The sequence below is a fragment of the Peromyscus maniculatus genome, chromosome 1, assembly GCF_049852395.1.
Source record: "Peromyscus maniculatus bairdii isolate BWxNUB_F1_BW_parent chromosome 1, HU_Pman_BW_mat_3.1, whole genome shotgun sequence".
NCBI lineage: Eukaryota > Metazoa > Chordata > Mammalia > Rodentia > Cricetidae > Peromyscus > Peromyscus maniculatus.
The window spans coordinates 111,425,618-111,628,302 of record NC_134852.1 but is presented as its reverse complement, the minus strand read 5'-3'; the positions used below and the strand labels follow the sequence as shown (position 1 = coordinate 111,628,302).

The following is a 202,685-nucleotide window of genomic DNA, read 5'->3' as shown; positions in this document are numbered from 1 at the left end:
GTTTTGCTGCTTGCTGTGATCCTAGAAGGTTGTTGCCACCGTTGACTTTTCTGATGAGGAAACTCAATGTCTTCCTCAAGGTCACTCACCTATCAGGAGGCAGGACTGCATTTCCATGTGCTCTGCTCAGATCCCCGACACCTCGTGGGGGAGAGGGAGGTAGCCACACAGCGTAGCTGGAGTGAGTAGAGCTGCCAGAGTTACATGTAGTCACACTCATATTCCTTGTAACTGCTCAGAGACTCACTCCTGCTTGGTCCCAGAGAAGGGAAGCAAGTCTGAGCCAAGGACCATCTCTTCAAGGAGCTGCTCCTGAAGATCCCTTGGGCTAGAGACAAAGTCAGGATTCAGCTAAATTACCTCACAGGGAAGAGGAAACCCAGACCCGGGACTTACTTGGTGATCACCACACAGAAAGGCAGGATTGACACTAAGGAGCAGACTCTAGCCATGAGGGTCAGAAAAGTCAGGAAATATCTTTAAGGACCAAAGGAGGCAGAAGGCTAGATTAGGCTCTTGGAGCGAGCCTCGGCATACTGGTGTGTAGGTCTAGGGAGCTTGGTAGGAAAGCAGAAAGTGACTGAGGCCCTGTGTTAGTCCTGAGCTGAGCCTGGGGAGGGCACGGGGGTACCCAAGGATCAGAAAGCAAGCTCCAGCCCTGGACTCTGCTTACTGGTACCTGGAGGCAAATTCTTGATCCTGTGCACCCCACTGACCTTCACATCTTTTGCCTGCTTGCCAAACACCAATTCTCTGTCCATAAGCACAAGCTGGTTGCAGGAAGTGGCAAGAGGAAGTACTATTTTGGGCCCAATTATGGCCAGTGAGGAGCCTTGATGGGCAAAGGCAAGTAGACGGGTATCCAAGGCTGGACAGGAGTAGACTGCGGGACAGACCGGAGGAGGCAAGGGAGCAGGTTTCGAGATAAATGCAGGCAGAGCCCTAGATGCTGTGCCTTGGGAAGGTGCCCAGAGCAAGTGCTGAGCCAGAGAAGGAGGGAGGGTGAGAGCAGCCTGGCCCCCAAGTCCCAGTGGGCCTCTTGAAGCTGATGCGCCTGTCGAGGACTTCTGTAGATAGTGGACTCGGAAAAATAAAGTCACTCGCTTAAGGCTATCCGGCCTGTCACGGATACAGCTACGACTTGACCTTTATCCGTGTGACACCAAAGCATGTATTCCTCAATTTCCCCTAATTCCTGTTCTCTAGGCTGCATAACCTCACACACGTCAGCAAAGCCATCTCCTTCCTAGGCATGGCCATGCACCTCCTGACCCTCACCTGTCCATGTAACTGGGCTGCAAGTCTGACCTAGGTAGACCTAACTGCACCAGCCCCACTGCGGCGGCCAGTTCATGGCTCCAGATTCCTCTCTCAGACCCCACCCCACCCCCAGGGGACAAAGAAGCCCTCTCCTTTCCTCCCTGAGCACAAGTCAAATGGGCCAGTGGGGACCAAGTTCAAAGACATAGCAGAGTGCTGGGTCTCCGAGGGAGGGAGTCGGTGAGGCCAGAGTCAGGACACAATCCCACCCAGTGGGATTCCAGACCTGGCCTGGGGTCTAGACTTAAACGTAGGCTGAGCCAAGTGAGTCCTCAGACCCAGACAGCCCCAGCTTAGTACCTGCCCAGCGCTGGGTCCCGGCCCGCCCCAGCCCCAGTTCTGCCTTGGCCTAAGCCCCTCCCATTGATCTTGGGCACACCCACAGGATCTAAAACATGCCAGGGGGAGTAGGACAGGGCCTTCTGGGGTTCTTAGAGCAAAGCATTGACCAGTAAGCCTGGGTGCTGGAGAGATGGCTCAGCAGTTAAGAGCATTGGCTGCTCTTCCTGAGTTCAATTCCCAGCACCTACATGGCTCACCACTGTCTATAACTGACTCTAGTCCCATGGCCCCATGGGATCTGATTCCCTCTTCTGATGTGTATACGGACATGCAGACAAAACACCTAGAAACATAAATAAATTTTATTTTTATTTTTGGAGACAGGGTTTCTCTGTGTAGCTCTGGCTGTCATGGAACTCACTCTGTAGACCAGGCCTCTGTTGTGCTGGGATGAAAGGCACGTGTCACCACTGCTGGAAATAAATAAACACACACACACACACACACACACACACACATATATATATATATATATATATATATATATATATATATTTTTTTTTTTTTTTTTAAGAAACTTAGGTCTTAGCCGGGTGGTGGTGACGCATGTCTTTAATCCCAGCACTCGGGAGGCAGAGCCAGGTGGATCTCTGTGAGTTTGAGGCCAGCCTGGGCTACCAAGTGAGTTCCAGGAAAGGCGCAAAGCTACACAGAGAAACCCTGTCTCAAAAAACCAAAGGAAAAAAAAAAAAAGAAACTTAGATCTGTAGCTTGTAAGTTTAGTGGTGGCCTTTGGTATCCATGAATTCTGTATCTTCAGACTTAACCAACTATGGATGGAAATTTTATTTATTATTATTATTTTGGTTTTTTGAGAGAGGGTCTTTCTGTGTAGTTTTGGCTATCCTGGAACTCACTATGTACACCAGCCTGAGCTTGAACTCACACAGATCCTCCTGCCCCTGCCTCTTGAGTGCTGAGATTAGAGGTGTGTGTCACCATGCCTGGGGGATGGAAAATTGAGTTGCCTCTGTCCTGAGCAGGTCCAAATAATATAACAACTGTTTACATAGCATTTGTGTTGTGTTGGGTATGACAAGTAACCTAAAAAGAATTTAAAGTGTAGGGGGATTAGATGGATACAAATATTCTATGCATTTTATATAAGGGACTTGAAGATCTGAAAAGTTTGCCACCAGCAGAGTTCTGGAACCGGAAAAGCAGGAATGACTTCCAGCTTGGAGCTCTAGTATGGCCAGCAGGGGGCACCTGCAGCCACCTGTTTAAAGATTTCTCAAGCAACAGAATCCTGCTAGCTCTGAAAGTGTGACAGGGGATTTCTACCTCAGCAGGCCTGGCAGGGACTTGAAGGCCCTGCCCCTGCCTGTGGGTCACTAGAAAAACTCATTCCAACCCACTGAGGTCTTATGCTGCAGTGCCTGCCACGAAGAACTGGAGCGCCGGCCTTCTCCAGTTGCGCTGTGAGCAGCTTTACACAAGACAGTCTCTGAGACACTCAAGAGTGGGTGCCAGGATTCTGTGAGGTCACCTGAGATGCCAGGATGTTAAGGGCCTTTGATTTTTTTAACTCTCTTCTGGAGCAGAGCGACTCTCCAGGTGCCATCAAAAGCCAGCCCCAACTGTGTGGCTGTCACCTTCTTGCTCTGTCTCCTAGCTACAGAGTGGCTCCAGGCTCCTGGGGACGGCTCCTGCTGGGAAGGGTTTGGGAGTCACCGTCAGCTGGACACGGAGCCAGCAAGTCCGACCAGCAGTAAATAATAATTAGGCTCCTTCCCAACCAAGGGTGCAGGGGTGAGCCAGGTGCACTCCTGCGAATCTGCACTGTGAAGGTGGCCTCCTCCACAGAGAATGAGGGTGACCTTCGAGCAATGGGTTGGGTGTCCCAGTTTTCAGAGGTGCAGGCTCATTGGGGGGGGGGGGGATTTGATCAAAGTTTCCCAAAGAGTTGTTAGCAGAGATGGGCCTGGGCCCTCTAGGGAAAGTCAGACTAGCCATCAAAAACAAATCTACATTCCTATTTGGACTATTTATTAAGTGGGACCTGGAATACCATCCTTTGGAATTTGAAAATTGGCATATAGAATGTTCTTATACCAAGAAAACATTTCAAAAAGGGCTAAGGGGTGCCTCAGTTGGTTAACTGCTTGTGACCTGAGTTCACTCCCCAGAATCCAAGTTAAAATAATAATAATAATAATAATAATAATAATAATAATAATAATAATGCTGGAGAGATGGCTCAGGGGTTAAGAACATTGACTTTTCTTCCAGAGGACCCAGATTCAATTCCCATACTGTACTGACATGGAGGTTAACTACCATGTGTAACTTCAGATGCCCTGCTCTGGCCTCCTTCGGTACCAGGCATACAAGTGGTACCTAGACATACATGCAGGCAAAATGCCTATATACATATAACAAGATAATTAAAACAAAATTTAGAAAGATGGGCATGGTGGCGCTCACCTTTAATCCCAGCACTCAGGAGGCAAAGGCAGGTGGGTCTCTGAGAGTTCCAGGCCAGCCTGGGCTACATACATAGATAGGGCTGCATAGAGGGACCATGTCTCAAAAAGAGAAAAGAGGGCTGGAGAGATGGCTCAGAGGTTAGGAGCACTGGCTGCTCTTCCAGAGGTCCTGAGTTCAGTTCCCAGCAACCACATGGTGGCTCACAACCATCTGTAATGAGATCTGGTGCCCTCTTCTGACCTGCAGGGATACGTGCAGTCAGAACACTGTATACATAATAAATAAATCTTTTTTTAAAAAAGAGAAAAGAAAAAGATTCAGAGGTAGAGGACATCCAGGCTACTCTGGGCGCTTCGCTGTTCCCCACTGTGGGTTTACTGGATGGACTGTGATGTGGGGCCCTGGAATAGCCCCTACCCCCAGATTTGGGGGTACAATTGACACCGAATGGACTGAGGCCTTTTTTCCCCCCAAGACAGGGTCTTACTTTGTATCCCTGGCTGGTTTGCAAGTCACTATCTAGACCAGGCTAGCCCAGAATTCACAAAGATCTGGTTGTCTCTGCCCCCAGAGCTCTGGGATTCAAAGCACATGTCACTGGGCCTGCTGGAATCATCATTTTGACACCAGGAACTTGGAGCTTTCTGCTCTGTCCCCGAAACCTGGGCTCAGCCAGGGAAATGGAAACTCTCTCCTCCCTCTCCTCACTCAGGTATCTGGTTCTCCTCCTGGAATTTCCCAGACTCTGGGGACCTGACCTTTCTTCTCCGTTCTGTGGCTCAGAGTCTATGACTCAGTTTATTTAGAATCCCACCCCAGCCCAGCTATCCCCAACAGACCTATTTACCTTCTTCAACCTCTTTGGTGAGCTGTGATTATCTCGATCCCAGCCAGGCCTCTATCCCCAGCTCTAGGTCCTCCGCGCTGTCTGAGTTCCTTCCCAGTCTTGCTCTCCTGGCCACCTTCGATCCTTTGAATGTACTGACTGGGGCGGGAGCGGGGGTGGGGGGGTGGGGAGGTGGGGATGGGGGGTGGAAGAGGAGGCTATGGCAGCTGAGTGGCTACTTCCAGTCCTGACAGACCATTGCCACCCAGGGACACAATTTACAGAGGCAGGAACACAGTGCACGTAGAGCCCCGGCTTCTACAACGATGTCTCATAGTTCTGGGCATTCCTTGTTGTTGTTTTGGTTTGTTGGCGTGTTGGTGAAACAAGGTCTCGATAGGTAGTCCACGCTGGCTTGGAACTCGGGAGCGTCCTGACTCAGCCTCCCAAGTCCTGAGATCACACTTCTACTCCTGGCCTCCACTGGGCACTCTGATAGCTGGCACGGGTGACAGAAAGAGCCACACCGCTGGTGTTAGGGTGAGGAGTGACTCGGTCCTACTTGGGGGAGGTACCACCAGCCGCTCTGGAGGAGACGGTGTTTGGGCCAGGTTCCAAAGGAGTCCACCAGGTGAGCATTCCTTACGACTCTCTTACAGACTAGGTGGGGGATTCTAGAAGCCAGCCTGGGCTCCATCAAAAAACACTGAGGTCGTTCTCATCGGCAACCAATTCCAGAAGTAAGACAATTCCCCCAAGAAGTGGCCGCTGTGGCTCTCGTAACGCAGACAGTGGTGACAGTGCCTGAGCAGCCTTCAAGTCTCGAGCCCCTTTTCACACAAGCCCGGATTTCTTGATTTGGAGCCCCCACCCAGCCTCCACCCCTCCCCCGCAAAGGGACGCTTCGGAAAAGCATCCTGGTCGCCACCCGTCCGTGGCGCGCAACCCCTGCAGTGGCTAGGAGGCTCGAGAGGGGGCGATGTAGAGCGGCGCGGCCTGGCGGGAGAATGGTGAGCCCTTGGCCGGCTGGGGGGCGTCGGGCTGGGGGGCGCCGGGCAAGGGGGCCGCAAGTCCCGGCTCTGACGTCGGGGGCGGGGCCAGAGGCCGTGACGCGAGGGGCGGGGCCGCGCAGCTTCCCCGCTAGGGCCGGCGATTCATTCAAAAGGCGCGCAGGTTGCGCGGCCGGCCCGGAGCGCTCGCCTAACGGGGCCCGGGTGCCGCGTCGGACGCGGAGCGGAGCTGGTGCTGCCGGCCAGGTAAGGAGGGCGCGCTCGGCCCGCAGCCCCGCTCTGCCGCCCCGAGGAAGTTCTCCCGCGCTGCGGATGCGGCAGCCCCACTCTCCTGCCCTGTCCTGTCCCGTCCCAGCGCCTCCCGCGCGTCCCGGAGCCCCCCGGGCTGCGCGTCCTCCCCGCACCGGGCGCTGCGCAGTGTTGTCAGAAGGTGCGCGAGAGGAAGCAGGCGGAACTTGGCGTGCGAGGGGGTCGGTGGGACCCAGGAACTTGGATTGACACCAGAGCCGGTTGCAGGACGGGACGGCGGCGCCTCGGTGCGGCTGCAACGCGGGGCTGCCGGGAAGGGGGGGTTCTGAACGGTGTCAGCCCGTGACTGTGGGTGACACGGCGCATGAGGCGGCCTGGCCCGGGTAAACGTGTGGCTGGGACACTGGGCGGTGACGCCGAGCCTAGCGGGCGACACAGAGGGGCTCTGTGTGTCTGAGACAGGAGGAGTGTATGTATGTGATGGTGTGTGGGAGAGACCCCAGGTCACTGGGGTCACTGTGTGTGGCCTGCAGTTTGACCGGGGCTAAGGGCCACTAAAAATTGTGAGTATAAGGTAGAAGAGGGAACCTTAAATAACTTGAGCAAGCCCTGAATCACGGGGTCACAGGGTGCGTAAGGAGCCAAGTAGAGAGAGAGAGAGAGAATGTGTGTGTGTGTGTGTGTGTTTGTCTGCTTGACTCCGGACAGAGTAAGGAGACAGAAGGAGGAACCCGACAGCTTCCAGCAGTTGGGGGGGTAAGGAAGATCGGGAGGCTAGGGAATCAAGATCTCCGGAAGGCACCCTGCAGGAGTTCAGATTAGTGAGTTGTTTGCACCCAGAGACGACCTAGCCGAGGAAGAGGAGGCCAAGCTGGGCGCCACTGGGTGGGATCGCACCTCTAGCACAGAGAAGACCTGAGGTGGTTTGGATCTCCACTCCACACTCACACACACACACACACACACACACACACACACACACACACACACACACACACACACACACCAAAGTCCTCAACATCTGGCCGGCGCGCCTTCTGTATCCTGTCTCGTTATCAGAATCTGCCTGTGCTGGGCCTCAGTCTCCCAGCCGGCACCGAAGTGTGAATGGCCTGTGAATCATCACTTTAGGATCCTCTATTGTTTTTGGGTCAGTCCTCTCCTTTCTTCTTTCCCTTCCAGGCAGAAGGGCTGCAGTGGGGGCGGGGCAGATTTCTGCTGGTGATACGGTGGTCGAAAGTTTGCACCCACGTGCTAGTGAAAGGTTGGAAAAGCCGCCTGGTCGTTTAGATCCTGAAATCTCAATCCAAAGACATTCTCTACTCAGGTCTCTTCAGCAGCTCCCTGTTTGGAGAGAGAGAGAATATTTTTCTCCATCAATGAATGGTCTCTGGTCTGGTCTTGGAGTTCTGTCCATCTGAGGCCCCTGCTCCCACAAGAGGGTCTGTGCAACTCGTGTAGAATGGGCGCAGCTGGGCTCCCTAGCTCCAGAGGCGGCAGTGGGTACCACACCTGATAGAATATGCCTGTGGAGGTTCTGCTTTCTGTGATCCTCTGAAAATGTTTAGACTTTTTGAGGGGGCAGTGGCAGACTCGGCTGTAAACACTTTGTAATGCACTGTTTTATTGAATTCCTTACAGTGGTTCTGAGACGCAGTGACAATTAGAGACAAAGTCACTGAGGCTCAGAGACCCCCAGTGGCATCCAAGGTCGCATAGAGTCAGGACAGCGCCAAGACTGGAGCTCAAGGCTTCTAACCCTGGGAGGTGTTGGAGAGGATCACCACGCTCCTGGTAACTGCTCATGACTTAGCTGAGCTTCTAGCTCTCACTTGGGCTGGCAGGCCTGGCATAGGTGTCCCATTATGAGTTTGCAGTGAGATTTGTGTGCACACATGGCTGGCAAATTGCAAGTGGGTGTTTTACACGGTCCTCCTGTTCCTTCTGTCCCCCTGAGCTAGAAAGTCCCGGCTCTGGAGTAGCTGGAGTTAGCAACACAGCCCAGGGGTGACAGGGATAGTGACCTTCATCATACTTGACAGGTCCCCATCCCCGTGTCTTTGACTCACCCATTTGCTGGGGTGGGGAGCAGATGGCGTGACCTTGTGCTTGTACCCTGCCCAATCAATCCCCGTTCCTCCCAGACAGCCCTTCTGATTCCGAGCAGTGCTGATGCTCGGGCTAGGCCTGGGGCTGGGGATCAGGGTGTCTGTCCCTCGGTCCTCCCTGGAATGACTGGAGCTGTGCTTTTTGGGGCTGTTGAAAATAGCTGTCTTGGTCTCCAGGGGCTGAGCCCGAGTTATTTCCATCCCTCGCATAGAGGTAGAAATAGCTCAGGGCCAGGAGAAGGAGAGGGGGAGAAGGGCCAACTAAGGGTTAACTTTCCCTTCTGGCCCAGCCTCGGTGGAGCCCCCCAGCTCGGCTCTATGCCCCATCCAAGCCAAACCGTTCTGGGAACTTGGGCCTCTGGGGATGGCAGGGGGGCCGAGCTGGGTTTCTATTTGGTGTGGCAGTCGCTAGCGGGAGGTGCCCGTGCCTGCCATTGGTAGACAACATCACATCGAGGGGCCGAACTTACAGGGCCAAGAGGCAAAGCCAGCAGGCTCAGCCCCACTTTACACAGAGACTGAGGTTCCAAGAAAGGCCGGGCACGCTCAGCCTTGGTGTAGCTCTCCTCTCTGCTTTCCCCCCTTCCCCTTGATCCCCCGACACTTGGGCAGCGAGGGAAGCAGGTTCTGTCACAGCTTTGCAAACCTCTGTTCCAGCTCTGCTCTCTCTGCCTGCCCAGCTGCTTTCTTTGGGTTGTTTGTTTTTTTTCTGGCGCTGTGGATTGAACCCGGAGCCATGCGCATGCTGATCTGGTGCTGCTGGCCAGGTAGGGCTGGGCTAGGTAGAAGAGAAAGCCTCCCGCTGTGTGCTCAGCCCCTGAGGCTATGGATCTTTGCCCTGTCCTCCAGAGAGTCCTCAGTCCTTCTAGACGTAGGCCAGGAAACCAGGAATCGAAGAGAAGGCACTTTCGAGACCCTAGTGTCCAGGGACTTTCTTTCCTGGGCCACCCACCCTGGGAAAGACGAGCACTCTATTAATAACTGCCCATGTGGCTCCCAGAGTGTGCCTGGTTGGTTGGCACAGATGGAGGGGGATGAAGGGGCCTTCTGTGGCCAATTAGAGGCAGGGTCCGAGCGTGAGTTGGAGAGAAGGGACTAGACTTGGCCCTGTGTCTGCTCACGGTGGGAAGGAACTGAGAGCCCATGGGCCCTGCACTCTGCTTCCTTGCAGCCTCCCTCAGGCGGCCTCCTCAGGACTGGCAAAGGGTCAAAGGGGATGGAGAACGCATGGCTGAGTGGGTCCCCTGATAGGAAAACCTCCCAAAGTGGGGGGGGGGGGGCTGGGCTCAGGCCTGCTTGTAAAGAGTTGCTGTTAGCCGGGCGGCGGTGGCACACGCCTTTAATCCCAGCACTCGGGAGGCAGAGCCAGGCAGATCTCTGTGAGTTCAAGGCCAGCCTGGGCTACAGAGCGAGATCCAGGACAGGCAACAAAACTACACAGAGAAACCCTGTCTCAAAACAACAACAACAACAAGAGTTGCTGTTAGCCTGTGCGTTCTGGATCCTCCCCCTACACCATGAGGTCGACCGAGTAGGCACAATTGCCCGAGTTATGGCAGGTGGGGCTGCATGTGAACTTCCGAACTGTCCCTGCTCAGTCCTCTGCTTTTCTGACTCTGTGGTCTCAGCTGTGAGGGAGCAGGTACACATGGGCTCCACTGGCGTGGGTACCTGGATCCCATGCTGCTGAGACTTACATGCTTGGCTTCCTCACAGAGTGCTTTCGGCACCCAAGTGCCGGGGTAGCACCTGGGTAGTCTCGACTGCACACTGCTTGTTTAGAGCTGAGTTCCTCCAATGGCCCTTGTGAGGCTGTGGTGTTAGAACTGGTAGTTCTAGCCAGGTGATGGTAGCAGCGCACACCTTTAATCCCAGCACTCAGGAGGCAGAGAGGCAGGCAGATCTCTGTGAGTTCAAGGCCAGCCTGGTCTACAGAGCGAGATCCAGGACAGCCAGGGCCACACAGAGAAACCTGTCTCAAAAAACAAAAACAACAAAAAAAAAGAACTGGTAGATCTTGGGCAGCATGGCTTAGGTGAGATTCCAAATATCCCCTTCACATCCTTTGAGGCCCCGAAACTCTAGAGAGTGACCTGTTCAAGGTCACAGATCCACTTAGTGACAGGGTAGAGCTTCCGCTCGGGTGGACTGTCTCAGAGCCTAGCCTTGTCCCTGCTGGCGCTGTCACAGTCCCCGTGCCCACCCAGGCCCCCCGCCTCAGCACCCAAGCCTAAGGAGCTGGAGAGTGAGCAGGAGACCTGTGGTGTCTCCTCAGTCTCTCCCTAAATTTCTGTTCCAGTCAACCAGATGGGATGATGGGGTCAGGGTGAATGCTGAGTAGTCTCGGGCCATCCTGACTCATTAGCAACTCAATAAAAAGTGGAGGTGTGTGGCCGGGGCAGCAGCCAAGCTGACTTCTGGGGGTGGGGCATAGCCACGTGACTGAGGGGTGGACTGGGTGTTTCCCTCCTGGGCCCTTGCTGTCCTGTCTTGGGGCCAGAGGAGGCAGTCCAGGGATGGTCCATGGTTCTTAAAGGTGGGCGTCCACTAAAGCAAATCCTTGAAAGCAGTGAGTGGGGGCCAGGCGAGGTGACATGGGCAAGAGCTGCATGTTGCTAGTCTCCTCTCTAGGGCTGGTAAGCTTTATTTCCTTGGAAAAAATCTGTTACATGTGTTTGTTTCTTTTGTATCCACGGGGTGGAGGGGTGGAGGTCAGTGCACACCTCCTGCGGGGTCAGTTCTTCCCTTTAGAGGTCAAAGCCAGGGCATTCAGTGCTGGTGGCAGGTGCCTTCACCCACGGAGTTGTGGAGTTGCCTACCAGTCCAAACCAAGGTTCTCCCGCAGCCAGGTCAGCCTCAGTTTCTGCAGTGGACCATGGAAGCCTGTGTTGAGAGATCCAGCAGGACCTGACCTGGAGAAGAAATAAGACTCCTGAGGGGGTCATTGGGGAGCTCCAGCTCTGTCCCAGGGGTGACTGTCTGGTCTCAGACACCGTCTCCTTTATCCCAGACTTGTCCTAGGAAAGAGAGAGACTGCATCCTTTTCCTACTCAGCCCAGAGGAGCTGGGAGAGCCAGATCTGGCTGCCTCAGCTCTTTCCTTCGCCTTAAGGAGTCAATTAGCCCTCTCAGCCCTCTCCCGCCTGCCTGCCTAACCACCTGAGCTGCTGAAATGCAGGCCCAGTGGCAGCCAGGAGCTGTGATGAACAGAACCATGTCCAGCTCCTGCCGCCCTAAGTGTGGGTGGCATGGGAAGAAAGCCGGGAGTGGGGATGCCCTTCTTTCTGCATAGCCCCCAGGCCGCGTTTGTTTATCTCTGGGCCTTCAGCCTTAGCAGCAGCCCTGGGAGGCGCTCCTCCTGCCTCTGGGAATTCCCAGCCTTCTTGCTGCCTGTGGTTTCTAGTGTTCTGTCCGGCGTGCCCTGGTATAAATTAGCACAGTATCCAAAAGAGCATGGGTGCAAGCGCTTCCGAGAGGCCCCCCGAGGCTGCCAGGGGGGAACCACGCCTCCTCCAGGCCTTGCCCAGGTCTTTCTAGTAGACCTTCAGCTGAGCCCCGTCCGTCTGTCTGTCTGAGCCACCTTCCACACACTTCTGCACCAGCCTTCTCGCCGTCAGACTGGCACGCACTCTTGAGCGTGTCTGCCTGCCGAGTCAGGACTAGGCTTCAGGGTTGGAGAGGCAGAGATGAGGCCGTCCTGAGCTCCATCCCTGCCTGGCTGTGGGACCCCCACAGGTGACTTCCCCCAACCTGCTTACTCAGGTCTGAACAGGGCATGTTCACCTCTCCGACATGGATTGGAGGTGAGCCAGGGTGAGGGAGAGTCTCTGGCTGAGGTCGGCCCCCTTCTGTTAGGGAAGCCGGCAGTGCCTAGCAGCCTTAACTGGCGCCCAGTGTGGGCACTGCCCTACTTCAGCCCCAGTTGCCAGGGAACCACTGGGTCCCTTGCTAACCTGGATTTCTCTATTGATGTTGCCTTTGTCGCTGCCTGGTGTAGCCACTGCTGAGGAAGGCCTGTGTCCAGCTGTGTTTCCAGGCAACCCTTGCCTCCAGAGCCTGCAGAGAAGGCCATGGGCTAGGAAGCAGAATCTGCCCTCTTCCCTGCCCTGCTCCAGGCGGGCCCTGGTCCCACCTCCCTCGCCCGCGGTGCCCTCGCTTGGCTGGCAGCTCACCTGCCTGCCTAGAGGCAAATCAGGGTTTCGCTTCCTCTGCTCTGCGCCCTGGGAAAAGTGCAAGCTCGGCATGACCTGGGCTCTGCCTGCCAATCCTCCCAGACCCTTCTCCTCTACCTCCCACCCCCAGAGTGGCCCACTGGGCATTTCCTGGGTGCCTGATCCCTGGCTAACCGCTGATCATAAATACAAAAGAGAATTGCTCTATGCTTCACACTTGCTGGTCAGACATGTGCTCTTCCTTTTTTAAAGTTTACAAGTGGGAAACTGAGGCATGGTGAAGTGTAGTGCATGAGCCATCTACACTGGGTCCCATAGCTTCCCAGCCAGTGAAGAGCAGAGGAGAGCAAGCTTGAGTTCAGTGATGTTTCCCCGGGGTGCAGAGGCCTTCAGACACAAGTCAAGACCAGCTCTGCCTCTGGGCTTCTCTACCACAGTGTGTTGCTCTGGCCCTCCTTCTCCTCGGTGGCGGTGGCGTAGCTGGGCAGGCTCCTGAAGACATACATCTCTTCTCCTCCTCACCCCAGTGCGGCCCACACCCAGCACAGCACTGGGCATCGAGGACAGCGTGTGGTGAGAAGGAGGGGGGGCTGGGCAAATGGCGCCATTGCTGAGGGGAGGGGTGGGGTGGGGGTTGGGGCCTCCAGGAGGAAGTGACTTTGAACTGCGCTCTGCAGGAAAGAGTAGGTGTTGGCCAAACGTGATGGGAGGGTTCTGGGCAGAAGCAACAGCAGGTAACACACATCTCTGTGACTTGAAAGAAGCTTCAGGTAGCTGAGAGAGAAACCTAAGGTGGCTGGAGTCTGGGTACATGTTCGTGTGCGGAGGTTTTCAGGGGTGCGCTGGGACGCCATTCTGAGGGTTGGGGAACTGGCTCGGGGCACACCCCCATCTGTCAGGAAACCTAGGCTGCAGGTAAGGCCGACCTAGAGGTCAGAAGAAGTGGACAGAGGCCTCGGGAGATCTCAGGGAGTGTGCTGGGGGGGGGGCTTGGCTGGGGCTAGGGGTGAACCCACAGATTGGGTTCTAGGAAAGAGGAAGCTGCCTGAGGCCTGGGCAGGCAGTCCAGCTTCCTCTTTCTGTGAGGCCTCCAGGGCTGCTCCTCTCTGGGGCGGCTTCTCCTGCACTTTGGGGCCCTGCTGCAGCTTTGCTAGTTAGTTGGCCTGTGCTCAGGGAATTTCTGTTCTCATCGATTGGGCCCTTTTCCCGAGGGCTACGTTTCAGAAAGCCCCCTGAGGTCTCCTGGTAGAGGAGACATCCAGTTTCATGCCTGGGTCGGGTGCTGGGCTCTGTGGTGAATAAAACAGACACCCCTGCCCTGACTGTTGTCTGGTTGGGGGACAAGCAGCGAACAAGCAAGCCAACAAATACTTAATTACCACCCTGGGGTGTGGGTGTGGGGAGGAAGTCCCGTGACCCACTTGAGGCCCATTACCTGGGTTAAGCTTCACGACAGGCTTCTACCGCAGAAGATAAACAACCTTTCCTGCAGATGAGGAAACCGGGCCTGGGGAAGCTGGGGAAGCTGGGGAAGCTGGGGAAGCTGGGGGCTCAGGTCCCATAGGGAATCAGTGGATGAGTGGATGCTCAGGGGTCGGAAGAGTGGCCTGTGAGCGAGCTTCCTTCACTGCTAGAACCCTGAGTCTTTAACCCTGTCCTCCCTCAGCTACCCTGGAGCTGTCCGGGCTTTGTGGGCGTGACCTTTCCCTCTCGGGTTGGGGTTGCCGTGTCCGTCTCTGTCAGCTCAGCCCTCGGGAGGAGTTAGGCTTTGGCCTTCTAGACAAGAGAAGTAGAAGTGGGGGGGGGGGCCTCCACTGACGCCTCCTGACCTAGGGGCTTCTCTGGACTTGTCTTCCCGAGGGTTCCTTGGGTGCTAGAGGACTGGGGTGCAGAGGTGGCAGCGGCAGGTGCGCACATGTATGCATGTGCCTGAGCAGGCCGGAGGGGGGCAGGAGGGGGGCAGTCTGGTTGAGAGTGGGGGCCACGCAGCCAGACTGGAGTAAGCAGCAGTTGTCTGGTAATTAGAAGGTGCATAATTAGAGGGCAGGGGATGCTGGGTGGCGGCTGTCAGTGGGTATGCCTGAGTGGGCCCGCTCTGACTTTGAGGCTGGGCCTCTGGACCCCCACTTTGCTCTGGGAAGTCTCAGGATCACTCGGATTCTGGCCTGTCTGCGGATGTGTAGCTGCGTAGCCTCCCCCTGAGGCTCCGGTCACCCAGAAGGTGCTGTTAGGGTCCGGGTGGTCCCGGGCCTCTCCTGGGGTTTTACTTACCTTTCACCCCTCACCTTTCACCCCTCCTCCTAGCTCTCTGGGCTGCCTGGGGACATAAGGGGCTGCTGGGGCTGGGGGCATGCTGTGAGGACCACCTGATGACTTGGGGTTGTGGTCAGGTCCGTGATAGTGAGATCCTCTAAAGGACTGTGGAGGGGCCATGGGAGGTGGTCTTGAGGGATCACGGAGCCCGGGAAGGTGTAAGGGACACTGTGGTACAGAACCTGGAAGGCAGTTTTGTGATTGAATTTGAGGAGGGACAGGTCAAGGGATGAGTCAGGAGTGCCATCTGTTGAGTGTTGACTGCCACGTGTGGCCTTTACCGACTCTGGAGCCTGTCCTTCCCTGTCCCTGGTTTTCCCCTTAGTTGGCCTGGAGCCCAAGAGGGGCGGGCTGCCAGTGACCTGGAGAGTCCCTGGATGATGTGACTCCAGCCCCTCCCCCTCCCCTGGCTGTAACTCGAATCCCTGACCCTGCTGAGGTCTCTGTGGGGCCAGGCCCAGGTCAGGTGGCAGATAGGTTTCCTCTCCTCCACTCTTGTTTCCAGCCGGGAAGCCTGGCTACCAGCGGAGAGGGGCCCCTGGGACCCGGAACCTCCTGTGAGCAACAAGTCCTCTGCCAGGCTTGGCATTAAAACAGCCTGTGACCCCCTGGTCCAGTGGTGTGGGGGAGGGCTAGGCCCGTGAGCACCTTGGGGTTTCACAGGTTGCTCACAGCTGTGTTGAGGCCTGATGAGCACCCACCCCACCTGTGACCCTGGCTGTGGGAAGTACACATGGACTTTCTGTTACCTCTTCTGAATCCTTCCTGCTGGTCTGACTTTGTCCACGGGCTACAGACTTCTCCAGAGGTGCTGCTGTCTGGCCCCAGGGGCCTCACTCGGCTGGGGAGCTGGCATTGGCGAAGGTTCTCTGAAACAGCTCACTGTGGGACCATTGTGTCTTAATCTGTTTGCCACGGTGTCCTCTGAGAGGGAGCTCCCTGTGGACACTGGTGTTCCTGATTCCCTAGTGCAGAAGCCTGTCTGGTGTATATGTCTGAGTTCTAGATCGTGACCCTCCCTGGGGGAGGTGTGGAGGAGGAACAGGCCCGTGACAGGGTGAGCAGGGTGACAGCCTTCCAGCCAGACTTCCAGAAGTACTCCACATCGAGGCCTTTGGGGTGGCTTTGAAGGATTAGGGCCTTCCTGTAGCAGAACCTGCGAGAATTAAGGCCGAGTGTGACAGTGGCCTGGGAGCTGTGAGAGGCTGGGGATGAGTCCGGCTAGAGGTGGTGGTGTAGCCATCTTAAACCCCAGCCCAGGCCTTTGCCAGCTTCCTTCCTCTTGGCCCTCCTCTGATGCCTCAGGGCACCTGGCTCTTTATGGAAGGGGAAGGAAGCACTTCCTGCTCTGGGAAACCTCCTGAGCTTCCCTCAGCTTCCCTCCGCCTGGCCAGGCCTAAAAGGCTGGCCCTAGACAGGCCAGTTCTACCTCTGTTCAGACCTGCATCCTGCCATGTAGGGCAAATGCTTGCCCAGCACCCAGCAGCAGTCCTGGTGTCCTGAATGTGGCTTGGAGGGAGACAGCAGCCGCCCGCCTGCTCTGGCCGCTCCCCTGAGTTTCCTTTGTCTGCCCTAGGTCCATGTCACCCCAGGGCCTGATGATGAAGCGGACCTCGCTGTGCTGGCCCCTGTCTTGCCTGTTTGTGGTGAGTTGGAGAAGGGCCCCCAGAGAAGCTGGAAGAGTTGGAATCTGAGCATGCACCCCAGCACCCCAGAGAAGAGGGTGCAGGCACTGCCCAGGAGCTTCAGGCTCTGGCAGACGTAAACACTCTCCTCTTTCTTGGAAGACTCCAAAGCCTTCAGGGCCCTGAAGTGTCTCCTAGCATTCCCTAGCATGCAGTCGTGACCCTGTAGAGACAGATGCCATCTCTTCTACTCTAGCCAGGGATGCAGCTTTCCCAAGCAATTCCCACACGGGCTGGAGGGATTTCCTAGCATTTGCAGGCATGGCTGAGGGGCAAGGCGCTTGCCCCAGGCAGGTGTGGGGCAGAGCCAGGAGGGCAGGAGGGGACCTGGAAGAAACTGAGTCCCTCGTGCTGGATGTAGGGTCTGCATTAGTATAGGGAGGCTCAGCTTCTGGGGCTGGAGTCAGGGCACCTTGGGGTCTGTCTGGTGTGTGTGGTCTTTCTGCTGCGGCTCTGGAAGCGCAGGGATAGCAGGCTGAGATCTCCAGGAGGCAGTCTCCAGCCTTAGCAGACAGTCTGCCTTCAGGGTAGCTGGCCCTGCTCCATGCCTGGTGCCCCTAGCCCTAGCAGCTGGGGCCAATTGGAGGACAGGGTCCTCCCACAGCAGGAGTCAGGCAGGTAGTCGATCCATTCGTTTGAGTGGGAAGCAGAGGGAGGTCATCAGAGAGGGGTCCATTAACCCACATCCAGAATAGCCTTCCTCTGGAACGTGGCACGCTCTGTTTAGGTGCAGGGTATGAATGGGGTGGCCTTGGTACAGGGGGAGGTCACAGAGGAGGATGTGGTCTCCGACTCAGCCCAGGGCCCAGAATAGTAAGTAAGCGCCAGCTGCAGACTTGGCTCTAGGCATGATAAACAGAGGGTAGTTAATGACATGCCCAGCTTGGGGCAGGGGGAGGTGTGCTGCAGGAAGGGAGACAATCTCAGAGGAATTCGGAAGCATTTCCTCCTCATCTGTCTGGGGTGAGGAGGTGTAACTCCTCTGAAAGAGCTATAATTCAGAGGCTCAAGGGCTTGAGGTCCTGATCCTGTCTGGGGCTTTCCAGTAGTTTCCAGAAGCAGGTATAATTCTCTCTACCTAGACACTGGCAGTGCAGCAGAGCTGGCCGAGGCAGGCTCTAAGCGTGCCCCTGAAGCCTGGCAGGGAGCCCATGTGGTCGGCGACTCATGCCCTGTCCAGGAAGTAGGTAGTGAGTAGACGGCCTTCAGGCCTCATGCCTAACACTGTCACCATGTCTTCTGTGTCCCATCTGCATGCTTCCAGCTGCTGCCCTGGCCTCTGGCCACTCCAACATCAATAACTCCTTGGCTGTGTCCACCTGGCAAGGAGCCTGACCTGGTGAGCGATACGCTGCCCTGTCCCAGGAGGACTCCTGAGGGCAGAGGGAGGCCTAGGCTTCCGTGCCCGGGGGCCTTAGGCCTGGCTCCTGGCCTTGTAATCTTTTCCCTCGCCCACAGGACCCAGGGAAGGGCGCATTCTGCCGAACCTGCCCCCCAGGCACCTTCTCGGCCTCATGGGACTCTCATCCATGCCGGTCTCATGATCGCTGCAGCCTCCGAAGGAGGTTGGAGGCCCAGGCTGGCTCAGCAACTCATGATACAGTGTGTGGAGACTGCCAGCCTGGGTGAGCACAGGGTGAGGGTGGGGTTCATGCTGGGCCTCCCTTCCCATCTGTGACATGGGTGGGTGGCGCCATCGAGAGCACTTGGTAGGAAGGAATCCAGTTTTTCCTAAGGACGATTTTTTTACCTCTGGACCTCAGTGACATCTTTCCTCCCCGCAGATGGTTTGGGCCTCGGGGAGTTCCTTATGTTCCATGTCAGCCATGCTCCAGGGCACCTCCAAGTACTGGTGGCTGTGACGGTGAGTGGCAGATGGTGGGGTAGGACAGGTAGGCTCAGTGGATTTGAGCCCAGGAGTCTCTGCAGCATCCATGTGGGGACAGTAGGGTCCTTTTCCAGCCCACATGGAGAACAGGCAGCCAGCAGGTGTCCCGCAACAGGGTCAGCACATTGCTTTTGAGTGATAGAGACCATCCAGCATCTGGCAGCCGCCGTTAGGATTGAGGGTTCCTACCCCACTGGGTCCTGCTGTCCCCGTCCTCTCCATAAGAGCCCGACAGATGCATATGAGCATGCGCGTGTGCCTTTGCACATGCCCGTGAGCACATGACTTCTTCCTGCTGCTCCATGTGCTGTTGTGAAGAGGAATCCTGCATCCCTCTGTCTAGGAGTGTGCCATAGGTGTCTGTCTGTTCACTCTACACACCTAGCAAGAGGGGCACATGTAGGTTGAGGCCCAAGGAAGCCTCATTGGATAATTGATTGCCTGCTCAAGGAGGAAAGCCATGAGCTGGCTTTTGTGTCCCTAGTGTGGGGGGTGGGCTGTCTTGGGGATGTCGGTTTTCCCCGGCTTTATGTTCAGGTCCTTGGACTCGCTGCCATCACTGCTGCACCCAGCCTCCTACCCCGGCCTACCCAGGTCTCCCAAGGCTAGGCCATGGCAGGCCATCAGGGCGGGATTACCACTGTGTCTTGGGTGAAGTGAGCAGACACAGCAGGTCGGGCAGAGAGCCTTTCCGGGGCTGAGGAAGGCCAGCACCAGCCTAGCAACTGACTTGTACGTTTTCCTCTGCTGCCTTGCTTCCGTCCTCTGTGGTGTTCAGAGTCGGGGCGCCGGGCCCGGCGTGGTGTGGAAGTGGCGGCGGGTGCCGGCGGCCATGGCGAGCCTCGGCAGTCTGGGAACGGCACCCGGGCGGGCGGTCCTGAGGAGACGGCTGCCCAGTATGCGGTGATCGCCATCGTGCCCGTGTTTTGCCTCATGGGGCTTCTGGGCATTCTGGTGTGCAACCTGCTCAAGCGCAAGGGCTACCACTGCACGGCCCACAAGGAGGTCGGGCCCAGCCCTGGAGGAGGAGGCAGCGGTAAGACCTGACGGGGTCCAGGTGTGGGGGTGTGGGGGGCTTTGGAGGGGACCTTCCTGGTCTGCGGGTCCGACGGGAGAGGCCTGCCGAGGGCTAACCAGGAAGGCCGCCTGGGGGTGCCTGGGGGTGCCGTGCGCAGCCCTCATGGGAACAGTGCAGACTGACAGGGAGGTGGGAAGGGGCCGAGCTCTGGCAGCGGGCAGAGGTAGAGCAGTAAGCAGTGGTACTGGCGAGATTGCGGCCCTGGGTGGGGCCCTGCTCCGCTGCCGGAGGGTTGGGACTCCGTAGGGGCAGGAGGCTCCAGCTGTCTGCTTCAAAGTGACCCCTGGCCTCTGGTGTGGAGCAGGAGAATGCCTTGCATCAGGAGGGCTGGCAGGGCCCGCACCCTGGCAGGGGCTGTGCAGGTCTCGGGTTTCAGCTCCGCTGTGGTCTGAGATACAAGTGCTGGAAGGAGGAGGCGGAGAAGGCCTGGGGCCACTGCCTCTCCTGCTGACCAAGGCCTCCTGAAGGGTAGAGAGCTCCTGGGCAAAGGCACTGGGCCCCCAGGAGCCTGGTCAAGTCAGCAGACACAACACCTCCTACGCCAGCTTTCCAGAGTCCCTTCCAGCCCCTAACTGAATTATAAGGGGAGTAGACAGGAGGTTAGTTAGTCAGCGTCATTTGTAAATTATGCTTGGATATTTTATTATTTTTAATTTTAATTAATTTTTAATTTTAATTAATTTTATGTGTGTGTATGTTTTGCCTGCACACACACACACACACACACACACACACACACACACACACACATATATATATGTATGTATGCAGCAAGGGTGTACCTGGTGCTCAGGGAGGCCAGATGACAGAATAAGATCCCCTGGAACTGGAGCCGGACTGTTTTAAACCACCATGTGGGAACTGGGAACAGAATCCTCTCCTCTGTGAGAACAAGTACCCTTAACCACTGAGCCATCTCTCCAGCTCCAAGTCAGGGCCATTTGATGTAGGATCTGCTAGCCGAGTAACTGTTGGCCGCTGCCTGGGTACAGATCTTAGAATGCTGCTGCTGGCCCAGGACCCATCCCAGCGGCCCATTCTCACACCCTTGAGTTTAAGCCCAGAGCTGTTAAGTAGTTCCATGGAGAGGATGGGGTGCAGAGAGGTAATGGGCCTAGAAAGGGGTTGGGAGGTCTAAGCAAGGAGAGCCCTCAAGGCCAGGAACGGAGCAGCGGCCACCCAGAAGAGCCTGGTGCAGTCTGCAGGGATGGGCTTTTCAGATGGTCCTGAGACCGCCGAGCGCTTGGAGCTGCTGGTGCTGGGTAATAAGGATGACAGCAAACTTCTTTAAGTCTAGGTGATGGGCCTGTGGCTCCTGTGACCTGAACGCCACAGTAGACGCTGCTCAACTCTGAGCAAGGCCTGTAGCGCCCTCTGCCAGCAGATCCTGGTGTAGCTCGGGAATTGTAGAATTCCTTTTCTTTTCTCCAGGGATCAATCCTGCCTATAGGACAGAGGATGCCAACGAGGACACCATTGGAGTCCTGGTGCGCCTGATCACGGAGAAGAAAGGTGAAGAGAGGGTCTTCCTGTTTCACCCCATGCCTGGGAGTGGAGGGTCTCCTCCGGGAGCCTTAGATGATGCTTGGGAAAAGTCCCGCCCAGCTCTGCCTCCCCACACCGAAGCCTCAGCGTGACTGGTACTCTGGCCCTGGGTGCTGGGTGCTTTTGCCTCTTGACTGGTGAGGGATGGAGGAAGGGCACATAGTTCAGGCCCAGGACAGGGATGTGGGAGTGGGCAGGGGCTATCTGCTGAGCTGTGGAGTGGGGTGCTCCTTCGCTTCGGAGCTGGGCTCTGACTCCACCTGCCCACAGAGAATGCAGCGGCCCTGGAGGAGTTGTTGAAAGAATATCACAGCAAACAGCTGGTACAGACGAGCCACAGACCTGTACCCAGGTGAGGGGTGGGGCCTTCAGATAATCGGCTTGCCTCCTGGGGGTCCCCCACCTGGGTCTGTTCCCTTTCACGTCATCTGTGTCCCTTTACCTGATGGAGTCTCCTTTCCTGGCTTGCCCCAGTGATCATTTCTACCTCTCTTCCTGCAGGCTGCTGCCAGCTTCCCCTAGCATGCCGCACATCTGCCCACATCGCCATCACCTCCACACTGTGCAGGGCCTGGCCTCACTCTCTGGCTCCTGCTGCTCCCGTTGTAGCCAGAAGAAGTGGCCAGAGGTGCTGCTGTCTCCTGAGGCAGCGGCAGCCAGCACTCCTGCCCCCACCCTCCTGCCCAACCCATCCAGGGCCCCCAAGGCTAGTGCCAAGACAGGACGTCAGGGCGAGATCACCATCTTGTCTGTGGGCAGGTAAGGTGGGCACAGACATAGTCGGGTCGGGGAATCACTTGACATCCTGGAGACAGGCAGGTCCACGGGTCGACTTAGTGCTGACTAGCCTTTCCTGGGCCTCTCTGTGTAATGTAGGGGGCCAAAAAAAGCCATCGTTTCCCAGCTACGCTATCTCACATGGAACTATCGGGTCCCTGAGGCATGGTCTTGGTGTTACCGTACCTGGGACTTCTTAGGCCTGTCTGTCCACCTCTAACTAGATGTGGGGTTGCTGGGAGCCGGGCACAAGCAGCCTTGTCTCTGGGGAGCTAGGAAGGGCTCTTGTGCGGCGTAGCAGGCTCAGTCTGTGACCTTGAAAACTGCATGTGACCCAGTAGTTGTCTTCTCCGTCCTCGGATCCCTCTCTGACATGGGATGTTGGTGCCACCTCTCCCTACAGGTTCCGTGTGGCTCGCATTCCTGAGCAGCGGACCAGTTCATTGTCATCTGAGGTGAAGACTATCACGGAGGCTGGGCCTTCGGGGGGTGATCTTCCTGACTCCCCACAGCCTGGCCTTCCCCCTGAGCAGCGGGCACTGCTGGGAAGTGGTGGAGGCCATACTAAGTGGTTGAAGCCCCCAGCAGAGAACAAGGCCGAGGTGAGAGCTGGGGGGGAGTTTTCTGTCAGCACCTGGATCAACCCTGACAGAACAGAGGCCCGAGGAGGCAATATGGGGAGCTGTGGGTAGATGCCACTTTTCTGAAGCCCAAATGGCCTCCTGACTCAGCTCTGACCCCCTCAATCCTGATTCCCAGGAGAACCGCTATGTGGTCCGGCTAAGTGAAAGCAACCTGGTCATCTGATGGGCTGTCGAGAATTACATTCTGCCCTGCCCTGGGAGCTTCTGAAGGCTTCCTGCAGCAGGGAGAGCTACAGCTGGGACTGAGGACCAAGATGCAAAGGCCTAGTGGACAAAACAGCGAAGGCCACGGCCTGGAGGTGGGATGGCCCGCCCCATTGAGGAGGCAGCCTGCGGCACAGCACGTGAGCAGGAGATCAAGAGCCCACCCCATCCCTGCAGCCCCAGTTACACCCCTGAAGGGTGCCTAACCCTGTGCCTGTCCTGAACACATCATAGGAGCCCTCTGTCCCCTAGGAGTCTGGGTTGGTGGAGGGGTGGTGTCTGTCCCCGTCCCCAGCTTGTGCCTTGGGAACTAGCCACTCCCCCCACACCCTGGGCCCTGGCCGCGCCTCCTCCTCTGCTGGCAGGCCCCACAACGGGGAGGGGTAGCCAAGAGCCCTGTGCTGGTGGCAGAGTACCTGGGCCCCAGCTTTTCTGACTGTGAAGTGGGGGAGGAGAGCTCAGTTCCCAGAACCTTTTCAGCTCTTTGCGGGTTCTGGGCTGAGTCCTGCTGGGGGGAGCTTGACTTTGCTACCCTCCCATTAATAGCTTTATCTGGCCTGATTTTTGCTGCTTCTGGGCCTTGGCCTTCAAGGCTCTCGTGGGACTATTATGGCAATGCCTACAGAAGGGGCTTATGCATGTGCCTGCCCCTACCCTGCTGTTTTTAATGAAACTGAGGAATGGCCTGACTTGCACACGGCTCTGGTGCAGAGCCCCGGGCCATCCTGCTCCCTTCACACTGCGGGGAGTGGAGGATGGGCGGGCTGGCGTGCCTCTGGTCTGTGGTTTCCACGCCCCTGTGGTAGTGTCTGCGGGTAGCAGGGGTGACTGCCAATCCAGTCCATCTTAGTCTCTGCTCTGGCTCAGGACCTGATTATTTATGTGGGGCCGCGCAGGCGCGGGGCCACTGAGCATCCCACACTTATTTATTGAAACCTGCTGTTGCCCGGTCCCTCCATCTCCAGCCCCACACACTTGAGTAATAAAAGGTGGAAAGTGGTGTCAGGAGGCGCTTCCTTTCCCTGTTCCCGCCCTGAAACCTGTTTGCTCACCTCACGCTTCCAGGGGCTCGCCCAGGTGTGCTCCATAGTGTCCTTCCTCATCCGCAGGAAGCCAGGGGAACAGGCAGAGGTGGCTTCATTCTCACCAAGGTCCCCAGAGGCCAGGCTTCCCAATAGAAATACAGACTGAGCCGTGTGTGTGGTTGAAAGTGTTCTAATAATCATTCCAAAAAGTTTTTTAAAAAGGTAAACTTAATTTTAATATTTTAACCCAGTATATCCAGAATGTTTTCATTGCAATATAAAATAATTATGAAAATTATGAACGAGCTTTTTTGTTTCAGTTCAGTCTTATGTATTTTACACATCTTGACATGAGCTAATATATTTCAAGGGCACAAGAGGCGTGTGGTGAGTGGTGAGCTCTCCAGGAAGCAGCGGCCATGCAGAAGCTCAGTGTGGGAGGGGGATGTGTTCCAGACAGAGGGAAGAAGCATGTGCAGAGGCCAGACACCAGGTGGGAAGGGCTGGAGGCTTCTCCACAGCAGTTAGGACGAGGGTCACCCTGGTCACCGTATAGAGCACAGGAGCTCCTGGAGCAGGAAGCTGTTGGAGCTTCTGGGTAACAGGTGAGGAGAAACAGAAGGACCCAAGAGATTCCTAGGGCAGACCTGCTGGGATTCCTTATGGGAAGTGAGGAAGGGGATTAGCTCCTAGTTGTGTCCAAGTTTTGATATGAAGCCCTGGAGCTCTGGGGAGACAGATCTGGGTGATAGGAATAGCTGACAAATATTCAGGTGGGCATTATAGCCAACGGGGCAGGGAGGGGCCATTTCTAGAAAAAGGTCTCAGGGCAGGCCCTAGGGCCTGGCAATAAGAAAGCCATCAGGGGGCTGGAGGTATGGCTCAGTGGTTAAGAGCACTGACTGCTTTTCCAGAGGACCTGGGTTCAATTCCCAGCACCCACATGGCAGCTCACAACTGTCTGTAACTCTAGTTCCAGGGGATATCACACCTTTACACCAATGCACATAAAGTTAAATAAAATTAAAAAAAAAAAAAAGCCATCAGGATCCTGGTGGCCAAGAAAGGGTGTAGAGTTTGGAGAAAGTTGGCTGAGAGTCCAGGAAGCTGTCATGTGCCCTGGGGGTGGGGGAAGTGGTGGACAGGGCCTTGGTGAGTTCCCTAAGCGGTGTGGTGAGAGCTGAGCCCATACCAGGTAAATCAAGGGACGTCATTCCATACCAAAGCCACCATGGCTGGTGAGACCTTAAGTTAGGGTTTTGTTAATGTGGGGTATACTGTTTAACATGGGAGAGAGTACTGGGTGGTGGTGGTGGTGGTGGTGGTGGTGGTGGTGGTGGTGGTGGTGGTACACGCCTTTAATCCCAGCACTCGGGAGGCAGAGGCAAGAGGATCTCTGTGAGTTCGAGGCCAGCCTGGTCTACAGAGTGAGTTCCATGACAGCCAGGGCTACACAGAGAAACCGTCTTGAAAAACAAAATAAAGGGGGGGCGGGGGTAGAGAGAGTAACAGGCAAATACTACTGGCTGTCCCATGGAGGCTGAAGGACTAGAAACTGGTAGAACTTGTGAGGTGTGGAAGCCTGGTCTAAAGGACTTGAGAAAGCCTGGCTTCATTGAGGACAGAAGTTTTCTGGGCAGAAACCAAGGTAGGTGGCTGGCCCAGCAGTGGCAGGAATGGAGGGAAAAAAGAAAGAAAAGCAACCTTTGACAGGATGGGCACACGTTTTGAGTGTCCACCTATCCTGCTCCTCCCTACATCCTTCGGGTACACGGTCCTCTGTGGGACTCTGTGAACTGGGCGTGGGCAGTCTCCCTCAGTGTATTCAAGGAAATGGCCCTCGTGGCTACAGGGCACACTTTACATCCATTTGCTCTATCTCAGGGCTTGGCTTCTCAAATTTGCCTGTCCCTTCAGCCAGCCAACTCATGCACCCCACTTATCTAGGATTTAGATGACACAGCCCACTTGGGTCTGTGCATGAGGATAAGAATGTTTCCTAGAGGGTAAGGCAGGAGGGGGGGCCCCATCCATTCCCTGGAATGGCTAGATTAGAGAAACACTCAGATACCAGTCAGGGTGGAAATAACATGTCCAGGCTTCCAGGTGGGTAAGGACGCTCCTGTCACTGTTAGCAGTACTCGACCTTGCTCCTGCTTGCTCAAAGAATGGCTTATTTCCTCATTTGCTTCTTGTGTCATAGTTTCCCAACATCAGGGCAAAGTGGTGAGAGATGATGATGCAGATGTGACCTTCTTGGTCTCCACAGCCCCACCTACTCCTGGAAACTTTTGTACAAATCCCTGTAGCCCCCTCCATGAGTAGAGGTGGGAGCTGGAGGGAAGAGTAGGCATTGGGCTCCCACTCTAGCTCTCTGCCCTCTCCTCCCTTCACCAGGTCCACGAGGGATCATGGACAGAATGGAAGGCTGGGAGGATATCATGAGTGAGGCTTGGTGGGAGGTGTACCAATTTCCACTTCCCACTCTAGCATGGGCCAAGGTGTGTCTACTGGTCCAGTAGGCCTCGCACCACCCCATGGAGGGTTTTACTGGTTCTTACAGTGTTGGGATGGAACTGAGCCTTACCCAAACAAGGCAGGCCCTGTCTTGGTGCTGCCCCTCCAGCCCTTGGAAGGTCTTTAAATGTTACCGAACCTTCTGCAATGCAGAGTCAACACAGTGGCACACACCTGGCTCCACTCCACTCTTGGCCAGTTTTTCCTACAATTGAACATGTTGAGTCTTTGGCCTATTAGCTGTGGAACATGAACTGTCAAGGCCAGGCCCTGAGAAAGAAAAGTGGTTAGATGGCCCAAGACAACCCATTGCGGCTTAAATGAGAATGGCTCCATATGGCTCATTTATTTGAATGCTTGGTCCCCAGCTGGTGCAACTGCTTGAGAAGGATTAGGAGATGTGACCTTGGTAACCTCCTGTGTGTTCATTCTCGTGCTCTTTCTTTCTGCCCGCCTCCTACTTTTGGATAGCGATCTGAGCTCTCAACTACTGCTCCAGCTCCATGCTCCCCATTCTGAGGGATTCACCCTCTGAAACTTCAAGCCCCAATAAACTCTTCTGTAACTTGCTTTGGTTATGGAGCTTTCACAATAGAAAAGTAACTTAAGACAAAGCCTGAGCAGCTTTAGCAGTAACGTCACCCTGAAGGGAAGGAGATTCAAATGTACAGGGGATTAAAAAAAAAAAAGAGTCCTTAATGACTACTTGTATGAGGCTCTGTGGACTTCAATGGCCCTGTAATAAGCCACCAAGCTCCCCTTGGCTTCCTGACATTCCCTCACTGCTTTGAGAGGAGAGGGGTCCATCCTTTAAGAAACCATCTTCTAGGCTGGGTGGTGGCAGTGCATGCCTTTAATCCCAGCACTCAGCAGGCAGAGAGGCAGGCGGATCTCTGTGAGTTCGAGGCCAGCCTGGGCTACAGAGTGAGTTCAGGACAGGCTCCAAAGCTACACAGAGAAACCCTGTCTCCGAAAACAGTAATATCAAAAAGAAACCACCTCCTCTGAGATGGGCAGAACATGGACTGTGGTACCCGAGACCAGACCAAGTGTGAATTCCAACTTTACCTTAGCCAAGACCCTTTCCTCCTTAGCTGCTCTCCCAGCCCACCCATATGGGACAAACAGCAGAGCTTCTCTTGCAGCAAAGCATGAGAAGCTCAGAGATCAACAAGCAGAAGTGGGTAGCAAGCACCAGCCATGAGACTCAACAAATGGCCGGGTCTGTCACTAGTTCTTCCTCTTCTTCCTTCTTCATTGCTGGGGGGGGGGGGGGGGCGGGGATCCTCTCCCACACAAGTACACTACACTGAGCTATACTCCAGCCTTAACAGATGTCAGCTCTTGAACAACTTCCCCGGGATTCCATCATGTTATCTGGTCCGCGTGCCAAACCTGATGCTCCACAGCCTCATACATTGTGCCTGATTTGTGGCTTTTTTGAGACAGTCTTTCTCTCTCATGTGGATGAATTTTATGTATATGAATGTCTGCGTGTAAGTGCACCATGTGTGTGCCTGGTGCTCTAGAAACCAGAAGGTGTCATAGGATCCTCTGGAAGAGGAGGTATGGATGGTTGTGAACCACTGTGGGTCCTGGAACCCAAACCCTGGCCTTCAGTGAGAGCAGCCAGTGCTCTAACCACTGAGCGTCCCCCCAGGCTTTGAGACAGAGCCTTTATGTTGCAACCCTATCCCAGCCTCCAAAGCACTGGGGTTCCAGGTGTGTACTCACAACAGGTAAAAAGCAGCTTAGAACTGCCTGGGGGAGAAGCGCAGGGACTCACTGGCCCGAGGTGGTCTGTGCCTCCCTCACCCAAGAACCACTTGTTCGGTTTTTTTTTTTGGGAAACTTTAATAGTTGTTGAATGTTCTACAGCTTACAGTAAATATCATAGTTACAAACTCTTGGCTTCAACCTTTCAGAGTGATCACTATCTGATCTTCAAAACAAAACAAAACCCAAAGGAATCCAAAACAACAAAGCCAGATTTACACTTCATACACACAAGTGTGGCCACAGGGCTTTCCAAGCTTTACGCTCCAGGCTGTGTTTTGAAAACACCTATAAATTATTTGATCAAACTACTTGGAAGACACCGGTCAAAGGTTTATTATTATAATTATTATTTTTCAATGTTTTTATTTGTTTTTAAAATGTGAGTTCCAATAAAATTTAAAAATTAGATTCCAACCTGTAGGTTAAAATGAATTAAAAAATACAAAATCATACACAACGCTCTCTTCACAGGGATGTTACATGCCATGAGAACAAGCTTCTCTGTCATGTGATATGAAAGAGGGATGCAGATGCCTTGAAGACTGGAAGGGGAACAGGCCCTGGGCCTTCAAAGATCAAAGACAACTCCAAGGTGCAGGAGGCCTAGCCTTGCCTCACCTTGTAAGGAGCATGGTTCACAGGACAGATCCAGTCCATCTGGCTGACCTGAGGTCTCTGGGCCAGTCCTACTCTTTACTTAGTCTGACTGTCATGCATGAGGAAGATGGCTGGAGCCAGCATGGCTGAGCTGAGGTCAAGGATAGATGCTAGGGTTAAGCCCAAAGCAGATGTCACTCATTTGATTCCTGTGGGCTGCTGCCATCTGTAGAGCTGTTGTATCTGTTCTCTTGGGAAAGAAAATGGTCCCCCGGGCTGGAATGGATAAAGGACACACTGCCACAGCAGGGACACCTAAGGACTACGGATATAGCAGCCACAGGGAAGCAGGTGCTCTTTGGCTCTGTGGCAACCAGTTTCAACTCCTGTGTTCCTGGCTGGCGTTCTGACTGGCGTCAACAGTTTGTAAATACCTGCAGGAGAAACTGAGAGAGTGGGACCCAAGTCTGGCTCAGGCAAGTCTGGCCATGGAATGTTGAAGCTGGCCTGCTGGGAATTTCAAAGGCTCATTTGTGGAACCACATGATGCTGAATTTCACAAGTGTTTTCTAGGAGAGGGAACAGGTATAGGAAAAGGACAAGCCTGCTGCCAGCCTGGCATGTCCATAGAAGTCTGTCTAGAGACTCAGGTGTCATCTGACCAGTGAGCCTGGCTGAGTTTCTTCCACTGATTTGCTTCCCTTTGTCCACTCCTACCCTGGCTGCCCTTCTCTAGGTTCCTAGGCTTGACAAGATACTAGGGGCCACACACTCAGCAGTGCCATGGTTAACACAAGATGGAAAGGCAGAGCTCCCTGAACATGAGTCACACATGGGATGATGACTGATTCAGCCAGAATGCTGTGAAGACTACAGAGCCCATAGCAGGAGCAAGATATTTGATATGCAGGGAACTAAGCCGGGTCAGCATGCCTTGTTTGATGTGTCATGTCTGCACAATAAGGATGCCAGAATTGGTGACCAAGGGACTTGTCCTACTTTTATGCTCCCATGACTCATTTCTGAAGGCTATTCAGGACAGAGCATCAAGCCTTCCAAAGAAACCTCTAGATCTCAAACATGGAACCATCTAGATGGCCAGAAAGCACTGGGATGCACGGAGCCTAGTCTCTCTAGGACCTGGTTCTCACTGGTGAACAAGCAAGCCTGAGGACTCCAGTCCAGACATGCTTTCAGAAGTTCAGGCTTATGCCATGTGCCCTTGAAGTGCCTTGTTGGACCTGCACAGGAGCCAGAGAGTAAGAGTTCAGGCTTCCAAGAAGCAAGACTCCCTGCTCAAAGATGCCTGGGACTGTCCTCAATCATCTTCAGGACTGGACAGTGTCACCTTGGGTGTTCTGAGTTAGGTCTTTTGTGGCAACTTCTCAGCTGGATTTACCCCCAGGGCCTATTATAAGTCTAGGCCTAAAGCAGAAATTCTCAAAAATCTGCTCAGCTGACAGAGCTCCCCCAAGTCTCCATAAACTCTTCCTTTGTGTTGGGCAGCAGGAAGAGCAGAGGGTCAGGAATTCAAATCTTGGCTCCTTCACTCATGAGCTGTGTGTCCCTGGGCAAGTCTCTTACCCCTTCAGAGCATCATGACCTCACCCCCTATCTTTAAAATATTGGTTTTGGCAATCAGTGTCAAAGTACTTTACATACAGAGAGAAGTTTGGACTGATAGATGTGTGTGTCCCTGGTGAATACTCAGGGAAAGGGGTATGCACTTCAGAGTCACTGTCAGGGTAACAAGAAGGAAAAAGTGTTTCATCTCATAGGAAGAAAAACAGTTGTTTTTTGGTTTTTTTTTTTTGTTGTTTGTTTGTTTGTTTTGAAAGCATGGCAAGAGACTTTTAGGCTTTTACTCACTGGGAGTAGTCCAGCTTCCAGACCCAAACTTCCTGGCCCAGGGCTGCTGAAGATGGTCACATGGTGCAAAGGGGGGGCTGGTGAACAGAGCCACCTCCACCTCAGCTTGTGTGTGTGCGTGTGCGTGTGTGTGTGTGTGTGTGTGTGTGTGTGTGTGTGTGTGTAGTGATGCCAGTGTGGCAGCTCACGGTGTCATGTGCACATCCCTTGTCCTACGGTGAAAGGCTCTTTCCAGCTCTGGCCTCATCTATCTTGACCACTGGGCCATCTAGAATCTTTAGATGACACCTAGGGTGACCCTGCCAGAGCTGTCTGTGTTCATCTAACCCAAGGCACATACACTGCACTCTGGGGCTCAGTCCCTGTGCCGTGACCCCCAAGCTTGCCAGACTGAACTGGGGCTCTTGTGCTCTTACTGAAAAAAAGGTTAATTGGTCTGGTTCTCTAGACTACAGCATGTCAACACTTGATTTCCACCTTGGGGCCTTTCTGATCTTGAATCACAGATGAGGTCTAAGATGGGGGACAGAGCACAGATGCTTCAGAACATGAGCCTGTGTGTGTATCAGACTTAGAGAGACTAGAGCCAGCAGGGGATTCCTTACCAGAAAGTCCCTGTCCTTTTCTCAGCCTTGGATTCTCTCTGAATTAAATAGCAGGATCATGCCTTCATCTCAGGCATAAACCACATGAACTATGAGGGGCACAAACAGCATTTACTTACTGGTGTGGAAAGAACAAACGTTAAGAAGTCATTCCTAGGTCTCTTTTTGTCTCTTTTACCAGGTCACCTGAAGGCCACAGGGTCTAGGAAGCCTGCCAGGATTCCAGCATACAGCTCCTTTGGGGCCATTTAATTTCCTTCTAGAATCTGTTTGCACTTTTGTCAGGTGGGTGGAATAACTGGCCCTGCTGCTTGCTCCCAGGGCCAGTCCAAGGCTGTGAAGTGCTTTGACACATACAAGGGTGTCCTGTAATTATTACCGCCATTACTATTTTGGCATTTTCAGACATATAAGACATAATCTACAGCAACCTTCATCCACCTCTACAAAACCAAATAGGGTAGGAGGAGGCATTGTAAAAAGCAGATCAACACTGCAAACCTTTGTTGGGAAAGAAAACCTTGTCAGCACCCCGGGACAGCTGAGTTTTCTCTTCCTGGTCCTGAAGTTCCTGGAAGGCCAGGAAGGTAGGAGCCCTAACTTCTGGCTCTTGGCCACAGATGCTGATGGACTCTGACCTCCTGGGAATAGTCAGACTGTTTCTGAGGTCATTCCAGCTCAAGGGCTTCCATTTTTTTTTCTTCCTTTAGGGGAAATAGGAGGAAGGTGATGTCCAAGTTCACATGAATTTAAAATGAAAATAGTTTGCGTCTCAAATGTTACCAGTGATCCAATTTTACACAGTAAGATATTCCTGTTCCACCCAGCGAGGCTATTGGCTGTGCTAGGTGGGCACAGGAAGGTGGCGCCAATCCATTTCCTCGCTGAGTCTAGGAAGGACTTCCCTGTCCTGGGGTCCCTCTTCTTCTCCCAGATGTGGTCTTATCTGCTTGGCCTGCTCCTTGGCCTCCTCTTTCGGTGGCTCCCATTCTTCCTCTCTTCTTGGGATAGAGGGCTGCTATCCTGAGTGCAAAGCCTCTTCCAGCCAGCTCACCAGCTCCTTTTCTTAGAGGATAAACACTCCAGATGTCTTCCCAGGCTTTCCAAATGCAATTTCTGTTCCTGCCATCTGCCCTGTGTGGCCTCTGCCTAGTCTTCAATCCCCACCTTTGGAGTCCGTGAGGGAAAACAGCAGAAAGAAGCCCAGAGCTCACCAGATGTGGGCACTGCTGACTTAATTTTTACAAAGCCAAGCCAATCCATCCCTTGCTAAATTTTTGTAGGCAAAAAGCCAGTAGGTAGGAAGGCTGCATTTAATGCTAATTTACTATGAGGTTCAGAGAAGTCCTTTCCGCTTCTCTGGGCCTCAGTTTCCTCATCTGTCAAATAGGGGAATGGATGAGATGATGAATGCTAAGGTCCCTTCAGTTCCATGAGTATGAAATGATTATTGCTATTGTTTTTCCTTCACTATCCTGACCTTCAGAACCGCCAGCTCCCACCTGGAATGTGGTTCCTTCACTTTGGCCGTGAAATGGCACAAGGTAACCAAGAGCTTGGCCTGCCTGCCAGCCCCACAGACAGACACGTGCGCCCCGGCATGGGGAAGGGCAGAAGGGCAAGGGAGAAAAATGCCACAAATTCCACTCTCTGAGGAGGAAGCTCCTCAGAGTTGGGTCCATGAGGCTCGAGCTGAGGGTGAGATTATGCAGGCACCTGGCCTTCCAAAGCCTCTGGATGCTGGGATCCCACCACCATGCAACAGTTTGGCAGGTCTGAGGGCAAAGCATCTCTGAAGGAAGTGCCAGGTCAGTTAACATCACTGTGCAAATCAGAAGGTCCAGGCCCAGCAACGTGACCTGAGACCTTTCCAACCAGACTGAGCACCCTCCTGCCCTTTCTTCGCACTCCCTCCTCCCTCTACCCTTCCCCAAATTCTCTGCTCTCCCAGGGTCTGAGCCTGGGACATGAAGCTGCTGATAACATTCCTACATAACCAGGTGGGTTTGTTCTTGGTCTGTTGCGATGGTTCTTGGAAGGTATTTCTTCGTATGTGAACGAATCTTGCTTCAGCAAAATGACAATCTGACAGAGATGTGGCCTTCTCAACAGTTCCAAGTTCCTACCCCAGAACCTGAGGGCCACATCTGTTATGCTCTCCAGATGAAATCTAGCCTTTACATGAACCATCGCAATAAACCTCACTCTCTGCTTGTTACTAGACTGGGATCCTAGGGACAGGATGCTTAGGGCAGGAAGAAGTGCAGAGAGGACTGGACCTGGTCAGGGAGGAAGAGGGGCTAGAGCCAGAAGGGCAGTGGCTAAGAGGGAGGCACGAGGGGAGGCTCCTAGGAGATTAGAAAAAGCAGCTTTTACAAAAACCAAAAATCAAAATCAAAATCCTTAAAGATGCATAAAGTGACCCTTGCACTTCCGTTGTCTCTTCTTGCAAATAGAGGCGGTGCTGCTAGGGGACTGCTCCAGCACCGGTGTAGACTTGAGTAGTTGCATACAATGTGACTCCAGATCTGGGGGAGGAAGGGACACTGTGAGAGAGTGACACTCCACAGACCACTGGAGAAACTTCTGGACCCCCTTCCCCCAGCCTGGGAGACCTAAGTGGAGCCCTCCATTCTTCTCAGGGAACAGCAGGCTCTCTGTCCATGGAAATTGTGTTGAACTGCTGAGGACAGTTTAGGGAGCTGGGGTCAGGGTCTCTACTTGGCTGCAATCAGAGCTGATAGCTGCTTTAGGCGAGACTTCAACCTCTAGTTAAAAGACATCTGAAGACCATAAAGAGCACAGAATTCAATAATAGAGGGCAAGAATTAAAGCCCCAGCTCAATTTTAATTGGCTGAGTGATTCTGAACTGTGTATTTATCTAAAAAATAGAGCTAAAGATCGGAGCTTCCATGAGGAGTGTAGCAATTGTAAAGTGAGAACTAAACTGAAGGGGGACATTAAAGAACCTGGAGCAGGTAACAAGTGATGGCTGCTGCCTGCTTCTGTGACTCCTGTGCTCCAGACTCAAGCCAGGACTTTAGGGCAGCTCCTTAAGTGTCCCCTCCCTTCTCCCCTATCCCCGGCCCTACTCACTTGGATGGGCTGCAGGCTTTACCAGTGCGGGGGCACATAGCTGTACGCAGGGGTTCCTTGGGCCCTGTACGTGGGCATGGAGACAGGGTGCGCCCCAATTGCAGTGTGCTGGGGTGTGGTCAGCAGGGTACCTGGGCATCAAGAGAGAAGAGGAAACCTGAGTAACCTTTAACCCATAGCCTGGGTCCAGGATGGAGAGGAGGAAAACAATCTTTTACATGGCTCTTCTTCCTGTCCATGTCCCCATCACCCCAGACTACCTGGTGAGCACTGTCCTTTTTCCACCTTACCGGGCTTCCCTCCTTAGGGTGAGGGGTCTTTTGGGGTGCTAGAAGACAGAATCACTATTCTTAGGAAATCCCCCTTTTATTTGCATGCTTCTCTTATTGCACACATACTGAGTAGGAACTGTTATCTTTCCTGGTTCTATCTTCTACATATACTCACCTAGGTACTTAAGGGCAAGGCTCTGTTCTGCCTTAAGGATCTTAACTTCCAGGACCTTAACAATAGGCTGGCACTGATCAAGTACCTAGTAGCTTGTGTACTGAGCACAACCATGCTACCCTCTTCCTTCAGATGGCAGCTTAGCTAGTTCTTTAAACTTGGGTTTCTGTAAGGTAGTCACAACCCTCTGGTCTTCATGCCCTACATGGTAGTGCCAATGTTTCTAAGGCTACACTTCCCACCTTTATCCCCCAGGTTCCTTAAGGGCAGGTCTTATACCAGGGACTCCTGTTTCTCTCAGCTCTTACAATGAATTTTGGGAATGGTCCTTATGCTCCTGCCTGCTAATTAACAGTGTGCCTTTGTGCCCTTCCCTGGGCTCCCTGTTGCCACGGGAGGCCTACTGTTAACATCTCTCCCTAGTCTCTCCTGATCCAGATATAGCCACTTCAAACCCCACCCCACTTCTCCCCTATCGCAAGCTGAGGTAGCCCTGGTAGCTCCCTCACTCAAAAGCATTCAAGCTTTTCCACAATCGTGTCCTCACCAGTGGTGCCAGCCACCCTTCCATTCTCACCCCCCACTTCTTACATGCCTTACACCTTTTCCATCCTGTGAATGGACCACACTGACCCTTCCGCTTGTACTTCCCTTCCCACCTTCACCTCTCTGCTTGGCCTCCATTCACCAATTACCCAAGGCCTCGCTCAGTATGCCTATCTTGGGTGCAGTCTTCCTTATCCCTTCGAATAATTTAGACTCCAAATGTCTAAAGTTTAGAGAGTGCCCTCCTTGGCTTCCCGGAAAGCCCCCTGCCCTGGCACATGATTTCTCATGCTGGGCTGCAGCAAGTTCCATGACTGTTCTCCAATGTGAGGAATTCCTGAAGGACAGCAAAGGAAGCTTAGGCAGACATTGCTCTTACCTGCTGACATTGCCATGGTGGTACCGGCCACCATGCCCATGGCCACACCGTTGGTCCTGGGGGCAGCAACAGGAGCTGGGTAGATGGCAGAGGGGATGCTGTTGGGCTGGACAACTGTGGTGTGGTGGATGACATGAGGCTGGGCGGCATACACGGGCTGTGTGTAGTAGGCTCCCTGGGAAGAGAGGATAAGGTCACATGGTTCTCGGAGAGCAGGAGGGACAAGGTGGGTGGGGAGCTGCTTTCCCCAGGCTTTAGGCAACCAGGTAAGAGAAGCTCTGGCCTAGGGACACAGGTCTAGGCTCTGCTTTGTCTCACTCTGTAACTGGGGTCAGTTCAGTGCTGACTTAGCTCAGTCTGAAACATAAGGCCCTCCTCATTCCATCTTGCTGCCTGGAGCGGCCATGGAGAATAGTGAGTAAGAGCTTTTCTCTTGTAGCCTTGGCTTTAACATTTAAAATTTTTTCAAAATTTGATTCCAAGGCACTACCCTAGCTGCCCCTAATTTAACAGTAAGGAATACAGTCAGTTTTTTAGCATGGGGAACACCAAAACACCACCACACAGGCTTATGAATGGCATTCACATACTGGTGCGAATGTTGTTGGTTTATGTCCATTCTGTCATTACTGGGTAACATTTCCCAAGGCATTCTGGAGACAGTGTTCTGAAGTGATGTTCCCCTTCCCAGCTCATAAGGTTCTTCCCAGGTGCTACATTTCATGGGCCTCCTGAGCGAGACTAATTCAGAATTCTCTGGTTTTAATGGTAAGTAACAAAAGCTGCACTGTAGTCTTAGAGGTTAGAAAGCACAGGGCTAAGATACTATGCCATACTTGAAAAAATTGATCCAAGTCTCTCGTTTTCTCTCTTTACTTACTTACTTATTTTCCAGGCAGACTAGCCTTGAACTCACTATGTAGCTGAGGATGACTTTGAACTTCTTCCCAATAATGAGATTAAAGGCACATATTGTTATGCCCCAGTTTTGTAGTATACTCTGCATCATAGCTGGTTTAGAAAAATGTTTTCTATTAGTTGTTTAAATGTGTGTGTGTGTGTGTGTGTGTGTGTGTGTGTGTGTGTGTGTGTGTGTTTCTTGCATGTATGTCTGTGTACCACTTGCATGGAAGCCAGAAGAGGGCATTGTATCTCTTGAAACTAGAGTTATAGATGGTTGTGAGCTGCCATGTGGGTGCCTGGAATCAAACCCAGGTCCTCTGCAAGAACGGCAAGTGCTCTTAACCACCAAACCACCTTTCCAGCACCAACAGAGCTAGTTTTAGGCCTTGTTTTGCCCCCCCCCCCCCACAGGGTTTCTCTATGTAGTCCTAACTGTGCTGGAACTAGCTCTGTAGCCCAGGCTGGCCTCGAACTCAGAGACTGGCCTGGCTCTGCCTCTGGAGTGCTGGGATTAAAGGCATGCGCCACCACTGCTCAGCAACAAAGCTGGTCTTTAAACCCCGCAGTACTTTCCTTACCACTTACACCTCATGTAGAAGTGTCTCTTCAGAAGGACGTGCCGCGGCCATGCTGGAGTGTCAAGCAGCTCTCCCCTCCTGCCTGCCTCCTGTTAGTTACATACATTCTCCAGCAGAAGAGTCCAAATGGGGCCATAAGCACACTAAAGAACCGCTCTCCTCAGGTCACAGAGGGCACTGGTAGCAGACACTGTATATTTTTTTTTCTTTCTTACTTGGCTCATAGATTTTATCGAGGAAAGGGAGGGGCGAGATTAAGAGGGGAGATCAAAACAAGTGAGAGCATAGCCTGGCCCAGGCAACAACTCACTGGGTGACCTTGGACCTTTTTCTGTGCAGCCTCAGCTTCTCCACTTGTTCAACAAAGAAGTTGAGCTAGATGATTTCTAATGGTCCTCCGACATTTGGGGCTCTGTTAACCTAAACGACGTCACGCTCCACCCTTTGAGAGTGAGGCAGAGCAAGCAGTCTTGCAGGAATATTGTGACACTTTGGCGACACTACAGTGAAGGTAGCTGTCCAGACCCATGAGCTCTCTTTTCTCTTCCTCATCCCATGCCCCCCCCCCCATCCTTGCTGGAGGCTCCTGCAGAAGAGGTCCTCCATGTGTACCTACCTGGGCATACAGATTCTGCTGGGGGTAGGCACTTCTGATTGGATACATGGCCGTCTGATAGGGATTGGGTGATGGGGAGTAGGGGGGTGGAGCAGTATTACTCTGGGTCGGTGGGACCTTGTATGGTGTCCCTGCAGTATATCCTGTACCAAGGCAATAAAAGAGACCTCTAGTTAGTTGGCAGAACAGCATTGCTTGAAGGCAGCAGGTCCCCAGTAACAATTCCTCAAACAAGAAGGGGTTGAATCCAGCTGGAAACACAGATGAGGACAGACAAGAGAACAGGGCTCCACCCGCAGAGCTGTGGCCCCAGGCAGCTCCCTCAGTCCTGGTGAACAGGACTGCAAGCATGATTTGGGCATCTTTTATTTCTCTGGCTTTCAGGGCTCTCATCCAAAACAGAAGCTAGAACCAAACAATCCCTATGGGGCCCTTTCAGCTGAGAGACAAGCTGGGGTTCAGAGCTGCCTGTGTGGAAAGGCAGGTATGCACTGACAGACGCCCCTCAACTCACTCACTTCCTTTTGCTATTTTCTCATTCTGGTTCCTCACTTAGCACCTCAGGATACCTTCTGTTGTTGAGTCATCTTTCTCTGTTTGCTTCCCCATTCTCTCCTAACTCCTTTGTTTTTCAGTTGGGGTCTCATGAAGCCCAAGCTGGTCTCGCATGTGTATCCTGGGTGCTTCATTCTTTTTTTCTTCTCTTATCTCCCATTAATGGCCTTCATCAGTCACAATCCCTTCCTCTTCACAGGTTTGAAGGTAAAAATGCCATTAAAAAATAAAAAACAAAACAAAACAAACAAACAAAATACCACTTTGCTCTGTAAATCTGGCCTTTTCCTTCTTTCCTGTGGTTGGAGAAGGGTCGCCTCTGCCTCAAACACCTGAAGTTGGCAGTCAGGAAGACATACACTGACCTAAAACCCAGCCCATGTCGGTATCTCAGAAGGATGGACAGAAGCAGAGCTCACAAGTCAGGGCAGGAGCCCCTCACAGCTGTATTACACTGCTGCCTTTGAGTCATCTTGAAGAGTAAGATCTTAGGTTCAGAGAATAACTCGACACAGATGTCAGCAAGACTGTGTTCCTAAGACTCACCACATGGAATTACCCTGTGGAACCTGATGAACACAGGGGCCACATCCCTTCAGGAACTCCCAAAGCCTCCACCCTCTTCTGTGGGGACCTTAGTTTTGGAGCCCTAGTGGGGGAGATGTTGCATTCACCCCTTGGTTCTATTCTAGTTGCCCTGGCTGTCATTGCTGGACTTTTCTGGGCTTTAGTTCTGACCCATAAGACACTTACCAAGGACCCTGTTAGCTCCACAGAGCTTTTTCTACACACACACACACACACACACACACACACACAGAGAGACAAGAATGGGGATGATGCAGGGTGAAGCAGGCTTTTGTTGAAAGAAAAGAGATGTGGGCTTAGGTCTGGCTTTCCGCCAAACTTGGGTAAATAACGCCAAATCTCTAGACCTTAGTTTTAGGAGGGGAAAGGATAAGTCTTTTATAATAGTGTAAATGGTGAATTTCTAAGATAGGATATGTACAAGATTTTTCAAATTTGTTTTACTACAGAACATGTGTGTAAGTGTTCATGTGTGTGTGTACCTAGGGTTTCCCACATACTAGACATGTATTCTACCACTGAACTATATCCCCAGCCCTCTTTTTGAGCTTATTTTGAGATAGGACCTTATTAGATTGCTTAGGCTGGCTTGAACTCACTTTGTGACTCAGTCTTGCCTCACACTTTCAGTCTTCTTACTCCAACCTCCCCAGTAGCTAGGATCATAGGCTTGCACCAACCACAAGGCTGGACAACTTGTTCCTGCCACAATGGTTGTTACAGAGACCATATGATCCTTAAACCTAAAATATCTATTATTTGGTTCTTTATAGGAAATTTTACTGACCCTTAATCTAAAGGTGAAAAACAAGATGTGAGGGCGCTGGGGATGTAGCTTCAGTGGCAGAACCTTGGCAAACTATGCGTTTGCTCTCCAGTACAGCAAATAAAAAACAAAAAGACACCAAAAGACAAAAGAAAGATGTGGAGCGTCCTGCCGGAATTTAGCATGTTTTCTATGTAGGACACTATGAGTCAGAAGCCACCTGTCTCCAAATGCACCACCTACAGGGCAGTGGTTACAAGCAGCATGGGAACTGAATGGCTGACTGGGCCCATGTGAACTGCTATTACTTTCTCTCTCGCTACATAGAAGACAGTAGTAAGCTTCCTCTCCTTGGGCATATGAGCACTTAAAAACCACAAAAGCAAGAGCTAGACTGTGACTATGGTCTGTTCCAAGTTGGAACACAAACTCCAGGGCTTCAAGATTCTAAAATTTTATAATTCTTTAACAAGCCAACAATACAGGCAGCTTTTGTTTATATGCCTGGAGAACATGCTCTGGAATTTCTAGTTTTCCCAGGGAAGATGCATCACTTCATCTAAGCTACAAAAGCAACCACATTACAAAGTAGGCTGTCCCTCTGCAGAGAATCAAAAGGCTCGAGGAGAATGCGGGAGAATTTGGTTTTCACATCTAAGAATAACCTTGTCAGAGAATGTTTTCTTCTCTTCACGTTATGAAACCAGACATACACACTCAGAATACAAATCAATATCTAAATAGCTATGGCACCCAAAGAAAGCCTGGTTATAGTCTGCTTTGCATCTCTAGATGCTTGGGATAGGAAGCAGAGCTGCAGAGCTGGGGGAGATCTTGGAGATCTCTATCACGAGAACTTCAGAGATGGGAGATGCTCCATGGAGAGTGACTGCACACAGACTCGTGCTGTGACCACAGCGTGTCTCAAGCTTACCAGCAGGGGCAAAGGATCTTCCTAAGGCTGCAGAAACCACCCAAGCTCAGGCCTTTTTCCTGAGATCCTTTGAGTCAGCTTCCAGTATTGAGAGTATCTTCATTTGGACTAGATCATTTCAGAGGGCATTTTTGATGCCAACATTTTAAGTTCTTAGTATTTCAGTAGGACTTCTATGAGGACATCATCTGCATCCTGTCCACACCCCTGGGGAACACTGAAACTCTAGGGCTAATATCCTGGGCTTAGACATCATATTTGTGTATCTAAGTAAAAGAAGCAAAAACATCTCATGGATTTTTACTCAAATAAATTTAGACCCAACTCATTCCTTGGTGTGCTAGCTATTTTGAAATGAATGCAAAATCTGAAGGCCACAGAATAGGAACTTGGAGATGTTATACCTTAAAGGCATTTGAGGCTTCCACTCAACCCTCTCTTATTCTGAGGAAGAACCTGTAACCAAAATTGCACAGCTGGCTCCAGAGATCAGTTGATGTTGCCCTGGGCAGAGTTGTCTCTGAGTTAAATGTCTGCAATACAATCTTGGACATCTGGTGCACTGGCCTTTGTATCCCTGTTTCACTAAAGGCAGTGTCATGAGACAAAGGGGTTCTATCACTAGAAGTGCCAAGCCTGCCTTATAAAGAGGTTTTGTTTATGACGCCTGCCTGTTGTTTGCCTTGGGTTCCTGGCTTTAGTTTTAGGCTCTATCAAACGGGAGCATATAAAGAGACTGTACATTAGCAAGATAAAGCCTCTATAGCCCTCTCTTCAACCCTGCTTCACCGGCATAAATCCCTTTCAGTTGTACAGCCCCCACTACATTCAAAGACATTGATCTTCACATCAAGGATACCTTTTACACTAATTGGTTTATTAATCATTTATACATTTATACATTGGGACAAAGCCTGGACAAAACAGCACTATATCTGAATCTTGTCTTGACCTCTAAGTCTCCTTGTTGGTGGTGAAACACTAAAGCACTGAAAAGGTAGGAGGATACCTAATTATGAACAGGCTTTAGCAAGTATTGGTTACATTAGTGTGAATTTGTTAAAGTGCCCTGAATGTACTGTGGCACTAAAAAGCAACAAAATCTGAAGGTTTGGAGGAGCTTTTGTGAGCCTACATGAGTCAGTCAATCCCAAATCCATTTAAAAAATGACATCCATTTATATATTACTTGCTTGAAAGAGAGTGATACATTTTAGTCCTATCTAGAAACTTGACAGCCTGTCTAGGAGGGGAGGGCAGGATATGACTGCTGGACATTTCTGTGGGACTTTTACAAGACTTCAGCACAGAAAGTAAGGATTCGGACACTCAGAACTGCCTGGCTGCAGGAAGAGCTACCTCTGGAAGGAAGGAGGCCCTCATTCCTAGAGATATGTGAGCAAAGCTTCGAAGGCTAGCTTACTGACGAGGGCAGCTGGAGAGAGGACTCTGAGAAAGAAACAGGTACACAGCTCCAAAGTAAGGGAATCAGGAGTCCAATAGCTAGCAAGGACTTTAAAGGGGACCTCGTCCAAGGCCACCATTTTACAGTTCAGGAGACTACTGGCCAAAACATAGCCATGAATTATCCACAGTTATATAGAATCAAGACTCGAGTCCTCTATCTTCCACACCAGGCCTCCTTCTGCTCCACTGTAGTAACTGTGCCTTTATTCACCTACATCCACACTTGTGGACTATGTACATATCAATTTATAACTTTAAATATGTTCATTCAATTCTACCTGAAAAACTCCCCACGGCTGTCATTCCTCTCATTCCTCTTTTTGTGACTAAGTCTCACTATGTAGCTCAGATTGACCTAAAACTTGCTTTGTGGCCTAGGTTGGCCCTGAACTTATGATTCTCTTGCTTCAGTGTCCTGAGTGCTGGGATTACTGTGGGGACCCATTTTCAGGTTCCTGGTGGCTTTACCCAGCAGGTCTGCATAGAGGAGATGATTAGGACCACGGGCCTGAGTGCAGGTGTCTGAGATGGTCTGCACTTGGCTGTGCTGGGGGGGGTGATTCTTTTGATCCACCCCTTGGTGTTTCTCTAAATACCCTGGGGCAGAGATAGTCAGGACCCGTTGGACTAGGTTCCAGGCCCTCTCGAGGCTATTCTGTATTTTCTGTCTGTTTATGTCCACACTCTAAATCCTTCTATCTAATATTTCCTGCTGTTCGCACTCAGGAGCGTTCTGGGGAGCTGTGGGTTGGTGGGTAGATGCCCCGCAGGTCACATGTGCTGAGCTACCACGCCCACTTCATCTGTCTTTTGACAAAGAATAAGAAATCAAATCCTAGTTTGAAAGTTATTTTTGTCCAGTTGTGCTGCCATGTTAGTTATATAGCGTTGGGTATATTGCCTTTTGAACCTCTGAGCTTTCAAAGTGGGATAAAAGTCTACCCAAACTTTATAGGACTATAATCTTGATTGAACAAGGAGCTGATTTTGAAAGCAGAATCTACAAAAGGTACACCATGCTGAGTTACATGCTGACATGTAAGGACAGTGACAAGGGGGAGAAAATAACATTGGTTTTGTTGTTGTTGTTGTTGTTTGTTTTTTTAAAGGGCTTTATACTGTGTAGCCTTGGCTGGCCTAGAAATCACTATGTAGACCAGGCTAGCTTTTATCTTACTGAGAGACCCATCTGCCTCTGCCTCCGAGTGGAGGATTACAGGCATGTGCCAGGCTCAACATTGGATAGTTTATTTATTTTTAAAGATTTGTTCTTATTTAATGTGTATGAATATGACTATGTGCATGTATGGGCCCCATATTTATGCCTAAAATACACAAAGAGGCCAGAAGAGGGCACTGGGTTACCCGAACTGGAGTTACAGATGGTGGTGAGCTACCATGAGGGTGTTGGGAATTGAACCTGGGACCTCTAGAAGAGCAGCTCTTAACTGCTGAGCTATTTCTCCAGTCCCAACACTGGGTATTTTACACTTGATCTCAGCCAAAATGCTGAGAAGCAATGACACTGGCTATTTAAAAGAAAAGAAAACTAATTCCATGAGTTTTCCTAGCTCACTAGTCAGTTACTTTTCTACAACATCCTGCTAAGGGCTTGTCTAGCTCTTGCTGGCATGAACTCAGAAGCCAGCCCTCATCACATCCAAAGCCAGCCATTCCCATGCCCAAAAGTTACCACAGGCACAATTTCTTCCACGCAGTCATTTCTAAACAATGGTCCTTCTTGGAATCATTTGTGTTACCAATTAGCTGTAAAGGTGACAACATCAGTCACCTCGCTGAACTTCAGGCTGAACATGACCAATCTGTGTGCTGGCATCTGTCCCTGTCATACCATGTTCCCACAGTGTAGTTTACATGAAGTAGGGCAGTGTTTCTTATACAGAGGACAGTTTTCTTCACCAGAGGAATACTGAGCCCTATCTGGAGACATTTTTGGTAGTGACAATGGTGCTTTTCTGCTGGCATCTAACATAGAGACGCTACCGTTGGCGCTAAACATCCTACCATGCATAAGGAAGAATGCATCTGTCCCAGAAGCCAGGAGTGCTAAGGTCAAGAAACCCTGTGCATGGGAAGACACACACAAAGCTTCAACTGTGCTTGGATCCTTTCCCCTAAAATGAAGTAACAGTCTTTCACAAATTCAACTTCTAGGCCCAGGAGTGCTCCTCCCTCACCTCTATGGGTATCTTAAAGCTGAAGGCATGATCAAAGATGTTCATCTTTCTTGAATGACAAAGGCCAGTTTTTTTTGTTTTTTTGTTTTTTTTTTTTTGCATGAGTAGGAGAACCTCTTAAAAGCGTTTATACTAAAAATGTCATTTTAAAAATTCCTTTTCCTTTCTTCCTAATGAACAAATCAGTCCCAACCAAGGGGAACAAGGAAAGGAGGAGACAGGCTGTATTTACTGAAAGCCGCAGAGGATGCTTGGTAAGTTCGGTTCTCGGTCCCGGTGTCCACTGGAAGGTGGAAGGTGCCTTCAGTGCCACAGGAAGATGAGTTCTGTGGCCAGGCCTGTTTCATCAGCAGAGTGGCTTAAGGGAAGACACAAGAATGGCATTAGGCAGAAGTAAGAAGTGGGCCCCACCATTTACAGACACAAAAGCAAGGGTCTTGTGCTAGACAGAAACATAACTCAAGGAGCCTGCTCAGACACACAGAATGATTCAGCCTTTCTGAGATGGGATAGTGGGTTGGAAGGAGTACTGAAGTAAGCTTCCAAATGACTTAAATCCAAGGAAACACACGCTTCAATACTGAAAATCAGGATTTTTTTCTACCTATGATTAAAACCATGAAAATGGCCATGGCTTCACCATCTTCCACCCGACCTTCTGATCTAAGACTGTGGTATATTCCTCTATTATTTTCTCATTAACATGAAGCAACCTGAAATTCTTTAACAGTGTACTGGGCCGGATTAACTGAGTCTTAAACAATTCCCTCTGGTTTGAAATCTTATCTGGAGGTATGGTTAATAAGTTGTGAGATGCACTGGGTGTGGTGGTCCATTCCTTTAATTCCAGCACTTGGGAGGCAGAGGCAGGCAGATCTCTGTGAGTTTGAGGTCAGCCTAGGCTACATAGAGAAACTCTGTCTTGAAAAACCCAAACCAAAAACAGACAAATGAAAAAAAAAAAAAAAAAAGTTGTGAGTTACTTCCAAAGAAAAACTAGCCGGGCGGTGGTGGCGCACGCCTTTAATCCCAGCACTTGGGAGGCAGAGGCAGGCGGATCTCTGTGAGTTCGAGGCCAGCCTGGGCTACCAAGTGAGTTCCAGGAAAGGCGCAAAGCTACATAGAGAAACCCTGTCTCGAAAAACAAAAACAAAAACAAAAACAAAACAAAAAAAAGAAAAACTAACTAGTAACTACCATTTTATGTGAACCTTGCTGGAAAAGTGCCTCCTCTAACAGACTGAGCTGTGGCCATGGCAGCCAGAAAGGCTTGGACTCTGAGGCCTCACTATTAGCTATGCAATGGGACACTCCTTGCCAATTCCTGCTGCACACCAGCCAGGGTGAGATAGATACACCTTTTGCACGTCTGAAAATCTCCTAATAGGTGCTGCTGGATACTCCAACTGAGACAGTGCCTCATGAGTTAGAGATGATCCTTTGGCCATTATGAAAGTGTTGAAATTGGGTTAGGTATGTTACAGAAATTAATTTGAAATCTGTAGAGACTTTCCAGGACAGCTCAAAGCTCAACTTGAGAAATTTCATTAAGTGTTTTAGAAGTGGGGAATGCTTAAAAAACTTACCGTCATGGTATCCTGAGGGAAAGGAGAAAGAGGAAATAGGGGAAATGCAGAAAGGAGGGAGGGAGGGAAGGAGAAAGAGAGGGAGGGAGGGAGAGAGAGACAGAGAGAGAGAGAAGAAGGAGGAGGAGGAGGAGGAGGAGGAGAAGGAGAAGAAGAAAGGAAGGGAGGGAGGGAAGGAGGGAGGGAGGGAGGGAGGGAGGGAGGGAGGGAGGGAGGGAGGAAGGAAGGAAGGAAGGAAGGAAGGAAGGAAGGAAGGAAGGAAGGAAGGAAGGAAGGAAGGAAGGAAGGAAAACTATCCTTTCCAATGCCAGAAGAGACATATTTTTGATCCAAATTTCTATTTTTATGGTTAAAAAAAGGATTAATTTTTTTCGTTATAACATCTTTTACATTCTAATAAGATCTTGGGAGTCTTGGACACAGTGTTTTAAAGTATGTTAACAGAAGTGGGGCTAGACTGGCAACAATTAGATGAACTTGAAATATTTTAATATGGGGTAAAGAAAGACAGGGATGCCTAAGAAGAAAGTATGCTGGTCATATTGATTCCTTCAGGGTCTGCTACCTCCAGAGAGATTCAACAATGTCTTTGCTGCCTGGTTTACAGCTAACATCTCTCTGTTCCTTCTACCACAGAATTATAATGGCTAGAGAAGGCTGTGGATTCTGCTGTTTTTTTCTGAACTAGAATCAGAATGTGGCTGCATAGGCTGACTCTGCTTGCATTAATGGCCCGCAGTATATACAGCAAATGCTGAGGAATGAGAAGGAAATCATGGGCAGGAAAGTGACACTAAAAGGAGAATCTGGCAAGAGAAATGGAGACAGCACAACTCCGTGTACAGCCCAGAGCCCTTGCTCGACAGCCAGGCCCAGTGTGTAGTGTAGCCCCTGCAGGAGGAGGGGGTCTGCTTTCAAATAAACATCTTCAGAGGGTGGAAGGACCCACTTAGTGTCAAAAAATCTTATCACAATGTCTCCAAATTCAGGGATCGACATTCCATGTGGCTAGAAGGCCATAACCATCCCCAAACAACTCCCTGTGTCGAATATGTAGCTCTGAGAAGTCAAATAGAGCAATTCCATGCCATAAGATCTCAGTGAGGCTCTACCAAGGACCAAGAGGTCTAAATTTGGCCGTAGTAATTTGGAAAATTTTGAAGTCTTGATTTGTTCCATTTTTGGTGGTTGTTTTTTCCTTCTTCTGAGTGGGGCATACTTATAATTTTCATTATAAGCCAAAAGTCTGACAATTGCCTGAAGGACTGTGTGACAACTGAGGTTAAATCAAAATTAGCTGCAGAGTACTGAGGCCTAACTGCACTCAGCACTGAGGGGAGTGCCACGGTGGACAGGAACACACGTGGGTTACATCACTGCACACAAGGTACTTACGGTCTACTGGGGATGCAACTCAGCCACACATCAACCAGGGAGTGAACAAGACAGCATGTCATAGTAAAAGAATGTTGCAGATTAATTGGGAAAGAAGCAAGTGCCATTGTGTCATTGATTGTCTTTCCTAGGTGATCACTTAGGCTAAACTTTACATTTTCCAAATAAAAGGGAAATTTCTTCTAGTTTTATTATATGCTGAAAGCAAACAGCATTTTCTGCATCTTTTATTTTGTTTTTGTTTGTTTGGTTGGTTTTTGAGACAGGGTTTCTCTGTGTAACAGCCCTGGCTGTCCTGGATCTCACTCTGTAGACCAGGCTGGCCTCAAACTCACAGAGATCTGCCAGTCTCTGCCTCCCAAGTGTTGGGACTAAAGGCGTGTGCCACCACACTCGGCTGTATATTTTCTTTATGCTAGAATAGTTAATAATTTAAATAATTAGATAAATGTGAAAACTAAATGAAAATGAATTTTTAGCAGTCAACTTAACCTCTTCATTAACTGTATGATTCTGTTTCTCTGTTCAATTCTACAGTAATCCTTTCTGATAGTGGTAGCAATAAAAATGCAGAGCTCAGCTTCTGCATGAAACCAATCCCAACTGAATGAAGCTTTTTTTTTAAACTTTATTTCAATTTTATGTGCATTGATGTTTTGCATCATACATGCATCCTGCATGTATGTGTGAGGGCACCAGATCCACCAGAACTGTAGTTACAGACAGTTGTTAGCTGCCATTTGGGTGCTGGGAACTGAACCTGGGTCCTCTGGAAGAGGAGTCAGTGCTCTTCACTACTGAGCCATGTCTCCAGCCCCTGAATGAAGCTTTTGGCAGCATGGCAACAGCAAGGGCTCTCTGTCAGGCACACCTGTTTTGGGATGCTGAAAAGGAACTACTTCCTAAAAATGTTTTATCCTTTGACTTAAGCTATAGTTAAGTACAGGTATACCACATATGAAAACATTATTAATCTGTTCACTTAAGACTTTATGTACTTATTATAGATGTGTAAAAAGGACAGAGGGGGGAAAACAGAACCATGTGGAGGGCTATGACCCCTGTCACAGCAGGCTGCCCACATCTAGCTGCTGAGTTGTTCACTTCCTGGATATGGGACCCTCACGCCCGTTGACACTAGAACAATCTGTTAAACACATTTACAAAGAAAGGCAGCAAGGGACCATCACCCTGAACCAGGTAACTGAGTCAGGAAATCTGAGATACAGCCTGGGCTCTGCTGTTTACTAGTTGTGGGACCTTGGGCAAATCACTTAATTGTCTGAGCTTTAGTTCTGTTGTATTGTAAACTGGCAGTACTAATCACCCCCTGTTGCTTCAAAGTATTGACAGATCATCAGTCTTAACGGTTTCTAGTTCTGGTAGCTGTACGTTTCCATCCTTACAGTTGTGGCCAACTCCAGTGGGAACTCTAATTGTCTCTTACCTCAGCCACTTCAACTGCTTGCTTCTTAATGCGTTGGGTCTGTTTGTTTTAACTTGTCCCTTCTAATCTCCAAGCAATAGCCATACTGGTCTAAAACTCTAAGCCGAATTATAAAACTCTTAGAAACATTCTATGGTTCTCTGTTGCCTACAGGCTGCAGATTCAACTCTGCATTCGAGACTCCTCTGACCTAATACTGATGGTCTCTTGTGGTTGAACTGAAATATTTTACATTGGCTCATAAGTCTAAGCACTTGGTCTCTGGTTGGAGGTGGTATTTTGGAAGGTTGTGGAACCTTTAGGTGGCAGAGCCTTGGGAGAAGTAGGTTTTACAGGCTGGTCCTACTTCTTGACCACTGTCTTCTTCCTGACTGACACATCTCTCTTGGTTCTCTAATCTTATCACTCTCTAACCTACACTACTGTGCACAAACTCTTATCATCCCCCGAGTCTGCCAAGAAGCTTTACTTCTCTACGGTTTTGTCCACTCTACTAGCTCTCCTGGCACACTCCACCTGGTACACAGGTATTAAGTAATCAATCGTGAGTTAAAGACTCAGTTCTACTATGAAGTCTTTTCCTCTGCCTACTCTCTGACCACATCATCCCACATAATGACTATCCCAGTTCCTGTGAGTCTTAGAGGCCTCTGTACCTGGTTGCCTTAAATGCCTTCCCAATAAATTGTAAGTTTCTAGAGAATGGGGACCTTGTCTTACGGGTCTTTGTATCTTCACAGGGCCAATGTAAGGCCTGGCATAGAACACTCTGAAATGCTCTATCCACACTTCTTCTCATTAGATGTTCTAAGTCAGTGGTCCTCAGCCTTCCTAATGATGCAACCTTTAATACAGTTCCTCATGGTGTGGTGACCCCAACCAACCAATTATTCTTGTTGCTACTTCATAACTATAATTTTGCTACTGTTACGAATTGTAATATGAATATCTTTTTTCCTGTGGTGTTAGGTGACTCCTGTGAAAGAGTCACTCAACCCCAAAGGATTGTGACCCACAGGTGGAGAACCACTATTTTCATTGGAAGGGTGAGTAAGCATGCAGCCTTCTCTAACTTTTTAGAGTCTTTTGTTTGAGTTCATATATTGTGCACCAAACCAAAAAAAAAAAAACCCAGCCTCTCATAAGTGGTAAGTGAAACAGCTCTGTAGCTAGCACTATTGAAATAATAACAATTACAAGAGGATGGGACATTGGCATTTAAAAGAACCTTGAAATCATGTGACATGAAAAACTTTATGGCCTGGGGACATTAGCAAGTTGCCCAAGATCACACAGCCCACAGCAGTAGTGAAAAGAAATTTCACAGCTCATCTTCTGAAAGAAGTTCCATGCATAAAGATGGTACTTTTCACTTTTCAACACCAAGATTAAAAGTTGGGAAAACATTCAAAGATTTTTACAAAAATATCATGAGCAGCCCAGCTGAGTGTAGTAAAAGTGGCAAGTTTCTCCCATGGTCCCTTACTGTTTATGACAAGAAGGACCTAGTCAAGTTACACTGCTGGGACCCTCACAGGTGCCCAGAAGTTCCCGTGGTGCCTTGGGCCTGGAGTCCACACTGCGCAGAGAACTCAACTCAGATCTTTCACCCACTGGCACACTTGGCCCATACCTTTCATCATTCAGAAAAATGCTCCGAAAATGAAGCCAAAGCTCAAGATCAGGATGACGCCAACAGAGTGTTTCTAAAGTCAACCAGGTCTTCAAACATGTCAGACTGCTAATGAAAATGGAAAATCTGATCCTGGGGCCATCTGACTGTGTTTTAGGGTCTAATAGGCATAATCAAGGGGCTCCTCAGAGCCTACCATAAAGCCAACAGAGGAGCCACACACAGGCCCTAGAATTTTCATTCATTTGTTTGAATCAGGCAGCCAGGTTAGGGTGTGAGACGCCTTTTAGTGCCATGATCCTTTATTACTGCCCTATGGGAATGGTTTATGTGTGTCTCCAACCCATGATTTTTGCACCATCAGACATGTTCCTGCATGCTATAGGAACTGCTGCTGAGCCACCTGGGGGAGCCCAAGCCTAGGAGGTGGGATTTGGGGAGGAAAGGAAAGGGAATCTACCATTGTTACAAGATAACACATTCATAGGCCATAATACAGATGAGGAAAAATAGCTCTCCTACCATAGGCTGAATGCAGGAACTGAAACTCTGTTGGATAGAAATGTTAGTTGAAATTACCACTAAGAATTTGTGCAAAGTTGTACATATTGCAGTTATATAACAGACTTGTTCAAGATAGCAGTTTCCCCCAGGTTGCATAAGAAGCAGTGAAGGGAGAGAATGGGAAGTACCTCCCCCCGGAAAGGGTGACAGACTTGCCATCCAGGAAAGTTCATTAGTTACAGAGAAGCACCTCCTTGGATGCCACAGGATCTTCCAGAGAAGAGACTGAAAACCACCTGGATATGAACAGGCATAAGGTCCCGTTCTTTGCTTGTCCATATTAAGACCATTTCAATTCTCCCAAGAACTGCTGAGGGATTTCAAGCATGACAGAGACTACAATGAGGAAGAAATAAAGGCTCAGGGGACAATTAATGGCCGTCATGGGTCTCTCAGAGAACGAGGTTCAATGAAGAGACATTCTGTCTAGGACAGTGTTATGCTGTAGAAGGAACATGACTATGGGGTCAGACAAATGGGTTTGAATCTCATATCCACGGCATTTTAAATCTAATTCTGAAAGTTACTTTATCTTCTCTGAGCTAAACTGGAGGCAAGAAACTCTAGCTTACAAGACAAAGGTAAAAAGGCACATTTGTAACTTGCCTTACCCAGAGCTTCAGTGTGCAGGTGTTTAGAAACAGATTATTTTCCTCCACTTTCCCCCAAGTTTGTAATATACAAAATGGGAATGGAAAAATCATATGCATACTTCAGTGGGATTATAATTCAAATGAAACAAGAGGTGAGAACATGCTTCTTATGAGAGTTTTGACTTTAGTTTTCTATTTATCCTTCTTTTCACTTTCACGTTACATTATCAGGAATATGATAAACCCTTTGCTCCCTGGATTCTGAAAAAGAAGTCTTGGACAGCTTTTGCCTCCTGTGAAGTTAAATACCTAAATATGATCCTTGAAATTGGCAGGCACTTGGGAAGAAGCATAAGTACCCACATAGCTTTCAGAACCAATGAAAGAATGAGCTTTTTGCCCCTGCATCCTGAACAGATGAACCTAAGGGAGCACAGAGCTACTAAAAAGAGCTCACTGTGAGCAATTTCTTGGTCTCCTTGAAGTAACTTGTGGGAGCCCGTTCTGGGGTTCCTCGTGGCTTTACCCAGCAGGTCCGAATAGAGGATGATCAGGACCACGAGCCTGAGTGCAGGTGTTTGAGATGGTCTGCACTTGGCTGTGCTGGGGGAGGAGGTCTTTTGCTCCACCCCTTGGCGTCTCTATAAAAACCCTGGATCAAAGACAGTCCGGGCCTGTTTGAATAGGTTCCAGGCCCTCTCGAGGCTATCCTTTATTTTCTATCTGTTTATCTCCACAAGATTCTCTGCTATAAATCCTTCTATCTAATATTTCCTGCTGCTCGCACTCAAGAAAACTCTGGGAAGCTGTGGGGGTGGCGGGTAAACGCCCCACAGTAACTGAAGGAAATTTAAATCTTCATGGCTGGCTCCTTGCAAGCACCTCCCTGAATCACAAATGGCCAGCTCTGGCAAGAAGCTGAGATTCACTTTTAATGTTCTCTCTGATCTTGAGCCTTTATGGCAGGAACCTCCCCCTAATAGTCAGACCTGTGAAGGTAGAGTTCAGCATCACAAAATATGAAACAGACCCCTCTATGAGTATGTAAGCATGAGGGCGTGTGTGCATATGTGTGTGCACACGTGCACGCACGCGTGCGAGATCTCCCCCAAAGTCACACAAACATCTGAAACAATTTCAGTCTGCTACCTCTTCTTTCCTTCCCTTCCTTCCTGATTTTGGGGTAAAGATGGCCTTGAACTCCTGATCTGCCTGTCTCCAATTCCCAAGTGTAGGGATAATGGGTGTATGTCATCACACCTGGCCATTGTGGGCTGTCTAACACAATGCACTAGTACTATCCTTTATTGTGGATTTCTGAGCAAATGGTTTGGCTTAATCATAGATTAGAAATATGTTGACTTTTTAAAGTATTAATCAGGTTGGATAAAGGCTTATTATTATTATTATTATTATTTTACTTTACTATTGAAACGTAACACTCTCCCTGCGCCTGCAGCTTGCCAGGCTGTCCATGTTTTTAACAATCTCAGACTCCTCTCTGCACTGCCTTCTTCTCCAGCCTGGCTGTTCCTGTCGAACCCCCCGTGCTTCCCACTGCCTCAGCAGCCACAGGTGGTTAGGAGTTCAGGTACCGAGGCAGGATGCCAGAATGCGGTTCTCGTTGCTGAACTTCTCTAAGTTTCTATTTTCCCAGTTGGAAATTGTGAAAAATAAAGTACTCAGTTTGTTGTAATATAAAACAAATTAATACCCATAAAGAGCTTCAAATTGTTGCCGACACAGAGGAAACATAGAATTAATTGTAGTTTTTTGTTTTTGTTATTTTAAGGGTCTCATTATGTAGAGCTCGCTGGCCTGGAATTACTATATAGACCAGGCTAACCTGGAACTCACTCCTAGAGATCCACTTGCTTCTGCCTTCCAAATGCTGGGATTAAAGGCATGCACTACCATACCTGTAACTTCACAGCATGTATGTAATATGATAATAATTCCAGGGTTCAAATACAGCCCATGCTCTTTTCTGTCTCAAACACTTCAGAAGAAAGAGATACCTGCAGAATGAGTACCAGATTGGCACAGAAAAGCACAGGACAGGAAATCTGCCCAAGATTCTAGTCTATAAGCTGTTGTCAGTTAACAGGTAATGTGGGATGGGACAGCTCTTCTCCAGGATGTCTTAATCACAAAGGAGGTTGAATTAAAGAATCCCTGGGGGCTTTTCAACTCCATAATATTCACTAAATAAGAAAATGGGGTGAGGAGTTGGGGATTTAGCTCAGTGGTAGAGCACTTGCCTAGCAAGCGCAAGGCCCTGGGTTCGGTCCTCAGCTCCGGGGAGGCAGAGGAGAATGGAGGAAGGAGGATATGACATTTAAGGTCTTTCCAAATTTGTTCTTTGTAGTCTGTAGTTCAGATTCATCAGTCCCTCTCAGTCTATGCTCCAACCATTTCTACTAGTTCTAGGCTCGGCAGTCGGGTTCCACGCCTCCACTGTGCCTTTACAGGCATGCTCTGTCCTGTAATGTGCCCTCCTCCCCTGAGTGCTTCTAAAGGCACCTCCTACTTCTGCCTGCCTCAAGTCTCTACTGTTAGTTCCTTTGTGGAGTCCCTACTATCACCTCCAGGTAGACTGTGGTTCTGCATCTGTTCTTTATATATTACTTACTGTATTGTAGTACAATTCATCATTATTAATATGAAAGGGTCCAAAATTACCTATGAGCTCCTGCAGGCAAAGATGACAACTTTTATTTTTTCTATCCCAGTATAGAGGACATTCAACAAATGCTTAGTGAGTGACTAAAGAACTTATGTAAAATCACCTGCAACCCTAAGGTAAATGGTTACATATGAATTTCGGAAAGGTGAGGTGACTTGTCCAGGGCTATACACCTAAGGCTATATACCTAGGGAGAAGCCTAATCTGGTTTCAAACCCAGGACTTCCAAACCATAGTGCCCATTCCTTCTCCTGATCATGGGTGTTAAGCACTGACTGAGCCCAGGAGTTAGATCAGTGGTTAAAACACCACTAACACTCCTGGCCCCAAAACAGGAAGAAAAAAAGATCTTTTCAATATTTTCTTTCAGTTTTTTTGTTTTTGTTTTTTGATTTCTTTCTTACTATGAACTCAAGCTGGCCTCACACTTGTGGCCCAAGCCTCCAAGTGCAGAGATTATAAGTGTATGCCATCATGCCTAGCACCTCCTTCAGTATTTCAAACCCATTTCAATCTCTCTGTTCAAAAGTGTTGTATGTCTTCTGTTTCTGAAAAACAAGCAAACTGTCTCAGCCTGTAAAAAGGCTCCTTACTCTGGTGGCAAGTCTCTCACTCTATTCCAAATTTACACCCCAGAGGGAGAGGGAAGGAGAGGGGAAGGGAATGGGGGGAGGGAGAAAGAAAGAAAGAGAGTGATTCCCAATGGCAGCCTCAGGCAAAACTGAGGGAAACATTAATTTGGACACTGCTTGAGAGAGATGAAGCAGTCTCATATATTCCAGCACAGAAAAAAGGGGCCACCCTCAAGTCCCAGGGACAACAAAGGGACTCTACTCTACTCCCACCCCAAGGTTGTCCTGCCCCAGTTCCCAGAGGGGATGTCAAAGAGAATCGAGCCAGAACTGGCTGACTCCAGGGCAGTCTCAAAAGAAGGGCCAACCGGAGGATTTGTTTTCACAAATGGAGGCCTGCTTCCCCCTCCTCACCACTGCGCCCCCGCCCGTTGCTTACCTGGAGCATAACTGGGGCTGTTGGTCGGGTAGAGGCTGGGATTGTAGGCAGGGGCAGCTGCCGGGTAGGCTGTGGGGTAACCTACAAAGACACAGAAGAAAAGCCTCATTTGGTTAGGCAAGGGGACTAGGGAGGCTTGGCTTTCAGTCTCTTCACAGGCTATTTCTGACTATATACACAGTGATCAGAAAATTAACTCATATTCTCTTTGGGTAATTCAGAACACTTCAATACTTTCTTAGTGTTATACAACTGTCCTCTGTATGTTCCTAAAAACGTTTCTACCATCTCAAATAAAAACTCTGTAACCACTGGTAACTCCCAAGCCTCTAGTCCTCACTGGTGATCTAATCTACTTTTAAAAAGTTATTTCTAGAATTCATTTCTAAAGAAATGATCAGAGTCTGGGCTGGAAAGATGGCTTAATGGCTACAAGCACTGGCTGCTCTGCCAATGGCTTTGGGTTCAATTCCTAGCACCCGCGTGGCAGCTCACAACCATGTATAACTCCAGTCTCAGGGAATCTGACATTCTCTTCCGGCCTCTGTGGGCACCAGGCATGCACATGATCCCCAGACATACATACAGGTAAAATAACTATTTACATAAAAATAAATAAATAGGATTTTTAGAAAAGGTGTCTCCAAGATTTTTTTTAGTTTTTTTTCTACAGGTTTTAAAACCTTTTACTTGTATATTTTTAAATGTGTACTCTAATTAAATTAAAGTCATTTGAACATAAAAAAAATTGGCACTGGGGGCTGGAGACATGGCTCAGTGGTTAAGAACACTGACTGCTCTTCCAGAGGACCCACATGGCAGCTCACAACTGCCTGTAACTCCAAGATCTGACACCCTCACACAAACATACATAGCAAACAAAACACCAATGCACATAAAATAAAAATAAATTATTTTTAAAAAATTGGCACTGCATTTTACAGACCTCAGAATACCTTAGGCCTCTTGCATTTTACCTGAGATTTTTAACAACTCTCATCCATCTTCTCCTTTACCAGCATGCAAGCTCTCCTTCCCTGCCAGCCAGACTGCCAGGCCAGCCTTCACTGTCAGGGCTGCTTGATTCTTTTTTTTTTAATTTAATTAATTAATTTATTTATTTTTTTGGATTTTTCGAGACAGGGTTTCTCTGTGTGGCTTTGGAGCCTATCCTGGAACTCGCTCTGTAGACCAGGCTGGCCTCGAACTCACAGAGATCCACCTGGCTCTGCCTCCCGAGTGCTGGGATTAAAGGCATGCACCACCACCGCCCAGCGCTACTTGATTCTTTAATGTGAAAGGGGTAGTACAGTCATTTAAACTTGACCCAAACCTCTTTGCTGCTCAGAAAATCAAACAGCTAAAAGTACTAATATTGGACGCTGGAGAGATGGCTTAGCAGTTAAAAGCACTGGCTGCTCTTCCAGAGGATGTGGGTTCAATTCCCAGGACCCAAAGAGCAACTAACAACTATCTGTAGCTCTAGTTCAAGAGGATCTGGTGCCTCTTCTGGCTTCTGTCTGCAGTGCACAGACATATATGCAGGCAAAATACTTATACACACAAATTAATCAATTAATTAATAAAAAAGGAAATAAAATCAGGAGGCAATGCTTATGGGACATGCAAGGCACACTGATAGTATCTGCCTATTTTGTGTCTCCTGTTTCAGCCTTTCTTTTGAAGGCAGAAGTTTTTTCCCTTGCATTTCTGTCTTCTTCAATTTCAACTTAGGAAATTTTGCAATCTTACTCATACTGGGTCTGTCACACATGGCTGCCAGAGTAAGGTGTGTGAAGAGAAGAGTCTGGTGTGGACAGTGGCTGCCAGTGAGTGCTGTTTTGTTTTGTGATAGGATTTTTCTTTGTAGCTCAGGCTAGACTAGAACTCCTAATTCTTTGGCCAATCCTTGTGTGTATGAGCCACACTGAGCTTCATAGTGAGAGTTCTAGGACTAGTCTCAAAATTCATCCATTCACTAAATACTTGAGTAACTACTCTGTGTCAAACACTGGATTAGAGATTTTTATCAATGCATAAAACATGTTTGCTCTCAGGGAGCTTATAATCTAAAAGAGCTGGAAAAGGCACTGAATAAATATTAAAATAAAATCCTGAGTGTGGACAAAAAAAAAAAAAGGAACAGCAAGAACATCAGAAATACATTGGAGTAAGCTGGGCGGTGGTGGGCACACTTTTAATCCCAGCAGTTGGGAGGCAGAGGCAGGAGGATCTGAATTCGAGGCCAGCCTGGTCTAGAAAGTGAGTTTCAGGACAGCCAGGGCTACACAAAGAAACCCTGTCTGGAAAAACAAAAACAAAAATGAAAGAAAGAAGAAATGCATTGGAGTTAGATTACTGCAATATTAAACAATAATCAGGGTAAAATAACACAGAGAAGTTCTATATCCAAAGGCTTGAAGGAAACTATGTGGCAACTAAGAAGACAGTGTTAGAAAAGGCCTTCTAGAGTTAAAAACAAAACAAACAACCACTCAGTGCAGAGGCCCTAAGTTGGGAGGTGTAATTACTTTCCTCTTTTCTGTAACAAAGTATCTCAGAAAACAGCTTAAGGAAGGGGTTATCCTGGCTCACAGTTTCAGTGTACCATCCTTCACTGTGGAGAAGGCACAGGGGAGCCAGGCAGCTGGCACTGGCAGCAGGGGAGTGAGGCAGCTGGTCACACTTGCATGCAGAGAGAGGATGCTGGTAGCTGGCTTGCTCTCTCCTTTTTACTCAGTCAAGACCCTGTCATGCCATCTACAGTTAGGATACATCTTCCCACCTCAATTAACCCAGTCTAGAAATGCCCTCAGGCAGGTTTGTCTCTTACATGGATTCTATTTCCTATCAAGATGGCAATTATGAAAATGGGGCTCAGACTAGAACAACAGTGTGGAATGGTAAGAAATGGCCTGGGAAAAGTCCTCACATACTTGACTACGATACATTCAGTAAGACAATCAAGCTCAACTTGCACTAGCAGTGTGTAAGTGGCTACGTAACTACTCCCTGCAGTTTTCAGCAGCTCATTGGTATTCTGACTAACAGTGGAAAATTGGTTTGAGAAGTCAAAGATTAACTCCCTAAATCCCTAAATGCTTCTTTGGGACTGTAAATATTGGAGCTTTAATAATGTATCTTTGTTAACATGCTGTTGCAGAAATCCTTTGAATTCCAAAGAAAATTCATCACTCTACCCTGATCTGCTTTAGAACTGAAGTAGCCAATTTGTCACTTAATTACCAATCTAGAGATGTGCCACTTCTCAAGAAGAGAGACAAGGGATGTAATCTGGGAGGCTAAGTGACGGAAATCTACATTCAGCTTCCTGTAAGAGATTGTATGCCACAGACAGCCATGCTTCTATTTTGTCATTTCAGATGACTTTTACTTTAGAGGAAAATTACAGGATCATCCTTCAATTTTCTATTTGTTTGTTTGTTTATTGACAGGGTCTCACTATGTAGCTCTGGCTGTCCTGAAACTCACTTTGCAGACCAGGCTGGCCTTAAACTTACAGAGATCCACCTGCTTCTGCCTCTAAGTGCTGGGATTAAAGACATGTACCACCACGACCACCTAAATTGTTCCATGTTTCTAATTAAGAGTTATTATTTAATTTATTTATTTTGAGGCAGGGAAACCCAAGATGGCCAAGAACTCCTGGTATCCCAGCTGGTCTGAAATTCATGATTTTCTTGCTTCAGCCTTCTGAAGGCAATATAAGTAGAAATAATAAGAAATAAAATACTAGAATGTGTGCCTCTTCCCACTATGTATGTATGTGTGTGTTTGTGTGTGTGTGTGTGTGTGTGTGTGTACACATGTGCAAGTATGTGCATGTGTGCACCTGTGTGTAGGTTCTAACAGAGACTAGAAGGGGCTATCAGATCTCATGGAGCTGGAGTTACAAGTAGTTGTGAGCCACCAGATGTGGATGCTGGGAATCAAACTTGGGTCATCTGGAAGAACAGTAAGTGCTCTTAATCACTGAACTATTAGAGCCAGGCAGATCTCTGTGAGTTCGAGGCCAGCCTGGTCTACAGAGCAAGATCCAGGACAGGCACCAAAATTACACAGAGAAACCCTGTCTCGAAAAACATCCCCCCCCTACAATCACTGATCTATTTCTCCAGCCCCCTTCTAAATTTAAAAAAAAAATGTGAGTGTGTGGGAGGGTGGGTGGGTGGGTGGGTATGTGCATTTGTGCATGTGCCACAGCACGCATGTGGAAGTCAGATAGCTTTAAGGAGTCAGTTCTCTCTCATTCCACCATGTGGACCACAGGAATAATACTCAGGTCTTTACTCTTGGCTGCATGGAGTACCTTCACTCATTATGCCATCTCACTGGCCCAGAACTGGAAGTCTTAATCATAACATTAGGTAAGAGAAGGAAAAGGTGTCCAAATAGTAAAAGAAGAGCCAAATGATCACCAAAAGACTAGTAGAGATTTAAAAAAATGAATCCAGTAAAAATGTCAGTAAGTAAAAATCAACATTAAAAATTTAGTAGTGCTCTTATACACCAGTAATAGACTTGCTGGAAATTAAATCAAGAAAGCAATCTCATTCACAATAGTTATAAAAATAAAAAATAGGAGACTGATCATCCAGTAGCTCAGCAGCCCTTGGCCCAGCAAGCTGGGACATGCAGTGTAACAGCACAGACAAAAGAGACGATGCCTCCTCACAAGTGACCTTCACACACACACACACACACACACACACACACAGTGGCTCTTGTGCTCCCACTCTGTTCTACACATCTATACCACACACACACACACACACACACACACACACACTTCTTAAAAGTGAAAATGACTATTGTATCCTCAATGCAAAGACTTCTGCCTTAACAAAACAACAACAAAAACCCCTCTCTATTCTTTCAAAATACAAAAGAAGAGAGCAAGAAAAAAAAAGAAAAATTAATTCTATCATGTTCTGGCTGGGCACCTCTTTACTGATTTAATCTCCACTCCCAACTCTACAAAATGTATTATTAGCTCCATTCCTGAGATGAAGATACTGGGACAAATCTTACACAACTAATGAGTAGACTGGAGACAGAACTGAGGCCTGAATGAAACAAAGCCCATCCTAACTCTCCTCCCCACCCTCCCTGTCCTGGCTAGTTTTATGTCAACTTGACACAAGCTAGAGTCAGCAGAGAAAATGACTTGAGAACATGCCTCCAGAAGATCCAGCTGTAGGCCATTTTCTTAATTAGAAATTGATGGGGGAGGGCTCAGCCTGTTGTGGGTAGTTCTAAGCCAAGGCTGGTGGTCCTATAATAAAGCAGGCAATGGTGGCACATGCCTTTAATCCTAGCACTAGGCAGAGGCAGGCAGATCTCTATGAGTTCGAGGCCAGCCTGGTCTACAGCTCGAGTTCCAGGAAAAAACAACAACATCAACAACAAAAAAGCAAGCAAACAAGCAAGCAAGCAGGTTGAATAAGCCAGTACGTAGCACCCTTCTACAGCCTCTGCATCAGCTCCTGCCTCTAGGTTCCTGCCTGTTTGAGTTCCTGTCCTGACTTCCTTCGATGATAAACAGTGATACGTAAGTGTAAGTCAACCAAATAACCCCTTTCCTTTCCAAGTTGCTTTGGTAGTTGCTTTGGTCATGGTGTCTCATCACAGCAATAGTAACCCAAACTAAGACACATCCTAAAGCTCGAGTCTATTCAGTGTAACCTCTAGATCTGACTTCTGCTTACTTGGCCAAAATTTTTTACGTTTCATCTTCAAAACTAGAAAAGCAAAGTTACTTTGGAGAGTAAAAACTGGGGAGGTGGGGAGGGGGCTGTTTTTGGACAGGGTCTCTTTATGTGACCCTGGCTGTTCTGGAGTTCTCGACATATATCAGAGTGGCCTCTGCCTCAGAGTCAATTTGTTCAAAGATGCCTCTAGTTTTTTGTGTTTTTTTTTTTTTTTAATTATTGTTGTTTTTGTTTTAAAGACTATTTTGTTTCCTACTTTGAGTCTTTAATACAAGTCACGCTCCTATTATTGAAATGTATCATGCAAGCACTGAATTACAGAGTTGGAAGAGGTCTTGGAAATGACTGAGTCCATCTGCCATCAGCACAGGAATGTAACAGAGTCTCCGAGGCACCCTTTCTAATGGAATGCTAAGAACTTCTTTGGGTAGTCAGATCTCTTAGAGAGTTCTGAAGGCTGAAATTCTTGACTTGAATCTTACTCTGAATGTCCTCTCAGTCACTGGTCCATCCATTCTACCCTCACAGCACATCTGTCCCCTCTGCTCTCACACAGCCTTAGAGATATATTAGGGCATCAGATATTCTGATAATGCTTTCTAGTACAAATCTATAACACCCAGTTATCTCAATCTTGCCTCCTTCTGGCTGCTCAACTCTGATTAGACTTTAAATTCCCTTCCCGTAACAATTAAAAATTTCTTCCTCCCTCATTCACTTTCCTGCTGATGTTTTCCCCCCTTATTTGAAAAAAAAGTTAATTGAACTGACATAACTAGACTCTGATGATGGTGGTCAGCGAAGATTCAAAGATTCTCCATATTTCCTCATCATTGCTAGGGTTAATCTCCACTGTCACCTGACTAGATTTAGAATCACATGGAAATACGTCTGATTATATCTAGGAGGGTGTTTCCAGAAAGATTTAAGTGAAGAAAGGAGTCCTACCCTGAGTGTTGGATGAATAAGAAGGAGAAAGCAAACTGATGACCAGCATCCATCTCACTCTGTGTTCTGACTGAATACCTTACACTCCTCCTGCCCAAATCTGCCCACCATGATGGACTGTACTCTGGAACTGCCAGCCAAAATGAGTCCTTCTTTCCTAAATTGCTTTTGTCAGGTATTTTCAAGTAAACAAATACAATGACAGTTACCACCACCACCACCACCACCACCACCACCACCACCACCACCACCACAGTAGTTAGCAGATAGCAAATGCTTACTCTGTAACAAGTATGGTACTTCCTTTCTAGAGAATTTAATAGTCTAATGGGGAAATAATATGAACTATATAAAATAATCTATAGGCAAAACATATCATCTAAATGCTGAGGAAATAAAAAATGGGTTTGGGAAAATTGGGTATAGCTTACCAGGGAAAGAAATCAATCTCTCAATCTCTCTCTCTCTCTCTCTCTCTCTCTCTCTCTCTCTCTCTCTCTCTCTCTCTCTCTCTCTCTCTCTCTCATTTTTTGAGACAGGGTTTCTCTGTGTATCTTTGGATCCTGTCCTCACTCTGTAGACCAGGCTGGCCTCAAACTCACAGAGATCCGCCTGCCTCTGCCTCCCGATTGCTGGGATTAAAGGCATGAGCCACCGCCCAGCTGAAAGAAATCTTTTAGCCTGAACAGTGAATGGGAGGAGGTTTTCAGATTTATGGGGTAGGGTGTGTTTTGCCTGCATATATGATGTTTGTGCATTATCCGTATGCCTGGTGCTTGAGGAGGCCAGAAGAGGGCACTGGATTCTTTGGAACTCAAGTTACTGATGGTTGTGAACTGCCATGTAAGTACTGGGAGTTGACTGGGTCCTGTGGAAGAGCAACCTGTGTTCTTAACTGCTGAGCCATCTCCCCGCCCAGTGTACTCATTTATGCAGTATAGAAATGTACATCCCAGTTATAGAAAAGACAAACAGTTCAATTTGGCTGAAGTTTGCATTCTATAGTTGCAGTAAGTGAAAACGTAGATTGAGGTGCAGACTAGAGAAAGAGATGAATGCTAAGAAATGAATTTATTACTAAATAATAGGAAACCTTTGGAGGGTTTTATATTTGAGAATTTCAAGATTGTACTATATAAAAACTACCCTAGCAGCAGAATGGAAGGGGGTTTGGCATGGGAAGATCAGAAAATGAAGGTCTCTGATAGGAAGTTACTGTTATAGCCCAAAGGAAAAACTCAAAACAATGGAATAAAGAAGAGAGTTAAACTCAGAGACATTAAGGACCTATAAAGTCTGATCCTGAGAGTAAAATTTTGTTTTTAGTGTCACGTGCTAAGAAGCTGCAGAACAAGATGGGAAACATCCTAGCTGCAGGGTTTGCAGGCGTTTCCCTGTGTCAACACATGAAAATGGTAAATTGAACGGGCTCGATCTGTTAGTTCCAGAAGAATGGCTCAATCTAAGGTTCTTATCACCTGAGAGGCCAAGCTGCTGAGTGGGCTAGACAGGTGAGAATACAAATCAGAAGGAGGCCTGTGGTGCTGGCTTTGGGCCCATTCACCAGACCTGAATCATAGGCAGTCAGTACATGGGATTCAAGGCCCACTCACCCAGCCTCACACAGGATTTGGCAAGCTCTAGAGCAGTAGAGGTTGTGATCCCTTGGGGCCCGAATGAAATTTTCACAGGGGTCACAGATCATATATAGATATACCGCATATCAAATATTTACATTACAATTAATAACTGTAGCAAAATTGCAGTTAAATAGTAGCAATAATTTAATGGTTGGGTCACCACAACACACGAAGCTGTATTAAAGGGTGGCAGCTTTAGCAAGGTTGACAACCACTGCTTTAGAGGAACTGTAAATGATGTTAACTATGAGTGCTGAGTGCAAAGCTACTGCTCTGAGGAAGATATCCAGTGCTGAGCTGTACCAACAGCATCACATCTTCAAGGAAAGCATGCTCACCCATTGTAAGAGCCACCCACTTCCAGATCACTCATTCCACTAAGTCTCAGTTGAAAAGGATGCTAAAATATGAGGCAGGTTTATATGGTCATGTCTTTGATATAGAGACAATACCATCATTACCATTAAAATATATAGAAGAAAATAGTCTCCTTAGATAATCAAAATATAATTGTTCTAGGTAAGTAAGTACAGAAGGCCAAATGTGTGCTGTTCCTCAGGAGGGAAATTCTTTAACCAATCTAAAAATATCTCTAAGAGTTCTCATCCACTGGAATGAAGAAAGGTTAATAGAAAGCAGACAGCCTATTATCCTATCTTTAACCAGGGAATGCTTTCCCTTTATTCCCTATATACGAAAGCAATTGAGAAGTACTCAACATGAAAGGCTGCTGGTGAAAGGTCTCTGACCTCTGTGCAATTATTTTCTAAACACATAAAGAGCAAGGTCAATTTTACAAATTTATAGTTTGGTCCATGAATTTCTTTTCACTCATAGGTTGACTATTTTATTTCATTATTTTATTTAAAGAGATGCAGCAAAGGGGAAACTATTGTTCACGTTTAATAAAACATAGTTTTCCATATAAAAAGTAAGTTAGATCTCCCCTTCCCCGCACACGTTCTCCGATTTTAGAAATAAAACAAGCACACCTACAATCTCACAATCAAGAAGTTGAGGTAGGTAGATCACAAGTTCAAGACTAGCCTGGGTTACATAGTGAGAGTAAAGCCATTCTGAGCTACAGAGCAAGCCCTATCTCAAAAATACAAAACAAAACAAATTTTTTCTTTTTGGTTTTTCAAGACAGGGTTTCTCTGTCCTGGCACTCATTTTGTAGACCAGGCTGTCCTGGAATTCACTGAGATCCACCAGGCTCTGCCTCCCAAGTACTGGGATTAAAGGCGGGCACCACCACCACCACCACCACCACCACCACCACCACCACCACCACCACCACCACCACACAACAAAACAGAACTCTGAAGCTGGTGGTACATGTCTATTCCAGCATCCAAAAGGCTGAAGCAGGATAGCTGGGAGTTGGAGGACAAGCTGAGCTACACAGTGTGACCTCTCAACAAACTAAAAATCACACACAAAACAAAACCTTAAAACCATTAGAAAAAAGTAGGAAAATGGTACTTCTTGGATAAGACAAAAAGGAAGAATCATAAATAGGTGATAACTCTAAATCACCAAAATATAAAAATCTGTATGAAAAAGATGACATTAGAAAATTAACACTACAGAGACAGAAGACACTGTAATACATACCACACAGGACTGAGGTCCAGAATAAAAGCTCAGATTTCAACAAGAAATCAAAATCATCTAATAGAATCTAACCAAGCAATTTAGAGAGGGAAAAAAATTAGTTGACTAGGGAGGAGAAAAGGAAAAGATATTCAGCCACACCAGTAACAAGTCAAATGCAAATATGAAACAAATTATCATTTCAAACCTATCAAACTAGAAAAGAAAATCAACAGCAAATGTTGGTAAGCATCTCAAATAACGTCAGTCTTTTGTTGAAGAATTTTACATGTATCCAATGGGATATTATTTTCCAATTTTGTGGTGTGTGTGTGTGTGTGTGTGTGTGTGTGTGTGTGTGTGTGTGTGTGTGTGTGTCTGGTTTGAGCATCAAGGTAATATTGGCCTTAGAATGAATTAGAACATCTTCTTTTTTTTTTTTTTTTTTAATGCCGAATGCCATTTATTGAAGGATAGAACGTGTTCTTTTTATGTTCTATATTTTGGAAGAGTTTGTAGTGTTCTCAGAGAACTGATATTCTTATTTGAGCCGGGCGGCGGTGGTGGCGCACGCCTTTAATCCCAGCACTCGGGAGGCAGAGCCAGGAGGATCTCTGTGAGTTCGAGGCCAGCCTGGGCTACCAAGTGAGTTCCAGGAAAGGCGCAAAGCTACACAGAGAAACCCTGTCTCGAAAAACTAAAAAAAAAAAAAAAAAAAAAAAAGCTAAGTAATTTGTTCATGTTTACATAAAATTGACAGGTAAGACTTAAGCAACATCTATCTGATAACAATGAGGACAGGGGGCTGTTTAATTTTATTTCTGTGAGCTATTTCACCATTTACCCCTTAACACTTAAGGAGGTATCAGCTAGACTGATTTTGTATGATGCAAATGATACTATGCACCCTGTTGGATAGAATCAAAGGTGCACTGAAATACAATTTATTCATGGCCTCATCTTAACAGCTGAATAATTAGATCAATCTAATCTGAATTGTACTGCTTGGTTTATTATGACTTAATCAGTTGAAACTGCAACAGGAAATTCAAGAGTATTATACAAAGGCAATATGCTGTGTAGAAAAAAAAAAAAAAAACCTTATCCTGAATAGCTCAAGGATCCCAGGCAAGTTACTTAACTACTCTAAAGATTCAGAGATAGAGTTTAATCCCAACTTTGCCACTTGAAACTAAGAGTTCAGTAAAGTTACCTTCATGCTCTGAGCTTCAGCTACTTGAAATCTGGAGTTTGTTTTGGTTTTGTGGCTAGATTCCAGGGCCTTGTGCATGCTGAGTGTTCTAGCACTGAGTCACGTCCTAGTTCAGACTTCTTCTATAAAATAGGTTAGTTACTTTGCAGAGTTGACATAACAGCCCTAATAATAAAAACCAACTAATGCTACTTATTACATTGAGTATTTATGCTAAGCCCTTTATATAACTATCATTTAATCATCATGATGCCTTTGTGAGACAGGTTCTACTATTATTTTTATTGCACAGATGAGGAAAATGGCTAGAAAAGCTCATTTACAGCTTGGCTACACAGCAATTTTAAGGCAAGCCTAAGCTATGGAGCAAAATCCTGTCTTTAAGACAAAAACAGAGAGCCAGAGTAAGAGAGAAACAGATATGAATTTACTTGCCTGGGCATTTGTGGTTGCTACTATGGGCTGGCTAACTCATCACTCATTCTCAACTAATTTTGCCTTGTCTGTCTTTACCACTGAGGCCAAAATACTCCTTTCCCAGCCTTTCTAAAGCCCAAGAGAGCCATGTAACTTAGTTCTGACCAATAACACATTAAAAAAATTCTGCTGGGGGAATTCTGGCAAAGTCTTTGCTTTACTAATGAAGGGGAACATTATTGGTATTCCCCTATACTTGTTAAAATTTTTTTTACTATTATTCTTATTATTTATATGGGTATTTTGTAGCATGTATGCTAAATGCACTGCATCTGGTGCCTGTAGAGACTAGATGGATCCCCTAGAACTAGAGCTACAAACAGTTGCAAGCTGCCATGTAGGTGCTGAGAATGGAACTCGGGTCTTATGGAAGAATAGCCAATTCACTAACCACTGAGCCATCTCTCTAACCCTGCTCTTCTTTTTAACTTAATTACACAAAACACACAATGCCTGGAGCTATCACAGGCATCTGTGGTCAAGAAGGAAAGCTGAAAGTCGTGCGAATATTGGTTTTGAAATCACTGGCCTATCTAGTAAGTCAGTGTTGCCTGTACTAACCTCACCTCTAGACTTTTGCAGGGGGGTGTGTGCTGGGGATGGAACCACTCAGGGCCTTGCACAAACTTTTTACTTATCTAGATACTGCTAGTCAAGTTTCCCAGGAGCACTTTTTGATATTTAACAGACACTCCCACATGATGGAGTTGAGTTCAAGTCTAGTCTGACTTAACTAATGCTATATAAAAAGACTGAGCCCTAGACTTGGTAGGAAATGAGAATGCATATGATGCAAATGATTATAATAATATCAGTCACTCAGCCTGCTTGCTCAACACTCCAAGTCTCTGGAAACTTAGAATTGTGAGTGGCCTAAATCACTAAAGAGTTAGTTACTCAGGAGTGCTCTCCTGCACCCTGTCCTCCACATCCCCACACCATTGTGCTCAGACCTCTTATCCGAATTTCAATCTGAATTTTCATAGCTTAGGGGTCAAGAAGGGAAGTTCTGTAGTCCTTGTCTGTGCTCTCTGTCCACCCCACCTGGATCATAATACCCCAGGCATTCAGGTCTCCTGCCATGCAGATGAAAGTAATGGAGATCTCACCACAAACTTACAAAACTTCTCTCCAGCAGATAAAGGCTGCTGGAGGTAACATCAAGTATGGAACCAAGGACTATTGATTTTTCTGCCACTTCTCCTGCTGGGAGCAGTAACAGAAAAAATCCAATTTGGACACTTCAATTCAAGTACCTTCCTCACCATTTGAGCAATTTTCAAGTAATCACACTTTTGACTTTATGCAGTAAGAATCCTTTAAAGTCAATTTCAGGGGCTAATCATTTAGTTTTCCAAAGATGTACAAGGGAAAAATAGAACTCTTAGCCGGGCGGTGGTGGCGCACGCCTTTAATCCCAGCACTCGGGAGGCAGAGCCAGGAGGATCTCTGTGAGTTCGAGGCCAGCCTGGTCTCCAAAGCGAGTTCCAGGAAAGGCGCAAAGCTACACAGAGAAACCCTGTCTTGAAAATCAAAAAAAAAAAAAAATAGAACTCTTAGTTATCCTGTTGGAAACTACAGTTTCCATCAGCTTCAGGCTTTGAGGAAGCTTACCCAAAGACCTCTTCATCTGTCTGACAAAGGGTAGTCACCCTTCTTGTTGGACATATGGCACACTTTCAAAGCTGTTTTGATTCAAAAGAATTGTGATATTATGATGGGAAGGTTCCTAGACAAGCTCACAGAATTGGAAAAGAGAGCAACTATCAAACATTCACAAAATTGCAGCTATGTGTGTCACAGCCATCTCAATATACAGTGCTTGTAATAAGCAGAATTTTCTGGAAACCACCTTCAGAATTTTTATTCATTAAGTCTGGAGTGGGTCTCAAAAATGTAAATGTCTACCAAGTTCCTAGGCTTGAATGATAGAAAACAAACTGCTATGAAGTACAAATTAATCAGAGCCTGGATACCCACAATTGGGCACATCTAGGTACTGGAAAAGTCTCTCCATATCTAAGAAGAGGTTCAGAAATTATGATACTTACTTCATTATAACGCCCAACATTTTTTTTTTTTTTTTTAGCAAAAGAAAACATACAACCTGAAAACTAATAGTAACTGGTTTCATGGGTTTTTCTTTAAGAACCAGACAAATTCTGAATGCTGGAGGCACTAGGAAATGCAGTTTTTCATAATGCAAAGTTTTCACTTTCAATATGGATGATTTTCAGTCTTGGAAGGTGGTTTGGTGGGTAAAGTCCCTTTTAAAAGCATGAGGACCCGAGTTCATATCACTAGCAGTCACATAAAAGCTGCCAAGTGTGGCAGTATGCATATATAACCCCGGTGCTATAAGGGCATATGGGTGTTGACCCCAAGGGCTCAATGGGCAGCCAGTCTACCTGAAACTCTGCATCTAATGAGAGACTCCATTACAAAAATTCAGATAGAGAGCAATAGAGGAAGACATTTGATGCTGACCTCTGATCTCCACAAGCATACATACAGGTGTACGCGCGCGCACACACACACACACACACACACACACACACACACCCGCTTTAAGCTAGGTATGGTAGCTCACAACATGTTATCTATAATGTAATTCAAGTACTAAGGAGGCAGAGGGAGGAGGATTTTGAGTTTGAGGCTAGCTTGGGCCACACAGTGACTCTGAGGACAACCTGAGCAGGGGATCCCCAGAGCTTGCTGGCCAGCGAACCAGCCAGTTAGTGAACTTCAGGTTCAGGACACCCTGTCTCTCAAAAAATAAGGTGAAGAGTAACTGAGGAAGACATCCAATGTTTGCATGAGCATGACACACATACACACACACACACACACACACACACACACACACACATACCCCACATCACACACAAGTAAACAAAACTATTTTTCACAATTTTTCTGTGCTCATGATCAGAAATAATGAATACAAGGATGGAGAAGAGAAAACTATGTGAATGGAGTATAGACTGGAAACGGGGATGCAAATATAAATTAGACAATTCTGAGATCCTTTCATAGTGGCCTTGGAGCTGTGGTACTAATTCTTAAACTAAACTAGAGTAGCTGGCAAAAATATGGGGTATAAATGCACTGGATGGTTTCATCTGTTTACCTAGAGTTAACACATCATCTTTCACATGTTTTCCTGCCCTTGCTTGGGGCAAGCACCTAACCTCCAGTACTAGAACAAATAGAAGCACTAATGTAAATCAGAGCTTTACAGAGGTCCTCTAGACGAAGTGTCTACTACAAACTCTAAGGTTGATTTCCCAACACTTATGAACCTCTGAAAAGGCTTCATTATTAGCAGTTTTATCACTTGGTCACTTATTCTTTTAATCAACCTAAATTCGTTGAGCGCTCAGTGGTTAATAACATAGAGTAACCCATTTTAAGTACTTGCTGGTTCTGTGACAAGGTTAAGGATCTTCATTTTTCTTGAATTTACAATGATTAAAACTTGGAGAGAAAAGAATTTATATTTCAGCTTACAGCTTAAAGGTCAATCACCTAGAGAAGTCAGGGCAGGAACTGGTGCAGAGGCCATGGTGGAGTATGGCCCACAGTGGGCCTCTCACACCAGTCACCAATCAAGAAAACATCACAGGCTTGCCCACAGGCCAGTCTGGTGGGACATTTCCTCAATAGAGGTGCCCTCTTCCAAAAGCTCGTGTCAACTTGACATAAAACTAGCTAGCACACATACATATGCCAATAAGGACTTTGTCCTCTACATGTAAGAATTATGTATTTTAATTGCAAGTTTTCACCATCAAAAGACCAGCCAACAGGACTTCTACTGGCTAGAGCAGATTTCAGGGCACCTGAAGAGACAGATAAATGGACAAACAAATATGATTGAACTAATGTGGATGAACTAAAATAGGCAAATTCACAGAAACAGAAAGCAGATTAGGGTTACCAGAAGTTGGGTGTAGGATGGATTTCCTGAGAGGTATATAATGTATGTTATGGTGATGAAAAAACTTCTAGAAATAATGAAGGTGGTCACACAACTGTGAATGTACTTAATGTCATGAATCATATACTTGAAGACAGCTAAGATGGACTTAGGAGACAACTCAGTCAATAAAGTGCTTGAGTTTGGTCCCTAAAACCTGTGTTTAAAAAAAAAAAAAAGGTGGGTTTGATGGTGCAAGCTTGTAATTCCCAGTGTTAGGGAAGTGGAGACAGGCAGGTTCTTGGGGGTTGGTGGCCAGCCTGTGTGGCCTACTTGGCAAGTTCCTAGCAGGTCAAATACTATCTCAAAAAGCAAGGTTGATAGCTCCTGAAATATGTTTCAGGATGACCTCTAGCCTTTGCACATATATATGTAAGCACGCACAGACTCTGACTCTTTCTTTTTCCCTCCCTCTCTCAAAAATGAGTAAAACAGAAATGTTGTATGTTTTCCCATGATGATTTTTTTAAGTATACTTATGCTGGGTATGGTGGTGCATGCCTATAATTTTAGCATTTAGGCTACATAGCAAAACTGCTTCTCAAAGAATCAAAGGTTTCTGTGGGGGATTTCCCTCTGCAAACACCAGGATTGGGAGACTAATGATCTACAGAGGCAAAAAGGAAATCTGGTTAAACACAACTCAGTAGCCGGTGTTGATTCAAACTTCTAGAGTCTGACACCAGGCAGTTTATTTTAGCCATATTTTAGTACAGTACAACTTTTGGAAAGAAGTTTCCTGGTAACAATTATCACAATAAAGCTTAAGGCATGACTACATCAAAACTCTTCTGTAAAGTACATGTCACCTCTTCCATATGAAGGGGTCCTATAGCTTAAGGACACAGAGGAGGACTGTGGTTGTCTAGGTCATTGAAGAGGTCGCGGAGCTACAGAGTACATGTGACATCTCTACTAAGGGATAGGTCCTATTGACTGAGAAACTGCTAAAGATAAAGGTCTAGGGAGAAAGCATCTGGAATAAACGTAACAGTCTGGGGGACGCAGGTGTGGCCTGGCCCTACAGACAGCACAGTCACCAGGCTGTTAACTACATCCACTCCCAGCTTCCTGGGCAGAAAACAGGTATGCATCCCATCTGTTGAAGAGACAAGCCTGCGTGTTTAACATTCTTGGTTTCTCTAGTGCTTATCTGTGAACACAAGGATCTCATGCCCTCCCTAGGTTTCTTTATAGTTTGCTTAAGGTGACTTTTATAAGCAGCTAGACCCTGGGAATGTTACTTAGTTGAAACTAAGTATCATGAGTAAGTAACTAAGTAAACACATGAGAAACAATAACAGCTCTTACCTAAAAAATTGCAAATGGAGGCAATGTTTATAAAGTGCCCTGCTACCCTAATGGGAGTTACAAATGTTAGTTATTACTGCAGTAACTAGTCTATGATTAATGTAAACTAATGATAATGACATTAGCATTTTATTTTTTTAAAGATTTCTTGCCGGGTGGTGGTGGCAGTGGTGGAGCACGCCTTTAATCCCAGCACTTGGGAGGCAGAGGCAGGCGGATCTCTGTGAGTTTGAGGCCAGCCTGGTCTACAAAGTGAGTTCCAGGACAGGCTCCAAAGCTACACAGAGAAAGCTTCTCTGGGCAGCGGGGGAGGGGGGATTTCTTTTTATTTATGTGTGTGAATAGTTTTGCCTGCCTGCCTGTATGTATGCATACCACCTGTGTGCCTAGTACTCCTTAGAGGCCTGAAGAAGGTGCTGGATCGCTAGGAACTGGAGTTAGGTGGTTGTGAGTTGCCATATGGGTGCTGGGAATTGAACTAGGTCCTTTGTAGGTGCAGATAATGCTCTTACTGCTAAGCCATCTTTCCAACTTTTATTGTCTGCTAGTGTGTGTGTGTGTGTGTGTGTGTGTGTGTGTGTGTATACAAAAGAGGAGGGGAGAGGAAGGGAGAGATGGGGGAAACAACAAAAGAGCAGAAAGAAAGTCTGAAAGGGCAAGTGTGGTGGTACATGCCTTTAATCCCAGCTCTCAGGAGTCAAAGTCAGGCAGATGGGCCAATTAATTCTATATAGAGTTCCACGGCAGACACAATGAGACCCTGTCTTAACTTTAAAAAAAAAAAAAAAAAAGCTAGATGATGGTGGCATACGCCTTTAATCCTAGCACTCAGGAGGCAGAACTCTGTGAGTTCGAGGCCAGCCTGATCTACAGAGAGAGATCCAGAATAGCCAGAGCTACACAGAGAAACCCCATCTCGAAAAACAAAAACAAATAAACAAAACAAAACAAACAAAAAAGAATAAAAAGAGAAAGAGAAATTGAAGGCTCTGGTCACCAGAAGAGTTACAGAGAGCTAAGAGAGCTATCAACTCCTCATGGCCAAGGGTCCAGAACCCAGGCTGAGAGATGCAAGAATGTGAGAGATTCAAGAATGGCAGCTGCCAAGGACTAAGGTTCCTGATTCCTCAGAACCATACAGGAGCTGGAACACCTACAGGGCTAAGGTCTACATGAAGACTATCAACACTAGAGGGTGCTAATTGCTTCTGCCTGCATCCTGCTCCTGATTGCAATGGAGGGGCTTTTCCTTGCCTACTCAGGATTTTTATATCCTAGCAAAAAACACACAAAGGCACGCGCGTGCACACACACACACACACTCTCACAAGAGAAAAAAAAATCTATCAATGTCAGTATTTTCTGATTTGAGAGAACAGGAGGTACAAACCACAGACTGCTAAAAGAAAAAGACAGGTTTTAAGGGAAAGATAAGGCAATATACTCAGTTTTAAATATAAGTCTAAGCAATGTATGAGACAATCATAGAGATGTTTGAAAGACAGCTAGAATAAACTAATCTGAAGATCAGAGGAAATGTTTGTCACAGTATAAATCAGCTTCTAGGTAGCAACTGAGCCCTTGAGCAACACCAACTTTCAATGCGTGAACGAAGAAAACCCTAAAAGGAGACTACAACTAAAGAAGTAAAAGAAAATACAAACAAACAAACAAAAAAACCGAATTTTGTAGTAGACTCAATAAAAGCAAGGAAGGCTGGTGGGATGGCTCAATGGGTAAAGGCCCTTGCCATCAAGTCTGATGACCTGAGTTCAAACCTGGGGAGGAGGAATCCTGTCCCTGCAAGTTGTCCTCTGGCACACACATGTGCCAGACCACAACCAATACATGTCAAAAAGGCATATATTTAAATTAAAAAAGAAGGGGGGGTGAGGATATAGCTCAGTGGGTAGAGTGCTTGTCTTTGGTTTGACTCTCAACACTGTATAAATGAGACTTTTGTCTGTACCTGGGAAATGGAGGCAGGAGGATCAGAAAGAAGTTCAAGGTCATCCCTTGAACTAGCAAGTTTGAAGCCAGCGTGAAATGAAACCATCCTATCCACCCCGCCCCAAAACAAAGGAAGAAAAGTGGAAAGAGTAAATGCGGGGAGGAAGGGGACAATGAGGGTACCAAATGATACGGAAGATCAAATTAAGATGAGGTCTAAAAACAGTCCTTTAGGTTTAACAATAAGGAGAGCAGCCATAGAGTAAGAACAGTTCATTCCATGAAGTTCTTCAGTGAAGTTGAAAAAGTGAAGTGACCTGAGGGGTCTTTTCTGAACGGAGGAAACCAGCTTCAACATCAAAGGAGTGTTAGCAATTTCAGGGATTTGAATTTGCTTTCTTGGCTCATCTGAGATGCTAATCACTGTGGTGTCCAAGATACAGCCACATAGTCCAGAGTGGTAAAAGCATTTACTTCATAACTCAAAATAAATAAATAAATAAATAAATCTGTGGTTAGGTTCTGCTATACAGTATGACCTTGAAGCTGATCCCCAGTTATTTTACTTGGAAAATAAAAGCTATCTCTCTAAAGCTGTTTTAAAAACTAAATGAGAAAACATTGGGGAAGTCCTGTGTAAAGAACAAAGCACCAGCCTAGGGAAACAGCTCCATCAGTAAAGTGCTTGCTATCTAAGCATAGGACAGAAATCCAGGATGGCTGTATGCTGTTATCCCGGCTCTGGCGAGGTGGAGACAGGAGGATTCCTGGGATGGCTGACTAGCCAGTCCAGCTGAAAATCAGTAAGATCCAGGCTCAATTAAAGAGCCTGTCTCAAAACAATAAGGTGGAGTGCAGCTGAGGAGGACAACCAATGCTGCCACATATCCCCTCTCCAACACAAATGAAGTACAGCTGTCAGATCATCTTAAAAGCGCTACAAGGTGATCAGACAGAGTCAGAGAGACAGTCAGAGACACACACACAGAATTAGGCAGGACAACGGAAGACAGTGTTTCTTAGTCACACTGACAGATCAGATCATTCACTGTATCTGTAGGCTGGCAGTTTCGTTAATTATCAAGGTCTTTCAGCTGATAAACTGTTACATCTTTTTTGCTTGTTTGAGACAGGATTACAACATAGTCCTGGCTAATCTGTTAGTAAAAAAAAAAAGAAGGGAAAGGAGGAACAGGGAGTTAGGAGTGTCAGATTGTGTGGGCTTGCTTTTTTTCCCCTTTGGGGGGCTATGTTTTTTCAGTTGGTTGTTTTGGGGGGACATGGACTTATTATAGCTGGAACTGGCATTGAACCCCCAATCCTGCTGCCTCTACTTCCAGAGTGCTGAAATTACAGGTATGTGCTACTACACTAAGCTTAAGAATTTGTAGCAATTGGACATACTGCTTGGTACAGTCTGAAACCAGAAAATTCAAAGAGCACTGCAACTGGTTCCAGGCAGTAGACAGGAGTGGGAAGCACCCAGGACAGAATACGGGGAAAGGAAGATGAAACTTTAGTCATTTCCTTGAGGCAGAGAAACAATGAATACACAGGCCAGAGTGGGGAGTTAGGCATCAGACCCAGTTCTAACACAAATCACTTTTACAGATCACTGAATTCTCCATCTTTTCATTCATATAATGTAAGTTAGTTTAAAGGCTTCACATGTTCTTAAATCTCATAATTATTTTCTAAATGGGTTTGGGACCCACACAGCAAGTTGATGGCTGGCACAGTTATATTTAGTACTCTTTGCCTTCTTGTGAAGAAAGCATTCCAAACCTTTTATCATGTTTTTCTTGTAGAATATATATTGAGGCACAGAAGTGTACTAACTTATCAGATGTCATCATATAGTGGATCTGGTTTGGTATTTCTCTTGAAGCACCGAGGATCAAACAGAGTCTTCTTGTGAATGCCAGGAAAGCCTTCTGCCCACTGAACTATGTCTCCAACCACCGCACAGTTCTAAGTTATCTCTATGTTCTAATCGCTTCTCTACAAAGGCATATTCACTGCTGTGCTTTACAACAACTTAGCTAGGGACTATACTAGGGGCCTTAATAGACCCATGAGCAAACCACTGGTTTAGGTCATTATCTCATTTTACAGCTGAGAAAACTAAAATTCAGAAAAGCTAAAATAACTCTACCAATGTGCCACAGCCTATCAGTAGTAGAGCTTAGACTCTGGAAGTTACAAGTATCAAATAGAGTGACTTACATCAAACCTAACAAAATGGAACCAGGGGGCCATAAAGAAGGAGTCTGTACACACCTATGTCTGTAGTAGGGTAGATCTGAAGAAATTCCTGCACATATGCCTGTTACAGGATCTACTTCAAAAAGTTCTTCAAGACTGCAATTATTCCAAATAAGCCAGTTGTACAAGGACTTACCTAGCAACACCCATCTCACCAATGAGCTCATATCTGCCTCTGTATCAAGTCCCTATAATCAATAGTCTTTGTTTCAGAGCAGTTTATATGAAGTTCTTCTTTTTCTTAAAATTTTCTCTTATACCACAACCTCCCTGACTGTGCCTATGATCCACTATAGCATACATATCCTGCAAAGAAAGCCATATACATACTAGCCTGAATAAAAATTGTTGGACCTGGGGAAATGGTTCAGTGGGTAAAACCCTTGCCATGCCAATGATAAGGGCCAGAGTCTGACTCCCCATTACCCATGTGTGGTGGTTTGAATGAGAATGCCCCCACAGGCTCAAATATTTGAATGTTTGGTAGAACTGTTTGGGAAAGATTAGGAGATGTGGTCTTATTGGAGGAGGTATGTCACTGTGGGTAAGCTTTGTGGTTTCAAAAGGCCATTCCCAGTTAGCTCTCTCTTGTCTTATGGTTGTGTCTCAAGATGTTAGCTCTCAGCCACTGCTCCAATACCATGCCTGCCTGCTGCCATGTTTCCCACAATGATGGTCATGAATTCTAAGCCTCTGAAACCTTAAGCCCCAAATTAAACAATTCTTTCATAAATTGCCTTAGTCATGGTGTTTTATCACAGCAATAAGAAAATAACTAAGATACCATGTAAAAAAGGGGGGCACAGCAGTGTGTCTGTAATCCTAGCACTCCTACAGAAAGATGGGATTCAGAGACAAGAATCACTGGAAGCTTACAAGTGAGCAAACCTGTCATGCACAGTGCAGTAGCAAGTAACAAATAAGGTGGAAAGCAAGGGCTGGTGACACCTGACATTGTCCTCTGACCTCCATACATATGCTATGGCATGCAAGCACTGGCACACACAGACATATACGCATATATTCTCCCAACACACACAAGTTAAATAAAAATTATTCTGGAGAGATGTTAATAGAGCAGTTAAGAGTGCTTGCTATTATTCTTTCAGAAGACTGGAGCTTAGTTCCCAGTAGCCATGTTAAGTGGTTCATAACTGCTTTTAACTCCAATCCCAGGGAATCCGATGCCCACTGATCTCCTCCAGCCTCTGCACACATATAGTATATATACAGAGAAACATAAATATACACACAGGTTGGGCAGTGGTGGCGCACGCCTTTAACCCCAGCACTCGGGAGCCAGAGGCAGGCGAATCTCTGTGAGTTTGAGGTCAGCCTGGGCTACAGAGTGACTTCTAGGACAGCCAGGACTGTTTCACAGAGAAACCCTATCTCGAAAATCAAAAAACCCAAAAATCAAAAACCCACACAAATAAAAACAAATCTGTGAAAAAGTAAAAAACAAATCCATTGCTTAGAGCTTCATCTGTCTCTCTATATTTTCATTTTCTGTTGACACTCTAGACACCTTCCTCTGTCCAGAACATACACCAGACCTCTGGGTGATACTTGGATGCTTATACCATCAGAATATTTTAAGAACAGAAACAGCTAGGTGGTGGTGGAGCATGTCTTTAATCCCAGCACTCAGGAGGCAGAAGCAGTTGGATCTCTGTGAGTTCAAGGCCAGCCTGGTCTACACAGTGAGTGCCAAGCCAGCCAGGGCTACACAAACACACACTGGGGTGGGGGAGGGCTCAATGGTTAAGAGCACTTACTGCCGTCACAGAAGACCAGGGTCCAGTTCCCATCACCCATATGGCAACTCACAACCTTCTGTAACCCCAGTTCTAGGGTATCTTATACCAGAAAAGAGACTCCAAGGGTACCAGGCACACATGTAGTGCATACACAAATAAGTAGGCAAAACATTGAGGCACATAAAAATATAAAAATAAATCCTACCCTTTTTTTAAAGGAAAGGAAAGAGAAGTATATATAAATCTAGAAATTGTAGCAACAAATCTTTTCTGAAGCTTCTGGGGGGGAAATCCTATCAAGAGCCCACTGCTAAGGTGAACCAGGAGAAAGGTATTCATGCGTCTGCTGCACTTAATGCCTGTCTTTGGCAGCTTGGGTTGACAAATTAAAAAAATACTGTAAGTTGGGTGAAGTTCCACAACAGACACGGATTGTGACCAAGTTGCTCTTAGTCACGTTTTACCAGAGCAATAGAAACCTAAGACACTTATCATTGGCTGCTATGAAAGAAGCACATCTTTAAGACAGACCACTTCCTTATAACAAAAATGAACATATAATATAAACTCATAAAAATTTGAATTCAAATCTTTATGTATCCTTTAGAGAAGCTATAAATTACTTCAAATCACATGGCCTAAATTAAGCTGTCACAATTTCTTTATCTGCAAAGAAAGCTATTATGAAACTTAAAATCATTAATTATAAATAATGTATGTGTTACCTAGCATGTACTTGCCAAACGGCAATTAAAACTTTTGACACAGGTATTACTATCATCAGTAATAAATATTTAATGTACTCTATTTAGCAACTCATCTCACTTCAAGCCTCCATTTCCAGCCGTATATAAGATAACTTGAAAATCTGTTTCCTATACAAAACCTACAGAAGTTGGATGAAGTATAACAAGCATCTTATTCTTAGGCAAAGCAGATATTTAAGAAAGAAAATGAAATCCTTAGGAATCAAAAAATGAAGAAGGGGGAAAACAAACAGGAAGTTTAAATAACGGGCTGTTGTCAGGCTGCTCTGGTAAGGTGTGTGGGTCCTAGCCATCAAAGAAACTGCTTTTTATAGACACTAAGATTAGGAGATAAGGATATGATCAGCCTGGGGGTGGGGTGGGGGTAGAAACCTAAATTTCCCTGCACAGAGCTGGGACCCACTCTGGCATGGTGATACATATGTAGAGTTCCAGTATTTGGGAGGAAGAAGTAGAATTCAGAGTTCAAAGTCATCCCCGATTATACAGTCAGTTAAAGGCGAGCTGGGAGCACATGACACCCTGTCTCATATACCAAGGGTAAAAACAAAACAGCTGGAAACTTAAGAGTCTTATCGTCAGTCTAAATAAAACAAAAAAGTACAATGATACAACAGGAAAATGAGCTTAAAAAGGAAAGTCTATGAATCTGAAAGCTTAGTCTAGGTAAAAACTGAATATATTCTTTATGTGTGTTATTAAGCTACCTGCAGGGTGCTAGAATCGCTAACAGAGAATTTAAATTCTAGGATAATAACATTCACTGATTAGTAGACACAAAAAAATTCTTCTCCCCCTCTAATGTACAAATTATATAATTTAATTTTCACAATCATCCTATTAAATATCTATAATGTTATCTCAATTTACAAAACAAATTCAGTTTAGGGAAGTTAATCAATTGGTTAATGTCATCCAGGTATTCACTGACAGAGCTGAATTTTGAACTTGGCTGTTCATTCAATTAAAATGCACTGCCAAATTTCTACCATGAGCCCAGCAGAGACAATAGCATGCTGCGTGATCCTTTAGTGCAAATCAACAAGTGTAACTGTTTCCTGCCTTCTCAAGCTTAGCCAGTCCTAAGAATGAAGTTAGCCACAAAGGCAGCAAATAGGAAGCTGACACCCTACAGACGCTCAGGGGTTCTGCACGCCAAAACAGCTTAGTTGCCTCTGGCAAAAAAACTAACTTTGCTGGGAACACCCTGAACCGGAAGGGAAAAAGCAACAAGCTCCCTGAGCTAGGTCTGTCCCATGTGTCCTGACTAATGGAAATAATTTTATCAAAATAAGTACATAGAGTTCAAACAGAAAATATTTTACTATGAAGATTAGTAAGAACGAGAGAGCTGTTGTGGTAAACGTAACAGGTGGGATTGAAAGTTAGAAATAACTGCTATAATCCTACCAAACTGAACTTTTAATGTAATTCAGAGTATTATTTGAATGTATATTATTGAAACCTGTTTTATTAAGGTTAAAAACATTAACAGCTGAGGCTGAATGTGTAGCTCAGGGTAGAGTATTTGTCTAGTTATGTGCCAAGCTCTGGGTTTAATCCTAAGCACAACAAAAAAAAAAAAAATAGAGAGATGGCTTAGCAGTTAAGAACACTGACTTAACTGGGCATGAGGGTGCATGCCTTTCATCAGAGGCAGGGGAATCCCTGTGAGTTCAAGACCATCCTGGTCTACATAGAGTTCCAGCACAGCCAGAGAGCTACACAATGAGATTTTGTCTTTAAAACAACAACAAACAAATATACAAAAAACAAAACTGCTGGATGTGGTGGAGGACACCTTTAATCCCAGCACTCTGGAGGCAGAGGCAGGCAGATCTCTGAGTTTGAGGTCAGTCTTGACAGCCAGGGCTATGCAGAGACCCTGTCAAGAAAAGAAAAAGCCAACTTCAGACAACAGGCTCTCTGAGATACCTTCACTCCTAGTCTACATAACGTATATAGTAAAACATATAAGGAGGAATGTAAAGAGAATGACAGAATTCACAGCTTCCACTCTGTCTGTGGCTCTATGCTGGAACAAAACTCTCCTAGTTTTCCAACTCCAACATTACTACCAAAATTTTTAGCTACTTTTCCTCTTCACTACTTCTTTCCTACAGTCAAGAATTGGCTATATGTTCTTTTTTGCCTTGGAGGATTGAACCCAGGACCTCTTATACGTTAGGTCTGACTGTACCAGTGAGTGATAGCCTCTAACCTCTACCATACCTTGTAACCAATGTGTTTACTCATAACATTACCCTATCTTGATTTCTATTCAATATTTTTGAAGGCTTGTGATGTACAAAATACAAGCTAAATACCTTAAGTTACATTTTCTTTTCACTCAATTCCATTGTTTTACACCCTACCTAACTTTACTTGTAAATAAGAGTAACTATCATTAGGCATTTACTTTATGCCAGGTATTAATTATATCCTGCCTGCCTTACAGTAGCCCATGCTAGCCTCAAACACATGGAAATCCTCCTGTTAAAGTCTCCCAAGTGCAGGAACTGTAGGTGTGAGCTACCATGCTTGGCTTCAAGGTAAATTTCTTGAGGAATAAGGTGAGACAGTCAGAGAATAACAACATTCCAAACAAAAGAGCAACACACATAAAAACAGAAGAAAAAAAACCACACTGGAATATAAGAGCTTTAAAAAGATCAGTCTTCAGAAGCAACTACTTGGGTTCAATTAACTAATTTTGATTCTGTGGTGTCCACTATGCCTATGATTTTCTCATCTGTGAAATGGTGATAACAAACTACATTGTATGGGATTTACTTTAAAATGAAAGTTAGGGCCCAGAGAGATGGCTCAGCAGTTAAAGGTAGTTGTTACAAAGACTCATAAACTGAGTTTGATTCCCCAGAACCCACACTGTAGAAGGAGAGAAACAACTCCACAAAGTTGTCCTGACTTCCATACTTGTATCAAAGTGAGTGTGGCGCGCGTGCGCGCGCGCGCGCGCGCGCGCGCACACACACACACACACACACACACACACACACACACACACACACACACAGTAAAATTCATTTTTAAAATAAATAAGTGAAAGTGAAATAAGATATTAAAGGCACCTACCACAGGCCAGAAACATGACAGGTGCTCAGTTCCCTTTTGTTGATAATTCAATAGCCTTTAACCAGGATAGCCCCCTTCTACTGGTGGGCATTTTGGCACACATTTAATCCCAGCACTCAGGAAGCAGAGGCTGGTAGATCTCTGTGAGTTCTAGGCCAAGCTGGTCTACATAATGAGTTCCCAGGCAGCCAGAGCTAAGGGCTACATAGTGAGACTCTGTCTGTCACCTCTATTTCCATCCCTACAGGACCCCAATTAAATATATCTTTTCCGGGGCTGGAGAGATGGTTCAGTGGTTAAGAGCACTGGCTGTTCTTCCAGCGGACCTGGGTTCAATTCCCAGCACCCATATGGCAGCTCACAACTGTCTGTAATTCTAGTTCCAGAGGATCTGACACCCTCAAACCAATGCACATAAAATAAAGTTTAAAAAGTATTTAATCCCAGCACTCGGGAGGCAGAGCCAGGCGGATCTCTGTGAGTTCGAGGCCAGCCTGGGCTACCAAGTGAGTCCCAGGAAAGGCGCAAAGCTACACAGAGAAACCCTGTCTCGAAAACAAAACAAAACAAAACAAAAAAACAAACAAAAAAAAGTGTTTAAATATATAAATATATGTATATATATTTTCCAGCTTCCCCAACTTTACCAGGGCTTTTGGAGCCCTGGAGTAAATTGTAAGTCACTAAGCAAGTTAGAGGCATTCACTGGAAGAAGGGGTGAAAAAGGATAATGGGAGTAAAAACAACTAAAATATACTAAATAAATATAAGAAACTATCAAAGAATAATTGAAAAACAGCAGTCCATTCTTATACCACTCACCAGTGTAGGCCATGTTCTTAGGGTTGCCGTAAGGAGCCCCAGGTTGCACGGGGCTGTAAACAGGGTTCATTGTGGAAGACTGAGGATCCTACAGCAAAAACAAATAAGACAGTATTGATTAGTAATTGCTCACTCCCTCTGACGTCATCTTCTCTAAAGCCTTCAGTTATACTCAAAGGGAAGCCTCTTGGTATAGGGAAAAAGGGACTAAACAGAGTATAATACTTTTCCCACTTTACAGATGAAGAATGACAGAGCAATAACTTGTTTAATGTCAACTCAGCCATTTTAGGCTCTCAGTTTAATATTAATCCCGGTATCCCACAGAGAGTTCTGACATTAGTGCGGCACTGACCAAATCACCTTTCTTCTTTGGACTTCACTATCCTAACTAATATTAAGTGGATTAGTTGATCTCCAAGGCTTTTTCTATGTCTAATGATGCTAACTCACAAGCTGGAAAATGTCATACTTCTTCAGTTCACCAAGGAAGCTTGGATGTCTGGTAGTGAGCACTTAGCCTGCTAGGAAGAAGGAACAGCAAATGTCTTGTCCACCCCTTGTGCCTGTACATAAGATAAAAGCTACTAGCAGCTTTAAAGAAAAAAGGGAGGAATTTTTATTTCATCTATTTGTATGCTCATGCACATGCTACAGTGTCATATGTAGGTCGGAGGACAACTTGCAGAAATTGGTTCTCTTCTTGCATTATGTGTGTCAGGGACAGAACTCAGGTTGTCAGATCTGGCTGCAAGCATCTCTACCCACTGAACTATCTTAATGGGGAAATTTGATGCCATTGAACATCTTAATGCAGAAAGAGAAACACAGCCAAGACTTCTTGCCAAATGTATTCAAGGGAAAGAAATAAACTTGGAAATTTGTGTGCAATAACTATCACCTGCACAAGTGCTCTGTTAATTACCTTAATGAAGGACATTCTCCATTCTGATTAATGGAAAAACTGTCATTAAGCTCTATTAACCAGCCAATTTGTCCCATCTTGTTTAGAGAGCCATATCTTACACATAAGGTGACATGTTTGAATATGTGTCTCCAGATATATTACTTACACTCCATAAAAATCCAACAATTCTCCCCTAACTAGGTTTACATGATAGATGGGCAATTTTTTAGGTCATTAACTCCTGTTGCACCCCAGGACAGGGAACAAGTTAAATGCTGAAGGCAGGCAATGAACATCTGGCTCGATGACAATAGCTCTGTGACTAATTAAGTCTGTCCAGGGTTCTGGAATGAGAGGTGGAGAATCGATGGGCTCCCAAGGACAGGACACTAGGCCCATCAGATAGACAAACAGGAAGTGCCAGTGGTAAATTTCATAATCTAGAACTTTCATAAGTCTACCTAATGCAAAGCCCTGGCAAACAACGTCAGAATTAACAAACAGGGTCAATACACTCATCTACAAATTGAAGCTACAACTTGAGGATATATGTTAAAAGAAGGTATGTGTATTTTCAGCTCAATTTAGCAAAAAAGCATTTTCATAACCAGAGCTGAGAATTAACTCTGATGTTAAAGTTTCCTGCTAACTGTAAAGTGATGTGCAGATATAAACAAAGTGTGACAACATCTGTGCAGACAACAGAGACGATTGCTTGAACACTTTTCCTAATTTGGACCTTCTTCTCCTCAACCAGTTCTCTGCCTAACAAGTCAGAGTTAAGTTAGACTGTTAAAACGCTGCCATGGCTTCAATGTGGTATCCACTAAAGAGCATGTGTAGGAAACCTAATGGCCACCGTAACAATAGTAAGAGGTGTAATGTTTAAGACACCATGAGGAATCTGCTCTCATGAACTGATTAATGCTGTTATACTGGAGAGGGTTTCCCATAAAGAATGGATGTGGTTTCTTGTGCTCTTTTTCCTACCCTCTTGTTTTGTTCTTTTCCTCTTCTATCATGGATTGGCACAGCAAGAAGACCCTGCCAGACACCTGCACCTTGTTACTGAACTTCCCAACTCCAGATCTGTGAGCACATCAACTTCTTGTTATAAATTATCCAATCTATGGCATTGCAATAGCAGCATGAAACAGACTAAAACATGTGCTGGGCAGCACAACTGGTCCTACAAACATCTGCACATTCTCCTACTGAGAACACACCCTGTGCAGCTGATTGGACAAAATGGGAAATGTTTTTATAATCAAAGAAACTCATCAGCTGTGAAACAGATCTCCTGCTGCTACAAAATGAGAGCCACAGACAGACATAGGAGACCATGACACGGCATAACAACATCAATTCAATCCCAACCAGTAACTGACAGAGAAGACATCTGCCAGGGTCTAATATTTGGAATAAGCCAAGTATGATGATGCAAAGCTGTAATCCCAACACTGAAAAAGCTAAGGCAGGAGGATTGCTGTGAGTTCAAGACCCAGCTGGGATACACAGTAAGACTCTGTCTCAAAAGTAAATAAACAAACAAAAAATTAAAGTAAGACTACTATAGCCACTTAGGGGAAGAGCTGAGATCAGAGTTCCTAGCTTCCAAGGGATTATCCTTTGCAACAGAATCTGTATACTGCTCATCATTCCAGGGACAGACTAAAAACCACCAGCTAAAATCACAAGTTCTACTGTCAGGCAGATTTAGGTTCTACAATTACCACATATCAACAGAAGTGTCCTAACCATTCTGAGCCTCAGTTTCCTCTAGTCTCAGAATGAAAAAGAATACTATATAAAAGTTTTTTGTTTGTTTGTTTTGATTTTTCGAGACAGGGTTTCTCTGTGTAATAGCCCTGGCTGGCCTGGAACTCACTCGTAGACCAGGCTGGCCTCAAACTCAGAGATCTGCCTGCCTCTGCCTCCCAAGTGCTGGGATTAAAGGCATTCATCACCATGGCCCAGTTATAAGTTGTTTTTGTTTTTGTTTTTAAATAATGAGCTTATTGAGGTAGAATTTACACATAGTAAAATTTACTCTTTTTAGGAATATTGTCCTGAGCCTAAAAATGTATTCATTTATACAAATAACTATAATTCCATAATCAAGATGTAAAGATTTTTATTACTTTCAACTATATCCTTTTGGTCAATCCCCTGCCTTACTCCCAGCTCCTGACAATAATGCATCTATTTTTTGTTGTAAGGATTTTCTTTACAGATTAGGTACCTACATATACAGTTCTTTATTAAATAGTTAACTGGCATTATTCTTATTTCAGATGAGATTAAAAGAGCTACTGAGAAAAAAAAACATACTAAAAATTGACCAAGTTGTACCAATTTTTGAATCTTCATCTTTTCCAGATGGACAGTCTAAAGCTGTCCTATCCAATATGTCATGTACTGACAGAAACATTTTCAAGATTTATTTGTTACATGTAGTTTGTGTGTCTGAATGAGTTTATGTGCACCATGCGAGTATACGTGCCCACAGAGGTCAGAGGGCATAGGACCCCCTAGAACTGGAACTACAATTGTGAGCTGCCAGATATGGGTGCTGGGAACCAAACCTAGGTCCTCTGAAAGAGCAGTAAGTGCTCATAACTGCTAAGCCATTTCTCCAGCCCCAATGTATCAGCAAGGGAATGTACTAAAAGGTAGACCATTTGCCTAGCACGCACAAGGCTTTGGATTGAGTTTGTATATCACATAGCCCTCCCCCTACCCTGCACTAAGAGAGGAAGGAAAGGAAAGATCTTATACCTGTGTTGGCTACTAAGCTCCTGAAATGCAGCTTGAGATGATAAGAGTTTTAGTTTTTTTAAATTATATGCTGACATTTATTCAGAATAGTGTTTTATTCAGAAAATATATTTTTATGCATATTTTACAAAAGCAGCATTCAAACATACAGGTTCCTTATACATCTAAGTGTTTTTCACTATATCACTTAATAAACTACAAGTAAAAGAATTCAAGACTTTAAAGCAATCATACTTAGCTAAATTAACTGATTCCATTTTACAGATGAAAAATGAGTCTGAGAAAGGGCAAATGAACCATGCAAGACCACAAAGCAAACAGAGGGTAGAGTTTAGAATAGCACCCAAAAGGATCAAAGACTAAAGAACTAAAAATATAAATCCCTAAGAAGCAAAGAGAGGAAGATGGGGGAATGTACCTTCATAATCTTTGATTGGCAATAATCTCCCAAATATGCTACAATAGCAAAAAAAGGGAAGGGGGATAGAGACGATTTAGGTAAATAATTTTATTATTATTATTTTTTTCTTTAAGAGGAACCACCAGCCAGTGTGGTGGCATACCCCTGCAATCCCAGTAACTCAAGAAACTGAGGCAAGAGGATCTCAAGTTCCAGGCTAGACTGGGCTACATATGTAATAGGACTCTGTGTTCAAAACAAGACAGAAGGCAGGCCTGGTGGTGCAGGACTATAATCTCTGCAACTTGGGAAGCTGGGGTAGGAGGATCACAAGCCAGCCTGGACTACAGAGCAAGTTTAATACAAGCCCTGGTAACTTAATGAGAAATCCATTCTCAGAAAGTAAGAAAGAGGGCTGAAGACATAGCTCAGTGGTAGAGTTCTTGCCTGCCTTGCTTGATGTCCAATCTCTGGACTATGAACAAAACAAGGACACCATCAAAAAAGCAAAAAGACAAGTTACAGAGTGAAAGAAAAATTTCAAATTATATTCTTGCCTTTTTATTTGAGATAGGGCCTCAGGTATCCCAGACTGGTCAGCCTTAAGAGCCTGTGTAGGATGACCTTGAACTTCTGATCTTCCTGCCTCTATAACCCAAGTGTTAGAATAACCATATCATATATATGGTATACCACCATACCTGGTTTTCAAATTGCAGATCTAATATGGGATTTGCATTTAAAATGTGTGAAAAATTTATGCAGCTCAATAGCAAAAAAAAAAAAATGTTTCAATCCTAATTTTTAAATGTATTTATTTTATGTGTATGGATGTTTTGCCTGCATGCCTGGTGCCTGCAGAGGTCAGAAGACACTGAATCTCCTGCAAATTAAAGGTGGGTGCTGGGAATCCAACCCAGGTCCTATGCAAAAGCAACAAAGTGCTCTAACTACTGAGCCATTTCTCCAGCCCAAGACACCTAATTTTTCAGGTGAGTGGAGAATCTAGTTTTGCTAAGAAGATTACAAATGGCAAAGAAGCATGAAAAATGCAAATCAAAATCACACTGAGATGTCATATCAACTAGGATGGCTGTCCTAATAAAGAAAGGTAGTAGGGTGGGTATGACTCATGGTAGAGTGTCTAACACGCAGGAAGTCCTGGGCACCATATAAACTGGGTATGTGTTATACAGTAGTACCTTCTAAACTGAAGGGAAGAACAGAGAGGTTCATAGGACTAGGGGAGTAAACAAACTCTGCCTGTCTGGGAAAGTAGGAATTTGCAAAATTCACAAGAGCTCTTCTCAAGAGTTACAGGGCAGTAAAAAACTGCGGGGGAGGGGGGGGGAGGTGAGGGGGTGACTAACCATGCTGCAGAAAGGCATCTCTCAGAGTTTCCTTCAAGTTGTGCAAAGAAGTCCACAGACACAGCTTTCCTGAGTCGTCACTGGTGTGGAGGTGGCTTTTCAGTGATACAATGTCTCTGACTCTCCCACTTCTGACAGTATCTCCTCACCTATACTACTAAGGATTATCAATAAACTCAATGATTTAACAACTTCAATTCTGGTGCAAATTGCTAATTTGGTCTGTAGTGAGTTCCTCATCTGGGGTGAGTAGATGTGTATGTCATGTCTCTCCAGAAAGTTTGTCCTACAAGTATGATGGCATGTCATTCCAGCACTCAGAAGGTAGAGGCAGGATTGGTAATTCAAGGTCAATCTCTATTACAAAGTAAATTTAAAACCAATCTGGGCCACAGACACTAGATCTAGGTTTGCTGGCAAACCTATAATCCCAGTCCTCAGGAAGAACCCAGAGAGTTATGAGTCCAAGACCAGCCTGAGCTGCACAGTGAGACCCTGTCTTGAACAAACAGACAGAAGAATAAAAAAAAAAATGACTATACTAATTATTATCTTGCCCCCCCTCCCTGCCCCATATATATGTTTTTTAGACACAGTCACCTGGCAGTAGTGGCACACGCCTTTAATCCCAGCACTCGGGAGGCAGAGGCAGAAGAATCTCTGTGAGTTCGAGGCCAGCCTGGGCTACAGAGTGAGCAAAGACCTGAACAATTTCAAGGACCAAGTCATATGGATTCTAACAGAAGCTGTCCAAAAAGAAAAAAATAGCAAATTAAAGCCCCCTGAAATGGAAGTATGTTTGAGATACAGCATGGAGGTGAATTGTCAGGTAGAGTACAGGAAGAATAGGAATTAAAATCAGACAGGCAACAAGGGAAAATAATTCAGGGTCTTGCAGGCTAATATGAAGATGGTTAATTCTAGGTGTTAATTTGAATGGATTAAGAAATACCCAGAGGGCTGACGAGATGGCTCAGCAGGTAATGGCACTTCCCACACACCTAACATACAACACATACATACAACAATCCCAGGACCCACGTAAAAGCAGAAGAGAACCGACTCGGCAAAGTAGTTCCATGACTTGCACAAACCCTGTAGCACAAGCACTCACATATGCAACAATAAGCAAATCTATAAATAAATAAAAACAACAAAAAGGAATACCTAGAAACTTGGTAAAGCATCATTTTCGTTATGATCTTATTAAAAAGATTCATTTTATATGTATGAGTGTTTTGCTTGCATGTATGTATGTGTATCACATGCGTGCCTGGTGTCCACAGAAGTCAGAAGATGACATCGGAGCCCATGGAACTGGAGCAGCAACTGGTTGTAAGCCACTCTGTGGCTGCAAGAGCAAGAAAGGCTCTCAACTAGAGCCATCTCTCAAGCTCAAGTACTGGAGAGCTAGGGACTAGGTAGGGAAGATCAGCTTAGTGTGGGAAGGCACTACCCAACTAGCTGGCCAGGAAAAACAAACACACAATTGGAGCAGACTTTTTTTCTGCTGCCATAGATATCAGAACTCCAGGCTGTCTGGCCTTTGTACAACAGAATTCAAACCATCACCTTCCTCAAACCCTCAGGATATGCAAATAGAATGATTCCTCTATATTGAGCTCTCTGCTCAAATGTTACCTGATCAGAAATGCCTTCTTTAACCACATCTAAAATAGCTTCTTCACAGGTGGTAATTTCTGTTTTACTTTTCCTACTGAACTTATCTTTGTTGAATTTTTGCTACTATAACAGAATACCTGAGGCTGAGTCATGTATATTGAACAGAAGTTTCTAAAGGGAATAAGACTCCACTGGGTCTCATCTTGGGCTCAACAAGCACTGGTGAGCCAATCTGCAGTATGTGAGAGATAACACTGGTTCGAAAAACTTTATCCTGATAAAGCTGGATTTGATTCCCAGACTTCCACAACAAAGATGCTAGATATAATACAAGGAGGTAAAACTTTTGGAATAGCCAAAATGATCAAAAAGGTGCTGGCAAGATCGCTCAGTGGGTAAAGGCACCTGAGCTGAGTCTGACAACATGAGTTCAATCCCTGGAACTTTACATGGTGAAGGGAGAGAACCAACCCCCACCAGCTGTCCTCTGACTTCAAATTCACACCACGGCACGTTCCCTTCTAAAATAAATTAAATGTAATTTAAAAAAATTTTAAATAATCAATAGAGGGTGAATATGTAACTCACTGACAGTATTTGCCTAACATGTGCAAGGCCCTGAGTTTAAGGCCCTGCCTAGGTGGAGTGTTGTGAGAGAATCCAGTTAGGTGGATCAAGCAGAACCTCATCAGTTCTGCTTGATGAAATCCAACTGAAATGCTCTGTAGACCTTCTGGGAAGATTGCTAAATGGAAAAGTATTAGCTTACAACATAGTCCTTCTTTTCTGACTCCTCCCCAGACTCCTTCCTGCTGCCTAGAATGAGGATATGATAACTGGAGTTCATCAGTCTTCTTTTCTATGAGGTGACCCTGAGAATAGATGCTTTAAGCCAAGGATAGCAGAAGCAGATTTGATTTCATGGAACAACCATTTCAGCCCTGAACCACATACTTCTGTACTTCTTATGCATTAAAAAAAAAATAAAGCCCGGGGCTGGAGAGATGGCTCAGAGGTTAAGAGCACTAGCTGTTCTTCCAGAGGTCCTGAGTTCAATTCCCAGCACCCACATGGTGGCTTATAACCATCTATAGTGAGATCTGATGCCTTCTTCTGGCCTGCAGACGTACATGCAGGCAGATCACTGTATACATAATGAATAAATAAATCTTTAAAAAAATAAAGCCCATACTTAAATTTTTTAATTACATTTTATTTGTGGAAGGGACAGGCACATGCCACAGCATGAATGTGGAAGTCGGAGGAAAACTTAGTTCTTTACTCCCACCTTATAGATACTGAACCACCTCAATGACCCAAAATCCTGGACTTTTAAAATTAATTTATTCCCTGTACTTTTTTAAAACATTTATTTATTCTTCACTCATTTGTTTATTTTGTGTGGGGTAGCAGGTGCACGTATGTATGTGGAGGGCAGAGAACAACTTGTGGGAGTCTGGCTTTCTCTCCATTATGGGGCTCTGAGGATTGAACTCAAATTGTCAAGTCTGACAACAAGCACCTCTACCCTCTAAGCCATCTAGCTGGCTCCAAAGCTTGTACTGTTGTTTTTGTTGTTGTTGTTGTTGTTGTTATTTCTGTTTTTCGAGACAGGGTTTCTCTGTATAGTTTTGGTGCCTGTCCTGGATCTCACTCTGTAGCCCAGGCTGGCCTAGAACTCACAGAGATCGGCCTGGTTCTGCCTCCCAAGTGCTGGGATTAAAGGTGTGAGCCACCACCGCCTGGGCAAAGCCTGTACTTTTAAGCCTTTTTAATTTCTTTTTCTTTCAGATTTCTGTTTTATGCAGCTAAACTTAATCCTATTTAATGAGAGGAAGAGAGAAAAGTTTCAAAAGAATGTCATTTGATCTGTGTTTTGATGGATGACAGGAATTCTACACGGAGAATAGGGAAAAGGAAAGACCATTTGTGAAATTACACCACAAGAGAACAAGCCATTCAGAGAATATTGAGTGGTTCTGTAATGCACAGAATCTGAAGGAAATCATGACAAAATATATTAACATTCATGTCCCCATTTCTCAGTTGTGTCCACTCTGGTCTTAGGAGGTCTGAAAGGCCAGGCTCAGCTTGGCTACATGACACTGTGATCCCAGAGCTCTCTCAACAGCTCTAAACTCACTGCAAGCTGTTAGCCTGATTCTCTTCTCCCTGCAACACTTCACACACAGAGATCAAGTGTGGTGATATTTTAATTGTGCTGAAATGTGATTTTATTTGTGTGTTAATAAATAAAGTTGCCTGGAGATCAGAGGTCAGCAAGCCAGAAACAGAAATCATGCGGTGGTAGCCCACACCCTTAATCTGATCACATGGCAGGCAGAGTCTCTGTGTGGTCAAGAACACAGCCAAGCATGTCCTTTAATCCCAGTACCAACCATAGAGACCTGGAGGTCTGTAAAGACAGGCAGTGATGAGGAAGTCATGTGGCTGGGCTTCGAGTCAATGAGAAAGCAGAACAGAAAGGCAATAAAAACAAAGGTTACACAGGAAGAGGCCCTCTCTGGGGAAGCAATGGCGGCGAGGTGGTAAGATAAGGTAGTAGTGGCTCTGCTAGTTCTCTGATCTCTTCGGCTATTACCTCTGTATTTGGCTCTGTGTTTCTTATTTAATAAGACTGTTGAGGAATTCATCTACAATCAAGTAACTCTGTGTTTTATATTTACTACTAAATTCTGAGGAAAAAAGCCTGTCATAAAAACATATTTGTTAGCTGGGCGGTAGTGGCGCATGCCTTTTTTAAATTTTATTTATTTATATTTTATACATGAGTGTGCTTTATAAAACATAAATTAATCCCAGGCAGATCTCTGTGAGTTCGAGGCCAGTCTGGTCTACACAGCGAGATCCAGGACAGGCACCAAAGCTACACAGAGAAACCCTGTCTCAAAAAACAAAAACAAACAAAACAAAACAAAAACATATTTTTGGGGGCTGGAGAGATGGTTCAGCAGTTGAGAGCACTGGCTGCTCTTCCGGAGGTCCTGAGTTCAATTCCCAGCACCCACATGGTGCTAACCATCTTAATAGAACCTGATGTCCTCTTCTGGCATGCAGTTATACATGCAGCACACTCATGTATAAAATATAAATAAATAAAATAAAAAAATTATTGGGTGGATGCATGAATAAAGTGAATAAAAGAAACCTTTTATTGGAATTTAGTGATCCAACTTTTTTTTTTCATTTATTTGTTTGTCTCTCTATCTGTTTGTTTTGAGGCAGGGTTTCACTGTGTAGTCCTGGCTAGCCTAGAACTTAATATATAAACCAGGCTGGCCTTAAACTCACAAATATCTACCTGCCTCTGTCCCCCAAGTGTTACAGTTGTGTGCCATCACGTGACTTCAACTTCATTTTAGACATTAACCTTTTTCTTTCTAAATTGAAGAAAACTTAGTTCCAGTAGGTTTTTTTCCCTAATTCCATCAATATGAGTCATAGAGCACCCAAATTTTACAGTGACTATCTGTTTCTATGTTTGCCAAATGTAATCAGACTACACAATGGGTTTCTGCATTTTAAAATTCTGCACACAGTATTTCACTTCAGAAAATGCTCTAATTTAGAAGATGACATGGAGAATTCTGACTTCTAAGAATCTGCCAAAGGGATCTCAACATGGGAACAACTTTTACAGTTAACAGAAAGATCTTTTCATGCAAAAGCTCGACAACTGGCTTTTGTGCCTGACTATAAAGAAGATGCTCATCTGCAAAATGTCAAATTCCAACCATGACAGCACTTAGCCCACTAAGGTAACTTAAAAAATGGCTTTTTAGCTCATCGGAAACACAACAAGGTCTGGAAAGATGAAAAGATGCAAGCATGAGGACCTGAGTCTGATCCTACAAACCAAATAAAAACCTGGGCATGGCCACACACTCGTCCATAAACCCACTGCTACAGACATGGGTACGTGCAGAGACAAGAGGATCAGCAGGACTTGCTGGCCACCAGTCTAGTTCCAGGCTCAGTGAGAAAAGCTGTCTCAAAAGAATAAAGGGGAGAGTGACAGATCAGCACACTTCTGGTCTCCATACACATGCGTGGGCATATGTATCTCTCTCTCCCCTAACCCCAAACACACGGGGAAGGGGACACAACTAATTGTTTATCTAGCAAATGCTTTTGCAAACAATACAAAATGTGGGGTTTTGGCTTTTTTTAAAGTATGAATAAATTTTATAGAGAGCCTCTCTAAATACAGAATTAATTAATCATTAGAACAAAGACAGACTGGCAAGATGCCTCAGCAGGTAAAGGCAGGGCTGCCAAATCTGACAAGGTGACTTTGATCCCAGGAACCCATATGGTGTAAGAAGAAAACCAATTCCAAAACGATGTCCTCTGACCTTCACACATGCATCACAGTGTGCACATTCACACACGAAGTCAACAAAAAAAGTTTAAATGGCACAGAAGCACTTGGGATTTACTATGCGATGGTTCTTTTGTTTAAGAGTTCATCTTTCATTGAGGAAACACGTACTTAAGTAAGACTATATTACAGTTTCTGTAATACAGCATAGTGCTTATAACTCAGATGTCATTTTCCTTAGTGGAAGGATCAAGAAAAGCTTCTATAGTGCAGCATTTTGAATTTGTAAGGCAAACACAAGAGTTAATAATGATCTTATTGTAGATAATTTTTAAAAAATAAAGAGTTCATTTAAGGGCCCACATGGTAGAAAGCTAGGTACTCAAATACATAACATTATGCTGTTTTGCAACTCAGACATACACATAAACTATCAATTGAATGAACAGCAAAGTACATGATGGACACATCGGAACCTTGAGCCAACTCTTGCTCTAGTCACTAGGAAACTGAGTTGGATTGCTTCTAATCCTCAGTAATGGACAAGAACAGGTACTAAATTTATCCTGGCTTCATTTAGTTCGTCACCTTTGTTTTTCCTTCGCTGCTATTTATTTTAGATCCTATTACATATATCTGTTGAGACAGGGTCTCTTCATGTTCAATTTGGTGTCAAACTCATGATTCCCCTGCCTCTGCCTAAGTAACTAAGTAAAAAGATTTCAGGAATGTGCCACCACACCCAAGTGATCATGCTTATTTATGATAGGATCTCACTATTTGCTAATTTATGATTAGATCTCATTATATAGCCCAGGCCTTAAAAATTCAGGATTTTCCTCCCTTGGCCTACCCAGTGCTGATGGTAGGCATGTGCTACCACACCTGGCTACCTGGCTAGCTTAGGTAGTTTAATATTGTTGGCATGTGTATGCATATATAATGTGCCTGCCTGTGTGCTCATGTGTAGGGCACAATATATCTATGTGTGTGCAAGTGCAAAAATCAACAATCTGAGTCTTCTTAGACACGCTCCACTTTATTTATTAAGGCGTAGTCTCTCCATGAACCTGGAGCTCGCCAATTCCGGCTAGTTTAGTTAACCACTGTAGTTTAGTTAGATCAAGATGTAGCAGCTCCTTCTCCAGCACCATGTCTGCCTGTACACAGCCATGCTCCCCACCATGATTGTAATGGACTAAACCTCTGAAACTGTAAGCTGCCACCTCATCTCTGCCTCCCCATGATGGTCTAGCTTTTTTTTTTTTTTTTTTTTTTGGTTTTTTGAGGCAGGGTTTCTCTCTACATAGCCCTGGCTGTCTGTAGACCAGGGTGGCTTTGAACTCAGAGATCTGCTTGCCTCTGCCTCACAAGTGCTAAGATTAAAGGCGTGCGCCACCGCTGCCTGGATATGATGGCCCAGCTTTATAACATAGCTTATAAAGGGGCCCAACTCCAGTCCTCATGCTTGAATAACAAGCATTTTATCCACTAAGCACCTCATCAGTCCAGAATAAGTGTATTTAAAAAGTTAATTCCCTTTAAGAAAAATGATACTCATATAAAATACAACCAGTAAAACTAGAGATGGTATAATTAGTCTCTTTACATTTTAAAAATGATGTGTTAGATGGAGGGGTGAGGAGTACATATGTGACAGTGTACCCGGGGAGATTTGGGACATTTGTGGAGTCGGTTCCTTCCTTTCACTTTTACATTACACTTGGGCCATTAGGCTTTTGAAACAAGACTATACCTGTTGATTCATCTTACCACCAGCAAACTTCACTTTTTTAAAGATTTCTACTGATAGTTTAAAGTAAAACCAGACCTCATGAACAAGCCAACAGTAAAGATCTCTTATTTTGCCCCTGAGCGCTAATAAAAGAGAAGAGGTCTCTGCTAGAGGAACTATACTACTTCATAAAACAACAACAACAACAAAAACCACCTCTATTCTTCAAAGGCTCCCTTCTTGTGAGCCTCCACATGTATGGCCATGGTGGTGTAGACCATGTTGGTCTATACACATACCACTGTCCCTGATCTAACACTATCTCTTTTTTATTTACCCTACACAAATGCAAGTGTCGGAGGAAAGTGGCTCCTTTTTATAATATTATGTGAGTAAAGCTGACCAAAGTTTAAGGGCACTGAACTACTCAAAACACTAGGAGATTTTGCTTGTTTTATGTTCGCTTGTGGATTTTTTAATGATAAAATGCACACAAGTTACAATTTAAACCATATTATTTTATTTTTTGTTTTATTGAGGCCTTGCTATGTTACTTAAACTGTCTTCAAACTCAGGATCTTCCTGCTCAGCTTCCCAAAGCATATGCCACCACATCCAGTCAATTAAAATAGTAGATGGCTCAGAAGGACTGGGAATGTAGCTTTGTGGAAAACCCCTCCCTAGCACGCACAAGGCCCTGAATCGGATCCCCAATACAAAAAGGAAAAGAAAAACAGTAATCAGTTCAGTAGCATTAAGTATATTGGATGGTTGTATAGTCATTACCATCATCCATCTCCAAAAGTCATCTTGCCAACATGACTCTTTAAACCCATTAAATACTTAACTTCCCATCATCCCCTCTTTACCTAGTCCCAGGTAACCACAATTCAACTTTCAGTGTGTGTGAATTCGGCTATTCTAGTAATGTCATACAAGAATCATACAGTACTTAATCTTTGTAATATTTATCCTTATGTGACCAGCTTACTTTATTTAGCATTACATCTCCATTGTTTACCCATGTTGTAGTACAAAAAATTTAAGCTAGAGGGTTGAGACAGGATCTTGGTGTCCTCAAATCTACTATCCTCCTATAGAATTACAGCCATGTGCCACCACACCCAGCTAAAACACTGGTTTTTAATAACTATCTGTTAGACTTCTATTTTCTGTTAAAGACAATCATAAATTATAAAGGTGACCATTATTTATTAACTTTCATGTTCAAGTGGGAGCTCACTGAAGGGTTTTTTCCCCCTCCTAGTGTCCTTGAGAATTCTAGATTGATTTGGCAAATGCAATAATACTTATAAACAAATCATTTAGATGGAACATCCTGCTATTATGAAAATAAATTACATGTTCATTAGGAAGTAAAATGACCCTCAATAAAAAAGACAATGTGGTAGCCGAGCCGCCGGCGGCGGCGGCACACGCCTTTAATCCCAGCACTAGGGAGGCAGAGGCAGGTGGATCTTTGTGAGTTCGAGGCCAGCCTGGTCTATAGAGCAAGATCCAGGAAAGACGCAAAGCTACACAGAGAAACCCTGTCTCCGGGGGAAAAAAAAAAAAACAACACACAATTTGGGCCGGGTAGTGGTTGGCACATATCTTTAAACACAGCACTTGGGAGGCAGAGGCAGAAGGATCTCTGTGAGTTCGATGTCAGTCTGGTCTACAGAACAAATTCCAAGACAGCCGGAGCTGTTACACAGAAAAACCCGGTCTCAAAAACTAAAAAATAAAAAAATAAAATAAATAGGCAATGTGGTATCAATGTTTGAATAAAGAATGTCTAAAAAATACATTTTCGGGGGGGCGGGAGGGGGGAGGACAGGGGAATCCATGGCTGATATGTAAAATTAAATTATAAAAAAAAATACATTTTCTTTAAGGATAAAAAGTCTCATCTGGCCAGGTGGTGGTGGCACATGCCTTTAATCCCAGCACTCGGGAGGCCACTTCGGAGCTGAGTTTGAGGCCAGTCTAGTCTACAGAGTGAGTTCCAGGAGAGCCAGGGCTACACAGAGGAAGCCTGTCTCAAAAAACAAAAACAAATGAACAATAACAATAAAAAAGTCTGCATCTGCCTGGGTGTTATGTATAACACATCCACAAACATTTCCTATTTCAAAGTAGGAATGCTTTTAGCGTTTACTAACGAATTTTTATTATCCAAACAGATGAGCCATTGGTAATTAGCCGGCAAGATCAATGTGAATGATCAACTCAGGTCAGGAAAAGCCTCCTCTCTCTTTGATAGGGATATTTTCTGAACTTCAGTCACTTTTGACTGTCCCTTTACTTCCTTACTCTGACTGAAATCTGCTGTCTCTTAGGACAGTATCTAGCTGTCAAAGCCAGCAAAGACTACACAATAAGGTTCTGTCTGGAAGGAAAGGATGGAGAGAGGGGAGGAGGGAGGGAGGGAGGGGGAATCCATACACATAAAAATAAATTAATTTTTTTTTTAAAAAAATTGACTGATTTTTCTTAGAGTAAAATCCAGGCCTGTCAGAGTCCATCCCCGCCCCCATTACAGGATCCTGTTTAAAAGCAATTCCTCCCTTCAGTGAAAGACCAAGAGCTTCTTTTCACATAAGCTTCCCTTCTTAGCACTGAGATCTAAGTTCAAAATGACTACACAAGCTGGGTTAATGGGTTAACTGAAACAATTCAACATACAGGCCATTAGCCCATCCGCCCACTTTCACATGTACTGTTACCTCCACAAACTAAATAGTTCTACTCCAAGACCTCTACAGGTTGAGCACAGAACACAGGTTTTTATCAAAGTCAACATGCCTCAAATACCAGGAAGGATAAATAAATTATACATCATAAATGAAGGCCACTGCTTCCAAGCAAGCCTTTGAGGAGAAAAGCTCTGCTGAAGGTGCACTGTGGGGCAGCTATGATCAGAAGCTAGCTTCACTCTACTGAACCTGTTGTGATTCGTGTTAGTACACAGGATCTAAACAAGAAGGAAAAGGAAAAAACAAGACCTCCATGTCTTAGTTTAGGTTACCATCGCTATAATGAAACTGTTGGGATTCTGCAGCGCTCCAGCTGAATGACCGCAAGGGGTCTTGTTTCTCACAGTGCACGCTGGTGATTGCGTGTTACCCACGTGGTGTGGTCATGCAATCTGTGCATTTGTGGCATAGCTCGTAAGCCCACCTGCACATGTGCACGAGGCAGGCACAGACCCCACCCCCATCTCTCTGTTCTGTTCCCCACCCCACCCCTCTCTCTCTCTCCCTCTCTGCAAGTTCGTCTCCCCCAGGCCTGGTTCTTCTGCCCCCCCCCCATAAAGCTTTGATACTGGGTTTTGTCGTGGCTCCTAACCAGTGCTGGTAACCAGCACCACTTACCATTTTTAAAACCATCAGAAACACCATGACCAAAAGCAAACTGGGGAAGAAAGTATTTGTTTGGCTTACACTTCCATATCACTGTTCATCAATATGAAGGAAGTCAAGACAGGAACTCAAGCAGAGCAGGAACCTGGAGTCAGGAGCTGATGCAGAGGCCATGGAGGGGGGCTACTTACTGGCTTGCTCTTCAGGGCTTGCTCAGCCTGCCTTCTTATAGAAGCCAGGACCACCTGCCTAGAGTGTCCCCACCTGTAATGGAAAGGGCCTTCCCACATCAATTACTGACTAAGAAAATGCCTCATAGGCCTGCATACTGCCCAATCTTATAGAGGCATTTTCCTAATTGAGTCTGGTGACTCCAGCTTGTGTCAAGTTAACATAAAACTCACCAGAAAACTTCATACTCTCACTTATTTTTAAATAAGTCAGTGATTAGAAATACTTTTAAAAACATTTCCCCTGTAAACCAGATATAGTGGCTCATGCCTTTAAAGCCAGCACTCAGGAGTCAGAAGCAGGCAGATCTCTGTGAATCTGAAGTCAAACTGGTCTATTTGCATGATCTGGGTCAGGCAGAGATATAGAGTGAGACACTGTCTCAAAGAAAACCAAACCAACCAAACAACAACAAATCTCTGTGTCTGTTTTACCTATACTAACAAACACTGGCACTCTACCACAAAGATTTCTGGGAATTCAAGGCCAGCTTGGTCTACACAGCAAGTTCCAGAACAACCAAAGCTACATAAAGAAACCTGTCTCAAAAAAAAAACAAAACATGAAAGTAGATGTAACCGTCTTGTTAAATAAGAAACACAGAGCCAATGCAGAGATGAAAGCCCAAGAGGTCAGAGCTAAGAGATAAAAACCTTTCCTTTCACTGCTGCTGCTGTCCTCTTCAGCCAAGAGACCTACATCCTGTGTATCTGTCTTTTTATAGACATTCTGTTCTGCCTTCTCATTGGTTGTAAACCCAACCACATGGCCTCCTCGTCACTGCCCATCTATACAGACCTCCAGGTCTTCTATGGTTGGTATTGAAATTAAAGGCGTGTGTCTCCATGCTGGCTGTATCCTTGAACACACAGAGATCTACCTAGCTCTGCCTCCCAAGTGCTGAGATTAAAGGCACGCACCACCACCACCCAGCTTCTGCTATGGCTTGCTATTAGCCCTGACCCCCAGGCAACTTTATTTATTAACATACAAATAAAATCACATTTTAGTAAAAATAAAATATCACCATACATGAGCTCTCTAGAAAACATAAAATGGGAAAAAATATTCAAAAATGTAGATGGACTTTCTTTGGGCCGCCAGCTCACAAATAATGACACGGAGACTTAATATTAATTATGAAAGCACTACCTTAGCTTAGGTTTGTCCTTAGCTTAGGCTCTTATAACTTAAATTAATCTGGTTTTATTAATCTATGTTTTACCATGTGGCTTTTTACCTTTTTTTCATTCTGTATGTCCGACTCCCTCCATGTCTCGTTCTTGTCTCTCTTGTGCCTCAATTCATCTCCTCTTCCTTTCTTTCCCCAGAAATCCCACCTATACTCTTGCCTAGCTATTGGCCATTCAGCTTTTTATTACACAAATCACCACAGAAATACATTTTCACATAGTGTACAAATATCCCACCACACAAAAAACCATATTATTAATGGGCACAGCTTCATATGCCAATAAGCGATTTGTGCAGCCACCGATGACTGTCTCAGTGTGTTATAATCAATGATAAGCAAGCGTCAAAAAAAGGTTCACCTACAGCCCATATACAGAAACAGAAGAACAATGAATAATCCAGTCCAACATTATTATTATTATTGTAGATACAGGAATGAGGGACTTAACTGGGAAAGAAGCTTATCCGTGCTCATAAACAAATCAAAGAGCAGAGCTGAGATCAGACCTCAGGAACAGGCTGACTACAGACTTGAGTATTAAGTGTGTAGGAAGGAAATCTGTGAAAAATCTTATCACTTGTGAACAAATACCTGGAAATAGCTAAGAACACCCACATCTATGCTACTCTCCCTCACATGCTTATGTTCTGAACACCCAGTCCCAGCTTGTGGTATTATTTTGAAGCCTGTGGAGCTTTTAGGAGGAAGGACCTGCCTAGAGGAAGTATGTCACAGGGAACAGGACTTTGAAGCTGTCTCCACCTCCAGTTCCAGACTGCATCCTCTGCTTCCTGTCAGTGCCATGTGAACAGCACTGCCTCATGGTCCTGTTGCCACCATGCTTTCCTGTCACTGACAACAGACTGAAAAGATAAACACAATAAACGAGTAAATAAGTCTTCCTCCCTTAAGTGGCTTGCCAAACATCCCATCACAACAGAAAATAACTAACAACCACTAACTAAGTAGAAGATCATTCTTAGCTAAGTATCCCTCCCACCCACCACCACTGCCTGTTCAAATGCTTTCCAAATGTTTACCTCAAGAAACTGGAAAATGTGCTGAAGCAATGGTTCAGAGGTTAGGAATGTGTATTATTCTTGCAGAAGAGCCATGTTTGATTCTTAGTACTCACATTGGGGGACTAACAACTGCCTCTAACTACAGCCCCAGGGGATCAGATGTCCTGTAGGTACCTGCACTCACATGTACATACCCATACAGACACAGAGAATTAAAAATAAAAAGTAGGGCTGCAGAGATGGCCCAGTGGTTAAGAGCACCGACTGCTCTTCCAGAGGACCCAGGTTCAATCCCCAGTACCCACATGGCAGCTCACAACTGTCTGTAACTCCAAGATCTGACACCCTCACACAGACACACATGCAGGCAAAACACCAATGCACATAAAATAAAAATAAATAAAGTTGTTAAAAAATAAAAATAAATAAATAAAATAAAATAATAAAAACTCACTATTCAGCTTTGACTATCTTAGAATTCACCAGGTTAGCCTTGAACTCACAGAGCTTTAACCAGCCTTTGCCTTCCCAGTGATGAGACTAAAGGTATGTGCCATCACACCCAGGAAAAAAAAAAATTAAAAACAAAAGAAATTGGAAAATCATGATCAGTCATGGACCTCTGGAACTATTCAAGAATTCCAAAGCTGCATATTACATTCATCAAACAAAATATCTAAAACAATGCCCTAGTTTATACAGGGGGAGGGGAGGCAAAGTTACTCGTCTCTGCTTTCAAGGGTTCCCACAACTCAACTTTGTAGAAAGAATACATGTACATTGTTATAAATGGGAATAACTTGAGCTCCATCATTCCTTGCCAATACCCCATCCTAGTCTATGTAAGCTAAGCAGCCCAACTCCCAGGTAAGAACAGACTTAACAATCTAAGAGCTACTAGGCTACCTAATAACTTAAGTTCTCTAAGGGACAAAAGGTACATACAACATGTCCCTCTGTCCACTAAGAGCTTATGATCTTTTATGATTAGGAAACGGTGATTCAGCAGTCTGATGAGTCAAAGCAGGGTCCTGGTCTCATCTTTGCAACAGAGCCTGTTAGATCGAGGTAAACAGTTTCTCTTTACTAGGCCTCAATTTTCTTCCTATATAAAATGAGTCAGGGACCTGTAAAGGCCCTCTCAGCTATGAGTCTATAGAAAATAGCACTATCCCATTCATGAAACCAGTCAAGAGAGTGGTAAAGTATTCAATGGAACCAGAAAAAAGCTGCAGGAGTCAATGGAAGCCACTCCGTGACCAGTAGATACAATGTACCCTCAAAGGAGAGCTGGAAAAATTGAAGCCAGGAACCTCCTGGCCCAGAAAAGGAGAGCTACCAGTGAGGAGCCTGGTGACATAGACAAAGGACAAAAGTCAGCTAAGGCTCCATCTTGGGTCTGCTCTGTCCTTAGGGTTTTGTGTTCTGCTCTTGTTTCTGAGATAAAGTCTCACTGTGTAGTTCCCATAGGCCTGAAAATTACTGTGTAGCCCAGGCTAGCCTTGAATTCATGATTCTCTTGCCTCCATTCCTGAAAACTGGATTATTAGTATATGCCACAGTAATTGGCTTCATTTTTTTTTTCTGTGACTAAAGCATTAAAACAAAGAATAAGATCCAGGTCAGATGAGTATTTAAAATATGTAATGAATCTCAAGAACTTTTAACAAAAAACAGAGCTTGCTTTGTAAAACATTTATAAATTTCAGAGAAACAGCACAGATGTATACACATCAAAATAAGGTTTTGCTAACAGTTAGATTCAGGTCCAAATCTCAAATCAACTACTTATCACATGTAACTCCGATAAGTCATTTAGCATCTCTTATTTTCCTCATCTACAATAATGTGATTAATAACCCCTGCTTTGGTTTGGGGAGATGGCTCAATGGGAAAAGTATTTGCTGTACAAGTGTGAGGACCAAAGACTTCAGATCCCTAGCATCCATGTAAATGCCAAGTCAGCCTGGCAACCTACCTGTAATCCCAAAGACAAGGAGGCAGAGACAGAGGGTTCCCTGGAGCAAGATCAGCCAAACTGGCAAGCTCTTGGTTCAAGTAAGGGACCCCGTCTAAACATATAAGGTGAACAGCACTAGAAGAAGACACCCAACATCAATATCTGGCCTTTATAGTCACATGCAAAACATGCACATGAACCTGTACATATATCTGTGCCTATCATATGTGAACACATACATAAACATGCACGAACAACACACACACACAGAGTTCTGTTTTCAGGATTGGCCTGAGAATAAATGACATTTAACTTTATCTATAAAGTATTAGATGTAGATGAGTACAAATTCATCTTCTAGTATATTTTTATAATTCACAAGACTATGAACAGTTAAAGAACAAGGATAGCATTTTAGTCCATATTGAGATCCCTCAAATATGACACATGGTAGGAACCTTAGGAAATTGGATAAAGTGCCACATGTGCTAGATGGAACAAAACGATGTGTTCATAACTGAACACAGTAAAGAAGCCATGGAATAGACACCTATTATTTATACTTGTTAGGTACAACTCTAAGCCTTGACTTAAAAAAAAAAATTGTATAATTTTGATTGCAGAGCTCAATCTGTAACCTAGGCTGGCTTGATCTTACCCCACTCCTCCTGCCTGAGCCTACAGAGTGCTGGGAACACAGACATGTGCCACCACATTAGACTTTAAATGCCCTAATACTTTTCTCCCCCCCCCCATATTACACATTGAACAATCTGTTAAGTATTACCACCTTTCCTCTTTTAATGAGAAAAATGAAGCATAAGAAGGTTCAGTAAGCTAGGAGTGGTGGTACACGCCTTTAATCCTAGCACTCAGGAAGCAAAAGCAAGTGGATCTTTGTGAGTTCGAGGCCAGCCTGGTCTACAAATCGAGTTCCAGGACAGCCAGGGCTGTTAAAGAGAGAAACCCTGTCTCAAAAACAAACAAACAAAAAAGAAGGTCCAATAACTTTCCCAAGTCTAGATAGGCAACTTCACTTAAATATATATACATATATATATCTGCGGGGACAAGGAGAAGGGCAAAATAAGGAATGAGTGCTAATAGGTACAAGATTTCTTTTGGAGGTGGTTAAAATGTTCTAATGTGCAAGCAAAAGGATTTGAATTCCAATCCTCAGCACCCACATGGAAAGCTAAATGTGGTGGTGCACACCTGTAACCCCAGAACTAGGGAGGCAGAGACAAGAGGATCCCTGAAGCACCACCAGCCCAGCCAGGGCACCACCCAAGTGAGCTGGGCCCTCCCACATCAATCTTTAATCAAGAAAATAAACCCCAAGCTTGCCCAGAGGCCAATCTAGTGGGGGCATTTTCCCACTTGAAATTCCCTCTCCCAAAATGACTTAAGTTTTTGTGTGATATTGACATAAAACTAGCCAGCACAGACACTGAGAATGCCATCATGCACTACTCAACCATTATTAACCTTGTCCTCACAGACTGTATATTCTCGAAGTGTGGGTGAGACACACTTACATACCCTGTCATTGTAGCTTATAACAAATGCTCAGATGCACATCTTTTCAAGAACTGTCACGTAAAAAAGGCCAGCCCAAAGCAGCAGCATGTAAGCCAGCCATAACCAAGGAACAGTTACAGCAGTGGGAGGAGGAAAGGCAAGCAAGCAACCCTTTAGGGGGAACAACAAAGACAAAGGCACTAAAGCAGAAAAGAGTTTGACAGGAACTCAAAAACTAAGACAGGAGTGTGGCTGTGACACAGTGGGCAGGGGAGAGTGGCGCAGGCTCGAAGGTACAGATTTCGGAAGCAATACTGTCAGTCAATCACAGATAACCACGGAGCAGATCAGCAAAGTTGCTTCTTAAAATTACAACTTAAATACTACTTTAAAGCTAGCTATTTATAACTCTGGATATAATATAAAAAGGCTCAAGCAATAAATTCAAGTAGTGCCTGCTGTGTATCTAGACACCATCACATAGGAAGCACATTACACTAAGACAGGGCTGATTCCAAGACAAGGGAACATGGCTCCAGGGCCTTCCTGCAATTAACCTCTTTAGAATTTTAGGACACAAAAAGGCAGAATTGACTTTCTCACTGCCTCATTAATAGTTAATTTCACAAATAATATCTGATTTGACCTAGTTTCCTCAGCAATCTTCTCAAAATGCTTCACTAAAATCATAATCCTTAAATGGAAAGGATAACCAAGCCCATCACCAAAAGATGCCCTGTCTAAAATGAAACTTAGTCCCTTTATGTAATCCAGATGTCCTACCCAATGACTTTATCATCTATTATCAGGTACCAAGTCCACAAGAAAGAATAGATGGAGATATACATTATTCCACATTACCATCAAACATTTGCTTAAGCAGCCAAGCAAAAATAAAATAATAATCTGGAAAAAACTACTATTGGTGCAGCATGGTGGTGTAGGCCTATAATCCTAGCACTCGGGAAGCAGGAAGAACAGAAGGACCCAAATGCAGTACACAGCACCCACATCAGGCAGCTCACAGCCATCTGTACTCCAGGGCCAGTAGATTCACTGCCCTCTTCTGTCCTCCACGGGCATTCACACATGCAAAGCACACACTAACATAGGCACACACACACACACACATAAATAAATAAATAAAAATAAATCTTTAAAAAAGAAAGGCCAGGTGGCGGCGGCGGCGGCGGCGGCGACGAAGCATGCCTTCAATCCTAGCACTAGGGAGCAGAGGCAGGCGGATCTCTGTGAATTCAAGGCCAGCCTGGGCTACAGAATGAGTTCCAGGACAGGCTCCAAAGCTACACAGAGAAACCCTGTCTCGAAAAAACAAAAACAAAAAAAAAACAAAAAAAAAAAAAAAGAAAGAAAGAAAGAAAGAAAAAGAAGGAAGGAAGGAAGGAAGGAAGGAAGGAAGGAAGGAAGGAAGGAAGGAAGGAAGGAAGGAAGGAAGGAAGGAAGGAAGGAAATATGACACTAAAGCTAAAACATTTTTTTTTTAAATGTTCAAACTTCTAAACGGTCCTAAGGAGAGAGGGCTCTCATCCCACAAAACTTCATGGCTAGAATTCAGAGAGGACTCCACAGAAAGCACAGTGTCTGAGGGGTTTTTAAAAAAGTATTAGTTTGTCAGGCAAGAACACAAAGCATAAAAGAAAGCTTAGACTAGGCCATAACAGAAATGAGCATGGAAGGAGTGAGGAACTGAAGAAAAAAAAAAAATCAGTGTCACTGGAGCGCAGGCAAGAGCAGAGAGAAATGGGGCTGAAAGGACAGGCGGAGATCAAGTCAGGGAACACCTTATATGGAGGGAATGTGAATTCCAACCTGACGGCAACAGGAAGCCAAAGAGGACTTTCCAGCAGCAAACTGAGAGGAGCAGGTTTAATCTTGGAAAAAATCGCCCTGATGAGGAGATGGGAATAAAAGGGGGAAGGCTGATGGCCACAATCTTTCATTATATATACTATTCTCGAGTCAGTTCTTCCGCTTACAAACCCCAGGTTCCACTCTTAGCCTACTGGAAAGCAGAATGCTCTATCTCTAGGAAACCTGTAGCTACTAGGAACACTGGAATAAGTCCTCTGAGGAAAGCAACACCTTGGAGCCTCTATTTTCAGTTCCTTCTTTTCCTCTCCCCGGCCTCCTTTGAGACAAAGATTGGATTATGTTGCCATATCAGAATCTTAGTCTTGGTCAAAGGAAGGCATGCATCCTTACCCTCCAATTCCCAATGCATGTGGTCAATTCTAGCCACCTTTAGGCCTAGTAAAACTAGCAGTCACTTGCATAAACGTCTGATTTCTGCTCATATGCTTCTCAGGGAGATGGGAAGCAAACTACAGGGGATATTTAATAAGAACTGACATAGTACTTGATCTCCTCGTATTTACTCCCTCATTTGATCCTCACTACAACCTTAGGCAAGGTAATGTTTACAGCCTCATTTTCAGAGAGGAAACTATGGCTCAACCCAGGTGTGGTGGTATACATCTATGATATCAATACTTGGGACACTGAAGCAGGCGGAATGCAAGTTCAAGGCCAGACTGGACTACAGAGCAAGATCCTGTCTCCAAACTTCCCCATACAAAAGTATATAGAGGGCTGAAGACATCCACAAGACCATTAAGATGAGCAAATATATGGTAGAGAAATGGGGGAGACAGAGAAGAAGAACGGTTCATGTGCTGTGGAAAGAGGCAGAGCTGAAGAAGTGAAGGCAGTGAGGAACAGGCTGATGTGAGTGGCCTGCTTGCCACCCGGGGCCAGGGTGGCATCCGGGCCTGGGCTGCTGCCTAAGACCACATCTGGGTCCACAGTATTACTGTAGCCAGGGTCTGTGTTGACATCGATGACTCATGTTGCCATCAAAAGCCACAAGGATGCCTGGGGTCTCGGCTGCCACCTGTGGCCATGTTGGTATCCAGGGGCTGTGCTGTCGGGGCCATGCTGATCTGAGTGGTCTGTACTGCCAACCAGGGTCATGATGACATCCGAGCCTGAGCTGCTGCCAGGGGCCATGTCTGGGTCCATGGCCCTAGCAGCCAGGATCTGTGTTGATGTCCATGACTTCAGTAACTACTGAAGGCTATGCAGATGCCCAGGGTATGATCAGCCACCTGAGTCCATGTTGGTATACCAGAGCCATGCTGCTGGGTCCATGCTGATCTGAGTGGCCTGTGCTACACCTGGGGCTATGGTGACATTCGGGCCCAGGCTGTTGCTGAGGACCATGTCTGGATCCATATCCTGCCACAATCAGGTCTTTGTTAATGTCTGTGACCCATGTTGACACAAATGATGTGGCCATGTTGGTGTCTAAGGGCCATGCTGCTGCTGGGGCCATGCCGATCTGAGTAGCCTAAGCTGCCACCAGGGCCACGGTGACATCCAGGCTCAGGATACTGAATTTCCACTTACCACAGTTGGCTGATTTTATTACATAATAAACCACTTACAGATCAGATCAGAAACCAGGAAAAAGAACCAAACAGGAAAATGAAGGACAGGATGAACACAGTGGCTCACTCTATGACTCCCAACACTAGAGAGGCTGACACAGGGAGATTACTACAGTTCAGGACCAGCCTGAGCTACATAGTATACGTAGTGAGTTCCATGTCATCCTGGTGGACAATGTAAGACTCTTTCTGATGGAGAGAGAGAGCAAGGGAGGGAGGAAGGAAAGCGGGTGGATGGATTAAGTTTTAAACTCGGGATAAATGGCTGAGGTACCTATTTCATATTTCCAAGTGGACCTGGCTGCCAGGTTCTCCCTGCATCCCTCAGTCCCTACCTGTTACAGAGCCCTTCCAGCTGGCATTCCCAGCCGCCTCCCCTAAACTTCTCCTGCTGGGCTGCCTTTCCTCCAGCTGTCCTTCCCTATATAATCCAACCATTTTGGTACCTGGCCTCTTTCCTCTACTTTCCTTGGGCCTCCTCCTGCTGCTGATTTCTCTCTCTCCCCTCTCCCCCCCCCCCCCCATCTCCTCACAGCTCAGTCTGGACTTTCTCAGATGTCCCTGCCTCTGGCTATGCTCTCCCACATATCACGATACACCTTCTCCACCATACCTAGGATCAGTCATGTTTCCTTTCCTTTTTATTTCTTTTTCTTTTCTTTTTTTTTTTTTTTTTAGGAAGGAAGGTGGGATGTGGGGGGAGCACCACATTTGGATGACAGGTCAATAGATACAGGCACAAAATAAAAATAGTGCAGCAACATCAAGTCCTACAAGCTCTTCAGAGCTACAGCCAATTCTGGTAAGAACTGAAATAGTCAAACTGCATGTTGATAGACTTTCATTCCACAATTGTACCTCTTTATTCAGCCCAGCAGAGGATCTGGTAAAATACTGCCTTCTGAGGGCACAAATCACAAATGAATTCCAACAAGCAGGTGAAATCCCTGCAGCCTTTCCATTATTATAAACCACCAGGAACCACAGACAGCCTTTGTTGTTTCTCTGAATACAAAGAGAGTGGGTCTGAAAAACACATGACCTGTTAAGAGCCTAAACCCTAAGGTGAAGGGGAAGCAATTCACTAAGAGCAAACACTCCAAAGAAAACCAAGCCATGCCTCTCTGAGGGGAAAAGACTAGTCATAAATTCATCCCCTAAACAGAAACTCTAAAAGGACCGTCCAGGAGGAGCAGGCCAAGAATCAGACTAGACCCAAACTGCATTCATACTTAGATATTACAAGTTCATACTAACATTCTGAAAGTAAGGATTAGGTTCTTTAGTAACAGCTACTCCCGGTTAGATATTTGACTATGAAAGGATTTTGTCATGAAGGAAAAATACTACACTAGTTAGACCCTCAGTATTAAATAAAAATACAGAAAGAAAGTGACACGGTAAACACATAATGTAAAAGAGCCTAGAAACTGAACTGGTACAAAATAGGTGTTTAATCACCATTTGCTGAACAGAACTGAATTAATCAGCATTTTTTAGTGCCGTCTCATTACTAAAAATGACCTAAGCAGCTTTCAGGTATTTCCTTTCATTTACTACTCAAAATAATTTTTGTTTTGTTTTTTGAGACAGGGTTTCCCTGTGTAGCCCTGGCTGTCCTAGAACTCACTCTGTAGACCAGGCTGGCCTAGAATTCACAGGAATCCATCTGCCTCTGCCTCCCAAGTGCAGGGATCAAAGGCATGCGCTACCACTGTCCAGCTGCTCAAAACAATTTTTAATGAGTATTAAATATCCTCATTTTACAAATAAGAAAGGTTCCAGGGTGAAGAGACGGCTGAGCAGTTAAGAGTGCTTACTATTCTTGTAGAGGACCTGAGTTCACAATACCTGCAACTCCAGCTCCAGAGGATCCAATGTTCTCCTCTGGCCTCCACGAGCATCAGGCATGCAAACGTACATGTACAGACACACATACATACAATTAAAAATAAAATTGAATTAAAAAATAACCAACTTGCTTTGTCATTTGGTTAAAGGGCAAAAGTGATTTGTTTGTGGTAATCAGAGCAAATTATCAGATAAGCAAAAAATAATGATAAAATGCTACCTCTTATTTGGATAATGCTTTAAAGTTTTACATTGTATAACAAAATATGGGAAAGCAAGTACTGGGCTTGGAATAGGAATACACAGCTGTGGTGATATGTTGTGTACACTAATAAAATTTGCCTGAAGATCACAGAACAGAACAAGCCACTAGATTAAATATAGATGCCCGGTAGTGGCGGTACACAGCTTTAATCTTAGCACTCGGGAGGCAGAGATCCGTCTGGATCTCTGTGAGTTCAAAGTCACCCTAGACTATATGAGATTGGCTCAGTCTAGGAGAGAAACAGAGCCAGGCAGTGGTGGCACACACCTTTAATCCCAGCACCTGAGATATCATGCGCGCGCGCGCGCGTGCACACACACACACACACACACACACACACACACACACACACACACACCTTTAATCCCAGGAAGTGATATGGCTGGGCAGAGAAAGGTATATAAGGTGTGAGGAGACAGGAACTAGAGGTTTTTCAGGCTGAGGAGTCCTAGAGGTAAGATGTGGCCTTTGTCTCTCTGATCTTTCAGCATTTACCCCAATATCTAGCTCCAGGATTTTTATTAAAAGACCGTTTAGAATTTGTGTTACACACAGCTCTAGTTTTAGCTATACATTTCAAACGGCTATATAATTCAAACTGAATCCCTGTCCTTCTCTGGGTCTTAATTTCCTTTCTTAAAATGCACAGTAATATATTTAAACAATCTTTGGATCCAACCCCTACAGTGGCACATACCTGTAATCCCAGTACTTGTTAAGCTTAGGCAGAAAGATATCAACTTTGAAGCCAGCCTGAACTACCTAATGAACTCCTACTATTCAAACAATAAAAATAAAATAAAAAGGGAGCCGGGCGGTGGTGGCGCACGCCTTTAGTCCCAGCACTCGGGAGGCAGAGGCAGGCGGATCTCTGTGAGTTCGAGGCCAGCCTGGTCTACCAAGTGAGTTCCAGGAAAGGCGCAAAACTGCACAGAGAAACCCTGTCTCGAAGAAAAAAAAAATAAAATAAAATAAAATAAAATAAAATAAAAAGGGGTAATATAATTTCTCATACCTGTCATTCCAGCACAAGGGTAGCCTAGGCAAAGAATCACAGTGAGTTCAAGGTCAGTCTGGACTAGGAAGCAATTCTCTTTCTCTCTCTCTCCTCTCTCTCTCTCTTTCTCTTTCTCTCTCTCTCTCTCTCTCTCTCTCTCTCTCTCTCTCTCTCTCTCTCTCTCAGGGGAGGTGTGGGGAAACAGAAACAGAAACATAGAGAAAGGGAACTAGTAGGAATGCTTTCCTATTATGTACAAGGCTCTAAGCTTGATCTTCAGTATCAATATATAAATAATCAGTTGTATTAGTGATCTTAAACAATCCAGAATTCAAAACTCGACTGGACGTGAAGTTCTTATTGCCAAGGTTCACTTGCTTCTTCCAGCTGTATCTCAGGACTAACAAATTATCTCCACCTGTCCATCGAACATATCTAAGCCAGAAGCATCCTTTACAGCACAGCTTACCACCTGTGCTGGATGCTTCATTATGTATAAAGCTGATACTCCACTTTGCTAGAAAGCTGGTGCACAAATGTTACCTGGGGATGAATAAATCATTCCAGTTGTGTTGGGTTGCAATTGCTAAGGGCAGTATCTGCAGCTATGAAAGCAGATGGTCTTATAAGGATAGAGAACTTGGCTCCTATTTGATTTTCCTATGGCAAGCAGCTTTGGATCAGCAGGAAGTCTGGCTGGGAAGTGTCTGAGTAGAGCTAGTATCCAATGATGAGCAAAGATGACAGAAATGCTCATTCAGTTCCTTTCCATAATAAATGAACATATCAGAGGCTGCAATTACCAGGATCCCAAGCACTCATTTTTATACCTACTCATCAACTTCCAAATTGTTTTCTTTTTAGTACACTTCCTTTCTTGTTTATAACACCTTAAAAGTGAGCTCAGGGAGAATGGCTAGTTCACCCCCGGCACAAAACAAGAACACTGGTGGTTAAAAACACTTACTGTAGCTAGGTGGCAGTGGCTCACACCTTTAAACCCAGCACTTGGGAGGCAGAGCCAGGTGGATCTCTGAGTCTGAGGCCAGCCTGGTCTATGGAGTGAGATCCAGGACAGGCACCAAAGCTACATGGAGAAATCCTGGGGGGGCAGCGGCAGGGGACACTTACCGCACTTCTTTCAGGGGACTCAAGTTCAGTTCTATTCACAACTGCCTGAAATTCCAGCTACAGGGGGATCTGACACTTCTGGCCTCCCTGAGCTCTTGCACTCACACGCACATACCCGCACACAGACATACAAGATACATAATTAAAAATAATAAAAACACATCTTCTTTGAATTTGCTGACTAAAACAAAATTTAAAATAAAGAAAATCAAACAGAATGCAGTTGATGACAGTAAAATGAATGTTGCCAATAGTGGTGAGTATGGATGGGTGGTGGTGACGCTCTCATTTGATCCCAGCACTCAGGAGGTAGAAGCAGGCAGGTAAGTTTCTGAGTTCAAGGACAGCCTGCTCTGCAGAGCTAGTTCCAGGACAGCCAGGGCTACATAGAGAAACCCTGTCTTGAAAAACAAAACAAAACAAAACAAAACTAGTAATAATAATAATGATAATGATATAATGATAATGATAATAATAATAATAATAATAATGGTAGGTATGGCATAAATATGGGTTTAATTAATAAAGTTATATACTAGATCCCATTGTGTCTTAACATGTTCTCTTATTTTATTCTCAAAAAAAAAAAACACAAAACAACTGTCTTTTTATTGCCTTCATTTATAGGTAAGTTAAAGCTCAAAAAGGTAGCTAGGGCTGGAGAGATGGCTCAGAGGTTAAGAGCACTGACTGCTCTTCCAGAGGTCCGGAGTTCAATTCCCAGCAACCACATGGTGGCTCACAACCATCTATAATGAGATCTACTGCCCTCTTCTGACCTGCAGACATACATGCAGGCAGAACACTGTATACATAATAAATAAATCTTAAAAAAAAAAAAAAAAAAAAAAAAAAGAGCCGGGCGGTGGTGGCGCACGCCTTTAGTCCCAGCACTCGGGAGGCAGAGGCAGGCGGATCTCTGTGAGTTCGAGGCCAGCCTGGGCTACCAAGTGAGTTCCAGGAAAGGCGCAAAGCTACACAGAGAAACCCTGTCTCGAAAAACAAAAAAAAAAAAAACAAAAAAAAAAAAAAGTAGCTATTCTGTCCAGATCACACACCAGATCAACCGATGGAAGTCAGAACTAAATCTTCTAAGATAGATGACTCCAAAGCTCTATGTATTTGTTTGTCTGCCTCTTGTTCTACCAATGGTCTTCGTGCTGTTCCTCAAAACCTGGTTAGTTCCTACCTTGAAATTATTGTTCTTTGTATTTTCTCTGCTTTCAACTCCTTTGTACAACATCTTTCGGCTTTTTTCCACCCCCGTTCCAATGCTGAAAATCAACCGAGGGTCTCACACATGAAGGGGTCTAATCTATCACTGAGTCAGACCTATCTTCCAGACCTATCTGTCCATTCCATCCCTCTTTCAGAAAACAAATGACCCCTTTAAGTTCAATTCAGAGAACTTCACTTCTTTCCAAAACTTTACAGTGCCTTCCACTCAGAGTAAAATATAAGATCATAGCCATCATCTATAACATCCTATGCCTAACTCCCTTCCACTTAGCTCATCTTACTCCTTACAACTCTCCTTGCTTCTTGTATTTACCATCTTCCTTCTTATGCCAAACTGCAGTAAATCTTAAACTTTAGCATTAACATGTTATTTGGAAATCATTCTGAGATAACCAAAGCATAGATCAAGAAAAATGTTCAAAGCCACATTCATAATCCCAGAATTCCGGAAACTGAGGCAAGAGGACTACTTTAAATCTAAGTCCAGACTGAGCTACATAGTAAGTACCAGAATAGCTGTGGCTATACTGCAGAACCCTGGCTCAAAAACAAACAAAAAATGCAAGTCTTAGATCTCTGCATATGAACAGCGAGACATTCTTCCCCTTCTTGTTCCTTGACACACCAGGCATACTTAGCACCTACTTTATCTAAAGCACTCTCCCCTCAACCTACTACTATGACTTTTCTTCATTAAGATCTCTACACAAGGGGCTGGTGACGTACTTCAGTTGGTAGAGTGCTTGCTTAGCATGCAGGAAGCCCTGGGTTCTATCCTCAGCAGCACCTGTATTCCCAACATTTGGGAGGTTAAGATAGGAGAATCAGAAATTCAGAGTCAACCTTGGCTACATAGTAAGTTAGTAAAGCAAGTTTGCATACCAAAAATTTGAGGCTGACAGAGGCCAGGTAGCTGATGGTTTCCTCCCTTTCAAATAACTCCCTTTCCCCACACATTGACCATTGACTTTTTCCCCTCTACTCACTACAACTCCATTTATTTTCTTAATTTCCTTTTATCTTTACTTTATGTGTGTGAGTGTTTTGTCTGCATGTACGTCTGTTTACAGTATGTGTGCTTAGTGGCCAACAAGAGCACAAGAGAAGTGAGATCCCTGGGACTGGAGTTACAGACTGTTGTTAGCTACCCTGTGGATTCTGGGAACAAAACAACCAGTGCTCTTAACCTCTAAGCCATCTCTCCAGCCCATGTCAAGAACCTAAAGCCTCAGACACATGGGAAAATGGCAAAGTCCTCTCTTGTCTAGGTTCAGAAAATGGGAAAGCCTTCCTCTAGTCTGAGTGTAAATGTTGATAGTATATGCAGAAAATGTCCACCATAGCTCTCGCCTAACGAATTTATGGCCTGAAGACTGCTCCCCTACAGAGACAGCTCCAATGGGATTAGCTAAATCATCCACATTCATTCAGCTGTACACCATAAACCCCACCTCCTGTTATCTGTATGCAATAACCCGCCTCCTTGTTCAGCTGTGTGCAGTAACGCTGCCTCCCTGTTCAACTCCATATAATAAACGGCTGAGCTTTCTGGGAGAACTGCAGAGAGTTCTCGTGCAGAGCCCAGACCACCTGACGCCAGCTTCCTGATGGTATTTGTCTATGTTCCATTCCCTTGCTACCCCAGTCGGGTTCATCGCTGACACTATGCAGATGTGGCAACTATTGGCGTGTTAAAATTAACAAAATCTTATTAAAGCCAATTTGGTTGTGATTAATTTAAACATAATATTTAAGGGGCTAGAGAGATGGTTCAGCAGTTAAGAGCACTTATTATTCTTGCAGAAGACCAGGTTCAGTTCCCAGCACTCACATGGTGGTTAGCAATCATCTTCAACTCCAATTCCAAAGGATCTGATGCTGTCTTCTGACCTCCACAGGCACTGCATGCACATGGTACACAGACATACATGCAGAGAAAACACTCACATACACAAATTTTTTTTTTAAAAAATTAAGATGGTAAATTTTGTCATTTGTATGAGAATTTATAAATAAATGAACTGGCCATGTACAGCAATATGGCAGGAGGTACAATGACAGCAGTTAACATTTACTGAATGCTTTCCATGAGCATTTATCTTCCTACCCATGATCATAATCCTATAATCTTTTACAAATGAGAAGTCTAAGCCTAGAAGGGTCAAGTGTATAGCTCAAGATCACATAGTAACAGAAACTGAATTCAATCTCAGGTACTGGCACTACAAAGTTCAAGTGCTTTACTACCTCATAAAATAGACTGAAGTTGGCCAAAATAACTACTTGGGCCATTCTTGATAACCTAAGCTTTGAACTAGAGATCGTCATATTTGAAGAGGACATACCGTATACTCAATGTAGCAGAAAACAAAGACTGTTGAAACATAAAGACTATTTGGTGTAACAGTCCTGGCTGTCCTAAAATTCACTTTGTAGACCAGGTTGGCCTCAACTTCACAGAGATCCTCCTGCCTCTGCCTCCCAGAGTGCTGAGATTAAAGGTTTGGGCCACCACTCCCAGGTCATAAAGACTATTCTTATAAAATAAATGTACATGTGTAAATTAAGCTGTTCTTATATTATCTGCCTTTGGAACTCAGTCCCAAGTCAATTCACTTAAAGATAAAGAAATAAGCCAGGTGATGGCGGCACAAGCCTTTAATCCCAGCACTCAGTAGGCAGAGCCAGGCAGATCTCCAAAAGTACACAGAGAAACCCTGTCTCCAAAAACCGAGAGAGAGAGAGAGAGAGAGAGAGAGAGAGAGAGAGAGAGAGAGAGAGAGAGAGAGAGAGAGAGAGAGAGAGAGAACTAAAGACAATTCTTTTTTGGGGAGGGGGGGGCACTGAGACAGGGTTTCTCTGTGTAGCTTTGCACCTGTCCTGGAACTCGTTCTGTAGCCCAGGCTGCTGGCCTCACAGGGATCCGCCTGCCTCTGCCTCCTGATTGCTGGGATTAAAGGCGTGCGCCGCCTGGCTCTAAAGACAGTTCTTGATCATTACACAGGAAGAAGGTCCCCAACCCCAGTCTTATCAAAACTCCAGCCTCCACCAGCTCAATTTCAATACTGCCAGATGTAACTGCGACAGTCTCGTTGCTGGTAGCTATTTTGAAATTCTAAGGAGTTTTCATGTTTGCTTTGAGCAAAGGGCTCCCCTCTTCTTCATCATCCCCTAGCTCCCACCTATAAACACGTGCTACATAAACCACCTTCTTTATCATCAGGGCTGTTCTAGGACTGCTCCTCTATTCTCTCTCAAGCACATTCATATTCGGGTGAACATTTGGTAAAAGCCATAATTAACACGAAGTGACAAGAGTAGGAAAGGCCACAGTACTCTTGGAAAGTACTTCTTAATCAAATTTCACAGTAAACTAGCAGCACTGTGGTTTGGGAGAGGAAGTGAATACATGTTTTCTGGTTACTTCTAATTGTAGCTCCTACCATTTCCCTCTCTAGTCGGAATGATAGTTCATATGTTCTCTGATTCTAGCCTGTGAAAGACACTAGTTTATGGAAATAAATCCTGGTTGTGTGTGAACAAACTCTGTGTTACCTAGTGTCATTCCTAAAAAGCATTTACTCTGGGGACTTAGTATGGGATGATGCTGGGGTACAGAAATGAGTTAAGTGCACCTCCTGCCAAACTGCTTCCTATACTGTCCCGCAGTGAATACATACAGACTAGACATAGCACTGTAAAATTTCTGCAGGGATCAAAATATTCTATATTTGTGTTGTCTGATTGACAGTCACCTGCAGTGTATACCTCTTTAGTACATGGAATATGGAAATGAGATTCAGAAACTGAAAGTTAATTTATTTCATTTCAGTTAATTTAAATAGGTACACATGGCTAATGGCTACTGTATTGGAAAGCAGATCTAGAAGTTCAAATCAGTGGAGAGTAAGATATATAAGTAAGAAAGTGCAGTTAACTGTAATAGAAGAACTTAGGGTTTAGCTGTGCTGGTAACATATTAAAGCATGTGGGTTTGATCCCTGACACTGACATTACAAATATGACAGCAATGTGATAGAAAAAATACTTTGGGTTTTCTCTAGGATTAGTCAGCTATATCAGGGGTAAGAGGAAGAAACAATTATAATCACTTCTCAGAGTTGAGAGCTTTAATAAAAATGTTATCTTTGGGGCTGAAGAGATGGCTCAGTGGTTAAGAGCACCAGCTGCTCTTCCAAAGGACCTGGGTTCAATTCCCAGCACCCACATGGCAGCTCACAACTGTTTGTAACTCCAGTTCTAAGGGCTTCTACACCCTCACACAGATAGACATGCAGGCAAAACACCAATGCACATAAAAATTGTTAGTTTTATGAGCCTTAAAAGATGAGTGAGTAGGGGCTGGAGAGATGGCTCAGGGGTTAAGAGCACTGACTGCTCTTCCAGAGGTCCTGAGTTCAATTCCCAGCAACCACATAGTGGCTAACAACCATCTGTAATGGGATCTGGTGCCCTCTTCTGGCCTGCAGTCATACATGCTGTATACTTAATAAATAAATAAATCTTTAAAAAAAAAAAAAAAAGTTAAAAAAAATGAGTGAGTAATTGGCTGTCATAAAGAGTTGTATTTCTGCCAGGCATAGTGTTGCACGCCTTTAATCCCAGCACTTGGGAGGCTTGGCAGTCGTATCTCTGAGTTCAAGGCCAGCCTGGTCTACAGAGAGAGTTCCAGGGCAGCCAGGGCTACACAGATAAACTCTGTATCAAAAACAAAAACAAAAAACCAACCAAACAAAAAAGAGCTGTATTTCTTAGGGAATGTGATGATCATACTTGCAATTCTAGTGCTTGTGAGGTGAAGTCAGAAGGGTCAGAAGTTCAAGGATATTGTCCTCAGTTACATAATGATTTTGAGGCCACTGGGAGCACAAGATTCTATCTCAAAACAAGCACCCCCTCCAATAAAAAAGAACAAACACCAGGGAGAAAGATAGCTCAGTAGTTAAGAGCATATATTGCAGAGGAGTTGGATTCCCAGCACCAACATCAGGCAGCTCATGACTGCCTATAATGCTAGCTCCAGGAAGACCCAATGCTTCTGGCCTTGGCAGACACCCACACACATACTTACACACAGGCACACATACAGAGTTAAAAATAATAAAAGTAAATCTTAACACAAAAATGAAGAGTTGTAGGCTGGACAGTGGTGACTCACGCCTTTAATCCCAGCACTCAGGAGGCAGAGCCAGGTGGATCTCTGTTGAGTTCAAGGCCAGCCTGGCTACAGAATGAGTTCTAGGACAGTCAGGGCTACGCAGAGAAACCCTGTCTCAAAAAACAAAACAGAACAAAACAAAAATGAAGAGTTGTATTTCTTCTTACTGCATTTATAGGTTACTGTTTTTTTGTGAATCAAGATATAATAAAAACCTACTTCTCAAACATTGTTTATAATATAATCTTATCTTTGATTTAGAAGGAAACAGGAATTTGTAAGTTTTCTGATTACTATTATTAGAATATTAAAACTGAGTTACATAGTGAGACTCTGTCTCAAAAACAAAACAAAACAAAAAACCAAAAAAAAACAAAGAATTCTGTTTTTGTTATTAGTAATGAATAATAGGCAGGACTTTTATTTTTATTTTATCATTGTGCACGCACATGGAGATCATAGAGGACAGCTTTTAGGGGTTGATTCTCTCCTTCCACCATCACATGTGCCCACCCCCAATAAATAAACGTAATACAAATTTTTTAATACTTGTTCTAAACAAAAACAAAACGTGCTTGCTGGTGTCAAATTTTGTGCCCTAGACATTTGTACATTATATTTCAACTTAAGAGCTCATAATCAGATGATTGCCTTTTAGAGGGTGAGTTTTTTAACTCTTTTCTACTTTTTATTTTCTTATAGATCAGGGCCATTTAATCCACACGATAGGGATGAAGACCTTGGTAAGTAGTGCTGACCATTCGTTTTAAATTCTTCCTGGTTTCTGTCTGATGACCTGAACTCCTTTCTTCTGTAATAAGTGCTTGTGTTTCATACATTACATCACCAGATAGAGAACTCTTGCTTGCCCTATAGCTTTCCAAAGTATCAGAATCACGGTAAAAATGAACTATCATTCCAACTGGGGAGGGAAATGGTAGGAGCCACATTAGAAGTAACCAGAAAACATGTATTCAGTTCCTCTCCCAAACCAAAGTGCTACTAGTTACTGTGAAATTTGATTAAGAAGGTACCTTATTTGTTGTTTTAGGTTTTGCATATAATTCAATTATAAGTGATTCTGAAAGGAATTGTTCAGATATTTGAACAAAATCACAACTCAGAGTTGAGCATGGTAGCTCACACCTGTAGTCCCACATTTGGGAAGTGGAGGTAGAATGATCAGGAGTTCAAGGCCAGCCTCAGCTAAACAAATAAAAAGGGGGAGAGATGAAGAAGAAATGGGAAGTTGTCACAAATGGAGACAGTATCATGGCTGAAGGTTTAAGGACATGATCTGGACAGTTAGTGGCAATTAGTTTAAAGTGGCTGGAACAACATTTAAGAAAGGCTTAGGTTCTAGGACCAGTGAGGCAGACAGAGCCTGAATTATGCAAGAAATTTGCAAGGTAAACTAAGGGGTGTAAATTTTATCTTCCAAATTACAAAAGAACTCTCAGAAAAATCTGCAGCAGGGAAAAGGGGTGAAATATGTACTTAACAAAGCTCAGAGAAAAGCAATAAAGAAGGTATACTTGGGAGAAGTGAGATAACAAGTAAGTAGGTCAGTCAGGAAGTTGCTGGAAAAAAAGGCAAGAGACAGGGCCTATCTGATGCAGTTTTCAACACAGTCTACTTTAAATGAGTCTTTCTCTATGTCTCTCAAAGCTATAATACCACCATTTAATTAGAAAACACAACTACAAAACCAACTGTTAAAGTCAATTCCATAAACTAAAAATTTAACTGCATTCCTTTGTTCTACAGCCATTCCAAATTCCTAACGAAAACAGCTCACTTTTCTTCTTCCACGGCACACAATTTTAGAAAAGCAATTCATCCACATGAGCACATCTGTGCAGTGTACAACAAGTGTAAACAGTTTAACAGGCATTTAATGAAACATTTCCTATTCTTTATTGGGGAACATTCTAACATGGCAACATCAGGTTGCAAATTGACATTTTTAAATTAGAGTTGTTTTTTTTTAATATGAACATGCCAATTTTAAATCCCATCTGGCTACATGCAGCTGCCATGAATGAATTTCCAATTATGCACATGGCTGAAGCATTCAGAACTGCCATGTGCCATCAACACCAACAGTATGAATCCAGAAGCCCTTATACACTCATGCTAATAAAAGAGGATTTCTTAGTCTGATCTAGAAAAGGGACATACAAGTAAATGAAAAGATAGATTTCATATTTTTAAATACATGAATCTCACCTTCACTGTCTCTTCTTTGAAGGGCAGCAGCTGGTGTATCGTGCACAGTTCTTTATAGTTTACCAGGTTTGCCTATCTCTATCCTCCTGACCTTACACCCAACAAAAACCTAAAAGGTAAAGCTAAAACTGGCTTCGATTCCAACACTGGATATTGTAGCACATGCCTATAATCTCAAGACTCGGGAGGTTGAAGCAGAAAATACTGTGAACCAAGGTTAAATAACAAGACCCTGTCTCAAAAACAATAAATAAATAAATAAACAAGCAAACAAACAAACATGGACTGGGCACATAGTTCAGTGGTAAAACACTTGCCCAACATGCCAGAGGTCACAAATTTAATTTCCAGCACAGCCAATCAATCAAGTAAGTTCTAACTCAATCTTTCACAAATGTGTGTGAATTTGGGCATATTTCTTTATCTCTTTCAGGCTGTATTTCCTCAAGTATAAAATGGTAATACTAACCTTGCAGAGCTTTGGTATGGATGAGAGAAAACGTACATAAAGCAGCTATAGATGTGTATGGTTCCTACAGTTGTTTGATAAAAGGTAACTATTTTAATATTTCCTTTGTATCCAAATATGATTTGTACTTAGAAATTATGTATCTAAAGATTAAAATTTTATTGCAGTCTAATATAACCCACCACTGCTTTAAAGCCAGTATTCAGCAAGCAGAGGCAGATGGATCTTTCCAAGTTCCAGGCCAGCCTGGTCTACACAGCAAATTGCAGGTCAGCCAGGGCTACATAGTGAGACCCTGCCTTAAAAAAAAAAAAAAAAACTTATTTTAGGGATGAAATGAATTAATCAGATGAAGGACTTAGAGCAGTGCCTCACACAGAATCGTCAATCATTACTTGTTTACAGTTGTTACTATTATCACAACATACTTCATTAAGTCACAAATAACTAAGAACATATATTTATACATATATGAATATATTTATACTATACACACACACATAAACAGAGAGAGAAAAAAAGACAGAGAGAGAGAAAGGGTTTTAATACATAACCCAGGCTGGCAGGCAACTCATTATGTTCTAAAGTTGGCCTCAAACTCACAATCCTTCTGCCTTAGCCTCATGAATGGAGTCTTAGGATTACAAAATGCACCCCTGAGCCTGCCCTAAATGCAATCTATAGTTGCCCTCTTCTGCTGTGGGATGTCTTTCTGTATGCTGTGAATATGGGTTGCTCCCATTGGCTAATAAATAAAGCTGTTTTGGCCTATGGCAAGAAAGCTTACAGCCAGGCGGGAAATCCAAGAGAGATAAAGAAAGGCAGAATGAGAGGGAGATGTGATCCAGCCACCCAAAAAGGAAGATGTGAAAGTGTCGGGAAGCCATGAAGCCATGTGGCAAGACACAGATGAACAGGAATGGGTTGAATTAAGTTGAAAGAGCTAGCTAATATAAGCCAGAGCCATAGGCTATACAGTTTGTAATTAATATAAGCCTCTGTATAATTATTTTATAATCAGTTGCAGGACCATGGGTGGGAGAGATCTGTCTGGACCTTGGGGCTGGGTGGGACACAGGAAAACTTCTGAATACATTCTCCCTCCTCATGTGGTAGTTATGAAATCTTACACATGTAACTCAGTAAGTATCCACTCACCAAGTAAATAAGTAATGGATGAATGACTGAATAAGTAAAGATATCACAAATTATCACAGAGGCTGGAAGCTGAAGAAAGGGTGGGAAGGTATCCCAAACAGAGAGAAAAGGATAATTAAAAATATAAGAACATAGCCAAGTTGTGGCGGCGGCGGCGGCGGCGGCGGCGGCGGCGGCGGCGGCGGCGGCGGCGGCGGCGGCGGCGGCGGCGGCGGCGGCGGCGGCGGCGGCGCACGCCTTTAATCCCAGCACTTGGGTGGCAGAGGCAGGTAGATCTCTGTGAGTTCGAGGCCATCCTGGGCTACAGAGAGAGTTCCAGGAAAGACATAAAGCTACAAAGAGAAACTGTCTCAAAAAAACAAAAACAAAAACAAAAAACAAAAAACAAACAAACAAACAAAAAAAGGAACTAAAACCAGCTGGGCAGTGGTGGCACACGCCTTTAACCCCAGCTCTCGGAAGGCAGAAGCAGGTGGATCCCTGAGTTTGAGGCCATCATGATCTACAAAGTGAATTCCAGGACAACCAGGGTTAAACAAAGAAACCCTATCTTGAAAAACAAAAACAAAAAAAAATGATCTAAAACCATAAAAGTATCTACGAAAACCATCAAAGTGCCTTAAGGAAATACAGTAATAAATGTTCTTGAGTTGAACTGGGAAATGGATTCTTATATGACACCCATGCTAGTATGTGATTAATGAAGAAGGCTCTGGGTTGGATATCTAGCAACACCCACCCCAAAAAGGAACAAACCAAAGATACATGCACTAACCTTGATGAATGTCTCAAGGCTATTATGCTTACTTAGTAAGGTCAATCTCAAAAGAAAATAAACTACATGATTCCATTTATGTATCATTCTCAAAATGACAAAATTATACAGATAAAAAATATGCATGTTGTTAGTTGTCAGGGGATAAGGACAGAGTGGGGTGAGAAGGAAGGAAGGTCCATAAGTATAATGATGTAGTACAAGGGCGTTTCCTTGTGGTAAGAGAACATGTGTCAGTATCTTTTGTTTGTTTTGTTTTGTTTTTGTTTTTCAAGACAGAGTTTCTCTGTGTAACAGCCCTGGTTGTCCTGGAGCTCACTTGTAGATGTGGCTGCCCTTGAACTCATGTACCCATGTGCTGAAATAAAAGGTGTGCGCCACCACACTTAGCTCCTCATGTTGGTATCTTTAATTGCAGTAGTGATCACACCAGTCTGTACATGGGGTAAAGCTATACAGAACTATACACGTATATACATGCTACTACACAAGAAATGGTTAAAAAAGAATGAAGTCCATAGTCCATTAATAGTATCACTGATGTCACATACCTAGTTTAGTATTACTTCATTATGAGGTCACCATTAAGAAAAGCTAGGAAAATAATAGAAAGGGCTCTGTGTACTGTTTTTTCAAGTGCTGAGAATTGAACCCAGGCCCTTGTACAGGTTAAGCAGGAACTCCACCACTAACCTATATCCCAGCCTTTTTATGTACTAATTGATACAACTTCCTTTGAATCTATAGTGGTTTAAAAATGAGATTTTCTTTAAAAAGTAATACAGTTCAGCCAAGATCTGAGTATCAACAGTATGTCAAACACTGTGCAAGTGTTACAATTCAACAATTAAATGTTACTCACTGAACACACACAGAGAGAGAGAGAGAGAGAGAGAGAGAGAGAGAGAGAGAGAGAGAGAGAGAATCTGAAACTTTTTAAATTCTGATTATCCCTAACTTAATTATTTTAAAAATTAAGATACTTTTTGTTAAGGCTAATCTGTTAACTATTTTCTCTAACACAGGAATCATTACCCAAATTTATTACTAAAACAATTAGGTGCATATATACCTAAGCACATGAACTATAGCTGGTCTTATATAGACAGTGTGCATGTGGTAGATATATAGACTGATCGAGCTAAGGCAATGATGTCACTTCAGCTTCTCTTCCATTCAGGCTGCCTCTTTCTACCATGCTATATATGAAAAGGTTGGGAGCTCAGAGAGAAAAGTAGCAACCACATTAAGTTAAATGAAATCCACATTAGGCTGGGAATATAGCACAGTGGGAGAATGCTTGCATAGTATTCAATACACAAAGCCTAGGATTTGATCCTCAAAACAAAAGAAAAAAAATTAACTGAGACCACATCATGTCAAAAAAAAAAAAAAGTCAAAGAAAAAAATAGCACTAACCCAACACTTCCATAACAAGATCATGCTGAGACAGCAGGGTCTACCAAGGGGGGGTACGTGATGGGGTCTGTTTATTTCCATAACCTTTTCTAACTGTACAGCTTTGTGCAGGGCATCTGTTCTAGGTAGACTTCTACTGTTGTGATAAATAGCATGACAAAAAACAACTTGGGGAGGAAAGGGTTTATTTGGATTATAGTTTACAGTCCATCACTGAGAGAAGTCAGGGCACAAATTCGAAGCAGAAACCTCAGAGGAGCGCTACTGCTTACTGGCTTGCTTTCCATAATAACTCAGTTCTTTCTTTTAGTTGTTTGTTTGTTTATATTTGTTTATTATTTATCTATTTATTTATTCTACAGCCTGACCACCTTCTTTCTTATACGACCAGGACCAAGTGGTACCACTCCCATGGCTGGGCCCTCCCACATCAATCTTAAACAAGAAAATGCCCCACAGGAGTGCCTACGGGCCAATCTTATGGAGGCATTTTCTCAACTTAGGTTCCTCTTCCCAGATGACTGTCAAGCGGACAAAAAAAACTAACCAGCCCATCACTTTTCTAACCTGAAGTTTCCTCACCTGTAAAATGCAGAACATGATTATAATGCCTTTCTTAGAACTATAATAGAAATTACAACAAAGGAAAGCAGTTGGCCAAACTGTAAAACATTCCTTAACTCTTTAAAGAGAGATGTTTCAGAAATTTGAGTCTACTTTTAGACACTGTAGTATTCTCAAAGCTCCAAAACAGAGACTCTTTTTTTTTTTGGACCTGAAACAATCAAAACTGTTCCCTGAGAAGGCTTATAAAAACAATACCACATTAAACATTGGTGATTTGTTTTAAAGCTGGTATGCAATTAAGAGGATTCCACTGTTTCACCATGCTCCTGTGGCACCCAATTAAGTAATAACGTGAGCGAGGAGCTCTTAATTATGGAGGGAAACTTCCACAAGCCAGTGACAGGTGTGCTGGGCTCAAGCTGAGGTCAAAATAGTTGACTACAGCATTCATTCCTCCTTTTCCTCCCCTTCTCAAGACACTTTACTTTGCATGTAATTAGTTGAAATGTAAACCAGACCAAATGACTGTTGTATTTCAACCTTTATTACCTTTTATCATGTTAACTTCCATCAATTTAGTTTTAAAGGATTAACACCAAAACAGATGGTTTAAACCCACAGTAAGTGAGCTTCAGTGATTAAAATTATAATGGCCAGACTAAATTTACACTCATCACTGAGATGTTACCAGTTTCCCTAAACAGTGCCTACTATATACAGAAATTATCCCTTTTTTCATTTTCATGTACTTTGTAAATAACCTTGAAAAGAAAACCATCCTCAAGGGGATGTCTTTTTTTTTTCTAATTTGTCTACCTTTCACCCAAAATTTAAAACAAAGTTTTGTCTCTTAAAGCAATTGTGAAAATAAACCACACATTCAACAATTCTTTATTTTCTAGATTATAGGCAAGTTTTAGCAGTATTTGAGTAAAAGGACAAAGTATATTCTCCCAAATCAAAATCAGAAAAATAATTTCCCCAGTTTGATTACCCTAAGGTCAAAATCAGACTTTTCAAAGAGATGGACTCTCACAGATGTTGATGAAACTATTCTTATTAAATACAAATACATGACAAGAGTTAGTGATGCCACAAAAGTGCCCACTGGTTCAAAAAGTCATCTTCAAACATCTTCTTGACTGCCAAAGAAAAAAGCTCCTGAAAGATCAGATGTCCAAATTTGGTTTTGGGAGAAACTCTTGAAAGTATGTACATACTGAACACAGAATGAGTTATTATGATAAGAACACTCAGGATTGGGATTCAAGTACCAGTCTGTCACACTCCACTCTATCAGAGAACTGAGTGCTGATGATAAAAGAGGCACATATTAACAATACAGTGCAACAAGTATTACCAATGGCAAGTATGAACACAGAAGCATGAAGAGAAACAGCAAACCTTACCTGAAAAAAGAGCAACAGCTTTACTGAGGAAGTAAGGCCTAGCTGAGAGAGGAACAGGGGTCATTTGAAGAGAAACAAAGACATGAGTAAAGATTTGGCAATGGAAAAGCAAACGGTGAATACCAGGGACTGCAAGTGACTTGGCAGGCTTAGGCTGAGAGGGGTGATCTTGGCAGCCAAGGAAAATGGAAGTTTCTGTCCAGACAAGAGATGCTGAAGAGTGAGCAAGAGCTGTGAGGATAGAGAAAGGCACAGATTTGAGAAATGTTAAGGTGATAATATCTGGCCAGCTTAGCGAAGGAGGATAGGAAGATAACAAACCCCAAACTCTTGGCTTGGGTGAGAAAACAAGTGTCTCACTGAGATAAGAAACATGAAGAGATGGTTTAGAGAAGAAGATACAGAGTTTAGATTTAAGATATCCTTGTGACTTTAAACCAGTCATTTAATACTTCAAATCCAGTTCTCAGTTGACAAAATGGTTATTACATCTACTTCAACAGTTCTGCTGAGAATTAAATACAATAATGAAAGGAAGAAGAGTTATAAAATCATTGCCTGTTAGCAATGACTCAGGAAGACTGCTAATACTATCCATTTTTCCTCTCTAAGTAGACACTCCCCCACCCTCACTCTCTGCCAAGATTTAACTGGGCACAAGCAACTCTGCCAGAAACTACATTCTCCAGTAGTATTTACAACTAAGTATGTCACAATTCTAAATATAATGAATGAAATGCCAGAAAAACTGAAGAACATACTTTCTGGCTCTTTTAGGGGGAAGAGGTCCTAGAAATTGAACCCAAATACTAATGGATGTTAACCACTTTTTCTACCAATCGGCTACACTACCAGTTCTTCACTCCCTTTTCTTAGAGAACTTTATGCACCCCTCTCTGTTCCCTTCCCACAGACTAGAAGGTGAATGTGTTAATAAGTTGCCTGTGAACATGCAAACGAAAACAATGCAAAAGAAGGATGGATGTTCCCCTGGATGGTTTCAAGGAGGAGAACCTCTGACTATTTTGGTAACAAAAATGCTACTTCTGAGTGTCTAATAAAGTGCTAAATGGTCAATAACAAGGCAGGAGAGAGAGAGACAGATAGGGCTGGCAGGCAGAAAGAATATATAGAAGGAGAAATCTGGAGCAGGAGGGAGGAGGAGCCAGAGAAGGAGGTGGACTCCAGGGGCCAGCCACCCAGCTACACAGCAAGCCATGGAATAAGAGTAAGATTTACAGAAGTAAGAGACTGGGAAAAGACCAGAGGCAAAAGATGGATGAGATAATTTAAGTTAAGAAAAGCTGGCAAGAAAGAAGCCAAGCTAAGGCCAGGCATTAATAAGTAATAATAAGTCTCTGTGTATGATTTCTTTGGGAGCTGGGTGGCGGGCCCCCGAAAAGAGCAAAAACAACCAACAACAGGCTGGTAAGATGGCTCAGCGTCTTCAGAACCCAGGTAAAGGTGGGAAGAGAGAACCAACTCCCATAAAGTTGTTCTTTGTCCTCCTCAGGAGTATCATGGCATGCTTGCCCACACCCATACACATATGCACACGTGCACGTGGACACACACACAATTTAAATTTAAAATCTGTTAAGAAAAATAACCAAGGCATGTTTCAGAGCCCTAAAAGTCTACTAGCTATTCATAGTGCCTTCAGGATTAAGGAGAAAAGCATTCATGAGTATACGAGCACACATGCATGCACACAATATCTTCTTAAGGATTCAAAGCTCTGAGTCGGGCATGGTGATGATGCCTTTAATTCCAGCGCTTAGGAGACAGATCTCTGTGAATTCTAGGCCAGTATAATCTACATAGAAAGTCCCAAGCCAGCCAGGTGTACAGAAGGAGGCCCTGGCTCAAACTACAAAACAAAACAGCAAAACACCATCATCAACAACAACAAAAAAGCCAACTAACTTTTATAAGATCTTGTAAAAAACAGATTACTTAATGACAAACAAATCTGCAACTAGGAACAACAAAAACTGCTGACAGTCTTAGATAAGGGATAACTTACCTGAACATAAAATAAGGGCTTAAAATTTTTCAAATATTTTAAACTATAGTCATATGAAAAAAAAAAAAAAAAGAGTGCTTGTTTAGCCAGCGGAATAGCAAGTAGCTGGGCTCTGACATGACTGTATTCAGATGTGAAAGTCCCTAGAAGCTAAATCAGTACAACTGGCTTCTACTCAAGAATGAGGAAGATGACTCTTCATGGAACTAGCCCCTTGATCTGTTTAATTCTGTTGAGATGTTCTAATTAAAGCTCACAAATTTTTTTTTAAATAAAGGGACATGATATATATATATATATATTTGCAAGACAGATAACCCAAAGCACTTGAACCTAAGGTTTTAACTATGTGACATCACCTTGGGGCATTAGCTACTGTTGACATCACCAAAGTGAGCAAATAATTTCCAAAGGAAAAAGAGTAAATTATGATAACTATAAGGAAACCTAGATTCTAATCCCAGGTTCTTCAGTTTTAAACTGTATGACCTTGACCAGATGGATACTTGTCTGGGTTTCCGTCCTTGTCTGTACTATAAGAGCAGTGAAACAGATGATAATTTTTTCCAGTTCTATGAAATTCCAAAGTTTGTAAAATTTTTCATACGATTAAAATCTTCTAAGGCCAAGCATAGTGGCACACACCTTTAATCCTAGTACTTGGAAGGCAGAGGTAGGAGGACTCCCACAAATTTGAGGCTATCCTGGTCTACACGTGAGATCTTGGCCAGTCAGGGCCATACAACAAAACTTTGTTTAAAAAAATTGACATAAATTTGAGCCAACACTGAACACGTGAAAGCAAGAAACTGGCTTCACCCCTCACTCATCACTGCAAGAGGTGAATTAGCCTGGACAATGCTGGAGAGCTCAACTGGTGGAGAGGACAGAGAACGGGTGGGCAGACCAACCCTGCAGCTGCCCAGAACCAGAACCAGGGTTATGAATTGGCCTGCCCCAACATCACCCCATCTATGATCTGCTGGAGCACATGAAGGGCCCTGACCAGCAGACCCAAAGCTGCAGGATCTCCACAACACAGGGCAACAACAGGATATCCAAGAGTCCCAGTGAGGTCCCAGCATTGATAGTCATTGGCCTTGAACCAGACCAATGACTATGCAATGAACACTTGCAAGTAAAGATATATGGACAAAGGGGTTTACTGCATGACTCACTGTGTCACACTTCAGCTTCCATGACAAGATTTTTAACTTTTTCTTTTTTTTAATTGTATTTATTTTTTCCCTTTTTTATCTTTTGTTTTATTTTGGGGAGGTGCAGGGGCAGAGGGTGGGTGCAAAGGGACAGGGAAATGAATGGGATCAAAATACATGATGCAAAAGACACAGAATAAATAAAAAGAAAGTAAAAACATTAACATAATTTTTTTTTCTTTTTTTTAAGATTTATTATGTATACAGTGTTCTGCTTGCGTGTATCCCTTCAAGCCAGAAGAGGGCATGAGATCTCATTACAGATGATTGTGAATCACCATGCGGTTGCTGGGAATTGAACTCAGGACCTCTGGAAAAACAGCCTGTGCTCTTAACCTCTGAGCCATCTCTCCAGCCCCAAATTTTTTCTGTTATCTTAATACTAATTTTAAAATGAACTCGGAGGCTAGAGAAAGGGCTCTGTGGCTAAGAGCTCTTGTTGAAAGCCCAAGTTTGGTTCCCATTCCACATGCCAGGAAGCTCACAACTACCTGTAACTCAAACGCCAGGGGCAGTCAGACTTCCTCCTCTGGCTTCTGTGGAACTGCACACCCATGCACGTAACTCACATACGTATACAGCATAATTTTTAAAAAAAATTTTTTTTAAGAGAGTAAGCAAGAGTTCAAGTAGGATGTATTGGCTCATGCATATAATTCAAGCACTTCTGGTAACCTGAGGCAGGAGGACTGCTTTAAATTAGGAGACTACCCTGGGCTATATATCAAATACCAGGCTGGCCAGGACTAAAGAGTGTGACCCTATCTTATAAAGGGGGTGGAGGACACAACTAACACAAGAACTCACAGAATATATTATCACTTCAGTTTCTTCATTTAAAATGCAGTTAACAAAAATACTGGAAAATAATTTGCCACTGTCTTACTTTCTTTACAAGGCAATCAAAAAGTTTCTTCAAGCATTTCTTCAAATGCTGAAATATAAACCCTCTCTCATATGAAGATTATAGACAGTTGTCTTAAACTGGATCAAATATTAAGTGTCACTATAATTAGGGTTACTGCAATTCTCACATACAAGCAAAGAGTGACCAAGGATGTTTCAGGAGAAAGCAAGGCCTATAAAAGTAAACTAGCCATTTTGGCACTACACTCTCCAGTAACACTAGTCTTAGCACCAACTCTTTCACTCACCCATTCTTCTAGGAACACAGATCTTTTCTCTCCTTTTAACCCCTCAGCATTTCTAACTCTTAGACAGCTTTCACAGTTAATCTAACAGGAAACTTCGGCCTTGAACTCGAAAAAGAAAGGCACATAAGAGTTACATGAATGCTGGGAATTGAACCCATGTCCTCTGAAAGAGGAAGCAGTTAGTCCCTTAACTGTTGAGCCTTCTCTTTAGCCTGGCCCAGATAGTTTAAAGGCTGACTCTACTTCGGTTAACCTAAATGAAAGAACTGATTTTCCATATAAACAAATAGTATGATGTATTTCTAAGAAAACAGATGTGAAACTCTAGCCAACAAGTGAAAAGTATGGTGAAACAAACAAACAAAAACCAAAACAAACAAACATAGGATTTGGAGTCAGAAGTCCTGGAATTTAGGGTTTTGTATAATTACCTCATTTCACTTTTTCTTACCTACAGAATGGATACAAAATAATAAGAAATAGAAAATACATTTCATGAGCAGCAAGATGACTCAGCAAGGCAAGGTGTCTACCCCTGATGACCTGAGTTCAATCTCTCCAACTCCCATGGTAGAAGGAGAACAGACTCCCACAAGTTGCCTTCTAACTTCCACATAAATTCTGTGACATGTGGATTCAGTCTCTCTCTCTCTCTCTCTCTCTCTCTCTCTCTCTCTCTCTCTCTCTCTCTCTGCGTGTGTGTCTGTCTGTCTGTCTGTCTGTCACACACACACACAAAATAAATATTAATAAAATTTTAAATATAAAATTAGTAAGTGTGGTGGCATTGGCCTGTAAGCCCAGCACTTGTAAGACAGAGGTAGAAGGATTATAAATTCAAGACCAGCCTTAACTACACAGCAAGCACCTACCTCAGAAAATAAAGGTTGGGGTATTGGAGGGAGGAAATATATTCTATATGTATCATCTATCATGTAAGCTCCTTTTTTCTTTTTCAAGATAAGGTCTTGCTATGTAGCCCTGGCTAACTGGTACTCTCTATGTAGCCCAAGCTGGTCTCTAATTCAGGCTAGTATTCCTGTCTCAGCATCCCAAATTCTGGGATTACAAGTTTATGCTGTCACACCCACATTCATATAAACTGTTTCTTAAAAGAATATAATTATAGGGGTCAAGTATTTAGGTTCTGAAATCAGATTGCTGCATATACTTTCATTAACTGTAAGACTGAGCAAACTACTTCCTTTTTCTGAAACTCAAGTTTCTGTAAAGTGTGCATAGTAAGTTCGAGGCCAGCCTGGTCTACAGAGCGAGATCCAGGACAGGCTCCAAAACTACACAGAAAAACCTTGTCTCAAAAAAAAAAAAAAAAAAAAAAAGTGCATAATAAGGATTAAGACAAATACTTTATTTGGCACAGTTCCCGGCAGACAGCACTGTATCAGCCAGCATCATTGTAATCATAGTTGGCTTGTGGCTGAATACAATAAATACAAAGATGAAGAAAAAAATTGGCTCTGTTTAAAGAAACAAGTTAGTAAAATGAAAAAAATCTTTATTTTGGGGGAACAGCGGTTTTTGCTGCTGCTGCTGCTGCTGCTGTTGATGTTTTGAGAGAGGATCTTAGCTTACTCTGTAAGCCAGGTCTGCCCAGAGCTCAATACATGGCCCAGACTGCCTTCAAACTCACAGTGATCCTTTAGTCTCAACACCTGAATGCTGAAATCACAGGCATAAGTAAAACCTAAAGTAACATAAAAATCCTTATAAAGAAAGAATTGTGCTGGGCAGTGGAGGCACAGGCCTTTAACCCCAGCACTCGGGATGCAGAGGCAGGAAAATCTCTGTGAATTTGAGGCCAGTCTGGTATACAGAGCAAGTTCCAGCAGGACAGCCAAGGATACACAAAGAAACCCTGTCTCAAAAAACCAAAAAAAAAAAAAAAGAAAGAAAGAAAAAAGAAAGAAAGAGTTGTATAAATATAAACACTGTCACACATAAAGTTAATACAACAAAGTCACATTCATTCAAATGGAGCCTGGGAAAACTCATTTCTTCAATCACTCTACTTCCTTCATACAATGAGTATAAAGACAACAAGTAAAAGAAAGAAATCTAAATGTGTTCTCAGAAGCATATAAAATGTAGACTTGTGCCGGGCGGTGGTGGCGCACGCCTTTAATCCCAGCACTCGGGAGGCAGAGCCAGGCGGATCTCTGTGAGTTCGAGGCCAGCCTGGTCTACCAAGTGAGTTCCAGGAAAGGCGCAAAGCTACACAGAGAAACCCTGTCTCGAAAAAACCAAAAAAAAAAAAAAAAAAATGTAGACTTGTAAACTGCCCCGAAGTCAATTGTTAGGCCATCCTAATACTCAATAGAGGAGGCAGTAATGTAATCGACAACATAATAGTGCAGTCACATTTAATGAAGAAAAAATGACACTGAAAGAAAAATAAATAAAACTGGTGTACATGTAATAAAATCCAAAGCCAGAAGCCCCTCTTCAGACAGGAAAATCCTTAACCAATATATTAGAGCATTCAGAAACATAAATAATTAAACATGATGAAAATCTGGGTTGATATCCCACTAAGGAAAAGCATCATCTGCATTACCAAAATACTGTAAACAGAATCCATTTTCAGGAAGCAATAACCTGGATATGACTGCATAAATTAAGCTTTCTAATCTTCTAAAACAGATGCCCCTATTGCCAACCACCTGCACCTTTTTTTTTTTTTTTTAATGTAATATGCCAACATGTCTCACCTGAGAGCCACCTCTGGAATCATGTGTAGTAACTGGTAACTTCTGTACATGATCCTAAAGGACTTAAAACTGGGGTTTCAACTTAAGTCTCCTCATTAGACATACTAGTTGTTAACTCCATCCTTCTCTACCCCATACATTACCTAGTATCTGAAGGTCTTCTAAACAGGGAACCTCCTCCTTCCTTATCCCATGGATCAAGATTATACCAGGAGCCAAGTTCTACCTTAAAAATTCCCTTGGCCTATGTCACATGTATCCTCACTCCACCCCACTGACTTTCACCACAAAGTTACATTCACACAGTACTTTCTCTACTCATGACCTCATTCTGACTTCTTTAATGATTCCAAAGAACTACAATAAAATTTATCAAAATGTCTCCTTTACGTAGTTCAGGTAAAATTTTTAATATTCCTCTTACGATAGTTGGTAGTGAACTTTCACTAAACAACTGATCAAATTACAAGTCAGAGAATAACCCTAAATTACCCAGCATTTTTCCATTTAAAAGGCATTTTCTATACCTGTTTTCTCATTTGATCTTTACATTCTACGGGAAATCAACTATTATTATCCCTATCCAAAGTTTCAGAGGAAGTCAGTTTACCCAAGAAACCCAAAATAAGTAACAAAGCCAGAATTTCAACCAAGTTCATATGATCACAAACCCCATTGCCCTTTCCACATACCCATTCAGTCTCTTGACCAAGGAAGGAGATGGTGAACCAGATTTCTAAATTCCCTTTAAACAAATGAACTAGCTATGGAATCAAGCACCTAGAAAAAAATGAACTCTTACTAGTTTAACAGTATCAACATGCAAACATAACAGAATGGCGCTAGAAGACACTGTTGTGGAATATTACTTTAAGGTGTGCTACCTTTGCTTATGTTGCATTTGTTTAACTCTGTCAGGTTGTGTTACTGTGCCTCTGTACAACCACCTGATGGTTTAATAAAGAGTACCAATAGCAACAAGGCAGGAGAAAGGATAGGTGTTATCTATCAGCAAAAGTTACTGCTGGCCTTCCCAGGACTTGGTCATTATCTCAAAATTTTCTCTCTGGGACCCTAAAGATACTTTGTTCACAGACAGCAGGAAGAAATATAGAGAAAACTATGCCCACATTCCCAAGAATTGGGGAGTGTGGGAGGCTTTTGATTATTTGGTGGGTTATGGATGTTTGTTATCATTTAGAGGAATATAGTATATTGATACAAATTTAAAGTTATTTTTGTTATACTGTATGTATGTCTCTACTCTTGTTTAAAAGGATTTTTGTATATTGATACAAATTTAAGGTTATTTTTGTTACAACATATTGTATATATGTTTCTATTCTTGTTTAAGGTATTGTACCTATGCAGTTTATTTACAAATGCAAGGTAAAATTCTAGTTTTTGAAAGCTATTATTATAAACTATCTAGGACAATCAAGAAACATAGGTCAGTAGTTAGTCATTTCTAACAATCAAATTTGTAGATATGTAAGATATGTTTTCTAGGTTAAATAGATATATTTTAGATAGATGGTCTTCAAATACTTCAAAGATCTATAGAACATGGCATTTAAAATGTTTTGTTAATTTAAAGTTTTCATGACATTGAGACACATCTGCTCCTGAAAGCACCAATTTACTTCAGAGAAGATAATGGGCATTGAAGAAGGTTAGCCACTTGGCAAAGAAACTGTTCTTGCCTTTTGACCGCTGACAATGTGCTATGCAGACTGGACATGCAAACACACAGGACATGGACTGCTGAACTTTGCCAAAACAAGGCAGGACAGTTCTTCAAAATTCCTGTTTCACAGAAGAATCTGTCAGATATTCAGCAGGACACAGGAAAGTGACTGACAAACTTTGCCAAAACAAAGCAGGACATTCCAAAATTCCTGCTTCATAGAAAAGTCTGCCAGACACTCTAGGCCTGTAGGCTGAAGATGGATGCCCCAATGTTGCAGAGGAACTTTGGGTGACTGTCCAGGCAGCCAAATGTCTCTGTTGTTAGATAATATTACATCCTTCTGGGTCTTTGATGGAGCTGAAGACTAAATTGCAGTTTTCCTTAGTTATGATTGAAAGTAAATTAGGTATAAAATTTTGGATTCACTAAGATAGGTTAGATGATGTATTATTTTCTCTAACTATGCTAACTACAAACAGACAAAAAAAAATTTTTTTTTTCAGGAGCTGAGGATCAAACCCAGGGCCTTGCACTTGTTAGGCAAGCACTCTACCACTGAGCTAAATCCCCAACCCAAGGTCAAAGTATTGTATATGTAATTCCTATTTGTTAATTATTTTTGTTGTATGTAGTTTTACTATGTTAAAGTTAAAACCTTTATTTTTATTTAGACAAAAAGGAGGAAATATAGTAGAATATTGTTTTAAGATGTATTACTTTTGTCTATGCTGCATTTGTTTAACTCTGTGAGGCTGTGTTACTGTGCCTATCTAAAACACCTGATGGTCTAATAAAGAACTGGCCAATAGCAAGGCAGGAGAAAGGATAGGCGGGGCTGGCAGGCAGAGAGAATTTATAGAGGGAGAAATCTGGGAGAGAGATCGAGGAGCCAAGGGAGGAGAACTCCAGAGGCCAGCCACTCAGCTACACAGCAAGCCACAGAGTAAGAGTAAGATTTACAGAAGTAAGTAAAAGAACGGGGAAGAGCCCCGAGGCAAAAGGTAGATGCAATAATTTAAGTTGGCTAGAAACTAAACCAATCTAGGGCTGGTGTTCATAACTAAGAATAAGCCTCTGTGTGTGATTTATTTGGGAGCATGATGGCAGGTCCCCCAAAAAGAGCAAAACAAACAACAAGACACCCATTCTTTAATGAAAAAACTACCATCGCATCATTTGGAATAGTGAGTCAAGAAGGATGGAAATCAACATTTACTGAGCCCTTGTGTTATATAAATAACACGGTTACCATATCACCACTGTAAAGTGAGGATTATCCAAGCTTTGCAGATGAACAATATAAGGTTTATTCAAGTGTTAATAGTTTGTTACCCAACAATAGATAAAAGGCTTATCCAAAACTACCTAATAGGGCCTGGAGAGATAGAACAGTTTTTGCCCTTCTTCCAGAGGACTCAAGTTCACTTCCCACCACTCATAACAGATGGCTCAAAACTGCCTATAACTCCAGTTCCGGGAGATATGATGTCTTTTTCTGGCCTCCACAGGCACCTGCACATGTGGTGCACATACATACATAAGCACATATACATGTAAAATTAAAAAACAAAATAAGAACTGCCTACTAAGCAGAGTCAAGATGTTTGAAACCAGATTCCTTACTTCCCAAATTTTGAGAGGTTTTTGTTTTTTATCTTTTTTTTTTTTTTTTTTTTTAAAGAATTCTTAAACAGGAGCTAGAGAGGTGGCTAAGCAGTTAAGAGCACTGGCTGCTCTCCCAGAGGCCCCAGCACCCACATGGCAGCTCACAACTGTCTGTAACTCCAGTTCCACAGGATCCGACACCCTCATGTAGACATACATGGAGGGGAAAAAAATTATTAAATCATCATTCCTAGGAGCTGTGGTTTAGAGGGTAAAAGTGCTTACTACACAGACATGAGGACCTGAGTTCAGATCCCCAGTGCCCATATAAAATCTAGGTGCAACACCCATCTGTAACTCCAGAGTGATAGGGTGCAAAGAAAGGTGGATCTTGGGACGGTCACTAAACAACTAGCCTAGCTAGAACAAAGAGCTCCAGGTTCAAGGAAATACCCTGTTTCAAAAGAGCAATAGATAAGATAGCAAGGTTGACTCCTGACCTCTGTACACATGCAGAAGTACATACACACACACCTTATATACAAATTAAAAAATTAAAAAAGAAAACAAAGAATAGCACTCTTGCTAGGTGTAGTGAAGGATGATCCTAACACTCCAGCATTGAGAAAGCAAGATGGAGGCAGGAGGATGGGAACTTAAGGTTACCCTGGGCTCTAGAATAGTAAAACTTTGTAGTAGTAGTAATAATAATAATAATAATAATAATAATAATAATAATAATAAAGTGATGATGATGGGGTGGTGAGACGGCTCAGCGGGTAAAAAGCCCTTGTCAAGCAAGCCTGATAGTCATGGTGGAAGGGAAGAGCCAACTACCGAAAGCTGTCCTCTGACTTGCACACTGTAATTTATCAAGAGCATGGCTGCACTCACACACACACACCACACATGCAGTAATAATAATAATAATAAATTTTAAATCTTAAAAATAGAAAACTCTGGGCTGTGGTGGCGCATGCCTTTTATCCCAGAACTAGGGAGGCAGAGGCAGGTGGATCTCTGTGAGCCCAGGGCCAGCTTGGTCTACAGAGTGAATTCCAGGACAGCCAGAGCTGTTACACAGAGAAACTATGTCTCTAAAAACCAAAATAAAATAAAAATAAATAAAATCAGATAAAAAAGAACAACAGATACATATATCTGGTAATAGGTATTAGTTCATGTATATTACTGAGCTAACTGCCGTATTATCTAAGAGTTTATTAGAAACTTGAATGTATTATCAGGTACGTTTTACACTATAACTGAAAATCTAGCATGAATGTTGAATTTGGTAAACATGCCTGTCACTAATTACCTGCGATAGCTTAATTTAGTTACCTCTCTGAATTAAATTTCTCTTCTCTTCCTCAAGTATTTTTGCATAGGTAAAATAGAAACAATACCTACTACTGCCCAGGATTCTCATTAAAATTTAGAGATAATATATGTAAACCACCTAGGGCAATGTCTAGCACATGGTAGCTATAATCATCTCTTGCCCTCTGTGGATTTTTCCCAGCCAAAATACACAACTGAAATTTAAAGCACAAACATACAATAAATGATCCAAATACAACAGACTGGTTGATATTATGAAAAATAAATATTTGGGTGATTTAAATTTTTAGTTTCTATCAGATATTCTAGCTGGGGAGGGGGGAGGTGATCCCGATAATCAAAATCAACCTGCCTTGAATCCCTAAGCAAAAGCTCTTCCCTCTTCAGGAGATCCCAGCTACCTAGTAACCACCTGCCAGCCCCAAACTAAAGAAAATTGGCTCTGCTTTGGGCTAATTACCCAAGCAGCCTGAACAATCTGGAATAAAGGGAATTGTCAGCTAGAATGTTAGTGAAATTATCCACAACAGGAGACCAGAGAATCCAAATACCACCAGGCAGTTATTTCCATGAGAATAAAATCACAATTTATGAGCCCTGCAAATTATACCATTATTAAAACAAACATCCCATTGAGGCTACAGCTATCAGATAAATGGCTTTATTGTCCCTATTGTTTCATCCACTGCCACAAAGAGGTGCAAACTGAATGAGCTGTTACCAGAAGCAGTAATTTCTAGGAAATTACAAGGCAGACCTCCATCTTAAAGCTGCTTTGTGCTGGGGTGTACACACTCTAGAGGGGGATCGGGAAATGAAGAACCAATTGCTCTTCACCTGCCACCACACTCAAAAATCCAAGGCTTGATATGCAGGACTCACCAGTTTTCCCTGCTTTGTTTTCTCTCTCAGCAGGCAGTTCCTGGGCTTGCCCAGGAGGAAGAATCTGAACTGAGCAAATCACTCTATTCACTAGGAAACCTTTCCAATCCTCCAACCCAAATAAACACAGAAGAGACAAGAAAATGGCCCCCGGTTTCCTTGGCTCCCAACAATACAAAGTACTTCAAGCCAGAGCACCGAGAACTAATGAGAAAGTACAAAAGCATGGCAGAGGCCCTTCCCATTAGTAACAAAGAAAAACAAATCCCTTTACACTGTTAGCATCACACACCTCACACTGTATCTTCAGACTTAAACAAATGACCTGAGGCAGACTATGAAACAACTACTCTGTGCTGATTTACATCATGGAAGAGGCCAGGCAAATGTAACTCACTGAATGCACAAACATACCAATTTTGAAAACGGAAGGAATGACACTAGCATCTGCTATATGCTAGTATTCCTACTTCTCACAACCCTGAGGTAGAACAGACACATCCTTACTGAAAGAAAAGAATTTAAGACTCAGAGAAATAAAGTCACTTGCCCAAAGTCACAGAGCTTCTAAAATTAATATTGAGCTGAAGGTTCTCTGATTTTAAAATTATAAACACTCTTTTAAGTTTTTGCTTTCTTTATCCTACCTCTTAGTGCTACCTAATAAAATACTTTTTAAAACATAACTTGGGAAGCAGAGCCAGGCAGATCTCTGAGTTCGAGGATAGCCTGGTCTACAGAGCAAGATCCAGGACAGGTACCAATACTACACAGAGAAACCCTGTCTCAAAATACCAAAAAGATAAAATAATTAAAAAAAAAAAAACATAACTCTGAGCTATTAAACCTAAATTCAACCTGAATCTTCCATGAAGTTCTAGTACTATAAAGCAGTCATGAAAGATGCAGAACTAATGAACTTATAAAGTTCACTTTCTAAAACAAACTTATAAAGTGAATGATGATCATAACCTCAGGCTCATAGATTTTATAATTTACTGAGGGCAAAATGGAAACAGAACTCTTGGCCTACAAGCTCACTGCTTATGAAACTTTATCATGATACCAAATTTACATCTAGGCATAAAAACTCAAAGACTCAAATACCTGACTGGAGTTCCTTGCTTATTTATAAAGAACATCTGTTCATAATAAATAGTCTTCAGAACACTGGGCAAGGAGGGGGCACCAGAAAGCCCCATAGGGCCTCAAAGCTACCTAAATCTAAACTTTCCTCTTCAAAAGCACTAAAAAGTAGTCCAAAAGACAATGAGCTCTAGGCAGAGCTCTAAAACCCTTAGTGTCTTTGGACTACCAAATGAAAACATGAAAGAGCAATACTGGCTCTGGGGCTGGAGGGTCTCCTAGATGTTGAGCACCATGCTCTTTTCAGTGTACACTCTCCTAACATTCTCATGGTCTTTTAGCAGGTGGTAGCATCCTCACTTTAAAATTAAACCAAGGCTGAAAGATAAAGTGACTGAATGCTTGCTGGTATGACCTCAAAACCACTGTTAAATCTGTGATATTAGAAAACACATCAGCATATGCCATGTTTTGTTGATACTCAGAGATCTGCCCTTTCCTAAAATTGAAGAGTGCATTGGGGGATGGGAACATTAGGGAGGGTGAGGAGGGGCTGGAAGGAGAGGAAGAAGAAGAAATCGGAGCCGGGATGTAAAATTAATTAATTTTGAAAAAGAAAACACATCAGCAGCTACTTGAGTTGGGGGGCAGAACAAAGGGGAATAATTTTAAAGAGCCATCAAGAAACTTTTAGAAGGGCTTTTTATAACAATGCCAAGGGGAGGAGCAAAAGACCTTCCCCTTGCTAGATCAAAGCACACCGCACAGCCCAAGTGCAGACCCTTCCAAACACCTGGTAACCATGCACATGGTCAATCCATCCCCTTATGCAGCCCTGCTGGGTAAAGCAAACTCAGATCTCACTAGGAAACTTCTGTTTCTGGGCTCCTACAGATTTCTTTGTTTATCTCTGGCTGTCCTGGAACTAGCTCTGTAGACCAGGCTTGCCTCAATCCTGTAGAGATTCCCCTGCCTCTGCCTCCTGAATGCTAGGATTAAAAGCTTACACTGTCACTGTCTGGGCTTGTAAGTTTCTTTTTATAATAACATTCATACAATTAATATTATATATAGAAATATAAAAAAAAAAGAAAAGAAACTTTTAGAGGAGATAAGAATGCTCACCATCAGAATTGTAGTGATGGTTTCATGGGTATAACCAGATGGCAAAACTTACCAAACTACATTTAATTTATGTAATTTCTTGTATATCAGTTTTACCTCAGTGAAGCTGTTTAAAGGAAAACACACACACATACACACCATGTGTACATACACACAATCACACTACATTTGCTTTTTACTAACCACTGACCATCACATAGTATCAACCTTTAAATTTTGTCTGATTATACATATACCAAGCAAATGAACTATTTCCTTAACCAATTTAGTTTCTAGTTTATATTAAAAAGACATCATTGAAAGTTTTAAATGAGTAACAAGTATTGTTCTAAACAATAGCATTTTGAAATACATTTTCATATAAATGTAATGTTAGTTATAAAATATGACTTGGTAAAGAATAAAAAGTAAAGGTCTTTTTTTTTTTTTTTTTTAGTATCATACAAACTTGGGAATGAATTCTACACTTGATTCCTATTAGTGGATCTAGTAAGATTTCTAAATCTGTGTCCAGTTCTTCAAAGTCAAAGTGAGCAAAATGCGTATCTATAATTACAACTCTCAAAAGACAGAAACAACAGATCTCTAAAGGTTTGAAGCCAGCCTAGTGTATAAAGTAAGCTCCAGGGCAGCCTTTCCTTAAAAAAAAAAAAAAAATCAAAGTGAGAGTGATAATAACCAGGTTGCCAGTCTTAGGTCTGGCTACATATGTAACTGGATACTACTAACATTTATTTCTTATAAGTTTGGAAGCTGGGAAGTCCAAAAACAAGGTGCCAAGGGATGCACTGATTAGTGAGGACGTGCTTCCTGTCTTCCAGATGGCACTCTTCTCACTGCACCCTGACACAGGAGAGTAGTCTGTCTTCTTATAAGGACACTGACCCCATCATGAGCATTCTACAGTCAAGATCTAATTACACCCCAAAGGCCTCATTTCCAAATACCATCACATGTGGGATTAGAGCTTCGGTATGAGAATTCAAAGGAAACGCCAACAGTTAATGGAACTATGATTTACAGGAAATCATGCCCTGTACCAAGCAATGAAGTAACCACTTTATTTCATTTAATCCTCACAACAGCTACACAATGTAAATACCACTATATCCTCATCTAACAAATGGAAAAAGTCATAAAAAGATTAAATCATTTTGAAGATCACACATCAAGTAAATCCAACAACTGAGATCCAGACTCATTTACAAAGTTATTCTGATGAATAAACTTAAATGACATAAATACTATCAGTGCCAGTATCAAATAAATGATAGAATTTCTACTCTCCTGCCCCTCCTGCCCATGCTGAGAATCAAACACAGGCCCTAGTGTTCTATCCCTGAGATACTACAAACTTGCCCCCTCTTTCTTTTATCTTTTGTTTTCTTTCTTTTTTTTTTTTTTTCTTTTTTTTGAGATAGGGTCTCACTCTGCAGCCCTGGCTAGCTCAAACTCATGGTGATAGAAACAAAAGCTTATCACTCGAATGCAGGTAGAAGTCAGAACCCAATTTCTTCTGCCGTCTAATGGACTGAAGACTAGTCCAGGAGTCCTCCAGGCCTCCTGCTCTAGATTGGCAGCTTCGTCGATTCTCAGCCTGGTTCTCAGCCTCTCCAGGGTAAAGACAGTCACAGCTGGACTGCCCAGAGCATGTTGTGTAAGCCAATCTAAGAAAGAGGGGGCAAGTTCATTTTTACATTCAAAGGAAACACCAACAGTTAATGGAACTATGATTTACAGGAAATCATGCCCTGTACCAAGCAATGAAGTAACCACTTTATTTCATTTAATCCTCACAACAGCTACATAATGTAAATACCACTATATCCTCATCTAACAAATGGAAAAAGTCATTTGTTCTGTTCCTCTACAGCAGTGGTTCTCAACCTTCCGAATGCTGCGACCCTTTAATACAGTTCCTCATGTCATGGTGACCCCCCCCCAACCATAAGATTATTTGCATTGTTACTTCATAACTGTAATTTTGCTACTATTACAAATCATTCTGATATGCAGAATATCTGATACATAACCCCCAAAGGGGTTGTGACCCAGAGGTCAAGAACCTTAATATACCCCAATAAGAAATAAGCCTGGAAAGATTTTAAATAAAAGCATGTCAGTTTAGATTAAATTGAGACAATGAAACCAACTGTAAAAATGCACACAAATAAAACAAAAACAAACAATAAAACTATTCAGTTTCACTGAAAGAATGTTTCTGATGACACAAAGATTATTAATTTACTAAATCTCAAATCTTAATCCTCATCTACATATCTTTTCTCATCCTGTGTGATAAGACACACTTATTCAGTGTTTTTGCTATGTAACAAAGTACAAGACCTGACTCAAAAGCTCTAAAGCATCCATGCAATGGGGTTGCAAGCTGAACTAGCTGGGGTTTTTTGGTTTTGTTTTTTTTCTTCATAAAACTCCATTTTCAATTGAACAAACAACTGGCAGGCAAACCATAATTACTCAGACTTGGATGTTTGGCAGATGCTTTTTCAAAAATGAACAACGCAAGACTGTCACTCAAGGAAAACAACTGTCAGTATTTGTTGCCCATAATAAAATTGGAACTTTCAGAAGAAAATTAGAAAAGATTTGTTGCTGGTAGTGTTGGCACATGCCTTTAATCCCAGCATTTGGGGAGGCAGAGGCAGGCAGATCTCTCAGAGTTCAAGGCCAACCTGGTCTACAGAGCAAGTTCTAGACCAGCCAGGACTACCTAAAGAAACCCTGTCTCGAAAAACCAAAAGAGGGGGGGGAGAGGAAAAAGAAAGAAAAAGGATTTGTCTGAAAAGATCAGTGTTAATATCAATAAATGTGATTTTTACATTATACAGTAGAAAAACACCTTTTAGAAGATCCCTCAGAGCCACAGACTGAGTTGTGTAACCCCCTCTCAAATAGATGTTGAAGTCCAATAAGATGGTAGTTAGATTGGAAGTGGAGCCTTTGGGACAGTTAGGTTTAGATTATTTATAATGAGGTTTATTTACACTAATGATGAAATTAACACCTTATTAAGAAGAGTCACCAGAGAGAGGGCCATGTGTCACACACCTCTAATCCCAGCACTTGAGAGGCAGAGGCAGGAAGATCAGAAAGTTTGAAGCCAAACTAGGCTACACGAAACTATGTCTTAAAAAAATAAAAAAGGGACCTACAAGATGGCTCGGCGGGTAAAGGTGCTTGCTGTCAAGCCTGGCAACCTGAGTTTGACTCTGGGACACACATGTTAGGAGAAACCTCCCCTCAAAAAAATATTCCCTGACCGTCACAGTGAATTCACACACAGTCACCCTAAAAAAAAATAAAAAAATTAATTTTAAGACAGCCTGGAAGGGCATGGTGGATCATCCCTTAATCTTAGCACTCAAGAAACAGAGGCAGATGGATCTCTGTGAGCTCCAAACCAGGCAGGCTAGAACAAAATAAAGCCCTCTCTTAAAAATAAAAATAAAAATAAAAATAAAAATAAAAATAAAAAGGATAAACATACCAGAAAACTTTACTATTTCTCATGAAAGCAAGCATACTCACTACTACCACCCACATATGTAACCACATAGCCGGAAGTAGCCACCTATAAGCCAAGTAAACCCTCATAAAAAAACTAACCTAAACTAGGTGGTGGTGGTGGTGGTGGTGGTGGTGCAGTACACCTTTAGTCCTAGCACTCCGGAGGCAGAGGCAGGTGGATCTCTGTGAGTTCGAGGCCAGCCTGGGCTACAGAGTGAGTTCCAGGAAAGGAGCAAAGCTACACAGAGAAATCCTGTCTCGGGGGAAAAAAAAAAAAAAGAAAGAAAGAAAGAAAAACCAAATAAAAGAAAAAGTAAAAAGAAAGAAAGAAACTATAGTTGTAGCCCGATGATGGTGGCACACACCTTTAATCCCAGCACTTGGGAGGCAGAGGCAGGTGGATCTCTGTGAGTTCGAGGCCAGCCTGGTCTACAGATCAAGTTCCAGGACAGGCACTAAAAACTACACAGAGAAACCCTGCCTTGAAAAAAAGAAAAAAGCTGGGCAGTGGTGGTACACACCTCTAATCCCAGCACTAGGGAGGCAGAGACAGGTGGATCTCTGTGAGTTCGAGGCCAGCCTGGTCTACAGAGCTAGATCTAGGACAGGCACCAAAACTACACAGAGAAACCCTGTCTCAAAAACAAAAACAAAAAGAAAGCCTTCTACACCTAATTCTTTTGATCCTTCAACCGAAGGAAGACCCAGCTCTGGTTCCTTCTAGAGGACACAACAAAGAATCTTCTTGAAAACAAAGAGTCCTTTTCAGATGCCAAATATGCTGGCATCATGATCTTAGACTCCCTAGTCTCAAGAATTCTGAGAAATAGCTGAGCGGTGGTGCTGCACATCTTTAATCCCAGCACCTGGGAAGCAGAGGCAGGCAGACCTCTGTGAATTCAAGGCCAGCCTGGTCTACAAAGAGAGTTCTGGGACAGCCAGAGCTGTTACACAGAGAAACCCTGTCTCAAAAAAACCAAACATATACGAGAAAGAGAGAGAGAGAGAGAGAGAGAGAGAGAGAGAGAGAGAGAGAGAGAGAGAATATTTGAGAAATTTCTATTATTTGTAAATGACCCTAAAGGATTGTTACAGCAACAAGACAGACTAAGATACCAATACCTACCCATGCACACTGTCTACCTACAAGAAGTCATAAACACTGGTCCAGAGTGTGATAGAGTGAATTTATTTTAACATTTTCTTGGATAATTCTGATGAAAAACCAAGACATTATCTAAGTAGGTTCAGACTATTGATATAACAGTTTAAAACCAGGATGCTTTAAAAGAACAGAGGATTAAGCCGGTCAGTGGTGGCACACATCTTTAATCCCAGCACTCAAGAGGCAGAGGCAGACAGATCAAAGCCAGTTTGGTCTACAAAGAGAGTTCCAAAACAGTCAGGTTTACACAGAGGGACCCTGCCTCAAAAAACAAAAACAAGAAAGAAGAAGAAGAAGAAAAAAAAAAAAAAAGAACAAAGAATTCATTAGGGTTGTTTTGTTTTTCAGCAGTATTGGAGATCACACACAAGGCTTCACACATGCTAGACAAGGATTTCTCAGATGCTACCCAAAGGCTTTAGAACAATGCAGACCAAGTTGTTTTGTTTTATTTGAGACAGGGTTTTACTCCGTAGCTCTCATTGGCCTGGAACTCAGAGAGATCTGCCTGCCTCTGCCTCCTGAATGATGGGATTAAATGTATACATGCATACCATGCCCATTGAAGACAAAGTTTTCAATACTAGCTTTTTTCTTACAAATATAAACTACCTAATTCCTATAGCCTAAACTGTTTTGAGTCTTTAACATGTCAGCACAATTCTTTATACAGTAGAAATGTGAGGATTAAACTATATATGGAAGACAGAAAACATCTACCATATTGCCCACAACAGATACTCAACAGACTGTTTTGTCTACCTTTAGCCCCTACTTATCCTAAAGCCTAAGAAAAGCTACTCTTGAGTTTTGATCCCTTTATCCTTAAAGTGAAATAGTGCTACATAAGCAATGTATGTACTACAAATCCAGTGATAATTTAATAGTATTTGCAGAAGTATAAGCAGCACACTTACATATTTTATTTCTCTGTGTAGTTTTGGTGCCTGTCCTGGATCTCACTCTGTAGACCAGGCTGGCCTCGAATCCACCTGACTCTGCCTCCAGAGTACTGAGATTAAAGGCATAAGCCACCCCGCCCAGCCTCTGATAGGGATTTTTAATATCAACTTAAGGCATGAAGACACGTTAGAAAACTAAAATGCACACAAAATTACAAAACAGTGTTAGAAAAGAAATATGAACATCAGCAGAAATTGTTAAATTTGAAGTAAATGATCAAAATGTATATTTAAATTCAGATCCTAATCTCAAATCAGCCAAAGACTAACATTTACTATGAAAAAAATATCAGCCCAGGTTGCCTTAAAACTGTTTATATCTAAGAAAAAAACAAAGCATAGGGCTTGGGAGAAAGCTCAGTGGGTCAAAACAATCGCAGTGGAAGCAAGAGGACCTACGTTCAAATGCCATGCACCCACATAAAAGCCGGCACGGCCACACACTCCTAGGATTGCAGGACTTTGGGGAGACCGGCAGTCCCAGAAGCCTGTTAGCTAAGCCAATGAGTGGGTTGGGGGAGGATAGCATGAGTTTCAAGTTCAATGAAACCGTCTCAAAAAACAAAAGAACAACAACAAAAAAAAAAAAAAAAAAACCCTCACAAAACAGACATTTTGAAAGAACCAAGACAACTTACTAATCCAATTAAATTCTAATTTTTTTTTTTTTTTTTTTTTTTTTTTTGAGACAGGGTTTCACTGTGTAGCCCTGGCTATCCTGGTACTTACTCTATAGACTAAGCTGGCCTCAAACTCACCTGCCTCTGCCTCCCCAGTGTTAAGATTAAAGGTGTGAGTCACCGTCACCATCACCACCACCACCCAGCTCTAAATTCCATTCTCCCTAAGTAAAACACCACTTGATCTTACTCCTCAATAGGCATCTTATTACTGCTTTACCAACTGTCCTCATTGAGTTCAACCAACCACTCACTTTATACATTTCAAGGGCGAGAGGTCACTACCCTCACAAAAGTTACAACTAAGTGAAAGGAAAGACAAAAAGAATTAAATTGAGGGCTAGAAAGACCGCTCAATGGTTAAGAACATTTGTTGCTCTTATGGATGACTCAGGTTCAGTTCTTAGCACCCACATGGTGGTTCACAACTATCCAAAATACCAGTACCAGATGATCCAACACCTTCTTTCTGACCTCTGCAGGCATAAGCGCGCACGCGCGCACACACACACACACACACACACACACACACACACACACACACTTATATAAACTATACTAATTTTAAAAAAAAATAATAATATGCCGGGCGTTGGTGGCGCACGCCTTTAATCCCAGCACTCGGGAGGCGGAGGCAGGCGGATCTCTGTGAGTTCGAGGCCAGCCTGGGCTACCAAGTGAGCTCCAGGAAAGGCGCAAAGCTACACAGAGAAACCCTGTCTCGAAAAACCAAAAAAAAAAAAAAATAAAAAATAAAAAAAATAAAAAATAATAATAAAAAGGCCAGACGAGGTGAGGCATGCCTTTAATCCCAGCACCTAGGAGGCAGAGGCAGGAGGATCTCTATGAGTTATAGGCCATCCTGTTCTATATAGTGAGTTATAGGACAGCCAGAGCTACATAAGAGACCTGCCTCAAAATAAAACATTAATAAATAAATATTAATTAAAGACTTAAATTTTCCTGAAGTCAGTCAAGCACTGTAACAGGGACATGCACTAGATGTTCTCTGGATACAAAATAGGGACATTTTGTTGTTATGACAACCTTAGCTGTTCTCAAAGATTTCTTTTTTTTTTTTTCTCAAAGATTTCTTAAGGAATATCATTTAATCCAAAAGGATGAACAAAAGGAGAAATATCATAAGCAAAGTTATGAAACATCAACATAGCTCAGCAACTACACCGTGCTTGGTAGTCAGTACTATGAGTGATGAGAGATAACACAGGAGTGTACACTATACTGCACATAGGCACAGATCATAGATGCCCATATATGATTTGTGAAGGAGCCAAGGGAGAGATTTAAACGAGAAAGGAACAAGAACATACCCCATAGATCTGTGTCTTGAGTAACCATAGGGATGGTATGGTAATTCCTTTAAGTTAGGACAAAACAGAGAAGAGACCATTTTAACTGTTTGTGAGTACAAAGTGTACAGAGATAGAGGTCAGAAGTAGACAGCAATATGAGTTGTTCAGTATCAGGAGATACAGTATCAGGACATTGGAATGGCTATAATGGAGGTGGTAGAGAGAGTAGCCAGTGGTATGTGCAAGCTCAGGAAAGGAATCTGAGCTGGAGAAAGAGATCTGACAGTCAATAGCACATGGACAAGACTACTCACAGTATCAAAGAAGTCTAGTGAGCCAGGAAGCCAACCCTAAAAAAATATAAACACTCATAGACAGCAGATTAAAAAAATAAATAAATACAAAGAGAGATATCAACACATTAAAAAGCAAAAATAACAAACACTTTGTCATAACTGTCAGCTATTTTTACATTTCCAAAAGGTTTTTTCCTGAGAGACATGACGGCACACACCTGTAAAAGCAGAACTTTGGAGGCTGAGGCAGAAGGAACACTGCAACTCTGAGGCCAGCTTGCTCTATGTGGTAAGTTCCTAGCTAGCTCCTATCAGGCCAGATGACCTGAGTTCTATCCTTAAGACCCAAAAAGTGGAAGAAGAGAAAGATTCCCTCAAGTTGTACTGACTGCCACAAATACACCATGACATAAACACACTCAACACCTACACATGCGAACACACACATTTAACTAAATAAGTTTATTTAAAAAAAAAATTCTCACCAGTATGGTGACCATAATTTTAATCCCAGCACTCAGGAAGCAGAGGCAGGCAGATCTTTGTGAATTCAAGGTCAGCCTAGTCTATATATTGAGTTCCAGGACAGCCAGAGCTACATAGTGAAACCCTGTATCAAAAGAAAAAAAAGTTCCCCTTATAGCTGGCCCTGCCCCTCCTTGGGAGCGACAGCCCCAGCCCTCATAAAACACGGGAGAGCTGGCCCAGATGGCATGGGCCTAGGAGAGCTGTCTCTGTTGTCTCTGTCCCTTCCCCAGAGGGCAGTCCCTGTGGCCTAGAACCTACCAGCTCAGCGACCATCCAGACACACATCCTGGGCCTTGGGTTGGCCCACCCTAACATCTACCCCATCTATGACCTGCTGGAGTACACGGAGGGATTGGTCCTGTGAAACAATAACCGCAGGGTCTCCATGACAACAGCAGGATGTCTGAGAGGAGTTTCAGGGAGGGTCCAGTGCTGATGGTGTGTGTGTGTGTGTGTGTGTGTGTGTGTGTGTGTGTGTGTGCCAGAGACCTGGAACCAGACCAATGACTCACTGCAGTGAACATTTTGCGGATGGAGCTGATTGGACAGAGGGGTATACCTCGTGACACACTAAGCTAATAATGCCACTGGGATGAATAAAGAGGTGTTGAAAAGACAGAGGAGTGAGGTAGTTTTTATTTGCTTGTTTGTTTATTTGTTTTGTTTTTAATAAATTTGGGGTGGCATAATGTAAGGGTGAGGGGTGGATATGGAGGGACTAGGAAGTGAACCAGATGGAGGTGCATGATGTAAAATTCCCCAAGAATCAATAAAGAATTATGTTTTAAAAAATGTTTCCCCTGCTGAACAGAAAACCAAGAAGGGCAAAAAATTAAATTAAATTAAATTAAAAAAAAAAAAAAGGAACAGTGAAAGCTTTGTCTGGATATAAAGTTCATCAGAGGGCTTGCCTTACATGAAACACCCTGGGTTCAGTCCTCAGCATCAAAAAAAAAAAAAAAAAAAAAAGTAAAGTTTTTATCTGGATATGGTGTGTACATGTTTACAATCCCAACAGTTAAGAGGTAGAAAATACTGAGTAATAAAAGAGCATTTTACTTTACTTGAGAAACAATTCACAAGTAAAATAAAAATATCAGTAACAGTAGTGGCTACTATATTAAATGTCAATGATGTATATCCACGTTCCAGGTACTTGGTCCTTATTTAATTCATGTATCAACCCAAAGAGTATTAATACCCTCTTCAATGTGTACAAATAGTCCTCACTCTATTACTCTCTGTAATTATTACAGAAAACAAAAAGGGAAGTAGCTAATTTGTCTCGATAGTGGCAAAAACAACATATATTTCCCATTTATTTATTTATTATAATATTATTAAATAAATCCTTAATTTTTTCATTTTTAGCTCTCAAGCACACTTACTGTGGCACTGGGTCCCCAAAAGTTCTCTTGGAAGAAATTCTCTAGTCCTTTTTCTAATCCACTATAACTAACAACCTTTAAATTTCAAGGGAGAAACTAGGGAATAATCTTCATGTATGCCCCCATTCTACTGGAAGAACATTTAAGATAGACAATAAGTCTAACATGCTTTTTATCACATCTAAGTACCTGATTTCAGTTTGGAAGATACATTTTATATAATCATTTACAATTTAAAAATATTTTCAGTTATTCTATCACTTGAGCCTAAGTTGATAAATAAGTAAAGTGAAGTTCTTACAGATCATCAATAAATATAGATTACAAATTTCTTGGACAAACATTTCCTCATTCAGGTTGCTAAGCTTCTGGTATGTGTAGCTGAGGATTTCCTATTTGTGGTACTCTGTTTTCAGATGGGAAATGGTCCCACCCAATCAGGTAAGGGCCGAGGTACCAGGTAGGCTGCCTATCTGCATATGTATAAAAACATAACTAGACGAGTAGAGTAAGCCAGGCATGTGGTACTTGTCTAACATCAACTAAGGCAGGAGGACCTCAAGTTTGAGACTGGCCAGAACTACACAGCAAGTTCATGTCACTTAAAATGGAGACACTGTCTCATAAAAAAAAAAAAAAAAAAAAAAAGTTTGCCAAAACATGACAAGAAGCTTCAAACTAATATAGCAAAGAATTAGAACCTAGGACATCTAAATTCCTGCCAATAGAAGACTCCAAACAGTGCTCTTTCAGAGCTCACACCCATGACTTCCACCACTACTACCTTGTCATTCTGTTTCCAACTATGATTGGGTAATTTGATCATCCATACAGACAAATTTGCTTCCTCTAGCTACCTAGACTACCCATATTCTTTAATGTCTGTATACGTGCACACTAGAAAGTTTTTTGGGCACTGGGCTCAGTGTTTGAGTACATAACCTGTGGGAAGCTCTGATCTGAAGGAAGAGAAGGAATAGGGCATTAAATGGTAAGGATGCACACTAATTTAGCCTTTTTACTTTTTTGTAATTTCCTATTTATTTCAAGTACATGTATTATTTTAACAATAGAAAAGATAAAGCTTTTCATAGTTAAAAATAAAGGTAAGGCAGAAAAGGAAAAAAAAGGAAAGGTTGGTTCACATAAAATTCAAGAAAGTTATTACTTTTAAGGGAGAAGGAAGAAGACAGATTTAATCAGGCAGGAGGGCAGCCTCCCAAGAGGCTTTAAAACACTAACCCCTGACTGGGGATGCAGTTCAGTGGTAGAGAGCTTTGCCTAGCATGTTCAAGGTCCTAGATTTGATCTGGGGTGGAGGCAGGAAGCAAGGGTGACAAAGACAAAGACCTCTCTGATCCTGTAACTTGAATTCAGGAGGCTGAGACAGGAGAATTGTTTTTGGGCTACATAGCAGGACACCATCTTTAAGTAACAAAAGCACTAGAAATCTCCTTTTTATAAAGTGAGGTAGTGAGTACACAGGTCTTCAACCCATTTTATAAAGTGAGGTAGTGAGTACACAGGTCTTCAACTTGGGTTGTTTTGGTTTGGTTTGTGACAGGGTTTCTCTGTGTAGCCCTGGCTGTCCTGGAACTCACTCTGTAAACCAGGCTGGCCCCAGACTCAGAGATCTGCCTGCTGCCACCTCCCAGAGTGCTGGGATTAAAGGTATGCACCACCATGCCTGACTCGACTGGTTATTCTTTAAATTGTGGATTTGTGTTAAATACACTTTTATATATATGAGTCATTTCATAATTTAAAAAGACATGGTCAGGGTTGGGGAGTCAGAATTCTAGGCAATAACCCACACTCTGCTACTTATTGACTGTATCCCTTTAAAAAAGCATTTTATTACTCTTAACAGTGCAGTTGTTATTTGCTAGATTACGAAGCTAACAGCTAACTTTTTTTTTTTGACATTTAATGAACTGCTTAAAGTAACTAAACTATAAACATACAAACTGTAGATTAATTGTGGTTTCAAAATAATATAACAGTAACTTTATAAACAAAAGAATGCCATAACACTAAGAATTCAGTGGCAGGGTAACATAACCATTCACCATTCCAGCTTCTGCCCATCTCTCTATGATAATGAAAACTAATATTGTTTTAATATGCACTACATAACACATTGTGTTAAATGCTTTCTTAACGTATTCTGTTTAACCCACCAAACAAATGAGGTTAATTTTATTATCCTCGCTTTACAGATAATCGCATTGTGCCCAAGGTCACACACATATCTAGTAGTGAGCTTCAGAATCTACACGTTAGCCAACACATTCACTTGCCTCACCTCTAACCTGAAAGCAGCCTGTCCTTCCCATGACACTAGAGCTCCCTGACAACTGCTTTTAGTTCTTCTCCATCTCCCCTAGCACTGAGCAGGCACTAAATAAAGAGTGAACATACATTTTATATACACACAAGGTATTTAAGACATGAACTCGTCTGTCTCCTTGGACAACCTTCATAAAGTATGAATGTCTTGTTTTGCCATTTTAACCACAGTTAAACATACAACTCAAGATCTTCAATGTATTCACAATGCTGTGCAATAATTACCCCTAAGGAGAAAAGGGGGGTTTATGACTTTACTGAAATCATTCCCCTTTCAAATACTGGAATCAGAATTGGGATTTGGGGGCTGGAGAGATGGCTCAGAGGTTAAGAGCACTGGCTGTTCTTCCAGAGGTCCTGAGTTCAATTCCCAGCAACCACATGGTGGCTCACAACCATCTGTAACAAGATCTGATGCCCTCTTCTGGCCTGCAGTCACATATGCTGTATACATAATAAATAAATAAATCTTTTTTTAAAAAAAAAGAATTGGGATTTGGTTTTTGGGGGTTTTTTGTTGTTGTTGTTTATTCGAGACAGGGTTTCTCTGTGCAGCTTTGCACCTTTCCTGGAACTCACTTGATAGCCCAGGCTGGCCTCGAACTCACAGAGATCCGCCTGGCTCTGCCCCCTGAGTGCTGGGATTAAAGGCGTGTGTCACGGCTCTTCATTTTCTCCGGGCTTCTGTCTACCAATCCCTTCACCAGTTCTCCACTTTTCACCCTGCCTGCTTCACTACTGCACAGGTAACCATGACTACAGGAAAAACAAACCCACCAAGACAGTTCTCCTCCCATTTTTGAGCTTCCAAAAACTGGGGCTTTAACATGAACAGCCCATCAGCAAATTCACAAAAGCAATGTCTGGACCCTAGAGTAAAATTTTAAGAAGAAATGCCCTCATTGGTTAGATTACATTCTCACTGAATTACAGGCGACTGCTTAAGCTTGATTTTTTTTTAAATGAGAATACAGAAAGCATCCAAAAAACAAACAAACAAACAAACAAAAACAAAACAAAAAAAACCCTACACTTCTAATTCCAAGGATGTCTACCCCTACATCATTCCACCCATTTTGGGGGAAGAAAAAAAAAATTAAGACTCTATATGGGCATTTTTATGTGTTCAATTATGAAACCCAAGGAAAATTGTTTGTTTTGTAGCTGAACACTAAAGCTTTAACAAAAAAAAATTTTTTAATTCCCATTGGTATCAATTTTACCTTTTTTCCATTTCTCCTCCTTTTCCCTCACACTGAGCTCTAATCAACAGCCACTTCCAGATTAACATGTCATTGTTAATGCAATTACACCCAGAAAACTGCTTCCCTAAAGCTGTTCCCTCTCTTTACACTCCCCTCCACCTTCCACCAAGCATTCTACCACAAGAATAAACTCATCTGTAAGCTTGAAATCAATTTTCTGATGAAATACATGGAGTTACTGTGTTTGTGGTTAATGCAACGTGCCTACATCAACATCGTCCCCTTAAAAGTAATATATGGTTGTATATACTTCATTTATCTACACCTAACAAAATTCTGATCGCTCGAATTCCTTTAGAAAAAACTTCAATCTATAGAAACAGCCCAATTATTTTAAATCTTAACAAGTAATGTCAAAAGAATGAACAACTCCATCAGTACCAAACCATCTTGCCAATGAATATTTATTACATTTCCATATTTCCTGTCTTCTCTCCTGTTTACATAAAGGGTAATGCCAAGACTCATCTCAGGATTATCAGTCTGCAATCCAATGATGGGCCTAATTGCCTTGCAAACCAGGACACCAATAAATGGAGTCTTCAAGCAATCAGTTTTATTGGGGGGAGGTGGGGCTTGCTAACCTCTTTCTGCACACACACACCTTGCCTGCCTAGAAAATAAATCCAGTCTTCCTATTTTTCAATATCATTAATCAGTTCTCAAGCAAGAATGTCCCCTACCAACCTCAAGTTCATCAAAGTCCATTTAAATTACAAATTCCAGAACTAGTTTTCAGTGTACCAGGGGGAGGAGGGGAAAGGAGAAGGCAGAGACAGTTTCACCTTCTCCCACATTTCCATTGAGAGCTGGTCCCCCCATCCCCCAAGTTTCTCTTTATGACAGAGGAACTGCAAGACACCCCCTTCTCTGTTAATTCTACCTTAAATGAAGGTTCTCTCAAAACTTTACCCTTGGGCTGTTATTTCCAGACAATACCAACATAAACCAAACAAAAAGGTCAAATTGACAGCTATTATCCCCTAGGAGAATCTTTAATGTACCTGCTCTGTCTCCTGTGGAAGACCCTTCTAATGACCTTATTATTATTGTCTCTCACCAAAGCAACCATGGATGTAAGTGTTCTAACCCCTAAACCTCTAGTGCGCCCTGGAGGACATCCTTTCCTAAATGAGCCAACCCACTTCTTCCCAGTACTGCTCCCTGGCCCTCTCCATCCTCTGTCCCAACAACCGTACCCAAAACGCTGGGTCTTTCAGGTCTTAAATTCCCCCTCTGCCACCACACCACAGGTAACCAGCTCATCACAGACATCACTTCTGCAAAACGGGCAGAGAGACATTTTCTTGAAGACACCATCCCCTAACCTTGCTCACCACCTGCCAGTGTTCTCTCAGCGAGGCCAGCTGAGTAGGTAGGCTTACATACCCTCTGCCTCCAACTTCCGCCCAGGGCAGCCACCTTGCTCCCTCCAGTGACTGGAAACTCACCCTAAATCCTCTTCCACTGTGCTCTCGTCCCCAATTCCAATCCCTGCCCTCCGATTTGGGGCCCAACTTACAATACTCCCTCCTGTCAGCTTACCATCCATCCCCTGTAGTTGGGAGTCTCATCCCTCCCAGCCCATATTCCAACCTCCAGCAGCCGACCCCAAGGAAACCCCAAATTCTACCTCTTCTGTCCTCTCCAAACCCGAGCTATTTCCTTAAGTATTCACAAATTCCACCATCCCCAGAAGACAACAGCCCACTTCAAGCTTAGGTCTCAACCCCTGCCAAGCCCGTCACCCCCAGCTCCTACCAGCTCCATCAGCCTTCCCCAGGTCCACCCCAAACCCCACCTTCCAGAATTAGCACTCCCCGGAGTCCCGTCCAACGTTTAGATCCCACTCCGCATTTAAAAGATCTCCTTAGCCCCCACCCCAGCTCCGATCTCAAGCTGTCAACTGCTTCAGGCCAACCCCAAATCATCACCTTCATCCAGTCCCCTCCCCCAATAAAAGACATCCCACTCCAGTCTCACCTTCCACCTCGCCCCAAGACAATCCCCAATCCCACCTCGATACCCCACACACGCCATGCTCCTGTCCCAGGTCTGGTTATCCCTCCATGTAAAGTCGCCCCCCCCCCACGCCCCCGCTACCCTCCCTTGACCTGCTGGTGTCCCACCCTCACCCAACCCCCAGCCCGCGCTCGGACAAGTCTCCCCCCACCAGCCCGCCGTTCCATCGCGGTCCACCTCGGTCCCCTCCCCCGCGGCCGGCGCGGGGGCCCCACGGCCCCCACCCTCCTTCTCGCCGGCGCCACCAGCCCAAGCTCCACAGGAGCGGGCCGGGGGGCGGGGGGTCTCCTCACCGGAGAGCTGCTGCAAGCGAGAACCGCGGCGGCGGCGGCGGCGGCGGCGGCAGCTGAGGCGACGGTGCCCTTGTCTTCTCCGGAGGCTACAGCGGCGACGCTCTCGTCCCCTCGTCCGTGTCCAGTAGGGTGGTGGATGGCGCGCGGGGACGGGAGCCTCCTCCTCCTTCTCCTCAGCTACTCGGCTCTGGATCCTCTGCAGTAGCCGCGGAGAAACCCGACAGTGGGGGAAGGGGACGCTCGGCTGCAGGCAAGAGAGGAGGAGGCGGAGGGAGGGGGCGGGGGACCTCTGAGAAGGGCGGGGGAGGAGGAGCCCGCGCGCCGTCCCGACACGTCCCACAGCCTCAGAGCCCCCTGGACTACAACTCCCGGCATGCTCCGCCGCGGCCCTGCGCGGCCTGCATCTTCCAACCGCGCGCCGGTCCTGGGGCCGCACCCTCTTGGGTCACAGACAATGGAATGAAGCCGACCGTCCACGGAAGACTTTTGTAAACTCAAAGACCGCTTGAGAGGGAAGTCGGATATTTCTGCAGCCTCATCTCCATGAAGAAAAACTCTCTTCGTCTCCAACCTATACAAACACTCGTTTCCGCCCAAGGGACTACACCTCCCAGCATGCCACACACAGCTGCCCAGCCTTCTCCTTCCGGACCCCTCTCAGACTCGGTACTACAGTTCCCAGGAGTGTGGTCCTTGCGAAATGCTGGGACATGCAGTTCTCAGTCCTTCCTCCATGTTAAGAAAAAGAAGTGAAAGAGAGGAAAAGGGGAAGGACTGTTCCAACCCACAGCGCTTGGGCCTAGATGGGCTACATCACCTGTAATGCTATACTCCCCTCGCCATCTCCTCGTCACTGTCTCTCCAGAATTAACGCAGCCGCCGCCTCACTGGCTTCCCTGCAGATTAAAGGACGATTCTGCAACTTGAATCCTCATGTAAAAAGGACATTTGTTTACATTTACGTTACTTATAAATATTTAGTTTGCAAAAATGATCGGAAATGTTAGAAAGGAATGACCAAGGTTATTAGAGGAGGTTGTTGAATAGGAGGCGGGGAGGATGTAGATACCCATCAATATGGGCTGATTCAATAAATGGTGATGCCTACATACAACGCAGTGCTAAGCAGCCATTTAAAATGCTGATAGATGTCTTTAGACATGGAAGGCTCTTCACAATTTGCTCTCGGAGGGGCAAACTGATTACAGAAACAGCATGATTAGACAGGTTCGATTTATTTGAAGTTTAAGGGTATAAAATGCATAACGGTTTCAGGAGAGAGATTCTTCAAAATGTTATCAGTGATTGTCTTTGAAAAAGGGTTGTTAGGTTTCTAGTCACTCTTATTTTATATTGCCTGAATTGCTATTTCCAAAAAAATATCTCCAAATACAACAAGCTCTCTTTCCCACCTAGAAACTTTCCTTGGTTCCCGGTTTCCTGAATGGTGCTTTAGGACTGTGTGTCTTTCTGTAAACTCAGGAGATCCACTATTTAAAAACGGTGGTTATGCACTGTTAGTTACTTCTCTGCTTGCTGAGACAAAATACCTGACAATGGCAGCCTACGGAAGGAAGGAAGGAAGGAAGGAAGGAAGGAAGGAAGGAAGGAAGGAAGGAAGGAAGGAAGGAAGGAAGGAAGGAAGGAAGGAAGGAAGGAAGGAAAGGGTTTTGTTCTGTTTTTCAGGGTTTGTGTTTTTGTTTTGTTTTGTTTTGTTTTTGGGGGGGTGTTTTTTTTTTTTGAGGCAGAGTTTCTTGGCTGTCCTGCAGATCACTCTGTAGACCAGGCTGGCCTCCAATTCACAGAGATCCACCTGCCTCTGCGTAGACCACCACAGCAAGGATGGGAGGGTTTATTTTGACTTAGTTTCATATTAGGAAAGATGTGTGTCAGGTCCAAAAGAAACTCAGGACAAATGGCTATCTGTGCTGCCTATTAGCACACCTAAGCACATCTGGCCTCTGTGTTCCCTCCGTATCAGAAGAACCTGTTACAGAGTCCATAGTAGCATCCAGGCTCTTCTTTACCCCCATCATAAATTTCTCCAGTTCATGGGCTTCCCTCCCCACAGCTTTTCATTCCCTCATGACCCTACTATTTTGTCTCTTGTCTCCCTCCCTCTTGGCCAACTCTTTCCCTTCCTCTCCCCATCTCTCTCTCCTCTCATGGCCAAGTCATCTGCTGGCCATGTTCAGTCTATTTGTCTCTCTGCTCTGGGTTCTTCCAGATGCCTCTGGCTGCACTCTCCCTCATATGGACAATAAAAACCTTCCGATTAGCCATACTTTGGAGTGGTCATGTTGTCAGGTCATGTAGATTGGCATCAGGAACAGGTTACATGAGAGGGAGATACTTGTGCTCAGAAAGTACCTTCTCCCTTTTATTCAGTCTAGGAACCCCATCCCATGGCACTGCCCACATTTAGGGTGAGTCTTCCTACCTCAATTAACCTAATCTAGATAATCCCTCAGACATGCCTAGAGATTTTTTTCCATAGTAATTCTAAATCTCCTCAAATTGGCAAGATTAACCATCACAATTATAATTTATTTAAAAAAAAAAACATAAAGAGAGCAAGGAACTCTCAATTTCTCTTCTCAAATTATTTCTTTTTCTGGGCTTTCTCCCCCTGCTCCAAAGTCTCATACAGCCCAGGCTGGACTGGAACTGGCTGTATCGGAAGCTTTACTCTCCAGTGCTGGAAATACAGGCATACATCATGTACCCAGCTTCTCTTTCTCCCTGCCCAAGCCAATTATACCTCCCATAGAGTACATTTTCAACACACACTGGTTTTCTTTATATCTTATTTTCTTTCTTTCTTTTCTTTTTTTCTTTTCTTTTTTTTTTTTTTTTTTTTTTTTTTTTTTTTTTTTTGGTTTTTCAAGACAGGGTTTCTCTGTGTAGACCAGGCTGGCCTCGAAGTCACAGAGATCTGCCTGGCTCTGCCTCCCGAGTGCTGGGATTAAAGGAGTGCGCCAACACCACCTGGCTAAATCTTAATTCTTATCCTGGTGGTTTCTAATCTGTGGGCCAGAGATCATTGTGCACAGGGTAAATGAACATAAGGGAGCACAATTATTGTAAAGGGTCCACAACACTCTACCTCACAAACCATTGTCTGTGAAATGTATTTGCACTTAAAAAATATTTTGCTGGGCTGGGGAGATAGCTTAGCGGGTAAAGGCACTAGCTAGGCGAGCCTGACACCCAAGTTTAATCCCCAGAACATACCACATAGCAAGCATGTGTGGTGGTGAGCACCTGTGATCTGAGCCTTCAGGAGGCAGGTGGAAAACCACCCAGAAGCTCCTGAGCCCCTCGCCTGGAGTATGAGCACCTTAGCAGAAGCTAGAGAGACCTTGTCCCAAGAGGTGGAAGGAGAGAATTTATCCCCAGGCTTTGGGGTTTTTTGTTTGGTTGGTTGGCTTTTTTGCTTTTGTTTTGTTTTTCCAGACAGGGTTTCCCTGTGAAGAAGAAAATATAAAATAAAAGCCAGGAGTAGTAGCACATGTATATGGTTCTAGCAGTTGGAAAGTGGAAACAAAAGAATCAGAGTTCAAGGTCAGCTTCAGCTACCTAGCAAGTTCAAGGCCAGCCTGTGCTACATGGACCCTGTCTCAAGAGAAAAACAATGAGATTTTATTTTTTTAACTGTTTATTTATTATTATGCCTATGAGTGTTGTTCCCTGCATGTGTATGTGCACCACACATGGACCTGGTTCCCTTGGAAGTCAGAAGAGGGTGTCAGATCTGGAATGGGAGTTACAGACAATTGTGAGCTACGATGTAGGTTCTCGGAATTGAACCCAGGTCTTCTGGAAGAACAAGCAGTGTTTTTAATCACTGAGCCATCATTCCAGCCGCAAGACTTTTTTCTCTCTATTTTCTAAAAAGAAGTAAGGCTGAGCATGGTGGCACACACCTTTAATCCCAGCACTCAGGAGGCAGAGGCAGGCAAATCTCTGACTTCAAGGCCAGCCTAGTCTACAGAGTGAGTTCCAGGACAGCCAGGGCTATTATACAGAGAAACCCTGTCTCAAAAAACAAAGCAAAGCCGGGCGGTGGTGGCGCAGCCGGGCGGTGGTGGCGCACGCCTTTAATCCCAGCACTCGGGAGGCAGAGCCAGGCGGATCTCTGTGAGTTCGAGGCCAGCCTGGGCTACCAAGTGAGCTCCAGGAAAGGCGCAAAGCTACGCAGAGAAACCCTGTCTCGAAAAACCAAAAAAAAAAAAAAAAAAAAAAAAAACAAAGCAAAGTAGATAAGTGGATTCCTCAAACTGCTCATTTTTCTTTATTGATTTTTATTGATTATTGTTTCAGCAATTATTTTTCTTTGTTAGTAATTATTTCCATCAAGTCTACCTTTCCCTTTGTGCAGTTTCAGCCACTATTGGCTTTTATATTGTGTTGATTATTTCTACAAAAAGGAATTTTCCCGGGGGCCAGCTTTGGCGTGTTCAGTGTTATTAACAAAGACAGGACCATTCAGTCTGCTTTTCCACCCATAGTAAATTGTACCACGTGCGGCTTCAGCGCTGTCAGTTTTATTTTTATGTTGATTGTTTCTACCGTATGGAATCTTTCTACAGTCCTATGAAAACAAACTCAGAGTCGAAATGACACTGTCCAAACACTAACCTTTGCCTGTCACCTTCTCATTTGTGCTCTGTAGTGAATTTGTCCTAGTCATGGGATGGGCTTTTTGCCCCTCTCTCAAAACATCTCTGGAAGCCTTTTACAAGTATGAGATTTGTTTCTAAAACTGCTCTGGGGACTGTCCAGAAGGCAGCTTGGTGGAAAGGTGTTTACCAGTCATGCCCAAGGATCTGATTTTGAAAAAAGGAACAAAAAATGTCTCTAAGGCCAGGTGTGGTGGCACCACACACGTGGGAGGTGGAGTCGTAAGACTAGGAAGTCAAAGGTCAAGCCCAGCCTGAACTGCATGAAACCCTATAATAATAATAATAATAATAATAATAATAACTATTATTATTATTTACTTTGGAAACAAGAAAAAGGACATTAAAGATTACATTAGAAGAACTGATCTTTATTAATGAGCCAATGGCTGTTTTAGTGTCTAAATCTATTAATTTATCATTCCTTCAGTCTGTGCTTCCTCAGATATGCCTTTTAAAAAATAAACTCTGTGTGTGTGTATGTGTGTGTGTGTGTGTGTGAGAGAGAGAGAGAGAGAGAGAGAGAGAGAGAGAGAGAGAGAGAGAGAGAGAGAGAGAGAGAGTAGGTATGTACACATGAAGTGCAAATACCCACAGAGGCCAGAAGAAGGAGCCCCAGCTCCCCTGGAGTCACATCACAGGCAGCTGTGAACCACCTCTCTTGGCTGCTGGGAACTGAACTCTGGTCCTCTGAAAGAGCAGCAGATGCTTTACACCACTGAGTTCCTCATATCCCCATTTTATAGTAGAGAAAATCAAGACCAAAAGCAAGAAAGGGATTGGCTGCGCTACAATTAAAAACACGCTAGTTTTGATCTTCAGCTAGTGCAATTTGGCTGATTATAACTTCCTAACTTACCTCATTTCATTTATAAAATTTGGCAATAATCTTTTTGGAGAGATAAACATTATTTTTCAGTACCTTTTGTTTTTGAGACAGGGTTTCTCTGTGTAACAGCCTTGGCTGTCCTGGAACTCACTCTGTAGGCCAGGCTGGCCTCGAACTCACAGTGATTCTCCTGCCTCTGCTTCCCAAGTGCTAGGATCAAAGGCGTGTACTACCACTGCCTGGCTAATATTTTAGTTTTTAAAGTTTTAAGGAGGCTAGTCAAGAGAAAACACATGGATATAAAGAAAATGCTCTGAAAGAGCTTCTTGTTAGCAAATAGAGACAAAAACATGAAAATATTTATAAGTGACCCAATACTGGGAAACAGAAAACTGCCATTTATGTTGAAGGCTGTTACATGAACCTGCTAAGCCAGCTTGCCAGACTGTTAGGAACTAAATAACACACCACTGACATTCAGTGCGTGCATAGCAAATACCCATTCTAATATTTCATTCCAACAGTCAATGGTAAGTGAATAAAACTGTATCCTATTCATCCTTCAGGACTTGAACCAGCTATCAGTAAGCCTCTCATGACCTGCTTGGTTAGGAGTCTGCTCTGGGCTCCCACAGCTGGTTCACACTCTTCACCATCTACCCTCTTTCCTCAATGACAAGGCCCAAGAGCGTCTGATTCATCTCTGTGACCTGGAACTCTCAAGCTACCTCAGGGCTTCTTGCAAGTTAGGAGTTCAATAAATGGTGGTTGAATTAATGAATCAATCAATCAATCAGTTAACAGGACAAGTACACAGACCATATAGATAATCAGTTCAAATGCAAAGAAAAAATACACATTAAATTAAGTGAAAGGCAAAAGATAAATGGAACTTTCGGAAACCATCGCAGCAAGGGATGCTCCCACACAGTGACAGCCACATGAAGGAAGAGACGTGACATTCTGGGCTGAGGTCTTGCTTCTGCCATTTCCAAGCTACAGGACCTCTGTCAAGTGGCTTCCCACCTGCACCTGTTTTCTCATCCATAAAACTGGCCAACCCAGAAGACTCCTCCCAAAGAACAGATTAAAGGTAATCAAGGTAGCAGATGCTGTTCAGGGTAGGAAGAGCTGAAGGAGTGAAGACTGTCACTGACAAAGGCCAGACTGGGAAAAAGTGGTTGGAGCTGAAGCCTAGCAGAAACTTCATATAAAGCTGCTCAAATATACACACTTTAAAAAATAAAAAGTAGAGCCGGGCAGCGGCGGTGGTGGCGCACGCCTTGAATCCCAGCGCTTGGGGAATCAGAGCCAGGAGGATCTTGGTGAGTTCAAGGCCAGCCTGGTCTACAGAGAGAGATCCAGGACAGGCGCCAAAACTACACAGACAAACCCTGTCTTGAAAAACCTAAATAGATAGATAGATAGATAGATAGATAGATAGATAGATAGATGATAGATGATAGATAGATAGATGATAGATAGATAGATAGATAGATAGATAGATGATAGATAGATAGATAGATAGATAGATAGATAGATAGATAGATAGATGATAGATAGATAGATGGATGGATAGATAGATGATAGATAGATAGATAGATAGATAGATAGATAGATAGATAGATAGATGATAGATAGATAGATGGATGGATGGATAGATAGATAGATAGATAGATAGATGATAGATAGATGGTAGATAGATAGATAGATGGATGGATACATAGATAGATAGATAGATAGATAGATAGATAGATAGATAGATGGATGGATGGATGGATGGATGGATGGATGGATGGATGGATGGATGGATGGATAGATAGATAGATAGATAGATAGATAGATAGATAGATAGATAGATAGATAGATAGATAGATAGATGGATGGATAGATAGATGAATAGATAGATAGATGGATGGATGGATGGATGGATGGATAGATAGATAGATAGATAGATAGATAGATAGATAGATAGATAGATAGATAGATAGATAGATAGATGATAGATAGATGGATAGATAGATGATAGATGGATAGAAAGTAGGACAAGGGCTGGAGAGGTGGCTCAGTCCTTAAGAGCACTTGCTGTTCTTGCTGATGACCTAGGTTTGGTTCCCAGCACTCACATGGCAGATCACAACTCCAGTTCCAGAATACACAGTGAACATTCCTACATGCAGGCAAAACACTCATACACATAAACTAAAAATGAATGTAAAAGAAATAAAGAAAAGTAGAACTGGCAAGATGGCTCAGCTGGTAATGGCTCCTGCTGCCAAGCCTAACAACCTGAGTTCAAGCCCCGGGTTCTCACATGGTGGAGGGAGAACTGACTCCTGAAACTTGTCCTCTGATTTTGAAATGAGATCATCCTGGATTCAGGTGGCCCCTAAATCTAATAACTTCATAAGAGAAAGTTATGTTTTTCACTTTTTTCCACTATTGGGCCTTGAACCTAGGGCCTTTTATGTGTTATCCAAATGCTCTACCTTTGAACTCAGTGCAAGCTGTGTCCTTGAGACATAGAAAGGATGACATGGTCATATACAACTGTATACAACTGTAACCCTAGCACCCAGAGGCTAAATAGGAAGGGTTGAAAGGTCAAGGTCGCCGTGCGGTAATGGCGCACACCTTTAATCCCAGCACTCGGGAGGCAGAGCCAGGCAGATCTCTGTGAGTTTGAGTCCAGCCTGGGCTACCAAGTGAGTTCCAGGAAAGGCACAAAGCTACACAGAGAAACGCTGTCTCGAAAAACCAAATAAATAAATAAATAAATAAATAAATAAATAGTCAAGGTCAGCCAGGGTTACGTAGGCTACATATCTTCAAAGCAGAAGGGAGAAGCTGGGCTTGATGACTCACACGTTTAATCACGAGGCAGGGTAGACACATCTTAGTGAGTTCGAGGCCAGTCTGGTCTACAAAATAAGTTCCAGGACAGCTAGGGCTACTCAGAGAAGCCCTGTCTCCAAAAACAAAAACAAAGGGGGGTTGGGAGAATTGGGCATGGTGGCACATGTCTTTAATCCCATCACTCAGGAGGATGAGACAGACAGATCAGCCAGACTGATTTACAAAGCAAGTTCCAGGCTAGCCAAAGCCACATAGTAAGACTCTGTCTCGGGAAATAAAAATAAATAAATGAGTAGGAGTTTGGGGTGGGGGTGCTGAGAGATGGCTCAATAGTTAAACTTACTAGCTGCTCTTCCAGAGAACCCGTGTTTGATTCTCTGTATCCACATGCCAACTCACAAGCATCTGTCACTCCAGTTCCAGGTGGTCAGACACCTTCTTCTGGTCTCCACAGGTACCAGGCACACAAATGGTGCACAGACATATGCAGCCCAAATACCCATGCACATAAAAAAAATTAAAGCAATAAAAGAAAATAAAAATATTTTTAGTCCCTCCAGATAGATTCAAAGAAGTCCTTTTTGGAGAATGTTCATTGGGTCCCTTATTTACAGGGGACACCACCTTTAACTTTTTTCTTTCTTTCTTTCTTTCTTTTTTTTTTTTTTTTTTTTTGGTTTATCAAGACAGGGTTTCTCTGTGTAGTTTTGGAGCCTGTCCTTTAATTTTTATTAATTTCTAGTTAAAATTGAGAATTTCTTCAGTTCTGTCTATGGACCACCACGAAATGCTAGCAGTCCCTATGACTGATAGAGAAAAGTAAGATGCTTTCGCACACACTAGACTCAGAGCAGATCTGAAAATGATGCTCACTGAAACACCTCCCTTCACTGTTAGACATCCGGGCTTGCACTACCCCAAACATTAACAAGAAGCACACGGATAGGTGGAGGAAGAGAACTGACCAGATGATGTCCTCTAACAACTGTCCATATGAATGCCTGTTCACACCCCACAAATCATAATTTTAAAAATGTAAGTAGTGCGTCAAGTAGGTGTGGTAACACACTCCTCACTGTCCCTAAGAATAATGCCCTTGAGAGTTACTCAGATTGTTAACATGCATTAGTCACTGAAGAGTACAGTGTTAAACTGTATAAATGGCCTACGGCTGTTTAATCATTCACTCATCGGAGGATTGACAGTTGTTTGCACTGTGACAGATAAAATAAAGCTGCTATGTACATTCAGGGCTAGTTTTTTTTGGGGGGGGCTTGTTTTTGTTTTGTGTGTGTGTATCTGTGTGTGTGTGTGTGTGTGTGTGTGTGTGTGTGTGTGTGTGTGCGCGCGCGCGCGCGTACCTAAGTTTTTGTTTCTCTGAGATATATGTACTGCAGGGTGATTGCCGGGTACAATGGTTTGAATACCTCACCCATATTCACCTCTTAGAAAATTATTCTCCAATGCAGCAAAATGAGACATTGGGCCAGAAGACAAGTACATGTTTTTTGGGGTTCTCTTTGTTTGTTTATTTTTGAGACAGGGTCTCTTTATGTAGCCCTGGCTGTCCTGGAACTCAATTTGTCAACCGGGCTTGAACTCTGGTTCTCTAGTGCTGGGATTAAAAGTGTGTGTCACCATGCCCAGCTACATGTTTTATGTCTCACTTTTTTTTTTTTGAGACAGGGTTTCCCTGTGTAACCTTGGCTGTCCTGGAACTCACTCTGTAGCCCAGGCTGGCCTTGAACTCAGACATCTGCCTGCCTCTGCCTCCTGAGTGCTGGGATTAGAGGTGTGCACCACCACAACCAGCAAACCTGGGTCCTCTAGAAAAACAGCCAATGTAGGTGCTCTTAACCACTGAGTCATCTTCCCAGCACCTTAACTGCCCCCTGAAAAAGTGCATTTGCTGAATGGAAACACCTGAACTATGAACCAAAGGCTGAGGGGCCCCCAGCTGGATCAGGCCCTCTGAATAGGTGAGACAGTTGATTGCCTTGATCAGTTTGGGAGGCAACTAGGCAGTGGGACCAAGTCCTGTGCTCATTGCATGAGTTGGCTGTTTGAAACCTGGAGCTTATGCAGGGACACTTGGCTTAGTCTGGGAGGAAGAGATTGGACCTGCCTGGACTGAGTTTACCAGGTTGATTGCAGTCCTCGGGGGAGGATTTGCCCTGGAGGAGGTGGGAATGGGGGGTAGGCTGGGGGTAAGGGGAAGGTGTGGGAGGGGGGAGAATAGGGGAACCCGTGGCTGATATGTAGAACTGAATGGTATTGTAAAATAAAATAAAGAGAAAAAAAAAGTACATTTGCATGTTTCATTTTATAAGAAATTCTTGGGGCCCAGCAAGATGGCTCCACAGGAAAAGACACTTGCTGTCAAGGCTGACAACCTGAGTTTTGTCCCAGGATTCCAGAGTACACTGACCTCCAAATGCTCTCTCTCTCTTTCTCTCTCTCTCTCCTCACTGTAAAAGCCGTTTTCTTTTTGGCCACCAAACAGCTCCCAAATAATGACACAGAGACTTATTACTAGTTTTTTGTTTGTTTGTTTGTTTGTTTTTTATTTTTCGAGACAGGGTTTCTCTGTGTAGCTTTGCACCTTCCCTGGAACTCACTCTGTAGCCCAGGCTGGCCTCAAACTCACAGAGATCCGCCTGCCTCTGCCTCCTGAGTGCTGGGATTAAAAGCATGCTCCACCACCACCCGGCTGAATTGGTAGTTTTGAATGCTTGGCCTAGTTTAGGCACATTTCTGGCTAGCTCTTTTAACTTAAATTAACCTGTCTCTTCTTCTCTAGTTTTGCTTTGGGGGCTCATTACCTTTCTCACTTCTATATCTCTTGCTTTCATGGCTTCTCTATGGCTGGCTTCTGGCTCCAGGCATCCACCTTGTTCTCTCCTCCTCCTTCTCTCATTCCTCCTGTTCTCCTTTTTGGGCCTAATTTCTCCTACTTATTCTCTCTTCTTGCTTGCTCCATCTATCCTTTCTCTGCCTAGCTATTGGCCATTCAGCTTTTTATTAGACCAATCAGGTGCTTTAGGCAGGCAAGGTGAAACAGCAACACATCTTTTCATAATTAAACAAATGCAGCACAAACAAAAGTACCACAGTTAAAGTAATATTCTACAGGGCTGGGAAGATGGCTCAGCAGTTAAGGGCACTGACTGCTTTCCCAAAGGACCTGGGTTCAAATCCCAGCACTCACATGGCAGCTAACAACTGTCTGTAACTCTAAGATCTGACACTCTCACACGGACTTACCTGTAGACAAAACACCAATGCACATAAAATAAAGTAAATACACTTTTAAAAAGGAGAGTTTAAAAAAAGTAATATTCTGCAGCATAAACAAATACAAAACATCTTTGTCTAGTTAAAAAAATATTCCACAATCTCTCTCTCCTCTCTCTCTAGCTCTCTCTCTCTCTCTCTCTCTCTCTCTCTCTCTCTCTCACACACACACACACACACACACACACACACACACACACACATGAATGTAAAAGAAAAAAGAAAAGAGATGGTCAGGCTAGGGAAACAGTGAGAAGGTTGAGGCTTTTGCCATCAAGCCTGATGACCTAACTATTAGATCCCCACGTGGAGAAAGAGAATTTTGCAGGTTGTCTCCTGACCTTTACACATATACCATGGCACACATGCACCCACACACATAAAAAATAAAGAAAACGAAATAAAAACTTTCAAACTTTTCATAGTGACCATTATTTTACATTCCTACCAGCAATAGACGGTGATCCAGCTTCTCTACATCCCCGCCAACATTTGGTATTATGACTTTTTAAACTCTGTGTGTGTGTGTGTGTGTGTGTGTGTGTGTGTGTGTGTGTGTGTGTGCTGTGTTTAATCAATGAATTTCCCTTTGTCAGCCAATCCAATAGCAACTCTGTGCTTCAAGAAAAAGAAGATGAGGCCAGGCAGTGGTGATGCACACACCTTTAATCTCAGCACTCAGGAGGCAGAGGTAGGTGGAGCATTGTGAGTCTGAAGCCAGTCTGGTCTACAGAGTGAGTTCCAGGCCAGCCACATCTACACACAGAGAAACACTGTCTTGAAAAAAAAGAAAACAAAACAAAAAGTAAAAGAAAGTGGAAGAAAGAGAGGGAGGGAGAGAAGGGAGGAAGAAAGGAAGGAGAAAAAACCTGTGTTCTTAGACCAAATTCATCTAGTTCTGAGGTTTTCTCCTAAAATTGAAACATTTCTGTCCTAAATTGGATGAATTAAGAAAAACGAAATATGTCTGCCTTTTACCCAAGTTAGTTTGAGACACTGTCTTCTGTAAGGGCAGGAACAACATCCCAGAAGACAAAAGCTAACACTTTGAGAACACTGAGAGAAGAGACTTCCCAAACTAGGGAGGTCAGGGATGTGTGTGTGTGTGTGTGTGTGTGTGTGTGTGTGTGTGTGTGTGTGTGTGTGTGTGACTTACAGTCTAAACATGAAGAGGGCCAGCAATGTGGCCAACCAGAGTATACTGCATTCACTGAAGATGGATATTCTTTTCTTCATAAGACCAACAGATGCTGGGGTATAAGGAGCCCAAATAATATCCAGGTCATAAGATTCTGAGTTGGGCTTCATCTGATTTAAGGTGAATAAAGTGAAGCTAGGTGTGGTGGGACACACCTCTAATCCCAGCACTTGGAAAGTGGAGGATCAGAAGTTCAAGACCAGCCTCGGCTATGAGACCCATGTCAAAAAAACAATGGGAATAAAGTATTGTGTAATTTCTGTTCCCCTAAAATTGTGACATAAGACTGATGCTCAGAACACAATCAACAGGAGAAAATAAGATAGGGAGCTACATTGTACATGATGAACTTGCTTACCAACCAAAAATTGATGGGAAACTAAACCCATGTCAAGATGCAGATCTGTAAACATTATCCCAGGAAGGTGTACTTCTTAGAAGAGAAAAATCCAACAAAAAATAAGAAGTTGGGCCCAGCGGTGGTAACATATGCCTTTAATCTCATCACTCGGGAGGCAGAGGCAGATGGATCTCTGTGAGTTCGAGGCCAGCCTGGGCTACAGAGCAAGTTCCAGGAAAGGCTCTAACGCTACACAGATAAACCTTGTCAAAAAAAAAAAAAGAAAGAAAGAAAGAAAGGAAAAGAAAAAAATTGGAAACGTCATTACTATTAAATTTGTGCTATGGATTTTTGAAATTTATTGACGATTTGCTTAACAAATGTCCCCACTGTCTCATGCTTTCCAGAGCATCAAGTGGCCCAGTGACCCCTTCTTTTAATAGTCTTTTATTATTTTGTGGGCCTCTCTTTTGACCCTGTGGATATTTTTATCTTCATTATATTTATATCATCATTATATTTATACCAGAAATTATTTTTCAGGTGAAGATTGCTGGGGCTCAGTGCAAGTGAAAATGGATAAGTTGGAAACAGACTTAATGAAATTGTTGAACTGACCTAATGACATTTGTTCTGGTAAAAAAAATGGTCGAATGACATATATCCATGTAAAAGTCTGGGTTAATAAACACAGGACAAAAATATCTTCGGGTCCAAAGAGGGAACCACAAAAACGATAAAAGAACAAAAAAGAAAGAACCACATACGCTGATGCTCTGGTTAACGTGAGAGAATGGGGAGAGTTGTTAAGCTGGGAATGATGGTGCACATCTGCAGTCCACATCTGGAAGGCTGAGGCAGGAGGATCATGAGTCTGAGGCCTGCCTGGGTTACATCCTTATGTCAAAAAGAAGAAAGGGTCAGGGATGTACCTCAGTCAACAGAGTGCTTGTGTAGCATGCACAAAGCCCTAGTTCAATATGGCATAAATGAGATATTAGTGGTACAAACCAGTAATCCCAGAATTCTTAGGGTGACAGAAGGAGGAATTAAGCTATCCTCAGCTACATATTAGTTTGAGACCAGCCTGGGCTGTATGAGACCCTGGAGGGAGAGGGAGAGAGGGAGAAAGAACTATCAAATCACCACCATATTATTATTTGGTTATTCAATCATTTTTCATCAATACATAATTTCACTGTGTCTATTTGTGATCATCCTGATTATGGCTTAGCAAATATTCACTGCACTTCCCTCTACTGAGAAGGGAGCGAAGCCCATTCAAGTTGGGCTGGGCTATGCGGCTTATTTTGGCCTGTGGAATGTTCCTAGACTTAACAAGAGCAGTGGCCTTAAATGGGCTTGCGCTGTTTGACTTGGCTCTCGCACCTCAGGGAGCTGCCATGGAAAGAGTATGCCCTAGGGAGACTCTGATCCAAGTTGGACGAGAACATGTGGAGTAGATCTACATCTAGTCCCAGACTGGAGTTAACTCCGTCAGCCCACACAGGAGGCAGAACTGCACACCAGGCCCAGCCCAGATCTGCTGCTCAGCAGGCAACCTGCAGACCAGGACAGGGAGCTTGAAGGCAATGCATACGACTAAAGCAAGAAACAACCGCAACTATGATGAAGGATGGGTGGAGCGAGGAAGCCCACGGGCCTCAAAGCATTGGTGAGGCTCTGTTTTTCAGACTGGGCCTTGAGCTCACATGTGTTCATCTATATCATGTACATATGTTGTGTGTGCTATCATTTATTGCTGGGGGATATCTTTCTGTACGCTGCCAGTATATGTTGTTCCCATTGGTTAATAAATAAGCTGCTTTGGCCTATGGCAAGGCTTCTTAGAAGCAGGCGGGAAATCCAAAGAGAGATCCAGGAAAGAGAAAGGCAGAGTCTAGAGAGACGCCAGCCACCACCGAAGGAGAAGCAAGATGCCAGCAGACTGGTAACGCCATGGCCATGTGGCAAAACATAGATGAGTAGAAATTGGTTAAGATGAAAGAGCTAGTTAGCAAGAAGCCTGCTCTAGGCCATACAGTCTGTAAATAATATTAAACCTCTGAATGATTATTTTATAAGCAGCCGTGGGACCGAGGGGCTGGGCAGGATCAGAGAAAAGCGGGACTGCTGGGCCAGCCAGACTAGAGAAACCTTCTAGCTATAGTTTATTAATATTTCACAGTGAGAGAGAGAGAGAGAGAGAGAGAGAGAGAGAGAGAGAGAGAGAGAATATGTAAGAGAGAGCCAGCAAGATAGCTGGGCACACAAAGGTACGTGCCATCAAGCCTGATAACCTGAGTTCGCTGACCGTGAAGATAAAGGATCCAGTGTGCTGGGGGCCAGGGGTAGGGAGGAGGCAGAATTTGAAGAAAGACATCCCTACCTAACAAAAGTTGTACAAAAGAGACAAGAAAGGAAATTTCCTAGATATTTTCTTGCAGGTTTCAGAACCATGTCTTGAGATGACCAGATCTATGGTGGCTGTCTTGCAACCTCTGGGTGGATATGGCTCAGGGGAGAGATAGAAAGGCCCTGAGCCCATGAGTCAATTCAAGGACTATTTATTTATTTATTTATTTATTTATTTATTTATTTATTTATTTATTTAATACTGAATGCTGTTTATTGAAGGAGGGAAGAGGTCTTAAATACAGGCTTACAGCACAGTGGGAGAACCCTGGAGGGCAGAAATTCACTACCGATGTTTTACAATTCAAGGACTCTTCTGATAGAAGAGGTATAAAATGTCTGTGGGTTGTTGGGCAGTGGTGGCGCATGTCTTTAATCCCAGCACTTAGGAGGCAGAAATGGGTAGATCTCTGTGAGTTCGAGGCCAGCCTGGTCTACAGATCGAGTTCCAGGATAGGCTTCAAAGCTATACAGAGAAACAGAAACCCTGTCTTGAAAACAAACAAACAAAAGTCTGTGGTTCAGGTGACTTTTTATTGGGAAGACTCAGTTATCTTCTCAAACTGTCAAAACACCAGATTCCCCCCGACACACACACACACACACACACACACACACACACACACACACACACACACACACACACACAGTATTAAAAAGACTGACCCATCTGTAAAGCCTGGAAGGCCTGTTTCATGTCCCCAGACTGACAGCTTGGCACCTCTGAATTAACCAGGGGAGGAAGCCACTGGTACTTTCAGCACTGAATCCCAAGGGCTCCTCGTTTCTCACAAGGATGCTTCCTCTACGGACGTTCCAAAGTGACCATCTCAGAATCCTTCCCTCCCCCGCCCACACTATTTAAAAGTTCCTTTCCAGGCCGGGCAGTAGTGGCGCACGCCTTTATTCCCAGCACTCAGGAGGCAGAGGCAGGCAGATCTCTGTGAGTTCGAGGCCAGCCTGGTCTCCAAAGTGAGTTCCAGGAAAGATGCAAAGCTACACAGAGAAACCCTGTCTCGAAACAACAACAACAAAAAACCCAAAGTTCCTTTCCTTCCCCATTTTAGCATTACTGAAATCGGCCACGGTGCAGCGGGGTAGCAGACTTTCCGGAACTGAGTCGCCTTACTTCCTTGCTTGGAAGTAAGGCGACCCAGTCTACTCCTATTACAGTCTACTTTATATCCGCACCTCTGTGACATGGTTCATGGTCGATGAGACCTTAAGACAGAGGCACTAGAACAGACACGAACCAGATTCCCCCAGTGTCGCTCTACTCTGATGCCGGCCTCCAGGTGGGAGCTGGACTGCCAGGTCTGCCGCCCTACCAGCGCCATCTGCCGGCTAAATCCCACCCAATCTATCACATCCTCTATTTCAAGAAATGACTCCATCCTCCACCACCCACGAAAGCAAGTTGTCGTAGGTTGTCCCCCCGTTGTGTAATCTGGGAATCGAAGGCAGGGCTTTGCATATGCCAAGGGATTTCTCCACCACTGAGCTGTACTCTCAGCCCCACAAGTGAGTTTTTCAAAAGATAAATCACGGGACATGGAACTCCAGGACTGCAGGGAGTAGGGAGGGTACTGCCCACATTTGTCATCAGTCCCTGCTCAGGAGGCAGAGGAGGGGGTAATCTCAAGTTCCAGCTTGCCTGGGTTACATAGTGAGTTCAAGACCAGCTTAGGCAACTCAAGTGAGATCCTATGTGGTGGCCCACAGAGGCTTCCTAGCGAGACCTTACTCAGGGTCAGAGAATCTGAGCTTGCTTTACCCAGCAGGGCTGCAAAATAGGATGATTTGGCCAGGGGTGTGTTCACCAGGTGTTTGGAAGGGTCTACACTTGGCTGTACGGTGTGCTTTGATTTTGATAGGGGGAGGTCTTTTGCCTCTCCCATTGGCATTGTATAAAAAGCTCTTTTGAAAAAAACTCTGGGTGGCGGGGTATTGATCCAGGGCCCTCCCAAAGCTATCCTGTGTCTCTGTCTTTCTTATCACCTCCTTCTATCTTTCTACCTAATATTTCCTCATTCCTCTCTCCTCCACCTAAGAACCCTTTGAAAGGTGGGAGCATGTCGGAGCTGGACTCCAACAGACACCCACAATCCTACCATACAATAAAATCCTATCACACAACAAACCCCACAAACAACAGCAAAACATCTCTCCGAGGTTTTCCACCTCACACAGTATCTGTTTTTCCTGTGGCTGTCCACAATGACGGGTCTCATCTGTACTATCCAGGATGCCAGGGGCCATTTCCTGGCTTTCATGGAAACTCTTTCCTCAGGACTTGAGCTGGACTTGAGGATATCAACCACGTGAGAATCATCGAGGTCTTTTGAGATACTGTGTTCTGAGAATGCCAAAGCCATATCTAGGAACTTCAGAAGACCCTGCCATCCCCTCCCCATCTTAACCCATTTCCTCATTACAAGCGTTGGCATTACAGGTGTTCAGAACCACCCACCAGCCACAGAGGTGATTCATAGTTAATGTCCAGGCTTGTGACTCAGATAATCTCCTGTGGAAGAACAGCTATAAAATGTCACAGAATGAAGCTGTTACCTGGGTCTTCAACGCAGCAAAAGTCCTGTTCTGACAGATGGGTGCAGGGTTGGATGCAGTAACCAAATATGTCCACAAGAGTGCAGTAGCGCCTCTAACCAGCAGCGAGAGCTGGTCTTCAACCACCAAACAGGCCTTCAAGGTACTTTATCCTGTAAGAGCAGGAAGGACAGATGGAGGTCTGTGGATGAAGGCAGATAACTTGATGTGCTTTTAAATTGCATTCTTAGGCTGAAAATAGAGCTCAGTTGGAGAAGTTCTTGCTGAATGTGGTGGGCCAGGGAGTGACACTATGAGGAGGTACGGCCTGGTTGGAAGAATTGTGTCACCAGATCTCAAATGCTCAAGCCAGGCTCAGTGGTTCACTCTCTCTTCCTGCTGCCTGCCGATCCATATGTAGAACTCTCAGCTACCTCCCCAGCACCATGTCTGCCTGCACACTGCCATGCTTCCCACCATGACGATAACAGACTGAACCTCTGAACTGTAAGCCAGCACCAATTAAATGTTTTCTTTTCTAAGACTCGATGTGATCAGGCGGGCAGTGGTGCACGCCTTTAACCCCAGCACTGGGGAGGCAGAGGCAGGCGGATCTCTGTGAGTTCGAGGCCAGCCTGGTCTACAGAGCAAGATCCAGGACAGGCACCAAAACTACACAGAGAAACCCTGTCTCGAAAAACCAAAAAAAAAGACACTGCGCAAGGACAAAAGCACTGAGTTTGAGACCCAGCATTGTATAAAACTGGATGAGGGTTGTATGTCTGAAATCTGTGAGCACAGTGAAGGGGAGGCAGGAGGATCAGAAGGTTTTTTCCTTTGTTTGCTTTCTTTTTGTTTTTTCAAAACAGGCTTTCTTTGTGTAGCCCTGGCTGTCCTGGAACTCACTCTGTAGACAAGCCTGGCTTCAAACTCAGAGATCTGTCTGCCTCTGCCTCCGAGAGTTGGAATTAAAGGTGTGTGCCACCACCGCCTGGATTGACACTTCTTATATATCCTTCCAGAAATGTATTTTTTTTTTACATATTTAAACACACACACACCCTGACTCCACATCAAGACAGAAACCTGTGAGTCCCTAATAGGAGCTTAGTAAACATTCATGGATCCAATTCAGAAGACTATAGAGCACAGACAGTGACATTATTCTGTGGCTAGTACAGGAGGGCGTTGACATTGGGAGACTGGAGGGAGCTCAGAGCTCAGTCTAGGGCTTTCAGGAGGTCTTTCTTGGGGTGGTAGCTCTTGAGCTGTGTTCAGAAAGATGCATCTGAGCATCTGAGTCTGTGGGCAGTTAGGATGCCTGGCAACTCACAAGCCAGCTCAGGATCATTTTAACAAGGGGAACAGGCGCCATGGTCCTTAGGAGCACCAACTCTGGGAAAGGATGTTTTGATCTGGAACCCACAAGCCTGTGTCATTTATGAGGTCTGTGAGACGGCTCTCGGGAGGCCTTGGCGGGTTGGACTAAGATGCCCCGGTGGATGAAGGAGACATGTCATGTGAACGCGAGGAGCAGCACTGTGGTGCTGTGGAAAGTTACTCATACCATGCAGACACAGCATCCAGGTGGAAAGTTTATTATTAAAGGGAGTGGGGAGAGAAGGGAGAAAGAGAGAGAGCAGAGGTGAGCACCTTGTGGAATTACAGAGAGGAAGGAAGAAGAAGGAGTGAAGGGAGAGAAGTTCTTTCTTAAAGGAAATTCGGGATGGTGTCAGGATGCTGGGCGGGCCAGCGTATTATCTGCTTATTGACCAGGATTCCGAGAAGTGGGTCTGAATGCTAACAGTGGTGAACACCTCTAATGCCAACACTTGGGAGGCTGAGGGAAAAGGCTCACAAGTTTGAAACCAGGCTGGGAAACACATTGAGATCCTATCTCACAAATAAAACAAGGCTAGAAAGATGATTCGGCAGTAAGAGGAGCTGAGTTCAGTTCCAAGCACCCACATCAGGTGACTCACAACTGCCCGTAACTCTAACTCCAGAGAACCCAGCACCTCTGGCCTCTGTGAGCACTGGCACTTGTGTGCATTACCTACACACAGACACACACATCTACACAGGTTAAAAATAGTAAAAATAAATATTTAAAAAAAGCACCCTTAATGAATGAACCTTAATTTCCTTCGTTTATGACTGTAGGCAGTGATAACAATGACTGTGACTCTGTTTCTAGCAGAAATCACAGGTATTTTCATACTACTATTTGCCAGGAATAAAATCAACCTAATTAAGAACAAAGAAAATTACACTCATTTTGGGCACAAATTTAAGCAACATTTTTCCCTTCTTTTGAGACAGAGCATCATGTAGACCAGGATGGCCTCAAACTCACTATGTAGCCAAGGATGACCTTGAATATCTGATCTTCCTTCCTCCATCCCCAAGTTTTGGGATTACAAGTGTGTACCACAACTCCCAGTTTATCCAGTGCTGGGGATCGAACCCAGGATTTTATGCATATGCCAGGCGAACACTCTACCAATTGAGCTACATGCCCAATCCTCAAGCAATCCTGAAAACATGCTCCAAGGCTTTACAAAATGGCAGCTGTATTTACAGCTTTAAACAAGAGTCAGAAGTCACAGTACCTCCCTCCCAGAAACAAGATGAGAAGATTTAAGGAGAGATATGTTTAAAGACATCAAGGTCTATGTGATGCTCACTGGCTGCGCTTCCACAGGACCAGGGTTCAATACACGGTTCAATTCGAGGGAGGCATTGCCATGTGGATATGGCTCACAACCTTCTCTAACTCCAGTTCCAGGGGATCTCATGCCCTCTTCTGCAGGAAAACACCTATGCACATATAACAAAGGTAAATAAAATCTTTCTCTCTGTTTTGTTTTTGTTTGTTTGGTTTTTTTTTTGTTTGTTTTTTTTTCTTTTCTTTTTTTGAGGCAGGGTCTCTCTCTGTGTAGCCCTGGCTGTCTTGGAACTCACTCTGTAGACCAGGCTGGCCTCAAACTCAGAGATCCACTTGCCTCTGCCTCCTGAGTTGGGGGACTAAAGGCATGCACCACCATGCTTGGCTTAAATAAAATCTTAAAAAAAAAAATTAAAACACTGTACTGTGGGGGACACTTCATATAGAAATAAAAAATCAGCTGGGTGGTGATGGTACACGTCTTTAATTTCAGCACTCTGGAGACAGAGGCAGGCAGATCTCTGTTAGTTTGAGCCCAACCTGGTCTACACAGTGAGTTCCAGGACAGGCTCCAAAGCTACACAGAGAAACCCTGTCTGGAAAAACAAACAAACAAACAAAAAAGAAAAAGAAATAGCCGGGCGGTGGTGGCACACGCCTTTAATCCCAGCACTCGGGAGGCAGAGGCAGGCGGATCTCTGTGAGTTTGAGGCCAGCCTGGTCTACCAAGTGAGTTCCAGGAAAGGCGCAAAGCTACACAAGAGAAACCCTGTCTCAAGAAACCAAAAAAAAAGAAAAAGAGAAATAAAACACCTGTGGCTGGAGAGTTGGTTCAGTGATTAAGTCACTGGCTGCTCTTCCAGAGGTTTGGGGGTTCGATTCCCGGCACTCACATGGCAGTTCACAGTTGTCTGTAACTTCATTTTCAGGGGATCTAATGCCCTCTTCCGACCTTCGTAGACACCTGGCACTGGTGGTGTACAAAGATACATGCAGGCAAAACACCCATACACATAAAATAAAAAGTAAAAACCTTTCAAAACAGAAAAGGGAATAAAAAAAATCTATTGACTATTTTTGTTTGTTTTTTTTGAGAAACATACGATGTTATTTTGTTGCTGAGGGCGGCACCCAGAGCCTCCTGTATCTTAAGCAGGCCCACCCAGTTTCTTCTTGAATAAAATTCTGCTCCCTGGAGCTTTGCTGTCTCATCAAATGTGCAGAGCATTGTTTCATACCACCATCAGCATGTGCTCTCCTCCCCACAAAACCTGGTCATTGGCCAGAAGATGAGCACTGGACAGAAGCCGGGCCCGTGCCTATCCTTCCCTGGGACTTTCTCTACTACGGACAGGTGGGCAGGAAGAAAGCAGCTGTGGAGGCTCGGGGTGAGACAGGAGGAACATGGTTCCTTTAAACTAGACTTAGCTTTCTGCGCAGAGGACCTGAACCTCTGCTTGACACTAAAGTCCCTCAGGTACACTGATGCCTGTTTGGGAGCTATGTCATTTTATGACTGGAGGGTAAATATGTTAAAATTCATTTTTAAATTATTCATAGCTCTACTGCAAACACATAAAGAAGCATAATCTCAAAAATACTCAGTGTTGTTACCAGCACTGGAATGTGGGATGGGTTGCTTTGTGGACGTGAAGGTTTTGAACTGTGTGAAAGGGCCAGAGCACAGGAGATGAAAAGTCTCTGCCTTGGGCAGTCCTGTCTTGGCATAGTTTGTCTGAGAACACTGAGACCATGACTCCTTTCCTCCCTTGCAGGCTGAATCTTAGAAAATGTCTATGGCAAACCCAGACAGTTAGGAGCTGGGCCTTGAGCAAGGTTGCTTTATATAGGACGTGAAAGGGGCCAACAAGATGCCTAAGAGGGTGAAGGTGTTTGCTGCCAAGTCTGGGAACCTGAGGTGAATCCCTGGGAGCCACACAGTGGAAGAGATCCAACTCCCACAGCTGTCCTCTGATCTCCACAAACTTACCATGGCACATATGTGTGCATATACACACATACACACACACACACACTAAACAAAGAAACAAACAAACAAACAAATAAATGCAATTAAGATTTTTTTCATCAGGTGTGGTGGTGCATGTCTTTGATCCCAGCACTTAGGAGGCAGAAGCAGGTGGATGAATCTCTACGAGTTCCAGGCCAGCCTGGGTGACACAATGAGATCCTGTCTCAAATAGTTTATTTATTTAGGGACTAAAAAGATGGCTCAGTAGTTGAGTGTACTTACTGGTCTTGTAGAAGACCAGGCACACACACATACTTATTAAAAAAAATAAACAAATCTCTTATATATATTTTTAAAAGATTATTCATCAAATGATTTTTTAAAAATTTATTTATTTCATTATTTTATGTGTATAAATGTTTTGCTGATATCTATGTATCTACACCATGCATGTGCCTGGTGCCCAAGGTCTTCCAGAAGAGGGCATCAGATCTACTGTAGGGGCTAGAGTTACAGAAGATTGAGAGCTGCCATTTAGGTGCTAGGAACCGAACCCAGGTCCTCTGCAGAGCGATAGTCTCCAGGCCAGACTCTGATCTCCTGCTTGATAGCCATTCCTGGAATGTGTCAAGGGATTTCCTTAGGCCATCTGGAACAGGTCTGATGGGAAAGCACCATCCTTGGCTCCTCCGTTGGCCACAGGCTCACAGCCCTTTTAAAGAAGGCAACAGTCTCGACACAGGCGAACGCTGCCGCTCAGCAGTTACCACTTAGATCTGGTTCAGGGCCGAAGCCATGGCTCTTTCAACTTTGCAAACTCAAAATTACAGGCCTCTCCGCCCTCCAGATTATAGGTTACAGCACAGAGTTCCTCCCTCAGCAAGGCGAACGGCAGAAAAGCTAGCTCCAGCTTGATTTTCTGTCTTTCCCCCTCTCATTGGACTTGGCTAAAAGCAGCAAGATTGGAAAATCGGACCATTCAGAATCTTCTTACCATTTCTGAACTTCATTACTACACCTCATAGCTACAACCTCAGTGTGTAGGCGACCAGCCTTGCCTCGCTGGAAGATTGCCCCGGGAAACCACAGCTGGTGCTATCGGCAACCTCAGGTGGTACCTCCCGGTAAACGTGGGCTCACCCTGTACTTCAGCTTAATTAAGAGAGCATGCTGGGAGTGATGCTTGCCACTTCTAGGCCTACGCCCGAAGGAGGGTTGGCAATTTCTGATTTTGCATTCTTGGGATCTAGCTATCGCACGAAGGAGCCCACATTTGGACAATGTGGTCAGGAGGACACAGGTATTTTGTTGAGGTGCTTCATGTGTTAGCAAAGTCATCCTGGACACTTAGCCTCAGGCACCATTTCAGTGCAACCAGACCTAGGGGGCTGAGGTTCTAGAAGTTTAAGCCCATCTTCAGCTACACAGCATGTATGGAACCAACCTGGGTTACATGAGACCCTGTCTCAAGCACATATTTACATGCACACACACCAAATAGAAATCAAAAATTCATGTTTTAAATACTTTCTACGAAATGTGATAATTATTCTCTTTTTACCAGTCCTTGTTCTCAATCTCTTACAGTGTTGATGCAAAATACATATCTCACTCCAAAGGGAAATGAGAGAGTTTATTCTAAGCCAAATATGAATGACTAGGGCCCAAGAAACACAGATTCATGTAACCCTGAATGACATGCTCTGCATAGAAATGGTTCAATGAATGTTATAGTCATATAAAATGGCAGTCATACATCAACTCATTTATCAAATACATTTTTGGGGGAAGCAGGTAGGTGGGCTACAGAAAAGCAGAGAGAGCTCTGCAATAAGTGTTTATTTGTTTTTGAGAAAGGGTCTCACGAGACCAGCCTGGCCTCAGACCCTGAGACACAGCCAAGGGTGACCTTGAACTGGCTCCTGATCCTTCAGCCTGTGTTTCCCAAGTGCTGGGTGACAGATGTGCACCAGCAGGCACAGCTGTGCCAGAGGTTTTAGATGCTGTCTGAGGACAGCCTTAACCGCTGGGTTGGTGGCAGGCAGTAGTGCCCGGTGTCCTGGACAGGTCTGGCATGCTGGTTTGCTCCTGCTTAGCAGCAAGCCACCCCAGGGAAAAGGAAAACTTCAGTGTTCTGATCACACTGATCGTGTGTTAAAGATCCTGTTCCCAGAAGATGAAGTCAAATCACTAAAACTCAACGGGAAAAACAAAATCAAAATTAAAACTACCACAAACAGAGCCAAGCATGGTGGCACATGCTTTAGTCCCAGCACTCAGGAGGCAGAAGCAGACAGATCTCTGTGAGTTTGAGGCCAGCCTATTCTCCATAGTGAGTTCTAGGACAACCAGGGCTATGTAGAAAGACTCTGTCTCAAAAAACAAGAAACCTGTTACAAACAACGTGAGACTCAGAACTTTCCTACAGAATTCTAGAGCATGGGAATGTTGGGTCAACAAGTCAAGAGCTGGCCAAAGATGAAAGACCCATACTGGGGGCTGGCCCAGCAAAGGAGCCCTTGTCCATCAGGCATGAGACCCTGAATTCCATCCCAAATTAGGTGAAAAAAGATGGGGCTGGAGAGATGGCTCAGCTGTTAAGAGCACTGGCTGCTCTTCCAGAGGACCCAGGTTCATTTCACAGCACCCACAGGGCAGCTCACTGCCATCTCTAACTGCAGTTCCAAGACATCCCATGGCTTCTTCAGGACTCAGTGGACACCGAGCATGCACATAGTACACAGACATACAAGCAGGCAGACAAAACACTCAAACACATAAAATAAAGATAAATGCATCTTTAAAAGAGAAAAGCGGGGGGAGAAGAAAGCTTTGACAGCTTCCCTTGGAGAAAAGAACATGAATGATAGCCAGGCGATGGTGGCACACGCCTTTAATCCCAGCACTTGGGAGGCAGAGACAGATGGATCTCTGAGTTCAAGGCAAACCTTGTCTATGGAGCAAATTCCAGGACAGCCAGGGTTCTTGAGAAAGGACCTGTCCAGGACGATTGCTACTTGGAGCAGAAGGAAAGCCCTGGAGCACACCAAAGCAGATCTTCAGAAAGCATGCCAGAGACCTTGAAGCAGAGCTGGAAGGAAGCCTCTCTTCTCAAAGCCAGCTGTTCTCCCTGAAGTTAAGGCTCATGGTCATTGGCTGGAAGTACAGAAGGGTAGGAAACCTCTTCATCTCCATCCACACAGAGTGCAGGTGAGATGCAGCGTGATGGAAATCGACTAGATGTGAGCTTCTAGAAGCGGCTCCTCACCCATCTAATGGTCCTGATGGTGCAATTCAGAAAGAACTCGCACCCCCATTTCTGGGGAGTTACTTACTGTCTCTTCTGAGATTCTCAATGCCTGCCCTTAAGCTGTAGGGCTTCTCTCCTGCATTTCCAAATCTGGTGTTTCTACAAATCTCAACTGGGGAGTTCATGGCAAGATATCTACCTCCTCCCCATATGAGTCAGGGCTGTCCAGATAAATAAAAATGGTGGGAGATACATTCCCATATAAAGAAACTTACTTCAAAGAATTGGTTTGCTGAGGTCGGGGAGGGGGGTTACAATCTGGAGGGCAGGCTGGCAGACAGAAATCTCAGGCAGGAGCCAAGGCTGCCAGTCAGTCTACTGTCTTCTTCAGAGAAGACTCTGTATTAACTCAGCCTTAGACTGTGTGAAGCCCACTCACATTCAAGAATATTTGAGAATATCTCCTGCAGGGTAGTGGTGAGACACGCCTTTAATCCCAGCACTCAGGAGGCAGAGGCAGGTGGATCTCTGAGCTGGAGGCCAGCCTGGTCTACAGATGGAGTTCCAGGACAGCCAGGGCTATTATACAGAGAAACAGTGTCTCAAAAAACACCCCTATCCTACCCCCACAAAAAAGAAACACCAAACAAACCAAATGGATGTTTTTCTTTTCAGCAGTTCTCAACCTATGGGTTGTGACCCCTTTGGGTGTCACACATCAGATATCCTGCATACGAAATATTCATATTACAATTCATAACAGTAGCAACATTATAGTTATGAAATAGCAATGAATTTTTGTTTGTTTTCTGAGACAGTGTTTCTCTGTGTAGCCCTGGCTACCTTGGAACTTGCTCTGTAGACCAGGCTGGTCTGGAACTCAGAAATTCATTTGCCCCTGCACAGTGAAATAATTTTATGGTTGGAGGTCACCACAACATGAGGAACTGTATTAAAGGGTCACAGCATTAGGAAGGTTGAAAACCACTGCTTTAGGTAAATTCAAGTGATTGTTCAGGTTATAAACATCTACAAAGTATCCTTATACCATGCATAGATTCCCGTTTGATTAAGTAGGTAGGGAAGAGGTTGGTGTTTGGGCCAGGTGGTGGCTGTAGCCCAGACAGATTGACACATGAAACTGTCACACTCACTCTGTTCCAGGAAGCCCAGCTGGCTGAGTCCCTCCCAGGTGGCCTTCCATCAGGAGGTCATTGTTTTACTATTCACATGGAATGAATTTTTTTCCCCAGGACACACCTAGAAAAACAAAGTATGTTTTTTATACGTTTTTTGGTTTTCGGTTTTTAGAGACAGGGTTTCTCTGTGTAACAGTCCTGGCTGTCCCAGAACTCACTCTGCAGACCAGGCTGGCCTGGAACTCACAGAGATCTGCCTGCTTCTGTGCGCTGGAATTAAGAAAGTATGTTACTTGCTTGTTACCTTTCTCACTGCTGAGACAAAATGCTTGACAAAGCAATTTTTTTTTTTTTTTTTTTTTTTTTTGAGACAGGGTTTCTCTGTGTAGCTTTGCGCCTTTCCTGGAACTCACTTGGTAGCCCAGGCTGGCCTCGAACTCACAGAGATCCACCTGGCTCTGCCTCCCGAGTGCTGGGATTAAAGGCGTGCGCCACCACCGCCCGGCTTTGACAAAGCAATTTAAAGAAGAAAATGTTGTACATCTGGTGTGTGTTCACACAATTGTACATCTGGGCCACTGTACATCTGGTGTGGGTTCAGCAGGTCTGTGGAATCAAGGCACAGAGGCACCTTAAGGATGAAGTTAGCCTTTCCAGCTGCAGGGGGGACCAGTTTCTCAGGACTGACTCCTCGTGTAGTTTAACAAAGGGCTTTTTTTTTTAATTGTTCTCCAATTTATATCTTTTAGCAAGTTGATTTCATATTCCAAAACCTCTTATCCCCCCAAAAAAAATCAAGCTCCCCAAAGGGACAATGCCAAATGCAAATTCTCAGTTAAGGAATAACTGTGGTTTTCCAGGTTGTTTCTCAACCAAGTTTGCACAGGTTTTGTACCTTTAGAAAGCTCTCAGACAAGATTCACATAGAAGGTACTGGAGACAGAAGGTAGCAATCACAAAAGGCAGGTCAAAGCCGGGTGTTAACACTCCGGAATCAAACCAGCCGCCGCTCTGCAGGAATTCCCCCAACAAGAAAGGGCTTATTTTTGGCTCACAATTTGAGGGTTCAGTTCATCACGAGAGGAAGGCATGGCAGTGGGAGCCTGAGGTCACATGCACCTGCAGTCAGGAAGCAGAGAGAGAGAGAGAGATGTGCCGGGGCTTGGCAGGACCCGGAGAGAAAAACTCTAGCTACAAATGGCGCCCAACGGGTTGGCAAGAGTTTCCACCTAAAATCTGAGAAAAAAGATTCTAAAACGGAGCTAAAAACAGCTTCCTAGTTGTCTCTCTCAAGTCGGCGGGTTCCTGGCGTGCACGCGTTTGACCAGTAGGATGGCGGGAATGAGGCATCTACAAGTGGCACATTACGCTGCGTGGTAGATTTAGTCTTTGCTAGTACAAAAAAAAAAAAAAAAAAAAAGAGGTTTCTGGGCTACATGCTGCTTTGATAGAAGCATAGAACTACTGTTTCTAAGAGTTGACGGCTCCCAGAGCTGGCGGTGGCCCAGAGCTGGTGGTAAATGTACCACCTACCACCGCCTGTTGGGAAGCTGAGGTGGGCGGAGTCACCAGCCAAAGCGGCTATCTTAACCCTAGTAATGCTGCAGTTTAAAACAATAGATTCACAGCCGGGCGGTGGTGGCGCACGCCTTTAATCCCAGCACTCGGGAGGCAGAGGCAGGCGGATCTCTGTGAGTTCGAGGCCAGCCTGGGCTACCAAGTGAGTTCCAGGAAAGGCGCAAAGCTACACAGAGAAACCCTGTCTCAAAAAACCAAAAAAAAAAAAAAAAAAAACAATAGATTCACAATAAGACAGATTCAGATGGAACAAGACTTTAAATGCTTTACAATGTGTATAAAAATGTACGTAGGCTTGGAAGAGAGAGAAAAAGGAATATATATAGTTATATAAAGAAATAGTTTTTTTTATCCATAGAACTCATTTTAATTGTACAATATCTTTTTTGTGTCATAATGACTATTAAACCCATTTTGTCAACACTACTAACATAGGGAAGATACCACCCATGTGGTCTTTCCATACACAGGGAATTTCCTAGCCTTGTACATGATACATATTCAGTAAGTTTCTAAGAATTTTGGTAAAGAAAGCTTATAATTCAAGAGGAAACTTATACCAAAAAACTACTTGTTCATCATAGCAATACAGAAACATAGTCCAGAAACCTTACCAAGTGAAGGTACTGTCTGGAATGAGACTGTGCTTCTGAAAGGAGGAACACAAAATTCATTATTAAAAGATCTCACTATGAAATTTCTTCAGTCATGCTTTTATATTGATGATGTGTATCAACTATTTATTGATCACCCTGTGGTGGCAAGGTTTTCATGTGGGAGGTGTCCAATCTTACTTACTCCCCAATTGAAGAGCTGGGACAAGGAAAGCCAGGAATGATAAGCAAGGTCATAGAGAAAAAAAAAAAATGTCCCAACCAGAACTCACAAAGCTCTTATTCCACATCCTATACTATTTAACCTCCCTCTATGTGCAGGTGTGTATGTTTGTGTGTATGGGTGTACATGTATGTGAAGGCCAGAGGTCAACTTTGGGTGTCATTTCTCAGGAGAAGTATACCTATTTTGATTCTGAGACAGGGTTTTCTTGGGGCCTGGTGTGCACTGGTTAGACTAGGTAGACCGGCTGCAAGCCTCAGGGAGTATCCTGACTGGTGTTTAGGTTTTAAGCACACAGCACCACCTCAAATTTTTATATAACTGCTAGGTATTGAGCTCGGGTCCTCATGCTTCCACAGCAAGCACTTTACACACCAACATATCTTCCAAGCTCTTAAAAACTTCCTTTCGCCGGGCGGTGGTGGCACACGCCTTTAATCCCAGCACTCGGGAGGCAGAGGCAGGCGGATCTCTGTGAGTTCGAGGCCAGCCTGGACTACCAAGTGAGTTCCAGGAAAGGCGCAAAGCTATGCAGAGAAACCCTGTCTCGAAAAACCAAAAAAAAACACAACAACTTCCTTTCAAAGCCTTAGAAAGGTAGATAGTTTTTAAAAATAAAGTCTTTAAAGAGACAGTAAAGGTAGTACAAAAAGATGGATTTTACACAGAGAATCTGGATTGTGTTGTCTTTGGGATTCTTTTTTTTTTTTCTTTGTTTTTTTTTTGATTTTTCGAGGCAGGGTTTCTCTGGGTAGCTTTGAGCCTTTCCTGGAGCTCGATTTGGAGACCAGGCTGGCCTCGAACTCACAGATATCCGCCTGCCTCTGCCTCCCGAGTGCTGAGATTAAAGGCGTGCGCCACCACCGCCTGGCCCAGTCTTTGGGATTCTTAACTGCAGAAAAACATTTGATTCTAAAAGCTGTTGAGTTATGCCAAAATGTATATTTTAAAGGTACCTTGACTTCAAAATTTGGATCTAAGGATATGTTGCTTTGGAAAAAAAAGGCTCTGCTTTTGTTTCCACAGAAAGCCAGAGGCTATGGATTTGTTCCAGATTAAGATACATCAGGTTTGACCAGCCAAGACCCCCTGAAAGGTCTCCGATGACACCATGGCCCAGATGATCCAATGTCCAAGACAGTTTCAAGGCAACTGGCTCAGACAATACACCCTCATGGACTACTCCATAATCCTAAAATTTTCTTTGTGTCCCCATAAGATACAGCGCCCCCCTCCAGCAGGAAGTAGTAAGAGAAGCTACGCCCAAATTCCCAAATATACCAAGCTGGCTTTGGAGATGGAATTGGCTCACTCCTTCTCTAAACCCAAACATATTGCTACAAAAAAAAAAAAAAAAAAAAAAAAAAAGGTTAAGAAATTCTTTTGTCCCATATCAGAAGAGCCCTCTGGTGTGGAACAGAAAAAAACCAATATTTTTATTTAAATCAGGTTGATTATAAATGCAATCTCTTTCTAAAGAAGAAAAGGGGATATGATATAGATATGATAGGATGAAAGGGTAGATTATTGAATCTACTTTTAAAGAGCAACTTGTTTAAAATGTTTTATATTGCTATGGATTTATTTTATTGATACAAGTTTAAACTTAATTTTGTTATACTGTATATTTCTATTCTCATTTGAGGTATTATGTTTATGTAACTCATTTAAATTGTAATGGATAATTAAGAAATACAGATTAATAATTAATCTTCTATGATAGTCAAACTTATAGTCATGTTGTTTTCTAGGTATACATAGATATATTTCAGATAGATAGGTAATCTTCAAATACTTCAAAGACCTACAGAATATGGCATTTAAAATGCTTTAAAAATTTAGACTTTCTGGACAGTGAGACATGTCTGCTCCTGGCAGCACCAATTTACTTCAGAGAGGAGGATGAGCATCGAAGACACTCTATATAGAGTTTATCTTCACCTTGGCAAAAATAGCCATTTGGGCAAGAAACTGTTCTTGCCTGGACTGCTTGATCAACTGGACATGCAGGACCCATAGGAGGGTGACCACTGAACTTTGCTTGGACCCATAGGAAGGTGACCACTGAACTTGGCTTGGCGAAATGGTCCTTCAGGTTCCTGCTTCACAGAAGAAACTGCCAGACATTCTACAGGACACAGAGGGAAATGACTGAGAGACTCTAGGCCTGTGGGCTGAAGACAGATGCTCCAACTTTACAAAGGAACATTAGGTGACTGTCCAGGCTGCCAGCTGTTTCTGTCTACCCAACAAGACTCCCAAAAGTTGCTTGTATCCTTCTCCCGTTTCTCAGGCAATAGTATATCCTTCGGGGCTGGAGAGATGGCTCAGAGGTTAAGAGCACTGCTTACTCTTCCAAAGGTCCTGAGTTCAATTCCCAGCAACCACATGGTGGTTCACAACCATCTGTAATGAGATCTGGTGCCCTCTTCTGGCCTGCAGGGATACATGCAGGCAGGACACTGTATACATAATAAATAAATAAATAAATCTTTTAAAAAAATAGTATATCCTTCTGGGGTCTTTGATGTAGTTGAAGACTAGAGTTATAATTTCCTCAGTTATGATAAAAGATAGGTTAAATATAAAACCTTAGATTCACAAATATAAGATAGATAGGATATCTTCTTTAATATTGTAACTGTAATTCTTGCTTGATAATTGTTTTGTTATATGTAATTTTACTATGTTAAAGTTAAAACCTTCCTTTTTGAAAAAGAAGAAAAAGTGGAAGTGCTGTGGATGACTGATGATAAATAAAACACTGATTGTCCAGTAGCCAGGCAGGAAGTATAGTCGGGACTAGCCGAGAGGAGAATTGAGAGAACAGGAAGGTAGAGAGGAGGAGACACCAGACTGCCATCCAGGAAGCATCATGTAAAGACAACAGGTAAAGCCACGGAACACGTGGTGACATATAGGTTAACAGAAATGGGCTGAGTATAAGAGTAAGAGCTAGTCAATGGTAGGCCTGAGCTAATGGCCGAGCAGTTTGAATAATATAACCGTCTGTATGTTTATTTTATAAGTGGGCTATGGGACTGCTGGGGCTTGGCGGGACCCAGAGAGAAAAACTCTAGCTACAGAGATGGATGCTAGTCTTTAATTTGCTTTCTTCTTTTTAGTCAGTCCCAGACCCCAGACAATGGAATGGTGCTACCCACATTAGGTGGGTCTTCCCACCTCAATTAGCCTAACTCTGCTCATAGAGGTTTGCTTCTAGGTGGTCCTAGATCCTGTCAAGTTGTCAATCAATATTAACCATCAGTTATCCTGAGCGTCCACATGATGCTGGTTCAAAATCTTGAAACACTATAAGGCTGTTAAGTCGTTTTGATATGGGAGAAGGTAGTGTGTCTCTGAGTTTGATGGAGGTTTCCACACATCAGCTGGGCTTTTACTCAGAGTGCCACACACACGCTGTCACCTAAAACTTCCACTGAATCAGTGGCCCCGAGGTTCTTGTTAATATTCTGACCCGCCCCTTGGAAACTTGCCTGTTGGGGCCACCCTGTGTCCTGATGTAAAAGCCTGATTTAAGGAAAAACCCCTCCCTTCTCTCTTTTCCACTCTCTCTTCCTCTCTTTTCTTTTTTTTTTTTTTTTTTTTTTTTTTTTTTTTTTTTTTTTTTTTTTTTTTGGTTTTTCGAGACAGGGTTTCTCTGTGTAGCTTTGCGCCTTTCCTGGAACTCACTTTGGAGACCAGGCTGGCCTCGAACTCACAGAGATCCGCCTGGCTCTGCCTCCCGAGTGCTGGGATTAAAGGCGTGCGCCACCACCGCCCGGCTATCCTCTCTTTTCTTTCTGTCTTTCCCTATCTTTTTTTTCAAATAAACTATTTCCAAGTGGATTCAGCGCCTGGGATATGACTTTCCACATGCCTCCACCCCCACCGCCTGGGGCAGCATCTGCCCAGCATATTTTCCCTCACAAGTGGGATAATCCCCTGACCCGGCCAGCTGGGGATCCCCTGCGGGACTTGTCTTGTAAATTTGAAGAATGAAATTCACGGACCACAGGTGGATGGATTTTTAGGATAGATTCATAGGTAGGCATTTGAGGGCAAGAAGGCAGAGTCCCTATAGAGAAGGAGTGGGAACCTGGGAACAAGGCACGGTGGAGGCCCCACCCTTGAGTTAATAAGGCTTTACGAAATGGAGGCACAGAGGCGGAGGGTACATTGACCGTTATCGCTGGCCCATTAATGAAGTGTCCAGGTCCAGGGCAAGTCACATCCTCACATATAGTTTCGAGGAAGTGATGCTCATTTAGGAAGGGGAGGAGAGATACGGATAAGTCAGATCAGTCTTCTGGCATTTCCCACCTCTGGTCAGGGAAGAACCAGACATTTTGGCTTAAATGTTTCTGGTATCTCTGGTCTTCAGCAAGGGCAGAAGGCTGAAAGAGCCAAGGGCGTTTCCAGCTTTAGCCAAGGAAAAATTGTTTATTTTTGGATTCTTTTACCCTAAAACAGCCTGACCAGTTTCTGTCTCTAATTTTCATCAATTTAATTATTATTTCTTCAAAAATTTGAATAATTTATATATTTAATTACCTTAAAAGCCTCTTTTGTAGGTAAACAATACAAACCCAACAGCCTGATATTTAAAGAGAAGTGTTGTACCCCTTTCTCAAGTCCCCCAGAGACCACTAAGGAGCCAGTTTCTGATACAAACATATAAGGATCCTTTTATTCAGGTTCAACCTGGGCCACTGCATGGCAGATGGAAGAAAATGTGGCAGATGTAGAGTGTTTTTAATAGGGAAAAACCACAAGCCAGGGCTGGCAATTTGGGACTGGATAGAAGGGATATGGGGCAAGGTAATTTTTTGAAACCATTGGGTTAGACTTTTGGCAGGGAACCACAACCTTTGAACAGGATTATCTGGACTGCTCAGCAGGGTTATCTAGATATCTTCAAGGGCCATAAATTGCAGACAAGAAGTCTGCAGGAGGAAACTGCTCTGTATCCGTTCAAGTTGTCATAGCACATTCCTGAGATCCTTCCTGGAACTGAGTACAGCAGGTGGGTCTGAGATGGTGGCCCTTCCCTAAGATGGAGCCTGTAAAGTCAAGTCTAGGCCTTCCCAAAAGGACCTGGAGAGATGGCTCAGCAGTTAAGAGCAATTACTGCTCTTTTGGAGTCCATGAGTTTGGTTCCCACCACCCACAAGGCAGCTCACAACAGTTATGATATTGTATGTGCTGGCGGTAGATCCTGGCAGGTAGAGCCTAGGTGCCACACGGCGGATGAGAGACAGAGATGCCATGCAGATAGTGCTCAGTGAAGAGTTTTATTTCATGGGGGGAAGAGAGAGGAGGGAGAGAAAGAAGGAAAGAGAGAGATAGGGGAGCAGGGGGTTCGAGAGGTGTGTACCTTGAGGGAGGAAAGCAGAAGAGAAAAGAGAGAAACTGGCGGAGTTTCCCCTTAAAAACAGGCTTTTACATCGGGCATAGGGTGGCGCCAAGGGGCGGGATCAGATTTCTCCATTTTTGATTATTATAAAAAAGAGGTGAGTTGTGAGAGCAAGCGGGGAAACAAAGGCCCTGAATTCTCGAGGCTACTTTAGGCCGATGGGGGGGGGGGGATAGACCGGGAGTTCTCCCGGTGGGAGGCGTGAGTGAAGAAACATCCAGTTAGCTGTCATCGTGGAGATCTCAGGCTTCTGTTCCTTGAGTGAGCTGTGTCACTGTGAAAATCTCAGGCGTCTGTTCCTTTGAATGTGCTGAGGGGGCAGGTTACTAGGAGAAAAAAAATAGATTGTTATCATTGGCCTCATGAGCTGTGCCAGCCATGGGTGGAGTGATAAGAATGGAATGAGTGAATGAGCAAAGGGTGAATGAGTGAGCAGGAGAGCAGGTATGTCCTTCATTGGGACATCTTGGAAAGCCAGGTTCCAGTTGCTGGGCAGGTACCTGCCTGGGCCTGGAGAGGTGGTACCAGCAGTGAACTGAGGGGTGTGTTCTTCAGAACTGTACAGCTGTCTCTAACTCCAGTTCCAGGGGATCTGGTGCCCTCTTCTGGCCTCTGTGGGTTCCTGCACATACATGGTACACATACACTCATGTAGCTAAACAGACGGGCATATTAAATAAATACATAAGCCAGGAGGTGATGGCAAATGCCTCTAATGCCAGTACTCTGGAGACAGAGGCAGGTGGATCTCTGTGAGTTCAAGGCCAGCCTGGTCTAGAGAGCAAGCTCCAGAACAGCCAGGGATACACTGAGAAACGCTGTCGCAAACAAACAGATAATAAAATTAAATAAACCACTGGGGATAGTGAGATGGCTTGCCCTAAGCCAGATGACTGAAGTTTGATACCCAGGACCTACAGGGTGGAAGGAGAGGACTGATTCCAAAAAGATGTCTCTGACTTCTCCACATCTGTCATGGCATGTGCACACACATTATAGGCATATATATTTGCAATATTGCGCGCGTGTGTGTCTGTGTGTGTGTGTGTCTGTGTGTGTGTGTGTCTGTGTCGTCTGTGTGAGGGCATGCCACATGTGTGAGGGTGCCTGAGGAGTCCGGAAGAAGGTGTGAGAGTCCCCTGGAACTGGAATTACAGGCTGATGTAGGTGTTGGGAACTGCACTCTGGTCTTCCAGAAGAGCAGCTGGTGCTCTTAACTGCTGAGACATATCTTCAGCGCTGAACTTTATTTATTTACTTCTTGAGACAGCAGGATTTCACCGTGTAACCCTGGCTAGCCTGAACCTCTCTATGTTGACCAGGTTGGTCTCAAACTCACAGAGATCCATCTGCCTCTGGGATTAAAGACACATGCCCTCACACCTGGTGTGATATATATGTTTTTAAAGTAAAATAACAATGAACCAACAATGTCTGGCTGGGGGCTGTGCACACTGTACAGTCAGCCCTGGAAGGTGAAGTCTGAGGCCAGCCCAGGCTTCACAGTAAGATCCTGTCTTAAACACAGGGGTTTTACGGAAAGGAAAGAAAGCAGTGAACTCCCCTGCAGCTCTGCTGGGGGCTGTCTGCCTTTCTGAGTCACTCGGAAAGGCGCAAGGTTTTCTTCTCTTCTGGCTCTTTCATGCCAATGCTGGCCAGAGCCTGAGTGTCTTGTACAATATTAGTGGGACCAGCCTTAATATTATACATCCCAGGGGCTCAGGAGAGAGAACTACTAACGGTGGGGACTATTTTTGGAAAATAGAATCTCAGCACACGGAGCTCTTTAGTCCACTTGCTTTAATTCCTCTGGCATAGCATCCACATATACACAGCTTCAGTTCGGTTCTCATGCCTCGCTCCTTTCTCACCTGATTTCTCTCTATATTTATCTACTGTTCCCTCTAAATTCTACCTTAATTCTCTCGTCTTAATTTTGCCTCATCTAGGTCCTTTTCATCTCGTTCTTACCCAGCTAGGACTTTCCCATCTGACACTTTCTCATCTTCCATCTTGTCTACACATTCTCTCCTTATCCCTCTCTGTTCTCCGTCTCTCCATTCTCCACGTTCCTCCTAAATCTCCCAGGAATCCAGTAATAAACCCAAGCAATAGCAAGCCCCTGGTCATGCAAGGTCACCAGGCTTGAATTCTACAGGGTCATAAAGGCAGGTAAGAATTTTCCTCAGGCAGTGACCACCAGGCTTCCAGGGTCAAATGGAGGGGTGGTAAGAATCACATAGAGGGGCAATAATTGTTAATTATCATTTGCAACCTAAAAGGGAAGTGACTAATGGGGAAATGAATTAACTAAAGACTAAATTCAGGTAATATCTAAGAAGAGGGATCTTATGTGCTCCACTATAGTCTTAAATGTGATTGGTAGAAAATGTTAAGAATCTGTTAAATTGCCGGGCGGTGGTGGCACACGCCTTTAATCCCAGCACTCGGGAGGCAGAGGCAGGCAGATCTCTGTAAGTTCGAGGCCAGCCTGGGTTACAGAGTGAGTTCCAGGACAGGCTCCAAAGCTACACATAGAAACCCTGTCTCAAAAACAAAACAAAACAAAACAAAACAAAACAAATCTGTAAGTGGCTGGGTCAATGGGAGAAAATAAAACTTCCTTCTTTTTGCCTGTGGCTCCTGCCCAAGCTATCTGCTGTTTTTTCTGCAGGGTGGGGGAAAGTGTGCTCAGTCGTTAGGCAACCTGTGTACAGCTAAATGCCTCTAGTGATAGTTAAAGGGAGATCTGGAACTAGAGGTAAGGTTTGAGAAAGGAGGAAGTTAGGTTTAAATGGCACATCTGCCAGGCCTTCTCAAACAGGTAGTCTGGACACTTAAGTCTGTTATTAGAGAGTACAGAGGTATCTCTGATAAGGTACTTTCCTCCATCTGGGGATGGTCCTGGCCAGATGCTGCCAATGGCGATAATTACAGGGAGGCTTGAACTGGGGTTCTGGCTGTGCATAGCTGTCAGAGCACAAGGTTATCTAAATATTCCATTAGTAGAGGGGAAATGGTGCCCAATAAATGATGGAAAAGCTACAATAGCACACAAGAAACTCACAGCAGGAAACAGCTGATAATCAAAAGCCAAATATCACCAAGGCTCCTGGAGACTCAGGTTGACCTCTGGAAGGCCCTTGGCTTCTTCCAGGTATTAGCTTTGTCATAATCAGCTGAAATCCTACTTTGTATATTTTTGCGGCTTGCAGCATGAGTGTGCTTTCACGGGTGCATTAGGATCCTTATCTCCAAAGCTCCTCTCCTTGCCATGTCTGCCATGTGGCTGACCTCCATGTCAGCTTAACTCAAGCAGCATACATAGATAGCTTTTTTTGTGGGGTGGGATGGGATGGGGGGGGTGTTCTTCTTTCTCTTCCTCTTGGCTACAGCTTGTCTCCCTAGAGTTTTTCTTTTAAACTTTAGTAATAAAATTGTCCTCAAGCTTTAAAAAAAGAAAAGAATGGAGCTGTGGAAATTGCTCAGTGGTTAAGAGCACGTGCTGCTCTTGTAGAGGACTTGAGTTTAGTTCCCAGCACCCACACTGGGAGGCTCACCATCTATAATTCCAGCTCCATGAGATCCCAAACCTGTGGTTTTCTCTGGCACCTGCACTCACATGCACATGCCCACCACCACCTCCACCTTCACATAATTTAAAAAAAAAAAAGAACTAGGGAGGTTGGAGATATGGCTCAGCAGTTAAGAGCACTTGTTAATCTTTCAGAGGACCCAGGTTCAATTCCTAGCACTGATATGACAGCTCACAACCATCTGTAACTCCAGTCCCAGGGGGCCAACACCCTTTTATGGCATCCTCAGGTACTAGGCATGCACAGAGTGCGCAGACATGCATGTAGGCAAAACATCCATACATATAAAATAAAATAATTAAATCTTAAAGAAAAAGAAAAAGAAATAGGGCTGGAGAGGTGGCTCTGTAGTTAAGAGCACTGGCTGCTCTTCCAGAGGATCCGTGTTCAATTCCCTGCATCTACATGGCAACTCACAGTGATCTGCAACTCAAGATCCAGGGCCTCTGGCACCCTCTCTCGGTTTCTGTGAGCACCAGGCACACATGTGGTAGACAGATACACATGCAGGAAAAAAAAAACCCATACACATAAATAATAACAACTTTTTAATTAATAAAGGAGATATAAAACAGCTACTCAACAGTGATCACCAGCGGGTCTATGAACTCCCCGGATTTATATTAAAAAAGGCATTTCTCTCTCTCATCTGCTTTTTTTTTCTTTTTTTTTTTTTTTTTTTTGAGACAGGGTTGTGCTGTCCTGTAATTCTAGATCCTCCTGCCTCAGCTACCCAAGTGGTGAGATTACAGGTATGCACCACTACACCCTGTCGGCTCACACCTTTCATGCATGTCTTGAAGCCAGCCGTTGGCCAACACTCCAGGGACACATGCCAAGTCTGTGGTATCTGTGGCCTTAGTTCTCCCAGCTTCCTTCTCCCTTCTTCTTGTCTGCATCCTTCTTCATGAGGCTGATGGAGAATCTCCTCCCTGAACTCTCTACACTGCTGTTGGAGAACCCTTCCCGTTTCTCCTGGTTGCTAAATCTGGAGAGTGCGATCTAGATGTTTGTATCATCCCTCCTCCTCCCCTCTTGGTGAACGATGCCGAGTTGCCTATCTGGGGGCGGGGGGGGGGGCGGGGGGGGCGGGAGGGGGAGGGAGGAAGAGTTGGCGAGGAGCCAGGCACTGGCAGGACCCAGGTCCAGATTCTGAGGCCAGCTTGCCTGGTCATCCCTTCCCCTCCTCTCTCCCTGACTTCTTTCGTTTCTTCCCCAATCAACTCACAGGGTCCTTTTGCTCCACCCAGGTAGAAATTGTGGGCTAGACAAGGAGGCACTCTCAAATGTTGGTCTCTGGCAGCTCTGTGGTCCCTAAAGTCTGCCTGAGTCGAGGCAGGTGGGAGCAGCAGCAGGTGGCACCCTGTAGTGTCCCAGTCCTCCTGAATGCCTCTGGAATCGGGACATGTAGCCCTGCAAGTGATAAAGATTTTGGGAAGCCTTAGGCAGTCAGGATTCCTCAGTCCCTGGCTTTGGCTGGCATTTCAGCTTTCAGTCAGGCCTACTTAGCAGGGGTCCTCAGCCCTTGAAAGCGGTCGGTGTTACAGCTGACCTGAGGTGTCTGAGATCCTCAGCCCTGAAGACTTGACAGCGCGCTGGAACTCCTCCATGACCAGGGCTTGTCACAGCCCTCGTTCTTGCCCAGTCTCCGCTCTCCTAGCTCTCTTGCCATCTCTCTGTTTCGGTCATCCTGCTTCCTGCCCTGGCCACTCTTTAAATGTTCATCTGTTCTTCTTCGGCTGTCAAGCCGCTGACTGCCTCGCCACTTTCACTCTGCTCTCCCTGCTGTTTCTTCCCTTCCGGAACCAGCTGACGCGCAGGGCCGACAGTAGCTAAGAAACTGGGAGAAGCTTCCTATAATGTTGCCTAATGTGCAACATCAGAGAAGGAATGTGCCTTTAGGTGTCTAGATGAGCCTGAGCGACCGACTCATACAGCCAGAGACCTCGTGTTTGGACCATTCAGCGCCTGGCCGTTTTGGTACCAGTCACAGCTACGGAGGTTTCCTTTTGGACCCCTCACACCTTTGCCTCTGGAGAGCAGGCCCTCCGAACAGCCACCAGGGGGCGTGTTTCCCTCCCGCGTAGGTGGGGACCGGCGGCCGCAGCCGGTTCATCTAGAGTTCACCGAGCCTTGTAATCCAAACTCCTGCAAGCAGCCCAGGCTGAAGCTGCTTTCAGGGGCTGGCGTCATCAGCTATTATCCTGCGCACTTTTTAAGCTCACCGTGGAGACTTCAAGACCAGCTTGCAGTGGCGTAGGGGTGGACCTCCTGGCTGTTGACTCGGTCTTGTTTTTTTCCCCTCAAGACAGCCACAGCAGCAAGGGAGAACCATAAGCGCTGCTAATGAGGGAGTCAGATCACCCTATCCCCAAACCTTTGCTTATGTCCAGGAAGGTGAACATCAAAAGGAGTGTCTAAGTGAGAACTTAATTCATTATCATCAATAGTAATAGCAATTATAAGTTTTAGCAGTTTAACCGGCCAAGGGTCCCAAGGAGAGATAGCTCCCTGCCTCCTTTCCTCCCGTTTCTGTTCACTCTTTCCTCCTCCCTTCTCCTCCTTTTCTTCCATTTCTCTCTTTCCCTCCCTCCTCCCACCCCGCCTATAGGGAGAGTTAGTCAGAGCTGGGTAGGTTGGGACTTTCCAGAGACCAGAGAATGAGTTCGATCGAAGGCACAGAGATGAAAAACTAAGTGGTCTGGAAGGTGTGGTTCCTGGGGCTGCTGAGAAAGGGGATAAGCCCCTGGCTAAGAGGATCAATTGTGGTGAATCCCCCAGAGAGTCACGCACGCACGCACCGCACGGAAGGGCCGGCACTCTGGGGTGGCCCCGGGTCAAGATTAAAGAGACCCAGGAGTTGAAGGGAGGCTTAAAGAGCCCGGCTGCACAGCCAAGGCTGGGGTGATGGGCACAGTCTTCTAGGCCTCCGAATGAAGACTTAGCTCCTCCTTACACTAGAGCAGAGAACCTGCCTGCCCCTCACCCCACCCTCCTCCCAATCCTAGCTTGGAGACCTAGGTCAACACCACCTCGGAATCACCAGGTGACTTGACCAGGAACTGAAGGGCCGAGGGGGTCTCAGTCAGGAAAGCTGGGGAGGGGACCGGACCTGCGGGTGACTTTCATTAGGGCCAGTGTGGCCCTTCCCTGCACCTCCCTTCAGGGCCTCACTTGGTAGCTCCTTCCTGATCCCCTCATCTCTGAGGCTGCAGAGCAGAGCCCCACGGCTGGAACCTCCTTGGGAATGCTGGTCTGACTGAGGAACCATGAGCCCTGCAACTCCGGTAAGGAGGAGTTCTCTGGGACAGGAGGAAGTTGGGGTGATGGCCCTTCCCAAATGGGTGACGCCCAGGACTCTGGCATTCTCTGTCTGCTCCTGCACAAGTGGGAATGTTGGACTGAGTGAGTCAAAGTAGTGGCCCTGGCAGATCCAGGTAACACAATATTCCTCTTCCTCCAGTCCAGCCTCTGATTCATCTCCACCGTGCCCTAGACCTTCTAACCCACTAATCGCGTGACTTAGCCTCCTTTCTTGAAAGTTTCCCCTCCAGGTCATCACTATACCACAGCGTCCAGGCTGCCACCCAATTCTTGTTACAGCTTCCCAGTCCACATCTTCCTAACATCTACTCGACTTCTAAATGTCCGGAAGACCCCTGAATTTTCTACCTGCACTTATGTGGAGTTCTCAGTTCCACACTGGGGAAACGCTCCTGACCCTTCAAGACCCCTCGGCCTCCTCCGGGAAGCCTTTCTGAACATCTTGGGTGACGAGGAACTTCCTCCTGGTTAAGGCACCCTTTGCGTTGACTACTTCTACCTCCAGTTTCCTCCAATAGACCGGGAGTCAGGGACGGACTGGGAAGGCAGGTTTCTGCTACCCAAGGGCCCTGGGTTGCTTTACACAGATAGAGAATGCTACATCCAAACCAGGGCAGAGCCTGGCTTCTCTCTGGAATATATATAATTTGTTCACAGATTTTGTGTGTGCGGTGGTGGTGAGAAATCTAATATATAGCCCAGGATAGCTATAGTATGTAGTTATGTAGTCAGGGCTCGTCTGGGATTTCCAGTTCTGCTAATGTCAGCCTCCCAAATGTGGGCCACCACATTCAGTTCTTTTTTCCTGGCTCAAGCATAATTTCCAGCTAATTTTGTTTCCAGGGGGTAGTGTTTTTTCAGTCTGCAAAGGACTTGGGCTCTTTACATGGGACTAGCCTTGTGGGGCACACGACCACGGGTCTAAGCTGGGACAAGGTGTTCAGTCCTTTGGCTTCAGGAGAGCATTTCTTCCTTCCTTCCTTCCTTCCTTCCTTCCTTCCTTCCTTCCTTCCTTCCTTCCTTCCTTCCTTCCTTTCTTTCTTTCTTTCTTTCTTTCTTTCTTTCTTTCCTTCCTTTGAGACAGGGTTTCTCTGTGTAGCTTTGGAGCCTGTCCTGGAACTTGCCCTGTAGACCAGGCTGGCCTCGAACTCACAGAGATCCACCTGCCTCTGCCTCCCAAGTGCTGGGAGTTTGTCGTGTGTCAAGACGTGTGTCATGGCGAGTTTCTTTTCTTGAACAACACAGTTCTCTTACGGAGAAAGATTAGAGCTTCATATACAGTTTGGGGAGCACAAAGTTGCTCAATATAATCGATTTGGAAATATCTGTGATGATTGTGGGTGTGAAATTCTCTTAAGCTTGAATAACAAACTTTAAAAAATTAAAATGACATTTATCTGTGTGTGTGTGTGTGCGCGCGCGCAATGTATGTGCACCAGTGTAACCCTGCACTTGTGGAGGTCAGAGACAACTTGGGAGACCCCATTCTCTTTCCACCATGTGAGTCTGGAGGTAGAATTCAGGTCATCAGGCACCTTTGCCTGCGGAGCCATCTTGACGGCTCAGAAATCTTTCTTTTCTCTATTATGATTATTGTTAGGAATCTTGCTTTGTAGCCCAGGCTGGCCTTGAGCTCCTGGGATCTCCTGGGCTTGAGGCATCCTCTAGGCTGAGACTCCAGAGTAGCAGTGAGTACTGGCTGCCATGTGCTATAGAAATTGGCCTTGTTTGTGGTTTTGCTTCAATACTGGAGATGGAACCTAAGGTCTAACCAATGCTACTCAAGCCCTCTACCACCGAGCTTCGTCTCCAGCCTCCTCCTCCTCTTTCTTTTTTTTTTTTTTAATTTGAGATGGAGTCTAAGTTACCCAGACTGGCTTTGAACTCATTCTGTAGCTCAGGCTGGCCTTGAACTTGTGATCCTCTTGCTTCTCAGCCTCCCAGGTATCTGAGGATTATAGATCTGTACTAGAGATCCTTCATCCTTTCTCTTTCTGACTTTTCTCAGAATGAGACCTCAAGCTATACATTCTTTTTGTTTTCGTTTAAAATTTATTGTTTTTGAGACAAGGTCTCATTGTGTAGACTGGGAACTCTCTCTTAGACCAGACTGACCTTGACCTTTGATGAGCCTCCAGGCTCCAGCACTTGCCTCCACCTCTTGAGGATGTCAAGCCAGGCTTTAACCACACGTTCTCTCTCTCTCTTTTTAAATTATTTTTTTATTTTTATGTGTGTGGGGATGTGAATGACTATGCGTGTGCATGCGGAGGCCATACTTCAACCTCAGGTGCCCTTCCTCGGTAGCTATCCACCTTGTTTACTGAGGCAAGGTGGCTTAGGATTCATGGTCAGGCAAGGCTGGAAAGCCAGTGAGCCCAGGGGATTCACCGGTCTCTTTCTCACCAGGACTGCCATACTGGCTTTTAAAATGAGGGTTCTGGGGATCTGAACTCAGTTCCTTGTGCTGAGACATTCCCCTTACCCCTCCAGCCATGTGTTCTTTTGTTTGTTTGTTTGATTGGTTGGTTTTTCGAGACAGGGTTTCTCTGTGTAGTTTTGGTGGCCGTCCTGGATCTCACTCTGTAGACCAGGCTGGCCTCGAACTCACAGAGATCTACCTGGCTCTGCCTCTGGAGTGATAGGATTAAAGGACTGTGCCATCACCACCCGGCCATCCACACATTCTTTTTTTTTTTTTTCTTCCAGAGCTGAGGACTGAACCCAGGGCCTTGCGCTTGCTAGGCAAGCACTCTACCACCGAGCTAAATCCCTAACCCATCCACACATTCTTAAGAGAAATTATTTTATGTCAAGGATGGAGTGTAGATCAGTACTTAGCAGGTCCTGGAATACATCTCTAGTACCAAAAGGGCAAAAGTATTTTATGAAAAATAAGTAAACAAATAAATGTCCTAATAGAAAATTAAGTTGGGGGTGGCGGTACACACCCGTAGACCCGGTTG

The 202,685-nt window shown here is 44.3% G+C and overlaps 2 protein-coding genes and 1 long non-coding RNA gene across 9 annotated transcripts; 1 reads left to right on the top strand and 2 right to left on the bottom strand.

Moving 5' to 3' along the window:
- Positions 1–5,538: 5,538 nt before the first annotated feature.
- Positions 5,539–23,913, top strand: Relt (RELT TNF receptor). Of its 5 annotated transcripts, none has more exons than XM_042279540.2 (11): positions 5,539–5,928; positions 16,346–16,415; positions 17,719–17,793; positions 17,913–18,079; positions 18,239–18,318; positions 19,121–19,378; positions 20,852–20,932; positions 21,236–21,317; positions 21,467–21,724; positions 22,146–22,344; positions 22,502–23,913. In XM_042279540.2, the coding sequence occupies exons 2-11, from the start codon at positions 16,350–16,352 to the stop codon at positions 22,547–22,549; spliced, it is 1,314 nt and encodes a 437-aa protein (XP_042135474.1). In that variant the 5' UTR covers positions 5,539–5,928; positions 16,346–16,349; the 3' UTR covers positions 22,550–23,913. The 5 variants fall into 5 exon arrangements, with proteins under 5 accessions (XP_042135474.1, XP_006982194.1, XP_076404444.1 ...); XM_006982132.3 differs by lacking the exon at positions 5,539–5,928 and adding an exon at positions 6,049–6,174; XM_076548329.1 differs by lacking the exon at positions 5,539–5,928 and adding an exon at positions 6,375–6,464.
- A 6,369-nt stretch (positions 23,914–30,282) lies between these two features.
- On the bottom strand, positions 30,283–158,030 carry Fam168a (family with sequence similarity 168 member A). Of its 3 annotated transcripts, XM_006982135.4 has the most exons (9): positions 157,779–157,981; positions 82,528–82,615; positions 54,972–55,052; positions 50,640–50,666; positions 44,289–44,414; positions 37,549–37,691; positions 35,452–35,626; positions 34,080–34,210; positions 30,283–33,510 (listed from the first exon to the last, which is right to left on the bottom strand). In XM_006982135.4, exons 2-8 carry the CDS (start codon positions 82,595–82,597, stop codon positions 34,098–34,100), a joined length of 735 nt encoding a protein of 244 aa, XP_006982197.1. In that variant the 5' UTR covers positions 82,598–82,615; positions 157,779–157,981; the 3' UTR covers positions 30,283–33,510; positions 34,080–34,097. The 3 variants fall into 3 exon arrangements, with proteins under 3 accessions (XP_006982197.1, XP_076404448.1, XP_076404451.1); XM_076548333.1 differs by lacking the exon at positions 50,640–50,666 and having other exon boundaries at positions 157,779–158,030; XM_076548336.1 differs by lacking the exons at positions 44,289–44,414; positions 50,640–50,666 and having other exon boundaries at positions 157,779–157,913.
- A 34,014-nt stretch (positions 158,031–192,044) lies between these two features.
- On the bottom strand, positions 192,045–198,828 carry LOC143272109 (uncharacterized). The gene is made up of 2 exons (XR_013049546.1): positions 197,948–198,828; positions 192,045–193,125 (listed from the first exon to the last, which is right to left on the bottom strand). It is a non-coding gene; the product is annotated as an uncharacterized LOC143272109 (long non-coding RNA).
- Between the last annotated feature and the right edge of the window lie 3,857 nt (positions 198,829–202,685).

Bases quoted from the DNA above. Each gene is read 5' to 3' on its own strand.
- Fam168a (XM_006982135.4), bottom strand. From the start codon at position 82,597: ATGAACCCTGTTTACAGCCCCGTGCAACCTGGGGCTCCTTACGGCAAC. The intron at 37,692-44,288 runs GTAAATACAGCC...GCCTTGGTACAG, and splicing joins AGCATCCTCTGCGGCTTTCA to GATATACTGCAGGGACACCA. The intron at 34,211-35,451 runs GTAAGAGCAATG...CTTGATGCCCAG, and splicing joins CACCATGGCAATGTCAGCAG to GTACCCTGCTGACCACACCC.
- Relt (XM_042279540.2), top strand. From the start codon at position 16,350: ATGTCACCCCAGGGCCTGATGATGAAGCGGACCTCGCTGTGCTGGCCC. The intron at 19,379-20,851 runs GTAAGACCTGAC...TCTTTTCTCCAG, and splicing joins CCCTGGAGGAGGAGGCAGCG to GGATCAATCCTGCCTATAGG. The intron at 22,345-22,501 runs GTGAGAGCTGGG...CCTGATTCCCAG, and splicing joins CAGCAGAGAACAAGGCCGAG to GAGAACCGCTATGTGGTCCG.